Below are 288358 nucleotides of genomic sequence, written 5' to 3' on the forward strand. Positions count from 1 at the left end.
GTGTGAAATCTGTATTCACCACTCTTTGTCTTGTTGCACATGTGATCTTCATGTTCTGTTTGTCAGTCACTCATATATGTTTTTGAAAGGATATCAGATGGTCATTTTTACTGCCTGAAGGTACCCATTGCGTATAGCCTATTTGACCATTGTACAGCTCTCTATAACTGCATCAGCCTTTCCTACTGTGCATTGTTATTGCCAATTGCCCTGTTACATACTTTGCAGACTAGATGACATACTGGGAATTGCCTTATTATATCCAGAAGGCCACATTTTCCACATGTTTTGCTAGGTTTGGGTGTTCCAGTGAGTGCATTAATATTTGGATTTTTGCTGAGAACTTATAAACTTTGTCAATCTGCAACAATCATTTCAAACTTACCCTTATCCTTGAGGATCTCTATGAAGCTGTACATTTAAGGCTTGTTGAGCAGATCTTTCTGGAATTCTTCCATGGGAGTGGATGCAAACACCAACTCAACAATTTGGTCTTCTAGCCCCTGCATTTGAAAGATCACAGCATGAACCCTTTTCTCCGCATCTGGTGACAAAGTGGCCTATGGATTCTGTAAGCTGTTTGTCAAAATGACATGAACTCTGGTCAGTGAACACAAAACACAAGGATGTGCAGGTTAATGGATTGGACATACTAAATTGCTCCTTAGTGTCAAAAAACGTGCAAGTTAGGTGGATTAGCTCTGGTAAATGCATGGGGTGACAGGGATAGGGGGTGGTGGGGGGGGGGGGGCGCTGGGTAAGATGCTCTTTCAGAGAGTTGATGCAGATTTGATGAGCTGAATGACCCTCTTCTGCACTACAGGGATTCTATGAACTTCTTTGGCCACCATCCTGAAATGATTCTCCTCCCACTTTGAGGTGTTACAATGACTACGTTGTATAGGTAAGAATCAAAAAATGTTACGTATAACATTTGAGACTTATTCCACCACCTTCTGTGCTTCCCCCTATTACCCACCAGCTGTTTGAGCTGCTCGTTGCTGTTCAGTTAAGAGGACACGAATTCTGCTTCTTCATAAAATACCTTTATTTCTTTGATCCAACTCCACACACAATTCTCCCACACCCAGCCTCACCTGTGGCCCCTTTATTTTTCAGTGACTTCTACTGAATAATTGACAAATTAGGACTTAATTGGAAGGTCTGATAATCCATTCCTAACAGTCTCCCCTTCCTGGGAGAAAAAATATTTTGATGAATATTGGTTTACACAGAAAAACAGAAAACACAAAGGACACTCTTTCGCCTTCCTTTTTAAAAAAAAACATTTCTTAAGAAAAAACATGCATTCACAGAAAGATACACCCTTCCTTAATGTCCAAACGTTTCTTCGAACTAGCCCCTCTCTTAACTAAAACAATGGGATAACTGATAGCTACTATCGACCCATTTAATTTTGGATATTTCCCCTTTGTCCTGCATTTGCTTTAAGCTGGCTATGTTGATCCTCAACCTTTTCTCGTTTACACTTTTTGTGGAGTGCACATTCTCCCCCACAGGGATTTATTGTCAATGTGATACTCAATGGGTATTTTACTTGAATCCCCTAACCCCAAAATTTCTATTAATATCTGGGATATATAAAAGGCCATATCCACTGCCATTACAAGGGTAAGTGTCTCGGCAGCCAATGTGCTTAAACCTCTCCTTATTTTCTTTGTTTCCCACACAAGGGGGCAACATTTTCCCCCAAAAGAAATATTATAAAACCTCCCGCACATAACCCATCACATAAATTGGCATAGGATGCGTCACTATAAACTATGAATTTCAGGTGCCTAAGATCACCCAAAAAATGGAATCTCAAAACACTCCGCCATTTATAGTCTGGCCAATGTTTTGTTTGTTCTCATTATGTCTTCCACCGTAGGATCATCAAAACTAATGTCGGGTCTGGTCTGTCTACCTGGCCAATTCAGTGCTCTTCTTTTTCCATCTTAGAAACCTGTTGTGAAGCCCGAAAATGACTAATTGCTTTTGGGCTGACACTCTCCAAATAAGATTGCTGACGTAAAGTGACACCTGACTCAGTTTGCCCAATTTCCAGCCCTATATATTTGAAAGTGCCTGAAGCCTGACTTCCAACCCGGAATTCCTTCTTCCATCCAGAGATTACAATCGCTTTAAAATCACTATTACCACCCCACAAAAAAATCAACATGCATCATAAAAATATCAGAAAGATTTCCTTCTTGGTGCCAGTTAAACATCACAGATCTGCTATCAACTGGCAACAGCTTAATTTCAACAAAACCGACCTTACCAAAAGATACCAAACTCTAGACGCATCATTTAGCCCAAATACACATTTATTTCACTTCCATAGTACCCCTTCTGTGTCCTCCCATCCTCCCTTTGGGAGGACAGAGAAAAATGTCTCTCTTAAGCTGATGCTCCTACAAAAAGGCAGCTTTAATATATATAGATTTGCATTCCCATGCCTTTGTAGCTAACAGAGCCAAGATGATCCTTAAATACCTTTCCTGCCGTAGGTGAATCCACCCTTAAATCCTGGTCCTGCAAGTTTTCTTCAAATCCCCTTGCCAAGAACATGGCCTTTGCCTTACAAGTTCCATCAGGAAGCACCTTTTCCATGCAAATCCATCTGTGAGATAGAGCTCTTTGTGCCCTATCTGGTACCTCCATGTATACTGTAATTCCACTCCAGCTATTCACTTCGGCATTTTTTTACAACTTTTTCATCTAATTTATTGGAAGCCAACAAAATCTCACAAGCATGTGGGCTTCTACTCCTAGTAGCGTTCGTAGTCTTACCTCATATTCGAGACCTTGTCAAACTACGCCCCTATCCCTCCTGATATCTTGTTCTGTACTACCACTGCTTGATCTTTCCCTCCTGTGGTGGGATGTTCTTTCAATAGTTCTCAATCTCTTCCTGTGATCACATTCACTATCGGACTTACTGTCTGAACTGACACTACATGGGGCAGCACGATGGCTCAATGGTTAGCACTGCTGCCTCACAGCAAGGTTCAATTCCAACCTTGGGTGACTGTCCGTATGAAGTTTGCACATTCTCCCTGTGACTGCGTGGGTTTCCTTCGGGTGCTCCGGTTTCTTCCAAAAGTCCAAAGGTGTACATTGATTGGCCATGCTAAATTGCCCCTAGTGTCAGGGGATTAGTAGGGTAAATATGTGGAGTTACGGGAATAGGGCCTGGGTGGGATTGTGGTCGGTGCAGACTCGATGGGCTGAATGGCTTCCTTCTGCACTGCAGGGATTCTATGCTATGATACGTTTCTGTGCCCTCCATTTTTGAACTTTGTTTTCACAATCCATGGTCCTGACATCCACCCCTGTATTCTATACATTCAAACAATGTTTATACTTTCCAGTGGCCTTCCCTGCTCGACTAGTGATAGTTGCATCCTTCCATTAACTAGATCTTTCAGGCAAGTAAGTCACTTTTGTACCAACCTTTGGCAGTTGTCCTTTAGGAAAAATGGCCTGTCCAGTTCAGAAGTATTGTGTTCCTCTACAGATATCCTGTCGATTTCAGCTAACTGGTCCTCAATTCTGTAACATGTGAGTTTCAGATGAGCCTGGTTCATCATGTTTGTTCTTTCTGAATTCGCAAGTTTGTAATCTGTACCCATTATCCTTGATGAATGCACCCTAACAGTCTGATTACCATGTTGCAAAACAATTGTTTTGCCATCTATGCCTATAACCTTTCCTGGGCTTTTCCATTCAATAAGATCGTTTCTCTGATAGTATACTATGTTTACTTGCTGAAGAACGGTGTTTGATGGCTATATATTGTGCCTTAATGCTCTGCAGAATTCTTTCAGAGACTTCAAAAATGCTCTTCTACTTGTATGCAATGCATTTAAATGCTCAGCAAAGACGGAAATAATTGTAATCCCTTCCCAAGCTAGAGGCTGGTCAATCAAAATGGACGGAATTTTATGATTTCTACCAAATACTAATTCATACAGACTATAGCCCCTGACCATCTGCAATGAGTTATTTGCATGTACCGCCCTTGCTAAGGCTAAATTTAACTTGCAATTTGGTCTATCTGCCAAATTTTTCTGGGGCATCTCATCTATTACTGCATGGTTTCTCACACACCCCATTACTAAATGGGCTTTCCGTCGCCATATTCATGACTATGATATCCATGTTTTCACACATATCCCGAAACTCATCATTAGCAAATTGTCCCCCCTCCCCATTGTCTGTAAGGATCTTTGCCGGTGGCCCCAACCCTGTCCCTATCCATTTTTCCGTGATCTGATCCAGGATTACTCTTTTCTTTATCATGTACAACGGTTGACTGACTAAATCTGGTCACTAAGTCTACAAAGTGCAAAATGAATATATAGTTTGCTTTATCCCAGATCTTAAGGTCACAATGTCATTAAAATCTCTGACCAAGGGTAGGGTTACTATCAGTTGTGATAGTGTCCTTCTGTACTTCCTATAAACCTCAGTGATCATTGACCTGTTCTATCAGCTTAGTAAAGTCTTCATCCCTTACCCCTGCATCCTTTAATAAATTTTGCAGTCTGAGGAGATGGATGTGTAAATTGCCAATGCAGTTTCAACACAATGAGCTTTTTATTAGCCAAAGTCCCATTTCCATTTGCTAATCACACTTCCTTAACCTCTTTACCCAAAAAATTATTTTTCATTAATGGAATACTTGTGTAAATTGTAAGTCCACCGTTTTTCCAAAAACTGTTGCCTTATCATTTTCCATTTCCAGTTTCCCTGTCAAAACCAGGAGCCTATCCATATCTCTAACTTTAACACAGTCCAGTAACTTAAATATCAACACCTACTGTGGAAATTCCAGGCAGTGTTTTTGCAGCCTTTTAAATAGTCTAATAAATTCTATCACATATTCTTCAATAGAAATATCCTCTGATTTCCAAAATCTATCAAATTCTCACCAGGCTTCATATGCACTTAAGTCATCCTTTTAATAAATCTTATCCATGAAGTTTGATAAATTGTCCAGACTTTCTTCCGAGTTCAAATGTTCTAACAATGAAGTCTTGCATCAAGAATTCAGGCAGTTAGGCGATAGACTAAGGAACAGGACTTCACGGGTTATAATCTCTGGATTACTCCCAAGTGCCACGAGCTAGTGAGTACAGAAATAGGAGAATAGCACAGATAAATGCGTGGCTTAAGAGTTGGTGCAGGAGGGAGGGTTTTAGATTCCTGGACCACTGGGACTGTTTTTGGGAAAGGTGGGACCTGTACAAGTGGGACAATCTACATCTGAACCAGAGCAGGACTAACATCCTTGCTGGTGGGTTTGCTAGTGCTGTTGGGAATAGTTTAAGCTAGTTTGGCAGGGGGAGGGATCCCAGACTGTTAGCAGAATAGGGACACAGTATAACATAGAAAAACTATCAAGTGAGAGGGAATACAGCAGTAATAAGTTTTAAGGGAGTAAGACAAGGCTGGAAGGCTTCTACTTTAATGCCAGGAGGATTAAAGGTAAAACAGATGAGTTCAGGGCGAGGATTGACATGTGTAATGGTCATATAATAGCCATCACAGAGACTTGGTTGAGTAAGGTGCAGGATTGGCAGCTCAACATCCTGGGATATAGAATCTTCAGGAGAGACAGAAGAGAGGGCAAAAGAGGAGGAGACATTGCATTATTAGTTAAGGAGACAGTTACTGCAGTAAGGAGAGATATCTTGGAGAGGGCATCAAATGAAGCTGTGGGTAGAGTTTAGGAATAAAAAAGGGACAGCTACGTTGCTGGGTGTTTATTGTCGACCCCCAGATAGTCAGCGGGAAATTGAAGAGCAAATATGTGCGCAATTCATGGAGGGGTGTAAAAATAAGAAGAGGATAATTATATTAGGCGATTCCAAGTTTCCCAACATTAATTGGGATAGCCAGCATGTTAAGGGCATAGATAGAGTAGAGTTCTTAAAATGTATACAGGAAACTTTTTAGGTGAATCTGTAGAGGATCCAACAAGGGATGGTGCAGTGCTGGACCTAATTCTGGGGAATGAAGCCAGACAGGTGGTTGATGTGTTGGTAGGAGAGCATTTCAATTCAAATTTGTTATGGACAAAGAAATTGACAAGTTGCAGAAAAAGGTTTTGGATTGGGGGAAGAGTAGATTTTAACAAAATAAAGCAGGATCTGGCCAAGGTAGACCGGAACAAGTTACTTATGGGAAAATCTACAGAAGAGCAGTGGGAGGTATTCAAAGATGAAATGGAGGTACAGGCCCAACATGTTCTCTCTAGGGTAATAGGAAGGTGTAACAAACCCAGAGAACCATAGGTGACCAGACACTCAGGATACAATGAGAAGGAAAAGAGGCTTTTAGCAAGTATAAGGGGAGTAAGTCTGCAGAGGCATGAGTGGAGCACAGAAAGTGCAGGATGGAGCTTAAGAAATCAATTAGGAGAGCAAAGAGGGGATATGAGAAAATTCTGGCTGGTAAAAGTAGCAAAAATCTTAAGATATTCTCTAAGTATATCAATGGGAAGAGGATAACCATGGGAGAGAGACTGTGAGGCTCTTGAGAAAATCATAGAGAGTGACAAGGTACTGGAGGTATTGAAGAGCTTAAAAGTGGACAAATCTCCAGGTCTGGATGAATTGTGTCCCAGGCTGTTGTGGGAGGCAAGGGTCATGGGGGTTACAGATAGTGTGACATGAACCCAAGATCCCGGTTGAGGACCAAGAAATGTCTTGGGTTCATGCCACACTATCTGTAACCCCCACGACTTGCCTGGGCTTGCAAAATCTCACTAACTGTCCTGGCTGGAGACAATACACATCTCTTTAACCTGTGCTTAACCCTCTCTCCACTCACATTGTCTGTACTTTTAAGACTTGATTACCTGTAAAGACTCGCATTCCAACCATTATTTTGTAAATTGAGTTTGTGTCTTTATATGCCCTGTTTGTGAACAGAACTCCCACTTACCTGATGAAGGAGCAGCGCTCCGAAAGCTTGTGGCTTGTGCTACCAAATAAATCTGTTGGACTTTAACCTGGTGTTGTGAGACTTCTTACTGTGTTTACCCCAGTCCAACGCCGGCATCTCCACATCTTGTTTTCTCTAGAGCAGAGAAGACTGAGGGGCGACCTGATTGAGGTGTTCAAGATTATGAGGCACATGGACAGGGTGACTAGGGAGCAGCTGTTCCCCTTAGTTGAAGGGTCAGTTTCAAGGGGACACAAATTAAAAGTGAGGGGTGGGAGGTTAAGGGGGGGGGGGGGATTTGAGGAATAACTTTTTTACCTAGAGGTTGGTGACAGTCTGGAATGCACTTCCTGGGAGGGTGGTGGAGGCAGGATGCCTCACATCTTTTAAAAAGTACCTGGATGAGTGCTTGACACCATAACATTCAATACTATGGGCCAAGTGCTGGCAATTGAAATGAGGTCAGGGCCTTTCATGCATTGGTGCAAACTTGATGGGCCAAAGGGCCTCTTCTACACTGTAGTATTCTGTGAACTCCAATTCAGAAAATACTTTCCATGTGATTTTATTTCTATATGGTAAAGAAAGAGCCAAGGCCATACCTTGTTTCCTTTCCCCAAAGCAGTTACCATGGTCCACATGATGACTTTACTTCTCCATTGGTCATAAGGTTCAGTTTCCGAAAATAATGGTGGATAGTCATATCCTGACACTTTTACTCTGGCTTCCGCCGTTTTGTTCCTACTCACTCCTTTGTTGATTTAGAATTTGAGTGAAGTCATTTTTTTAACAGAAAAAGTCATAACTTGTAGCCCTTCACTTGGAACCAACAACCATTCTCTGCTACCACTGTCTGAGCCTCTCGGTTGCTGTTCAGTAAAGGAGACATGAGTTCTGTTTCTTCACAAATACCTTTATTTCTTTGATCCAACTCCATACAATTCTCCACCAACACTCACTGCCACGTGGCCCCTTTATATATCAGTGACTTCTATTGAATAATTTCCCATCAAATTAGGACTTAATCCGAAGGTCTGTTAACCCATTCCTAACACCAGCTTTCCCCCACGTCACCACTGATCCGCTGAGTATCACTGTTCCTCTCTCTGTTACCCTTGCTTCTTTGACTATCCACCTCCATATGCCTTCCCCCCCTCCGAGTCTACTCCCTTTATCATCCCCATAGCCGCCATGACCCTGACTCCCCGTTATCCAAGCCACCTGTTTTGTCTGATTCCATGATGCCCCCTTCTACTCCCACCCACTATGAAATCTTCAGCTAGCCAACTATCATCCCAACCCTGCCACATTACTGCTTCCTACCACCGCCACCCCCCCCCCCCCCCCCCGCCACCAATTCTATCCACTGCCCAGTAGCTTCAGGTCAACCCCTGATACCCACACGTCAACAGCCCCAACCCTTCCCTCCAGGACCGTCTCTCTATCACCATCGCTGAATGAAAATCCCCCTCCCCTACCCAGCCATACCACCCCCAAAGCCAGCAAGCAAGGCCCTTTCTCCATCCCACATTACTGCATACTTACATTCCTTCACTGTTCCCGGACAGTCTGTTTTCTTTCCCTGGACAATCTGTCCTCTTCCAATCTTAATCTGCCTCCCATGTCCAACCTATCACTCCAATCTATCTACTTCCAGCCTCTATGTGCTTCTAATGTACAACCCTTGCTCCACCTTACCCTGCAACCCCACTCCTCCCAAATCCCTCCCCTCTCCTCCTCCTCCCCCCCAACAACCTTCACCGTCTCAAGGGTAATTGGGAATGGGCAATAAATGCTGGCCCAGCTAGCAGTACCCAGATCACTTGAATGAATTTTTTAAAACCTGCTTCCTGCGTCCAGTACTCACTCCATCCCATCCCCGCTTCCAGCCTTTGCCTGCATCCTCAAGCCAGCCTTGACTCCACCCTATCCCCTTCCATTCTTCCAACGTTTGCCTACTTCTTGTACCTGGCACTCATTCCATCCTATCCTCCTTTCAGCCTTTGCCTGCCTTCATGTCCAGCCTTCGCTGCATCCTACAGCCCTCCCACTCTTCTGCCATTCACCTGCCATCATATTCAATCATCGCTCCACCCTACTCCCTCTTCTATCCTTCCACTTTACATCTGCCCCATTGGCTATTTGCTAAATAATCCTCAGTGTGCTAAAAATAACATTGATAACCAATATAAGATTGTCAGTTAGGCTTACAGTGTGCTGCATTTGCGTGTAATAGAAGCTACATATAATAATACACAGGGTCCTGCTCTTTGCAGGCAGAAAGAGCAGGTACACATATTGCCCCTGTTTTAGCTTAACAAATTAAGTGATAGCCATTTGCTGGTTCGTTCCTCAGAACAATGTCTTGACCAATCAGAATCAAGCTGCTTGGTTTAAATTTTCAAACAATGCTTGGCAGCTAACTGTCAGTCACCATTCAGTAGTGCATTCTCCGTGGCAATGCCTCCATCAGAGTACACTTGCAACCAATCAGCATTCTCTTCTCATTCAGTATAAAGTTGTTGTTTCACCTGACATTGATATTCTTGTGATTGTCCACATGAATGCAAGACAAAAAGCTTTGACAAAATGTCTTCTTTCTTAAGACGACCACTTGCTTCCCAAAATCTATCAGATTTTGACCAAACCTTGTAAGTGTTTAACAGTTCATTTTTCATGTAAATTTCATCTAGGAACTCAAATTGAAGGTCCAAGCCTTCATTATCATCCAACTGTTGATCATTCAGCTCACAAAATACTTTGGACGGGATTTTCCAGCCGTTCCCGCTGATGGATTGGTCCAGTCCCATCGCGGCTGAGGGTGTGAACAACTAGAAGGAACCAGCAATAAATGCCCTGCCTGCGATGTTCATGACCTGTAAAATGAATTTAAAACAAGAATAATGGCCAGTAGGATATTAGGTTTCCATCTGATTTTTTTTTTCTAAATTTTCAACCTTTACCTTTGGACAACCATCCATTTGTTCCTATGTTATATTGGATAAAACTGGAGCCAATCTTTACACACATTTATAAACATTTATTTATCGGTTTACCCATTACAAGCTTGCACATTTCAACCAGCCACGGTTTCAGTCTGGTTGAAATCTCCCATAATAACTAATAAATTATCTTCCTCCTTTCATAGATTTGCATACATATTTTTCTCTCAACTTCCCTTGTATCATTACGTGATCTGTAGTCTATCCCAATTAGCATGATAAATTTCTTCCTAACTTTATATCCATATGGATCCATATGTGTTCTTTATGCTGCCATTATGTTATCTCTAAATAGTACATCTACCTTACTTCCTTCACTATTCTTTCTCAATATATTATCTTGCAGCATTTAAGTGCCAATCCTGTTCTTCAGGCAGTATGTACAATTGGTTCTTCACCATTAATCATTGCTTCCAGTATGTTTCAGATATTGTGTACATTATTGTACAGGCAATCTAATTTGTTTTTGTTATTTATTTCTCTCACTTTATTTTGAAGTTATTTTATATTTCTCCATAACTCTATTTTCTGACTGTTTACGTGATCCTTAGTCCTTTCTTTAGGCTGTCCTTTACTCTCCTCTCCTATTTCTTTTATGTTTAGTTTACGATCAGTTCTGCTAAATCCTACACTCCTTGACAGCCTTATGAATTTAAAGTCTAATCTACAGCCCTATTTATTATGTTAGGACCTTGGTCCTATTATGGTTAGGTAGAACCTGTTCTTGCAGTACAATTCCTTCCTGTCCTAGTTCGAGTGCTACTGCTCCTTCTTCCCACCTCGGTCTTTCAGCCAGTCATTTATCTATCTGATCTGCCTATTCCTATACCAATTAGCTCCTGATAATTGTGTTGTAGGTTTTCCCCAATGTCATTGACCCTGAAAATGACAGCATGTTCCTCTCTAATTGCCCCAAGCTATCCTTCACCCTGGCATCCTATATTTGACACACGCCCTATGGGTGGAATTTTCCCCCCAAAAAATGAAGTGTCATAACGATGGGAATAATGGAGTGATCTGCGCCGGTCTCTCAGGCGTGCTCCACGCCGCAATCATCCCATACACAGTCACTTTATTGGAGAACAGTGAGTTTCGTACTGGGGGAGTGGAGCCCAGCTTCAGAGCACTCAGACACCGTTCCACAATGTTACCCTGACCTCACAGTGCACAAGGAGACCCCCAAGAATATTGGGAACTCCTCCCCCCCCTTCCCTTGGCAGCATGTTCCCCCACCCCGTCCCTGATACAAGTCGCCCGCATCGGGGCATCAGGGCACTTGCATGGATCCCCCTGCCTGATCCTCGAAATGCCCTCCCATTATGACCCCTGACATGCCTTCCATTAAGATCCCTGACATGCTTCACTCCTCCACGACACCCCTTGCACAACCCCCTTGCACGACTCCACCCCTCATAGTCCCCACTTAGGCCCCACCTTGGCATTGCCCCTGACACACTGGTGCTGCCCAACTGACACTGCCAGAGTGTCTGGTAGCCACTGCCAGGGTGTCCAGTGGGCACTGCTAGAGTGTCCTGTGGACACTGCCCAGCTATGTCCCTGACCACTCGGGGGCTTTGATGGCCATTGCGGCAGATCTCCATTAGTGGAGACCACCTGAAGGCTGGAAGATTCTGTATGTTGGGAGTTGAAAAGGCTATGCTTATTTAAATACTGCTTTAAATAGACTGATCAGCCTCACACCCTTCATGGGTGTGGTCTGGTTCACACCATTGAAGAGGGACCGCCACAACTGCAAACTGTTTGCCGCTTGGTGCAAAGCCGATTTTTAGGTCCACATGCTATTTTCCGGGATCGGGGCAATCCCGCCAGGCGCAACGAGGTGGAAAAGTTGCCCCCATGACTCTGGCTAATGACTGAGGGAATGCAACGTGTCTCCTAATTATCAAATTCCCTATAATTACAACCTTTTTATTTCTATTAATCTCTCTCCACTTCTTGGACTGCCTCTTGTTTCCTGTTGTCATTGTTAGTGTCTGGATTTCATCCTTATCTCCACAGTTAGCAAGCATACATTATTGGTTGAATAGGACCAGTGTCGACTTATCGCTTTCTTTGTTTCCCCCAGATTCCCTCTACCCTGCTGACTGACAGTTCCAGGTCTTGCAGGTGAAACAAAATGTGCAAATTGAGAATAAATTATGAATTATTAACATTGCAATACATGACAAAGAATTCATTATTATTTTAAAACATTTGGCTGGTTAAAACATTTAACCTTATTTGGTGTGTAAAGGATTGCGATTAATGCACTAAAAATATAATGTATTTGAAAAGGTTACATAGTAAAATGTACTATGTTAATGTGGACCCAACAGGTGCCAGTCTTTCTATTCAGAATGATGCACATATCATTAGAGGTTTACAGCATGGAACCAGGCCCTTCGGTCCAACTTGTTCATGCCGCCCCTTTTTTTTAACCCGTAAGCTAGTCCCAATTGCCTACATTTGGCCCATATTCCTCTATAGCTGTCTTACCCATGTAACTGTCTGAGCGCTTTTTAAAAGATAAAATTGTACCCGCCTCTACTACTACCTCTGGTAGCTTGCTCTAGACACTCACCACCCTCTGTGTGAAAGATTTACCCCTCTGGATCCTTTTGTATCTCTCCCCTCTCACCTTAAACCTATGTCCTCTAGTTTTAGACTCCCCTACCTTTGGGAAAAGATACTGACTATCTAGCTGATCTATGCCTCTCATTATTTTATAGACCTCTATAAGATCACTCCTGAGCCTCCGATGCTCCAGAGAAAAAAGTCCCAGTCTATCCAGTCTCTCCTTATCACTCAAACTATCAAGTCCTGGTAGCATCCTAGTAAATCTTTTCTGCACTCTTTCTAGTTTAGTAATATCCTTTCTATAATAGGGTGACCAGAACTGTACACAGTATTCCAAGTGTGCCCTTACCAATGTCTTGTACAACTTCAACAGCACATCCCAACTCCTGTATTTAATGTTTTGACTAATGAAACCAAGCATGCCGAATGTCTTCTTCACCACTCTGTCCACCTGTGACTCCACTTTCAAGGAGCTATGAACCTGTACCCCTAGATCTCTTTGTTCTACAACCCTCCCCAATGCCCTACCACTAACTGAGTAAGTCTTGCCCTGGTTTGATCTCCCAAGCTGCATCACCTCGCATTTATCTAAATTAAACTCCATCTGCCATTTGTCAGCCCACTGGCCCAATTGATCAAGATTCTGTTTCAATCCTAGATAACCTTTTTCACTCCCCAATATGCCACCAATCTTGGTGTCATCTGCAAACTTACTAACCATGCCTTCTAAATTCCCATCGAAATCATTAATATAAATGACAAATAACAGTGGACCCAGCACCAATCCCTGGAGCACACCACTGGTCACAGGCCTCCAGTTTGAAAAGCAACCCTCTACAACCATCCTCTGTCTTCTGTCATCAAGCCAATTTTGTATCTATTTGGCTACTTCACCCTGGATCCCGTGAGATTTAACCTTATGCAATATGGGGCAGCAAGGACAAGTTGGACCGAAGGGCCAGTTTCCATGCTGTAAACCTCTAATGATATGTGGTACCTTGTCAAAGGCCTTGCTAAAGTCCTGTAGACAACATCAACTGCACTGCCCTCATCTATCTTCTTGGTTACTCCTTCAAAAAACTCAATCAAATTTGTGAGACATGATTCTCCACTCATAAAGCCATGCTGACTGTCCCTAATTAGTCCTTGCCTCTCTAAATACCTGTAGATCCTGTATCTCAAAATACCTTTCAACAACCTACCCACCACACATGCGAGACTCACTGGCCTGTAGTTCCCAGGCTTTTCCCTGCAGCTCTTTTTAAACAAAGGCACAGCATTTGCCACCCTCCAATCTTCAGTTACCTCACCTGTGGTTGTCGATGATTCAAATATCTCTGCTAGGGGACTCGCAATTTCCTCTCTAACCTCCCACAATGTCCCGGGATACACTTCATCAGGTCCCAGGGGTTTATCTACCTTAATACAAAGAACAAAGAAAATTACAGCAGGAACAGGCCCTCTGGCCCTCCAAGCCTGCACTGACCATGCTGCCCGACTTAACTAAAACCCCCTACCCTTCCAGGTACCATATCCCGCTATTCCCATCCTATTCATGTATTTGTCAAGAAGCACCTTAAAAGTCACTATCGTATCTGCTTCCACTACCTCCCCCGGCAACGAGTTCCAGGCACCCACCACCCTCTGTATAAAAAATCTGCCCCGCATGCTTTAAATACACTTTAAGACTTCCAGCACTTCCTTCTCTGTTATATGTATGCTCCTCAAGTCATCACTTTTTATTTCCCCAAATTCCCTAACATCCATGTCTTTCTCAACAGCAAATACTGATGAGAAATATTCATTTAGGATCTCACCCATCTCTTCTGGATCCGCTCATAGATTATCTAGTTGATCCTTAAGAGGCCCTACTCTCTCACTAGTTACTCTTTTGCCCTTTATGTATTTGTAGAAGCTCTGTGGATCCTTCTTTGCCTCATCTGCCAAAACAATCTCGTTTCCCCTTTTTGCCCTCCTGATTTCTCTCTTAACTCTACTCCTACACCCTCTGTACTCTTCAAAGGATCCACTTGATCCCAGCTGCTTATGCATGTCATGTGTCTCCTTCTTCTTCTTGACCAGGGCCTGTAATTCAGTTTAATTACATTTTGTAATGTAATCACTTCTCAAAATTGTTTCTATTTTTAAGACCCAAAGAGAAAATGCTGGAAAATCTCAGCAGTTCTGGCAGCATCTGTAAGGAGAGAAAGGAACTGATATTTTGAGTCCAGATGCCCCTTTGTCAAAGCCAAAAGGCATAGTAAGTGGGAGATATTTATACCATAGGGTGAGGGGATGAAAGATGAGTCATAGCAACAAAAACAAAGGGAAAGGCTAAGAGGCGCTGATGGCAGTCTATAGAGAGAATAGAAGGTGTGAATGGCCAAAGGGCAGAGAAGCTGAAATCAGAGGGTAGGCTGTGACAGATGAAGATGTGGTGGGAGAGAGGTAAAATAGAGAAAAAGGAGGAAAAGGTAAGAAAAGGGGGGGATAGAGTCGCGGGGGGGGAAATAAAGACAATAAAGAAATAAAAGGTAGAGAACAGATAAAAATTAAACAAAATGAAAACAACAGAGTTGAGGTGGGGTAGATCTAATCAACTGAAGTTGTTGAATTCGATGCTGAGAAGGCTGAAACGTGCCCAGCTGGAAGATGAGATGCTGTTCCTCCAGTTGGCGTTGAGCTTCACTGGAACATTGCAGTAAGCCAAGGACAGACATGTGGGCATGGGAGCAGGATCGTGTGTTAAAATGGCAAGCAATGGGAAGGTCAGGGTCCTGACTGCGCACAGACCGAAGGTGCTCAGCAAAGCGATCACCCAGTCTACGTTTGGTCTGTCCGATATAGAGGAGACCACATTGGGAGCAGCGAATGCAATAGACCAAATTAAAAGAGGTGCATGTGAAACGCTGCTTAACCTGGAATGAATGTTTTGGGCCTTGGATGGTGAACATGGAAGAGGTAAAGGGACAGGTGTTACACCTTCTGTGACTGCATGGGAAGGTGCCATGAGTGACGGGAGAGGTGTTGGGTATAGTGGAGGAGTGGACTAGGTTATCCCGGAGGGAATGGTCTCTGCGGCATGCTGACAGAGGGAGTGAAGGGAAGGTGTGTTTAGTGGTGGCATCACGCTGGAGTTGGCGAAAATGGCGGAGGATTATGCTTTTCATGCGGAGGCTGGTGGGGTGAAACATGAAAATTTTTAAGATTTGCTTTCTACAACGCCTTGTTCAAAGGAATACATGTTCCTTGTGATCCAGGATATACATCGTTTTCACAGCAAACAATTCCAATTCTTCAACAGCTGGAGAGTATTCAGAGCATGAGGGAGGGGTCAGGTTACCTCATTCCTTGACATAATTTGTATTTATTTTTATTCATGTCTCAAAATGATAAGGGCGTTGAAATGCAGAATCTTAATGACAAATCTTTATTTATTTATTTTGGGAGCCATCCGGGAAAAGTTTAGCACACTGCCTGTTAGCATTAGTTTGAATCCTACCCTGACTCTTTCTTCTACCAATTGTAAGGGTGCAAAGTTTATGTGCAAGTAACAAGCCACAGCAAAATCTGTCCCTAATTCAGCCTAAAATTGGAAATTGCATTCATAGAAGCCAAAAGCAATAGATGGTGTGGGAAATGGAAATGTCTCTATAGTCCATATGGATTGCTTTTCTGAAGTCGCATTACAGCACATTATTGAGTAGTGACCATGCTGCAGCTGCCCTAGGAGTGTTTGATATAGAGGTGCCTTTATTCTACATCTAATCTAAGCCATATCTAACGAGGTGTATATGAGGCGACAGTGTAGAGAAAGCTTTACTCTGCATGAAACCTATGCTCTAACTGTCTTGGAAGTGCTTAATGTCAATGCAGCGTGACCCAGGATGAGTATGCGTTTTGTTTAGCAGTACTGACATCCTCACATTATTGAACACACAAATACAAAAACAACTTATATTTAATAAACATCTTCAATGCAGTGAAAGGCCTTAAGGCACTTAACAGGAACATGATGAACTAAAATGTGACACCAAGCCACATAAGGAGATATTAGGTCAGATGCAAAAGCTTTGTCAAGGATGTGTAAAGTCATGGACACTACCGGTGTTCTAGATGACCATGTGCAGAAAATGTTGCCAGCTGCAGAAACTTGAGCTCCGGGTTCTGGAGCTGGTGCAGTAGCTGGAGTCACTGTGACGCAAGGCTGAGAACTAATGTTGATAGCATGTGGGAGAGGTGGTCACACCTCAGTATAGCAGCCTGGGGGCAGAAAGGGAATGGGTGACCACCAGGCAGTTCAAGAGAACCAGGCAGGTAGTGCAGGAGCCCCCTGGGATCCGGCTCGCTAATCGGTTTTCCGTTTTGGAGGCTGTTGGGGATGCTGATTCCTCAAAAGAGTGCAATCAGAGTCAGATTTGTGGCACCACAAGTGGTACGACTGTACAGGAGGGGAAGAAGAAGACGAGAAGATCAATAGTGATAGGGATTCATTAGTTAGGGAAACAAACAGGTGTTTCTGTGGCTGTAGACATGACTCCAAGGTTGAATGTTGCTCCCTGGTGTCAGGGTCAAGGATTAGAGTGGCTGCAGGACATTCTTCTGGGGAGGGTGAACAGCCAGAGGTAATGGTCCATGTGGGTAGGACGGGAGATGGAGTCCGGCAATCAGAATTTAGGGAGCTTAGTAAAAAACTAGCAAGCGGGAACTCAAATGTAGCAATCCCCATATTACTCCCAGTGCCACGTGCAAATGAGTACAGAAACAGGACGACAAAGCAGATGAATGCGTGACTGGAAAGATGGTGCAGGAGGGAGGGCTTTAGATTCCCAGGACACTGGGAGTGGTTCTGGGGAAGATGCCACCTGTACAAGACAGATTGCACCTGAATGTAGCTGGGACTGAATTCCTTGTCGGGTGTTTTCTGAGGGCTTTAAACTAACTCAACAGCGGTGTGGGAGCCAAGAGGAAATATCAGACAGGAATACCAGAATGCACAAAATACTAGGAAGGCCAGAAAGCACTAGAATAGAGAATAATAAGTTAATAGGTGAAGTTGGAGTAATGGAGAAAGTAATGACGTTTAAATTAGGGTTGCTGTGAATATGTATGTATGCACAGAGTATAGTAAATAAGATTGGAGAGTTGCAGGTACAGATTACCATGTGGAAATATAATGTTGTGGCAATAACTGAGACTTGGCTCAAGAAAGGGCAATATATCTGGATATAAGGTGTTCAGAAAATATAGGAAAGGAGGAGGGGTTGTGGTATTGGTTAAGACTCGAAACATCAACTCTATTCTCTCCCCACAGATGCTGTCAGACCTGCTGAGATTTTCCAGCATTTTCTGTTTGTCTTGGAATTGAGGTGGACCAAGTAGATCAAGTGTTAGTGGGGGAGCATGTAGGAGACAGTGATCATTGTATTGTAAGGTTTAGGATGATGATAGAAAAGGAAAATAGGCAATCCAGAATAAAAATAATTAACTGGGGGAGAGCTAACTTTAATGGGGCAAGTACGGAGCTCGGCAGGATACACTGGAACAAAAGGTTGGTGGGAAAAAGTGTAGCTGAACAATGGGCTACCTTCAAAACAGAAATGGTCCGGACACAGTCGAGGTATATTCCATTAAAAGGGAAAGAAACGGCAAATAATTCTAGAGCTCCGTAGATAAAAAAGGAGATAGAAATTAAGATAAAGAAGAAAAACTGTGCTAATGACAGGTGTCAGATAGAAGATACTGTTGAGAACCAAGAGGAATACAGAAGGTTCAGAGGGGAGACAAAAAAACACATTAGAGAAGTGAAGAGGGATCATGAGAAAATACTAGCAGCCAACATAAAGGGGAAGCCCAAAGTCTTCTGTCGATAAAGGAGGAGATAAAATATGGAGATTGTGGTAATCTGCTCACAGCATAAAAAAAGCCTAATCATAGATTGAAAAACCTGCCGGATGATTGAAAGTACTTAGGATTCCAAGATATATGACCCTTTTTCATGCATTAAAGCATCTTCTGGTATACCACATCTTCACCTTTCAATTATGCAGATAAGACAGGTCAATCTTACACAGTCAAGAATGAACATAACATGACCTAGCAAAGCATATGAACGACATTCCTTTCACAATCACACCTTACATTAAGGACAAAGCATCACTAATATCAGAAATGATCTGAGAAGGGGCACACACTGTCAGTATATGGTGGTCATGATGTGGAGATGCCGGCGTTGGACTGGGGTAAACACAGTAAGAAGTCTCACAATACCAGGTTAAAGTCCAACACGTTTATTTGGTAGCAAATGCCACTAGCTTTGTCAGGTGGAATGGAGATCTTCTCACAAACAGGGCATAGAGAGACACAAACTCAATTTACAGAATAATGATTGGAATGCAGTCTTTACAGATAATCAAGTCTTAAAGGTACAAACAATGTGAGTGGAGAGAGGATTAAGCACAGGTTAAAGAGATGTGTATTGTCTCCAGACAGGACAGCCAGTGAAATTCTGCAAGTCCAGGCAAGCTGTGGGGGTTACAGATAGTATGACATGAACCCAAGGTCCCGGTTGAGGCCGTCCTCATGTGTGCGGAACTTGGCTATCAGTTTCTGCTCAGCGACTCTGCGCTGTTGTGTGTCGTAAAAGCTGCCTTGGAGAACGCTTACGCGAAGATCAGAGGCTGAATGCCCGTGACCGCTGAAGTGTTCCCCGATTGGAAGAGAACAGTCTTGCCTGGTGATTGTCGAGCGGTGTTCATTCATCCGTTGTCGTAGCGTCTGCATGGTCTTCCCAATGTACCATGCCTCGGGACATCCTTTCTTGCAGCGTATCAGGTAGACAACGTTGGCCGAGTTGCAAGAGTGTGTACCGTGTACCTGGTGGATGGTGTTCTCCCGTGTGATGATGGCATCTGTGTCAATGATCTGGCATGTCTTGCAGAGGTTGCTGTGGCAGGGTTGTGTGGTGTCGTGGTCACTGTACTGCTGAAGGCTGGGTAGTTTGCTGCAGACAATGGTCTGTTTGAGGTTGTGCAGTTGTTTGAAGGCAAGAAGTGGGGGTGTGGGGATGGCCTTGGAGAGATGTTCATCTTCATCAATGACACGTTGAAGGCTCCGGAGGAGATGCCGTAGCTTCTCCGCTCCGGGAAAGTACTGGACGATGAAGGGTACTCTATCCACCGTGTCCCGTGTTTGTCTTCTGAGGAGGTTGTTGCGGTTTTTCGCTGTGGCGCGTAGGAACTGTCGATCGATGAGTCAAGCACCATATCCTGTTCTTATGAGGGCACCTTTCAGCGTCTGGAGGTGCCTGTTGCGATCCTCCTCATCCGAGCAGATCCTGTGTATACGGAGGGCTTGTCCGTAGGGGATGGCTTCTTTAACATGTTTAGGGTGGAGGCTGGAGAAGTGGTGCATCGTGATGTTATCCGTGGGCTTGGGGTATAGTGAGGTGCTGAGGTGACCGTCCTTAATGGAGATGCGTGTGTCCAAGAATGCAACCGGTTCTGGAGAGTAGTCCATGGTGAGTCTGATGGTGGGATGGAACTTGTTGATGTCATCATAGAGTTGTTTCAGTGATTGTTCACCATGAATCCAAAGGAAGAAAATGTCATCGATGTATCTAGTGTATAGCATCGGTTGAAGGTCCTGTGTGGTGAAGAAGTCTTGTTCGAACCTGTGCATGAAGATGTTGGCATATTGAGGTGCAAATTTGGTCCCCATGGCTGTTCCGTGTGTCTGGGTGAAGAACTGGTTGTTGAAGGTGAAGACATTGTGGTCCAGGATGAAGTGGATGAGTTGTAGTTGTCTCCACTCACATTGTTTGTACCTTTAAGACTTGATTATCTGTAAAGACTGCATTCCAATCATTATTCTGTAAATTGAGTTTGTGTCTCTGTCTGCCCTGTTTGTGAGCTCTCCACTTGACGAAGAGCAGCGCTCCGAAAGCTAGTATGGCATTTACTACCAAATAAACCTGTTGGACTTTAACCTAGTGTTGTTAAACTGCTTACAGTATATGGTGGACTAGAGGCACATGATAGAGACACCTGTAGTAAGTGGGAGGAGGAACTACACCTGAATAACAACACAGCTCATCATAAAAAAGAGACATACATGAGAGGGGATGAGAAATGTGTGCAAATCTATTTACACTGGGAAATAGATTTGCACCCATTTCAACCAAAGACGTGCTGGTTGATATCAGACTGGTTGATAAATTGCCCCTTAGTGTCAGGGGGATTAGGAAGGTAAATATGTGGGGTTACAAGGACAGGACCTGGGTGGGATTGTTGTTGATGCAGGCTTGATGGGCCAAATGGCTTCCTTCTGCACTGTCGGGATTCTATGATTCCATGAACATTATATATATGTGGTTAACCGTGCCGCCATTGTTCTCCTAATATTTCTTTTTTTTTCATAACCATACCGCTACATCTTGGTGCATCCCCAACATCCACAGTGGAGGTGAAGACAGCCTGCTGACTGTTACACCATGTTGTCTGTGATGGCTTTGGCAGGTGTCCTCTGGAGGCCCATCGCCTGTTTCGGGTGTCCTGTTGTGTGAGGAAGATGCACCCTACTCGGTCTGTGTAGCTGCAGCTGATGGGGTCTCAGGAAAAGGAGATTGGGATCAGCTGGACATTGCTGGAGTCACCTGAATGGATGACCCCGTGGTCTTCAGTTGCTGATCTTCATCCCTACAGGTGCCCGAGGGCCCCTGGCTGACTCTTTGAGAAGAGGTAGCTGGGCTAAGATGTTGTTACCCTGCCCCCTTTTTGCATAGCCATTGATGAATTCTTTCAATGCCTGCATCAATGAATGTAGCTCCTGGTGCACTGGAGGACCTATGTCCTGGACCAACGTCTCCATGACAGCCGAGATCCTACTAGTATTGACTTCAGTGCTTCAGCATGCTATTATCTCAGACTGAAGGCAGATGGACTCCTCCATCATACATTGATATCTGAAAGGCACAGCTGACAACCCAATCATGACGTCCCAGTGATCATCTCACAGCTCCATCAACTGAGTTAGAATTGAATAGAGAGACTTGTCACCTGACTGGGACTCAGCGGGATCCCGGGCCTCCATCAGTTCTGTGAGTGCCCACGACTTTGGATGTCCCTACCTCCACCTGCTGTGGACCAGGTTCTGTGCGGTGCTCACCAGTTTGTGACCCCAAGTCGGCTTTACAACAAGGTTGCACCAAAATGTATGTGCCTGCACTGATGGAAGATCACTGGCCAGCACGGGATGCTCACAGCGCTGCGCCTCCACCCACCCACCCACGGCCCGATTGCAGCCCCCAAAAGCATTCCCAGGCCATGCCTGATCCCCCTCCCATCCCTGAGCGCCCTGATCTCCAGCTCCCACCCCCAGCAGTGACGATCCCCCCCATCCACTCCCCCCCACACTGGTGCTGCCCCCTTGGCCCCACCCCCTCACCTCCCCTAGGCCCTGCCCCTTGGCATTGCAGAATGCCCGGTGGGCAATGCCGAGGTGCCCCCTGGACATGTGCACTTTGCCCCTTGGGCAGTGCCAGGGGCACAGACTGGCACTACCAGGGTGCCCATGTCCAGGGGGCACTACACCCTGCTGCTCGACCCCCTGGGGGCCCCCGATTGCCCCCCTTCACTCCGACAAGGTCTCCCGCTAGTTGCCCGCAAGTGGGGAGCTGCTCGAAACCCCTCCAGGGTGAAATACTCCTGGCAGGGTGGGAGATGTTATTGGGCCCGGAGAATTCCAAGCTGGGTGGCACGGTAGCACAGTGGTTAGCGCTGCTGCTTCACAGCTCCAGGGACCTGGGTTCGATTCCCGGCTTGGGTCACTGTCTGTGTGGAGTTTGCACATTCTCCTCGTGTCTGCGTGGGTTTCCTCTGGGTGCTCCGGTTTCCTCCTACAGTCCAAAGATGTGTGGGTTAGGTTGATTGGCCAGGCTAAAAAAATTGCCCCTTAGAATCCTGAGATGTGTAGGTTAGAGGGATTAGCGGGTAAGTATGTAGGAATATGGGGGTAGGGCCTGAGTGGGATTGTGGTCGGTGCAGACTCGATGGGCCAAATGGCCTCTTTCTGCACTGTAGGGTTTCTATGATTTCTATGATTCCTGGGCCCGATAATGAGATTTAAAATACATGAAAAACCGATTTAAATGACTTTCCTCTCTTCCCGCCGGTTTCCAGCACGGTCCCGACTGCGCCTGTTTTCCGGCTATGGGAGACACGCATGCGTTGGGAACACGTGCGTGAATCCTGCGAAATGGCCGACATGCGATTCTTCCATCTAGATGCACCAAAAAACTTGCACGTCGGGATGGAGAATCGGGGTCTGTGTTACTATATCATTGGTGCACTCACACAAGCTGCAATCCCTGAAACCCAGGATGTATTGCACAGTGTCACTGAAACAGATGACAAATACATAGAACATAGAACATTACAGCGCAGTACAGGCCCTTCGGCCCTTGATGTTGCGCCGACCAGTGAAACCAATCTAAAGCCCATCTAACCTACACTATTCCTCATCCATATGTTTATCCAATGACCATTTAAATGCCCTAAATGTTGGCGAGTCCACTACTGTTGCAGGCAGGGCATTCCACGCCCTTACTTCTCTCTGAGTGAAGAATCTACCTCTGACATCTGTCCTATATCTATCACCCCTCAATTTAAAGTTATGTTCCCTCGTGCTAGCTATCACCATCCGAGGAAAAAGGCTCTCACTATCCACCCTGTCTAATCCTCTGATCATCTTGTATGCTTCTATTAAGTCACCTCTTAACCTTCTTCTCTCTAATGAAAACAACCTCAAGTCCCTCAGCCTTTCCTCATAAGACCTTCCCACCATACCAAGCAACATCCTGGTAAATCTCCTCTGCACCCTTTCGAATGCTTCCACATCCTTCCTATAATGCAGTGACCAGAACTGTACGCAATACTCCAAGTGCGGCCGCACCAGAGTTTTGTACAGCTGCAACATGACCTCCTGGCTCCAAAACTCAATCCCTCTACCGATAAAAGCTAACACCCCGTACGCCTTCTTAACAACCCTATCAACCTGGGTGCCAACTAAGATCAGCTTACTATATCATAGGTCCATTCAAAAGTCTGATGGCAGCAGGGAAGAAACTGTTCTTGAGTCGGCTGGTATGTGTTCTCAGACTTTTCTATCTTTTTCCCGATGGATGAAGGTAAAAGAGTGCGTGTCTGGGCTGTGTGGGATCTTGTGTGTCACTGGTGGAGAGTGTGAATGTTTAAGGTGGTGAATGGTGTGCCAATCAATCAGGCTACTTTGTCTTTGTCAAGTTTCTTGAGTGTTGTTGAAGCTGCGCTCCTCCGGGCATATGGAGAATATTCCGTCACACTCCTGACTTGTGTCTTGTAGATTTTGGACAAGCCATGGGGAGTTAGTAGTCAAGTTAATTGTCACAGAATTCCTAGCTTCTGTCTGACCTGTTCTTTTTTATGGCAGGTCTAGTTCATTTTGATAAGAATCATAAGAACTAGCAGCTGGAGTAGGCAATTCAAACGCTCGAGTCTGCTCCACCATTCAATACGATCATGGCTGATCTCATCTCGGCCTCAAATCCACTTTCCTGCCCATTCACCATAGCCCTTCAAACCAATTAAAAATCTGTCCACCTAAGTCCCAGCACCCACCACGTTCTGGGGTAGTGAATTTCACAGACTTGCAACCCTTTGGGAGAAGTAATTTCTCCTTATCTCTGTTTTAAATCTGCTACCACTTTTCGTAAAATTATGACCTCTTGTTCTAGATTGCCTTACAAGAGGAAACATCCTCTTCATGTCTACTTGTCAATTCCCCATATCATCTTGTATACCTTAATTAGATCTCCTCTCATTCTTCTAAACTCCAGGCAGTATAGGCCTACACTGCCCAATCTCTCTACCTAAGTCAAACCCCTCTTCTCTGGAACTATCTAGTGAACCTCCTCTGAACCGCCTCCAATGCAACTACATCCTTCAAGTAAGGGGACCAAAACTGTACACAATATTCTAGGTGCAGTCTCACTAATGCTTTGTACAGTAGCAGCAACACTTCGCTACTTTTATATTGTATTCTTTTAGCAATAAATGCCAAGATTCCATTTGCCATCCTTATTACATTCTGCACCTGCATACTTTCTGGTCAATGGTAACTCCGAGGATGTCGATAGTGGGGGATTCAACAATGATAATGAATGTCAAGGAGAGATGGTTAGATCCTCTCTTGCTGGAGATGGCCATTAGACTACCTTACAGTTAAAAAAATCTTCAGATCCCATTCCCCAGCTGAAATTGGCAGGCGGATGTTCTCCTCTTCCTATTCCTGAGTTAGTAGCTTCCACCACTCTCCAACTATCTTCACAGCCTTCTCACTAAAGTCACAGTTTTTTCTCTGATTGATTGCAGCATTTGATCTTCTCAGATTTGCATGCTTGACAAAACTACTGTCTTACTGGTTTAAATCAACCAAAAAACAAGCAGTCCTTTCTAACCCCAGGCCCACAAAGCATGAAATGTTACAACCAAAGAAACATGTGCATGAACATGTAAACAAAGAACTGGCCCAGAACTCCACAGCCTGGTTCTAGTTTCAGGCCCTGTCTTGGACATCCCCTACTTGTCAGTGTGTGTGGCATATAAAGTAAAGTTTATTTATTAGTCACAAGTAACGCTTACATTAACACTGCAATGAAGTTATTGTGAAATTCCCCTAGTCGCCACAGTCAGGCACCTGTGCGGGTCAATCCACCTAACCAGCACGTCTTTCAGCATGTAGGAGGAAACCCACGCAGACACAGAGAGACCGTGCAAACTCCACACGGACAGTGACCCAAGCCGGGAATCGAACCCGGATCCCTGGCGCTGTGAAGCAGCAATGCTAACCACTGTGCTGCTGTGCCGCCCAAGAGTTGGCTGGGTTATCAGATCCTGAAGTAAGATCACTGACCTGAAACATTAACTCTGAACTCGCTTTCCCTCTTCACAAATACTGTCAGACTTGCTGAGTATTCCCAGAATTTTTTGTTTTCATTTCAAATTTCCAGCGTCTACAACATTTTGCTTTTGGTTTGAATATCAAGTGGCAGCAGAGTAAGTAGGCTTCGTGTGAATCATTCGAATTCTGAATGCAAGATTACCAATCTAAAATGTTAACTCTGCTTGGTGCTTCACAGATACTACCTGACCTTCCAGCGTTTTCTATTTTTTCAGATTCTGAATGGACCCTGGCAAGTAGGGAATGAATTAAGCAAAGTCATCCTGCCTTCAAAAAAAATCCCCTGACAAAATCTATAAAATTTAACACCTGGCACAGCGTATTTTATTTTAACAAAATAATTGAATGTTAAGGTTAGGATAAACATCTCTCAGCATCAAAACTTTCTGGTCAGATGCAAGTAAAGAGCATCCTACAAGAAATATGTAAAATGTAATACAAAAATTAGCCATGTAAACCAACTGAAAATGTTGCTTGTTTCTGAGATGGAATCTCTTTTAAGGCATTGCAATGAAAATTGAATTGGTAAATCATTTCACTATTACAAATTATTTGATGGCATCATTACCTAATTTGATTTCAACATAAAGTCCTGTGTCAATTTTACAATTAGGAAAATAATTTGTGCTCTTGCATTTCCTGCACATAGATTTCCATGATAAGATACTTATTTAAAGCAGCCATACACGTACACTGATAGGAAGAAATGATAACAACCACACCTCATTAAATTTTATGACCTGGACAGATAGCTTAAAAGGTAAGGTGATGTCTGTGTGAAATAAGATTTCAAGTTTGGCCTTCACGAACTCGGTCTACCATGGGGCCGGGGAGTCTGTGGAGTATAGGGATTCTAACATGGGCTGTTTCATATACCTTCTGTGTGGAAATCAAACATGGTGAGTGTGAAAAATTGGGAACAATGACTCTTTTTCAGGATAGCAATAATCTGTTTGATTTGGCACTGTATTAGAGACATACAAAGGATAAGAGATAGACACATTGCAAAGAGTTATAAAAAACTAGAGAAGTTTTATTTTACTTGACCTTATTTTGAATACTGGGAGCCCAAATGGCAGCCAATTCTCTTTCATTGCTAAATTTTAGAATTTGTGTTTTTCAGCCAGATTACCGAACCACAAGGATCATGTCTGCAGCACCTGGGGCAACAACCACTTTAAAACCTTCGATGGAGATGTTTATAAATTTCCTGGAACTTGCGACTATAATTTTGTGTCTGACTGTAATCCACTCTATAAGGATTTCTCCATTCAAGTTAAGCGTACAATCTCCAAAGAGCATCCGATGATACATTACGTCACAACAACAATCAAGGATATTGTGATTTACATGACATCTAAAATAGTGGTCGTCAATGGAGCTCTGTAAGTGAAGCAGTAAAATATTTTGAACGATGTATATTTTTATGCATTTTACATCAGTGCCAGGGCAGTCTTTGGGTCTCAGGTTGCCTGTGTTCCCCATAGTTCGACCCAAGCAGTAACATGTTCATCAACAAATTATAGCTTTAAATTGCATTTTCTCTCCCAACCTTGTGTTTCTTCCTGTCCTAAACTTCCTTTCCTAAAGTCATTTGGATAAAATTTTGTCACCAAACAGGTGGTTGTTCTGCAGGTGGACTCATAGGTTTTATTTTTGGGATGTGACCAAATTATTGGTTGAAGATGAAAATTCATCTATTTGATTTCTTGCAGTTCAAAGGAACCAAATGGTCACCCTTCTGTGCGAACGAAGGTATAAATGTCAGCAGCTAAAAGAAATACTGCCAAATATGTTGTCAACCCTGTTTCTCACCAATGGCTCACATGTTCTTACATTGAGCACTTGTAGCCTCCACCATCTCCCTAGTGTAAACTAAGATTGTAATCCTTGGAAGGGCAATTAATCAGGCGGGAACCAGTCATATCCTGACATCCACATAATCCCATTCAAAGGGTCATTGCATGGTGATGGAACTCTTCCAGTTCTCCCCTCATCAAAGGCCGCTCTGAGCAATTGTAAATCCCAAATCATCAATTGGGCAGTAAAGAGGCATTTCCAGAAAGATTGGATAACCTAAAGGTATCTATTTTTAAACTGTCCTAAATAGTATATGTGCTAAAATGAAGTAAGAGTTCATATTCTATTGTAAGGTATTGGAGAAGGGCAATGTCGAGTTAGTCCTGGATTTTGAGTCTAATTTATGTTGGATATGGCCTATCTAATGTCAATTCAGTTTGAATGTACCATACACAGTAAATAAGGACACTAAATTTAGATTTCATGACTGCACAAAATTGAGGTCAACAGAAGGAAAATTAATGTTTGGGGGCAATGAGAAGGATGTACAGGACAATATAATCTTGGCAGACAGGAGGGTAGTCAGTGTGTGGATAGAGAGAAGGACATTCACTGTGTGTAGATAGACAGGAGGACAGTAGTCCAGTCAGCATTTATGGATAGAGCAAACAGGGCAATCAGTTTGTGTAGGTGGACAGTTAGTGTGTGTGAATGGACAGGAGGACAGTGAGTATGTGTGGATGGACAGGAGGATAGTCAGTGTTTGTGGTTGGAATGAAGTGCAGTCAGTGTGTGTGGATGGACTGGGAGACAGTCAATGTGTGTGGATGGAATGGAGGTCCTTCAGTATGTGTGGATGGACAAGTGGACAGTCACATAATGTGTGCATGAATAGGAAGATAGTCAATGTTTGTGGATAGATAGTTGTGCAGTCACTTCAGGTTGATGGACAGGAGGATAGTCAGTGTCTGTGTCTAGGCTGAAAGCAATTCATTTTTCTGGTCATGAAGGTGGTCATATATGGGGATAGATATAGTGATGTTTAGCGTTTGTGATTAGAGCATAGGTTGATCGATTTGTGAGTGGACAGTGAGACTTTCAGCTTTTGGCTAGATAGGAGAGCCCTAAATGTCTTTGAATGGACATGTAGATAGTCATTTTGCAGGTTTCGACAGGGAAGCAATGTATGTGTGGATGAACAGTGGGCACTCCATGTGTTTGGTCACACCAGGAGATAGTCATTGTTTATGCTTGGTTTGAGGTACATTCAGTGTATATGTGGTTGAACAGAAGGATAGTCAGTGTTTGTGAATGAACCGGAGGACTGTAGATATCTTTGTACAGGCAGGAGTCAGTTGTTATTTATGTACAAGCAGGATGACAGCGTCCATTAACAGAGACTGTCTTTCTTTACTCTCCCATGTCATCCATATCGTCATGATTCAATAGATTACACCCTTGCCTCTGAATCAGAACATGTTTTGGTTTAAAACATTTGAGACAGTGTGCCAGTTGAGCTTCATTTTGCATCTAACCTATGCTGGAGCTGTTCTGAGAGTATGTGAAGGGACAATCAACCATAGAACTAAAGAAAAGTTATGGCACAGAAAGAGGCAGTTGCTCACTGTGCCTACACTGAAGATTGGGCTTTTTTTTGTATCAAAGCTATATTATACTTAATTTCACAGTAGGGGACAAAATAAAGATGTAATATAAAGTGTTGACAGATGGGGTATGCTATTTGAGATGATGATGGTCCAGTGACATCAAATGAAGCCTTTTAACTAATGCAAACCATCCAGAGGATCCCACAGTCGTGTATTAGACTCTTAAAGAGAAGTTGGAATTATACGTAGGAGCAACATGTCTATTGTGTAAGCAGTTTAGATGTAGTATAAAGAAGTATTAAGCAAATATCAGAATATTTCAATAGTCTGTCTACTAACCAAGATCCAAGCCTAGAATCCAAGATAAAAGGACCATCTCAGAATATGTTGGCAGCTGAAAAGATATTGAAGGAACTACAGAGTGAAGAAAACTTTGAAAGCAGCTCATAAAAAAATCAGTGGATGAAGGAGGCACATGGAGAGAGGTAACGATGATCATACCTAGTGTGCAGTCTCTGCCCTTACCCTGCCTGTTTGACTGCCCGAGGCCCCACAAAGAGGCCAGCAGTAGGAGTTATGGAAACGCCATTTTCTCTGGTTCTGAGCAGTATCAAGTATTCATGAAAAGGAGTCAAAGTTTCAAATCAGTTCCTTTCTTTATGTATCTTACAGGACTAAGGTAACACATGATATTTTCCCAAGGCAGGGTGTGCAGGAGTCCATCACAGATTTTGAATCCATTCGTAAAGCTTTTGGCACTTACTTTAACCCAAAGCAAAATTTAGAAATGGAATAAGCACATTTCAATCAGCGCTTGCATGCACGGTAAATAAAACAGTAAACCTGGGGAATCGACTGTATTATTCCTAAATCATATATATCGCCAGCCTGTTCTCACAGAGATGGGAAACTGGGGCGGGAGGGGGGGACGGGGGGTGATGGGAGGGGGGGGCGGACACAGAATGTTTCCACTGCTGCAAAGGTTAGACATTTCAAATGTTTCTCCAGATCTAACTATTTTAATCAAAGTTGAAGACAAGGAAGTCTCACTCCCCTGCCTTATCTCTAAAACCTTACACATTCTCTTTTTTCAGATAGCAATCCAATTTCCTTTTGAATACATTGATCAAACTTGCTTCAACCACCTTCTCAGAAAGTTCCTTCCAGATTCCAATCACCCTCTGTGTGAAAAACATTTTCCTCACATCACTTTTTGCTAATTATTTTGAATCTTTGCTCTCTAGTTCTTGATGCTCTCTTGAGTAGGAGCAGTTTCTCACTGTTTACCCTCAGGATCTTGAATACCTCTATCAAGTTCAGCCTTCTTTTCTTCAAGAAAAACAACCCCAATCGCTCCAATCTATCTTCGTAACTACAGTTATTTATCTCTGGGATCATTCTTGTGAATCCCTACGGTACTTTCTCCAATATCTTCACATCCTTCCTTAAGTATGGCACCCATAACTTGATGCAGTACTCCAGATGAGGCCTAAATAGTGTCTTATACAAGTTCAACATAACCCCCTTACTTTTGTACTCAATGACCCTATTAATAAAGCCTGAGATAATATATGCTTTGTTACCTGCTCTCTCAACGTGCCCTGCCATCTTTAATGAGTTATGTACATATATACCAAAGTCCCTGTGTTCCTGCATCACCTTTATTTTATACTGTCTCTCCATATTCTTCCTTCCAAATTGAATCACTTCACTCTTCTCTACATCGAACTTCATCTGCTACTTGTCTGCCTGATCCACCAACATGTCTGTTCCCTTTTGAAATTCAAGACCATCCTCATCATAGTTGACAACATTTCCAGTCTTCATATCATCAGCAAATCTTGGAATCATGCCCTGCATACCACAATCTATGTCATTAATATATAACGGGACAAGCTTCCTTGTTTTGCATTCTACGTGCCTATTTACTAAGCCCAGAGTCCCATATGATCTATTAATTGCCTTCTCAACCTGTCCTGCAACCTTCAATGATTCATACACATGTACCCCTAGATCCCCTTGTTCCTGAATCCCCTTCACACCTCTTTGCATTAAATGTTATCTCCCACTTATCTACCCATCCCTCCAACCTGTCTATGTCCTTTTGAAGTTTAACACTTTTTTATCACTTTCCTCTTCATGGTTCACGGTACTTCCAAGTTGATGTCATCTGCAATTTTTTAAATTGTGACTATGCATCAGAGTCTATGTCATTAATATATATCAGAGTACAGGGGTCCTAACACTAATCATGGCGAACCTCACTATAAACCTTTCTACTGTCCAAAAAACAACCATTCACTGGAACTCGCTTTCTTGTCACTCAACCAATTCTGCATCCAGGTTGCTATGTTGTATGTAGGTCCTTTTTATTCCATGAACTGTAACTTTGTTCACAAGTCTGTTGTATGGCATTTCATCAAATGCCTTTTGGAAGTTCATGTACACCACATCAATAGTATTACCCTCATCTATCCATTCTGTTCTTCAGGTGCTATGTTAACAGTCATGATACTTCAACTTTCATGATCCTTGATATCTGCCAATCTCTTGGCGTTGTTCTTAAATCTTACACCTATTTTCCTCTTTAATATGTTAATTTATTTCCTTCTTTGTCTTCTTCGTGCTCAGCTATCCTCAATGTTATCCATTACTATCTGATATTTTAGTTTCACTTAGGAACACTTAGGAATTTTAGACTCGTGTGTGAGTCACCCCAGCTCACCTCAGCTGTATATAAGGCAGTGGTTTTAGCAAGCGCAGGACCAGTGAGCCTGCGCACGCCAGTGGGAGAGAGACTGCAGCCAGAGTGAGATTACAGCCAGAGTGAGGGTATCGGGAATTTGGAGCTGAGCGGAAATTTGGTGCTGAGGGGAAAGAGCTGCTCATTTTTGGGAGGAGCAAATTTTTGGGAGGGAGATTCGAGGGCAAGTGAGAGGTAGAAGGAAATCAAACCGTGCCATCAGGGCAGCAGGTAAGCGATTGGCTGGTGACTGGTAAGTAGTTTTTCTATTTTCTTTTTTCTCTTTGCATCGTAGTTGTTGCTGTTGCACTCTACAATAATGTTTCTGTATAATTTCTGTGGTTTATAGTTTGTAAAGGTTACATTCGGTAGTCACGAGGAGCAGGAAAGAAGGGACCGAGAGAATTAGATGTAATCTAAAACAAAACAACTTTCAAAAGTTTAATTTAAAGGGGTAAGACATGACAGGAGAGCTCTGAGCCGTGGTTTGCTTCTCTTGCTCCATGTGGCAGGCTGGGTCAGGTAGTTCCAGTCCCCTGGGTCAGCATGTGTGCAGGAAGTGTCTCCAGCTACAGCTCCTGGAAGCTTGAGTTTCAGAGCTGGAGCAGCGGCTGGAGACACTGTGGAGCATCCGCAAGTCAGAGAGTATCGTGGATAGCACATACAGAGAGGTGGTCACGTCACAGGCTCAGACTCTGCAGGCAGGAAGGGAATGGGTGACCACCAGACAGAGCAAGAGAGAGATAGGCAGGCAGTGCAGGAATCTCCTGTAGCCATTCCCCTGCAAAACAGATGTACCATTTTGGATATTGAAGGACCGCACACGGAAAAGCAGCAGCAGCCAAACTTGTTGGTTCTGCTGCAGCATTGAGGGGCAAAAAGTGTGCCAGTGCAATAGTTATAGAGGATTCAAATATAAGGGGAATAGACAGGCATTTCTGCGGCCGCAAACAAGACTCCAGGATGGTATGTGGCTTTCCTAGTGCTAGGGCCAAGGATGTCTCGGAGTGGGTACAGGACATTCTGGAGGAGGAGGGTGAACAGCCAGTGGTCGTGGTACACAAACGACATGGGTAAAACAAAGGGATGAGGTCCTAAAAGCAGAATACAGGGAGCTAGAAAGAAAGTTAAGAAACTGGACCTCAAAGGTACTGATTTCAGGATTACTAACAGTGCCATGTGCTAGTCAGAGTAGCAATGACAGGATATATCGGATGAATACGTGGCTGAAGAGATGGTGTCATAGGAGAGTTTCAGATTCCTGGGGCATTGGGACCAGTTCGGGGGAGGTGGGACCTGCACAAATTGGACGGGTTACACCTGGGCAGGACTGAGTCTAATCTCCGAGGGGAACTGTTTGCTAGAGCGGTTGGGGAGGGTTTAAACTAATATGCCAGGGGGATGGGAACCTATGTAAGGGATCAGAGGAGGGAGCAAAGACAAAAACAAAATGTAGAAAAGGGAATAAGGAAAGTGATAAGACAGAGAAACCAAGAACAAAGTTCAAACAGGGCTATGGAAAAAAAATTGGGAGCGAGGCAAACAATGTTAAAAAGACAAGCTAAAAGGCTCTGAGCCTTAATGAGCGGAGTATTTGCAATAAAGTGGATGAACTAATCGCACAGATAGATGCAAACAGGTACAATATAATTGGGATTACGGAGAAATGGCTGAGTAACCGAAAACATACTTTGTTTCTGTCTTCACAAAAGAGGACACAAATTAGATGCCAGAAATGTTGGAGAATGCACAATTTCGTGAGAGGGAAGAACTGAGGGAAATCAATATTAGTAGAGAAATGCTGCTGGGAACATTGATGCGATTGAAAGTGACTAAATCCCCAGGGCCTGATAATCTACATCCCAGTGTACTTAAGGAAATGGCTCTAGAAATAGTGGATGCATTGATGGTCATCTTCCAGGATTCTATAGATCGGGAACAGTCCCTGCAGATTGGAGGATAGCTAATGTCACTCCAATATTCAAAAAGGGAGGTACAGAGAAAACAGGAAATTATAGACCAGTAAGCTTAACATCAGTAGTGGGGAAAATTCTCAAATCCATTATCAAGGACTTTATAGTGGAGCATTTAGAAAGCAGTGGCAGGATCAGATAGAGTCAGCATGGATTTATGAAGGGGAAATCATGCTTGACAAATCTGTTGGAATTCTTTGAAGATGTAGCTAGTAGAGTTGACAAAGGGGAGCCAGTCGATGTGCTATATTTGGACTTTCAGAAAGTGTTTGACAAAGTCCCGCACAAGAGATTATCATGCAAGATTAAAGTGGATGAGATTGGAGGAAGTGTAGTGAGATGGATAAAAAACTGGTTGGCAGAGAGAAAACAAAGAGTAGGAATTAATGGGTACTTTTCAAATTGGCAGGCAATAACTAGTGGGGTGCCACAGGGATCGGTGCTGGGATCCCAGCTATTCACAATATATATTAATGATTTGAATGAGGGAACAAAATGTAACATCTCAAAGTTTGCAGATGATACCAAGTTGGGTGGGAGGATGAACTGTGACGAGGATGCAGAAATCCTTCAAAATGATCTGGACAGGTTGGGTGAGTGGGCTAATCAATGGCAGATGCAGTATAATTTGGATAAGTGTGAGGTTATTTACTTTGGAAGCAATAAAAGAGAAGGCAGATTACTACCTAAATGGCTGTAAATTGAGAGAGGAGTGTACAGCAGGACTTGGGTGTCCTGGTGTACCAGTCATTGAAGGTAAGCAGCAGGCGGTAAAGAAGGCAAATGATATGTTGGCATTCATTGCGAGAGGTTTCGAGTACAGGAGCAGGGATGTGCTGTTGCAATTATACAGGGCCTTGGTGAGGCCATACCTAGGATATTGGGGGTGATTCTCCCAAAAATGCTGAATTGGCAGGAAAACTGTTCTAAATCCTGACTGTTTTGTCAGATCAGCTTCTGATCTGAATCTCCGCACTCTGTGCACTGCAGAGGTCCCAGTCGAGATTATCATTAAAAACCCAGGGAGGTGGGGCCTATTCACATCGGAGTTTGACAGTTCTGGAACTCTGCGCATGCGTAGTGGTCCCAATCTGTCAGACGTCCCATTTTCTGCCTAGCCTGATCACTGACCAGCCCAGGATCCCTGCAGTGCTGCCCCACGAGCCCCCACTAAGGCCCGATCGTGGCTCCAGAGCAATTCCCAGGCCAGCCCTGACCCACCCATTCCTGGAGCGCGCCGATGCACAGCCCACCCCCCCAACAGTGGCGATCCCTCCACCCCCCTCACTCTGGCAAACCCCTTCCCCCCGTTGGTCCCCCCCAGGGTCAGACCCCCTCCCGGGAGGCAGGCCCCCCCCTGCCAGCAGACCAGCCCCCCTGCCCGCGCCAATCACTGCCCTCTCTCCATCCCGGACTGATCCCCATGCAGCGTGGAAGCGGGATCCTTCACCCCCGCTGATCGCCCCAGGCCCCGCCCACAATAGGCCCTGTCCCCTGTCCTCAAGGTGTCCTCTGGGCATGGGCACTTTGCCTCTTGGGCAGTGCCAGGGGACACAGGCGGGCACTGCTAGGGTGCCCATGCCCAGGGGGCACCAGCCCCCCACTGCCCGACCCACTGGGGACGCGGATTGCCCCCCCTTAATTCCGGCAGGGTCTCCCGCTAGTTCCCCGAACATGGGTAGCTAGTCTGAACCCCACCAGAATAAAGTACTCCTGGCGGGCTGGGAGATTCAATCGTGACCTGAAAGGTCCCGAAAATGAACATATTTAAAACATATTAAAAAAAGATTTAAATTACTTACCTGCCTTCCCACCAGTTTCCAGCGTGGTCTGACCGGCAACTGTTCACCGGCTCTGGGAGATGTTCATGCGTTCCCGGCGCATACGCAAATCCCTGTTCACGGCCTGCAACGCGCATCTCCCACCCCGACCCAAGAGAAAAGTTGCGGGTCACGATGGGAGAATCACGGCCATTGTGTGCAGTTTTGGTCTCCTTTTCTGAGGAAGGATGTTATTGCTCTCGAGGGAGTGTTGCGAAGGTTTTACCAGGCTGATTCCAGGGATGGCTGGACTAATGTATAAGGAAAGATTGACGAGGTTAGGATTGTTTTCGCTGGAGTTCAGACGAATGAGGGGGGATGTCATAGAGACTAATAAAATTCAAACAGGTCTATCAGTAGAGGGAGGATGTTCCTGATGGTGGGGGAGTCCAGAATCAGGGGTCACAGACTGAGGATTCAAGGTAGACCATTTCGGACGGAGGTGAGGAGACATTTCTTCACCTAGAGAGTGGTGAGCCTGTGGAATTCATTACCACAGAAAGTTGTTGATGCCAAAACATTGAATGTATTCAAGAGACAGCTGGATATAGCACTTGGGGCAAATAGGATCAAAGATTATGGGGAGAAAGCAGGATTAGGCTATTGAGTTGGAAGATAAGCCATGATCATAATAAATGGCGGAGAGAGCTCGAAGGGCCAAATGGCCTCCTCCTGCTCCTATCTTCTATGTTTCTATGTTTCACTCTCCCAAGCATGTGCCCAAAGAATTACAGTTATCCCTTGGTGATCATCTGAAAAAGTTACTGTGTGCCTGCTTTTCTCAAAACTTCCTCATTGGTTGTATGTGTTGTTCAACTAATCCTTATCATACGTCTCAGAAGCCATATCTCTGATGCCTTTTGATTTGATTTGGATTTGATTTATTATTGTCACATTTATTATTACAGTGAAAAGTATTGTTTCTTACACGCTCTAGAGACAAAGCATATTGTACATAAAGAAGGATAGGAGAGTGCAGAATGTAGTGTTACATCGTACTTAAGGTGCTGAGAAAGATCAACTTAATATGAGGTAGATCCATTCAAAAATCTGATGGCAGCAGGGAAGAGTCAGTTGAGTCAGTTGGCACTTGATCTCAGATTTCCGTATATTTTTCCTGACAGAAGAAAGTGGGAGTATGTCTGGGCTGTATTGGGTCCTTGATTATGCTGGCTGCTTTTCTGAGACAGTGGGAAGTGTAGACAGAGTTAACAGATGGGAGATTGGTTTGCGTGATGGACTGAGTTTCGTTCACGACACTTTGTAGTTTCTTGCAGTCTTGGACAGAGCAGGAGCCATACCAAGCTGTGATACAACCAGAAAGAATGCTTTCAATGGTGCATCTGTAAAAGTTGGTGAGAGTCATAGCGGACGTGCCAAATTTCCTTAGCCTCCTGAGAAAGTAGAGTCATCGGTGGGCTTTCTTAACTATAGTGTCGGCATGGAGGAACCAGGACAGGTCATTGGTGATCTGGACACCTAGAAACTTGAAGTTCTCGATCATTTCCACTTCATCCCCGTAGATGTAGTCAACAGCATGTCCTCCACTAATTTGTCTTCTGTTAACTGCTTTATATTCCAACTTTTACATCCAGATAGCAATGGTGACCAGATGTAGCACTTTAAATAATCTAATCCTCTCCTTCGAGATGTTCTTATTTCAAAGGAGTCTAACATTTTTGAGAAGGTTTGTTTTCAAAGCTCGTTTATTGGCTTCCCGATGTTTTGATCATTTTTCATATCAGATGTTACTGACTACCCAAATAAGGAAATAACACTGGAAAATTATGGCCAGTGCCTCCATAATTTCCATTCCTCAGTATCCACTGATGCATCTCATTGGTCCTGGTGATTTATCAACTTTAAGTACAGCCAACCTACCTCTTTATCGATTTCTAAGCCATGAAGTGCTCCTCTTTCACCTCGAGTTGGACTACATCTTCTTTCTTGTTGGACATTTGCAAAGTACTCATCTGTATCTCCCCATGCTCTCTGCCCCATGTGTAAATCCTTTTTCTAGATTCCTATTGGCTCCACTCCTTTTACCATTCTTTTACTTATGCCTATAAAAAATGTTTAGATTCTCTTTTATGTTAGCTGACAGTTTCTTCTCACTCTCTCTTTGTTGCCTTAATTTGTTTCTCCAATTCCCTTCTGGACCTTCAATATTGAATCTGATTCTCAGCTATATTATAAACCTGACACCTGTCATGTGCTGTCTTTTTCTGCTTAATTTTACTCTGTATAACGTTCATCATCTAGAGAGCTCTGGATTGGTTTACCTTATCTTTCCTCCTTGTGGGAATACATCTTGATTGTACCTGAACTATTTCCTCTTTAAAGGCCACCCATTGTTCAGTTACAGTTTCGTCTGACAATCTTTGAATCTTTAGTATTTAGATTTTTATTGCATGTACATATATCAAGTAAACAATGGCAGTCATATAAACACTGAACAACAAAGACAAAGAACAAAGACAAACAAAGAAAATTACAGCACAGGAACAGGCCCTTCAGCCCTCCAAGCCTGCACCGACCATGCTGCCCGACTGAACGAATACCCCTACCCTTCCGGGGACCATATCCCTCTATTCCCTGCACCACCCTCTGTGTAAAAAACGTGTCTCGTACATCTCCTTTAAACCTTGCTCCTCACACCTTAAACCTATACCGCCTAGTAATTGACTCTTCCACCCTGGGAAAAAGCTTCTGACTATCCACTCTGTCCATGCCCCTCATAATCTTTGCTACTAGCAACTGAAGTAGCATCTGAAGTAGCAACTTAACTTGTCCATATCTTGTATTCTGACAGAATTGATGCATTTTACATTTCTCATCAGTATTACATTTTAAATAACTCATTTATAAGATAAGGGCGAGATTTTTATGGCCTTGCTTGGGCGAGACCTGAAATTCCCACCCCAGGTCAACGGAGATTTGTGTTGTCAGACCCTCGCCCACTCTGATTTTGTGGCGGATGAGGTGGTAGAGTTCTGACGAATGTTTTAATTTGTGTCAAAAAGTTATTCATGGTTCCAGCCATTGCCTATTGCTTATTGAGCACAGGGATCAATGTGACTGCAAAATGTTGTGTAAAAATGCATCTGTGAAGATCCTACCATATTAGGGAGGCGGGGGGGGGGGGGTGGGGGGGGGGGGGGGGGGGTGTGGGCGGCGGGGTGGGTGGGTGGGCACAGTGGTGCAGTGATAATGTCACTGGGCTAGTCATTCACTGAAAGTGAAAATTAGCCTCAGTAATGATGACAATGAAACTATCATCTTTGGTTCATCAAAATCCAACTGATTCACTAACATCCTTTGAGAAAGGAAATCTGCTGTCCTTCTCTGGTCTGACATACATGTGACTCCAGATCCACAGCAATGTGGTTGACTCTAATCTGTCTTCTGAAATAGCCTAGTAAGCCATTCAGTTTAAGGGCAGTTGGGCTGGGCAACAAATGCCAGCTTGATGGTGAAACCCACAACCTGTGAAAGAATTTTTAAAAAACTATGAATATGATTGCAGCACTAAAATCCAAACAATGACCTATTTGTGCCAGTCCCGGTTGGACCTTGGTTGAAACTAGCTGCACTTGTTTCACTTCAAACTCTTACAGAAGAGCCATTTATCTCACCATTCTAAGCAGAATTTGATCTTGTGTCTGGAAGTTGAACAGCCAAGTTACTAAAATGTCACCTTCATCCAGGGAAGAAGATTGTGCTGATTCTGAATATCAGGATTCTCAGTTTGGGACTGAGCAATTGCCACTGATTTTAGAACTTCATCTGTGAGTCTAATGCATGAAGTCTGGTAATGTGTTTTTAACTTTTATTTTTTAGAGTGTCACTCCCCTACTTTGGACCTGGTCTGTATGTAGAGCAAACCACTCATTACACGAAGCTTTATGGAAAATTTGGGTTGACTCTAATGTGGAATAGAGAAGATGCTCTTATGGTAAGTACAAACATTGGAGAACATTTTATGAACAGAATGTAATGTGTCCCAGCATATAATTGTTGTACTGGAATAGATGTGATAAGCTAGAAGAAGAGAAATACATTATTTGTGGCATAAAATAAGAGAAGGGTACAGGTGAGACATTGAGAGTAATCATGAATTCACACTGCACAGTGTTTTGACGAAAGAAAAATCATTGGATACATCACAGCCCTGTGGAACCACTACACTGTCTAACTGTGAGAATATGTTTATATCAAAGAACAAAGAAAATTACAGCACAGGAACAGGCCCTTCGGCCCTCCAAGCCTGCACCGACCATGCTGCCCGACTTAACTAAAACCCCCTACGCTCCCGGGGACCATATCCCTCTATTCCCATCCTATTCATGTACTTGTCAAGACGTCCTTTAAAAGTCACTACTGTATCCGCTTCCACTACCTCCCCCGGCAACGAGTTCCAGGCACCCACCACTCTCTGTGTAAAAAATATGCCTCGTACCTCTCTTTTAAAACTTGCCCCTCGCACCTTAAACCTATGCCCCCTAGTAATTGACTCTTCCACCCTGGAAAAAAGCTTCTGACTATCCACTCTGTCCATGGCTTTCATAATTTTGTAGACTTCTATCAGGTCTCCTCTCAACCTCTGTCGCTCCTATACAGTAAATCATATACAGTAAGTGCTATTCTCTATAAATTACACTGGCTTGCTATAGTGCATGCTGTAGATAACACACTCGTCTTGTACTAAGTGTGTCAGTTTCGGCAAACTACAAAGTAGGTGCAAAATTCAGTTGCGTTACACCTATTTTTAGGTTCTATGAGTGGTCTTCGAGGTCCAGAATGTGTGCAGAGCCACACCAGATGCCATATTGGTAAGGTGTTTCTCTGTGCGCACTGAGTTTCCACCAGAAATGTGCAGAGCGGGCAAATCATGACATTAATCTGTGTCAGATATTTGATTCACGTCAGTTTGCAGATCATTGCTCCTCCTAACACTGTCTCTTAAACACCACAGCTGCTGGTGGAATATAAATTCAATTAATTCAACTGGTTATTTTTTTAAAAATCAGATATGGTGCCAGATAACTGTCATCAATTGTAAAATAAAACCTATCTCGTTCACTAAAGCCCTTAGTGAAGGCCACTCTTCAGGTTCTCAACCAAACTGTCCTCTGAAATGGCCAAGCAAGCCACTCAGTAGGGGTGGCACAATAGTTAGCACTGCTGCCTCACAGCGCCTGGGACCCGGGTTCAATTCCCAGTTTGGGTCACTGCCTGTGTGGAGTTTGCACATTGTCTGCGTGGGTTTCCTCCAGGTGCTCCAGTTTCCTCTCACAGTCCAAAGATGTGCGGGTTAGGTGGATTGGCCATGCTAAATTGCCCCTCAGTGTCAGAGGGACTAGCTAGCGTAAATGCGTGGGGTTATGGGGATAGGGCCTGGGTGGGATTGTTGTTGGTGCAGACTTGATGGACCGAATGGCCTCCTTTTGCACTGTAGGGATTCTAAAAAAAAGTAGTACTAAACTGCTATGGAAAGGCAAAAAGTAACAACACTGTGACAACATCAACACGCACTGCAGCAAATCACCAAGGCTCCTTTAATAATCCCTTCCAAACCTGCACTAACTACCACCTGGAAGGACAAGCAGACACATGGGGACATCGCCATCTGCAAGTTTCTCTCTGAGCCACACGCCCCAACTTGGAATAATATCGCACTTCCTCCACTGTCACAGGATCAAAATGCTGAAACTTGCTTCCCAGCAGCACTGTGGGTGCATCTACACCACATGAACCACAGTGGTATCTTGAGACTGAGAGGATTGCTTTCAACGATTCCAACCCATCATCCTCTGTGCTAAGTATGACATTTGAAGATGCATTTATTGACCCTGATCACTCTTGTGAGGCCATTGAACTTTTTACAGCACTGCATCCTGGTGCTGCTTTCATTATCTACACAGAGTTATCTGGAGGGGCCTCTCGGTCGCCTGTAAATAAAGCACATCTCTTCTGCTGTTTTTTGACCAAGACTTCGAATACAACTTTGGGAAATCTTCGAACCTGCTATCTGCCGTATCTTTCCACTATTATGCATCAGAACCACTTGCAGTACCTGCTGCAGCCACATTGCTCCTCCTCTATTAGATGCATTTTGTCTTTAAACAGTGCAGGCAAGTTTTAACTGGCACTAGTCTCTCATGATTTTGGGTCAGTCACTCAATGTGGTTAATGCTGGCTGCATGCTGCAAATATATTAATGAGCTAACAGCATAAAATTGCAAGCTGGTTGTATCGGAATCAATAGGTGCGGTTTAGTCCAGCATCACAATGTTCGCACACACGTTTTCACTCACCCCACAGTATTCGCTGTACTGCATTATACGTAAGATATGATATGGTCCTGTGCTACATATAGGGTGGGATTTCCCCCCAAAATTTCTAAGGGTGCGATCTTACAAAAAAAAATTCCAAGTGCTGAACGAGCAAGAAAATGGGAGAGAATCGTACCGGTTTTGGGCAAGCTGTCAGTTGCAATCTTATGGCACTTAATGCAAAAAGTTCCTGAGCTCTCCTACCCCAATCACCCCCATCTGCAGATTTTCCACCCTCCTATCCTGATCGCCACCCAGGCAGACTTCCTTTCCCTCCCTCCTACTCCTGCAGAATTTCCCACTTCTCTCCCACTCCTGCAGAGTTCCCTCTTCCCCGCCCACCCCTGCAGAGATCCCCCCTTCCCTCCCACCCCTGCAAAGTTCCCTCCCTCCCCATCATAGCTCTGCCCCATCAGAGAAATGGTGCTTGGTGGACAGTGCCAGAGTGCCCAGTAGGCAGTGCCAGGGTGCCTGTTGGGCACTGCCAGGGTGTATGATGGGCAGTGCCAGATGGGCAGTGCCAAATTGGCATGGCCAGGCTGGCACTGCCCAATGGGTACAGCCAGGCTGGCACTGTCCCATGGGCACTGCCCTTGCAGAGACCTCTCTTGCAGAAACACCTCTGCTTCTCTTTGCAGACTAGCAGTACTGTAAAGGCCCAAACCACATGGAATCAGCTTTTCTCACCTACACCTAATTACTGAATTTCATAAACCAGCGAAATCTACCCGACAGTGACTAAAAATAGAAACCCTATGTGGTGAACCATCGTTGGTTACCACTGTGGGGTTATTCTAATGTTGCTGTTGGGTTAGGGTATTGACACTGTGGGGTTGTTATAATGTTGTTGTTGGGCTAGGGTGTTTACACTGTGGGATTAATATACCTGTGGTGGATGCTGTTATGGCACATCCCGGTCGGGCCCCGCCTCCTGGGAGAGGTATAAGACCCTCTGCTCAGGCGGGACCCCTCCAGTCTGGAATGGTGTACTCGTGTTTAAATAGTTCCATTGTTTGTCAATAAAAGCCTTCAATTGCTGAAGCCTTGTACCTCGTGCTTGATTGTCACGCATCAATTTTATTGACAAACACGAAACTCTCGACAGAAAAGAGAGTATGGAGCAAATGCTAAAACCAGAGCGTCTGACGCTGGATCCACGTGCAGTCGGCGCCTCTAACACCTTCGACCACTGGCTGAAGTGTTTCGAGGACTACCTGGCAGCCTCTGCAGCAGTTACTACGGATAACGACAGACCCCAGGTCCTCCATGCGAGGGTAAGCGACACTGTCTACCTCGCGATTCGTGCGGCCACCACTTACCCGAGGGCCCTCGAGCTCTTGAAAAAGCGATACACGAGACCACCCAATGAGATCCACGCTCGTTACCTCCTCGCTACACGACGTCGGCAGTCGGGCGAAACCATGGAGGACTACGCCAATGAGCTCTTGCAGCTTGCCAGGGGCTGCGACTGCAAAGCTGTGTCGGCTGAGCAGTACATGTACGACCTCGCCCAAGATGCGTTTGTGGCAGGGGTAGGGTCTTCGTACATCCGGCTCAAGCTGTTGGAGAAAGGGAATTTCAACCTGACCCAAGCGATGGAGATGGCTGAGATGCTGGAGGCAGCGTCGAAAAGCTTGGCCCTGTATCCAGAAGACCACATGGAGACAACGTGGCAGGAGCAGTCACAAATCCCTCCTCGCCCCACGGGCTCGCGCTCCCATATCGACCCGACGACGGCGGCAGCCCCAGGCGGCCCGCGGTGCTATTTCTGCGGAGGAGCCAAGCATCCACGGCAACAGTGTCCAGCTAAAACGGTGATCTGCAATCAGTGCGGTAAAAAGGGGCACTACGCGAAAGTCTGCAGATCGAAGCCCAAGAACGGCAGTGCAGCCTGTGACCCTCCAGAACGGAGACAATCTCCATCGGCGTCGCAGTACCCACGAGGTCCGACCACGTGCGAGCCCAGGACGACGCCATTGTGGCTGGCGGAGGAGGAGGATGACCACCAGGAGTCGCTACGCTTGGCGTCCTCACCCATGTGCAATTCATGGGGGCGGCCATCTTGGTCGACGACGACCAGGAGCGACCAGCAGGGGTCCTCAGCATCAACCTCGGCTGCCTGCAGTGACGTCCAAGGGCCAACGGTGGCGTCGATCACCCTGGACCAGGCTAAGCATCACAGGCTTGACTGTTCAATGATGAACATTAAGGTAAATGGTCGTACTGTGTATTGTCTGTTTGACAGTGCGAGCACCGAGAGTTTTATTCACCCTGACACTGCAAAGAGGTGTGGACTCCGGGTTCTACCTGCCAAACAGACAATTTCTATGGCATCACGGTCCCGGTCTGTACCGATCCAAGGACGTTGTGTGGTAACTCTGGAGGTGCAGGGCACAATTTACGAGCGATACAGGCTCCTTGTGTTGCCGCATCTTTGTGCACCAATTCTCCTCGGACTAAACTTTATGGTCCACATGAAGAGTGTGATCCTACAGTACGGTGGGCCACTCCCTTCGCTGGCAGTAGGGAATCAGCCGCAGCCTCCAAATCGTCCAAAGCGCCCCGCATGCAATCTTTCCACACTAAAGATCACCACACCCTCTTTATTTAAGAATCTGGTACCAGGCTGCAAGCCCATCGCTACTAAAAGTAGGCGTTACAGTGCTGAAGACCGGATCTTTATCAGATCTGAGGTTCAGCGGCTCCTCAAAGAAGGGATCATACAGTCCAGCATTAGTCCGTGGAGAGCACAGGTCGTGGTGGTTAAAAGCGGGAACAAACCCCGGATGGTCATCGACTACAGTCAGACCATTAATCGTTATACGCAGCTGGATGCGTATCCTCTCCCGCGCATATCTGATATGGTCAATCAGATTGCGCAGTACCGGGTGTTCTCCACCATAGACCTTAAGTCCGCCTACCACCAACTCCCCATCCGCCCAGAGGACCGACAATACACGGCTTTTGAGGCGGATGGTCGTCTGTATCAGTTTCTTAGGGTTCCATTTGGTGTCACCAATGGGGTCTCGGTCTTCCAGCGTGCTATGGACCAAATGGTGGACAAGAACGGGTTGCGGGCTACCTTCCCGTACCTGGATAATGTCACCATCTGCGGCCATGACCAGCAGGACCATGACACAAACCTCCAGAACTTTTTGCGCACTGCGTCTCGCCTGAATCTGACCTATAACAGGGAGAAGTGTGTATTCCGTACGCGCAGGTTAGCTATCCTGGGATACGTGGTGGAAAACGGGGTCATTGGCCCTGATCCAGACCGTATGTGCCCCCTTACTGAACTTCCCTTGCCCGCTAGCGCAAAAGCACTGAGGAGATGCCTCGGCTTCTTCTCTTATTATGCGCAGTGGGTCCCCAACTACGCGGACAAAGCCCGTCCGCTCATCAAGTCCACAACTTTTCCGCTCATGCCAGAGGCCCAATTGGCCTTCAAGGCTTTGAAAAGCGACATTGCGAAAGCCATGATGCACGCGGTGGATGAATCCATCCCTTTTCAGGTGGAAAGTGATGCATCTGATTTCACCCTTGCCGCCACACTAAACCAGGCAGGCAGGCCCGTCGCGTTTTTTTCCCGCACCCTTCAAGGTCCCGAAATTCGGCATTCAGCGGTGGAGAAGGAAGCCCAAGCCATTGTGGAGGCCGTCAGACACTGGCGCCATTACCTGGCAGGGAAGCGGTTCACCCTGATCACGGATCAGCGATCCGTGGCGTTTATGTTCAATAATACGCAGAGGGGCAAGATCAAGAATGACAAGATCTTGCGGTGGAGAATTGAGCTCTCCACCTATAATTACGATATTATGTATCGTCCAGGGAAACTCAATGAGCCCTCGGATGCCTTCTCGCGCGGAACATGCGCTACCATGCAGGAGGACCGCTTGAACGCCCTCCATAATGATCTGTGCCATCCAGGGGTCACTCGGCTCTACCACTTCATCAAAGCCCGCAACCTGCCCTACTCGGTGGAGGATGTCAGGTCAGTAACAAGAAGCTGTCGGATTTGCGCGGAATGCAAACCGCACTTTTACCGACCTGACCGGGCACAATTGGTCAAGGCCACTCGCCCCTTCGAGAGGCTGAGTGTGGATTTTAAGGGCCCCCTTCCCTCAACAGACCGGAACGTGTACTTTCTTAACATCATAGATGAGTACTCCCGGTTCCCGTTTGTTGTCCCCTGTGCGGACACGTCGACTGCCACGGTGATCAAGGCATTCCGTGATCTTTTTACCCTGTTCGGGTACCCCTGCTATATACATAGCGACAGGGGCTTGTCGTTCATGAGTAATGACTTGAGGCAATTCCTGCTCTCATACGGGATTGCCTCTAGTAGAACCACGAGTTACAACCCTAGGGGCAATGGACAGGTGGAGAGAGAGAATGCTACAGTCTGGAAGGCTGTCCTACTGGCGCTGAAGTCCAAAGGCCTTCCAGTCTCCCATTGGCAGGAGGTCCTTCCAAATGCGCTTCACTCCATTCGCTCCCTCCTGTGTACGGCAACCAATGCTACTCCCCACGAGAGGATGTTCTCATTCCCTCGGAAGTCGTCCTCGGGGATATCTTTACCAGCCTGGTTGACGTACCCAGGACCCGTCCTTCTGCGGCGACATGTAAGGGCCCGCAAGTCCGACCCCTTGGTCGAACCGGTCCACCTCCTCCACGCCAACCCTCAATATGCCTATGTGGCATATCCTGACGGGCGAGAGGACACAGTCTCGATCCGAGACCTGGCGCCCGCAGGGGACGTAGCAACTCCTGTCGGTCCCATACCCCCTGTCACGAATCCCTTATCGCTTATTTCTTCCCCGGACGTGGCGCGGTCAGCACCGGGACCAGTGCATAACAGTTATACTCCCATGTACAGCTTGCCTGAGACTCGGAGATTGGCGCCACCACAGAAGGTACCGAGATCCCCTGCACCACCGCTTCACCAGGGTCAACCGGCCCGGGAGTCCTCGAGGGGACAGCCGGACGTTGTTTTGGAGAGAACGCCACCGCAAGCACCTGCTCCGGTGTCACAACCGGTGTTGAGGAGATCACAGCGACGGTGCGGTCCTCCAGACCGTCTGGACTTGTAGATTTTTTTTGTATATATGTAGTCTGTTTTCGCACCCCGCCGGCCTTTGTTTTCAAAGGAGGGGTGAATGTGGTGAACCATCGTTGGTTACCACTGTGGGGTTATTCTAATGTTGCTGTTGGGTTAGGGTGTTGACACTGTGGGGTTGTTATAATGTTGTTGTTGGGCTAGGGTGTTTACACTGTGGGATTAATATACCTGTGGTGGATGCTGTTATGGCACATCCCGGTCGGGCCCCGCCTCCTGGGAGAGGTATAAGACCCTCTGCTCAGGCGGGACCCCTCCAGTCTGGAATGGTGTACTCGTGTTTAAATAGTTCCATTGTTTGTCAATAAAAGCCTTCAATTGCTGAAGCCTTGTACCTCGTGCTTGATTGTCGCGCATCACCCTATTAAAATAGGGATGAGTTTCATGAGGGAGGCACCCCCTGTTGTCTCTTTCTAGACTAATATAAACAAAGCTGAAGGCAAGCACAGAGGTTGAACACGGGATATTCAACTGAGGCTTTTTTTTCTCCTGGTACATATGGTGCTCACTGTAGCTACTTATGGACCTCAGTTTGTAGACAGATGGGTGGCCACCCAGGAAATTTTATGAGTCTACCCCTGCCTACAAACATGTCGGGAGGCTGTGAAATTCTGCCCTATATTTCTAAGTTCTGTCTCAAAGTTGACAGCCATGTTTGAGATATTTGCTCCTGGTGCCGAAGGCATTTTAAGGTTACAATTATTTGCTGTGACAATCCTGAGGTTCGCTCATGCAATTAACTACTGGTCATATTTCAATCGGTTTATTATTCCATTATTTTAGGTGGAACTTGATGTGAAATTTCAAAATAAGACCTGTGGGCTCTGTGGAGATTATAATGGCCTTCCTGTATACAATGAATTCATTGTGGATGGTAAGTCAAGAACTCTTGAATCTCTTTAAATCTTGCTAAACTAAACAATCTTAACTGTTAAAATGTTGTGTTTACATCAATTTTAGGGCAGCAATTTTCACCCATTCATTTTGGAAATCTGCAAAAAATCCATCAGCCTAATGAGAGATGTGAAGATGTCGTTGAGCACGAGACAGAAACCAATGCTTTATGTGAACAATATGTAAGTTTCATTGATTTGTCTGAGGGTATTGAAGTCTGTATCTATGGCTCGGAAAGTCCTTAAGTTGCTAGAGTTAATTCAATGTAACTATGGCAACAACTTGATTTACAGAAAATTGCATATCTGTGGGCCCGATTTTACCATTTTGATTCTAAGTGCTGAATCTGGGCGCAATTCAGATCTGACTTGGAAACCTATTAAGAAGTCTAACAACATCAGGTTAAAGTCCAACAGGTTTATTTGGTAGCAAAAGCCACTAGCTTTCGGAACAGGCTGTTCCTTTGTCAGGTGGGTGGGAGTTCTGATCACAAACAGGGCACAAAGACACAAACTCAATTTACATGAATAATGATTGGAATGTGAGTCTTTACAGCTAATCAAGTCTTAAAGGTACAGACAATGTGAGTGGAGGGAGCATTAAGCACAGGTTAAAGAGATGTGTATTGTCTCCAGACAGGACAGCTAGTGAGATTTTGCACATCCAGGCAAGTTGTGGGGGTTACAGATAGTGTGACATGAACCCAATATCCCGGTTGAGGCCGTCCTCATGTGTGCGGAACCTGGCTATCAGTCTCTGCTCAGCGACTCTGCGCTGTCGTGTGTCGTGAAGGCTGCCTTGGAGAACGCTTACCCGGAGATCAGAGGCTGAATGCCTGTGACCGCTGAAGTGCTCCCCCACAGGAAGAGAACAGTCTTGCCTGGTGATTGTCGAGCGGTGTTCATTCATCCGTTGTCGTAGCGTCTGCATGGTTTCCCCAATGTATCATGCCTCGGGACATCCTTTCCTGCAGCGTAACAGGTAGACAACGTTGGCCGAGTTGCAAGAGTATGTACCATGTACCTGGTGGATGGTGTTCTCGCGTGAGATGATGGCATCCATGTTGATGATCCGGCACGTCTTGCAGAGGTTGCTGTGGCAGGGTTGTGTGGTGTCGTGGTCACTCTTCTCCTGAAGGCTGGGTAGTTTGCTGCGGACAATGGTCTGTTTGAGATTGCGCGGTTGTTTGAAGGCAAGAAGCGGGGGTGTGGGGATGGCCTTGGCGAGATGTTCATGTTCATCAGTGACATGTTGAAGGCTCCGGAGGAGATGTCGTAGCTTCTCCGCTCCCGGGAAGTACTGGACGAGGAAGGGTACTCTGTCCACCGTGTCCCGTGTTTGTCTTCTGAGGAGGTCAGTGCGGTTTTTCGCTGTGGCGCGTCAGAACTGCCGATCGATGAGTCGCGCGCCATATCCTGTTCTTATGATGCCTGGATGTGCCCTCATACAATACACATCTCTTTAACCTGTGCTTAATGCTCCCTCCACTGCTTCCGCCCCCCAACAGAGATACATCTGATCCGCCTCCCTCCTTCCTCACCCCCACCAGAGAATGATCTGGCCTCCCTCCTCCTCCCCGCCCTCCGCATCCCCCCCCCGCCCCCCCCGCCCGCCAGTAAACCATCTGGCCTCCCTTCCCCCCCCCCCCCCCCCCCCGCCGACCAGAGAATGATTGGGCCTCCCTCCTCCCTGTACCCCTCCCCCCCGCCCCCCACCAGAGAACGATCAGGCCTCCCTCTCTCCCCCCCCCCCCCCACCAGAGATACATCTGACCCACCTCCCTGCCCCCCCCACTAGAGAATGATCAGGCCTCCGTCCTTCCGCTCCCCACATCAGAGAATGATCTGGCCCGCCTCCCCCCATGCCTCCTCCACCCCCCCCCCCCCACCGCAACCGATCTGAGTCAGAGAGCCATTGCAAGTTCTGAACTTACCTCTTCAGAAGCTACAGCGCCTGAAACAGACCTTTGTCGAGCAGATCTGTTTCGCGCCGAATTTGAACGGACGAACGCGATGGTAAAAGGGGGAAATGCTGGTAAAATTGGGCGGGCAGCCTATTAATTCAATTTAAATGCATGCAAATGCATTTTAATTGCCGTTGCGCCCGTTTCGGGCGCAGTTCAGATTGCGGCCATCTTCGGGCGTTGGTGAAGTGGGCATCTGCATGGACACGGATGCGGATCGCGCTAATCGCCCAACTTTACCAAGTTTTCACGCCCAAAAACGGGTGCGGCGCAATAGTAAAATTGGGCCCTGTTTGTTAATATTGGCTAAGACAAAGATAGGTTCAATTGAGATGCCTGTTAAAGTTGAAGAGTGGTTAACATTCACCATCTATGCTTATATAAGATGAAAGCTGATGGCCCCTTCACAACTGTACCTTTATCTTGAAAAAATGCCTTTAGGACAGCAAGAGTAAGCAGAAATCATCTTGCATTTTAGAAGAATATAACTTTTTGATGTCCAAAGGAATACTTTGTAACAAAAACTCTGTGAATATGCCAAAAAGGATGGGAACAAGCAATTGTATGCACACACACATATTTCCATTTTGCACACATTCATTTACACACACATTCATGTATACTCGCAAATTCATATACTCATGCAAATATTCAATAACTCACACACAAATACATATTTTTAATGTTACTACTGTATTTTTCAGACAATAAAATTCTTTATAATGCACTCATGTTTTTCAGAGAGAGGCCTGTGAAAATCTCCTCTCAAAAAACGCATTTGCAGATTGCAAATCCCGCTTAAATACTGAACATTACATACAGGCCTGCATGCAGGACATGTGCACCTGTAGCAAAGTCTTCGACTCATTCTGCCTGTGCAGCACAGCCTCTGAATATTCCAGGCAATGCTCTCATGCTGGAGGAAAACCAGAAAATTGGAGAACAGAGACATTTTGCCGTAAGTATCACGTTGTTGTTCATTGTGGCAAAAAAGGGAGGTGAAATATTAAAAAGTTATGAGGAAGAATGCATCTGTAACAGAAAACCAAGCAAGCAAAAATAGTATAAATAGTTTCATGAATTCTGTAAATCTGGTATCCCAGCAGGGAATCTTGTTCAGTGGGAGAGCAGGTTTGAGGTTCTGGGCTATCTCTGATCTATGGGTTCTCATCCCCACTGCGGGTATGAAATTAGCTTTTAACTTTGTTTTAACTTTGTTTATGGAGGTAGAAGAGTTTGCAACAGTTTTAAATAAGGAATGCCTCATTTTTAACTAGCTCACAGCACCCGGTTGTGCATGCAACTTCAGTCCTAATTTCCAATCTGTCACTTATATATATATATAATTTGACCATCGAACCTTTAATTAGTTCCTGCATCAGGTGTTGTGCCAAAGAAATCTTTGGCAATTTTAAGCTAAACGTATGGACACTAAAATGCTCAAAGGATATTTTCTATATCTCTAAACCACAGCAAAGGACCGTGTATCTCCAGATTAGTTACATACTAGATTAAAGTTCTGACTGCTGTGCTTGATGTAGTCCGAGACACCTGCTACAGATATGACCCACCATAAATGAAGTTTTAGTGAACACTGTTTATTCTCGCTGCAAAATTGGCATTTTTAAAAGACCATTGAAGGAAATGTTAGTTTTTGCATTTTTATTTCTGTATTAAATGAGAAAAATATTCTCTCTAGATTTACACACCCAGCAGGTTATTGGAAGAAATAAAAACATAAAATACTGGAAAAAGTCAACAGGTGTGACTGTATCTGTGGAAAGAGAAATAGTTAATGTTTTGAATCTGCTGTTAATTGTGTTACTCTCTCCACAAATGCTGCCACACCCGCTGACTTTATCCAGCATTTTCTGTTTTTATTTCAGATTTCCAGCATCTGCAGTAATTTGCTTTATTTTAGATTATTGGTAGATTCTAGCTTCTTAAAGATATATTTATTTCACGGGTATTATGTCAGAGTATATATCTATTTGACCATCTAACCATATTATGTGTGCTATTTTACAGCAAAGAAATGCCCTTCAACTATGATCTACAAGGAAAGTGGCTCTCCCTGCATGAATAGCTGTTCCCACCTTGACACAAGTAGCTTGTGTGAGGAGCACTATATGGATGGCTGCTTCTGCCCACCAGGTAAGCAATTGTGTCATACTTTCTTCAAATACCTGTAACTCACTTGCCTCCTTCCATCACAAAGAATCCTGCAGCAGAATCAGAATCTGCTCTGTTATTGAATGGTAATGTCAGTAATGGAAAAAAGGAATACTCAAATCTACAGCCCAGATAATTGATTTGATGGTTTGCTTTATAAATCTTTTCATGGATGAAGGACAAATCATCTTTGCACATGTATAAACTATCCACCCTTGGCAGTCCTGTGTGCCAAATACAGGAAAAAATGGTGGACCTAATTTTATTATTGAATTTTCAGCTGATCAACTTCTGACACTGAATGTCCAAATTGGCTCACACTTAGATGCCTTACTTAATACTTATGACATTTAAGGAGTTATCATTTGTAACCACCATTACATGGAGCACTAAGAGCTTAGATATTGAGGAGATCTAACCTAGATCATTGTCTGGTGATGGCTTGTAGCTTCTGCCAACAAATTGTTTTGTGTGAACTTGAGTGTTAACCACTTACGTGTTGATCCAAGTATCATAGAAATATTATAAGTGTAATTATTTCTCTACAAGCAATAATTCATTTTGCCCCACCTATAATTCTGATCCATTATGCCTCATCCTAAAGTCTATGACTTTACATTTATCGACATTACACTGCATGATGCGAACGTACAAATAAGGAGCAGGAGTAGGGCACTCAATCTGTCAAGCCTGCTCCTGATGTGAAGATGCCGGCGTTGGACTGGGGTAAACACAGTAAGAAGTCTCAGAATACCAGGTTAAAGTCCAACAGGTTTATTTGGTAGCACAACCCACAAGGTTTCAGAGTGCTGCCCCTTCATTAGGTGAGTCACCTGGTGAAGGAGCAGCACTCTGAAAGCTTGTGCTACCAAATAAACCTGTTGGACTTTAACCTGGTGTTGTGAGACTTCTTACTAAGCCTGCTCCGCCATAGGATGATTGTTGATCTGATTGTAACTTCAACCCCACAGGGGCAATTCTCCCAAAAAAAGCTAAGTGCCCAATGGCCGGGGATACGGAACCCTATGGAGAGGCCAGCATCAGTGCGCTGAGCGGGCCACTGCGCATGAACCGATCTGTCAGTGGGGAGATCAGCGCATGCGCACTGGCCCCCACCAATCGCTGGCCTCCTCATCGCCAGACTTTCGATCGCTTCCCCAACACCCCAGATTGCCAGCCTCAGAGACCCCCCCAACCCCTGCCCAGCCCGACCTCCCCCCTCATGGCCAGTCTGACCTCCCCCTCCCTCCCCATGTCCAGCCTGAGCCCCCACCGCCCTGTCCAGCCAATCCTCCCCCACTATGGCCAGCCCGACACCCCCCATGTCCAGCCCAACCCCCCCATGTCCAGCCCCGATTGCCCCCCCATGTCCAACCTGACCCACCCTCCCCATGTCCCGCCCTGATCACCCTCCTCCTTTCCAACTCCACCAACCCCTAATGCAGAGTGCGCAGCAGGTTTCTCCCTCCCTGCAACCACCACTGATCACACTGGCACTGCCCAGCGCCAGGGTGCCTGGTGGGCAGTGGGCAGGTTGGCACAGCCCAAGGGGCATCACCTCTCCCCCCGACCTACCGGGGGGCCTCAATGGCTTCTGTCTCCACCAGTGGGGTGATCATGCCTGGTCCTCGTTGATGGGGACCAGTTTTAATGTCCACTGGTGAAAGCTCTCCCAACGGAGTGGATACCATCACGGGCTCGCTACTGATATTGAAATGTAAATTTCCATATGGTAATCAGCCTCTCGCTGATTTCCGCGGTGAGGCTGATTATTTTTTAAAAAATAGCCTGGGACAGTCGCGATCGGCTGGATGCCAGTCACGAATCCCGCTACATGCTCCCTGCTGATATCTCCTAGCTTGCTGCATTACACGAGTAGCGCTGCGGGGCCGGGAGAATCATCCCCCATAGTCTTGCCTCTCCAAAAACCTTTCATCTGTTTCTATCTATCAAGCCCTGTGTTAAAAATATTCAAAGATTCTGCTTCCTGCCCTTTGTGGAAGAGAATTCCAGAGACTCACAACCCTCAGAGAAAAAAATTCTCCTCACCGCTGTCTTAAATGAATGACGCCTAAACTGTGAGTCCTAGTCCTGTCAAGGCTCCTCAGGATCTTAAAGGTTTTAATCAAGTCATCTCTTACTCTTCTAAACTCTAGTGGATATAAATCTAACCCCTCCAACCTTTCCTGTTAAGACAACCCAACCATCCCATGGCAGTAAACCTTTTCTGAACTACTTTAATGTATTTACATATTTTCTTAAATAAAGAGACCAATAATGGACACAATACTCGAGTTGTGGTCTTGTCAATGCCCTGTACAACTGAAGCATAGCCTCTCTACTTTTGTAATCAATTCTCCTCACAATAAATGATAACCTTCTATTAGCTTTGCTGTACCTGTATACTAGCCGTTTGTGATTCATGCAATATGACACCCAGATCACTCTGCACCTCAGAGCTCTGCAATCTCTCACCATTTAAATAATAAGCTTTTAAAAAAAAAATTGCCCTGCCAAAATTGACAATTTGTCAGATTGTTGCCCACTCACTTAACCTATCTATGTACCTTTGTAGGCTCTTTACATCCTCTTCACAATTTACTTTTCTACTTATCATCAGCAACTTTAACAAGCACACCTTCAGTCCCTCCATCCAAATCATTTATGTAAATTGCAAATAGTTGAGGCCTGAACATTGAGCCTTGTAGCACATCATTTCATTCATATCCTACCAAGCAGAAAAGATCAATTTATGCCAATTCTGTTTCCTGTTAGCTAGCCAATATATCACCTCCCCCACCCCCACCCGACACAAACCATGTCTGTCTGCCACTGTAATGTTCCATGTTAGGGTTGTGGGTTTTAAACAAAAAGAAAATATGGGGTTTATACATGTAGATTCAAAATAACATACAACAGTTTTATTGAAAGAGATGTTCTCTGCACAGAACAGAAAATGAAACTAAGATAGAAGCCTGTGAAACATTCCAATGACCTCATGATCATGTCATGTGGCCTGCAACCAATTAAACATGTAACATACCTCCCCTTTTACTTACGCGGTAATGGCAACAAATTACTATGATGTTATGCATAGGATCAATAATAATATTCTGGACACAGTATTGTGCACTGTTAATCATTATACACAGTCAACAAGAAAGTAAATCAGGAGGATGCTTATTCCACATTGGTTATATACAACATTCTGGAATTTGGCTATGCTTGACCCATGAAGTATGATTTGGAACTTTGGTGAACACTTCTCTATTGGAACTAATTCTGCATCATTCTCACATGGTATAATAGCAAAGACACAATCATCAGGCAACTGAGATTCAACTAAGTCTTCCATAGTAGTATTCACAACACTAGGGACTAAAGAAGTTGTTACTTCTGGACCTGATTTGAGAAATTGATGACAACAATTGTCAGCTTGGCATTACCAAACTAATTCATCTTTGAGTTGAACTGTGTAAGAAATTGGACCTGTTTTTGATAAAACTATGGCTGGCACTTATTCCTCACGCATGGCACATTTATGAGCTAACACTCAATCTCCTTGTGGAAATGAGCATTGTTTTGCCCTCACTTTTTGTCTAGGAACTTGAAATTGTTATTGGCACTCTATTATGAGATTCCTGGAAGTAATAACAAATCAAATGTAGTTATCAACTTTCTCTTTAAGAGCAGGTGAACATTAGATAGTCACGTGACTAGTGTTTCTATACAATGCCGAAATGCTATTCACACATGTTCACAAATCTTGCTCTTCTGAAGCTTTTTTAAAAATGTTCCAAGGATTGTACAAATCTTTCAGCTAAACCATTGGTTGATGGATGATAAGGTACAGATTTTAGATGCTGAATACCATTTACTTTGAGATAATCTTCAAACTCTTGTGAAGTAAACTGTGAACCATTATTGCGAACACTTTACCAAATCTTTCAAAAATGTCATCAAGTTGTGTGAATCTATCTTAGAATCCTAGACTCCCTACAGCACAGAAAGGGGCCATTTGGCCCATCGAGTCTGCACCGACTACAATCCCACCCAAGCCCTATCCCCATATCCCCACATATTTACCCACTAATCCCTCTAACCTACGCATCCCAGGACACTAAAGGCAATTTTAGCATGGCCAATCAACCTAACCCGCACATCTTTGGACTGTGGGAGGAAACCGGAGCACCCAGAGGAAACCCACGCAGACACGAGGAGAATGTACAAACTCCACACAGACAGTGACCCAAGCCGGGAATCGAACCCAGATCCCTGGAGCTGTGAAGCAGCAGTGCTAACCACTGTGCTACCATGCTGCCCCGTTGTTAAATGGTTTTTTCAGTTCTGTGGATCTCATGACAACAACTTTGAGTGTGTATCAATTATGGCTAAGAACATGTCAAACAGACCAACAACATCTACATTCAATCATTGCTGTGGCATTTTAGGCCATTCCCAAGGGTGTAAAGGAAACAACAGTGGTGTATTTCTTGTTCGTGAACAAGATTGACACTGTCCCAGTTTTTCTTCAATCTGAACATTCACACCCGGCCACCAAAAATAACTACATGCTAATTCCTTCATCCGGTCTATTTCAGGACATCCTGCATGTAGTTATTCAAGAACTTTTCCACATAAACGAGGAGAAATGATCACTTGAATTCACCACAATAGACACTCACCTTGGACGGTCAACCCAAACTTTCTTGACACGTATGGTTTCAAATCAGAATGCGTATGATGCATTCCAGCTTGGAGCCTTTCAATACCATATCCATTACCTTCCCCATTATGGGATAATTTCTGGTATGACTCTGAACTTGCAAAACTGTCACAAATGATCTACTAGCGAAAAATAAAGAATATTAGCAAAACTAATTGGTGGCATCTGCTCAGTAAGTAAAGGTAGGCATGATAATGCATCAACGTTAGCATGGCACTCTTATTAATGATACTTTATATTGTTGGAATGTGCAGGCAAGATCAGTAACCATCTTTGCAATCAACCAGCAGCTAACGATGGTGTGGCTTTTTATGGCTCAAAAATAGTAATTATGGGTCGATGATCAGTTAATAATGTGAAATGATAACCATAGAAGTAATGATGAAAGTTTGGTAAGCCAAAAAGTATACTCATTGCTTCTTTTTCTAGCTGAGCAAAGTTAGATTCAGCACTAGTCAGAGTACACAAAGCAAAAGCTATTGGTTGTTTTTCTCCCAAAGGCATAATATGTGTTTGGGAGAAAAACACATATTATGCCTTTATAATATGGCCTCTATTCCATAAGGTCCAGCATCACAAGCAAGCAGAAATGTGAGTTTCAGATTAAAATGAACCAATACTTCAGACTTCTGCAAAGCATCTTTGACATCCTTGTATGCTTTCTCACATTCTGTTGTTCAGTCCCATCATTGTTTCAATGGCTTCAATAATGTAACTAAGATAGGGACAAATTTGCCATAATTACTAATCTTAGAAAATACCTCAAATGCATCATATTTATGGTGCTTCAAAAATAGCTTCCATCTTTTTAGGTGCTTTATGTAAACCTAAATACTGGACGGATGTCTGGAAAAGTCATACTTTTCTTTCATGCTTGAAGACGTTCCAATGTTGCTTCTAAATTACTCAAGTGCTCTTGTTCACTGGACCTTGTCATTAGAATATAATCTAGGGAACGTACACCAGAGAGACCACTTAAAATCTGATCCATCGATCTTTGGAATAGGGCTAGTGTGGATATTATTCCAAAAGACAATCTTTAATAATGAAAAAGACCTTCATGAGTAACATGTTAAGCATTTTTTGAGATTCAATGGCTACATTTATCTGTAAATATGCTTATGAAAGATCCATCTTGCTGAATATCTGCCCATCTGATAATCCAGCAAACAAATTAAAAAAGTAGATATTAATCAGTACACAACACAGGATTTATGGTTGTCCTGAAGGGGCATGGAAGGCAGAGATAATTTCAATAATAGCTCAGCATTTAAAATTGTCAGCAACACAGTCTAAAGAATTGGAATTGGCTAGAATTCAATTACAAGAAGAATTGAAACAACTAGAAAAAGAATGAAGACATCTTGAATCGCAATTAATAATAAAAGATAGAGAGAGGAAAAAGAAAGAGTAACTGGCAGAATAAAAAGAAAAAGAAAGAATAGTCCTGGTGGAACAGAAGGTAAGAGAGAGAAAGAAAAGGGAAGAAGAGAGAAAATTAGAATTTCAGTAACTGGAAAGAAAATTTCAACTTGAAATGCTAAAAGTGCAAAAGGGTAAAACTGAGAGAATGGCAGTAAAAATGGCAGATGATTTTGAATTGGTTCAGAAATCAATTGGGTTTCGATAGCATTTCATCAAATTGTGATGGAGATCCAGAACAAACAAAGATATTAATAAACTACATTGGAACAGAAAGATATCCTTTTATTTTCACTATGAGATTGTCCAGTTTATTTCCTCAAGAGAAGAATACAAAAGAGGGCTTTTTAACAATTTCAGAGTTGAGGGCTGTGTCATAATTGAAAATCCACTAGTGCAGGCCGAGAATACAGGAAAAGAAGAAAATCATAACCTAAAGCTAAAAATTGAAGACTCTAGAAATAATTTTGACAGAAGGTGGAGTTGGACTACCTGATAGAGGAAGTAAGGCTAGTTAACAAGAAAGAGGTTAGGGATAAAGCGACCCTTCTGGGTGACCCTGAATACACACGTGTGAAACTGAGAAAGCGTGCAAAAGGGACAGGTTCTCTCTGACAAAACCTGTGAGCAAAGAAAGTTAAAAAGCAAATTTAAGTGGTTTGTGTCGGTATGCATTCAGGGCAAAGTTTTAGCTTCCAGATTCTACCCAGCTCTCTAAGGACATCATCAGGACTAATTTATAATCATGACCATTAAATCATGCTCGGGCTTCGAATTAAAGCAGCATCAACACCAGAAGGAGGCCTCTGTAAAGAAAGAGGAAGCAGCTGAACACCAGCAGCATGTTGAGAAAAGCAGTAAGACAGAACATGATTGCAAATACTTTTATCACAACTTTGATGAAAGAAGGATGGGAACATTCAATGTTGGAAGAGTAAGACTAAACTAGCTTATACTGCTGTTATGTTTGCATACTTAGATGTAATAAGATGTATGTGTTTTATAGAGTACTAATATTGTGAAAACTGGAAGTTTTGAAAAATGAAGTCATCCCTTTGTATTATTGGTTCATGTTTTTAAGAGGTGTGATGATACAGTGCCTTTAAGAAATATATTTCTATCTTTTAAGAGGTATGTTTAGAATTCAGATCTGTTTTGCAGGGTGCCAATTTGTCTAGAAAAATCTTTAAATTGGTAGTTGGGAGTACAGGAAAAGTGCTCATTTTAGACCTAGAGGGCCCGATTTTACCATCATGTTGCACCCGTTTTCATGCGCGAAAACTTGGTAAAGCCGGGCATGAAACGAGTAGCGCGATCCACGCCTGCCTCCGTCCCGGTTCCCCCTTTACCAAGGCCCAAAAATGGATGCGATCAGGACCGTGCCCAAAACGGGCGCGACAACCATTTGAATGCATTTGCATGCATTTAAATTGACTTAACAGGCTGCAGTACCCCCCCTTACCACTGCATTCGCCAATCCGGAATCGGTGCGAAACAGACATGCTCCATAAAAGTCCGATTCGGGCACTCCATCAGTGAGGGTCAGTGAGGAGGTAAGTGCCTAGCATCCGACGACTCTCTGCTGTTTACGGGTGTCCTTTCATTGTGGCCATTTTCGTTCTTGGGTCGGTGGCAGCTCTGCGAATGTGTGGGGGGTGGGGCATTGCTCAGCAGGGTCTCCGATATCTGACTTGCAGCACGGATCCGGGCCTCAGCACTGACCTCGGGTCTTGTGTTGCTGCTGGGTCCCAGTGCACTCAAGCACTCTTCCAGCTGAAGGATGTGCACAAAGCCCTTGCAAATTGCACTACTGCATCTTTTAAATTTTCAAGGAGCTGTGATTTTGGGGAGCATGTGGCTGGGAGAATTGGGGGGATTGTGATTTTGGGGAGCATGTGACGGGGGTAATTGGGGGTATGGACAGTGACCATTGATGGGCTAGGGGCAAGCAGCGTTCTTTAACCTGTACATGTTTTCCTCTCCATCTCCAACCACCACCACCACCTCCCCCCCCCCCCCCCCCCCCCCCCCCCCCCACCACCCGCCCCGTTCCCCACCTTCAGAGTGACGAGATGGCTTTTGCATTGCAACCAATCGATCTTACTGTTCTTTTGGTTGCTGCTGGAGCTGAGGAGGAGGAGCTTGAGGAAGAATCGTGGGTACAGGAGGCCTGGGCCTTATCACTTGCAGGAGTAGAGGGAGATGCCACCAGAGGCAGGAGGTGTCCGCCATTCACCCAGAGGGAGAAGGAGAAGGAGGGAGCAGAGACCTCGGCAATTCCGTGCCTGAGTGTCATTTGAACAAATGTTGGACACCATGTGCCGCCGACGTCTCCGCCTCCGAAAGGAGACAGTGCAACACCTGAGCAACCTGTTGCTGGACCTGGCACCTAGAATTAGGGGGCGGGAGGGGGAGGCACCCACTCTCGGTGGCTGTCAAATTGACGACCGCTCTGAACTTTTATGCGACTGGCTCCTTCCAGACCCCTAGTGGAGATGTATGTGGCATTTCCCAGTCAACTGTGCACACCTGTGTCAAGCAGGTCACAGAAGCCCTGTATGCCCAGGCTGGGCAGTACATCAAATTTAACCTGGACCAGGCTTAAAAGGAAGCCCGGGCTGCAGGGTTCACAGCCATTGTGGGGATGCCTAATGTACAGGGGGCCAGGAGGAGGAGGATGAAGAAGAGGAAGAACATACCTTGGAACACCACCCAGGCACTGGAGGGCTGGCAGCTCAAATGAGGGTGACATGGCTGCAGTCGACATTTCCATGACACTCTCTTCATTCCTCTGCCCCTGAGATGCCCCGGTGTCAGGAAGGGGGGAGTCAGAAGGTATAGCCACAGCCACAGTCTCCTGGCTGGAAGAGCCTGGCATTGGTTTGAGTCCTTCCACCTCCTTTGGGGTTCCTGTGGGCCCCTGGGTCACTCCATGGGACGGTGGTGCCTCTGCAGTGAGCTCCAGAAGCTCCAGCGCCACCTGGCCTGCCAGTCCTGGAGGACCACCTGCGTTCTATCCATGGTGGTCGAGCCCTCTGTGATAGCCACCTGAGTTGGGGGGGGCCACCTGTCAATGGTCGCAGTAAATGCTCTCTGAGATTGGGCCACACTCTGCAGCCCCTCAGCCATGACCCTCTGCGACTGGGCCACGTTCTCAAGGGCTACTGCCGTAGCCCGTTTGTCTCAGTGATGTCCCGCTGAGTCTCCTGCAAGTTCTCGAGCCTCTCAGCCATGGGCCGCAGAATCTTGAGAAGCCTGTTCAATCCCTCAGCTATGGCCCTCTGGGACTCTGCTGTGGCCTGCTATGACTCGGCCATCGCTTGGAGCCTGCCACTCATGGTGAGGATCCCCTGCCCCAGGCTTTCCACTGCAGACGCCACCCTTGCAGTGTTGGCCTGGGATCCGCGCAGGACAGGCAATAGCTGGTCTGCCTGAAAGCATTGGGACCCCTCCCAACAGCCTCACAGGTGGTCCAGTGTGGCTGTCAGCCCCTCCTACATCCCCTGGCTCAGTTGCTGCATCTCCAGCAGCTGAGGGAGAAGTGATCTCAGAGGCCCAGCATGTAGCCTGGGGCCAGCTGAGCCCTTGCCTCCAGCAGGCCCCCGCATTCCAGAGGCTTCGGACGCTCCTCCACCTGATGTACATTATCAGATGTGTTGAGCTCAACAGAGAGTGACCCAGAAACCTCACCACTAACTGGACCACCGATGTGTCAGTGTCTGAGATGGTGAGTTGTGAGGTGGAAGCTGATGCCAAAACAGTGCCACCCTTGGAGGTCCCTTTACCCATATCCTCCGAGGACTCGTCCGAGCTGTCCTGAACAGGATGGACAGGAGCTGCAGCAGGGGCCTGTAGTCCAGAAGGCCCCGGGGCATCCGGTTCTGACCCTGCAACACAGGACACAAGGTTAGGTGCAAAGGAGGGAGAGGAATCCGGGATGCAAAACCCATGATTCCAGTTTCTCCATTGAATGTAGAATAAAGCACAAATAAAATTACATCACAGGAATAGGCCCTTCGGCCCTCCAAGCCTGTAGCGACCAGGCTGCCCTTCTGATTTGTAACCCCCTACCCTTCTGGGGACCATATGTCTCTATTCCCGTCCCATTCACGTAGCTGTAAAGGTCACTCTCGTATCTATCTTAAAGGTCACTCTCGTATCTACCTCTGCAACCTCCTCCGACAGCAAGTTCTAGGAACCCACTACACTCTGTGCAAATAAACATGCCTCATACATCTCCTTTAAACCTTGCCCCTCGCACCCAAAATTCATGCCCCCGAGAAGTTGCCTCAAAGTGAGTGGAGGATTGACAGGTGCTCATGTCTTGACGGCAGCCCGACCATGCTGTCGCTGACAGCCCGCGTCTCCCCTTCTCTGGAGAGCTCCAGCGTCCGCTCCTCAAAGGGGGTGAGGACCTGGGGGTCTGGCTCACCACCCCGTTTTCGCCCTCTCATGGGTGTTATGGTCGGTCTTCTACATGAAAGAAATGATGGCGTGACTTCTGCAGAGTATCAGGTGGTGGCCCTTAGAGGGAAAACACAGTGGGGCTCATTGGGGGGGATAGGAAGGAGGTACTTGGGGGTTAGGAGCTGGAAGCATGCAGGATGCTTGGGAATGGAGGATCTGGGGGAAATTTGGGGGAACGATGCAAGATGAGGTTCAGCACTCACACTTGCTGCACGGATGAGGTCATTGACCTTTTTCCGGCACTGCTTCCCAGTTTGGGGGGGGGAGCAATGCCCTGGCACTGACCAAGGCGGCGACTACCTCCCAGACCGCATTTCCATCAGCCCCCCTTGGTCTGCGTCCTCCTGGGGGGAAGCGTGTGTCCCGCCTTGCCTCTGCAGCATCCAGTAGCCTCCCACGTCGCCCTCAGAAAATCGGGGGGTATGGGAAGGGGGGGGGGGGGGGGGTGCTGGTCATGCGCACATTGTCCTGTACTGCCTGCCTGTCCATTCTTGTGTTTTAATGGAGCTGCCCCTTGTTAGGGCAGATCAGCTGCAGGCAGTTTGGCAGAACATTCCAGCAAGTTCCATGCAGTTTGCTTGTTAGCATTGAGGGGAAGGCAAGTGAGCACTTGCAGGTGTGCTGATGGGAAGGAGGGTGGTAGTGGATCAGTGCCTCAATCATTGGGGACAGGGGAGAGAGAGGGAGGTGTCACACAGCCATCGGAGGTCAGAGGAGATGGGGGCCTTGTGCAGGAGGGTCCAGGGTGAGGGGAATCACTCTGCCTGAGATCAGTAGGGGGGAAAGGGGGTCCGCTGCCACTCTGCCTGAGATCGGTGGAGGGGAAGGGGGGTATGCTGCCATTCTGCCTGAGAGCAGTGGAGGGGAAGGGGGGATGTGCCACCATCCTGCCTGAGATCAGTGGGGGCGGAGGGGGGGGGGGAGTGGGGTCCACTGCCATTCTGTCTGAGATCAGTCGGCAGAAGGGGGTTCCGCTGCCATTCTGCCTGAGATCCGTGGGGGGGGGGGGGGGGGGGGCCGGGGAGGGGAGGGGGGGGGGGGGGGGAGGGGGGTGCGCTGTCACTCTGCCTGAGATCGGTGGAGGGAAGGGGGGCCCATCTGGGTGGCATGGGGTGGGAGGATAAGGCAGTCCGTAATGTTGGGGAGGTGAGGCAATGTCTGTGGGGGCCAGGGGGGAGGCATTATCTGGCCTGGGAGGGATGTGGCAGGGGAGCAGCATTCTATCATTTTTTTTCTGCACATGTGCAGTGGGAGGCTCCGATCGGAGCTGCAGGGTTTTGGACGCATTAAGCCCCGTCTACTGGCTTGTGGAGCGTGATTCGGAATCGCTGATATTTTTGCAGGCTGAGTGAGCATGAAGCACCTGAGAACGAGTCTAAAAATCGGACCTGAAACATTCCCAGTTTCAAGTCCGCCCAGCACTTATAGAATCAAAATGGGGCCCCGAGTGTTTATTTTAGGCAGGATTAATGTGTTTGTGTTTTCTTGGGTCTTCCCTTTGGTTTCAGTGTAGAGTTTTGGTTAGGTTTATTGACAGGGACAGATTCATGTGGTTAATGGAAGGAGTTAAGCTTGCATTTTTCATTTAAAAAAAATACTAACAGTTACTGTTTGAGCTGCCAGAAGAAACAGGTGTCTCTCTCTCTCAAGAGATGTTGGTATACCTGTATACCTGTGTTTTTCGAACTAATTTTAAAGGAGGTTAAGTCTATAAGGGAGATTTTGGCTGATTGGAACTTATAGAGATAGGTTGGCAGTTCTTGTATCTTTTCATGTTTAAGTATTATTCAGTTGTTAAAGATTAAGCTGATTCAGTTGTCACAATTAAACTGTGTTGTTAAATAGAGTTTGTTTTGATAAAAGCTTCCCAGTAGAATCATGCCTGGAATGAAACATCCTCACATTAATGCCAAAATAGAAAATTATTGGGGTCTAGTCTGGATTCACAATATACCTTGGGGTTTCTGATCTGGTACCCTGACACCAATGACCAAAAACATAACTGGACCTGCCAAATAAAAACTGTGACTACAAGAATAGGTCAGAGGCTGGGAATTCTGCAGTGAGTGACTCACCACCTGACTTCACCATCTACAAAGCGTAAATCAGAAGTGTGATGGAATACTCGCCCCTTTCTTGGATGAGTGCAGCTACAATAACACTTAAGAAGCTTGACACCATCTGGGACAAAAAGCCTGCTTGATCAGTACCCCATCCACTTGCTTACATATCTACTCTCTCCACCACTGGCTCACAGTGAACACAGTGTATAAAATCTACAAGATGCACTGCTACAACTTGGCAAGCCTCCTTCAACACCATGCAAACACCCTGACCTCTACCACGAAGAGGAACATGGACACCAGGTGCAAGGTAACATCTTAATCTGAAAATTCTCTTCCAAGCCACATACCATCTTGACTTGGAACTATGTTGCCATTCCTTCATCATTACTGGGTCAAAATCCTGGAATTCTCTCCCCAACAATACTGTGGGTGTAGGTACACCTATACAGCACGTGGACTGCAGCAGTTCAAGTAGGAGGCTATTCATCAGCTTCTTAAAGACAATTAGGGATGGGCAATAATTACTGGCCTTGTTAGCAATATTCAAATTCCATGAACATAACAGAAACAGAACATATAAAGGGTGTTTGTGTGAGTTGGTGGTAAGATATATTTTAGGTAAAGTGTAAAGGGAGCTCTAACCTGAATGTAACCTATCCTCTATATTCAATCATGGAGGAGGTATCAAAGTGTTCCATTGCTCAACACCTTGATATGCATAAAAGACCCATAAAGCTTTTCAATTATCTTCCCTCCCATAGAAAGTAACTAGAAGTACTGTGGAATAATTATATTCATGCTTTATATTTTTCAGGAATGGTGCTTGATGATTATTCTGGGACTGAGTGCATTAGTGTGAAGGAGTGCAAATGTGCAATGAATGGCAAACGTTACAATCCAGGCGCTCTGATTTCAGCAGGATGTGAAGAATGGTACAGTCAACATTAATTCTGCTCCTGCAAAAACTTGTACTTAGCTTTGAATAAATGTACTAAATTGGTATTCCTTACAATTTAAGTGTCTGCAATGGAGGTAAATGGCTGTGCAAAAATCTACCTTGTCCAGGTGTCTGTTCATTCGAGGGGGGAGCACATGTCTCCACTTTTGATGGCATGAAATACACACATCACGGAGACTGCTATTACATTCTCTCCAAGGTAATAATATCTTGTAAATATTTATTTCTGTAACGTGTCAAATAATTTGTAGACAGTAATAATATGCTGCATTGGTGTCTGTTTTTTGTTGGTGCCAAGTCAGATTCATAGTACATTATACATGTATATTATACTAATTGTACTACATTGCTATTTTTGATATATTTCTTATTTCTGTTGTCTCCTGGGTGGCAAGGGTCATGAATGGGGAAGGATTGTCAGAATACTTACTACTAAAACTGTTTAATTAGCTGTTCATGGGGAATTGGGACAAGAGCCTTTTTCATGCCATGAACATACCAACATACCAATTAGGAACAGCAGTAGACTACTTGGCCTCTCAAGCCTACTCCATCATTCAATAAGACCTTGGCTGATCTGATTATAACCTCAAGATCACATTCCCATCTACCCCTCAATAACTTTTCGCTCCCTTGCTTATCAAGGCATCCAGGACAAATCAACCCATATCCGTCTTTTTATTAATCATCTTTCAATAGTTCTGTGGTTAGATCAGCTTTTCAGAGTTTTTTTTGTTTTAAGTGTCTTAGAAAATGTAACAAAATGGTTCAAGTAGCTGCAGAACCCATCATACGATGCCACTGCTAATGAGATATAATTCCTATGCAACTACTAGTGAGGAATTTCAATAAAAGAGTTCCTTAAAACCCTATAGTACAGAACATCCACCATTTGAACTGAACACAGAAGTAGATTAGAGTTGACAGAAAATGATCTCTTCATGACCAATTTTGATATGACAATTTGGCATAAGATGTACGGGCGAATTTTCCATGACAACCGGAGCAGGCGAGGGACGGACTATGGAAAGGTCCGTTGGCATCTGACATGATTTTCCGCTTTCGGGGCGAGCGTGGCCAAAAAATCCTGCCCGTAGTCTACTGAGAGGTATCGTCTAATGCTTCAGATTTTTACAATGCAAAACAATCACAGAAAAAAAGCAGGTCAGGAGCTTGAAATTTACAATCAATTTACTGACATCTAATTGATCGAGTGATAAACAGCCACAATTGCTTACATTTCCACAAAACGTATTTAAGCTAAAGTAAGCTCAGGACACCAGAGAATCCATAGTCTATGCCACAGGAGATACACTAGTGTGTTATTAATTTTCTCAAATGACCTTCACTAATCAATACAGGAGCTGATTTTTTTTCATGTGGAGTAAAGGGCGATGGCCCCACTTGTGTTTGCTAGGATTGAAGCCAGATGAAACTAACTGATGCAGAGTTCAGGATTGAATTCAGAGTCAAATAAAAAAGATATCAGAAAGCAGAACAATATGACAGAACTCAGTAGGCCTTGCTTCAATGGTGTGTATGGTTTTTGATCAGCTCAGGAAGTGGAGCAAGTCGAAGCTGTTTTCTCTCTTCAGCCTAATCAAAGCATCTGCTGTTTCACGGATTCTTGCCAACTTCATCTCCTAAGGAAGGAATTTTTTTCAGGAAAAGAAAACTCTGAAATGTGACCCTTTGTTTGTTGCACTTCTATAGATCACAGGTTTCTAGTTCTTGATCACTATTCAGTGGCTCCTGGTAGAAAGTGCATGTATGTATGTGTCAAGTGAATATAGGATGGACTCAGCTGTTATGTCCTGCCTAAAATGAATAGCCTATCAATTCTCACAGATCCATATGTGTCAGAGGCATTTTGATGCTCATAGCCATATGCTAGAAAGAATTTACTGTTTTTCAGCAGCAGACAAATAATGGGGACAGCATTTGGGGCAGCACGGTGGCACAGTGGTTAGCATTGCTGCCTCACAGTGCCATGGACCCGGGTTCAATTCTGGACTTGGGTGACTGTCTGTCTGTATGGAGCTTGCATGTTCTCGCCCTGTATGCATGGATTCCCTCCAGGTGCTCCGGTTTCCTCCCACAGTCCAAAAATGTGCAGGTTAGGTGTATTGGCCATGCTAAATTGCCCTTTAGTATCAGGAGGATTAGCAGGGTAAATATGTGGAATTACGGAGATAGGGTGGGATTGCTGTCAGTGCAAACTTGATGGGCCGAATGTCCTCTTTCTGCACTGTACAGATTCTCAGATCGGTAATTTCTGTCTGACTTCAGGAGATTCTTGAGGAAAAATATCAAGTTCATCATCATCATGTGTGCTCTACACGAAGGCAGGTCTTTGGCTCATAGTCTTTTCCATGTCTCTCTACCCTGTTCCAGTCTTTTCATTTTTAAAAAATGACCTTCAATTTTCAAGCCATCCAGCATTTATATTCTTTTCCTTCCTATTCCTCTTTTTCCTTGAAATCTTCCCTCTATAATGTATCTTAATAGTCACTTTCCTCTTAAGATGTGCCCGACCCAGACTTTCTGTCTGTTCCAAATTACATTCAGCAAATTTCTGTTTGTTCACTCTCCACAGCATCATATCATTTATTACTTTTTCTGTTCAACTAATCATTTCCATTTTCTTCCAAACCCACAAGTCAAAGCTATGTAACAGATTGGTATCCACTTTCCATCTGGCCCAAGCCTCACATCCATACAAAACAACATTCCAAATCAAACACTTTATAAGTTGTTTTTTCAGTTGCTTATTCAGCTTTCTGATTAGCAACCATCTCTTACTAAATACAGCATTTCTCAGAGTGACCCTTGTTTTTAATTTTTTGTTTCACCTTCCACTTGCTGATATTATGCTTCCTCAATACATTTTTGCACCTGTTCTAGTTCTTTTCCTTCTCTGAATATATGAATATTTCTTGATGATTTTGCGTCACTTTGGTCTTGTCACAGTTCACGTTCATTCCAAAGTTCATGCCTGCTGTTTCTAGTCTATCTACTCGTGTTGCAATCCTTCTTCTGTGCTTGTTCTCAGTGCTTTGTCATCTGTATATCTAACTGATATCATAAAATGTCAACATATCAAACTAAAATTTGAACTTATATAGTCAATTCTATAGAGTTTTTTATGGTCAAGACATCAAGGAAGCCTTAATGTTTAATTGAAATTATTTTACAAATGAGTGTCCAATCCCTGAACTGGTTTTAGAAAGATCAACATAGGAACCAGTTCCCACAGAACCAGAACAGCAGTAGTTGGACACAAAGGCATTAAAAGTATAATTTATATTTGATAAAACAAACCATAAGTTTATTTAGCATTCATATTCAAAGTCTAAAATGTTCAGTTCAATCTTGAAACATTCTAAAGTCACTGTCTGACTGTGTGGTTTATGCTGTTCAGCATTTGGTCATTAATGTTTAAAAGCTATATTTGTAACTTATAGAACTATGTAAGTAAATAGACACATTTTTCCATAGGATTGAATCAAAAAAGGACTGACTATGCTTGTGGCATAGTCACATCAAGCATTGTTTTCCTTTAGTCATTCCTGTTTCTGCATCCCAACTGATGAATAATAACCATCTCATTTTTATCCGTTAACAGGACTGCGATAAGCAACAGTACATATTGCTGGCAGAAATAGTTCCATGTGGAACAGTACCAACAGAAACTTGCTTAAAAACACTGGTGTTAACAACTGATCACAAGCATAATGTAAGTTCCTTAGATATCATGACAAATCTAATTAGTAGCTATCACTACAACCTTTGAGTTTGCCATTCACTTAACCTATCTATGTTATTTGCAGCCTCCTTACATTGTGTTCACAATTTTGTTTCCTACCCATCCTTGTGTCGTCAGCAAATTTAGCAACCATGCCTTCAGTTCCTACAGCCAAGTCAGTTTTATAAATTGTAAATATTTGGGGCCCCAGCACTGATCCCTGTGACACACCACTCATCACATTTTGCCAATCAGTAAAAGATCCATTTACACCAAGTCTCTATTTCCTGTTACCCAGCCAATCTTCAGTCATGCCAGTATGTTACCCTTAATCCATGAGCTTTTATTTTCCATAATAAACTTTGATCTGTGAAGTCTGTGTATATTCATGTCTCTCTAACTTATATGTCTCTGCAGTGTTTTTCCGATAGGCCTCACATACTTTTCAATTTGAAACAGGAGAAGGCAATCCCTTTACCATCTTCTAGCCTAATATAAGTTTAAGTTTATTTATTAGTGTCACAAGTTGACTTACATTAACACTGCAATGAAGTTACTGTGGAAAGTTTATTTATTAGTGTCACAAGTTGACTTACATTAACACTGCAATGAAGTTACTGTGGAAAGTTTATTTATTAGTGTCACAAGTTGACTTACATTAACACTGCAATGAAGTTACTGTGGAAATTCCCTAGTCACCACACTCTGGCGCCAGTTTGAGTACTGCGTTTGTCATTTTCATAAATGACTTGGATGAGGAAGCGGAGGGATGGGTTGGTAAGTTTGCCGACGACACGAAGGTTGGTGGGGTTGTGGATAGTCTGGAGGGATGTCAGAAGTTACAGAGGGACATAGATAGGATGCAAGATTGGGCGGACAAGTGGCAGATGGACTTCAACCCAGATAAATGCGTCGTGGTCCATTTTGGTAGGACAAATGGGATGAAGGAGTACAATATAAAGGGAAAGACTCTTAGTACAGTAGAGGATCAGAAGGACCTTGGGGTCCGGGTCCATAGGACTCTAAAATCGGCCCCGCAGGTGGAGGAGGTGGTTAAGAAGGCGTATGGTGTGCTGGCCTTTATCAATCGAGGGATTGAGTTTAGGAGTCCGGGGATAATGATGCAGCTATATAAGACCCTCGTCAGACCCCACTTGGAGTACTGTGCTCAGTTCTGGTCGCCTCACTATAGGAAGGATGTGGAAAAGATTGAAAGGATGCAGAGGAGATTTACAAGGATGTTGCCTGGATTGAGTGGCATGCCTTATGAGGATAGGCTGAGGGAGCTCAGTCTTTTCTCCTTGGAGAGACGAAGGATGAGAAGAGACCTAATAGAGGTGTATAAGATGTTGAGAGGCATAGATCGGGTGGACTCTCAGAAGCTTTTTCCCAGGGTGGAAATGTCTGCTACGAGAGGACACAGGTTTAAGGTGCTGGGGGGTAGGTACAGGGGAGATGTTAGGGGTAAGTTTTTCACACAGAGGGTGGTGGGCGAGTGGAATCGGCTGCCGTCAGTGGTGGTGGAGGCGAACTCAATAGGGTCTTTTAAGAGACTCCTGGATGAATACATGGAGCTTAATAGGATGGAGGGTTATAGGTAGGTCTAGAAGGTAGGGATGTGTTCGGCAAAACTTGTGGGCCGAAGGGCCTGTTGGTGCTGTAGTTTTTCTATGTTTCTATGTTTCCGCACAGGTAGTGACCCAAGCTGGGAATTGAACCCAGGTCCCTGGCGCTGTGAGACAACAGTGCTAACAAGTATGCCACCATTCTGCCCTATATATATCTCACTCCATTGTAATCTTTCTCAACTCCTTCTCTATTTTATTTATACTTTCCAAGCCAGTGTTCCTCTGATCCTTCTTCTTTTACACTGTCCAACACTTCCCTCACTGAAGGGAAAACTCATTACACTGCCCCATTGTATACACAACATCCCACAATTTTGGCACTCCTTCAATTTTTCTCTCTCCTACAAGCTTCATGCTTCTAAAACCCAATCTTATCATCCTCTAATCATAATTGCCTGTGGCCTGCGATACAAAAGTCTGAGATCACGTACCAACCGACTCAAGAACAGCTTCTTCCCTGCTGCTGTCAGACTTTTGAATGGACTTACCTTGCATTAAGTTGATCTTTCTCTACACCCTAGCTATGACTGTAACACTACATTCTGCACTCTCTTGTTTCCTTCTCTATGAATGGTATGCTTTGTCTGCATAGCGCGCAAGAAGCAATGCTTATCAATGCTTATACATGTGACAATAATAAATCAAACCAAATCAAAATCTCATCTCTCTCATTCTCTTCCACAGTAGTAATTACTTTTTAATATAATTCCCTAATGAAAATGGGTACTTACCTCTGGAATAAAACTACTATATTAGTTCTTCATTTAATCTTAAATGTTTACTGTGCTGCATTCATCTAAGATTATTTGTTTAATTTTCAGATTCTTATTTTTAAAGATGATGGGAATGTTCTTCTTAATGGATTGAAAGTGACATTACCACTAGTGACAGGTAGGAACCAGTCCCTATGCAATTTGTTGCAGGTATTTTGCCACTTTTTTTAAAGGAGGGTTACCAATATTTTAGGGACTCGTGTACATCTGTCAAATAATTCTAGTGAATTTTCAGGATTTATTCATATCACCAAACAGAATCACAGAAGCGTGTTTGTCAAAATATTTGTTGAATAACTATCAGTATTAGTTCTCACATTAAGCTAAAAGAGTCATCGAATTCAACATGTTCTGCTAATAGGCCAATAATAATTGCTTTTACTAATATCTTGACATGTAAATAAGGATTAAAAAGTTGGATTCACAATAATTGCAAAAATGTTCTCAGGCCTTTGTCCTAGCGTGTGATGATCCTGAAGGAAATACAGTTTATAAGATGTGAATCAGGTTAAATTATAATTCTACTAATGAGAGAGAGTGGGAAGTGTTTTAACAAGCACAGGGAGTTGAATTATTTAGAAAACAGCAGTGTTGTTTATTTTTAACCAAGATGGTGTACGCTGTTCTACTGCATAATCAACTTTAACTATGTTTCAAATTCCATGGGATGGCATAGAGATTCTTCCTTGTCATTAGTCACACTCAAAAAGCTGACCTTGTCTTCCTCCTGGTCTAGATTACCATTCAATATCTATTCAAACAGTAGCATGTCCTTAGAATCATAATATTTAGTCCTTATATATTGCCAAAGATTTAAAACATTCTAGTGAGACAAATCATGATTATAAACCAATAAATTTATGTTACATAGAAATATGAATGTATAGAATATACTTTTACAATGAGATTAATCTATTTCTTACCACTCCCACACAAAAAATAATAAATGCATGTGACTCTACCAATATACAATCCAAGATAACTTTAAAGCTTGTAATTCCTAATCTAAATGGTCCTAACTTTCTCAGTTACAGACTATGTACATTCACACATCTGTGAATCATATATGGACACTCTTTGCAAAATGAAGGAAAATAAAAACAGTCTTCTTCAAATTTGTGGGTCAAGGATTAGCTGAGCTATTGTTAAAAGTTACCAACTAGAATGAAATGCCTAACATTTGTGCAGGAGCTTGCAGTACCTTTACATTCTGCTCAGACAATACCCATGGTGAGGAATTGAATGCAAATCAAACTGACGAGAAATACCTAGGAATCAACCAAAAGTACTTAAAGATGTTTGGCCACATGTCAGCCTAAGCAATATTCTAATTATTTTGAATGTTAAGTCAAAAACTGTACCTCCTTTGTAAGCTAAATCTAATGTCTGTAGGAATATAATACCATGAATTAAAATAACAGAGGAAAAGTTGTTTGCATAGAGTTGCTTGAGATTTACATCTGTTCCTGGGGACAACCAGTGCTGAGGACCAGCCTTGCACAGCCTTTGTGGCATTCCTCATTGAAGAAAGCTATGTGGATTGAGTGTCCTGGGACACTATCTACTCCTGGGGATTCAACATGATCTGCTTGAAGCAACGTTACATGAACAAATTTTCACCAAAAATACCTTCAATCATGTATGTAAAAATGTTACAGTTGCTTCAGGAAATGCGTAAGTTTAAAGACTGCTACTACAACACAAATCACACTTCAGAAATAATAGCTAGACATTGGTGCAGTGTATTGTAATAGTTGGATACTAGCTCAGCTCAAGAGGAGTAACAATTGATTGGGCCCTGTTGCTTTCTTACATATAACAAGATGGGATGGGTAGGGTATGAGATTAGTTCCAGAAGGCAGTAGCTATATAAATATTGAACAACTTTGTTTTTGCAGCAAATTATACAGTTTTCAAACCATCGACATTCCACATCCTGTTGGAGACCCGGTTTGGCCTGCAACTGCAAGTCCAAATAGTTCCTCTGATGCAAGTCTACATAACACTGGAGCAATCATACAAAGGGAAGACATGCGGTAAGTATTGAACATCTCGGATTTATAATAGTATTGCAAGTCACCTTCCTTCATGGGCAACTCAAACAAAAGGGTGGCATGATGACACAGTGGTTAGCACTGCTGCCTCGTAGCTTCAGGGACTCGGTTCAATTCCGGCCTTGGGTGACTGTGTGGAATTTGCACATTCTCCTTGTGTCTGCATGGATTTCCTCCTGGTGCTTCAGTTTCTTCCCACATTCCAAAGATGTGCAGGTTGGGTGGATTGGTCATGCTAAATTACTCCTTAGCGTCAGGGGGTGCAGAGCAAATACATGGGGTTACGGGAATAGGGCCTGGGTGGGATTGTTGTTGGTGCAAGCTCGATGGACTGAATGGCCTCCTTCTGCATTGTAGGGATTCTATGATTCTATTCCAATTCTTGGTTCCAAATATCATAAGACCACAGGAACAAGAGTGGATCATTTAGTTCTTTAGTCTGTTCCAGCATTTACGAATATCATGGCCAATCTGTGATCTAACTCCATACAATTGCCTTTTCCCTATAACATTCCCTATACATTAATTTCTCTTTAAGGAAGAGACTTCCAAACTTCTGCATATTTTATGGTGGTAATTATTTACTAATTTTACTCCTGAAAGGTATGGCTCTAATTTTTAACCTATGCCCCCCAATCCAGACTTCACAAGCAGTGGAAATAGTTTCTCTCCATAGACCCTTTTTCTTCCCCAATTGCCACAGTTTTGCCCATTAGGATCTCTGTAATCTGATGCTTCCATCTACAACCACTTACCTTTGTGTCATTGGCAATTTTGAATAGGTGGGTATTTATTCTATTATCCAGGTCATTAATAAATAGTGAATAGTTGAGGCACCAATAAAGATCCTTGTACAACACCAATAGTCACAGCTTCCCAATTAGAGTACATAACCATTATGTCTACTTTCTTCATCCTTTCGCTCAGGCCAATCATTTACCTTCATTTACAAAGACTTCAGTATTAGCTAAGTCTCTTGTGAGGGTCATTATCAAACCTCTTCTTCATAGAATCCCAATTAACGATTAGTCCTTAACTCAGTCCTTCCCATTAAGCTGTTTGCTCTCAGCATTTTGTTTGTTCTCAGCATTTTTTTTCCTGTCACAGTTTTGTCTAGCTTCATCTGCTCCAGTGCTATATTCCAACTTTATGTTTGTGAATTTTTTTCTTTTTAAGTAAATATCTAAAGGCTTTGTTTGAATATAATCTTGTTTTGTTTCTGCTAGGTTTTTGTGGGAATTTTAATGACATTCTACACGATGATCTCCTGGCGAGTAATGGCATAATTGAAGGGACAGCTGCATCCTTTGCAAACACATGGAAAGCCCAGCAGAGATGCAGAGTTAAATCAAATCGTCTAGAAAACCCCTGCGCTATCAGTGTGGAAAACAGTAAGAACAAAAGAGACTGGATTTGGGCGAGATTAGCATGCTTAATTTAAAATCAGAACTTTCAGTTTCTGCCCTATTGTAAACAATTTTTTTCAAAGATCTGAAATATTTCTGCAAACTGGAAATCTGTTCCCAGGGAACAATAAGCTAATTCTAGCTAAGGTAAGTTTCAGTATTTATGTCCCAGATGAGAACCAATTATTCTTGCACAGGATTTCATGATCTTTGAACTTCTGGGCAAACATCTGGCTATATTCCAACTGGTTGAATAGTTTAGTGTATGGGACATATCAATGTGAGTGGTGCAGTGAAATTTACTATTTACAATGGGATTCTCTGACTCAGGAAATATTCTAATATATATCCAAAATTATTTTTCAGAAAACTATGCTGAGTACTGGTGCTCCCTTTTAAAAGAGCCAGGAGGAGAATTTGCTCCCTGCCATTCCACTGTTCAACCAAACGAATATTTCGTGGTAGGTTGATAATATCTTATTTCTGCCTCCAGTGCTTTTACAATCCTTGCATTTCTCAAAATCCAAAACCAGCAGCTTCTACACTTAAATTGTTTGGATGCTTTAGTTTTCCAGTAGTTGTGCAAGATTACAGATCAATTTTCCAGTGAATATCACCTCAGTTTTCCAACAAATATCCCAGTACGTATGTGGGAGTAACAGTTGCGTGCTCCAGATTTTGCATCTTATTCACCTCAAAAACACGGTTGTAATGTAACAAGTTGATTTAGAATCTTCCCCTGATGTAGAAGCAAAGATGAATGTAAAGATGGTTTTACTCACACTCTTCTCTCCAACTTGTATTGTACGAGATGGTAAGTTACTCTTCTTCGCCTTTTTATTTAGAAATGTATGTATGACAGCTGCAACTGTGACAAAAACGAGGATTGCATGTGTGCTGCTCTCTATTCTTACGTTCGGGCTTGTGCAAACAAAGGTGTCATGTTAACCAACTGGCGGGAAAAAGTTTGTGGTAAGTCAGCTTTTGTTTTATATTTATAATAGATTAGTGAAGCTAGAGACAACCATAATAGGTACACTTGTCTTGGAATTTTGACTGATGGAAATTGTACCGGGTTGGCAATTGGGAATAAATTTCTCATTGCTCCAAAATTTCAGTTCGGCAACTGACAGTTAACTCTGCATTTGAACATCTCCATATAACAACATTGCAACAGCCACATGCAAGGAAAGATATACAGTATTAGATTTGTAGGTAGATGTTTTAAATATACACAGGAACTATTTAAAAGAGTAAATTTTGACAGAAAATCTTTGCGTGTGGGATCGTGGTAGAGTAGGAGCATCACCTCTGACATTAAAATACATTCATTGTTCACTCATCTGGCCACATTTCCACAACAACAGCTTGCATTCATGTTGCATCTTTTACATGGTAAACCATCCAATCTGTTTACACCTTTAACATGATAAAACATCCAGTGTGTTTGCACCTTTAAAATGGTAAAACGCCCATTGTGTTTACAGCTTTAATGTGGTAAAACATCCACTGCATTTCATAGGGGCACCATCAAGCAAAATCTAATAAGGAAGCCCTTGAGGTGATATTAAGATAGATGATCAAAAGCTTGGTCGAAGAGGTCAGAAGCGAATCGTGAAAGTGACAGAGAGGCAGAGAGGTTTAAGGAAAGAATTCCAGAGCTTAGGACCAAAGTAGCTCAAGGCACAGCCGCTAATGATGGACTGCTAAAAATGGCAATGTGCAATAGTACAGAGAACAAAGGGAATTGTAGAGCGGGAGAAGTTTAAAGAGATAGGGAGCAGCAAGGAGGGATTTGAAAGCAAAGATAAGAATTTTAAAATCCAGCAGTTGCTGAGCTGGTCAGTGGAAGTCAGTGAGCACAGTATTAGTACACTAGTCTCGAAATAACATAACTTTTGATGACAGTTTTGAGTTTGAGTAAAAATTATAACTGTTTCTAATTGTATATTTTCACACAAAAACTTCTTCAGTTAGAATCTACCATTAATTGTCAGCATGGATTAATAGATATTACAAGCACCTTTCAAATCTTTGATTTTTCTCATTTGTTATAGGCTCCTACATAAAGACCTGTCCAAAAACCCTAGTGTACAGTTATGATATGAAGGGCTGCAGGCGCACATGCCGTTCTCTGAGTGAGAAGGATATTACGTGTGGAATCCAACATGTACCGGTGGATGGATGTGGCTGCGCAGAAGGAATGTACATGAACGACAAAGGCAGATGTGTGCCTTCATCTGAATGCCCATGCCTCTATCAGGGCACCATTTTGAATCCTGGAGAGACGATTAATCAAGGCGATACACATTGGTAATTTGAAGTGGCCACTTGAGTGATTTTGCAGCGCAGGGTCTCCCAACCGGGGTCCACGGAATGCTGGGGCTCCATTGGATACATCCAGGGGTTCCACAGAAGGCTAGGCAGATGTATAAAATTTGAAAAATGATATGAAGCTGCTTGTCAATCAGAGACTGCCTCTGATTAGACAAGCTGGAAACAGTTGGTAAGTAAGTCCATAAAGGTCCAGGCCACAGTGAGATTGAGAAAGAGAGCAGACGTGGAGCAATGTAGCCACAGCACAGGAGGGGATGTGGCCACAGGACAGGAGGGGAAGCGACCATGGGGCGGGAGGAGAAGTGGCCTTGGAGCAGATGACGAAGTGACCATGGAGCGAGAAAGGAAGTAGCCACGCAGTGAGGGAGAGACAGGTGAGTGTGTGAGTATGAAAGTGTAAGAGAGAGAGGGAAGGAGGTGTGTGATTTAGTGCGAGTTTATTTTGTGTGAAAGAAAATGTTAGTGTGGAAGAAAGTGAGTATGTGAAAGAAAGTCAGTGTATGAGTGAGTGTGAAACCGAGAGATAGAGAAATGTGTGTGAAAGGGAGAGGGAGGTGAATGTGAAAAAAAGGAGAGATGAGTGTTGTGAAAGAGAGAGAGGTGGGTATATATGGAAGAGTGGGCAAGAGAGAGACAAGTAAGAGAAGTGAGAATGTATGTATGAAAAAGAGAGGTGAAAGTTAGAGTTATGTCACTGTGAAAGAGAGAGGCGAAAATGTGAGCGAGGTGAGTGTATATGATAGAGAGGTGTGTGTGTGAGAGAGAAAAGTGATTGTAAGAGAGGGAGAGGTCAGAATGTGAGTGTGTGTAAGAGAGAGAGTATGTGTATGTGCACGTTTCTGATATGAGAATCCAGCTCTCCGACAGCACACTTAATATTAAACAAATTTGTGAGCAAAAGAAGCAGCATCGCTCCTCTCATTAAAAATGAGAAAAAGGTAAGACTTAAGTTCTTAATTTGAATGAGAAAACTTTGTAATTATAATAAGTATATACTTATAAAGCATAGAAAATACTTTTATAAATCTGATTTTGTATGTTTGCATGTATTGAGCAAAAACAATCTTTTGTGGTTTAACTCTCTAACATAATAATCTTTCTCAGTGGATCTGTCAGTACTCTTGGGAGGTCAAAAGGGTTCTGTGGCCAGAAAAGGTTGGAATATCCTGATGCAGAGTAATGTGGGACGATTCTCCCAAAAAATTCTAAGTGTCAAATCCACATGAAAATTTGATTAATCCCGCTAGTTTTTTCAGCAGGAGTTTAAAATGAATCTCCCAGACTCTGTGCACTGCAGAGTGCACCAGCGTGAATCGCTCTAAAAAGCTATGGGCAGGGCCTATCCCTGCTGGAGAGGCCGGCAACATAGTGCTGAGTGGGCCACTGCGCAAGCGCCAATCTGTCAGCGCTGAGATCAGCGCATCAGCAGTTGTACCTGCCTGTCGGCCTCCCAATCGCCGGCCATGCGGCAACCCCCAAACATTCTTGGGCCAGCCCTTGGGCTCGATCTCCCTCAGGCTCGATCTCCCCCACCCCCCCAACCCACCGGCAGCCTCAACCTCGCCCCCTCTCTCGCAGCCTCAACCCACCCAGCAGGCTGACCTCCACTTCCCCACCCCACAATGGCCAGGCCCGATTGCTGGCCTCCCTGCCTCCCCCACCAATCCCAACTGCACAGTGGCAGCAGGACACCCCATCCTGACCGATTGCCCCCAGAGATCCTCGCCCCTAGGCAATGCCCCATTCCCAATGGGCAATGCCAAGGTGCCACCTGGGCATTGGCACTTTGCCCTTTGGGTAACGTCCAGGAGGCACCTCCCAGCACCCAACCCTCTGGGGCCTCCATTGCCACCCTTCACTGCAGCGGGGTCAGACTGCCAGCTCCCCGCAAGTGGGGAGCTACTGTAAACCCCGTTGGAATGAAACACTCCCGCCAGGGAGGAGATGCTAGCGGGCCCGGAGATTTCAGTCCCAGGGCCACTAATGGCATTTAGCTTACATTAAAATTAGAATCTGCATACAAATCAGCGCGGAGCTGATGGCCCCGGAAATCCGGCGCTGTGAAACGCGCTCAGGCCTGGACCCCAGCGTAAATCGCGCGCATCGGCCTCCACTAGAGTCTCACAGCCTGCTGCACTAAAAAAGCAGTGCAGTGGGATGGGAGAATCCCCCCCATTGTATTTTTACAATTTCATCTTACATTTTTCTACCTATCTGTTTTAGTGTGTGTCAAGGTGGAAACGTGCAATGTACTACATCGCTACATAGAATACAGAGTAAGTTTTGTTGCCTAGTTTATGTTATATATGTTAATGTGTCTTTTAATTTAAGCATTAACATTTTATTATATGACACAACCTTACAAGCATTTTGTGATTTGTCAGCCATGGCTCAGTTAGTAGCACTCTTACCTCTGAATCACAAGCTCTGTGTTCAATTCCAACGTCGATGCTAGTCATGATGTGGAGATGCCGGTGTTGGACTGGGGTAAACACAGTAAGAAGTTTAACAACACCAGGTTAAAGTCCAACAGGTTTGATCCGGCATGTCATATCATCGACACAGATACTATCATCTCATGTGAGAACACCATCCACCAGGTACACGGTACATACACTTGCAACTCGGCCAACGTTGTCTACCTGATACGCTGCAGGAAAGGATGTCCCGAGGCATGGTACATTGGGGAAACCATGCAGACGCTGCGACAACGGATGAACGAACACCACTCGACAATCACCAGGCAAGACTGTTCTCTTCCTGTTGGGGAGCACTTCAGCGGTCACGGGCATTCGGCCTCTGATCTTTGGGTAAGCATTCTCCAAGGCGGCCTTCACAACACACGACGGCGCAGAGTCGCTGAGCAGAAACTGATAGCCAAGTTCCGCACACATGAGGACGGCCTCAACCGGGATATTGGGTTCATGTCACACTATCTGTAATCCCCACAGCTTGCCTGGACTTGCAGAGTCTCACTGGCTGTCCTGTCTGGAGACAATACACATCTCTTTAACCTGTCTTAATGCTCTCTCCACTCACATTGTTTGTACCTTTAAGACTTGATTAGCTGTAAGTATTCGCATTCCAACCATTATTCTGTAAATTGAGTTTGTGTCTTTATATGCCCTGTTTGTGAACAGAATTCCCACTCACCTGAAGAAGGGGCTTAAGGCTCCGAAAGCTTGTGGCTTTTGCTACCAAATAAACCTGTTGGACTTTAACCTGGTGTTGTGAAACTTCCTACTGTATTCAATTCCAACTCCAGGATTGAACACAAAAATAATGGAGACTGACACTCAAGTAAAGGATTGAAGAAGCAGTGCACTGTTGGAGGTGCTGTGTTCTGGAAGAGTTAATACTAAGGCCCAATTTGCCTACCCGAGTGGATATAAAAGATCCCACGGCACTATTTAGAAGAGCAGGGGAGTTATCCCCCAGTCAACACCACAGCAAACAGATTTTCTGGTCACAATCACATTGCTGTTTGTAGGAGTTGGCTGAGTGTAATTTGGCTGCTGTGTTTCCTACATTATAATGGTGACCACACTTTAAAAGTACTTCATTGGCGGTAAAGCACTTTGAGATGCCCAATTTTTCGTGAAAAGTATTGTGTAAATGCAAGTTTTTCTTTCCCTTTACAGAATGTTCCCCACCTAAGATCTATTTAAGTTGCAATACTACAGAGCCAGGCTCAACAGGGGCAGAGTGTCGCAGGATTTGTGGAAACCAGAATCTGGACTGTGTGGGTACCCTGAGATTCAATTTCATAATAAAGTATTATAATTGTACAATTGTACACATCAACATAAAGTTTCACTATTTTGGTTAATTCCACGACGTAGAACTGTAAGTCAATAATCTTATGAGTTAGCATCAATATATTTTTGTGCCATTTGAAAACGTTCTGGACCTATTTAAACCTTATTTAAGAAAGGATGTAAATGTGTTGGAAGTAGTTCAGAGAAGGTTTACCAGACTAATATCTGTGACGCGTGGGTTGACTTATGAGGAAAGCTTTGACAGGCTATGCTTGTATGTTGGAGTTTAGAAGAGTAAGAGGCGACTTGACTGAAACAAATAAAGTCCTGAGGGGTCTTGACAGGGTGGATGTAGAGAGGAAGTTTTGTCTTGTGGGACAATCTAGGTCTAGGGGTCTAGATCTAGGGGTCTGTCCACACAGACAGTGACCCAAGCCGGGAATCGAACCTGTGTCCCTGGCGCTGTGAGGCAGCAGTGCTAACCACTGTATGCCACCGTGCCGCCCATTTGTTAAAGAAACTGTAAGATACAACCTCTCTTAACAGCAACTAGCTCAGTGGGAATAGAGGTCACTGGTGAAGTTTGCAAATAGACTTAAAGCTATACTCAGCTTTCACTCTTCATTTCCTACTTGAGAATGACAGATTCTGCTGGTGGGAATACAAGAGTGTTTTCCACTGGTGTAGGCAGGCTTTTTTACATGGGATTCACTCACCCACCGGCCAGCCCCACTGTTCCGTGGCCAAGACGTCATTTTTAAACAGCTCCCCGATCTCCGCGCTCAGAGACAGGCCTCCACCCCCCCCCCCGCCCACCCCCCCCCCCCCCCCCCCCACTGACCAGGGAAGCACCAGTCCCTCACCAAAGAGGGGCATCCTACCCCAACCCACAAATAATGGGTAAACACCGAAACACACCGTGCAGGCATGAGGGTGACCCAACTGGCTCCCGCCCCACTCAGCTCACCTCCCCATTCATCCTCCTCCCACCCATTCATCCTCCTTCCACCAAGACCCTCCAACCAGCCCTCCTTACACCTCAGACCCCCTACTCAGCAGCCCCCCTTCAGGCCACACCTTGGCAGTGCCCACAGTCCATTGGCACTTTCCACTGGCACTCTGGCACCCTGGCCTGGTGCTTGGACCCAAGGGGGGTAGGGGGGGGGTCAAGGTGGTAGGCCAGGTGGCCATTTGCCCCTTTGATGTTGCCAGGCTGCAGAGGAAGGGTCCCTCAGGGTTCCTGGGGATTGGATGGGCTCGGACTGGGGTCAAGAGGTTGACCTTGCTTGCCACTCTCTGCTGCGATGGGGTGCTGTGGCTGGATTGACCCTTCTAGCCCTATCAGACCCGATATGGTGATTTCAGGCAGCCTTGAAATCAATATCTTCATTCCTGCATGTCAGCTGTAAAAATTCTGAAGTGGCCAGATAACTTTAACCTCCATGCCCCCCCGGTCACCCAGTAGGCTTTTAAGTCATTACTGAACTTCATTCTACAGCAGAGATTTTCTTTTCTCTTTGTCAGAAGCTGCAGGTGAGAGCAGACCCATTTGAAGTCCTCTGACAAAGAGGAGATGTCAACTTCACCGGGATGGGTGGAGGGGAGTGTGGGGGGGTGGTGGTGGAGTTCCAGTCTGCACAGCTGTACACTCAGCCCCAAAGTATGCACACAACTTTGATTTGAAGTTTCTGAGGCTTCCTATTAAGTTGAATTCTTTGAAAAACCTCTCCATTCCAATGGAACCCCTTGATCGCCAATAAATTCAACAGTGCCTTGAAAAAGACTTCCCTTGACAGCTCAATGTATTTATATCATCCTCTAGCCAACTGTGTTTATTTTCATTTCCCTTCGTGGCTCAATGCACCTCAAGTATCCCATTGGTCCTGACTGCAATGTTGACAGAGTCTAAACCTGATTGGCAGCCTGTGATTTCTTCAAAACGATTGTAGTTTGCAAAAGATGAAAATCAACTGCTGGAGGAGAGGGGGGGGGGGGGCAGGAGAGATATGAGGGCTTCAGATTCTTGGTGACTCACAGAATGGTCCATAATCTGAGCAAGCATCCGAGACCAATCTTTACCAACAATTGTGTCAGAAAATCAAGTTCAGCACTCATAAGAGGAATGAGAAGAAGAGAAATTTGAGGAGAAGTAGAAAGATCGGAGTAGGGGGAGACAGTGATGGGGAGCCAAGGAGAGTAACATGGCTCACAACTAAGATGCCCACCAATTAGAGACTATTTTACAGAGACATCCTCTACCATCAGACTCCAGAGTTTCCAGAGCCCCATGAAGTACCTTCCATGGTTCTAAGGATCCATCAGCAAGTCCACCACCACCATTTCCCTCTGAAGTAAAAAATGAAAAAAATACAGAATTCCACCACTTCCCAGTTACCGTAGTCAATTTATATTTGGAGCAAAAATAATTAAAACATAATACACCTGACTAGAGTTACAAATATTAAATGATTTATCCTGGTGTTTCCTTCCCCCTACTACTCATGCTGTAAATGCTCTTGTTTACTTTAGTGCCTCTAGAGAATGTAAACCCTGTTACAGCAGCACCTCAGGTAATAGCTGCTGAGAATCTCAAGGGAGGAGTTCAGTTGCCCTCCTGTGACTGTGGACACAATGGCACCATTTTAGATTGCACCATCTCAGCAGACATACCAGAATCCAAGATAGACCAACAGGTTCTTGCTCCATGATTCCAACACTATCTCAGGATGCCTGTCATTCTCAAAACAACTGAGATATTCTATAAATCCCTTTCAACTGAGATACCTAGAACTCCTATGGCAACTCCTTCAGCTTCCATTGTAGCCTTTTCCATGCCACAAAAGCTTCTTTCACTCCAATAAAAGCTATGACTTCAGTCATCGGACAATGTACACGTTGGTCTCCTACAGTCACTGAATTGAATTGGCCGGCTTCTCCGCATTGGAATGTTCCAGGCTTGAATTATATGCTCACGCCCGGCAGGGTGGGGGGTGTTTGAAATTCTCTCTGGGAAACTTGACCATGCCCCACTTAAGGGTCTTTTCCTACCCAGCCTCTATTTCTAGTTTGATGGGTGCCAGTTGGATCAAGGTGCTAAACATATAAAATTCCAATCCTCATTCTCAGGCAGGAAGGTGGGGGGAGAGAGGTAGGTTGGGTGGGGGCTGCGGTTGTTTCCATTGGAAGCCTCCTTGTCTGACTGGGGGCCTCCCCCCTCAAGGATCAGACACCTCCAGAGCCCCAATACACGCACCCCCCCCCCCCCCCCCCACACCCCCACCCAAGCTTCTCCACTGATAACCTAATTGCTCGTTTGTAACATCTCCCCTTCAGGGTTCCCCTACTCTTCCCACTCCCAACAGTTTTCTGTACTCCAAATTGCTAAATTGATGAGTTGAATCCAAAGATATCAAGGGAAAATTGCAGAGGCACTGGCCATCACTTTTCAGTCTTCTTTTGACTTAGGATGTTCCGGAGGACTGGATATTTGCGCACATTGTTCAAAAAGGAGTTCAAGGTTAATTCCAGCAATTACTGGTCAGACAGTTTAACTTCAATGGGGAGACTTCGAGAAACAATAATTCAGCACAAAATTAATAGGCACATGGACAAATGCAGGAAAGACAACATGGATTTCTTAAAGCAAAATCATGATTCAGTAACTTGCTGAAGTTTTTTGAAGAGGTAACAGGGAAGGTTGATGAGAGCAATACTGTTGACATGGCATTCATGGATTTCCAAAAGGCATTTGATACAAACTTTTCAGAAAAATTATAAATCATGGAATAAAAAGGTCAGTTGGAACACGGAGACAAAATTGGTTGAATGATAGGAAACAGAAAATCGTGATTGATGGACTTATTTTGCTGGATGAAGGTTTCTAGTTAGGATCTTTGCTTTTCCTGATATACGTTAATGGCCTAGATCTTGGTGTTTAGGATACAATTTTGGGGTTTTCAGATGATACAAAACTTGGAAGCATTGTCAACTGTGAGATGGATAGTGTAGTGCTTCAAAGGGGCATAAACAAGTTGGTGGAATGGATGGACAAGTGGCCAGATGAAGTTCAGTGCAGAGAAATGTGAAGTTTTGATAGGAAGATATGGAGACAGAGGGTACAACTCTAAAGAGGGTACAAGAACAGAGGGAATCCAGGTATACATGTACATAAATCATTGAAGGTGGAAGGATAGTCTGAGACAGCAGTTAATAAAGTATACAATGTTCTGGGCTTTATTTTTAGGGGCATAGGGTGCAAGAGCAAGGAGGTAATGTTGAACTTGGCTCAGTCACTAGTTCGGCCTTAGCTGCAATATTGCTTCCAGTTCTGGGCATCATGCCTAAAAAACAATGTGAAGAGGGTGCAGAAAAGACTCAGAAAAATGGTTCCAAGGACAAACAACTTAGGTAATGAAGATAGATTGGAGAAATTAGGACTGTTTTCCTTCAAGAAAAGAAGGTTGAGAGGAAATTTGACAGAGGTGTTCAAAATCATGAGGGGTCTGGACAGAGTAGATAAGGCAAAATTGTTCTCAATTGTGAAAGGATTGAGAACGAGAGGATGCAAATTGAAAGTAATTAGTAAAAGAAGCAAAAGTGATATGAGGAGAAACATTTTAACGAAGCGAGTGGTTAACGTCTGGAAAGTACTGGCTGAGGGTGTGGTGGAGGCAGGTTTAATTGAAGCAGTCAGATGGGAATTAGACTTGTCTGAAAAGGGTTATGGGGAGAAGGTGGGGAAATGAAACTAGGTGAGTTGCTCATTCGGAATGCAGATACAGACATGATGGGCCAAATGGCCTCCTTCAATTCTGTGTCAAGCCATGGGACAAGTTGGAGGAGGACTTTTCATTATCCCTAGTCCTTATCCATATGTTTATGTGCAGGTTCTCAGTTGAACTAAGCATTTGTTTTGGCAGATCCAAAAGTTTTCTTCTGAAACCTGGCCCAGTGAGGTGTTAATTTGACTCCTCTGCACCAGAATTAGAATGTGAGCTTACTCCCAACAAGGTAACACTTGCGGTTTTCCTATCACCCATCAAGTTAGAACATAAAAATAGCAGAAGGAATGGACGATTCAGCCCAATGCCATTCAGCAATGTCATGGTTGATCTCCTATGTCAACTCCACCTGCAAGAGCCCCGAATCCCTTAGAGTCCAAAAGTCTATTGATCCTCAGTTGAATATACTCAATGATTGAACATCCACTACCCTCTGGAATAGAAAATTAAAAAGATTTCTAACCTTCTCAGTGAAGATTTAAAAAAAATCTTAGGTCAAAATAGACAGCCCCTCATCCTGAGACAACGTGCCCTAGTTCTACACTCTCCAGCCAGGGGTAAAACTTCTTAACATCTACCCTCAAATGTTTTCAAAATATTATGTTTTAATGAGATTATCTCTCATTCTTCTGAACTCCAGAGCGAATAGGCCCATTTCACTCAACCTTTCATCTCTCATCCCAGGAATCACCCGAGTCAACCTTTACTGAAGACGTAACCTTTCTTGGGTACAGAAACCAAAATTTCACAGCTTTCCAAATCTGATTTTATCAAGGCCTGTGCAATTGTAGCAAGAATTCCTTACTCCTGTGCTCCAATCTCCTTGCAATAAAGATCAACATACTATTTACCTTCCTAATTGCTTGATATAACTGTATATTAATTTTATGTGTTTCTTGTATAAGAACTCCCAAACCCCTCTGAAACTAGTGTTGCCCACTCATCCCAGGTTCATTTAGTACCCATTGTGAAATCTATAATCTCATTACTCCTTAATTATACATGGTGTCATTCTATGAGCTGGAACCTGCAAGTGGTAGCTATTGCCACAGGTCTGCATTCCTAGTGTTTCTGATCCTTCTCTTCATTTGTGCATGGTTTTGATCATTCTCCTTCTCATTCTCTGAGCACAATAAAAGCACAGTTGTAGCTGAGCAAACCCCTACATTTACAGAAACATTGGTCCAGCATGAATCTAACTGTAGGTTTACCCTTCCTTACACAGAAACACTAAGTTAATGTCATTTAAAACTATACCTTATTTCTAATATTTAAGAATCCAAACATAAATCTCTTAAAACGTTGTTTTCCTGATGAGGCGAATGTGACAGTCTGAGCATAATATGCAGGTTGACAACCCAGTACAGGCAGAGTGCTGCGTGGTCAGCTGAGATTTTAAACCCAGACTCTGTGCTGGATTTGTATCCTTGAGTTGGGTCACAGGAAAAATTGTTGGCTAGACATGCCTGCCTTGGTTGAAAATGCCCACAAGGACAGGCTCTTTTCATTATGAGTTTGGGGGGGGGCGGGGGGTGCGTGGTCAGAGGTGGGTGGTGTTGATGGGTTGGTGGCCTGCTGTTGGTCTAGTGGCCCAGAAAAGAATTTGGAGGCAGTCACAGGGGCTGCTGGGTACTGAGGCAGACTATTTAAAGGGCCTGCTTCAATGCTATGGGACTTTGTTCAAGTTAAATAAAATCAGAAAGGCACTCCAGTCCTCATCTCTCATACCCACTCACCCTGCAAACACTCCCCATGCCCCCACCCACTCCCTACATCATCTAAACCCTCCATGCCAATTTATGCCCACCGAGCAACCTATATAGCTACTCACCCCCACATACCAATATATGTGCCCTCGTACAAGTCTTATGGCCCCTCATGCACACCACGCCAAGTTCTGCTCCCAAACTACCCTTAGGTTCCTCATATCACCATGGTAATCTATGACACTTCCAATGTTTTGGGACATACCTTGTTGTGGGGAGGATCATGAGAAGGTCTTTTTTAATTTACGTTTAAATATCCCCTCGTGCAGACAACACCTCAGAGGTGCCCTGAACCATGACTCTTTGAAAAGCGAGCATGATTCCATTAAAGTTATGAATGACTAGGACATGCCTATCCTGTAAAGGAGCCTGTCAGGAAAGGAATGTAGGGTGTTATTTTTCAAACTGAACTAGCCCGCACCCTTAAAAAGCATTCCCAAAATCTGGAAATATCAGAAATTGGGTTGGGAATCCCAGAATGGGATCCTGCTATCATTTGTAAAGAAAGTTCTGCTCCCTGAATCCTTTCGAAGGTGGGTGTAGAAGATCCCATAGCCTTATTTTGATAAAGGGCAGGGGAGTTATTGCCGCCATCATTTAACTCCCAATCAAAACAGATTTTTCATTCTCTTTGTCAAAGTGACATGCCGAATGATGTCAGTGACCATGATCTTTTGAACCTCCACTAGAGATTATTTGGATATCATTACATTGCTGTCCGTTGAAGCTTGCTGTCATGAAAGCAATTGACAGAAGCGACACAATTGATTCAGGTCCTGACACATTAAAATTTTGGAAGTTAGAAATACGAACGAAACTTAAGAGAATGTTTTCCACCCAGAACATAATGGATTGGGAAATAAGTTATGAATAAATACTCAGCAGATATGGCAGAGAGAAACAGAAGCCAAACTTTTTCGATCCTTTCAGCTGGCGGGATCTTCCGGTGCCACCGATGGAGATGCCCCACCATGGCTTCCCCAGTGGCGAGGGTGTGAACTACAGGAAAACCTGTTGACATCAGAGGGACTGGATAATTTAACCGCCAGCCAATTGGCAGACTATCTCCGCTGCCGCAAAACAAGCTGGGGGGGGGGGGGGGGGGGGGGCAGGGATGGAAAACCCATCCAGAGTTTTGAGTCTATATGATTTCTTCCAAATGGTCAGCACTGAAGAAGAGTCATAAGGATGTGAAACATTAACTATGTTTCTCAACAGATCTTTCCAGTACTTTTGTTTCTATTTCAGATTTCCAGCATTCACAGTACTTAACGTTTATTTTTGTGAAATAAATTCCCAGTGAAGACACTGAAACAGACAGTCTAATAGGGTGCAAGAGATAATTAGATGCAATTCTGGAGAAAGAAGCAATTAAAAGATGTGGTAAAAAGGTGGAGTTATTTCATTGATGAAAAGGATGGACTTTATTCATCTTCCTATGTCCTTGACACACTTAGGAAAAATTGACTTGCGTCTTTATTCCCATTATTGCCTTTTATTCCATTAAATAAATATCACTCTTCATGGGCTCCAAGATACATTTCTATGTAAATAGCAAAAACGAAGCTCCTAGAATAAGTTCGTATTTAGATCCTAAAAATTGTTTTGAAAAAGAGGGAGGTAATAACTTTTGGCAGTGCATAAAACAAATAATGTTGAAACAGCCTCTTGTTAATCACCTTGCCTGATTGAATATTGAGAGGAAGGTGTAAAATGGACAATCTATCTGATATCACCTACGTTACCACTGTCAAAAGTTAAAAAATAACTCTCAGGGGCCCATTACAGTAAGCTGTAAGAATCTGAGACAAGGATTGTCTTTTCTCTGTTATTAATTTTAATCCTAAAATAGATCTGTTTTTTGGTTTCTACAGTACAGTGAAAAGTGTGTGTCGGGTTGTGTTTGTCCTGAGGGGCTGCTAGACAACAGAAATGGAAGTTGCGTTATTGAGGACAAATGCCCCTGTATGCACAATGATTTTCAACACTCACCTGGAAGCAGAATCACAGTCGATTGCAACACTTGGTAATTTTTTAACTGCAATATAAATGTCTAAATATTAAAATATATCATGACATTAAACCATAAGTATATAAGTATATAAATCCTTGCGATCAAAATTATGGAATAATACTTGCAGATAACATCATGCAGTACATTTTAAAACTTTATATATTCTGTTAAAATCCCAATATTCCCTCTGTGTTTACCCATGTTTTTTTCACTGAAATTAGATTGTAATGCTTTATATATTACTTGCAGCTCACCTTTGAAAAGTAAAGAGGTCTTGCATGTGATGAAAGAATAAGAGCAGTTGAATGGTGCTCATTGCTATTTGTTTTATTAATTCATGAGATATGAGCATTGCTGGCTGGGCCAGCATTTATTGCCCATCCATATTTGCTCTTCAACTGAATGACTTGCCCTTGGGGACTGCCCAGGCATTGTCCCTTGCTATGCTCTGATTCCAGAGTCACATATAGGCCAAACCAGATAAGGATGGCAGATTCCTTCCCTAATTCCAGATTTTTAGAGAATTCAAATATTATCAGCTGCCATGGTGGGATTTAAACCAGGTACCCAGATCATTACCCTGGGTTCTAGATTACTAGTCCAATGACAATACCACTATGCCATTATTAATGTGCAAACCAGTCAACAACATGTGATGAGGAGATACCAATGAATTGTAAATCTCCACTTGTTTTTGGGCATTTTGCTTAGCTGCTAATTATGCATTAAAGGCATCTGGCTCTTAACTTCCCCAAAATTTCAGAGTTGCTGCATTTATATATGTCTTTTGACACCAACCAAGTAAACGAACTCAAATTAACTTAGGGACAAAGTAAAAGGGGCAGCTCCCCAAAAGGAAGGGGGAACAGCCCGAACCAAAAACAGATTCGAAAGGAAACTTTAAAACATCAAACCAAAAGGTGATTATCAGGGTCGATAATACACCCCAGCCCCTGCGGTGCCCAACGGTCGCGGAAGCATTTATATATTAACTACCCATTAAGTTCACCACAGAAAGTTAAATTTGGTAATGACAAGTATAAGTACCCCTTTTAACAGCATAACCACTGTTAATGACTGCCAATCAACCTGTCTTGTCACATCATTATCAGTTTATATTTTGAGCTGAGATTTTGAGTTGGAAAAAGTCGAATTAACTGGGCAGACTGCTCCTGAAAATTTTGGCCCCAAGACGAGAAGGGGAAAGAAGTCACCAAATTTTAACAAACCACTCAAAGTTGTGAGATAGGAAGTCAGTCGAAGTTAAGATAATACAATTTTTTTACATTATAGTTTAATGTGTCCTTTTGATATTTGTTGATTAAAAAAGACTGATGATGCTCTCAAATAATTTCAATTTATTTAGTACTTGCCAGAAAGGAAGCTGGGACTGCACAAATATACCCTGCTTTGGAGCATGTACAATATATGGGAGTGGTCACTACATTACATTTGATGGCAAGCGCTACAACTTTGATGGGAACTGTGAATACGTTGCTGCCCAGGTAAGGCTTTTTATGGCGGAATTTTCCCAAAAATAGGCACAATAGTGCAGCAGGTGGGAAAAATGGCAAGGAAGCAGCCAGCCCCAAAAGCGGCTTTCCCTGCCATACTGACCGTCACACTGGCAGGGCGGGCCCTAAGTGAGCCCACCCCACTAGCAACTTAGTTTTTAAAGATTGGGGCCAAAACATTAAAAATAGAACCCCCTCCACGGATCACCTCCCCTCCCCAGAACACCCACCCATGCAACAGCCCCCAGGCACTGTCCCTTGGCACGAGATGGGGCAGTGCGAGTGTTCTGCTTGGACATGATCCTCTCCACCCTGGAAGATGTATTAGCCTGTGTGTCTCCATTGGGCTCTGATCACCAGGGGCACATCATGGGGACCTGTCTTGATTCACGCCAGCTTGCCCTCACGCCGAAGAGAATGGACAGTCTAACAGAGGGGATCTGTTCAGCGCAAAGCCCCGATAATTATATTTAAATACGTTCAAACGGGAATTCTGACTTTCCACATCAGTATCCCCGTTATGTCACTGGCAGTCAGAACAGAAAATCCTGCCGATGTCAACTGCGTTTTTTGACTCTCGCGGACTTTCCGCTCCTGCCGCGGATCTCATCCCCCCCGAAAATGGGAGAGCAAGATTCCCCCACCCTGAGTCTTTTTTTGGATAAGACAAATCCCCAACAAGGTCTAAGAGGCTGAGGGGTGGTAGTTTTTTTTTCCACATGTCAGAAATCCTGAGGTAACTGTCGAGACCATTTTCTTTCTCATTTCCGTTGTGAGAAATCTCAAATCTTTCCCCAGCAAGGTGGTTGAGATCTGGCAAACCTTGGCACTGGAGTGAATTCACCTCCCACTTTATAACATTAGTGTTGATTCCACGGGATCTATATTGCTTTTAAGGCAATCAGCTGCTTAAATAGTGCAATAACATGAATGTTATTTATTACCTGTTAATGCAATCACATTATTTATTTGCAGGATTACTGTGGGGATAATCTTACCAATGGCACCTTCAGTTTAATTACAGAAAATGTTCCCTGCGGAACAACAGGAACAACATGTTCTAAATCAATCAAACTGTTCTTTGAGGTAGTGTCTTTCTCACTGACGTTTAATTCATTTCAGATTCATGCTATTTGCATTCATTTATGTTGAATCTGTTGTATCTTGTTCCAGAATTTTGAACTGAAGCTTGCTGAAGGAAAACATGAAGTAATACAGCGAAATGAGAACAAAAAGGTCCCCTTCACTATCCGCTCTCTTGGCCTTTATCTGGCTTTGGAAGCTAACAATGGGTTGATTCTGATATGGGACAAAAAGACAAGTGTTTTTATTAAGTTGAGCCCTTCTTACAAGGTATGAGTAAGCTTACCAGTGATGAGTAATCTCAAATATTTCTCTATGCCAAATAGTTTTGAATATTAATATATCTGTTTTTTAAAATAAAATTATGTAAATGTATTTTATTAAATGGGTAATTATTACTTTATGATTTCAGGGTAATATTTGTGGCTTATGTGGTAATTTTGATGGAAACGCCAACAATGACTTCATGATGAGAAGCCAGTCTGTTGTTACAGATGTAACTCAGTTTGGAAATTCCTGGAAGCTAACCACTAATTGCCCAGATGCTGTGCCTGATGATGACCCTTGTACTAAGAAACCACACCGCAGAAGCTGGGCACAGAAGCAATGCTCCATAATCACAAGCGACATCTTTGCAAATTGTCACCAAATGGTTGTACAACTTTTTCATTTTTAATATACTCATTTGCCATATTTCTTTTTAAATATTACTAAAATTAGTAACCTGTTTCATTAACAGGTTGACCCAAATCCATTTTATGATGCTTGTGTCCATGATTCCTGCTCTTGTGACAGTGGTGGAGATTGTGAGTGTTTTTGCATGGCGGTAGCTTCCTATGCTTTCGCCTGCAATGAAACTGGAAGATGCATTGACTGGAGGACACCTGAAATCTGTCGTAAGTATATTGCACCCTTAACATACAAAATGTTCAATCCCTAAAGATTTAATGATTCCAGAGGGTGAACTTGTGGAATTCACTACCACAGAAGGCTGTGGAGGTCAAACGACTGAATATATCTTAAGTAGTAAATACGTACATCTCTAGACTCTAAAGGTGTCAAAGGGTATGGGGAGAGAACAGGAGTATGGCATTCAGATAGAGGATCAACCATAATCATGTTGAATGGCAGAGCAGGCTTGAAGAGCCGAATTGCCTACATCTGCTCCTATTTTCTGTGCTTCTAAAGGAAAGCCACAATGGGCGAAATCTTGCCAAAAAGTGTTGCTTCTGGAGCGAAAACTGGTGTGTTTTCCTTGAGGGAAACAGGTTGCTTTTCTCTCCCGAATCTACCACATTCTGTCAGAAAAAAGCAAGGGGACTCGATTCACGCCGTGATGGGTGTGGCTTAAACACGCCGGCAAAATCTGGCTGCTCAGAGATTGGGGCACCGTCTTTAAAGGGTACCCCGATCTGAACTCCAATAAATCTTCCCCACCCCACCACTGAGGCCTGAGGTCTCCCCTTCCCTCTCCCAATCTGAACGAACATTCTGTCCGACCTCCCACCTCACCCACCGCACGATCATCAATCCCTTTTATCACTTTCATATCTGCCCCGCACAATCATCAGTCCTTTCTATCTCTTTTTCCTGCCTTCGACCCCATGATCATTGGCCCTTTTTCTCTCTTCTCCTACCCCCCCGCCGCCCCCACTCACCGTGACCATTGGTCCGCCGCTTGGCACAGGTTGGCACTGCCAGGGGGCATTGGTAGGGCACTGCCAGGCCATGTCCCTCATCCCCAGTGGCTATACTTTGCACCCCCGGAGACTCCCACAACAGGTTCAGGTCTGTGTGAACCTGTCGTAAACCGTGCCGACATTACCACATTACCCAAAGGGCGGGGGGAGGGGGGGGGGGGGGGGGGGGGGGGAGGGTGGCGTGGTTTATTAAAATTGAGATACATGTTAATGCATGCAAAACAGTTTCACATCTGCTGTGGGTGTGAACCTGATGACGTCGCCAGCTGGGGGTGGAGAAGATCCAATAGTGCGTTCTTGCCAGCAAGAACTGCAACTTCTGGATCTTGAGCCCCACCAGCAACTTTGCAGAAGCGAACGCAGGCTCAAGATTTTGCCCTAAGTATGATAAAAGGAGATACTTGGGTTCTGAAAAACAAGATACTAAAGGAGAGACAAAATACTGAAGTGATAAAAAAATAGTGAGATGGCTAGGCAAAAATATGAAGTATCTGGTAAACTTTTTAAATCAAGTAGCAGGTAATGAATATCTATTTCCTCCTATTTCAGCTATGTACTGCAGTTTCTACAACCCTTCTCCTGAAATGTGTGAATGGCACTATTACCCTTGTGGATTCCCTTGCTTCAAATCTTGCCTAAACCCACTTGGTCTCTGCAATATCACATTCCAGTTGGGAGGTAAGAACCCCTTTGACTTGAGTAAAACTTAAGTACAGAATAGAAATATATTACTGCTTTGTATATCCTGTCAACAACAACAGTAACAACAACTTTTATTTATATGGTGTCCTTAATGCATGAAAATATCCCAAGTGTTTCAATATTATAGTTTCCAATCTAATCCTGGTTTGCAAGTGAAAGTAGACATTAGCTATCAAGCACCAATCAGCTCTGACAAAGGGTCATCCAGACTCGAAACGTTGACTCTATTCTTTCTCCACAGATGCTGTCAGACCTGCTGAGATTTTCCAGCATCTTCTGTTTTTATACCAAACACCTGTAGATTGCTGCAGACATTCGCCATTAGATGGGAGAAGTAATTTGCAGAAACTTCTTTCCCTGCACTAATATCAGTCCATATAGCAGTAATAGTGCACAGTTTGGCACCAATATAGAAATCTCCTCCAGCCAGCTCTCCTGTTACATGTGTAAATGGTTTTCCTGCCTCACTTCTGCCCAAGTAATGCTGGTGAAAGGGGTCAACCATGAGCAACTACAAAGCCACAGTCAAACTGTGCACTATTATTGCTTGTCATAAATGTAGGGCAGCGAGAATCTTGTTCCCCGTTTCTTGCAAGATTTTGGGTCCACGTCACCCCCAAAGCCTTCAAGCTGTTTTCAGATTTTCTGCTACCACCCAGAAAATTTGTCTGCTGTTCATGCACATCATGAAATTGTAGTGTCTGCGATCTATTGATATGCATAGACAACAGGCTAGATTTCCTGCCAGTAGCTGGAACTCAGAGTTGGCTTCTAATCTTAACTGGGTTTTAACTATTTGCTGCTTCTTGGATGCAGCTTAATGAGATCAAATTTATCCTGGAGTGGGTTTTAGATGAGGGACGCAATGTGGTTGACTCTTAAGTGCCTTCTGAAATGGTCTAGCAAGCCTGTCAGTTCGAAGGGATGGGCAATAAATGCCAGCTCAGACAGCAATTCCCACATACATTTTTTTTTACTCTTTCAGAGTAAGTTCTTCTCGTCTCACTGTCAGCGGTGGCTTAAAATGAACCTCAGTGACTGCTCACAGTGGCATGTTGCACAAAATCAATCACTGCATGTGCTTGCTAGCAGATATGCATGCAAGCTTGGACTTATGAACCAATGAAACTGTCATGAATAGCACAATAGAATGAATCTCACTTCAGGTGCATTCATATGCAACTAGATTTATTCAAAAACCAATATAAAACAAGCTCAAACAATAACTTCCATTTAGTTAACCTGAAATAGTTTTGGTTCATGTGGCTTAACAATCACAATTTAGTTTTTTGTTCAGTAGCATGAAAAAAACCTTTCTTTCTTGTTTTTGTGTTGGATTTGTTCCCTAGGGTGTTACCCCAAATGTCCAGAGAATGCACCCATCTACGATGAGCATACAAAGCAGTGTGTTTCCCAATGTGGCTGTTATGATGAAAATGGAAAGCATTATGAAATTAATGAAACTGTTGAAGCTACCAACAACTGTGAAAAATGGTAGATATTGATTTTTTTCTTATTTGCACTCATGACCCCCCTGCACGACCCTGCCCCCTGCACACACACCCCCACTGCACTGCCCTCCCCCGTGCACAGCCACCTGTCACAGCCCCACCCCTACTCAGGCACCATCCCCTTGGCATTATCCCTGGCGCACATGCAGTGCCTAAACAGACAATGCCATGGTGGCACGTAGGCACTACCAGGCAGGCACTGCACGATGGGCATTGCCTGGCCACCTAGGGGTTCAATGGTCTCCGGTCCTCCTGGAGTGGCTATGGCACCTGGTTTCCGCTATGCTTCCGTTTTGCTGGTGAGGTGGGAAGCATCTGGGAGGGGGAAGCAGCCATGCCGAACTCCCTAATTATATGGGAATCCAGGCTATCTTATGGTAATGAGCTTCGCGTTCTATTCTCACCAGTAAAATGAGGCTGGGAAGATAGCAATCCAATTGGCCCTGGTGCGAATTGGATTTTTGGCCTCTTGCTCTCTTCCCGGCTCACCATGCTGATTGACAAGGATGGCAAGCTGATAAGACTGCACCCATACAGCTTGAAGATACATCTGCAGCAGAGCTGTGTCTGTTCAAAAGTAACACGAAAACTTAATCGGATGATACACTTCCTTTCCAGTGATGTTATGTTGCAATCCTTTAAAGGCATATTACAATACCACTCCAACCTTTAATCTAGACTAACAGTTCAGTATTATACTGAAGTTGAATGTTAAGTGTCCTGTGGCAATTTTTGAGCAGTGAGTTTTCCGGATGCTTTCACCAAAAAAGAAAGAACAATTGGGTATAAATTGAATTTGCTACTTATAGAATCTTGTGTGCAAACTGACCTGCAGCGTTTCATGTGTAACTGTAGCTTTGATGACTTGGGAGCCCTTTAAAAATGGTGGGTGGATCCCAACTCCAGGATTCCAGACCCCATTTCTGGACTGTCTGATTTAAAAGGATGGTTCCTGTCAAAAGCCCACACCTTGCACTCTCAGACTGACCACCTCCATTGTGGGAATAGGCATGATCTACTCCTCCGTAATTTTCATTGAGCTGGGCCAGGTTTTTAAAGAGTGTGGCTCACAACCATTTAGAGGAATTGTGGAACCACAGTCAAAAAGTCCTCCTCACATTCCCTATGTCAAGACCCCAGCCCCAAGGTCTCTCACACCCCTTATGCTAATCTATGGACCTTCGATATACTTTGACCCACCGTAAACAGTCTAGAATCAATAAACTCTATAGTTTATCGTGTAATGTATTTAAAAAAATGAAAAAGTAGTTCATTCATCTTTCTCCTATGCTGGAATAAATGTCATTTCATGACAAGCTAATAAATGCGTCATCTGGACCTACTTAAAATATCAGTAACAACAACCATAAGCCCTTGAAACCACTGAACTTGTGCAAACAACAGTTATGACATTGGAAGCAGAGATCAGAGAGCCTGATTGGTTAATCAAACAATGATTTCTCTGGGGTGTTTCAGTACTCAAATGGTTGTCTGGGTTGTCTCTAGGGGGGGGGGGGTGCTGGTTGGAGGGCTTTTGTGTTTTTATTTTAACTGGGAATAATTCCCATAGCAACTAGGCAAGCTTTTTAAACAGCCTATCTCTGCACCCAGAAGCCCTACTGACTGCCTCCAAACTTCTTCCTGGGTTCGTTGGCCTGACCCAGCATGTAACTGCCCCCTCCATTGATGAAGATCTTTGTGGGCACTTAATCTGGAGGTTGTCAGTCAAGCTGGGAATTTCCCAACTCCTACCTTTTTCAATGATGAATATCTAGACCTGCAATTATGAGTTTGGGACTTAGAAAGGATGTTACAATGTGCCATCTAAGGAATGTGCCACTACCATGATGTTAAGCTTTTATAAAACATAAGATTCATTTTTTTCAGCTTATGCACACCAGAGGGTATTAAATGCATGAATGACAGCAGTGGTGAGTATTAATTTCATTTGGTTACTACAAAATAAATTAATTACGCATTTTAGGACAAATTATGAATTTCAATTATCTGGTCAACCTGTGATTTTTCTTTACAGCTTGTGTCTGTATCTACAATGGCACAGTATACCATCCAAATGAAGTTATCTACAACATAACAGATGGCCTAGGAGATTGCATAATAGCATATTGTGCTGACAATGGAACAATTAATAGAATAATAGAACCTTGTGGACCATTTTCTACTCCCACAACAACACCACTAACTGTTTCTTCATCTTCAATTATAGCTAGTACAGGTAAGTTTTTCTTCTTTGTTGATCAAACTGCTCATTGAAAATAGATGTAGATATATGTCCCTTTAAAGTTAGAATGCTCTACCTTCTTGAAATAATTGACAGATTCACTAATAGCTAATATTACAGATCAAATGCCTGGATTTGCTTGATTTGACAGATCACTGGGTAGTTTGAAGGTATAAAGTGCATAAACAATTTAGCCATTCATCACCAAGGCTGGTTGGATCACATCAAGCACTATTGGGCCTTTCCTCTTCCAAACTGCTCACTACTCCACGATCATCCTGGATTACAAAGATAACCAATTTTATCCGCTCTCCATCATCTACTTCTACCGCTCTATCTGGCCTCCTTTATCCTCACCTCCAATACAGGTGTGAGGTCATCCGGGCTTGTTTAGTTCCTAAGATTGAGACCGACTGCAATTGCCTCTGCTCTCCTTCCCCTTTGTCCACCCAATCAATTTTGCCCAAGATTTCCCTGTGTTTAAGTTCTGAACTCGCATCTTTTTCCAGTTTCTAACATGAGAATATCCTGCAATGGCTTCTCTTTCCACTCGCAAATTACCTCTAGAGTCCCCTAAGGATCTATCCTCAGCCCTCTCCTACTTCTTAGCTACGTGCAATCCCTGCGACATGATGTCAAGTTCTGTATGCGTGGTGATGACACCCAGCTTGACTTCATCACTTCTTTCAAACTCTCCACCACTTATGTGTTCTTAGTTTGTTTTTTTTCTGAATTCTTTTGTTGTTATCCTTCAATTTAACAATTGGATGGCTGTAGCAGTTTCTTTGGACACCATCACATATTCATTCTCTAGTTAGAGATTACATCCCCCTTTCTGAATGGAATTTCTGGGATGTGGGGCTTATTTTATGAAGAAAAGTTGAACAGGTTGGACCACTACCCATTGGAGTCTAGAAGAATGAGAGGTGATCTTACTGAAACATGTAAGATCCTGAAGGGACTTGAGATACCAGGGTGTGTCCACTTGCTAGAACTGGGGACACAGTTTAAGAATACGAGGTCTTCCTTTTAAGATGGAGGTGAGGAGATATGTTTTTCTCTTCGACAGCCATTAGTATGTGGAATTCTATTCACAGAAATAGGGGAGGCTGAGTCATTGAACTTACTCAAGGCAGAGTTCAAGGCTGAGCCATTGAACTTATTCGAGGCATATTTTTGATAGACAAGGAAGATGAAGGGTTATGGGGGGCAGATGGGAAAGTGGAGTCGAGACCATGACCAGGTCAGCCATAATCTTACTGAATGGTGAACAGGCTGAATGGCCCACTCCTGCTCCTAAGTATTATGTTCCCATGCTCTCTGGCCAGTATCTCAATCTAAACATAAGAACATAGAAATAGGAGCAGGAGTAGGCGATAGGGCTCCTCAAGTCTGCTCCACTAGTTAATATCATGGCTATCCCTGACTTCAATTCCACTTTCCAATTTGATCTGCAAATCTATTACCTCCCTAGATCCAAAGATCTTTCTGTCTCAGCCATGACTAAACATCCACATTCAAAGATTCACAACTCTGAGTGACTAAATTCCTCTTCATCTCATTAAATTATTTACTCATTAATTTGAGATAATGTGCCCTAGTCCCAGACTGTCCAACCAGGGAAAACTGCCTCTTAACATCTACCCCGTGTAGCCTGAGATCACCTCTCATTCTTCAAATTTCTGAGAGTATAAGTCCATTCTACTCATTCACTTATTTTATGATAACCCTTATACCTCAGGAATCAATGAAATGAACCTTTGCTGTAATGCCTCCAAGGCAGTTTTGTCCTCTCTGAGATAAGGACACCAAATTTGCACTAGTACTCCAGGTGTGATCTCACCAAAGTACTGTACAATTGTAACAAGACGTCTTTACTTTGCACTTTAATTTTCTTGTAATAAAGGCCAACAATACATTTGCCTTCCTAATTCATGCTAACTTTGTGTGTTTTTTCTACAATGATGCCCAAAACTCGCTATGCATCAAGATTTAACAGATTTTCAGCATTTGAAAATATTTTGATTTCCCTTTCTTCCTACCAAAATATATGACCTCACATTATACTCCATCTGTCACCTTATTGTCCATTCACTTATCCTGTTTAAATCCCTTTGCAGACTTTGTGCCCTCATCGCAGTTCACTATTGCACCTAGCTTTGTATCATCAGCAAACTTGAGTACTTTGTGTTCCCTCATCCAAGTCATTAATATAAAATTGTAAATGGCTGAAGCCCCAGCGTCAATCCTTGCACGAGTCCTGTCAACTTGAAAATTGCCTTGTGTGTCATTTTTTGACATCTGACTCAAAACTAGAACTTCTTGCATTTATGTAGCATTTTTAATATGATTAAAATATTCCAAGGTGATGTGTTGTCAGACAAAATTCAACATTGAGACACATTAGGACAGGTGCCCAAAAACCTGGACAAAAAGGTAGATTATAAGGAACATCATAAAAGAAAACGAAAAGTAGAGATACAGAGATTTACAAAAATATATTCCAGAGTTTGGGGTTTAGGCAGTTGAAGGAATGGAAGCCAGTGGTGGAGTGGAAAAAAACTTGGATGTGCAAGAGGCCAGAAGTGGAGGAGCACAGAGGTCTTGGAGGGCTGCAGGGCTGTAGAAGGTTACACAGGTGGTGAAGGGGGAGGCCAAGAAGGGATATGGACAGAAGGATGAAAATGTTGAAATTGAGCCTTTGATAGAAAAGGCGCCAGTATAAGCCTGCCCAGGGGTGATAGGTCAATGCAACTTGGTGCAACTACTGGCAATAGATGAGCTCAAATTTACAAAGGCAAGGTGGTGGGAGTTCAAACAATAGTGTGCTGGAATAATTAAACCTGGAGGTTTTAGCAACAGATGAGCTAAGACTAGTACAGAGATGGATGCTATTATGGAGATGGGCATAGGTTATCAAAATGGAAGGTTATTAATTCTCTGTCAGTGTTACTCTTGAATTAGGTATTGAATTGCATAAGAATTGGTTGACTTGTCTCTACTTTTAATTGCCCTCTATCTGCAGCATCAACATTTGCAATCAGTTCTTGTCAGGAGATTATGAAATGGAAATTAAGAATTGGACAGGATCCTTAAATACTAATAGTGTCTGACATCAATCCAGCAGGCCATCAATATGTATTTTTATCAAAACAATTAATTTCATTATATATGATTATAACGAGATATATTATCTGTGCATTTTAAGACATTATATTTTATTGTTTTCAGTGATCATGACATCAACTTCAACTGTTTCCGCAACTAGCAAAACACTGAGCAGTAAGTAAACTTAAAATTAATCAGAGCATGAAATATTTAAATAACATTTAAAATGGACTTATCACTGTATATGTTAATGAAAGACTATTTGGAAAAACTAAATGTGTCCTGAGGAAACAGAATCCAGAGCATCAGGAAGCAATTAATAATATTAATATTTACTGCAAATAATGTAGTCCTAAGTTTCAACACACTTATCATTTTATAGTTAATTTAAAAACAATTCACGGGAAATTTTATGAATACTTTGCTGGAAAAAATCCATCATTAATAACAGTGCTAGGCTAAAAAGAACAGGCCCTCAGGGACAGATGACTCTTTGTAAATTCTATAGTCCCAGTTTACTGGTAGTGATTACATAAAGTTGTGCATCGATACTATTCATTTTCATGAACTGTCTGAAGAAATTAAAACAATTCCAATGTAAACTATTGTCACAGTAAACCTTTCAATTCTCCATAGCTACTTGTGTGATAGTGGAAGAATGCGAATGGACCAAGTGGATAAGTGTAAGCAAACCGAACGCTGGTTATTTGGGAGGTGATTTTGAAACATACGATAAAATTAAGGAGCATGGACATGCAATTTGTGATGTTCCAAGCAATATTGAATGTAGAGCTGTACATGCACCAGATGTAGAGCTTGAAGATCTCGAACAAACTGTGGAGTGCAATGTCTCTTTTGGGCTCAAGTGTGAAAACAAGGAGCAGTATTTTAACAAACAATGCTATGACTATGAAATACAAGTGCTATGTTGTGATTTCATATGTCGACCTCCTGCAAGTACAACAGAACAAGGTAGCACCACACGTATTCCTATTACTTCATCAACTCCAATTGCAACAACTACCCCAACAACATCCACAAAACCATTCCCTCCAATTTCTACCACAAACCAGGAAACAACCTCACCACAACATTCAACTCTGCAAACATCAACAGAAACATCAATTGCATCCACAACAGCAGGCAGTCCTCCATCTTCTTCCATCGGCACAATAAGCAGCATTGTGCCTTCCAACCATCCAACAAGCACAACTCCACCCACAACAACTACAACTCCGACAATGTCAACACCAACTCCAACAATCACCACAACATCATTCTCCAGCACATCCACATCAACAAGAATCCCTCCAACTTCGACCACAATCCCATCCACAACCTCAACTCCATCTCCCACACCGCCAAGTTCAACACTGGAAACCAGCACAACATCATTTGAGTCCACAACCACAAGAATTCCTGAAACCATGACCACAACCCGATCGCACACGACAACAACATCCCCATCTCCTCCCGGATCTACCACACCTCAACCTTCAACAGCATCCACAGCCAGACCTCCTATTTCAACTACCACCACATTGAAGACCAGCACCGTGTCGTCAAGTCACACCACAACCACAACTCCATCCACAACCACAAAAACACCTTTAACCCATACAACATCAACCCCAAGACCAACAAGCACCACCAGCACATTTTCTACTATTTCCTCCACAACAACAACAACATCACCAATGCCTCCATCATCTACCCCAACACCACATTCACCCACATTTCCAACCACGAGTCGAATGCCACCATCCTCTAGTACTATCGAACAATCCACCAGCACTTTCACAACGACTATCTGTACAACTGAAACAATGGAAACTGCTGAATCACATTCAACCATATCCACAACCACAAACATCCCTGGAAACACGACCATAACGCACCCCACAACCATGACAACATCTACCTCTCCCTCAACCTCCACCTCAACGGAAACATCAATCTCATCCACAGCAACAGGCAGTCCTCCAGCTCCTTCCACCAGCACAATAAGCAGCATCGTGCCTTCAAGTCATCAAACAAGCACGACTCCACCCACGACAACTACAACCACTACAACCCCAACAACATCAACACCAACTCCAACAATCACCACAACATCATACTCCAGCACATCCACATCAACAAGAATCCCTCCAACTTCGACCACAATCCCATCCACAACCTCAACTACATCTCCCACACCACCACAGTCAGCACCACAAATCAACACAACAGCATTTAGGTCCACAAGCACCAGAATTCCTGAAACCACAACCCCAACGCACACGGCAACAACATCCCCATCTCCTCCAGGATCTACCACAACTCAACCTTCAACAGCATCCACAACCATACGACGGCCTCCGAGTACAACTACCATGACAACAGCTACAGCCCCTACAACGTCAACATTAACTCCAAATGTCACCACAACACCATACTCTAGCACATCTACATCAACAAGAATCCCTCCAACGTCAACCACAATCCCATCAACAACCTCAACTCCATCTCCCACACCGCCAGGTTCAACACCAGAAACCAGCACAACATCAATTCAGTCCACAAGCACCAGAATTCCTGGAATTATGACCACAACCCCATCACACACCACCACAACATCCCCATCTCCTCCAGGATCTACCACAACTCAACCTTCGACAGCATCCACAACTATAAGATGGCCTCCTAGTTCAACAACCACCACAACTACAGCCCCTACAGCGTCAACAGCAACTCCAACAATCACCACAACTTCATTCTCCAGCACATCCACGACAACAAGAATCCCTCCAACTTCAACCACAATCCCATCCACAGCCTCAACTTCATCTCCTGCACCCCCACAGTCAACACCAGAAACCAGCACAACATCATTCTCCAGCACATCCACGACAACAAAAATCCCTCCAACTTCGACCACAATCCCATCAACAACCTCATCTCCATCTCCCACACCGCCACGGTCAACATCAGAAACCAGCACCACATCAATTCACTCCACAAGCACCAGAATTCCTGAAACCACGACCACAACCCCATCACACACGACAACAACATCCCCATCTCCCCCAAGATCTACCACAGCTCAATCTTCAACAGCATCCACACCTCGAAGTGGGCCCCCGAGTTCAACTACCACGACAACAACTACAACCCCTACAGCGTCAACACCAACTCCAACAATCACCACAACATCATACTCCAGCACATCCACATCAACAAGAATCCCTCCAACTTCGACCACAATCCCATCCACAACCTCAACTCCATCTCCCACATCGCCACGGTCAACACCAGAAATCACCACATCATTTCAGTCTACAAGCACCAGAATTCCTGAAACCACTACCACAACCCCATCACACACGACAACAACATCCCCATCTCCCCCAGGATCTACCACATCTCAACCTTCAACAGCATCCACAACCACAACCAGGCCTCCTATTTCAACTACCACAACAACAACTAAAACGCCTAAAACGACTATAATGTCAACCACAACATCATACTCTAGCACATCCACGACAACAAGAATCCCTCCAACTTCGACCACAATCCCATCAACAACCTCAACTCCATCTCCCACACCGCCACGGTCAACACCAGAAACAAGCACAACATCAATTCAGTCCACAAGCACCAGAATTCCTGAAACCACGACCACAACCCCATCACACACCACCACAACATCCCCATCTCCCCCAAGATCTACCACAGCTCAATCTTCAACAGCATCCACACCTCGAAGTGGGCCTCCGAGTTCAACTACCACGACAACAACTACAACCCCTACAGCGTCAACACCAACTCCAACAATCACCACAACATCATTCTCCAGCACATCCACATCAACAAGAATCCCTCCAACTTTGACCACAATCCCATCCACAACCTCAACTCCATCTCCCACACCGCCTCGGTCAACACCAGTAATCACCACGACATCGTTTAGGCCCACCAGCACCAGAATTCCCGGAACCACAACCACAACCCCATCGCACTCGACAACAACATCCCCATCTCCTCCCGGATCTACCACATCTCAACCTTCAACAACATCCACAACCAGACCTCCTATTTCAACTACCACCACATTGAAGACCAGCACCGTGTCGTCAAGTCACACCACAACCACAACTCCATCCACAACCTCAAAAACACCTTTAACCCATACAACATCAACCCCAAGACCAACAAGCACCGCCAGCACACTTTCTACTATTTCCACAACAACAACAACATCACCAATGCCTCCATCATCTACCCCAACGTCACATTCACCCACATCTCCAACCACAAGTCGACTGCCACCATCCTCTAGTACTATCGAACAATCCACCAGCACTTTCACAACGACTATCTGTACAACTGAAACAGTGGAAACTGCTGAATCTCATTCAACCATATCCACAACCACAAGCATCCCTGGAAACACGACCATAACGCACCCCACAACCACGACAACATCTACATCCCCCTCAACCTCCACCTCCACCTCAACGGAAACATCAATCTCACCCACAGCAACAGGCAGTCCTCCACCTTCTTCCACCAGCACAATAAGCAGCATCGTGCCTTCAAGTCATCAAACAAGCACGACTCCACCCACGACAACTACAACTACAACCCCGACAACATCAACACCAACTCCAACAATCACCACAACATCATACTCCAGCACATCCACATCAACAAGAATCCCTCCAACTTCGACCACAATCCCGTCCACAACCTCAACTCCATCTCCCACACCACCAAGTTCAACAGCAGAAATCACCACAACATCATTTCAGTCCACAAGCACCAGTAATCCTGAAACCACGACCACAACCCCATCACACACGACAACAACATCCCCATCTCCCCCAAGATCTACCACAACTCAACCTTCAACAGCATCCACAACCGCAACCAGGCCTCCTATTTCAACTACCACTGCAGCAACTAAAACGCCTAAAACGACTATAATGTCAACCATAACATCATACTCGAGCACATCCACGTCAACAAGAATCCCTCCAACTTCGACCACAATCCCATCAACAACCTCAACTCCATCTCCCACACCGCCACGGTCAACATCAGAAACCAGCACAACATCAATTCAGTCCACAAGCACCAGAATTCCTGAAACCACGACCACAACCCCATCACACACCACCACAACATCCCCATCTCCCCCACAATCAACCACAGCTCAATCTTCCACAGCATCCACAACTAGAAGTGGGCCTCCTAGTTCAACTACCACGACAACAACTACAACCCCTACAGCGTCAACACCAACTCCAACAATCACCACAACATCATTCTCCAGCACATCCACATCAACAAGAATCCCTCCAACTTCGACCACAATCCCATCAACAACCTCAACTCCATCTCCCACACCGCCAAGGTCAACACCAGAAACAAGCACAACATCAATTCAGTCCACAAGCACCAGAATTCCTGAAAGCACGACCACAACCCCATCACACACCACCACAACATCCCCATCTCCTCCAGGATCTACCACAACTCAACCTTCGACAGCATCCACAACTAGAAGTGGGCCTCCTAGTTCAACAACCACCACAACTACAGCCCCGACAGCGTCAACTCCAACGCCAACAATCACCAAAACATCATTCTCCAGCACATCCACATCAACAAGGATCCCTCCAACTTCCACCACAATCCCATCCACAGCCTCAACTTCATCTCCTGCACCCCCACAGTTACCACCAGAAACCACCACAACATCATTCTCCAGCACATCCACGACAACAAAAATCCCTCCAACTTCGACCACAATCCCATCAACAACCTCATCTCCATCTCCCACATCGCCACGGTCAACACCAGAAACCAGCACAACATCAATTCAGTCCACAAGCACCAGAATTCCTGAAACCACTACCACAACCCCATCACACACGACAACAACATCCCCATCTCCCCCAAGATCTACCACAGCTCAATCTTCAACAGCATCCACAACTAGAAGTGGGCCTCCGAGTTCAACTACCACGACAACAACTACAACCCCTACAGCGTCAACACCAACTCCAACAATCACCACAACATCATTCTCCAGCACATCCACATCAACAAGAATCCCTCCAACTTCGACCACAATACCATCCACAACCTCAACTCCATCTCCCACATCGCCTCGGTCAACACCAGTAATCACCACAACATCGTTTAGGCCCACCAGCACCAGAATTCCCGGAACCACAACCACAACCCCATCGCACTCGACAACAACATCCCCATCTCCTCCCGGATCTACCACATCTCAACCTTCAACAACATCCACAACCAGACCTCCTATTTCAACTACCACCACATTGAAGACCAGCACCATGTCGTCAAGTCACACCACAACCACAACACCATCCACAACCACGAAAACACCTTTAACCCATACAACATCAACCCCAAGACCAACAAGCACCGCCAGCACACTTTCTACTATTTCCACAACAACAACAACATCACCAATGCCTCCATCATCTACCCCAACGTCACATTCACTCACATCTCCAACCACAAGTCAACTGCCACCATCCTCTAGTACTATCGAACAATCCACCAGCACTTTCACAACGACTATCTGTACAACTGAAACAATGGAAACTGCTGAATCTCATTCAACCATATCCACAACCACAAGCATCCCTGGAAACACGACCATAACGCACCCCACAACCATGACAACATCTACATCCCCCTCAACCTCAACATCAACGGAAACATCAATCTCATCCACAGCAACAGGCAGTCCTCCACCTTCTTCCACCAGCACAATAAGCAGCATCGTGCCTTCAAGTCATCAAACAAGCACGACTCCACCCACGACAACTACAACTACAACCCCGACAACATCAACACCAACTCCAACAATCACCACAACATCATACTCCAGCACATCCACATCAACAAGAATCCCTCCAACTTCGACCACAATCCCGTCCACAACCTCAACTCCATCTCCCACACCACCAAGTTCAACAGCAGAAATCACCACAACATCATTTCAGTCCACAAGCACCAGTAATCCTGAAACCACGACCACAACCCCATCACACACGACAACAACATCCCCATCTCCCCCAAGATCTACCACAACTCAACCTTCAACAGCATCCACAACCGCAACCAGGCCTCCTATTTCAACTACCACTGCAGCAACTAAAACGCCTAAAACGACTATAATGTCAACCACAACATCATACTCGAGCACATCCACGTCAACAAGGATCCCTCCAACTTCGACCACAATCCCATCAACAACCTCAACTCCATCTCCCACACTGCCACAGTCAACATCAGAAACCAGCACAACATCAATTCAGTCCACAAGCACCAGAATTCCTGAAACCACAACCCCATCACACACCACCACAACATCCCCATCTCCCCCACAATCAACCACAGCTCAATCTTCCACAGCATCCACAACTAGAAGTGGGCCTCCTAGTTCAACTACCACGACAACAACTACAACCCCTACAGCGTCAACACTAACTCCAACAATCACCACAACATCATACTCCAGCACATCCACATCAACAAGAATCCCTCCAACTTCAACCACAATCCCATCAACAACCTCAACTCCATCTCCCACACCGCCAAGGTCAACACCAGAAACAAGCACAACATCGATTCAGTCCACAAGCACCAGAATTCCTGAAAGCACGACCACAACCCCATCACACACCACCACAGCATCCCCATCTCCTCCAGGATCTACCACAACTCAACCTTCGACAGCATCCACAACTATAAGATGGCCTCCTAGTTCAACAACCACCACAACTACAGCCCCGACAGCGTCAACTCCAACGCCAACAATCACCAAAACATCATTCTCCAGCACATCCACATCAACAAGGATCCCTCCAACTTCCACCACAATCCCATCCACAGCCTCAACTTCATCTCCTGCACCCCCACAGTTACCACCAGAAACCACCACAACATCATTCTCCAGCACATCCACGACAACAAAAATCCCTCCAACTTCGACCACAATCTCATCAACAACCTCATCTCCATCTCCCACATCGCCACGGTCAACATCAGAAACCAGCACAACATCAATTCAGTCCACAAGCACCAGAATTCCTGAAACCACTACCACAACCCCATCACACACGACAACAACATCCCCATCTCCCCCAAGATCTACCACAGCTCAATCTTCAACAGCATCCACAACTGGAAGTGGGCCTCCGAGTTCAACTACCACGACAACAACTACAACCCCTACAGCGTCAACACCAACTCCAACAATCACCACAACATCATTCTCCAGCACATCCACATCAACAAGAATCCCTCCAACTTCGACCACAATCCCATCCACAACCTCAACTCCATCTCCCACATCGCCTCGGTCAACACCAGTAATCACCACAACATCGTTTAGGCCCACCAGCACCAGAATTCCCGGAACCACAACCACAACCCCATCGCACTCGACAACAACATCCCCATCTCCTCCCGGATCTACCACACCTCAACCTTCAACAACATCCACAACCAGACCTCCTATTTCAACTACCACCACATTGAAGACCAGCACCATGTCGTCAAGTCACACCACAACCACAACTCCATCCACAACCTCAAAAACACCTTTAACCCATACAACATCAACCCCAAGACCAACAAGCACCGCCAGCACACTTTCTACTATTTCCACCACAACAACAACATCACCAATGCCTCCATCATCTACCCCAACGCCACATTCACCCACATCTCCAACCACGAGTCGAATGCCACCATCCTCTAGTACTATCGAACAATCCAACAGCACTTTCACAACGACTATCTGTACAACTGAAACAATGGAAACTGCTGAATCACATTCAACCATATCCACAACCACAAGCATCCCTGGAAACACGACCATAACCCACCCCACAACCATGACAACATCTACATCCCCCTCAACCTCAACCTCAACAGAAACATCAATCTCATCCACAGCAACAGGCAGTCCTCCAGCTCCTTCCACCAGTACAATAAGCAGCATCGTGCCTTCAAGTCATCAAACAAGCACGACTCCACCCACGACAACTACAACTACAACCCCGACAACATCAACACCAACTCCAACAATCACCACAACATCATACTCCAGCACATCCACATCAACAAGAATCCCTCCAACTTCGACCAAAATCCCATCCACAACCTCAACTCCAACTCCCACACTGCCAAGTTCAACAGCAGAAATCACCACAACATCATTTCAGTCCACAAGCACCAGTAATCCTGAAACCACGACCACAACCCCATCACACACGACAACAACATCCCCATCTCCCCCAAGATCTACCACAATTCAACCTTCAACAGCATCCACAACCGCAACCAGGCCTCCTATTTCAACTACCACTGCAGCAACTAAAACGCCTAAAACGACTATAATGTCAACCACAACATCATACTCGAGCACATCCACGACAACAAGAATCCCTCCAACTTCGACCACAATCCCATCAACAACCTCAACTCCATCTCGCACACTGCCAAGGTCAACATCAGAAACCAGCACAACATCAATTCAGTCCACAAGCACCAGAATTCCTGAAATTACTACCACAACCCCATCACACACCACCACAACATCCCCATCTCCCCCACAATCAACCACAGCTCAATCTTCCACAGCATCCACAACTAGAAGTGGGCCTCCTAGTTCAACTACCACGACAACAACTACAACCCCTACAGCGTCAACACCAACTCCAACAATCACCACAACATCATTCTCCAGCACATCCACATCAACAAGAATCCCTCCAACTTCGACAACAATCCCACCCACAAGCTCAACTACATCTCCCACACCAGGTTCAACACCAGAAACCAGTACAACATCAATTGAGTCCACAAGCAGCAGAACTACCACTACCACATCCCCACCACACATGACAACACTATCTCCATCTCCCCCACGATCTACCACACCTCAACCTTCAACAGCATCGACAACCAGACCTCCTATTTCAACTACCACCACATTGAAGACCAGCACCATGTCGTCAAGTCACACCACAACCACAACACCATCCACAACCACAAAAACACCTTTAACCCATACAACATCAACCCCAAGACCAACAAGCACCACCAGCACACTTTCTACTATTTCCACCACAACAACAACATCACCAATGCCTCCATCATCTACCCCAACGTCACATTCACCCACATCTCCAACCACGAGTCGAATGCCACCATCCTCTAGTACTATCGAACAATCCACCAGCACTTTCACAACAACTATCTGTACAACTGAAACAATGGAAACTGCTGAATCACATTCAACCATATCCACAACCACAAGCATTCCTGGAAACACGACCATAACGCTCCCCACAACCATGACAACATCTACATCCCCCTCAACTTCAACCTCAACGGAAACATCAATCTCATTCACAGCAACAGGCAGTCCTCCATCTTCTTCCACCAGCACAATAAGCAGCATCGTGCCATCAACTCATCAAACAAGCACAACTCCACCCACGACAACTACAACGACTACAGCCCCTACAGCGTCAACACCAATTCCAACAATCACCACAACATCATTCTCCAGCACATCCACATCAACAGGAATCCCTCCAACTTCCACCACAATCCCATCCACAACCTCAACTCCATCTCCCACACAACCATGGTCAACACCAGAAATCACCACATCGTTTCAGTCCACAAGCACTAGAATTCCTGAAACCACGACCACAACCCCATCACACACGACAACAACATCCCCATCTCCCCCAGGATCTACCACAACTCAACCTTCAACAGCATCCACAACCACAACCAGGCCTCCTATTTCAACTACCACAACAACAACTAAAACGCCTAAAACGACTATAATGTCAACCACAACATCATACTCTAGCACATCCACGACAACAAGAATCCCTCCAACTTCGACCACAATCCCATCAACAACCTCAACTCCATCTCCCACACCGCCACGGTCAACACCAGAAACAAGCACAACATCAATTCAGTCCACAAGCACCAGAATTCCTGAAACCACGACCACAACCCCATCACACACCACCACAACATCCCCATCTCCTCCAGGATCTACCACAACTCAACCTTCGACAGCATCCACAACTATAAGATGGCCTCCTGGTTCTACTACCACCACAACTACAGCCCCTACAGCGTCAACACCAACTCCAACAATCACCACAACATCATTCTCCAGCACATCCACATCAACAAGAATCCCTCCAACTTCCACCACAATTCCATCCACAGCCTCAACTTCATCTCCTGCACCCCCACAGTTACCACCAGAAACCAGCACAACATCATTCTCCAGCACATCCACGACAACAAAAATCCCTCCAACTTCGACCACAATCCCATCAACAACCTCATTTCCATCTCCCACACCTCCATGGTCAACATCAGAAACCAGCACAACATCAATTCAGTCCACAAGCACCAGAATTCCTGAAACCACTACCACAACCCCATCACACACCACCACAACATCCCCATCTCCTCCAGGATCTACCACAGCTCAATCTTCAACAGCATCCACACCTCGAAGTGGGCCTCCGAGTTCAACTACCACGACAACAACTACAACCCCTACAGCGTCAACACCAACTCCAACAATCACCACAACATCATTCTCCAGCACATCCACATCAACAAGAATCCCTCCAACTTCGACCACAATCCCATCCACAGCCTCAACTCCATCTCCCACATCGCCTCGGTCAACACCAGTAATCACCACAACATCGTTTAGGCCCACCAGCACCAGAATTCCCGGAACCACAACCACAACCCCATCGCACTCGACAACAACATCCCCATCTCCTCCTGGATCTACCACATCTCAACCTTCAACAACATCCACAACCAGACCTCCTATTTCAACTACCACCACATTGAAGACCAGCACCATGTCGTCAAGTCACACCACAACCACAACTCCATCCACAACCACAAAAACACCTTTAACCCATACAACATCAACCCCAAGACCAACAAGCACCGCCAGCACACTTTCTACTATTTCCACAACAACAACAACATCACCAATGCCTCCATCATCTACCCCAACACCACATTCACCCACATCTCCAACCACAAGTCGAATGCCACCATCCTCTAGTACTATCGAACAATCCAACAGCACTTTCACAACGACTATCTGTACAACTGAAACAATGGAAACTGCTGAATCACATTCAACCATATCCACAACCACAAGCATTCCTGGAAACACGACCATAACGCACCCCACAACCATGACAACATCTACATCCCCCTCAACCTCAACCTCAACGGAAACATCAATCTCATCCACAGCAACAGGCAGTCCTCCACTTTCTTCCACCAGCACAATAAGCAGCACCGTGCCTTCAAGCCATCAAACAAGCATAATTCCACCCACGACAACTACAACCCTGACGACACCAACTCCAACAATCACCACAACATCATTCTCCAGCACATCCACGTCAACAAGAATCCCTCCAAAATCGACCACAATCCCATCCACAACTACATCTCCCACACCGCCACAGTCAACAACAGAAACAAGCACAACATCAATTCAGTCCACAAGCACCAGAATTCCTGAAACCACGACCACAACCCCATCACACACCACCACAACATCCCCATCTCCCCCAGGATCTACCACAGTTCAACCTTCAACAGCATCCACAACCACAACCAGGCCTCCTATTTCAACTACTACTACAACAACTAAAACGCCTAAAACGACTAGAATGTCAACCACAACATCATACTCTAGCACATCCATGACAACAAGAATCCCTCCAACTTCGAGCACAATCCCATCAACAACCTCAACTCCATCTCCCACACCGCCAAGGTCAACACCAGAAACCAGCACAACATCAATTCAGTCCACAAGCACCAGAATTTCTGAAACCACGACCACAACCCCATCACACACCACCACAACATCCCCATCTCCTCCAGGATCTACCACAACTCAACCTTCGACAGCATCCACAACTATAAGATGGCCTCCTAGTTCAACTACCACCACAACTACAGCCCCTACAGCGTCAACACCAACTCCAACAATCACCACAACATCATTCTCCAGCACATCCACGACAACAAGAATCCCTCCAACTTCAACCACAATCCCATCCACAGCCTCAACTTCATCTCCTGCACCCCCACAGTCAACACCAGAAACCACCACAACATCATTCTCCAGCACATCCCCGTCAACAAGAATCCCTCCAACATCGACCACAATCCCATCAACAGCCTCAACTCCATCTCCCACACCGCCACGGTCAACATCAGAAACCAGCACAACATCAATTCAGTCCACAAGCACCAGAATTCCTGAAACCACTACCACAACACCATCACACACGACAACAACATCCCCATCTCCCCCAAGATCTACCACAGCTCAATCTTCAACAGCATCCACACCTCGAAGTGGGCCTCCGAGTTCAACTACCACGACAACAACTACAACCCCTCCAGCGTCAACACCAACTCCAACAATCACCACAACATCATTCTCCAGCACATCCACATCAACAAGGATCCCTCCAACTTCAACCACAATCCCATCCACAACCTCAACTCCATCTCTCACATCGCCTCGGTCAACACCAGTAATCACCACAACATCGTTTAGGCCCACCAGCACCAGAACTCCCGAAACCACAACCACAACCCAATCGCACTCGACAACAACATCCCCATCTGCTCCCGGATCTACCACATCTCAACCTTCAACAGCATCCACAACCAGACCTCCTATTTCAATTACCACCACATTGAAGACCAGCACCGTGTCGTCAAGTCACACCACAACCACAACACCATCCACAACCTCAAAAACACCTTTAACCCATACAACATCAACCCCAAGACCAACAAGCACCGCCAGCACACTTTCTTCTATTTCCACCACAACAACAACATCACCAATGCCTCCATCATCTACCCCAACGCCACATTCACCCACATCTCCAACCACAAGTCGAATGCCACCATCCTCTAGTACTATCGAACTATCCACCAGCACTTTCACAACGACTATCTGTACAACTGAAACAATGGAAACTGCTGAATCACATTCAACCATATCCACAACCACAAGCATCCCTGGAAACACGACCATAACGCACCCCACAACCACGACAACATCTACATCCCCCTCAACCTCCACCTCAACGGAAACATCAATCTCATCCACAGCAACAGGCAGTCCTCCACCTTCTTCCACCAGCACAATAAGCAGCATCGTGCCTTCAAGCCATCAAACAAGCACAACTCCACCCACGACAACTACAACTACAACCCCGACAACGTCAACACCAACTCCAACAATCACCACAACATCATTCTCCAGCACATCCACATCACCAAGAATCCCTCCAATTTCGACCACAATTCCATCTACAACCTCAACTCCATCTCCCACACCACCACAGTCAACACCAGAAACCAGCACAACATCAATTCAGTCCACAAGCACCAGAATTCCTGAAACCATTACCACAACCCCATCACACACCACAACAACATCCCCATCTCCCCCAGGATCTACAACTCAACCTTCGACAGCATCCACAACTATAAGATGGCCTCCTAGTTCTACTACCACCACAACTACAACCCCTACAGCGTCAACAGCAACTCCAACAATCACCACAACATCATTCTCCAGCACATCCACATCAACAAGAATCCCTCCAACTTCAACCACAATCCCATCCACAACCTCAACTCCATCTCCCACACCGCCAAGTTCAACACCAGAAACCAGCACAACATCATACTCCAGCACATCCACGACAACAAGAATCCCTCCAACTTTGACCACAATCCCATCAACAGCCTCAACTCCATCTCCCACACCGCCTCGGTCAACACCAGAAACCAGCACAACATCGTTTAGGCCCACAAGCACCAGAATTCCCGAAACCACAACCACAACCCCATCGCACTCGACAACAACATCCCCATCTCCTCCCGGATCTACCACAACTCAACCTTCGACAGCATCCACAACCAGACCTCCTATTTCAACTACCACCACATTGAAGACCAGCACCATGTCGTCAAGTCACACCACAACCACAACACCATCCACAACCTCAAAAACACCTTTAACCCATACAACATCAACCCCAAGACCAACAAGCACCACCAGCACACTTTCTACTATTTCCACCACAACAACAACATCACCAATGCCTCCATCATCTACCCCAACACCACATTCACCCACATCTCCAACCACGAGTCGAATGCCACCATCCTCTAGTACTATCGAACAATCCAACAGCACTTTCACAACGACTATCTGTACAACTGAAACAATGGAAACTGCTGAATCACATTCAACCATATCCACAACCACAAGCATCCCTGGAAACACGACCATAACCCACCCCACAACCACGACAACATCTACATCCCCCTCAACCTCCACCTCCACCTCAACGGAAACATCAATCTCATCCACAGCAACAGGCAGTCCTCCACCTTCTTCCACCAGCACAATAAGCAGCATCGTGCCTTCAAGCCATCAAACAAGCACAACTCCACCCACGACAACTACAACTACAACCCCGACAACATCAACACTAACTCCAACAATCACCACAACATCATACTCCAGCACATCCACATCAACAAGAATCCCTCCAACTTCCACCACAATCCCATCCACAAACTCAACTACATCTCCCACACTGCCAAGTTCAACACCAGAAATCACCACAACATCAATTCAGTCCACAAACACCAGAATTCCTGAAACCACGACCACAACCCCATCACACACCACAACAACATCTCCATCTCCCCCAGGATCTACCACAACTCAACCTTCAACAGCATCCACAACTATAAGTGGTCCTCCTGTTTTGACTACCACCACATTAATGACCAGCACTTTGTCATCAAGTCACACCACTTCCACAATCCCATCCACTCCCACGCCAACATTCCCAACCCCTCCATCATCAATGCCAACTCCATTTTCAACCACACGGCCACGCACAATTCCAACTACTGTTACAAGTCCACGCCATACTAGCACTGTGCAAACACTCAGTACATCTCCTGAAACTACTGTCTGCACAACTGATACAATGGAGACTACTGAGCCAACAGCGTCTATTCATCAATCTACTACTACCTCATCAATCTCAGCAGTATCATCAAATATAACCACTCCCCAAAACACAACCGTAGCTGTCTCATCACCTATATCCACAAATACAAGAATTCCTCCCACGACTGCTACAAGCACAATCACTACACCTGTTCCTACTTCTGGGAGACCCACCGGTAATCAGTCTGCCGCTACTGCTACCAAATGGAGTACAACTACCGCAGTCACTGTTCTGCTAACCCGATCTACATCAACAAGTACTATGTCTACAACTACAATCAAGATGCCTTCAACTTTTTCTCAGCCGACATCTACTGCCTTCACAATTCATTCTACTGTGTCTCCAACCACAAGCTATGCCTCTTCTACCACAGAATGTTTCTGCATCGTGAATGGAACAGTATATTCTCAAGGTAATTTGTTTATGTTTGTTCACACTGATTATTTTTGTTTTCTCTGGGATTCCTCCCTGTCTAACTGACTGTCTTCTTAACTGACTGTCTTCTTAACAAATTTCTGAACATTTTGATCTCCTTTTCAGTGGAGTTCCTCACTTTCTCCCCTTTGAGAATTACAAAGCTGATGATATTCTTGAAATTCTTTTTGTTGTGTTGATACATTTTTTTAATATCAGTTCCTCTTCAAGTTATGTACCATGATTCCTTTCTGGATCCTCAGTTGTCATCCACTCCTCCTGTTGTGTGGCTAGTACACTTAGGCCTGAACAGTCCCAAAATTGAAGCAGAATATGGCCACCTATTTCTTTCAATTTGGTTAAATGATGGGTCGCAACTTCAGAGCTTCCCGGAATCAGATTGGGGGTATGATACACCAGAGATGTGGTGGGGAATCCCCTTTGGAGGTTTCCAGGTGAGGGTGTGCAAGGCAATGGCCACAAAGCGCATACTTCCTCTGAGCAATTTCTCTAAACTGGGAATCATCCAAAAATCTGATTTAAATTGCAAACTTCGATGGTCTCAACTGTTACACACAGTTGAAGAACTAAAGCCTCTTCCAACTTCTGGCTAACTATTGTAAAGTCCCAGGCCAACTACCCAAAAGATCACCCCTCAAGCCCATCCCCCCCACCCCCTCAACTAATCAGCCCCCACAATTTTCCACACCCCTCCTGACAACCCATGCGATTCCAATCTACCCCCCATCTGAGGGCCCGTCACCCCTCAACTACCTGACCCTATTCAACCTGACTCCACAGTCCTCCACCCATGCCCCCTGCAGGCTTGGCCTCCCCTCCCCTGCCCCCACCCCCTCCTACCCCAGGTCTGTCCCATCCAAACTCCATCACATCACTTTGATTTCCGCCCCCTTCCCCTCCCAAAGGTACAATCCACGCCCCTCCTCCTCCAAGGTCTGACACCCTCAATCACCTCCTCTTCCCCCCTCCCCTCATTTCATGGGACCTTTAACTTATCCGGTCTGCAGCAGCTAATGCAGTAAAAAGAGGGCACGTTCCCCTTCATTCTGACTGATCTGCAGTTTACACTAGGCTTTGGGGACATGCTGCACTGCCTGGATCTCGTTTGGTCGGAGTTGTGAGGTTGGACGAGGCAAGCTTGAAAAATCGTTCACTTCAGTCATTGGGCTTGGAGTGACAATCAGGCACTGATTTTCACTCCAAGGAAGTTACAGCCCAGCATGTCAGACCCATGCCCTGGGAAATCAGACGACATTTGCATTGTAACTGAAGCAGCAGAGTGAAATTTTTTTGAACCAGTTTGATAGTTGTGTGAATACAGCTCTACTGTTACAATACTGAAGCATTTCCACTCTTACACTCAGTACCTTCATTTTTTTTCGTTTTCAAATTCCTTTCAAACGTTTTGACATATTTCTGAACATTTTTACATCCAGTTGTTTTCCTCATCTTTTTGCAGTCTGATCATAGAATCTGTTTTATACATATGTATCTCTCTTTGGTTAACCCATTTTTTGATCATAATATATATTCAACAGTTATAAGTTGCGTACTCAAAATATATCCTTAAGCTCAGTTTGTCTTCAACGTAAATATTGTTAATCAACATAGATTCATTGAGGGGAAACAAGAGAAATAAATGAAGAAGAAGTGAACAGGAGGATATTGTGCAGACAGGCTGAACCAAATTGTTTGTTTCTGTGCTGCAATTTCTATGTCATTCTATTTAGCATTTACCTCCCCAATTTCTCATATCTTTCCCTCATTCTCTTGAATTTGGCCTTGTAAAAATTGTATAGCTGTCCACAAAGCACCCAAACACACAATCAAAATTAAACTTGACCCTTTTGTGCTTTTTATCACCCAATGATGGCATGATATTCACTTCTTGTACATTATCTTGGTTATATGCAAGGAGGCAATGGTGTTGTGCTGTTGTCACAGAACTAGTAACCGAGAGAGCCATGGTAATGCTCTAGGTACCCAGGTTCAAATCCCACCACAGCAAATGGTGGAATCTGCATTCAATAAAAATCTGGAATTGAAAGTCTGATGATAACCATAAAACTATTGTTGATTGTTGTTAAAAACCTGATTCACAAATGTAGCTTTAGCTGTCCTTACCTGGTCTGGCCTATGTGTGACTCCAAGCCCAAACGATATGGTAACTTTTAAAATACCCTCTGAAATGTCCCAGCAAGCCATGCAGCTGTATCAAACCACTACAAAGTCTATAAGCATTGAAGCTGGACAGGCCACATTGCATCAAATAATTCATTGAAATTTCAGCCCTACCAAACCCAGAAAGTCCTCCTTGTTGGGCTTTGTGCTGTGTAAAAGCCGCGTCAAACTGACATAGTCACAGTCAGAGAATCATCACCACTGGCAAGAAAAAAGATTTACAAGGATGTTACCAGGACTAGAGGATTTGAATTATAAGGAGAGGCTGGATAGGCTTGGACTTTTTGCCCTGGAGCGTAGGAGGATGAGGGGTGACCTTATAGAGGTTTGTAAAATCATGAGGGACATTGATAAGGTGAGTAGCCAAGATCTTTTCCCCAGGGTAGGGGAGTCAGTAATAGAGGGCATAGGTTTAAGGTGAGAGGGGAATGATATAAAAGGGATCTGAGGGTGGTGGTATATAGAATGAGCTGCCAGAGGAGGTGGTTGAGGCAGATACAATTACTACATTTAAAAGAAATTTATGAATAGCAAAAGTTTAGAGGGATATGAGCCAAATGCTGGCAAATGGGACTAGTTCAGTTTAGGAAACCTGGTCAGCATGGAAGAGTTGGGCCAAAGGGCCTGTTTCTGTGCTGTAAATCTCTATGGCACCATGACAGACACAACAGAGGTGTTGGCAAAGTGGTATACAGACGCAAGGGATTTGCCCTGGGAGTTCTCAACATTGAATCCGGAAGTCTCATGGCATGAGGTCAAGCATGGGCAAGGAAACCTTCTTCTGATTACCACAAATGGCCACAGCTCCTGTTGCCCCAGCCCCTCCAAAACCTCAAAATCCCCCTCCCCTCCTCAGTTGATGAATCAGTACTCCTCCATGTTGAACAAGACATAACAGGCTACAAGATGAAGGCATGTAAAATCACCGGCTCTAACGCACCCCTCCCTGATGAGCTCAATGCATTCTACACCCGTTTTGAGCAAGTGGTCAGGGAGAGCATGCTCTCCACTCTGGAAGCCTTGGATGAAACTGTATCTGAGGTCACCACTGCAGATGTCAGAGCAGCTTTCTCAAAGGTCAATCATAGAAATCATAGAAACCCTACAGTGCAGAAGGAGGCCATTCGGCCCATCGAGTCTGCACCGACCACAATCCCACCCAGGCCCTACCCCCACATATTTACCCACTAATCCCTCGCATCTCAGGACTCTAAGGGGCAATTTTTTAACCTGGCCAATCAACCTAACCCGCACATCTTTGGACAAATCAACCCGCACATCAATCCACAGAAAGCAACTGGCCTGAATGGGATACCCGGGCGAGCACTCAGATCCTGCAGGGATCAGCTGGCGGGGGTATTCACAGACATCTTCAACCTCTCTTTACAACAATCTGAGCTTCCTACCTGCTTCAAGAAGACGACCATCATCCCAGTACCAAAGAAAAGCCAAGCAGCGTGCCTTAATGACTATCATCTGGTGGCTCTGACATCCATCATTATGAAGTGCTTCGAAAGGTTAGTCATGTCATGAATCAATTCCAGCCTCCCGGACTACCTGGATCCACTACAGTTTGCCTACCGCTGCAACAGGTCCACAGCAGATGCCATCTCCCTGGCCCTGCACTCAGCCCTGGAACACCTGGATAACAAAGACTCCTATTTATTGAATACAGCTCAGCATTCAACACCACTATTCCTACGAAACTCATCTCCAAACTCCATGACCTGGACCTCGGCTCCTCCTTCTGCAACTGGATGCTAGACTTCCTAACCCACAGACTTCAATCAGTAAGGATAGGTAACACCTCCTCCACGATTATCGTCAATACTGGTGCCCCACAAGGCTGTGTCTTCAACGTCTTACCATGCTCCTTATACACCTACAACGGTGTGGCCAAATTCCCCTCCAACTTGACTTTCAAGTTTGCTGATGACACCACCGTAGGTGGTCGGATCTCAAATTATGATGAGACAGAGTACAGGAATGAGATAGAGAATCTGGTGAACTGGTGCGATGACAATAATCTCGCTCTCTATGTCAACAAAACAAAGGAGATTGTCATCAACTTCAAGAAGCGTAGAGGAGAACATGCCCCTGTCGACATCAATGGGAACCAAGTAGAAAGGGTCGAGAGCTTTAAGTTTTTAGGTGTCCAGATCACCAACAACCTGTCCTGGTCCCCCATGCTTCCTTAATCACCAACCCTCTACTTTCTCAGATGACTAAGGAAATTTGGCATGTCAGCTACAACTCTCACCAGCTTTTACAGATACACCACAGAAAGCATTCTTTCTGGTTGTATCACAGCTTGGTATGCTCCTGCTCTGCCCAAGACCACAAGGAACTACAAAAGGTCATGAATGTAGCCCAATCCAATACGCAAACAGCCTCCCATCCATTGACTCTGTCTACACTTCCCGCTGCCTCGGCAAAGCAGCCAGCATAATTAAGGACCCCATGTGCCCCAGACATTCTGTCTTCCATTTTCTTCCGTCAGGAAAAAGATGCAAAAGTCTGAGATCACGTACCAACGGACTCAAGAACAGCTTCTTCCCTGCTGCCATCAGACTTTTGAATGGATCTACCTTGCATTAAGTTGATCTTTCTCTACACCCTAGATATGTCTGGAACACTACATTCTGCACTCTCTCATTTCCTTCTCTATGAACAGCATGCTTTGTCTCTATAGCATGCAAGAAACAATACTTTTCACTGTATGTCACATGTGACAATAATAAATCAAATCAGATCAAACTTGGAAGAAGTACTGTGGGTGGCAGAAGGATGTCCCCAGAATGTACTCCAATGTCTGTCACCAATAGTGGCATGGTAGCACCACTACTGAACAAGTTAGCCGAGTCCTGAAGGACATAGGTTCTGGACTGAGTCTGCTAAAGTTGGTGAGGGAACCAACAAGAGGAAAAAACATATTTGACCTGATCCTCACCAACCCCTGTCTGCTGCAAGTGCATCTGTCCATGACAGTGTCTGTAGAAGTGACCACCATACAGTCCCTGTGGAGATGGAGTTCAATCTTTACATTGAGGATTGTGGCACTACCACAGTGCTAAATGGGATAGAGTTTGAAGAGATTGAGCAGCTCAAAATTGGGCAACCATGTGGCGTTGTGGGTCATCATCAGCAGTGGAATTGTACTCAACAATAATCTCTAACCTCATCACCCAGCATACTTCCAATTTACCACCACCACCACCAAACCAGGGGATCAATCCTGGTTTAATGAAGAGAGCAGGACGGCATGTCAGTAACAACACCAGGCCACCTAAAAATGAGGTGTCAACCTGATGAAGCTACAAACAGGACTACTTTCAGTGTAAGCACCTTTATTAGAGCTATGTGATTGCACAACCAACGGATCAGATCTAAACTCTGCAGTCCTGCCATATCCAGTTGCTAATGGTGGTGGACAATTAAACAACTTGCTGGAGGAGGAGGCTACACAAACATCCCTCATCTTCAACGATGGAGTGCCCCCCACAACAGTAGACTGAAGCCAAAAGTGTAAAGTGGATGATCCATCTCAGCCTCCTCTGGAGGTCTCTAGCATCAGAGATGCCCGCCAGTCTTCAACCAATTTGATTCACTCCACGTTATATCAAGAAACAATTGAAGGCACTGCGAAAGCTATGGGCTCTGACAATATTCCGGCAATAGTACTGAAGGTTTGCACTTTAGAATTTGCTATGCCCCTCGCCAAGCTGTTCAGTAGAGCTGCAATGCTAGCATCTACCTGGTAATGTGGAAAATTGCCCGGGTATGTCCTGTGCGCAAAAGCAGGACAAATTAACCTGGCCAATTACTGCCCCATTAGTCTAATCTCAATCATCAGCAGTGATTGAAGGGATCATCAACAATGTTATCAAGCAGCAATAAAATGTTCACCGACATTCAACTTGGGTTCCATCTGAATCATTCAGTTCCTGATCTCATTACAGCCTTGGTTCCAACATGGACAAAAGAGCTGACCACCAGAGGTGAGGTGAGGGTGACTGCCCTTGACATTAATGTAGCATTTGATTGAATATGGCATCAAGTAGTCCTGCAAAACTGGAGTCATTGGGAATCAGGAGGAAAACTCTCCACTGGTTGGAGTCATACCTAACACAAAGGAAGACGGTTGTGTTGGTTGGAAGTCAATCATCTCAGTCCTAAGACATCACAGGAGTTCCTCAGGGTAATGTCCTAAGCCCAATTATCTTCAGCTGCTTCATCAGTGACATTTCCTCCATTGTAAAGTTAGAATGGCTATGTCACTGATGATTTGTACAATGTTTAGTACCATTTGTGACTTCTCAGGTACTAAAGCAGTCCATGTCCAAATGCAGTAAGACCTGCACAATATCCAGGCTGGGCTAACAAGTGGCAAGTAACATTCACACCTCATGTGCCAGGCACAAGTCACCATCTTCAACGAGAGAATCTAACCATCACTCCTTGACATTCAATGGCATTACTATCACTGAATCCCCCATTATCAACATCCTGGAGAGAGTTACCATTGACCTAAAACTGAGCTGGACTAACCATGTAAATATTGTGGCTATAAGAGGAGGTCAGAGGCTAGGAACCATTTGGTGAGTAATTCACCTCCTGACTTCTCAGAGCCTATCCACCATCTACAAGGCACGAATCAGGAGTTGGAATGTTCTTCCCTTGTCGGGATGAGTGGAGCTTCAATAACACTCAAGAAGTTTGACACCATCCAGGGGAAAACAACCCATTTGATTGGCACCCAATCCACGAACACTGCCTCAGTACACAGTAGCAGCAGTGTGTACCATTTACAAGCTGCACTGCAGAAACTCACCAAAGCTCCTTAGACAGCACCTTTCAAACCCATGACCACTACCATCTAGAAGAACAGAATCAGCAGATGCATGGGAACACCATCACCTGCAAGATCCCCTCCAAACCACTAAGATCCCCTCCAAGAAGGCAACTAACCATCACCTTCTCGAGGGCAATTAGGAATGGGCGATAAATGCTGACATAGCCAGTGACGCCCACATTCCATGAATGAATAAATAAAAACATTCACTATTACTAAGAAAGTGTACATAATGAAGAAACATAAAAAGTACATGAGAAAGTATATTTTCCTCTTCATTGTGCCTGGGGATTTGGCATCTCCCGAGACAAAGAGGCAGAATCTGGGGATTCCTAACAGGATTTCCCTGAGGGTGACTCTGGTCCAAAGTTTAGATATTAATTTGATTCTATCTTATTTTATTGCTTGTCTCGCTGATGGATGCCTCGGATTTGGGCTGCCGCCAGGATTAAGTTGACTGGATAGTCTGCTGAGATCCAAAAGTGCACCCAAGACAATAAAGAAAGAGGTCAGAATTCCAATAAGTAGAACCTGCATCAATCTGTAATCAGAGTTTAAAATTAGCAATTTTAAATAACTGGTTTCACACAATTAATAATGTTGAATTGTTAATCTGATTCAAAATTAGACCATAATTTTTTTCATCTGAAATGTTACATTATTAAACATCATTTGGAGATTTGCTTTTCAGATTTATGTTTCTCTATTAATTTTAGTGTATAACTTAATGTCTCATTTGCTATTTCTCCTCATTTCACAGAATTTCAGAGTGAGTCATTATGAAGAACATAATTTATAACATTGCTATGCTGTTCTTCATTATGTATCATTGCTTGTAATTCCTTTTTTGTAGTATACTTGAAGAATCACCCATTTGCAAAGCATAAGTGAATCTACGTGACTGATGTATTTTGGGGTAAACCAATTCAAAAGCTTGCTCTGCTGATAAGTTCTTTTTCTTCCACTAGAAATTCCACTCGTACTGAGTTGGTAAGATATCAACAAGCTTCTGAAAACAGACACAGAATAATAAATGCATCATGAAGACACACGTATATTGTAACCTTTGTTATTTAATATCATGGGAAGCCCTTTCTGAGCTTCCTATATCTATCTATGCATGCTATTAAAAATGTAAATTAAATTGTAAATCTTCCTTTGTTTACATTTTAGGTGAAATGATATATAACTACACAGATGAAGCTGGATTTTGCATCTTTGCAAAATGCAATGATACTTGTAATATTGAAAAACATATCTGGCCTTGTGGAACTACAATACCTACTCCTACAAGTGCACCTGCAAGTAGTACCAGCCATACAATTACATCAACTGAATCTTCCCCAAAAATAATAGCATGTCCAGATTTTGATCCTCCAAGAGAGGCAAGTATATGTTACTTCACAGAATCATATTTTTTGTCATAAGACAATGTCAGTTTTATTATGCAATGAGCAATTGTCATATTATTACATGCACGAGTATGGTATGTGAAATCAAATCAGTTATACCACATTATAGTTATCATAAATGGCCTAGTTAGCAGGATACTTCCAACCTAAAGAGTCAAAAGGTCAAACTAAAGATGTGTTTAACATTCACAATCAAATTATCTTCAGTTGTGAATGAGCTACTTGATGCAGCACCATGCAGTACAGTAAAGTCCTGCCATTGTAGGGATTATGTTCACACAAAATCACGAACGGTGGGGATAGTTCATAATGGGAGTGACCAGTGTGCCGGATGCAGTGCCAATGGGGTGGGAGTCTGAGTGTGGGTAGGGCCTGAGTGAAGGCTATGATGAAAGGGACTATGTCAGGGTCATGAAGGAGGACCCCAGTGCCCCAATGTCGGTGATCTGTATCAGGGAGGATGTGGGGAAAACTTTGCGCCAATGAAGGGGGTGGGGGAGGGTGGGGGTGGGGGGGTCCTGAAATCCATGACAGGAGGTAGGGAATCTCCCAGTGCACTCCCAGAACACAGCACCCTTTCAAAATGGTGCCCGAGCACTGTGCAGGTGGGCTCACTCACATGTTTAGGCCCACGCCTCCCAGAACCAGCACGCAACTCACCACTCTCCCAAAAAATTACTTAAGTGTGGGATGATTGTGGTCTGGACCATGCCTAACAGACGGGCACCATAGCTCCAGTTTTCTCACCTTTATGACAGTTAGATCTTTTTGTGGAAAATTGCAGCTAGTACAAATTACAATACTTTATTTGAGAGTGGATTTTCATAAGAACATAAGAACTAGAAGCAGGAGTTGGCCATTTTGCCCCTTGAGCCTGCTCCACCATTCAATAAGATCATGGCCGATCTTTTGGTGGACTCAGCTCCACTTACCCACCCGCTCACCATAATATTTAATTAATGGGAATGGGTGAAGCAGCTGATGTAGACATTGATGTGGATAAAAAGAATGATATTATTCTTGACTGCTTTGTCTTGAGCTTTTCAATTTTGTAAACTTCTCAGTAAGGAGCAATAGTAGTATCAATCATGGTCTGTTACCTGTTATTTCAAATTGCCAGCTTATCTTATGAAATCTGCCATTGTCTTGTGAAACGAGCTTCTTAGGCTCTCCTGCTCCTGTTCATTTCATCAATTCAACCAATTCTTCCGTAGAGAGGTCCTCTTGACAGATTGAAACAACTCATCAGGTGGAATTTTCTATTTTTTTTAAAATTTATACTTTTCCAATTCAATCAAATCAAATCCAATTCAGAGTCTCAACAAGTTGAGACATTTCAGATCCAGGCTGACAAGACAGGGCTAGCGACCAAACCACCCTGTCCTGGGCCTGATCTACATGAGCCAAGCTGATTGGAGAAGGGGGAGGTTCCTCCTCCAAGACTTGAGCTCATTTGCATCTTAGCCAAAAGGCCGAGATGCCGCTTTTAAAAATTGCTTCATATGAAACATATGAAGCCTCAGCGTAACCTAATGACCTCAACCAAGCGCGGCCGACCATGGGCTGCTGTCCATACACTTGATTTTTGACAGTGTCAACTCCAGTGGAAAATGTGGCGTGTAGCCTGCTGGCTGCACTGTGGCTTTTCCTGCCATAGCTTTTGACACAGTCAAGAATAATCAAGGAGGCGTGTCCCATGATATTGCTGGCAGGGTGGGTTCTCGGGGCACCATTTTAAAAGATGTGAAAGATAAAAATAGAAAAAAACACAAACACAATAGAGTACCCAACTAATGGGCATGGAATCCTCCAGCACCTTAATGTCCGTATCCCCTTGGGGGTTACACTTATCTGTGCACCCGCGGCAGGTTTTGTTCAACAGATCCCCTTTTTAAACACCTGTTGGCCCACTAATCATATGCAAATGTATTCTATTGGCCTTCCTGTTATGTCACTGGCAAGAGGCAAAGACAATCAAGTGTGGGGGAATCCAGCCGGCATAAATGCTATTTTGGGATTCCCGCTCGATTCTCTGCCCTGCCGCCATTCCCGCCCACCGAAAACAGAGAAGTGGAAAATCCCCCCTCTACTTCATCATCTTCAAATCCCTTCCCTCCAACATGTTGCCCTCGAACTCAGGTCAGCTGGTGCCATGGACAAAGACGCTCAAACTGTCGAACTAGTATACAACAAATCTCCTCTATTGTACGTCACCAAGTTACCACAAAATTGGACCAGACATCAAACATCGTTATACCCAAATTATTTAACCCGACTCTGACTTGCTTCATTACACAAACCGTATTTAACCTCTGAATTAGTTTGTTATACACAAAGTAGCTAACCTCTGGCCTAATTCATTATGCACAAAGTATTCAAACTCACGATTTGGAGTTACAAGATACTACACATGGTGAGGTGAACTGATCAGATTCCCTCCTGATGGCCTTTGTTCAGATGTTACTGAGACCTAGATTTGGGGTCTTGCTGCTTCTTCTACAGTGGTTGATCCCGGGTTACTGCTGCCGATGTCTCTTTGTCTTCTCTTCTTATACAGATGTTATCCAGTCACATACTCACAATACAGGCACTAATTAATCACTGTCTTTTTGATCACAGTCATGCCTCTGTCAGAGATCGCAATTCTCTCAGGAACACAATACATGGGGGTCTGTGTTCAATCATTGTCTGTTCAAAGCATAGCAACAGCCACTGTCCAATCAATTCCTGTGCTTGTTCCATGGCTGCACATCCTGTTCTCTGCTGTTCAAACAGTCCTTAGCCTGATGCAGAGTTAGCCTTTTTAATCAGCAGTCTTTGTTGATGTCTTCCCTTAGCCTTTATGAATACCCATCAGGCTACCAATTTGTTTTACCAAGTCAACAATCCTGGTCATTTCAGTGTTGACACTGGGGAACCCTATGAAAATTATTCATAGCCATAGGCCAAATGTTTTTTTCCAGCAGGCATTTATGGTTAAAGACCATGAGTCCTTATTTAAGGAAACTGTTAAGAGGATTTTGAATTTATTCAGCAATCACAGACTGTGCTTGAAGGGTCTGCTTGCATAAGATGAAGGATGTAGCTGAAATCTCATCGGATGTAGTAAACTTTGAAAGAGGCAATGACCCCTCCGGTCATTGCTGGATAAATGAGGATTATTTGGGGGGGTAAAAACAAATGTCAGATCTGGATGGCTCTATTTGCAAACGTTTTGATTGCCAGGTATATTATTGAGGATTCGTAGGACCTTGAAAGATGGATTGTTTTCTCTCAGAATGCAATTCTTAAACTGGTCATCAGATATTACTGCTGTAACCCAGACCTGCTGTTAGTGTTCTAAAAGACTGCCAAATTTCAAGGGTTTTCTGACCGATAAACCAGTACTGGTTTACATTTAAAGCCAGTCACATTGGCCTACAGCAGACACGTCAGCCTATCCTTTGCGGCTTTAAAAACACGTACTGTCCTTTCATCTTTTGATATGTAGTTCCTATTTGCCAGAACAGGCCAGCTTTGTCTGCTTTAAAAATCTGTTCTGCCTGGTAGCCTCTCTCATCAGTATGTTCCTGCAACACCTTGGGAAACTCTCCAGCAGTTGCAAGATGTTGGTCAAGAGTTATTGTGTCCTATAAATTACAGAAAACCACATGCAGTTAGTGACTGCACATGCACAGGGTACATTTCCTATGAGGGAAATTCAAAACAGAAACCTTGGGGGCGATCTTACAACCTCATCGCGCCTGTTTTTCAGCAACATGAGGTCGTAAAATCGGGAGTGAGTGGACAAATGAGAATGGCACCCATTTTTGTGCCCATTCCCATTGTACAAAAAAAAACATACGCGATGTGAACTCGCCCAAAATGGATGAGGCATCAATTAGCACAGAAGCGGCCATGTTGTGCTTCGGGTCGGCGGGGGGGCTGCGTGTGTGCTGGTGGGGTGAGGTGGGCAAGGTGCCAAGGTGTACGACCTTGGGTTTTAATGCTGATCTTGGATCCTAGTGCTGCCAGCAGCCAGCAATGGTGGGGGTGAGTTGATGCGGATGGAGGGAGTGGGGAAGGTTTAGTGGGGGAAATGGTGGGGATGCAGTAGCATTGTGACAGCACTACTTTCCTTGGGTCTTGTAAGGCAGCGCTGGATGGGGCCAGTACTGCTGAGGGCGCGGGGGTGTTGGGGGAAATGGGGGGTAGCTGGTTGGAGACCCTTGTGATGCAATCTCTCTATGTCTCCCCCTACTTCCCCCAACCAAACCCACACCTGCCATTCCAGATGAGGATCCGGGGGCCCCAACGGTTCAGGACACGCATGTCTTTCGAACAACTGTTGGACAGCTTGTGCTCCACAAGCAGATGATGCAGCACCCGTGCCATATCCTATAGGACTTTGCACCTTGGGACACAGGGGGACACTCAGTCCCGGTGGTGGTGAAGGTCACAACAGCCCTCAGCTTTTAAACTACTGGATCCTTTCCAGGCCGCCAGCGGGGACCTCTGTGGGATCTCCCAGTCCTTCGTCCACAAGTATGTACAAGAGGTGATGGAGGCCCTGGACCTCCAGGCTGGGCAGTACATCAGTTTTAACCTGGTCCAGGCCCAGCAGGAAACCTGGGCTGGAGGACTTTCCGCCATGACGGGAATGCCCAAAGTACAGGGTGCAATTGACTGCACACACATCGCCCTGAGGTCCCCTGACCAGAACTCACAGCGGTTTGTGAACAGAAAGGTTCCACTCATTGAATGTGCAGTGAGTGTGTGACCCCTGGATGCAGATGATGCATGTGTGTGCCCAACGCCCTGGCAGCGTGAATTACAGTGTTATACTGAGCAGCTTAAACATCCCCGAAGTATTCGAGGAACAGCCAGACTGCAGGGATGGCCCATGGGAACATGGGATACCTGCTCAGGGCATGGCTGATGATGTCAGTGCGGAGGCCAACAACTGAGGCGGAGACCCATTATAGTGAGGTCCAAGCTGCCACACGGTCAATTATTAAGTGGTTTGTTAGGCTCCTCAGATACGCTTCCAGTGCCTGGATTGAACAAAGAACTAAGAACACTACAGCACAGGAACAAGCCCTTCAGCCCTCCAACCCTGCGCCGATCATGTTGGCCTATCTAGACCAACCTTCTGTATCCTTCTATTCCCCATCTGTTCATGTGTCTATCCAGATAAGTCTGAAATGTTGGTGGTCTGCTGTGGTGGGATCCTCCAGGACAGCCCTCTGAAAGTGTCCCACATCATGGTGGTCTGCTGTGTACTCCATAACTTGGCGCAACAGCGAGGAGACATTTTGGAGGAGGAGGAGGAGGTGGAGGGCAACCAGCCAGGTGTCGCTAGGGAGGAGACAGTCTAGGAGGATGATTTGATTTGATTTATTATTGTCACATGTATTAGTATACAGTGAAAAGTATTGTGTCTTGCATGCTATACAGATAAAGCATACTGTTCATAGAGAAGGAAAGGAGAGGGTGCAGAATGTAATGTTATCGTCATAGCTAGGGTATAAGAACATAAGAAATAGGAGCAGGAGTAGGCCATCTAGCCCCTCGAGCCTGCCCCGCCATTCAATAAGATCATGGCTGATCTGATAGTGGTTTAGTTCCACTTACCCGCCCGCTCCCCATAACCCTTAATTCCCTTATTGATCAGAAATCTATCTACCTGTGACTTAAACATATTTAACGAGGTAGCCTCCACTGCTTCAATGGGCAGAGAATTAGAGATTCACTACCCTCTGAGAGAAGAAGAGAAGAAGTTCCTCCTCAACTCTGTCCTAAACTGACTCCCCCTTATTTTGAGGCTGTGTCCTCTAGTTCTTGTTTCCTTTCTAAGTGGAAAGAATCTCTCTGCCTCTACCCTGTCTAGCCCCTTCATTAGCTTATATGTCTCTATAAGATCTCCCCTCAGCCTTCTAAACTCCAACGAGTACAGGCCCAATCTACTCAATCTCTCCTCATAAACTAATCCCCTCATCTCCGGTATCAACCTGGTGAACCTTCTCTGTACTCCCTCCAAGGCCAATACATCCTTCAGCAAGTAAGGGGACCAAAATTGCACACAGTACTCCAGTTGTGGCCTCACCAATACCTTGTACAATTGCAGCAAGACCTCCCTGCTTTTATACTCCATCCCCTTCGCGATAAAGGCCAACATTCCATTTGCCTTCTTGATCACCTGCTGCACCTGCAAACTGAGTTTTTGCGATTCATGCACAAGGACCCCCAGGTCCCTCTGCACGGTAGCATGTTGTAATTTTTCACCATTTAAATAATAGTCCATTTTACTATTATTCCTTCCAAAGTGGAAGTATAGGGAATGTAGGGTGTAGGATGTGGAGGAGGAGGAGGAGGACAACAACGATGACGAACCAACCCATGGAGGACAGGTGGCTACAAAGGTCCGGCATGCCAGGGCAGCAAAGGAGGCCCTCGTCACTACCAGGTTTTCACATGGGGGGCTGTGTGGTACAGCAGGTGGAAACCAACCACCCACTGCCCTCCCATGTTAGCACCATGGTGAGTGAGCCCTCGCCGATGGCCCTCTGTGTCTAGGGCCACCTGCCGATGGCAGCAACAAGTGCCCTCTGAGATTGGGCCACGCTCTGCAGACCCTCAGCCATGCCCTGCTGAGTGTGGGCCACGCTCTCTAGGGCTGCGGCCATAGTCCACTGTGACTTGGCACTGTCCTGTTGTGTCTCCTTCAACCTCTCAAGCTTCTCAGCCGTGGGCTGCAGAATCTCAATAAGGCTCCTGAGTGCCTCAGCCATGGCCCACTGTGACTCAGCCGTGGTCATCTGGGACTCCACCATGGCCTGCTGCGACTTGGCCATAGCTTGGACCCTGCATGGGGAAAAGGGGAAATGGCTGACAGTTATCAGAGACATGGGGGAGAGGGGGTGAGTGGACATGCAATCGGGAACATGGGGGGAGAGGGGTGAGGGACACTCTGCAATTGGGGGAGGGGGACATGAGAGGTAGAATGTGTGAGGGTGGGGTGCTGGGGGGTGTCAAGAGCATGGAGGAGGGTCTCTGATATCTGTAGAGAGGAGGGGGAGTCTGTGTCTACGGTGGGGTGGGTGCAAGCAGGAGAGCTGCCATTTCCGTGCTTTCTGCGTGCATGCACTTTTCAGGCCTCTGATCCGAACTGCCGGCTTTCGGGCGATATAAGACCCAACCCCTCCCCCTACGGGTGAGAATGGTTTCTGCTTTTTTTTGTCTGAGTGCACACCGTAGATTTGGACTCACACAAAAAACGGATCAGAAACTCTCCAGTTTTCACGTCCGTTGTGGACTTCGAATATTTTTCGTCAGATTGCCCCCCCCCCCCCCCATTGTTTTATGATTTATAATTTCTGGCTTTTCATAGAATCATAGAATCTTACAGTGCAGAAGGAGGCCATTTGGCCCATCAAGTCTGTACCGACCACAATCCCATCCAGGCCCTATCCCCATAACCCCATGCACTTACCTTAGCTGGTCCCCCTCCCACTAAGGGGTAATTTAGCATGGCTAATCCACCTAATCCACACATCTTTTATTGGGACTAATATATGTTAAGGTAAACAGATTTAATTCTTAAATTGTGGATAGGTGTGCAATGTGTGATCAGGTGTACATATGAACATATGAACAAAGAGCTGGAGTAGGCCACTTGGCCCATTGATCCTGCTCCATCATTTAATGAGAGCATCTATCCCTGATAACCTTTCATTCCCTTGCTTATCAAGAAAGCCACCTTTACCCTAAAAATACTGAAAGATTCTGCTTCCACCACCTTTTCTGGAAGAGAATTCCAAAGACTCACAACCCTCTAAGAGAAAAAAAATCACCTCATCTTCATTTGATCTTTTATTTTAAATAAGCAACCTTTTATTTTTTAAACAGTGACCCCTAGTTTTAGATTCTTCCACAAGGGAAAACATCCTCTCCACAACCATCATGTCAGTACCCCTCAGGTTCTTGTATGTTTCAATCAAGTCACCTCTTACTCTTCTAAACTCCAATGGATACAAGCCTATCCAGTCTTTCCTCATAAGTCAACTCACCCATTCCAGGTATTAGTCTAGTAAACACCCTATGAATTGTTTCCAACATATTTACATCCTTCCTTGAATAAGGTGAACAATACTGTACACAGTACTCCAGACACAGTCTATATATTTGTATTAAATTCCCCTCACAATAAATGATAACATTCTATTAGCTTTCCTAATTGCTTGCTGTACCTGTATACTAGCCTTTTTGCAATTCAAGTATTAAGGCATCCAGATCCCTCTAAATCTCATGCTCCGTCATCTCTCACCATTTAGATAGTGTTTCTTGATTATTCTTCCTGCCAAAATGGACAATTTCACATTTTTCCATATTATACTCCATTTGCCAGATCTTTGCCCACTCACTTAAACTATCAATATATTTTTGTAGCCTCCTTACATGCTCTTCACAACTTACTTTCCTACCTATTTTGTGTCATCAGCATATTTGGAACCATGCCATCCATCCATTCATCCAAATCAGTTATATAAATTGTAAACCACTGATTATATTTTAACCAACCTGTAAAAGACCCATTTATGCCTGCTCTACATAACCTGTTAGCTGGCCAATCTTCTATGCATGCCATTATGTTGCCCTCTATACTATGAGCTTTTAATTCCCGCAACAACCTATAATGTGGCACTTTTTCAAATGCCTCTGGAAGTCTAAGGACAGCACATCTGCCAGTTCCTCTTAATCCACAGTACATGTTACTTGCTCAAAAAACTCCAATAAGTTGGTTAAACATGATTTCCATTTCATAAAACCATGTTGACTTTGTTTGATTACCTTGAACTCATCCAAATGCCCTGCTATAACTTCTTTGATAATAGCTTCTAACGTTTTCCCTAAGACATGTTAAGCTAACTGGCCTGTAGCTGCCTGCTTTCTGTCTCCCTCCATTTTGAATAATAGTGTCCCATTTACTATCTTCCAATCTAATGGAACCTTCCCCAAATCAAGGAGTTTTGGAAAACTAAAACCAATATCTCCCAGGTATTTCTTTTAAGACCCTAGGATGAAGTCAGTCAGGATCTGGGGACTTGCTCAAAGAGTTCCCAGCTCTCAAACAATTTACTCAGTGTCATTTCCCTCGTTATTGTAATTTTCCTGAGTTCCTCCCTCCCTTCCATTTCCTGATTTATAGTTGCTTCTGTTATTGCAATGGAGAGGGATAGGGCCGGACGGCAGGGCAAGGCTTACAATTGGGGGAGAGGTAATTATGATGCGATTAGGCAAGAATTAGGGGGCATAAGATGGGAACAGAAACTGTCAGGGAAAGGCACTGATGAAAAGTGGAACTTTTTCAAGGAACAAATACTGGGTGTCCTTGATAGGTATGTCCCTGTCAGGCAGGGAGGAAATGGCCGAGTGAGGGAACCGTGGTTCACAAAAGAGGTGGAATGTCTTGTGAAAAGGAAGAGGGAAGCTTATGTAGGGATGAGGAAACAAGGTTCAGATGGCTCGACTGAGGGTTACAAGTTAGCAAGGAACGAGCTGAAAAAGGGGCTGAGGAGAGCTAGGAGGGGACATGAGAAGTCCTTGGCGGGTCGGATCAAGGAAAACCCCAAGGCTTTTTACTCTTATGTGAGGAATAAAAGAATGACCAGGGTGAGGTTAGGGCCGGTCAAGGACAGTGGTGGGAACTTGTGTATGGAATCAGTAGAGATAGGCGAGGTGATGAATGAATACTTTTCTTCAGTGTTCACCAAGGAGAGGGACCATGTTTTTCAGGCAGAGAAGGTGTTACAGGCTAATAGGCTGGAGGAAATAGATGTTCGGAGGGAGGATGTATTGGCAGTTTTGAATAAACTGAAGGTCGATAAGTCCCCTGGGCCTGATGAAATGTATCCTAGGATTCTTTGGGAGGCGAGGGATGAGATTGCAGAGCCTTTGGCTTTGATCTTTGGGTCCTCGCTGTCCACGGGGATGGTGCCAGAGGACTGGAGAGTGGCAAATGTTGTTCCTCTGTTTAAGAAAGGGAATAGAAATGACCCTGGTAATTATAGACCGGTTAGTCTGACTTCGGTGGTTGGTAAATTGATGGAAAAGGTCCTTAGGGATGGGATTTACGACCATTTAGAAAGATGCGGATTAATCCGGGATAGTCAGCACGGATTTGTGAAGGGCAAATCGTGCCTCACAAATTTGATAGAATTTTTTGAGGAGGTAACTAGGTGTGTTGATGAAGGTAGGGCGGTTGATGTCATATACATGGATTTTAGTAAGGCGTTTGATAAGGTCCCCCATGGTCGGCTTATGATGAAAGTAAGGAGGTGTGGGATAGAGGGAAAGTTGGCCGATTGGATAGGTAACTGGCTGTCTGATCGAAGACAGAGGGTGGTGGTGGATGGAAAATTTTCGGACTGGAGGCAGGTTGCTAGCGGAGTGCCGCAGGGATCGGTGCTTGGTCCTCTGCTCTTTGTGATTTTTATTAATGACTTAGAGGAGGGGGCTGAAGGGTGGATCAGTAAATTTGCTGATGACACCAAGATTGGTGGAGTAGTGGATGAGGTGGAGGGCTGTTGTAGGCTGCAAAGAGACATAGATAGGATGCAAAGCTGGGCTGAAAAATGGCAAATGGAGTTTAACCCTGATAAATGTGAGGTGATTCATTTTGGTAGGACAAATTTAAATGTGGATTACAGGGTCAAAGGTAGGGTTCTGAAGACTGTGGAGGAACAGAGAGATCTTGGGGTCCATATCCACAGATCTCTAAAGGTTGCCACTCAAGTGGATAGAGCTGTGAAGAAGGCATATAGTGTGTTAGCTTTTATTAACAGGGGGTTGGAGTTTAAGAGCCGTGGGGTTATGCTGCAACTGTACAGGACCTTGGTGAGACCGCATTTGGAATATTGCGTGCAGTTCTGGTCACCTCACTATAAGAAGGATGTGGAAGCGCTGGAAAGAGTGCAGAGGAGATTTACCAGGATGCTGCCTGGTTTGGAGTGTCGGTCTTATGAGGAAAGGTTGAGGGAGCTGGGGCTGTTCTCTCTGGAGCGGAGGAGATTGAGGGGAGACTTAATAGAGGTTTATAAAATGATGAAGGGGATAGATCGAGTGAACGTTCAAAGACTATTTCCTCGAGTGGATGGAGCTATTACGAGGGGGCATAACTATAGGGTTCATGGTGGGAGATATAGGAAGGATATCAGAGGTAGGTTCTTCACGCAGAGAGTGGTTGGGGTGTGGAATGGACTGCCTGCAGTGATAGTGGAGTCAGACACTTTAGGAACATTTAAGCGGTTATTGGATAGGCACATGGAGCACACCAGGATGGTAGGGAGTGGGATAGCTTGATCTTGGTTTCAGATGAAGGTCGGCACAACATCGTGGGCCGAAGGGCCTGTTCTGTGCTGTACTGTTCTATGTTCTATGTTCTGGAACACTTCTGCGCAGGTAGAAATTCATGAAAGAGGAGGTTGCAAACGGTGGGAGTTAACTGTAGTGAAATCTCAACAGAGGAAACAAACAGTCTTAAGCTATGTGCAATCCATTTTTCCATTGCCAGAAAAATGACATTCTCAGCACAAGGGTGACAGTGTAGCGCTGATAAAGGGCAGATTACTGTGGTGAATGCAGAATCAGAACGTTCTCCCCAGTCCATTTAAGATATAAAGATGATGGCTGAAAATGATCCACAAAACATCCAACATTCTTCCCATGTCTGTGTGGGTTTCCTCTGGGCGCTCCGGTTTCCTCCCACAGTCCAAAGATGTGCAAATTAGGTTGATTGGCCATGCTAAAATTGATCCTAATTTCAGGGGTGGGGGAATAGCAGGGTAAACATGTGGGGTTACAGGGATAAAGTGCGATTGTTGTCAGTGCAGGCTCAATGGGCTGAATGGCCTCCTTCTGTACTGTAGGTATTCTAGGAGGAATAACTGGATGCACCATCAAGGAAAATGTAATGCAAACCCATCACTTTACAGGGTCAGGATCACTTGGAAACTGGGATAATGATCATTAATGATAAAGTAACCAGCAAAAGCTGCAAATGCATATTTGTGAAGAACGCGTGTTTAAATAGAGTTTAGTAAAAACTGTATATTAGTGTCATGCTCATGTGTTCTAGCCTCTAAAACGTTTCTCTACTCATTACAGTATAATGAAACATGGCTCCTATGTGAATGTTTGATGGCAACGTGCATAGAAAATAATACTATTTCCATAACATCTGTGGTGTGTCCCATTGTTGAACCGATTGAATGTGTCAATGGCCATCAACCTGTCAAAGTGTACGATGAAGATGGTTGTTGCTACCATTATGAGTGTGACTGTGAGTATCTGAATTGGAAAAAAAATTTTAAAATCAAATTTACTTCCGTTTATTATTACTAATATATTACCTGTAATCTAAATTCCGAAATATTAGTTCTTTACGTGTGGGACATGGTAAAATATTTTGCATATTATACCTAATGTTTCTCCCGTTTTACTTGGAATCGCCATAATCCTGGTTGATCACCCTTCTCTATCTCCTCCTGTCAGTCATCCATTCTTCTTCCAATCTCTTGCTCCCGCATCTTTCCATCTGTTCTTAGGCCTTCCTCTTCATCACTCACTTCATCTCAATTTAACTTTGACTTCAAAACTCTCACTTTCTCCCACACAGCTTCTTACTCTAGTCTGGCACTCTCTCTGCAACAGATGACCATACTATTCCAATCTCCTTTCAGCTACTTCTTTTGATGTTTCCACAATCTTCACCAATTCCCTGATGGAAAGATTCCTGATCTTGTCCTTTCTTGTCATTCACATATCCATCTCAGCATCTGTATCTTATTGGTACCCAGTCCTTGTTCCTTTCTTCTTGATGTTGCCCAATCAGATCATGGCTGATCTCTCCCTGGTCTCAAATCCACCTCCCCATCTGTTCCCCATATCCCTCTTCTTTTTATTTTAGAAGTATATCTATCTCCCTCTTGAAACCATTCAACGATTCAGACTCCACCGCGTTATGGGACAGCAAGATCCTCAAATTCACCACCCTCTGCGAGAAGTAGTCCATCCTCATCTCAGTTTTAAATCTACTGCCACGCAACCTATACTTGTGACCTCTTGTTCTCGATTGCCCCATAAGAGGAAACATTTGGTCTACATTTATTTTATCAATCCCTTTTAAAATTTTATATACCTCGATCAGATCCCCTCTCATCATTCTAAATTCCAGCGAGCACAAGCCCAAACTGTTTAATCTCTCCTCATTTGTCAACCCCTTCATCCCTGGAATCAATCTGGTGAACCAGGCTGGTTGCAGAAAAAGTTCGCCAAGTTCCTTAAAATAATGAGTAAAGAGTTAGTTTTATTGCTAAGACCCACTCAGGTAAAGATGCAAAAGTTATTAACAAAAGGTTTAAAATGCACAAAGATGCTGAACTATCTCCTAATGCAAAAACAACACAATAGCCCCCCCACCCCCATTTACCCCCCCCCCCCCCCCCCCCGCCCCCTCAACCCATGCCTGTACCGCAAGCATGCAAAAAACAGCTCTGCAGAGTATTAGATTGTAAAGCTTGACCAGGGAAGATGCAAAGTCAGAAGAAAATTGCTCATGGATTGTCAAGATGCTTGTTTGCAGCTGAAGGTTCTTTTTCCACAATGGCTGCTGGCACTGGGGTTTCTCACTGGAGCAGTCACTTTGCAGTTATTGGCTGGTCGATTCTCTTTTCTCTTGGAAACAATGGTGTTGATTTGAAACCCTCCAGGTATTGGGTTGGGTGTAGGGGGGTGTGCGGGCACGAAGCCCTTTGGGAATGGGGTTAATCGTGTGTGTGGTGGATATTTAGGGTTGTGGAGAGTTCCCTGCAGGGTTTGGGGTTGGTTATGGAGTGTGGTCTGGGTCTGTGTAATAGTTAACCATAAATTAGACATGATTTTAGTGTTTCTGACTCTCTTTCTGGATAACTATTCATGTAACACTTTTGGAACCATCTGAAGATTGCAATTTAAATTGCATTTTCAGATGGTTCCCAGTGCGGTGATTGCTGCAGGGAAGTTTGCACCTCTGGGCAATTGCCTTTCAAACTTTACCTGAAAACCTCTGAAAGAAATTCCCCTTTGGGGTACCCCATATATGATGCTGGGGAACTTGGAATTAATCACCCATTACTAATTACTGTTAAGTATTTTCTAAACTTAATAATGCTATAACAATTATGATTTTGTTCAAAAAAGTGCTTTTTGTGTAAAAATACCTTGCTGTCATCTAATATTGAATACAACATTGATTATGCTTTATAAGGTGAGCATGTGAATCACAGCAGAAGAAGCATTATTTCATGACATGCACAACACACAGTTTTAGACTTGACACCTTGGTCAGATTATGCTGAATCCAGTACTGACGTGGAACTCACAGGTGGAAAGAAAAGAAAAACCGGTGAAGGGAGGTGATGCTAAAGGGGAGACCAGAAAATAATGCGGGTGGGAGGCATGAAGTAATATTTTAGAGACTGAAGAAGTATTCAAGTTACTCCTGATTCTACAAAAATGTGTATGAAACCAAAAATGTATGTAGTTTTGGAGAAACCAACACTATTCCTTTTGGGGACCACAAGTAAGGCAGCTCAATACCTAGTACTTAAAGAGTGAATTGATGCCATGGGCAATCTGCACATTAGTCTCACCAAATTACACTTGGGTCCATAATGAACTGTTTATAACATAATTTGCATGTTGAAAGTAGTCTTCTGCCTGAAATAGACAGTTATTGCAGTAGGCCATGTGAAGAAGATCCCAACAAAATACTTGTGGACATGAGTTGCAGTTGGATCAGTCGCATAATTTCCAAAATGTGTCCACGCTATTACTACCCAAAAACTGGGCTGCCCTTACTGAATCTTAAAAAGAAACTAATTTTTTTTTGAATTTAAAAAATGTTGCAAAAGCTCAGGCCAGTCATCAGTTGTTTCCAGAGCAGCAATGATGGAAGCGCATGAGCTGCCCAATCACCCAGCATGGAGACAAGGAAAGTTGCAGCAAGGGGAAGTTCCTCACTTAACCTGGGACAGTTTGCAATTTTCAAAGATCCTGCAGGGAGAGGGAACATTGTTTCACTGCTAATTAGCAGCTCTTTTTCTTCTTTAAGGAACATGCTCAGAGGTCTGCCTGGCACAGAATAGAATTTTCAATCATTTTTCTGGTCAAAACCAGAGTCTGTTGCAGGTTAATCTCATGGAGCAAAGGAATGTTTTCCATCTGTGTTTTTTGTGAAATTCAAGAGGTCGATTTGCGCTGGGTTATACCTTGACTTGGTGTCCATGTCTATTTTGTACCATTTGTATTCTAACCCTTTAAGCTGCCTGGTCTCTTTGCCAAGGCAGCAGCAGCAACGGCAGTTTCCAGCATGGATGCCACCTAACAGACAGCTCCAGCCTACTGAGAGCCTCTGATTGGATGCCGGGCTTGCCTACTGCCCAGGTCGCCCATGTAAATGTGAGGTTCACAGCCCCGCTTTGAAAACATGGCCCAAAGTTTCAGGTTAAATGAAGAACTTTCCCTTGCCGCAACTTTCCTTGTCTCCATGGTAGATAAATGAGCAGCTTGTGGGCTTCCATCATTGCTTTTCTGGAATCAACTACTATTGAGAACTCTGTGATGATGTTCCCTCTGGTTCCTCATTCCACCTTGTAGAATTTTCCATCTCATGTCTACTGGTGTGATATGATGATTTGAAATCTCTGTACCCCTTTGATCTTTGGCACTATGGTTCCTATGTGACAAGCTACTACCCTTATCTAGGCAATAATTAGGGGTTATGAAGAATAATGGAGCATCAGTTACACCAGGATTTGATAACTGAGTTCTGGAATATAAAGAATTTTTGTTGAGCATCAAACAACATCATGATTGCCATCTAGGAACAGAATAAAGTACAGAAGTGAGGGCATTAATCTGAAAGAACAAAGTAAATTATTCCAGGCTGGCTTGATATATGTCATTAGGTTCATGCGATTAACCATCCCTCTCTGAGTTCACTCCCATTATGGGCAGTATAATCTGGTAATAGGTGACTCCCTTAAAGGAATAAAAACATATCAAAGGAGAATCACCATCCCAAATGCTCTTAACATCTCTTAGCAACTGATTGCTAAATAAGAGAGATATGGCACCAAATCTTTCTCAACACTCCAGCCAGAGACTGTTTGTAAGTTGAAGATGAGGGTGATTAAGCAAGTAAGATAAATGAATCAGGTTCACTCACTGACAGATTGAGCAAATGTAAAATTTGTAGCTAGATTTGTTCACAGTACAATTATTTTTTCTTATTTGTTTTAACCTTAACGATGTGAAGTGCTAATGTCCATTTTCTACAGGGAGGAATTCATTCAGTCAGATTTTTTCACCACCAGTTCAGGAACCTGACCATTAAGAGTTCACTTTTTACACTTTTGAAGTAGACAAACAGTCGCTTAAAGGAGGCAAAGAAACAAAATAACCTTTTACAAACAAATGTTCCAAAGAGCTCCACAGCTAATGTAGCATTTTTAAAGTGCAGGCACAATTATAAAATAGTAAATATGGTAACAAAATTGCACATAGCAATATCCCACAAACAACAATGTGATAATTGCTATATGTTCTGCTAACCAATGTTGGTTCAGATTGTTCATACTTAGCTAAGAAAGTATTACTTTTTTAGTGGCCAGGGCCGTTTGACCAACTTTAGAGAAAGGAAAACAACAGAAAATTAAGCAGTATCAAATTTCTGAAATCTAGTTTTAGGTTTAGGTACATTTCTGAATTTGATAAAAATTGGAATGACTAATAGCAATTGTCACATCTACTTATTTGCTGTAATTGTAATGTGTAACAGATTTAATCACTACTTTGAAGAAATAAGAGAAAAAGGTGGGAGAATATGTGTATGAAGTATATCACAAATGGAGTTGTTTTTACAAGTTACACTGCTACTAGGAAAAACCATTTCTGTATTATAACTGAGATTAAATTAATATTCAAATTTAATGTCCTCACAGGCTATTGCAACGGATGGGGAGGATCACATTTTGTTACATTTGATGGGCAATATTATACCTATGAAGGAAATTGCACCTACATCCTTGTGGAAGAAATGAGTGCACGTAACAATTTTGGTATTTACATTGACAACCATCACTGTGATGCACAAGACAGACTCTCTTGTCCAAGTGCTATTATAGTGAAATTTGAAAAACTGGACATAGAGATTACAAGTAATTCTACAACTGGAATTCAGCATCTGGTAATTAACAATGTTATGCATTTTCTTCATTGTAAGCATTTTACATTGCATTGAGTGCAATCATGTAAGTGTCTACTGTAAAAAGGATCCCAAAAGTCTCTTACAAAAAGAGAGTCAAAATAAGAGTGAAACTAATTAGGGACTAAAATTAAATCTTTTGATGGAGACAAAGGATGTGGCTGAGGTTCTAAATGTCATCGATCTTCACTCCAGAAGTAAATGCTGCCAATACTGCAGTAAATGAGAAAACGGTAGCAACAGTGGATAGGATAAGAATGGATAAAGAGAAAATAATTAAACGGTTGGCAGTAATCAAAGCAAGAAAGTCATTTAACTTAGATGCAACCTAGGTTATTAAGGAAAGTAAGGGTGGAAAATGTGGAGGCTCTGATTATAATCATCCAATAATCCTCACTTAGAAATGGGGTTGATGTTAGAGGGTTAAACAGTTGCAAATTTTACATTATTGTTCAGAAAAGGGGAGAAGGATAAACCTGGCAATGACTGACTTGTCAACCTAACATGAGTGGTGGAAAATCCTGAGAGACATTAATCAGGGACAAAATTATTACTTGGAAAAATACAGATGAATAAATGAAAATTAGCACAGATTTGTTAAAGGCAAATTGTGCTTTACTAGATTGGGCCCTTTTATATAAAAATGGAGGAGCTGATGAGTGTAGTGTGGTTAATGTGTCTATGAACTTTCACATTTTGATAGTGCGCCACATAATAGTCTTATCAGCAAAATAAAAGCCCAAAATAAAGGCACAATGATATATTTAATTAACTAGGAAATAAAAAGCAAAGAGTAGTGGTGAAGGTAAAAGCAAATTACAGCAGAAGATGCTGGAATCCGAAACAAAAACAGAAAATGCTGGAAAATCTCAACAGGTCTGACAGCATCTGTGGAGAGAGAACAGAGCCAATGTTTCGAGTCTGGATGACTCTTCATCAGAGTGGTGTAGTGGTGAAGAGTTGTTTTTCTCGATTAGAGTGAAGAACACTACAATGGCACCTGGGATGAATGACTTGAGTCATGTGTAGAGATTAGAGAAACTGGAGTTGTAGTTCTTAGAACACAGAACATTGAGGAGATTTGATAGAGGTATTTAAAATCTTGAAAGGTTTTGATAAAGTAAGGAGAAACTGTTTCTACCCAAAGAAGGGTCAATAATTAGAGGGCACAGATCTATGGTAAATGATAAACGAACCAAAGGTGACATGAGGAAACATTTTTTATGTAGTGAGTTGTTGAGATCTGGAATAGAACATTACAGCGCAGTACAGGCCCTTCGGCCCTCGATGTTGCGCCGACCAGTGGAACCAATCTAAAGCCCCTCTAATCTACACTATTCCTATATCATCCATATGTTTATCCAATAACCATTTGAATGCTCTTAATGTTGACGAGTCCACTACTGCTGCAGGCAGGGCATTCCATGCTCTTACTACTCTCTGAGTAAAGAACCTATCTCTAACATCTGTCCTATATCTCTCAGCCCTCAATTTAAAGCTATGTCCCCTCGTGCTAGCCATCACCATCCGAGGAAAAAGGCTCTCACTATCCACCCTATCTAATCCTCTGATCATCTTGTATGCGTCTATTAAGTCACCTCTTAACCTTCTTCTCTCTAACGAAAACAACCTCAAGCCCCTCAGCCTTTCCTCATACGATTTTCCCACCATACCAGGCAACATCCTGGTAAATCTCCTCTGCACCCTTTCCAACACTTCCACATCTTTCCTATAATGCGGTGACCAGAACTGTACGCAATACTCCAAGTGCGGCCGCACCAGAGTTGTACAGCTGCAACATGACCTCCTGGCTCCAAAACTCAATCCCTCTACCAATAAAAGCTAACACACCGTATGCCTTCTTAACAACCCTATCAACCTGGGTGCCAACTTTCAGGGATCTATGCACATGGACACCCAGATCCCTCTGTTCATCCACACTACCAAGTATCTTACCATTCGCCCAGTACTCTGTATTCCTGTTACTCCTTCCAAAGTGAATCACCTCACACTTTTCCGCATTGAACTCCATTTGCCACCTCTCAGCCCAGCTCTGCAGCTTATCTATGTCCCTCTGTAACCTGCCACTTCCCTCCGCACTGTCTACAACTCCACCGACTTTAGTGTCATCCGCAAATTTACTAATCCATCCTTCCACGCCCTCAGCCAGGTCATTAATAAAAATGACAAACAGCAGTGGCCCCAAAACAGATCCTTGCGGTACACCACTAGTAACTGAACTCCAGGATGAATATTTCCCATCAAACACCACCCTCTGTTTTCTTACAGCTAGCCAATTCCTGATCCAAACCACAAAATCACCTTCAATCCCATGTGTCCATATTTTCTGCAAAAGCTTACCATGGGGAACCTTATCAAACGCTTTGCTGAAATCCATATACACCACATCAACCGCTTTACCCTCATCCACCTCTTTGGTCACCTTCTGAAAGAACTCAATAAGGTTTGTGAGGCACGACCTACCCTTCACAAAACCGTGCTGACTATCCCTAATCAAATTATTCCTTTCTAGGTGATTATAAATCCTATCTCTTATAATCCTTTCCAATACTTTGCCCACAACAGAAGTAAGGCTCACCGGTCTATAATTACCAGGGTTGTCCCTACTCCCCTTCTTGAACAAGGGGACAACATTTGCTATCCTCCAGTCTTCTGGCACTGTTCCTGTAGACAATGACGACACAAAGATCAAAGCCAAAGGCTCTGGCAGTCTCCTCTCTAGCCTCCCAGAGAATCCTAGGATAAATCCCATCCGGCCCAGGGGACTGATCTATTTTTACCCTTTCCAGAATTGCTAACACCTCCTCCTTATGAACATCAATCCCATCCAGTCCAACAGCCTGCATCTCAGTACTCCCCTCAACAACACTGTCCCTCTCCAGTGAGAATGCCGACGAAAAATATTCATTTAGTGCCTCTCCTATCTCTTCAGACTCCACGCACAACTTCCTACTACTGTCCTTAACTGGCCCTAATCTTACCCTAGTCATTCTTTTACTCCTGACATACCTATAGAAAACTTTAGGGTTTTCCTTGATCCTACCTGCCAAAGACGTCTCATGTTCCCTCCTGGCTCTTCTTAATTCTTTCTTTAGGTCCTTCCTGGCTAACTTGTAACTCTCAAGTGCCCTAACTAAGCCTTCACGTCTCATCTTAACATAAGTCTCCTTCTTCCTCTTCACAAGAGATTCAACCTCCTTAGTAAACCACGGTTCCCTCACACGTCTGCTTCCTCCCTGCCTGACAGGTACATATTTATCAAGGACGCGTAGTACCTGTTCCTTGAACAAGTTCCACATTACAATTGTGCCCATCCCCTGCAGTTTCCTTCCCCAACCTATGCCAGCTAAATCTCGCCTAATCGCATCACAATTTCCTTTCCCCCAGCTATAACTCTTGCCCTTTGGTATGTACCTATCCTTTTCCATTGCTAAGGTAAACGTAATCGAATTGTGGTCACTGTCACCAAAGTGCTCACCTACCTCCAGATCTAACACCTGGCCTGGTTCATTACCCAGTACCAAATCCAATGTGGCCTCGCCTCTTGTTGGTCTATCTACATACTGCGTCAGGAAGCCTTCCTGCACACACTGGACAAAAACCGACCCCTCTAAAGTACTCGAACTATAGCTTTTCCAGTCAATATGCATTGAATGCATTGCTTGAAAGGGTGGTGGAAGCAGATTTAACAGTAACCCCGTATTAAGGAATTGGATATATTCAGGGCTATGCCAATAATACAGGGGAGTATGGTTAATTGGTTATCGCTACTCATGGATTTGATGGCTGAATTGTCTTCTTTGAAGCTGTTATTCTGTAATTCTACATAAAGCCACATTGCTATTTTAAAAAATTGTGACACTTTGTCTTATTATTCAGGTAACTGTTGACGGCAGAATTGTGTCACTACCCTATTCGAGAGATGGTGTGAAGCTCTCCAGCTCCGGCATTAATGTGATGCTTGAAATTCCTAAAATAAAGGCACTAGTTACCTTTAATGGTTTAGCTTTCGCAATGAAACTTCCAAGTGAAATATTTGGAAGTAATGTACAGGGACAGTGTGGTAAGCATGTAGATTATTTATTAAGCTATTTAAAATAAGACATTTAGGAGGTTGGTTGGTGGTGCATACATATCAAAGATAATTTTGTTATGAATATACAAGTTCCTGAAAGAAAATCTCAATAATTACATTTTAATATGCATTTTAATTTCCATTTGTACCTTATATCAAATTGGATACACACCTGTGGAATAAAACTTGAATGCTAGGCTTGCATAGTTTGTTATACTGTGAACTGCCAGCTACTATCTAATGTCAAGAGGAGGATGCAAATTGAAGTGTACATTTTCTCAGTGAAATGGGGAAAAATTCAAAAACAAGTGAATCTGGGCTGCTTTAGTGTAACCCACAGATTGCTGCTGACAATGTTGGCAGAGGCTTGCGATTAAGTAAATTGTTTGCCCATGAATCTGTTGAATGATACGTGGCCCTCAGGAGGTTAATGTTGCATGCATAATACAGCTGAAGTCAGATCTTGTTATAAATACATTCTATTACAATAGATCTCTTTGCAAAAATACTTGTGTCTTTGTGACAACCTCCTTGCAGCATGGCTATTCTCTGGATATAATTCCACAAGGATACAAGTTAGTGCACAATCCTTGATACTTTGCTGAAAAGCTGTGTGATTGCAGAGTTGTCCTCGCCCAAAGTGGGAAAAATTATCATCTTTAGGAAGGTGCTGGTTAACTTTCAGAAGCAGGTATCCTGGGTGATTTCTCCATCTCTAAACCATGACCACTGTATGGTTCAGCTATTAGTACACCCAAGATTGTTCAGAAAGCTAATAACTACACTAACAGCCAATTTAAAATAATCGGTCAAGTTTGTAACATGCAGGTTTTTTATCTTGCAATTTGTGGCACTAGTATGTTATAGTTCACTCAGTGAACAACATGTACGTTGCCACAGCAACCTGACCCACTGAGTGATTTGTAACATACCAGTGCCACAAATTGCAAGATAAAAAATCTGCATGTTACAAACTTGACTGATCATCTGGTTCATTTATACTTGTTAGAAGCAACATATATTCATACCAAGGATTTGTTCTCTGCAAACAAATGGAATATGTTCAAGTCTTGCTTGTTTTGAATTACTCAGGGGAGCCTATATTTCCATGCTGCTTCCTCTAAGACTCAACTGGCCAATCAATCAGCACCCCCTTTTCTCCTGTAATATAATTTGTTGTGATCATCTGAAATTTGACATTCTTGCATTGATCTTAATGTGCAGGATGAAGAATTTCAGCAACATGTCTCTCTTTTCAGCAATATTCAAGTTCTATAATCTATGCACCTGTAATAGAAAGTAGATAGTATCCCTCCTCTGAGTCAGGAGATGTGTATTTGAGTCCTCCCCAGGACTTGATAGTTAAATAAGTTCACAGAATCCCTACAGTGCAGAAAGGGGCTATTCGGCCAACTGAGTGTGCACTGACTCCCCAAAAGAGCATCTTACCCAGGCCCACCCGCCCATCCTATCCTGTAACCCCACACATTTAGCATGGCTAATATGCATAACCTATACCTCTTGGGCACTAAGATGCAATTAATCATGGCTAATCCACCTAACCTGCACATCTTTGGATTGTGGGAGAAAACCAGGGCACCCGGAGGAAACTCATGCACTCACAGGGAGGCCGGAATCAAACCTGGGTCCCTGGCACTATGAGGCAGCAACGCTAACCACTGTGCCACCATGCCACCCATAATGTGGTCAGACAGGTATCAATCAACCTGCAAATCCTTCCAGCAAATGCCAGTGGCAGACAGTAAGATCAGGAGAGATTCCAGGTCAACCATATGATGAAAAAATGTTGGAGTCCCTACCTTCATTATCCATAGCTCCAGACTGAAACATAGATGTCAACATGTATGTTGCCACGGCAACCTGACCCACTGGGTGAATTGTAACATACCAGTGCCACAAATTGCAAGATAGAAAATCTGCATTGAGAGATCTCCTCACTTTACATCAAATCCACTACGAGATATAGATAAAGCTGCGTTCAGAACATAATTGTGTTCTCAGCTTGTAACAATGTCTGTTTTAATAAATAAGAAGGTCTCTAAAGCGGATGCATCCATTATCTTAATAAATTGACACACTCAATGATTTGCCTTCTCAGGAACATGCAATAATGTTCAAAGTGATGACTGTATGCTGCCCAGTGGAACGCCTGCATCCTCCTGTACTGAAATGGCTGATTACTGGCAAGTCAAAGATTCCAACAAGCCAAACTGCAATGGACCATCCTCGTTACCAACTTCAAGACCTCAAGTCACAATCAATCCCCAAACAACGCAGAAGCCTTGTAACTCTAATTCTTTTTGCAAGGTTCTTACTAGCAAGTAAGACATTTTACTAATATATTTGATCTGAGATTTTCTGAGATCATGCAATTTTACACTTTTGATTCGTCAGTGAACAAAATAAATGATTCAAAGAAGCAGATACAAATCTGTTTGAATATTTTACAAGATTTATGAATTCACTTACAGTTCTCACTTTCATACCTTTTCTTCAAAAATTAAGTACCAAACAATTATTTTTAAGTGTTAACTAATCGTGATTATTTGAAGTTTGCAAAAAATGTAATGACAATACGAGACTGAAATGAAATGTGAGGAAATAAGAGCACTTAGAACCCAGACAGCATAACTGTCAAGGGCTGTGACGTTCTCTCTGCCTGATAGCTTAAAAATTCAATTGGTGGTGTGTATCTCTTGTTAGCTGACAGAATGAAACTAACAATAATTGGTAGTGAATTTCACTCTCCTGTCCATTTACTTAGTTTGTACTTGCATAGTACCTTTAATAAAATATATCGCTTGGCACTTATCAGACCTCTGAGGGCAAAAAGGAATGTTGAACCAGAAAAGAGTTACTGGAAGCAATGAACAATAGCTTGGTCAAACTAATGGCTCAGAAGGAGGAAGTGGCAAGTACAAGGAGTTTATGGTGAGGACCAAAAAGAATGGCTTCAATCTTTCCAGTGTTCACTTGTAGGAAATTGCTGCTCATCCAAGACTAAGGGCGGAATTTTATGAGATTTTTTTCTAAGTGTTCAGCTAACCTGAAAATGAGAGAGTTTCAGAGCCGTTTTTTGTACGAGTTTTCAGGCCAATCTTATGCACTCTATCTCTGAAATTTTGGTCCAGTCTGTTTTTGGTCAGAGAGACTGTGGGCAGGGCTTAACTCGCCTGACAGCCTGTGGAGGGAGATATTGCACATGTGCAGACCTCTGATGCTGCACATGCGCTTTAACAATAGCAGGGGTCTGACAGACAGAGAGAGTGTTGTCAGGTCCCTGCTACTGCAGGCAGTCTCAAGTAGTACTGCCCCCCCTCCTTCGCCACCCCGCCCCCCCCCCCCCCCCCTGCGCAATCACAGGGCCCATGACCCGAGATGCAGGCCCACCGACTCCCACCCGCTGCCCAGACAAATCGCGGACCCCCTCCCTCTCTCACAGATCATGGCTCTACCGCCTTCCCCTACCGATCACATGCAGACTGGCAGTGGGGGCTCCTCCCCCATATGCCCTGCCCACCCACAGGGCCACCCTCTGCACATTTCCCAAAGGCCCTGTCCCAATTTACCCTGCCCCCTTGCCCTGCCAGTTTGGCATTGCCCAGATGCCAGGCTGGCATTGCCAAGATGCCATGGTGGCATTGCGAGTCTGGTACTGCCCAAGGAGCACCCCCGCCTTGCACGCGGCATCCCCAGGGTGCCTCAGTGATCGTCCGGTTCCACCAACGAGGCCAACACGACTGTTCCTTGTCCATGGGGAGCAGGTGTTTTTCTTGCTGGAGCAAACCTCTCCCGGCAAGGCCATGAAGGCAAGCCAACCCGGATTGAGCGCCAGGCTTGCTAAGCACATTGAAATGCACCAACACAGAAATTTCAATAAATTAACCAGCCTCTCGCCCATTGCCGGTGAGAGACTGATCGTGCTGGAATTCTGGGTGTCACAAAAATTGAAGCCATTCACGCTTGCCATTTTATGCCTGATTTTGCGGCATTTTCCTACCGCAAAATGGGTGTAAAGCGGTGATAAAATTCCACCCTAAATGTCAGACAAGTGGTCTAATCGTACCAAAGGCAGTGGAAACATCAAGAGGTTTGGTTGCCTTGATGTTAGTATGTATACTTTAATATGTGGAAATTGATCCCATGGCTTTGGATGATATTGCATGTAGATGAGGAAAAGAGGGGTCCAAGGATGGATTCTTGGTGAACTTCTGGAGTGCCATGCTAGGTGCGAAAATAAGCTATGGCTGTGAGTCAATCAGTAGGAGTGCAAGCAAACAAGATCAGCTTTCTGAATGTTAGAGGAGGATGGTGCAATTGATCATGTAAAACCTGCGGAGAATTGAAGGAGCATTAATGTGCTACGGTTACAGTTATAGCAAACATGTGATTTGGTTAGGGTCAACTTAGTGTTTTGGGGGTGCAGAAATTTGATTGGAGAGCTTCAAATAGAGAAGTTCTAGAGAGATGGTGAGGATTTGGGATATATCAAATTTTCAAAGACTTAGGAAAAAAAAGAGATATCGGAGATGTGACAGTTTGTAAAGATAAAGGGGTGAAGAATAAATCATTTGCCGTTGAGAGTAATGACCCCAATGTTGAAAAGGACAGTGCTTCAGACGAGGGAACCATTTAAAATGTCAGTGAGCATAGGTCAGCAAAGGGAAGTGGCTGGTCAGCAGTGTAATAAGAATGTGGTCCAGTGAGTAGCCTTGGGTGGCTACCTGTGGAGTTTGCATGTTCTCCCTGTGTCTGCGTGAGTTTACCCCGGGTGCTCCGGTTTCTTTCCACAGTCCAAAGAAATGCAGGTTAGGTGGATAGGCCATGTTAAATTGCCCCATTGTGTCCCAAGATGTGTAGGTTAGGAGGATTAGCCATGGTAAATGCATGGGGTCATGGGGATGAGGCAGGAGGTGGGCCTCGGTAAGATGCTGTGTCAGAGAGTCGGTTATGACACAATGGGCTGGGTGGACTCCTTCTGCACTGTAGGGATTCTGTGATGGTTGCAAAAAATGGGAATAATGTACTTGCGCAATGAAAATACTTGATATTGAAGCAATTTTTTGGTTCCATTCAATAAGTCTGCTTTGCATTTAACCCATTCTGTACTTGACTAGGAATTTTTAATACAGAGGGAACTTTGCTCTGCGATTATAGCATGCTTTGTACCAATAGTAAAAGTTTTCAAAGTTTCATGAATTATATTATTTCTAGATTATTTGCAGAATGCCATGATCGTGTTTCACCAGACCACTATTACCAGGCATGTGTGCATGATGAGTGTCGCATGCCAAGTAACTCCATGGGCGTGTGTGCAAGTTTGCAAACCTATGCAACTGTGTGCATGTCACACGGCATCTGCATTGATTGGAGAAATTACACAAATGGAGCATGCTGTAAGTATTACACGGTTACTTTATGTTGCATGGTATTCACAGCACAGGAACAGGCCCATCAGGTCATCAGTTCCATGTTGGTGTTTGTGGTCTACACAAAATTCCTTCATCGAACCCCATCAACCTATCCTTCTCTTCCTTCTCAAGCGCATCCAACATAGATTCATGAAAGGGAGTTATGTTTGACAAATCTGTTTTTTGAGGATGTGGATAAGAAGGAACCAATGAATGTATTTGGGTTTTCAAATAAACGTTCAATAAGATGGGACATAATAGGTTATTACACAAAATCAGGGTTCAAACCATCGGTGGATAATTTATTAGCCACTTTATAATAAATTCAATATACATTCAGGATTAGTGAATGAAAAGCCATCATTACGAGGGTGGAAGTGTTAGGCGAATTAAAAAGCATTAAGGTAGATAAATCCTCAGGGCCAGATGGCACCTATCCCAGATTACTGAGGGAGGCAAGAGATGAAATTGCTGGGCCTCTAACAGAAATCTTTGTTTCTTCATTGGCCACTGGTGAGGTACCAGAGGTTTGGAGGATAGCCAATGTTGTCCCGTTATTTAAGAAGGGTAGCAAGGAAAACCCAGGTAATTATAGGCCAGTGAGCTTGACATCAGTAATAGTGAACCTGTTGGAGAAGATTCTTAGGAATAGGATCTATACACATTTGGAACTGAATAGTCTTGTTAGCAACAGACAGCGTGGTTTTGTATGTGGGAGGTCATGTCTCACTAATTTAAATGAGCTTTTGAGGAGATGACAAAAATGATTGAAGAGGGAAGGGCTGTGGATGTTGTATACATGGACTTTAGTAAGGCATATAACAAGGTCCCTATGGCGGGCTGGGGCAAAAGATTAAATCTCACGGGATCAGCGGTGAACTAGCTAGATGGATTCAGAACTGGCTTGGCCATAGAAGACGGAGGGTAGCGGTGGAAGGGTGCTTTTTTGAATGGAGACCTGTAACTAGTAGTGTTCCACAGGAATCAGTGCTGGGCCCTCAGCACTGGGACCTTTGTAAATATATATAAATGACTTGGAAGAAAACGTAGCTGGTTTGATTAGCAAGTTTGCGGATGATACTAAGATTGGCGGAGTTGCGGATAGTGATGAAGATTGTCAGAGAATAGAGTAGGATGTGGACTGGAAAATTGGGCAGAGAAATGGCAGATGGAATTTAATCTGGACAAATGCGAGGTGATGCATCTTGGTGGATCCAATTTAGGTGAAAACTATAAAATAAATGGCAGAACAATCAGGAGCATAGATACACAGAGAGATCTGGGAGTATAAGTCCACAGATCCTTAAAAGTGGCAGCACAGGTGGAAAAGGTGGTGAAGAAAGCATATGGCATACTTGCCTTCATTGGACGGGGCATCAAATATAAAAGTTGGCAAATTATGTTACAGTTGTATAAAACATTGGTTAGGCCACATTTGGAATACTGTGACCAATTCTGGCCACCACACTACCAGAAGGATGTGGAGGCTTTGGAGGGAGTGCAGAAAAGGTTTACCAGGATGTTGCCTGGTATGGAGGGTACTAGCAATAAGGAGAGATTGAATAAACTGGAATTGTTCTTCCAGAGGCTGAGGGGCGACCCTGATAGAAGTTTATAAAATGATGAGAGGTATAGATAGGGTGAACAGTTGGAAGCATTTTCCCGAGGCGGAAATTACAATTGAAAGGGGGCACAAGTTCAAGGTAAGGGGGGAATGGTCCAGTGGAGATGTGCGTGGAAAGTTTTTTACATGGGGGGTGGGGGGGACCTGGAATGCACTGCCAAGTGAGGTGGATGAGGCAGTTACATTAGCCGCATTTAAGACTTATCTTGATTGGCATATGAACAAACGGTGAATAGAAGGATTTAAACAGGAGGGCCGAAGGGCCTGTGCCAGTGCTGTACTGCTCTTTGTTCTTGTTCTGGAAAACTGAGAAGGAATAAATGGGATATTTTCAGGTTAACAGACTACAAGGATCAGAACTTGGGTCTCGGTATTTACCATCTATTAATGATTCAGATGATCAGACTCAGTGTAATTTATTGAAGTTTGCTGATGGTACAAAGTTAGGTGGGAAAATGAGCAATGAGGAGCAAAGAGACTGCAAAAGATTATAGAAAGATTGAGTGAGTTGGCAAAGTGAGAAGTTTGGTAGGAAATGTATAAAAACAGATTTTTTCTTGAATAGTGAGAGATTGGTAAATGTTTGCATTCAGGAAAGCCTGGTGTTCTTTGGCGGGATTTTCCATGCAGCCCACCGTGTGTTTTGCATCAGTGGATGCGTCCCACCACTGGCCAGTGATGGGATCCTCTAGTCCCGCCATTGGCCAGTGATGGCATCCTCTGGTCCCGCCGCTGTCAATGGGGATTCCCATTGAATGCACCCCTCGCCGCTGGGAAACCCGTGGGGAGACAGGAAGATCCCGGTGGCGTGAACGACCAGAAAATTACCGCCCTTGTATATGAAGCTCAGAAGGTTAGCATGCAGGTGCAGCAAACAATCAGGAAGAGAAATGGTGAGCTTTTGCGACAAAGTGATTGAAGAATAAGAGTAAAGAGGCCTTACTATAATGTTTTAAAATATTTTTTCACAGGATTTGCACATTGCTGGCTAGACCAGTATTTGTTGCCCATCCTTATACATGAGGACAGTTTTGGTCTCATTACCTAAGGAGGAACACACTTGCCCTAGAGGGAGTACAACAGAGGTTCTCTAAACTGGTTCCTGGAATAGGGTTTGTCCTATGAGGAGAAATGGACTAGATCTATATTCCTTGGAGTTTAGATGTAATGGTGATTGCATTGATTACATTGAAACATATTGTGGTGAACCATAGTTGGTTACCACTATGAGTGCTGAGCCATAGATGGTCAGCACTATGGGTACTTGTAGATATGTTACTGTTGTCACTGTTGGGGTTAGGGTTGGGCTGTTCTACCTGTTGATATTGTTCTGTGGTACACTCCAGTTGGCTCCGCCTACCTGGGGAGGTATAAAGGTCACTGCACTGCCTGGTGACCCTTTAGTCTGGGATTGTATTGTATATAGTGTGCTCCATTCTTGTTAGTAATAAAAGCCTTTATTTCCCGGGTACAATCTAGCCTCCCGAGTGATTTAATCGCGCATCACATATAAAATTCTTAAGGGACTTGACAAGATAGGTGCTAACAAATGTTTCCCATGGCTGAGGAATGTAGAATTTGATGTCACAGTCTCATAATGAGGGATCGATCCATTTATGACTGAGATGAGGAGAAATTTCTTCATTCAAAGCTTGTGAATCTTTGGAATTTTCTACCAGAGAGGGCTACGAATTTTCAGTCATTGAGTATATTCAAGATAGAGGTTAATAGATTTGGGTGTAGTAAGGGAATTAAAGTATTAATGGAATTGCATGCTAAGCTGAAGTTGAGGTCAGAGATCAGCCATGACCTTGTTGAATGGTGCAGCAGGCTTGATGGGCTGAATGGGTCACTCCAACTTCTGTTCTTATATCCCTCCCATGTTTATCTAACTTTCCTTTAAATGTCTACCTGGGTAAAGTAGTTATTCCTGAATTCCCTGTTAGATTCATTAGTGACAATTTCATATTTGTAGTTAGACTCAAACTAAACAAACGATTGAATTTCTTGTATTTTATTGTGTCTGACCATTTCCAGCACTTTGTATAGATTACTTATACAACTACTGAGACCCTGGCAACAATCAACATGTTCAATCACTACCTGGGCGCCAATTGTGCCTGATGTCCAAAAAATGTTAAAATTAGGACAGGTAGAGATTACAGGAGTAAAGAGAAAGCGATAGCCTGCCAAACAGAATTGGCATTTAGTACTTTATTAAAGTCATATCTTGAGTGATTAATTTAGTAGCTTAGTTAATTTTATAGCAATAAAGTTTGGAATCAGTTCAGCAGCTTCATATTGTTAAATTCTGGCATTACACATGATGGGGAGGAGTCAATGTTTAAGCTGGTAGATGGGTTGCCAATCAAGTGGCTGGTTCATCCTGAATGGTGTCAAAGCTTGTCCAACCCACGGTTCATGGGTTGTTTTACAGCCCAGCTATGTGGCCCAGGGAGTCATTTTTGAAAATAATGAGAAGACGGGTTTGTGAGTTTGAAGATTTCTGCAGGGGACTGCTCCTCCAATGGCTCAATAGTAGGCCTATCAGTAGTCTCACAGGCAAGAAACAGGCTGTGGTTGGGGGAGCAGCAGTGAGCACGGGCAACTACAAATTTGTGAAGATAGAGAGACTCACCACACTTTCCAATGGCTCTGACTGCTTGCTGCCGATTTCAGGTGCTCTGGCCTGGCTTTGGCCACTTTCCCCCCAAACCAAGTGCTCTGGCCTAGCTCTGGCCACTTTCCCCCTGGTGCGGGTGCTTCCCCCCCGCTCCAGGTATCGGTTTTACTTGGCACTCTGAGAGACGGGGGAGGTGGACTGGGGGCAGGGGAGCGGGAGTTGAGGCTGGCCGGGGCATGTTTGGGAGAGCCAGCGATCGGGCCCGGGGTGGGGGGGGGATCGTACAGCCGGCGATGTGGCGGTCGTGGAACTGGCAAGCGATCGAGCTGGCCAATGATCGGAAGGCAGGCAGTGCGGGGGCACTGCACATGTGCAGATCTCGGCGTTGACAGATCGGCACATGCACAGCGACCACTCAGCACTATGCTGCTGGCCTCTTCAGTGGGACTAGGCCCCGCCCACTGAATTTCAGCGTGATTCACGCTGGTGCACTCTGCAGTGCACAGAGTGTGGGTGGGAGATTCATTTTGAAACCCCCGCTGGAAAAAACAGTGGAATTTACTTCAGTTTTTACGCAAATTCGACACTTAGAATTTTTTTAAGAGTCACCCCTAAGACATCTTCAATCTGGTCAAAAATCCACTCAACAATTATTTACCAATCAACCTTGTGCTGATGTAATTTTTAACCTCATTCTCTGATGCTCAAACTCTTTTCCTTTTAGTCTGTAATTCCTTGGAAATTCTTTATAACCTCCAGGTTATTTAACTTTTCAGTGAACCTGAAAACACAAATGCTAACCACTAAAAAAGCTAATCAATAAATTTAGTGCTTATCTGTAAATTTTCTGAACCACACCACACTCTGAGTGGCATGTCGCACAACTTGTTGAAATCTCCCTTATTTCCCAGGTGTCTTTCACTCTGCTTCCTTCAATCTTTACAAAGTGTATGTCCTATTAAGATGTCAATTGGTAACACTGTGAATAATTTGATGAGACTATTTCTTATTTTTCAATACAGCTTTTAACTGTCCTTTAAACAAAGTTTACAAAGCATGTGAAACCTCTGAAGTGGAACATACATGCACTTCAAGGTTAGTTATGAACACAGAAAAATAATATTTTTAAAACTAAATAATTCTGTATGTGTTTAAAATTACTTGTTCCCATCAGTTGTGATTAATATACAGTGCTAATAAATATATGTATGTTCTTAAAGCAATTCAGATTTGACTGGACTTAACTTATCAGAAGGATGTTTCTGCCCAGAGGGTACCATTCTTTTCAGCCCTGACACTGACCTGTGTGTTAATAAATGTGGTAAATATTCTTTCTCCTTTTTCTTTTTGCACTTTTTTGATTGTCTTTCCTCATTGTTTTTGTCCCTTTTGTATTTCGCAAGGATATTTTTAAGGTGATGTAACAATATATGTTTTTTTTTCAGGATGTATTGGACCTGATGGATTACCGAAAGAGGTATGCATTAACCATACTGTCACTGAAATATACCTGTATGATTATTTTCTCAAATATATTTCTTTTACCACTTGACTGGTGATAAGAGGCAATTGACCCATTGTAACAGTTTGAAATAGACTGTGAGCTGCAAGATTTCATCAACTGACTTCCCTAGACACCTTGAATGGCTACAGTATTTAAAGTTCTTTAAAATAATTTTTTTCCAAAATACAGCGTGTCAAATGAGATAGAAGTAAGAGGTGTTGCTTGATAGATAAATAGTAGATATAAACACACTTTGTGCTCCTGTTTGCCACGGGCATAAATGGCAGCAGGGGCACAAAATCTCACAAAGCTGAAAATATGATTTGCACCAGCAGGATTTCCACAATTAGTTGTCCCCTCCAATGACATAACAGGAATTGCGACTTTGAAAGTCAGGATACCCATTTGCAGTCCAAAGATGTGCAGGTTAGGTGGATTGGCCATGTTAAATTCTCCTTCAGTGTACCCAAACAGGCGCCGGAGTGTGGCAACTATGGGATTTTCACAGTAACTTCATTACAGTGTGAATGTAGGCCTACTTGTGACTAATAAATAGAGTGATTTTAAATATCATTATCAGATCTTCACAGCTGATAGTACCCCTCCCCCCACCCCTGTTACCCACCGACGTGAATCATGACAGGTCCCCCAGGACACGCACCTGGCAAGCAGAACCTGCTCTGAGGCACACTGTAGATTACAGCCCCCAGATGGGAGAAGGTCAAGCACAGGCAATACTTTGGCACTGTCCAGATACTGTCCACTGAGACTGAGACTTCTCGGAGTGTGTCCTGTTGGGGGTGGGGGGGGAGGGGGGTTCCGTTTCCATTAGAGGGCACCATGATGGTGGTGGGGTACGGAGTTCCATGGGGGAAGTGCCGGGGGCAGGGGGGGGGGGGAAGTTGCTTGGTGCGGGGTGGGAGGGTGATGGGGAGAATTCCGTGGTGTGGGCTTAATTCCCTGGTTGCGGAGAGGCAGTGATTTCTATTTTTATTATTGTAAATCTGTTGATCTTTTTAAAAACCTAAGTTGCTGATGGGGTAGGCTCAATCAGAGGCCTTGAGGCCAGTGGTTTCTCTCTGCAACCCCGCCACCCCCCTCCCCCACATTTTTCCTGCTGTGCTACTCTGCAAAAAAAACCAGAACATTTCACTCATAAGGTTAAATGAGAACATGAGTAAAGACCTAAAGCATATAACTAAATGTAATACACTAATAAACAAGGCTACTTAGATTAAAAACGATAAGTTGATATTTGGGTGCTATTTCAAAACTTTAAAACGTGATCAATTAAATAAACTATAGAGATGGCAGGGCATGTTGCATCTTTAGAATGTGGGAATTGGTGAAGAGCACTGTGACTTGCAGCAACCACACCTGCAGAAAGTGTCTGCAGTTGAAGGAATTTTGGTGAACAGTTGATGAATGGAGTCCAAACTCTGGCACAATGATGTACCAGGAAGGGAAAAAGTTCCCTGATTTTTGGATACTCCTCCATGAGGCAGTTTAAGGTTATGTACTTCAGATTTTATCCATGGTTCAGGGAAATGAGGTGTGACTACAAATGAAGCAGTTATGTGGATCCAGAAGGTAGTACTTGTTCAACAAGTAGGTAGTTCCTGGAGCCTGTGGGAACGAGGCGAGATAGATGATCAAATTGACCGTCGCAGCATGGAGTTAGAGGAATAAAAAGGAATGTATTCGTGGCAGGGAACAGTATAATCTGAGGGATAGATACCACTCTCTGCAGGCCAGGCCCCAAGTCCTTAGGCTGTTTTTGCCAACCTGATGCTCGGCTTAAAGGCACCTCTTTGGGCTAGAGAAAAACTTCAGTGAGGGGGACCAACAGCATAAATTAGACTAAGTAGCTAGGCTGTGCTGAAGCAGTATGAGCAACTAGAAACTATATTAAAAAACAAAGCCACCAAGGTAATGATCAATGAATTACTACCTGAGCCACAAGACAAATAGCATAAATAAGATCAGAGTTGAATGTTTGGCTCAAAGATTGGTGTGGTAGAAATAGGTTTTAGTTCATGAGCACTGGCACCAATACTGAGGACAGTGGAAGCTGTTCAGTTGGGACAGTGTTCTCTTAAACCATGCTGGGACCAGTATCCTGGCAAATCAAATAAATAGGACAATAGATAGGGCTTTAAAATGAATAGTAGATGGAGAGGGCAGGGTTCAAGTGAGGAGAAATTTATAAAGTTAAAGACAAGCAAATATCACAGGGCAACTATATGGTTAACAATAACCAGAGTGTGGCAGGAAAGAACAGAACATGCAGACACAAAAATAATCAACAAATAGGCCAAATTAGGAAAAAGTGGTAAAACAAAGTTTAAAATTAAGCTAGCTGAATAAAGATCACAGTGGGGGATTGGGCTAGATTGGTCTACAGAGAGCGGGCATGGACTTAACCGATGGAATAGCCTCCTTATGTGCTGTAATGATTCTAGTTTGGGTGGAGATTGGAAATAGCAAGGGGAAGAAGTCACTGGTGAGAGTAGGTTATCAACGTCCTAACACTAACTATAACGTAGCATAGAGTATTAATTAATTCCTCTGTGCTCTGCCTGAAGACAGCTCCATGGCTCATTGTGTGCAATCCTTCATCCTGAGCCACTTCTATAGCAGTTCCCCCCCCACCGCACCTCCCCCCCCATCCCCCGTGGTGGTTTGCCTGAGCCACTTCTATAGCAATTCCCCCCCCGCACCCGCACCCCCACCCCGCCGTCCCCCGTGGTGGTTTGCCAGTGCCTCTACTCTCAGGGACAGGCTGAATTGAATTCTTGAATTATAGGGAAGTTAAGGGTTATAGTGAACAAGCAGGAAAGTGGATCAGACTGAACGGCGAGATAGGTTCAAAGGGCTTTATTGCCTACTTCCACGACTATTTCTCAAGTTTTTATGTTAAATTTATGCCATTCTCAAATCCTTTCCTTGAAGAAAGTAATAATCAATAGCTGAAAATGTACCAGAAGTGATAGAGGATTATGATGTTCAGGCAAATAGATTGGAATGAGATCTATGAAAAAGGTGGATTTATGCAACTCATTGCTCTTTTCCTCTTTTCAGAAATGTTTTTATGCTGTTATTACAGTTTAAAATTACTCTCAAACACTGTACTGCAAATAACTTAATTTATAGTTGATGTTGTCAGTATTATTACTGTAGAAATTGTAAGATATACCCTTCTTGGCACAGTCCCCTGTCCAATAATGCTCAGAAATAATAATTTACTTGACCTATTCTCTTTTTTTTTCAATAGTTTGATGAAAGATTTAAGTTCAACTGCCAGGATTGCATCTGTGACAAAATCACACATCGTGTCATCTGTCAACCACACAACTGCCCTATTTTTCCCACGATGCCCTGTGAAGGAGAAGGATTTATCAATATTAATGTAACAATTTCAGATGATGATTGTTGCACAAAAACTGTGTGTAGTAAGTTGATTCTTACTTTGTTACAGAAAATCTCATGATATGATAGCAAGTGCTGGGAAACAATTTAAGTGAGAAGACCTACAGGCCAGGATGTTCCTGTAGAAACAGGAAAAACATGATTTTTGTCTTTTTAAGTCAGCTTTGCGTTTGCAGTATAGTTGGCAAGTCAAGGTGGTGTGTGTGAGGAGTGAGGATACCATTTCCATACTCCCTCAGATACCCCGTACCATCCCAAGGCCTTTCAGATCCTCAATGCTACCTCCATGCCCCCTCCATGCGCACTCATCCAATATCCACTAGAACTTCAGGAGCCAAATAATAGTAATGGGAACTATTTTAAATGTGGGTGTAAACAGATTAAACCTGTGATAATGTAATAAAACTCTCATTGAAAGGTTTGCCATTGATACTGCAACTGTTCCCCATAGAAAAAAAGAGTTGATCCTTTCAGTGGCCATTAATTTGAGTAAACAAGCAACCGTATACTCTGAAATTTGGAATACTCTGCATTTGGAATACTGCGCCCAGTTCTGATCGCCACACTACCAGAAGGACGTGGAGACTTTAGAGTGCAGAGGAGGTTTGCCCGGATGTTGCCTGGTATGGAAGGGCTTAGTTATGAGGAGAGTTTGGGTAAACTGGGGTTGTTCTCACTGGAAAGACGGAGGATGAGGGGTGACCTAATAGAGGTGTATAAAATTATGAAAGGCATAGATAGGGTGAACGGTGGGAAGCTTTTTCCCAGGTCGGTGGTGACGTTCACGAGGGGTCATAGGTTCAAGGTGAGGGGGGGGAGGTTTAACACAGATATCAGAAGGACGTATTTTACACAGAGGGTGGTGGGGGCCTGGAATGCGCTGCCGGGCAAGGTGGTGGAGGCGGACACACTGAGAACGTTAAAGACTTATCTAGATAGCCACATGAACGGAGTGGGAATGGAGGGATACAAAAGAATGGTCTAGTTTGGACCAGGGAGCAGCGCAGGCTTGGAGGGCCGAAGGGCCTGTTCCTGTGCTGTATTGTTCTTTGTTCTTTGTTCTTTAAATCACATCAAAGTAGAGTATGTTATTACAAACTCATAAAACTGTCAGTCATTTCCTTGAACAACTTGTCAACAGAGCTGAGCGTCCCTCCGTTTTTGGAACTAAGTGTTTATAATAGGCACATCTCTCAAAACATGAGGTTCCAACTCCAAGGCCTTAAGTTGAAAGAACAGATGGTGTCGTCTCCATTTCAAAGCAGATTTCCTACTGATCAATGGAGAGGAGCAGATGCTGAAATTTTCCTTACCTTTTAAAAGCAGGGAATGTTTATTTTTCAAAGTCAGAATTGTTCGTACATTTAAATCTCAGCACCAAACATGACAGGAAGAGTTTACCAATGCATTTTTGAATGCATCATGACACTTTCTCCCTGGAAAATGTACTATAATGCATGTCAGTAATGATAGTTAAGGTAATGGTTAACTTACCTTCGCAGGACAGAGTTCTATGATGAACCTATGCATTTGTTACATCTGAAGCCAGGTGGCTACTGTAACAGACAGCTGATCCACAATGCATGTTTCACACTTAAGCAGTGAATTGAAAACTTACTTTTATAACTCAAGGAAATTGATCTCCACTTTTGGATAGCTGACCAATAGAATGCTTTGGCCATCCGCTCATGCCGTTGAGGGATCATGAGCCATTTTCAGTTCAGGCTTCATCTACTCGCCACAGATGCATGTGCTGAAAGGGTGTCCCACTGCAGCCTGCCAGCTCTGTCAGCAACTTGGATGTGAAGCGTACTAAAATGGCCTACTATCTGAAATAGTTGTGCACCCTGGCCACTTAGGACAGGCCTTTCTAAAAATGTCACTGATTGGATTGCTGGCATTAATGAGGCACTAAGTCTACCAAAGGCATTTTAAGACTGTTAATTCCTCATTAACAGAATTTAGTTCAATTAAAATCAGCCACAAATAATCCATCTATAAGCTGCTTACAATTTAAAAATATATAGTGTTGCTGATACCAGCACTCCAGGTAGTGCATTTCAATAAATATAGATAGGATAATATTCATTTATAAAGGTTTACAGCATGGAAACAGGCCCTTCAGCCCATTCCATGCCGCCCAGTTTTTGCCATTAAGCTAGTCCCAATTGCCCGTGTTTGGCCCATATCCCTCTATACCAATCTTAGTCATGTAACTATCTAAATGCTTTTTAAAAAACAAAATTGTACCTGCATCTACTACTACCTCTGGCAGCTCAGTCCAGACACTCACCACCCTCTGTGTGAACGAATTGCCCCTCTGGACCCTTTTGTATCGCTCCCCTCTCATCTTAAACCTATGCCCTCTAGTTTTAGATTCCCCTATCTTTGGGAAAAGATGTTGACTATCTACCTTATCTATGTCCCTCATTATTTTATAGACCTCTATAAGATCACCCCTAAGCTCCTACGCTTCAGGGAAAAAAGCCCCAGTCTATCCAGCCTCTCCTGACAAGTCAAACCATCAAGTCCCAGTAGCATCCTAGTAAATCTTTTCTGCACACTTTCTAGTTTAATAATATCCTTTCTATAAAAGGTTGACCAGAACTGTACACAGTATTCCAAGTGTGGCCTTACTAATGTCTTGTACAACTTCAACAGCTCCTGTATTCAATATTCTGACCAATGAAACCAAGCATGCCGAATGCCTTCTTCACCACCCTGTCCACCTGTGACTCCACTTTCAATGAGCTATGAACCTGTACTCCTAGATCTCTTTATTCTATAGCTGTCCCCAACGCCCTACCATTAACTGAGTAGGTCCTGCCCTGATTTGATCTACCAAAATGCATCACCTCACATTTATCTAAATTAAACACCATCTGCCATTCATGGGCCCACTGGTCCAATTGATCAAGATCCTGTTGCAATCCTAGATAACCTTCTTCACTGCCCACTATACCACCAATCTTGGTGTCATCTGCAAACTTACTAACCATACTCCATAAATTCTCATCCAAATATAAATGACAAATAACAGTGGACCCAGCATTGATCCCTGAGGCACACCACTGGTCACAGGCCTCCAGTTTGAAAAACAACCCTCTACACCACCCTCTGTCTTCTGTCATCAATCCAATTTTGTATCCAATTGGCAACCTCACCCTGGATCCCATGAGATGCAGCAACCTAGGATACGTCTTTGATGGCTTTTACCTTGTCCTCTTGGGAATGTAAATCTCTAGCATCCAATTTGAAGCTTAGGTACAGACAAAAACAGACAATGCTGGAAAATCTCAGCAGGTCTGACAGCATCTGTGGATAGAGCACTGTGTGATCAATACCAACACCCATCTAGGACCCTTTATCTCCCCCCTGTCCCTCGGATCCCATCCCTCCTAACCCCAGTCCTTGCTGCTTATTCACCATGCCGTCTGACCTTCCCCTCTCCGAGGCTGAGTGTGCTGTGCTCAGCAAAGGACTCGGCTGAGTACCTTTACGTCCTCAATGAATTTTTGGTTCGACATGATGCTAAACTTTTCTTCTTCCGCCGCCTTCATCTCTATGCTCACTTCTTTGGGCTGGAGTCCTCCCCCTTTCAGCAGATCCTTTCAACCAGTTCCAGCATTCCCTCTTTACCTGGACCTCTCTCTCTGGCCTCTTACCTGCTCTTGATCTTTTCATGAGAACTGTTGGTGTGACATCGGCCGTCTCAATTTCTTCATTCCTCTCGACTACTCTAACTTTTCCCCTTCTGAACTTGCTGCATTTCGCTCTCTCAGGTCCAACCCTGACCTTGTCATCAAACCCGCCAACAAGGCTGGTTCTGTTGTTGTCTGGTGTACAGACCTCTACCTCTCAGAGGCTGAGTGCCAACTCTCGAACTCTTCCTCCTGCCTCCCCTGGACCACAACCCGACCACCAAACATCAATCCACTGTTTCCAGGACTATCAATGACCTCATCTCCTGCAGCGATCTTCCCTCCACAGCTTCCAACCTCATAGCCTCCCAACCTCGGACAGCCCGCTTCTACCTCCTTCCCAAAATCCACAAACAGGACAGCCCCGGTAGGCCCATCGTGTCAGCCTGTTCCTGCCCCACCAAACTCATTTCCTCCTGTCTTGACTCCATTCTCTCTCATCTTTTCCAGTCCCTTCCCACCTACATCCGCGATTCCTCCGATGTTTTATGCCATATCAACGATTTCCAGTACCCTGGCCCATACCGCCTCCCCTTCACCATGGATGTCCAATCTCTCCACAACTCCATTCCCCACCCAGATGGCCTCAAAGGTCTTCACTACTTCCTGAAACAGAGGTCTGAACAATCCCCATCCACCACCACTCTCCTCCATGTGGCTGAACTGTTTCTCTCACTCAACAATTTCTCCTTTAACTCGTCTCACTTCCTCCAAATATAAGGTGTGGCTATGGGCCCCTGTTATGCCTGTCTCTTTCTGGGTTATGTGGAGCATTCCCTGTTCCAATCCTACTCCGGCCCCCTCCCACAACTCCTTTATCGGTACATCAATGACTATTTTGGTGCCACTTCATGCTCTCATGTGGTCCTGGAAAAATTTAGCAATTTTGTTTCCAATTTCCACCCCTCTATCACCTTCACATGGTCCATCTCTGATACTTCTCTTCTCTTCCTTGACCTTTCTGTCTCCATTTCTGGTGATAAACTGTTCATCAGCATCCATTGCAAGCCCAGCGACTCCCACAACTACCTTGACTACAGCTCTTCACACCACACAGCCTGTAAGGACTCCATCCCATTCTCTCAGTTCCTTTGCCTCTGCCGCATCTGTTCTGATGATGCCACTTTCCAAAATAGTGTTGCCAATATGTCTTCTGTCTTCCTCCTTCTTCAATTGTGGCTTTCCACCTACTGTGGTTGACAGGGCTCTCAACCACATCCAACCCATCCCCCAAGCCACTGCTTTCACCCCGTCCCTTCCCTCCCAGTACAGGATAGAGGTCCCCTTGTCCTCACTTTTCTCCCCACCAGTCTCCGCATTCAAACGATCATCCTCCACCATTTCCGCCAACTTCAACTTGATGCCACTACTGAACACATCTTCCCCTCACTCCCCTTTGAGCATTCCACAGGGACCATTCTCTCCGGGACACCTGGTCTACTCCTCCATCACACCTAACACCTCACGCCCTGCCCACGGCACCTTCCCATGCAATCACAGAAGGTGCAACACCTGCCCCTTTACCTCCTCCCTGCTCACCTTCCCAGGTCCCAAACATTCCTTTCAGGTGAAGCAGTGCTTCACATGAGCCTCCTTCAATCCGGTCTATTGACCAAATGGCAGACAAGTGTACTGATGTAACACCTTGTGGGTGTGAATGGCGACCAACTCTTGGGAATCTTTATCCAGCTCCAGCTGTTGATATGCATGACTCAGATCTAACTTGGTGTACTTAAGGCCCCCTGGCAACTTTGTGTAGAGGTCCTCAATGCTCAGAATGGGGTATTGGTCTATCAGGACTCTTCAGTTCACAGCTAACTTATAATCTCCACAGACTCCCTCAGTGTGATCTGGTTTCAAAAGTGGGACTAATGATGCAGCCCATTCAGAAAATTGCACTGGTTATATGACACCCAATCTTTTTAACTCAACTTCCACTTTATGAAGAAGTGCATAAGGCACTGGGTGTACATGAAAGAATTTTGGTGTAGCCTCAGAGTTCAAGTAAATTTTGGCTTCAGCCCCTTTTATTCACCCCAGTTCCTTCTGAGTATCTCCACAAGAGCTCTTGAAAACCTCCATCCTGAATATGCAATATCTCAAGCCAGTCCAATTTTATCTGTTTCAACCAGTCTTGACCCATGAGACAAGGTCTGTGACCCTCAATCACTAGAACTGGTAGTTGTGCTGTCTGGTTCTATAGGGTACAGTTACTGCAACTGACCCTACTGTCTTCAGCATCTCTCCTGTATAGGTTGGTAAAATGACTTCTGAATAGCTCAACCTCAAGGGTTGCAAACAATTCTGGAGGTATCTGAACACTTGTTCACTTATAACTGTGGCCACAGCTCCAGTTTCCGCCTCCATCTTCAGCGATCTGCCATTGGCCAACAGGAATATCTCGACAGGTGACTTGTTGCGTTGGACCTGGTTTAAAATATGTTTCAGATAACCTTGTTGGGTTCCTCAGCCAGTTGGTTTAATGGCCTTAGCCATTTTTTTGTATGCTCTGTCTTGCCTGCTTTACTCTGCACCAAGCCTGCAAATGACCTTTCTTCTTGAAGTAAAAACATGTATAATATTTGCACCAGCACATTTCCTGGGAGTGTTTTCCCCATGCAAAAAACATACTTCCATCCCTGGCACTGTACTACCCGTCTCGGGCTCTGCTGTGCCTTCACTCGGACTGTTCCTCACAGCGGCCCTTTTCCACCACAAACAGTTCAACTTGTTGGTACCTTGTAATTCACTTACACTTTGCTCAGCACATTTAATCACCTGGGTCATCTCTGTGGCTTTTTCCAAAGAGATTTTTGCCTCAGCCAGCAGCGTTTTCTGTATTGTGAGACTGTTAATCCCGCAAACCAAATGGTCTAACACCTCCCCCAAAGCTGGGCCAAATTCAAGGTGCTCTGCTCAAGGTCACAGTCTGACCATAAATCCAGAGACCATCTCCCCTGGTTCCCTCACAGCAGAATGAAACTTATACCTGAACATGATGATTGAAGATCAGCGGTTAAAATGGGCTTTGACTTTGTGTCTGGAGCATCAAGTGATGTTAGAATCCTCACTAGACAATAAGTTTGTGGGCCACAGTTTGTGAGTAGTATCACCTTTTGTTTTCCTCTAAAGCGATCTTGTTAGCCATGAAAAAATAATGCACCCTTTTGAAAAATTGCCCACAACTCTCATTCTGGGTCAAACAGCTCAACCTTACTGATTAAAAGCATCTGTACCTATTTCTTCTTCGATCACTTTCCTCTCCTAACTGTGTACTGCAACCTTCCAACGACTGACATAGTTTTTCTTTTTTGCCAGTTTAATAACTGGAGGCAACTTGAAGTGGCTCCAAAAACAAAGGGTTTATTAAACTAATGTAACTATATCCAAAATAAGGGTCTGACAGAACACACGCACATGTCTACTCTCTTCTCCTCCTTGGCTCCAGCTGAAGGTCCTCCCTGTCCCAGGATGCGCATCCCCACTCCAGATTGGCGCAGCTTCCAGAACGGCCACTCCACAGGGTCCGTCTTGATCATCTGGTCCACAAAGGATTGCCCCTTTAAGGGGGCCACATTAAGTTATTCATTACATTCAAGGGACTTAAATTTAGAAATAGTTTAACAGTCATTTACAATTAGTTTGATTTGACTCTTGTATCTCATGTGATTTATTTAGGGTGCAACAGCAACCTTTGTTCGCCAACTGAAGCTAAATGTGATCTTGGATTTAAAGTGGCATCAAAGATTCCAGATGGGCACTGTTGTCCAGTTTATACATGTGGTAGGTTAACACAGTATTCTGCATGGTTTTGAATACATGTAAATCATATACAGGAAAGAACGTTGAAAAAAGACCATTGCAGCTATCAGTCCAATTGCTACTAGCCAAAGAGTGCAATCTTTCACATTGTCCATCTCATCCCCCAAGCAAACTCCTGAGAGAGGCAAAAAACACAGATTAAAAAAACTTTCAGCCAATTCAGGGTAATCTCTGGAAAACCTATCTCTGTCTGCAGAAGGCAATCAAGCAAGTTCCAGGGATCAAAGTTGTTCACGATTCAGTAAAAAGTCTCGCAACACCAGGTTAAAGTCCAACAGGTTTATTTGGTAGCACTAGCTTTCAAAGCACTGCCCCTTCATCAGGTGGGTGGAGAATTTGTTTCACAAACAGGGCATATATAGACACAGACTCAATTACAAGATAATGGTTGGAATGCAAATCTTAACAGGTAATCAAGTCTTTACAGGTGCAGACAATGTGAGTGGAGAAAGGGCTAAGCACAGGTTAAAGAGACATACATATATTCAGTGTATTCCCACTCGTTTTAAATGCAACTTGTATATACACCAAACCACCAAAAGATTGGGCAGAACCAAAAATGAGAGAGACTAAATAACCAGATTTACCAACCATTACTGTCCCTTTTTCTTCTGAAATTGAGATGATTGTTATCTCAATTGCGATTGCGGATGTGGTTCCCATTTTCAAGAAGGGGAATAGGGATAGCCCAGGAAATTACCGAGCGGTGAGTCTAACCTCAGTGGTTGGTAAGCTGATGGAGAAGATCCTGAGGGACAAGATTTATGAGCATTTAGAGAGGTTTAGTATGCTCAAGAATACTCAGCATGGCTTTGTCAAAGGCAGATCGTGCCTTACGAGCCTGGTGGAGTTCTTCGAAAATGTGACTAAACACATTGAAGAAGGGAAAGCGGTAGATGTGGTTTATATGGATTTTAGCAAGGCGTTTGATAAGGTCCCCATGCAAGGCTTCTAGAAAAAGTGAGAGGGCATGGGATCCAAGGGGCTGCTGCCCTGTGGATCCAGAACTGGCTTGCCCAAAGGAGGCAGAGAGTGTGTATAGATGGGTCTTTTTCTAAATGGAGGTCGGTCACCAGTGGTGTGCCCCAGGGATCTGTTCTGGGACCCTTGCTGTTTGTCATTTTCATAAATGACCTGGATGAGGAAGTGGAGGGATGGGTTGGTAAGTTTGCTGACGACACGAAGGTTGGTGGGGTTGTGGATAGTCTGGAGGGATGTCAGAAGTTACAGAGGGACATAGATAGGATGCAAGACTGGGCGGAGAAGTGGCAGATGGACTTCAACCCAGATAAATGTGTAGTGGTCCATTTTGGCAGGTCAAATGGGATGAAGGAGTTTAATACAATATAAAGGGAAAGACTCTTAGTACTCTTAGTACTCTTAGTACTCTTAGTACTCTTAGTACTCTTAGTACAGTACTTAGTACTGTTGAGGATCAGAAGGACCTTGGGGTCCGGGTCCATAGGACTCTAAAATTGGCCCCGCAGGTGGAGGAGGTGGTTAAGAAGGCGTATGGTGTGCTGGCCTTTATCAATCAAGGGATTGAGTTTAGGAGTCCGGGGATAATGATGCAGCTATATAAGACCCTCGTCAGACCCCACTTGGAGTACTGTGCTCAGTTCTGGTCGCCTCATTACAGAAGGATGTGGAAAAGATTGAAAAGGTGCAGAGGAGATTTACAAGGATGTTGCCTGGATTGAGTGGCATGCCTTATGAGGATAGGCTGAGGGAGCTTGGTCTTTTCTCCTTGGAGAAATGTACTTGTTGCCCATGTACTCCGTGCCCTAGGTCCAATACATTGGAATAAAAGATATTTGACATTGGAATAAATGTGCACATCAGTGACTTATTCTTGTCTGAGTGGAAATAAGTGTTCCACAGATTGGAATTAATTGGATCTTTTATTTTTAAAACAACACGTGAAGGGGCCTAACTTCTGTCTACCACCATTAACTTGAAGGTTTTGTAATTTCTTTTCATAGAGCCATTGGGCGTTTGCGTGAATGAAGGAGCAGAATACTATGTAAGTTGGTTATTTAGAAAGTGACATTTTCTTTAAACTCATTAGTTTAGTTTATTTAATGATAAAAATTAATTGACTAATTTTCTTCTGCCCGTACAGCCTGGAGCAATTGTTCCTCTCTCGCCCTGTCAAAGCTGCACTTGTAGCAACAAAACTGATGCAATAACTCTGCTAAACACCATTACATGTCGAAAACTTGAATGCAATAAGAAGTGTGACCAAGTAAGAATTTTTATTTGAGAATTGTCAATCATTTTGCAGCAATTAAATGGAAAATGTGCATTTAGTGGGCAGAATTCTCCCAAAACACCACCTATCAGAGAATTCAGCAGGAAGCCCAAAAATCGGTTTTATGCCAGCATGAACTTACAACTTAATCTTCTATCGATGCCCATTATGGCAGATTGGGAAACCCCACTGAAGGTCAGCGTGAAACTCTTTGCATCTCTTAATGATATGCAGCTGGAGGTCTGACCACTAATGCCCAATTCTTTGCAGCGTGTGGCGGAAAACATGTCAATGTGAAACAGGTTTGGAATTGTATGGCGTGCAAGATGTCACAACTCACCTGAACAATACCTGGGGCTGCCTCTAGAGTTCGGGATGGAGGTTGACAGCAAAAATGGACCCTGAAACACCATAGCAGTGGGTGGCGGGGAGCATCTGCATTTGGACCAGAGTCCTGAAGGATCCATCTTCCAGTCTCAGAATGTTCTTGGAGATCCATCTTCATTCTCAGGGAGTCCATCTTCCAGCCTCAGAGTGCTCTGAGAGATCCATCTTCATTTTTAGGATATACATCTTGTTTCTTCAATAGGGATGTTGGGTACCTTTTCAATATGGCAGACTATGAGCCATCAAGCCGGACCCACCAGAGAATATGGCATAATGATTGAGGTTGGGACTGGAAGATTTGGCATGTTTTCCTGCTGGCTTCTGCAGCAGGAAACATTCAATGTTCCTGCCACAGGGCTTGGTCCCCAGATGGGAGAATTCCGCTCGCGGTGTTGGTGATTACAGTCAGAAAACCATCACTGTCTCTGTAACTCACAAATATCACAGATGACATGTTTGGTTTCCTCAGTCCTCTGCCAGGCAATCCCTACCAGCTATTTAGAGAGTGAAGTGGTTGAAGCCTGGTGGCAATTTTGCAATGACTGACCTTTTTTCCTGGGCCAAGAAACAGTATTAAATTAAAAATAAAGAGCCAAGTACAGTTACATTTAGAAATGAAGAACAAGTTAACATTTTGCCTGTGACATATAGCAAATATTTTGCACAAACAGCCTTTATGAGGGAGTAATCACTGCATTTTGCAACAGGGATTTGAGTACCAGGAGGCGATTGGAAAATGTTGTGGCAAATGTGTCCAGACTAGATGCGTGATACAAATGGGAGACGAAACTGTTCAACTAATAATGGTTTGTATAATTATATCATTTTAAAATGAATAATTGATTCTTTGTTACTTTTTGTTTTGTATCAGTAATACTTATCAGCTAATATCCTATCTGATGCACAGGATAAATGGAAGAACATGGCCATTTCTTACCTACCTCAATATGTTTTTGTTTCTTTTTTCAGTCTATTTCCTGTTATGCTTCCGTTTTTTTGCTGTATTTCACTTTTGTTTCTGTGTCATTAACTATTTTTGCCCTTCCTTTGTGCCATCTTCTGTTTCTTGCTGTCGTTTTAAATTTTCTTCCAGGTGGGAGGTGATGGTGGTATGCGATGGCATTCTGAGAAAGAAAAAGCACCAAAACCTGTAGGCTGTATTTGTATGAAAGTTGTGGGGAAACGTGTCCTTCAATGGCTTTTTTTCCAATTGCCTGTCTCAGGGTCTATGCTTCTCCCTACTGCTTCACCTTCCTATTTCTGCATCCATCCCATCATTATCCTACTTCTCTCCTTCTACCTTTCAACTACTTATTGGCCTCAGTATATAGCTTTTCTGTAACGCTCTTTTTCTCTCACCCACCTGCCTTACCCTAGTTTCTTTCCCTCACAGGTATTGTGACTATATTTAACATTTTATAACTGTCCAAAAAGCATAACTGACTTGCCTTTGAAATTTGATTTTTAAACATTATTGAACTCACATTATCTCCCTCAGCTAGATATATATTCAAAACATTGTAGAATATAAAAACAAAAATTGTAACCAGTGTTGAATCAGAGGCTCTGGGCTGAATTATATGTGGCTGGGGGACCGAGGGGTAAGGGGAACAACAGCTCACCCCCTATGGAAGGAATGTCAGCATGGAGCTGACATCCTCCATGTCAACCAGACCCATAAAGTGCTGCAAGGCTGCTAAATGACGGCCAAGTGGGATTTCCATCCCTCAATGGGGAGTCAAGTTGGACCTTGGTGGAGTGGATGGTGTAGGGGTGGATGGTGATGGGGTTGGGTGGTTCAGCCGGACTTTGGGGGTTGTGAGTGGAGTGGGTGGGGGGGAGGGGCGGGTGGGCGGTGGTGCAGCAGCGGTGCTTGAAAGTTGAGAGTTGGCCTTGGGGGATGTTCTGATTGTAGTGGGTGGAAACCCCATGTGGGGAAGAAGTACCCTGGGGACAAATCCCATGGAGGGAAAATTCCATTGGTGGGGAATTCTGTGGAGTAGGACTCTTTGTGGGGGGAGATGGAGAAAGCCCTTGGGAATTTGAGTCCATGGGGTCAGTCCCGTGTGGGGTTGTTGTGGATCTGTAGAATAGCCACCCAGAAGTTAGAACAAGTTTTAATTCTTCTAACTTTTTCGAGGTACTTATTGATGTAACACAGTTGGAATCACTTAAAGTTTGCTACTTACAAATCATTTTTAGATGGTTCCCAATACAGGGCAATTGTCCAACGCAGTTTGCACTTCTTAGGCAAATGCTGTGGAGGCTGTTACCTGGGACTTTCTGGGGTGTACCCCAGTGCATCTTTGGCATGCCCCCACACCCCAAGTAAATTAGTGATACTTTTTAACACAATGTTCTCTTATTTTTGCTTGCTATTCTAGCCTGGGAAAACATGGCCATCACCTTATAACAACTGTACAGTTTATGGATGCATACAAATTAATGACAGCTTAATATCTACCAGTTCCAAGCTGATTTGTCCTGATTTTCATCCAGAGGATTGTGAACCGGTGAGTATGTGAGAGCTTCAAGAATATACTGAATGCAAATCCAACTTTAAACAATGCAACTCATTTATAAATTAAGCCAAATTTGTTCAAACATATAATGCTATTGAAATTATTCCAACTTTCAGTGTTAGTTTATGTCCAAATGCAGCAAGACCCGGACAATATCCAGGCTTGGGCTGACAAATGGCAACTAACATTCACATCAAACAAGGCCAAGCTATAAACATCTTCTACAAGAGAAAATCTAACCATTGCCTCTTGACATTCAGTGACATTACCATCACCAAATCCTGCACTATCAACATTCTGGGGGTTACCATTGACCAAACACTGAACTGGACTGGCCACATAACTGTGGCTACCAGAGCAGGTCAGAGTCTAGGAATCCTGAGGCAAATAACTCACCACCATTCTCCCCAATGCCTGTCCATCATCTACAATAAGAAGTCTCACAACACCAGGTTAAAGTCCAACAGGTTTATTTGGTAGCAAAAGCCACTAGCTTTCGGAGCACTGCTCCTTCGTCAGGTAAGTGGGAGTTCTGTTCACAAACACGGCATATAAAGACACAAACTCAATTTACAAAATAATGATTGGAATGCGAGTCTTTACAGGTAATCAAGTCTTAAAGGTACAGACAATGTGAGTGGAGAGAGGGTTAAGCCCAAGTTAAAGAGATGTGTATAGTCTCCATCCTGGACCACAATGTCTTCACCTTCAACAACCAGTTCTTCACCCAGACACATAGAACAGCCATGGAGACCAAATTCGCACCTCAATATGCCAACATCTTCATGCACAGGTTCGAACAAGACCTCTTCACCGCACAAGACCTTCAACCGATGCTATACACTAGATACATCGATGACATTTTCTTCCTTTGGACTCATGGTGAACAATCACTGAAACAACTATATGATGACATCAACAAGTTCCATCCTACCATCAGACTCACCATGGGCTACCCTCCAGAATCGGTTGCATTCTTGGACACACGCATCTCCATTAAGGACGGTCAGCTCAGCACCTCACTGTACCGCAAGCCCACGGATATTCTCACGATGCTCCACTTCTCCAGCTTCCATCTAAACACGTTAAAGAAGCCATCCCCTACGGACAAGCCCTCCGTATACACAGGATCTGCTCAGATGAGGAGGATCGCAACAGACACCTCCAGACCCTGAAAGATGCCCTCATAAGAATAGGATATGGCGCTCGACTCATCGATCAACAGTTCCGACGCGCCACAGCGAAAAGCTGCACAGACCTCCTCAGAAGACAAACACTGTGGACACGGTGGACAGAGTACCCTTCGTCATCCAGTACTTCCCCGGAGCGGAGAAGATACGACATCTTCTCCGGAGCCTTCAACATGTCATTGATGAAGATGAACATCTCGCCAAGGCCATCCCCACACCCCCACTTCTTGCCTTCAAACAACCGCACAACCTCAAACAGACCATTGTCCGCAGCAAACTATCCAGCCTTCAGGAGAAAAGTGACCACGACACCACACAACCCTGCCACAGCAACCTCTGCAAGACGTGCCGGATCATCGACACGGATGCCATCATCTCACGTGAGAACACCATCCACCAGGCACACGGTACATACGCTTGCAACTCGGCCAACGTTGTCTACCTGATACGCTGCAGGAAAGGATGTCCCGAGGCATGGTACATTGGGGAGACCATGCAGACGCTACGACAACGGATGTATGAACACCGTTCGACAATCACCAGGCAAGAGTGTTCTCTTCCTGTTGGGGAACACTTCAGCGGTCACGGGCATTCGGCCTCTGATCTTCGGGTAAGCGTTCTCCAAGGCGGACTTCACGACACACGACAACACAGAGTCGCTGAGCAGAGACTGATAGCCAAGTTCTGCACACAGGAGGACGGCCTCAACCGGGATTTTGGGTTCATGTCACACTATCTGTAACCCCCATGACTTGCCTGGGCTTGCAAAATCTCACTAACTGTCCCAGCTGGAGACAATACACATCCCTTTAACCTGTGCTTAACCCTCTCTCCACTCACATTGTCTGTACCTTTAAGACTTGATTACCTGTAAAGACTCGCATTCCAATCATTATTTTGTAAATTGAGTTTGTGTCTTTATATGCCCTGTTTGTGAATAGAACTCCCAATTATCTGACGAAGGGGCAGCGCTCCGAAAGCTAGTGGCTTTTGCTACCAAATAAACCCGTTGGACTTTAACCTGGTGTTGTGAGACATCTTACTGTGTTTACCCCAGTCCAACGCCGGCATCTCCACATTATTATCTACAAGGCATAAGTCAGGAGTGTATTGGAATATACTCCACTTGTTGGATGAGTGGAGCTCCAACAACACTTAAGAAGCTCGACACCATCCAGGACAAAGCAGCCCACTTGATTGCTACCCCATCCACAAACATTCAATTCTTCTCCCACTGATGAAGAGTGGCAGCAGTGTGTACAATTGCAAGATGCACTGCAGGAATTCACCAAGGTTCTTACGGCAGCACCTTCCAAACCCACGACCACTACCATCTACCATGAAGGACAAGGTCAGCAGACACATGGGAACACCACCACTTGGAGGTTCCTCTCTAAGTGACTCACCATCCTGACATGGAAATATATCACTGATCTTTTGTTGGGTCAGAATCCTGGAACTCAGGAATTTGGGTGTGCCATCCCCACAGGGACTGTGGTAGTTAGATCACCACCACCTTCTCAAGGGCAATTCAGGATGGACAATTAATGATGGCCTAGCCAACGACACTTATATCCCATAAATTAATTTATAAAAAACAGCAATTCAAAATAAGATAGGAAAAAATGCCTTTGCTGAGTTAATATGAAAAAATTCTAATTGACACAAACTTGACTTGGTGCAAGTTGCACCCTAAGAACTTGCAGCTCCCCTCTAATGTTACTTACATCACTGAGGCCAACAGAGGCTTGTTGGTTCAATGTATTTCAAGCAGATCTCAAAAAGCATACAGGAAATTATTGGTGACTCAAGATCATACGGTTGACAAACATTAATTTGAATGTTGAATAAAAATCCTGTGTCTGCATTTGTTGTTCATTGTTAGTTCTTGATCCTTCCAATTACTATCATTTTGTAAGATATATAATTCACCATAGTGCGGCCTTAACATAGTTTGGGATATTCTGATTAAAACTTTGTTTGATGTTGCAGGGCACGATTACTACAACTGAAGATGGCTGTTGTAAAACATGTGAGTCTTGAAACAAGCATTATTATTATGGGTAAAGTGTAAAAATGTGTTACTAGGTTTTTAAACCATTCAATAGAAATAATTCCTTAATTTAAACACCTGGCCTTTTGAGGAATGAAGCCTAAGGGTCAGAGACCAATTATAATAGTCAACATCTTGGTACATATATGACTGCTGCAAATGTGAAGTCTGCATTCAATAGTCAATAGACTATTGAAGTTTTGATTTGCTGGTTTGTTCCATAAAGTAACCATGTTCCTTATGATAATGGCTTCACCTTTATTAGCCAGTGTTTAGAGTTGAATCCCTTTCTAATATTATGAGTCAGGTTTTCGCAGAGTTCGGCCAACTTAGGCATTCTTTAAAAATGGCGGTCAAGACTCAGCTCTAGGATTCTGACAATTCTTACAGGCACAGTATAAGAGTGTAAGTAGCACAGTTAAAGACTCCATCACACCATCCAAACCCCAAAAATGTTATGGAATCAGGCCTCTTCCATACGTAGTTGTAGACCATGGTACTTCAAAGGAGCTAGAAACCACAGTGGAATCTTAGTCCCAACTTGGGAACCCCACAAAGAATCATTCACCTGCTCCTGGAATTTTTTCATTGACAGACTTGGAAATATAATCATTCAGTCATTTCAGTTTCGATAGTTAAACGTTATACTTTGAGTTAGATCTGTTTTACTGCAGTGATTGAACTTAGGGCTCTGACTTGCAAAGATAAGTTGACCATTATATTGATTAGCATTGTGGAGATGTTGAGAAAAATACTTTGTGCATTTTAAAACTGAATAAATGACTACTTGGGAATAGTGCTGTTATTGTTTGAAGTGATTTAAATGCCCTCAGCTGTTTCAATTTCGAAAAAACTGGTCTTCAGCTTTCATTAACACCTTCTGGACGAAGTCCTTGAAAAATATAGAGCAAGTAGAAAGGTGCTCAAACAAGGAGTTGGGAGGGCTAAAAGGGGTCATGAAATGTCATTGGCCAGCAGGGTATTTTATACAAATATTAGGAGCAAAGGATAGCAAGGGAAAGAGTAGATCCACTCAAGGATAAAGGAGGGAGGTTATGTGTGGAACCAGAGGAAGTGGGTGAGATCCTTAATGAGTACTTTGCATCTGTATTTACCCAAGAGAGGTACATGAGGGATCTTGAGGTTAGGAAAGAAGTGTGAATACTCTCGGATAGGTCAACATAATGAGGGAGGAAGTATTGGGTGTCTTAACTGCATTAAGGTAGGGAAGTCCCCAGTTCTGGGTTAGGTCTATCCCAAGATAGTGTGGTAAGCAAGGGGGGAAATAGCTGAGGCCTTAACATATATTTTTGCATCCTCTTTGGCCACAGGCGAGGTTCCAGAGGACTGGAGAATGGCCAATGTTGTTTCTTTGTTTAAGAAGGGAAACAGAGATAATCCAGGTATTTACAGGCTGGTGAGCCTGACGTCAGTGGTGGGGAAGCTATTGGAGAACATACTGAGAGACAGGATTTATTCACATTTGGAGGCAAATGGACTTGTTAGTGAAAGGCAACAGGTTTTGTGCAGGTCATGTCTCACCAACTTGATTGAGCTTTTTGAGGAGGTGACAAGAATGATTGATGAGGAAAAGGCAGTGATTGTTGTCTATATGGACTTTAGTAAGGCATTTGACAAGGTCCCTCATGGCAGGCTGGTACAAAAGGTAAAGCCACGTTTGATCTTGGTGTGTTGGCTGGATGGATACAGAACTGGCTTGGTCATAGAAGACAGAGAGTAGTAGTGGAAGGGTACTTTTCAGAATGGAGATGAGTAACTAGTGTTGTTCCACAGGAATCAATGCTGGGACCTTTATTATTTGTAACATATATAAATGATCTGGAAAAAATGTGGTGGTCTGATTAAGTTTGCAGATCACACAAAAATTGGCAGATTTGCAGATAGTGATGAAGATTGTCTAAGGATACAGCAGGAGAGAGGTAGATTGCAGACTTGGGCAGATAAATAGCAGATGAAGTTTAATCAGGACAAATACAAGGTGATGCATTTTGGAAGATCCAATTCAGGTGCGAATTATACAGTAAATGGCAGAACCTTTAGGAGCATTGACACACAGATGGATCTGAGCATTCAGGTCCACAGATCCCTGAAAGTGGTAACATAGGTGGATTAGGTGAGAAAGAAGGCAGACAGCATGCTTGCCTTCATTGGCCAAGGCATTGTGTATAAAAGTTGACAAGTTATCTTAAAGTTGTATTGAACTTTGGTCAGGCCACATTTGGAAGTATTGCTGGTTGCCACACTACCAGAAGGACATGGAAGCTTGGGAGAGAGTGCAAAGAAGGTTTACCAAAATATTGCTGGGCCTTGAGGGTGTTGGCTATGAGGAGATATTGGATAAATTAGATTATTTTCACTGGAAAGGCTGAGGGGGTGACCTGATAGAGGTCTACAAAATTATGAGATGCATAGATCGACTGGATAGTCAGAGACCTTTTCCCAGGGTGGAATGGTCAACTACAAGAAGGCACAGGTTCAAGGTAAGAGAGGGAAGGTTTAGGGGTGGAATGCAGGGAAGGTTTTTCACACATTGGGTGGTGGGTGCCTGGAATACTCTGCCAGTGAAAGTGATGAAAGCAGGCACGTTAGCAATGTTCTCGGTGTATCTTGATTGACACGTGAATCGGGGACGAACAGAGGGATAGTAGCTGTGTATGGGCAATATATAGTGGGTCTAAATAAGTATTAGGAGTCAATGCAAGTTTGTTGGGCTGAAGGGCCTGTTCTTGTGCTGTATTGTTCTTTGTTTACTTCGATTGATAAGCCTTCTGATATGGCTTAGAAATAAAACCATTTGTTTTTGCAATTTCAATAGAATTCATTGTGATGGTTTACTTTAAAAGCAAGGACATTATGAAGGCTTAGCTGAGCTTTGAAAGCTCCTGAACCATTTATATCAGCAGAAGACTGTGTGGACAGCTTGAATGACAGTTTTAAGAGGTTATAGTGGAATGATTATCAGTTTAGGCTGTGGTGATTGAAAAGATGCTTGTTTTTGACCACTTGAGGAGATTTCACTTTTTTCAATGGTGTCTTTGAATGAGGATTTCTTTCAATATGAAGTGTGTTTGAGTAAGAGTTCTATTAGATTGTTATGAGTTTGATTTTTCAAACACATTTTTCAAACTCATTTTTCATGAGATTGAGTGTCTTGGGCTACAAGAAGATATAGACAGGATGTTCAAATAGGCAGATAAGTGGCAGATGGAATTTAACCTTGAAAAGTGTGATATAATATACTTTGGAAGGAGTCATTTGACAAGGAAGTACTTAATGAACGGCATGACACTCGGAAGTTTTGAGGAACAAAGGATTCTCGGTGTGTTTGTCCATAGATCTCTGAAGGCAGAAATGCAATTTTTTTGGATGGTGAAAAAGGCATATGGGACACTGGCCTTTAACAATTGAAGCATAGATTACAAAAGCAGGGAGGCCATTTTGGAGTTGTAAAAAACTTGGGTGAGATCCACAGCTAGAGTAGTGTGTGCAGTTCTAGTTGCCATATTATAGGAAGGATGTGATTGCACTGGAGGGGGTGCAGAGGCGATTCACCAGGATGTTGCCTAGGATGGAATGATAAGTTATGTAGAGAGATTGGATAGGTTTGTGTTGTTTTTGTTGGAGCAGAGAAGATTGAGGACAGCTTGATCGAAGTGTACAATATTATGAGGGGCATGGTGGATAGGGAGCAGCAGTTCCCCTCAGTTAAAGAGTCAGTCATGAAGGGACACAAGTTGAAGGTGAGGGGCAGGAGGTATTGGGGGGATGTGAGGAAAACCTATTTTACCCAGAGGGGGGCGGAGGGGCGATGGTCTGGAATGCGCTGCCTAGAAGGGTGGTGAAGGCAGGATGCCTCACATCCTTTAAAAAGTACCTGGGTGAACACTTGGCACATCATAATATTCAAGGCAATGGACCAAATGCTGTTAAATGGGATTAGGTAGATAGGTCAGATGCTTCTCACATGTTAGTGCAGACTCGATGGGCTGAAGGACCTCTTCTGCACTGCGATACTGTGATTCTGTCTATTTCAAATACATGAGGGGGCATGGGATATGAGGAGGCATGGGGATATGGTGAGCATGGGGAAATGAGGACGAATGAAGAGCACATGGGGTAATGAGGAGGCATGGTGAGGGTGAGGGGGGTGTGGGGGAGGGGTTGAGCAATCAGGTTCAAGGGCCTGACATCCTCCACTAAAACTGGGCCAATGTGCCAGGAAACGGAGGTGGATGTTCTAACCTGCCAGAATTGCCAATCTCCCACCTCCATTGTCACCTTGGGCCTATTTCTGGAAGTGGAGAACCTGACTCCAACTTATCTCTTCCATGGACATCTGGCCCTATGTGTATTACAGTCATTTGAGTGTGCTGAAATGTGCTTATGAGTAATGGTTTTCCCTGACATGCTGAGTAATACCAGCTCTTTTTTAATGATTATTTCATGGGATGTGAGCATCACTAGCAAGGTGAGCATTTGATTCTCATCCTTATTTATCTATGAATCTATGAATACTTATTTACCCTTCATAAGGTGCTGGTGCGTAAATGAGTCAGGAAGCCCGAATGGAAAGGAACATAGTATATTCCAGAACGCAAAGTAAAACCACTACTGTGGTGTACACACACTAGTCCCTGCCTGGGACTGCAGTTCAGCAGGCCACTGCCTGTTACCAGGAGAACTCGTACACAATGAGCCCCACAGGAAGATCAATCAGTGATTTTCCATGGACCTCGTGGGGGTTATCACACCCATCCTTCAACTCTGTTTTGGTCCTTGGAGTCGGAGTCCCTTTTATGAGCTTCACCTACTCTTTGACAGGGTGTAATCCATCCTTGTCAACTCTGTACCCGAGGTACATTACCTCTTGACCTGGAACACACATTTTCCACTTTTTAATCAGACACTAGCATCAGAAAAAAGCCGTAAGACCGCCTCCAAAATCTCCAAATCTTCCTTTGCAGTAGCTTCTGAGATTAAAACATCATCCAGATAGATGCCACTCTGGGCACCCCTTGAAGAATGTTCTCCATCATTCTTTGAAATATGGCACAAGCTGAAGGCACCACAAAGGACAAGCGAATATTCTCACACAGTCCTTTGTGAGTATTTATGGTGACATACTTCGTGGATGACACCTCAAGCTCCAATTGGAGATAGGCACGGCTCATGTCTAATTTGGAAAATATGTCACTCCCAGCCAGCTTCGCATTCAAATCTTCTAAGTATGGCATTGGGTATCTCTGTAAGCTGGAGGCTCTGTTGACTGTCAATTTATAATCCACAGAGACAGACTGAATTGCCAGGTTTTAAAATTGGGACTACTGCCGTGGTCCATTCAGCAAATTGTATTGGGCATAAAATGCCAAATTCCTCCAGACATTCAAATTTGGTATCTACTTTGGTTCGTAGGGCATAGGGGATTGGTTGTATCTTCAGGTATTTAGGTTGGGCCTCTGTGTCCACGTAGATCTTGGCCCTCATGTCGCTAATCTTCCCAAGGCCTTCTTGGAACACTTTGGGATACTTTCCAATGATTTTGTATAAATTGCCAGTACCCGTTTTAAAGATCTGTTGCCAAACTAGGCAGGTTTTCTCTAGCCAGTCTCTTCCCAAAAGGCTGGGTCCTGGTCCTTGCATCACTATTAGGGGGAGTCGGACTGCCTGTTGCCTGTGCGTAACTGGGGTTACAGTGGTCCCAACAATACGTAAAGGCTCCCCAGTGTATGTGGCCAATCGAGACTTGATGTCTCACAGGCTTAAAGGCAAGATGCCCAATCGGAGTTGCCTAAAGGTTTGTTCCCCAATAATCGATACAGTGGCTCCTGTGTCCATCTTCATGATGTGGAGATGCTGGCGTTGGACTGGGGTGAACACAGTAAGAGTTTTAACAACACCAGGTTAAAGTCCAACAGGTTTATTTGGTAGCAAATACCATTAGCTTTTGGAGCGCTACTCCTTCGTCAGATGGAGTGGAAATGTGCTCTCAAACAGGGCACAGAGACACAAAATCAAGTTACAGAATACTGATTAGAATGCGAATCCCTCCAGCCAACCAGATCTTAAAGATACAGACAATGTGGGTGGAGGGAGCATTAAGCACAGGTTAAAGAGATGTGTATTGTCTCCAGAAGAGACAATATTGTGGGAAAAGGGTAGCAAAGACATAAATGAGCTGCAGATGCTTGAGATGGGGTGAAGTCAGGCGATGTTACTGAGTGGAAATAAGCAGTCTTAGTGATGGCACAAAAGTGACGCTTAGCTAGTATTATCACTGAAAGAAAGCAATCCACTTTCTAATGTTATAATTACTTAGTAAGAATGCATTTAAAAAAGTTAAAGTCTACTTGCAGTTGTTACACACACTTGATGATGTGCCATTTATTCTAGTAAAGAAGCAGCCAAAAGACCGCTTCTGCATTGGAAGTACCAATGTTCCTATTATTACTAATTCACATTGAGTGTTAAATGGATCCAAGCCAGATGGAGAAGTACAAACCAAGATAAAACTGTTTTCCTTGATTTATTCACAAATCCTTGCCTCTTAATTACTACCCAAGTGTCCCAGCTGACTCTCTTTATTCTTTTTTGAGTACAATGCAAAAGTAAACAAATCAACCAATAGCCCTTTAAAGGGGTTAACTTTCTTTAAATGAGATCTCAGTCCTGAATCAAACAATGCCAATTACATGTATCATTAACAATATAATAAAAAAAACATTAACCTTGAAGTGCCACTTGCTTATTGTATCTCAGAGAATATATCTGCCAATTGTAGATCTCAGACAAATCATATTGGATTCAAAACGTTAACTCTGTTTCTTATTCCACAGATGATGCCAGGCTGGCTGAGTATTTCCAGCACTTTCTGTTTTTATTTCAGATTTCCAGTATCCGCAGTATTTTGTATTCGTAAAATGCTTAATATTTTACTTACTATTTTGCTCATTGAAAATAACAGCAACTTTTATCAAAAGAAAAATCAACATTTAAAATATAAACCCACAACAACATGAATGGGATACTCTCGCCTTAGGCTTTGGGGGGAGAAAAATTGGTTCTGTTTTATTAATTATTATTTTCATGAGCCTTTCTAGCCTTCAAACCTATTTTTCAGTTGGAATAATTGCTGATATTTTTCACATTGAAAGGAATATTCTCATGTGTTCATATTTACAATCATAACACAGGCCAAGAAAAACAGAGTTGCAAGCGTACACAAATGATGGTCCAGATAATGCACGATGGATGTAAATCAATAGAAAAAGTAGAAATTGCAGCATGTGAAGGAATGTGTGGTACTTACTCTATGTAAGTAACAATTTGATTATCTAATGTACCTGTTATCTCAAAATGATTATTATATAAGACAACGTAGTCTCATTTTAAATTTTGTTTCATTGAATATGGGCATTGCTGGCACGATATTTATTGGCTATGCTATTTGCCCTTGAGAAGTTGGTAGTGATCCGCCTTCTTGAACCACTGCAGTCCATGTGATGTAGATACACCCACAGTTGTTAAGCAGAAAGTTCCAGGATTTGAACAATGAAGGAACAGTGATAAAATTCCAAGTCAGGCCGGTATCTGACTTGGAGGACAACTTGCAGGTGGTATTTTTTCCACCTGCCTGGCATCCCATGTTCTTTAAGGTGGTAATGATTGAGGGATTGGAAGTTGCCATTAAAGAGCCTTGGCAAGTTGCTGTAGTACATCTTGGAGATGGTACAAGCTGCTGTCAGTATGTGGTGGGATGGAAAGAGTGGCAGTTTGAGTTTAGGATTGAGTACCAATCAAAGATGCTGCTTTTAAGTGATGTTGGAGCTGCACTCATTCAGACAAGTGGGAAACATTCCTTTGTACTCCTAGCTTGTGCCTTGTAGATAGATGGTGGACAGACTTTGAGGAAGTGGGAGGTGAGTTACTTGCTGCAGAATTCAAGCTTCTGACCTGTTTTTGCAGCCACAATGGGCTGGATTTCACACTCCACCAAGGTCATGAGGGGTCATGTAAAATGCAACAGGAGATCTCCCTGAGCCGTACCTGCCCTCCTCTGCTCTACCACAGTTTTACAAGAAGCAGAGGTGACATCAGGCAGACCACCCACCGGTGGATCAATCACCTTGCATTGCTGGCATTTAACCAGTAGCGGGTGGGCTGATGGTGGGCGGTGGGAGGGGAGGGGTTGTTCCTTGGGCCCAGTGGAGTAGATCTTCCAAGGTGCAATCTCTGCAAGCTTTCTCACCTTCGGCTTTCCCCCAATTGCCTAGGCAATTAGGGGGCCTACTGGGGCCTGGCAGTTTGGTACTCACCTTGCTGGGTTGGATGCAGTGTAGCTCACCACCTCCACGCACAAGTATCAGTGGTCACCACTCCTGGTGGCACTGGCGGTACTGGAGAATTATCACCTCTGAATAGGCTACCTTCTCTGTTCCTGAGGGGTAGAAGCCCCTCCTCACTTCTCCTAATTGGCATCACTGCTGGCACGATAGCAAGACATATTGTTCTGCTGAGTGGACTTGCCTACACTACTTTTTAGCCAAGGGGAGCAGGAACGTTGCTGCTCTGCAAAATCCAGCCCATTATGTATGTGGCCAGTCCAGTTAAGTCTCTGATTAATGGTACCATCCATCTCTGGTTAATGACACCATCCAGGATAAAGCAGCCCACTTGATTGGCACCATATCTACAAACATTCAATCCCCCCCACCACCGACGCTCAGTAGCAGCAGTGTGTACTATCTACAAGATGCACTGCAGCAATTCACCAAAGATCCTTAGTCAGCACTTCCAAACCCACGTCCACTTCCATCTAGAAGGACAATGGCAGGAGATACATGGGAACACCACCACATGCAAGTTCCCCTCGAAGTCACTTACTGTCCTGAATTGGAAATATATCGCCATTTCTTCGCAGTCGCTGGGTCAAAATCCTGGAATACCCTCCCTAACGGCATTGTGGGTCAACCCACAGTACATGGACTGCAGTGATTCAAGAAGGCTACTCTCCACCACCTTCTCGAGGGCAACTAGAGACAGGAAATAAAGCTGGTCAGCCAGCAACGCCCATGTCCCATGAATGAATTTAAAAAACGTTCCAGGGTGTTAATAGTGGGGGATTCAGTAAAGGTAATGAATCCATAAAATCCTCACAGTACAGAAGGAGGCCATTCAGCGCATCAAGTCTGCACCTCCCTGAAAGAACACTCTACCTAGGTCCACTCCCCCATCCTATCCCCATAACCCCAATCATTGATCATTGCCAATCCACCTCGCCTGCACATCTGACTGTGGGAGGAAACCAGAGCACTCAGAAGAAACCCACACAAACACGGGGAGAACTTACAAACTCTGTACAGACAGTCACCCAAGGCCAGAATCTAACCTGGGTCTCTGGCGCTGTGAGGTAGCAGTATTAACCACTGTGCTGCCATGCCGCCCCAATGCTGTTGAATGCCAAGGGAAAATGATTAAGTTCTCTCGAGCTGGAAAACAGCTAATGCCTTGCACATGTGTGATGTGTGATGGAAATGTTACTTAACACTTATAAGACCAAGTCTCAATGTTTGGATTGCTTCATTAGCGGAAAAGTTACAAAAGGGAATGGAAACTGTACAATCATCAGAAAATGTCCTGACCTCTGACCTTATGATAGAGGGAAGATCATTGATAAAACAGCTGAGGATGGTTGAACCTAGGTCACTACACTGAGGAACTCCTGCAGCAATGTCCTGCGGGGGGCGGGGAGGTGGGGGTTGGGGGTGGGGGGGGGGGGGTGGGGGGGAGGGGGGGTGGGTGGGGGGGGGAGGGGGGGCGGGTGGGGGGTGAGGGGAGGTGGTTGAGATCATTGAGCTTCAACAACCATCTTTCTTTTCACTTGGTATGACTCCAGCCCATGGAGTGTTTTACCCTTTATTCCTATTAACTTCAACTTTACTGAAGCTCTTGTATGCCACACTCAGTTAAATGTTGCCTTGATGTGAAGGGCAATTGCTTCTGGAATTCAGCTTTCTTTCCCCCATGTTTGGACTAAGGCTGTAAAAAGCCTAGAGTTGAGTGGTCCTGGCGAACACAAATGGAGCATTAGTGAACATGTTATTATTGAATAAATGCCACTTGACAGCACTGTCATCGATACCTTCTATCACTTTGCTGACGATCAAAGGTGGACTGATGCAGGGTAATTGGCTGGGCAGAAATCTTTGTTCTTTTTAGGCAGAACATAGTTGGGGAATTTTCCACATTGTCATGCAAATGCTAGTGGTATACCTGTTTGAAATAGCTTAGCTAAAGGCACTTGTTTTCTCATACTTTAATTCTCTTATATTATGTCTAACAATTAATAGGTATTCTTCAGAAGTAAATTCAATGCAGCACCAATGTAATTGTTGTCAAGAGTTGAAGAGCCACAAGAGGGAAACTGTTTTGATTTGCCCTGATGGAAATACTGTTCACTACTCATACATCTACGTCGATGCATGTGACTGCATTGAAAACGACTGTCAGGAACCAACCAACTCACCCTTTAACAGCACAATCCATGAAGCACCTCGAGGAAAACGCAGTCTGGACAGCAGCAGTGAGTCTGGAGACAGGCACAGCTTGAGCAGTTCAAAAAGTGAGGCAGACCTCACGAGCTTTAATGAAGCAATTGAATCCAACAAAAGTAAAGAGGATAAAGAACCTAGAAAATAATCTTCAACCAAAACAACCTAAGGAAAGAAAGCACAGTTGACGAGCAAATGCTAAGAAGTAAATAAAACTCATAAAACAAAATAAATCAAAGATGTTAGCAAATCAAAATCATTCTGTTTGTTCCTTAATTTTAAAACTTCCATGCTGTTTATTAACTGTTCGTTTTCATTTATTTACTTTCATTTCTAATTAAAGAATTATTCTGAGAAAGATGTTCTATTTATTATCCTGAGTAATTTATCAACAAGTATTCTTACTTGGTACAGAGAAAATAGATATCTGTCAATGCCTGGATTTCATTGTCACTTGCCAGGGCACAGTCTGAGTAAGAGAAAGATTGAAAGATGGAGATCTTTACATTCGTGCAACTGGGTCTCACCTGAAAGGAAATATATGTGGAAATTACAGATGTGTTCATCCTAATTTTCCTCTACATTTAGCATTAGTTATATTAGATTGGAAAATTGTAGATGTCTCTCTATTAATAGGATAGTGGGGAAAAAACAAGTCACTGCATAATTATCAGTTTAACATCAGTTCTGGGGAAGTTTACTTGAGCCTATAATCAGGAACAGTCTGAACATTTGGACAATATGAATTGATCAAAGAAAATCAGCATAGATATGTGTAGGGCAGGTTAAGTATAACTCATATAGTTAAAACTTTTATGTAACTAACAAGGTGAACAGGGAAAATGTCTATGGATATTGTCTATACGGATTTCCTGAATGCATTTGATAAGGTGAGATGCAAGAATTATGAGCAAAAGGCTGAGTACACAGTATCAAGGATAACCCTGTGACATTTGTAGGTATTTAGTTGGGCAGTAAGACACATAGCTTAAGGATAAAGAGACCATTTGATGGGATATGACAATTGGGAATTGTACAGGTGCCTCAGCTTTTCATTATAATATTAATGACCTGGGCGAAGAATTGGGAGAAATCTGATTATACACATGATGCGCGTTATCACACACGAGGCTTGAGATGCTCAAGGAAATAAAGGCTTTTATTTACTATTACAACGAAGCTACCATGTATAGTACACAATCCCAGACTGAGGGGTCCCAGACAGAGCAGTGACCTTTATACCTCTCCCAGGAGGCGGAGCCCGACTGGGATGTACCATAATAACTATAATACAGGTGTAACAGCCCAACCCTAACCCCAACAGCAACAAGTAGAACAACCCAACCCTAACCCCAACAGCAACAAGTAGAACAACCCATCCCTAACCCCAACAGCAACATATATACATACTCGTAGTACTGGCCAGACCCTGGCTCAGTACTACCTAGTGGGAACCAACGATGGTTCACCACATTCACCCCTCCTTTGAAGACAAAGGCCGGCGGGGTACAAAAAAACAGAATAATTTGTCATCAGTCTATAAGTTCAGATGGCCAGGGGGACCGCACCGTTGTTGTGACCTCCTCAACACCGGTGATGACACCGGAGTAGGCACTCGCGGTGGCGTTCTCCCCAAGGCGATGTCCAACTGTTCCTCCACAGTCTCACGGGCCGGCTGACCCCGAGGTGATGATAATCCGTTGAGTTCCGACACGCCCTGAAGTGGTGACCATCTCCTGGACTCAGGCAAGCTGTACACGGGAGTAAAAGGGTTAAGTAATGGTCCCGATGCTGCCCGCGCCGTGTCAGGAGGGGAAACAATAGTTGGAGGGTCTCTTACAGGAGGTATGGGAGCGACAGGGGTTTCTACGTCCCCTGCTGGCGCCAAGTCTCGAATCGAGACCGTGTCCTCTCGCCCGTCAGGGTATGCCACATAGGCATACTGAGGGTTGGTGTGGAGGAGATGGACCTGTTCGACCAACGGGTCGGACTTGTGGGCCCTTACATGTCGCCGCAGGAGGACAGGTCCTGAGTACGTCAACCAAGACGGTAATGAGGTTCCAGAGGAAGACTTCCGAGGGAATGAAAACAGCCTCTCATGAGGAGTAGCGTTGGTTGCCGTACACAGGAGTGAGCGTATGGAATGGAGCGCATCAGGGAGCACCTCTTGCCATCGGGAGACTGGAAGGCTTTTTGACTTCAACGCCAGTAAGACAGCCTTCCAGACTGTAGCATTCTCACGTCCCACCTGTCCGTTACCCCAAGGGTTGTAGCTCGTGGTTCTACTAGAGGCAATCCCGTATGAGAGCAGGTATTGCCTCAAGTCATCGCTCATGAACGACGAGCCCCTATCGCTGTGAATGTAGCAGGGGTACCCGAACAGGGTGAAAAGATCCCGGAATGCCTTGATAACCGTGGCAGCGGATGTATCAGAGCAGGGAATAACAAAAGGGAATCTCGAGTACTCATCAATGATGTTGAGGAAGTACACATTCCGATCTGTCGAGGGAAGGGGGCCCTTAAAGTCGACACTCAGTCTTTCGAAGGGACGAGTGGCCTTGACTAGTTGTGCCCGGTCAGGTCGGTAAAAGTGCGGTTTGCATTCCGCGCATACCCGACAACTTCGTGTTATGGACCTGACATCCTCCACCGAGTAGGGCAGATTGCGGGCTTTTACGAAGTGGTAGAGCCGAGTGACCCCAGGATGGCATAGGTCATTATGGAGAGCCTGCAAACGGTCCTCCTGTATACTGGCGCATGTTCCACGCGACAGGGCATCCGAGGGCTCGTTGAGTTTCCCTGGACGATACATGATGTCGTAATTATAGGTGGAGAGTTCGATTCTCCACCTCAAGATCTTGTCATTCTTGATCTTGCCCCGCAGCGTGTTATTAAACATGAACGCCACGGACCGCTGGTCCGTGATCAGGGTGAACCGTTTTCCCGCCAAGTAATGGCGCCAATGCCTGACGGCCTCCACAATGGCCTGGGCCTCCTTTTCCACTGCTGAATGTTGAATTTCGGGGCCTTGGAAGGTGCGGGAAAAAAAGGCGACGGGCCTGCCCGCCTGGTTAAGTGTGGCGGCCAGGGCGAAATCAGATGCATCGTTCTCCACCTGAAAGGGGATGGACTCATCAACAGCGTGCATCGTGGCTTTCGCGATGTCGGCTTTTAGTTTATCAAAGGCCAATCGAGCCTCTGGTGTTAGGGGAAAAGAGGTGGACTTGATGACCGGACGGGCTTTGTCCGCGTAATTGGGAACCCACTGTGCATAGTAAGAGAAGAAGCCTAAGCATCTTCTCAGTGCTTTTGCGCTAGTGGGCAGGGGAAGTGCAAGGAGGGGACGCATACGGTCTGGATCAGGGCCAATGACCCCGTTTTCCACCACGTATCCGAGGATGGCTAAACGGCACGTATGAAATACACACTTCTCCCTGTTGTAGGTCAGATTCAGGCGAGATGCAGTGCGTAGGAACTTAAGGAGATTTGTGTCGTGGTCCTGCTGGTCATGGCCGCAGATGGTGACGTTATCCAGGTACGGGAAGGTAGCCCGCAGTCCGTTCTGGTCCACCATTCGGTCCATAGCACGCTGGAAGACTGAGACCCCATTGGTGACACCAAAAGGAACCCTTAGAAAGTGATACAAGCGACCATCCGCCTCAAAAGCCGTGTATTGTCGGTCCTCTGGGCGAATGGGGAGCTGGTGGTAGGCAGACTTGAGGTCTATGGTGGAGAACACACGGTACTGCGCAATCTGATTGACCATGTCAGATATGCGCGGGAGGGGATACGCATCCAGCTGCGTGTATCTATTAATGGTCTGACTATAGTCAATGACCATCCGGGGTTTGTTCCCACTCTTGACCACCACGACCTGCGCTCTCCATGACTAGCGCTAGATTGTATGATCCCTTCCTTGAGGAGCCACTGAACTTCAGATTGAATGAAGATCCGATCCTCAGCACTGTAACGTCTACTCTTAGTCGCGATGGGCTTGCAGCCTGGCACAAGATTCTGGAACAGGGAGGGTGTGGTAATCTTCAGCGTCGAGAGGCTACAGGCGGGGCGCGTTGGGCAATTTGGAAGCTGCTGTTCTCCCACTGAAAGCAGAGGGAGTGGCCCACCGTACTGTAGGGTTACACTCTTCAAGTGGACCATGAAATTTAGTCCGAGGAGTATTGGCGCGCAAAGGTGCGGTAACACCAGGAGCTTGAAGTGCTCGTAAACCGTGCCCTGCACCGTTAAATTTACCACGCAACTCCCCAGCACGGTGACAGACCGGGACCTTGATGCCATCGAAATCGTCTGTTTGACAGGCTGGATCTGGAGGCCACACCGCTTCACAGCGTCTGGGTGAATAAAACTCTCAGTGCTCCCGCTGTCAAACAGACAATATATCAAGTGTTTGTTTACCTGAATGTCCATCATAGACTTGTCGAGTCTGTGAGGCTTGGCCTGGTCCAGGATGATCGACGCCACCGTTGGTTCGTGAGCGCCACTGCAGGCAGCTGAGTTGGATGAAGATGACCCCTGCTGGTCGTTCGCAGTCGGTGCTGACCAACATGGCTGCTCCCATAGGTCGCACGTGGGTGATGGTGCCAAAATCAGCGACCCCTGGTGGTTGCGCATCTCTTGCGACTCCGTCGACTGTAATGGCGGCGTCCTGGCCTCGCACGTGGACGAAACCCTCGACGATGCCGACGACGAAGAACCGGGCTCCGGGTAGTCGCAGGCCACACTGCTGTTCCTGGAAGTAAGTTTGGATCGGCATACCTTCGAATAGTGCCCCTTCTTACCGCAGGTGGAGCACAACACAGCTTTAATGGGACATCGCTGCCGAGTGTGCTTCACTCCCCCACAGAAGTAACACCGCGGGCCGCCCGGAGCTGCTGCCATCGTCAGGCCCGAGTGTGGGCACGCCATCACGCAGCTTTTCGGACCCAAGGGACGAGGAGGGATCAGCGACTGCTCCTGCCATGTTGTCTCCACGTGGTCTTCAGGATACAATACGAGGCTTTTGGAGGCCGTCTCCAACGTATCCGCTAGTTCTATCGACTTAGTGAGATCAAGATTACCTTGCTCCAACAGTCTGAGTCGGATATAAGATGATCCGATTCCCGCCACAAACGCATCTCGAGCGAGGTCGTTCATGTTCTGGTCTGCCGACACTGCTTTGCAGTTACAGCCCCTGGCTAGCTGTAGGAGCTCGTTCGCGTACTCTTCCGTCGTTTCGCCGGGCTGCTGTCGTCGAGTGGCTAAGAGGTATCGAGCATGCATCTCGTTTGGCGGTTTAATGTAACGCTTCTTAAGAAGCTCAAGGGCCCTTGTGTAGTCGGTGGCCGCACGGATCGCGAGATATACGGTGTCGCTTACCCTCGCGTGGAGGACCCGGAGTCTGTCATCGTCTGTGGTGACTGCTGCGGAGGCTGCAAGGTAGTCCTCAAAACATTTCAACCAGTGGTCAAAGGTGTTAGAGGCGCCCGCCGCACGTGGATCCAGTGTAAGACGTTTGGGTTTTAACATTTGCTCCATACTCTCTGTATCGTTTTCTTTTTTTTTAACGACGAGAGTTTAATTAATAGTAAATAAAATTGATGTGCGTTATCACACATGAGGCTTGAGATGCTCAAGGAAATAAAGGCTTTTATTTACTATTACAACGAAGCTACCATGTATAGTACACGATCCCAGACTGAGGGGTCCCAGACAGAGCAGTGACCTTTATACCTCTCCCAGGAGGCGGAGCCCAACTGGGATGTACCATAATAACTATAATACAGGTGTAACAGCCCAACCCTAACCCCAACAGCAACAAGTAGAACAACCCATCCCTAACCCCAACAGCAACATACATACATACTCGTAGTACTGGCCAGACCCTGGCTCAGTACTACCTAGTGGGAACCAACGATAGTTCACCACAACACATGAAACTATGTTAAGGGGCACAGTAATGCTCTCATGGAGGCCCTCTGATCTTGCATGGTTGGGATGGCAGAAAGGGTCATTGGCCACGTTTGGAAGGGGTGCTCTTGTCATCAAGCAGCCATTCTCCAGTGTGTCTTGAAAGAAGTAGGTATTGCAGAATGGTGCCAGCTAAATGCATTGTACTTGCTTCTAAAATAGTGGATAGCTACTTGGTGCATTTGCACACTATCTGCAAATTCCGAGATTAGTAGCCGTTACAGTTGCAGTATCACTCCCCATTGACATGGTGGACCAACAGAGTCACTGAAGAATTCATGTGCCCTTTCATCCTACTGTTCATTCACAAGAAGGTGAGGATGAAATCTCTTCTTCTCACACATAGTGCATTTCCCTAAGCGTTTTTATGAATTGCAAACTTTTGAGTTGATACTGATATTGTTTGCTCTAGCCAAGAAGGATCCACTGGCAGAAAATGTTAGGGTGATGACGGCCATTGGCCAGGCCATCGTTTCTGCGCCTTGAGGTTCCAGGCTGATGTGAAGGGGGTTACACAACTTTGGGATACCTATTTTGAGAATGATAGCCTTTGTGGATACGGCTTTCTATGGAGAGTCTCCTTCTCTTCCCTCGTTGCAGAGTTTCCCCTTTCTACCTCCTCTGTGTCCTGGTCATGTTACAGAGCAAGTAGTAGAGCAGCAACTGCACCACCCAATTCACTTGGCATAATAATTCATTCAAGATCTTTGGATGCAAGCAGGAGATACAAAATCCTACAAAACTTCTAAATCAGTAATGCCACACAGGCTGTGAGGAAAAGGCCAGCGATGCAAGGAAATCTGCTGTAGGCCTCCGCAACAGTGCTGTACTACTGAATGTTGCACCCTAATTGTCTTCCCTCAATCCACTGAGGACTAATGCTTGTGGTGCCTCCACTTCATCAAATAAATGATGGTTGAAATCTGTCAACTGCAACCAGAAATGCAACCTCAAAGTAGAGCAGGGACTGCATTGCCTGTGGCTATTAAGTTAAATGTGGTTCTTAAACTTTTATGGGTCTGCAGTTCGCAATACATTTAAGAGAAGTCACTTGTCTTTGTACACTAAGTCAGATTTATCTAATTTCCTCTTGAAAGAGACAAGCAGATAATGCAAGTATGAAGGCTTGCACTGATTGCATATGCTTCAGTATGACATTGACGCCATGTGTACTGCCCTATGTGTATGTGTTATCTGAACTTATCTAAAACGACTTCCACCACACCAGAAAGGAAGCATATTCCAGATTCTAATCTCTCGCTAGTTTTTTCTCATGTCACTTTTGGTTATTTTGCCATTCACCTTAAATCAGTGTCTGCTGATTTTCAACCCTTCCACCATTGGAACAGTTCTCTTTATCTACTCTGTCCAGAAGCTTCATGGTTCTTAACATCTCTATCAAATCTCTTCTCAACCTTGTCTAAGTAAACAGCCCCAACTTCACCTAACTGAAGTCCCATTTTTGTAAATTTTTTCTGCACTCTCCAATGTCTACACATCATTACTGAAGTGTGGGTGCTCAGAATTAGACAGAATACTACAGTGTTCACTATAATTTCCTTGCTTTTGAACTTTGGTTCTATTTATAAAGTCCATGATTTGGTATTCCTTATTAATCACTTTCACAACCTGTACTGCCACCTTTGTTCCAACCCCAGATCTCTCTGCTATTGCACCCTTTTTAGATGTGTATCCTTTATTTTGTGTTCTCCCTCCTTGTTCTTCCAACAAAAAAGTATCACTTCACACTGCTCTACATTAAATTTCATTTGTTACATGTTTGGCCATTTCACCCACTTCTCGAAGTACAAAGAAAACAATGAACAGTACAGCACAGGAACAGGCCCCTTGACTCACCAAGGCGGCGCCGAAATTACGCCTTTCTAAATTAAAGACTTTTATCTCTAAGCAGTCAATATCCCTCTATTCCCTGCATTTCCGTGTATCTGAAAGATGCCTTATAAACATTGCTACTGTGTCTGCTTCTACCACCTCCTCTGGCAGTGCATTTCATGCACTTAACCACCCTCTGTGTAATAAACTTGCTTCTCACATCTTCTTTAAACTTTAAACTTTCCCCCTTTTACCTGAAACTTATGTCCCCTGCTAATTGACATTTCTACCCTGAAAAAAAGACTGATTATCCATTCTATCCATGCCTCTCATAATTTTGTAAACTTCTACCAGGTCACCCCTCAGCCTCCAACATTCAAGTGAAACAAACCAAGTTTGTTCAATCTCTCCTCGTAGCTAATGCCCTCCAAACCAGGCAACATCCTGGTAAATCTTTTCTGTACCCTCTCCAAAGCCTTCACATTATGCTGGTAGTGTGGCACCCAGAACTATATGCAATATTCCAAATATGACTGCAACATGACTTACCAATATTTATACTCTATGCCCCAACCAATGAAGGCAAGCATACCATACACCTTCTTGACCACCTTGTCCACTTGTGTTGCCACTTTCAGGGAACTGTGGACCTGGATGTCTGGACCCCTCTGTATTTTAATGCTTCTAAAGGTTCTGCTATTTACTCTATATTTCCCTCCTACATTAGACCTTCCAAAATGCATCAGCTCGCAATTGTCTGGATTAAATGCTGGTATTGTATTACAGACCTCCCAGCTTCCAGCGGGAAATAATGAAACTGAAATGTAGGCATATTCTGGAAAGATGTGAAAATAACAGGGTTGTTGTGGTAGGGATTTTAACTTCCCCCATATTGACTGGGACTCCCCTAGTGCCGGGAGTTTGGATGGGGAGCAATTTGTTAGGTGTGTTCTGGATGGGTTTTTGAAATAGTATGTGGATAGTCCAAGGAGAGAGGGGGCCATACGCGACCTGGTATTGGGCAATGAGCCCAGCCAGATTATCAAAGTTTCAATGGGGGAGCATTTTGGGAATAGTGACCATAATTCTGTAAGTTTTTGAATACTTATACTTAAAGACAAGAGTGGTCCTCGGGTGAAGGTGTTAAATTGGTAGAAGGCCAACCGAATTAGGCAAGAATTGGAGAATATGGATTGGGAGTGGCTGTTTGAGAGTAAATCCACACCTGATGTGGGAGTCTTTTAAAGACCAGTTGATTAGAGTGCATGACAGGCATGTTCCTATGAAAATAAAGGATGGGAATGGCAAGATTTGGGAACCTTGGATGACAGGAGAGGTTATCAGCTGTTATAAAGCAGAGATTGATCCTCCCTCTGAGAAGTAACACCAAAACACCCAAAGAGGAGTACCTCACCTCATAATCTGTAAACAGTGTGTATGAAGTGGTGTGAACTGCGCTTCAGCAACTCCTAGTGGTTAAAGACAAAATAAATCCCTGACACTCACTAAAATCAACATGTAGCAATTTATTTATCTAACTAACAGTGAACAAATCAACTAAACTATTAACAAACTTATAACTATTAACTATTGGGGTGGTACGGTAGCACAGTGGACCTGGGTTCAATTCCCGGCTTGGGTCACTGTCTGTATGGAGTTTGCACATTCTCCTCGTGTCTGCGTGGGTTTCCTCTGGGTGCTCCAGTTTCCTCCCACAGTCCAAAGATATGTGGGCTAGGTTGATTGGCCATGCTAAAAATTGCCCTTAGTGTCCTGAGATGCATAGGTTAGGGGGATTAGTGGGTAAATATGTAGGGATATGGGGGTAGGGCCTGGGTGGGATTGTAGACGGTGCAGACTCGATGGGCCAAATGGCCTCTTTCTGTTCTGTAGTGTTTCTATGATTCTATGATTCTATTCCCAAATAAAACAAGATTCCAATGGAATACTGTTCAAATAAATACAATTACCACTCATTAACAAAATAGAATTTAGTCACTCTCTAAATTACAACTAGGTTTTGTGTCTTCCGGAATCTTCTGGGCTTTCTCTGTTGATTCTTTTGTCTGGAACTTCTTTCTTCTTTGGTACCTTTGCTATCTAGATGGTGCTTTCTCTAAGACATAGATGAAGCTATGAGAGCAAGCGATTTTCTCTCTCAGAGAGAGAGAGTTAAGAGCTGTTAGCCCTGGCAGATGGCAGTTGCTCTACCTCTCTGTCCCACTGTCCTCTTTTTTTTATATCCATGATGACATATCAATATTTCCCACAATAGGATTGGACCTAGATTGTCAAAGCCATCAGATTTAAATTCAATAGGTTCTTGGTATCTAAGTGCCTGATTCAAATTGATTGGCTAAATTCAAAAGTCCGTTGTCTTGGTAAAAACTGTTGCTTGGCCTTTCAAAACAAATCATTCAGTTTTGGGATCTTTATGTGCTTGCAGTTTAAATCTCTAAGCACAGAAAAAGACATTACCTTTTAACATACAATTTTACAAACACCAGATTTGCAACATTAGTCAAGAAAAAAAGGAAGCATACATAAGGTCTAGGCAACTAAAAACAGATGAAGCCCTTGAAGAATATAGAAAAAATAGGAAGGAGCTCAAATAGGGAGTTTGGAAGGCTAAAAGAGGCCATGAAATGTGCTTTGCCAGCAGGATTAAAGAGAATCCCAAAGCATTTCACACATACATTAGGGCCAAGAGGGTAGTTAGGGAAAGAGTAGGCCTACTCAAGGATAAAGGAAGCAGGTTATGTGTGGAGCCAGAGGAAGTAAATGAGGTCCTTAATGAGTACTTTGCATCGGTATTCACCTCAAGTCCATGTAGACAACATCCAGCGCCCTGCCCTCATCAATTATCTTTGTCACTTCCTCAAAAGACTCAGTCAAGTTGGTGAGACATGACCTTCTGCTCACAAAGCTCTGCTGCCTCTCACTAGTAAGTCCATATTTTTCCAAATGGGAGTATATCACTATCATAGAATCCCTATAGTGCAGGAGGCCATTCAGTCTATCGAGCCTGCACTGACTATCTGACAACAATCCCACCCAGGCCCTATCCCCATAACATTATGTATTTACCCCTCTAATCCCCATAACCTGTCCATCAAGCAGCAAGGATATTCAATTGCAAGAAATAAAAGAGCTAACTTCACATAGTAAATCAAAGAAAAAGATTTAATAAAGAAACTTCATTACATCAGCACTCTGGCCACACAAACTCACCACAATCCCCAGCTCCTTTCTATTTTTATACTGGGTCAGCATCTTGAAAATCTTGGTAGCTGCTCCACCTGCTTGCCTTTGTCAAGAGGGAATGAGATCAATGAAATGAGATAAATAAGGACCATTTGGACTTTAATAAATGCTGATGCAGAGGATTCAGTTTGAAAAGATAGGATAAATAACAGTTCAAAAATAAACAAAAATGAAGAGAATGGGGATGTGGAGCAGAATCTTACGAGATTTTTTCTAAACGTCCAGCTAGTATGAAAATGGGAGAGTTCCTGATCCGTTTCTTGGGTGAGTTTTCACTGCCAATCTTGTGCACTCAGTCCTTGATAATATGGGCCAGACCATTTCTAGCCACTGGAGGCAGTGGGTGGGGCCTAATTCACCAGACAGCCAGCAGCTCAGATCGGAGCCACAAACTGCGCATGTGCAGGAAAAGCACAAAAAAGCAGCTCTCCTGACAGAACCACCTCCCCTCCCCCGCCCCCCCGCCCCCCGCCCAGGCTAGATATCACCCCCTCCCTTACCCCCCACGGACATCGGGGACCCCCCACAACATTACTGACCCCCTTATTCCCCCCCACCCGAACCCCCTTGCACATGGCCCCCTCATCACCCCCTGGCCCCGATGGCTGCCTGACATGACCCTTTCTCTCCCCTGCCCCCCATCATCACAGAGGCACAAATTCCCCCGCCGCTCCATCAGCACACCTGCAAGTGCTGACTTGGCTTCCTCTCCATGGTAACAAGGCAAACTGCATTAAACTCGCTGGAATGCTCTAACGGGTGTGTGACGCACCTAAACTGCCTGCAGCTGATCTACCCAAACAAGGGACAGCTCCATAAAAACCCCAAAGATGGATAGACAGGCGGGCAGTGCAGGAAGAAATGGCCTCAAGGAAGACAGCTCCCAGATTTTTGGAATCTGACCTGGCCAGGTTGCTGGAGACGGTGGAAGCAAGGCGGGAAACCATCTTCCCCCCAACAGGACACCACCCCAGGGGAAGGAATGGAAATGCAGCCTGGGAGGTGGTGGCGGCATGTCTCACTGCCAGGGCACTGGCAAGAAGGACCAGAAAGTCGTGCCGCAAAAACTGACCCAATCCGTTCAGCAAGGGTGAGTGTTTAACCTCACCTAGCGTCTTCCCCCTAAATGACCCCCAGATCCCCCCACCCCCAGCACGCTGCATGCTTCCAGCCCCTGAACCCCAAGTACCTCCCTTCTCCCCCCCCCCCCCCAGGAGCATCACAACCCTTGCCCTCAGAGGCCACTCCCTGACACCCTCCAGGAGTCATGCCATCAGATTTTACCTGGTTCCAACTGTCCCTACAGGAGAAGAATGCCCATAATTTCCGGAAGAGGGTGAAGGCGGGGTAGTGAGCCTGAGATCCATGTCCTTACTTCCTTTGAGAAGTGGGCACTGGAGCTTGTGGGAGAGGAGAGGATCTGCACTGTAAGCGACAGCATGTTCAGGCTGGAGCATAGAAGTGAGCAACTGCTGATCCTCCACTCGTTGGAAATATCTGAAGTAAGTTGCATGCAGCCCGGACTCCTGTCCCTCCCTTGCGCTTAACCTTGTGTTCTGTGTTGCAGGAAGGGATCCCGATGCACCGGGGCCATCTGGCATCGCGGCCTCCACTGCTGCTCCCACCCATCCTGCCCCTGACAGCTCAGGAGACTCCTCGGAGGAAGCCAATGAAGGGACCTCTGAGACCGGCACCAGTTTTGCGTCAGCTTCCACCTCGCAGTTCACAATCCCAGAGACTCTCACATTGGTGGGTCCAGTTAGTGGTGAGGCTTCTGGGTCACTCTCTGGTGCGCACATCTGCTGATGTACACCAGGTGGAGGAGGGAACATCCAAGGCCTCTGGCATGCGGGGCCTGTCGGAGGTGAGGACTCAGCTGGCCCCAGGCTACATGCTGGGCCTCTGAGATCACTTCTCCCTCAGCTGTTGGAGATGCAGCAACAGAGCCAGGGAATGCAGGAGGGGTTGACAGCAACACTGGACCAACTGTGAGGCTGTTGAGAGGAGTCCCAAACCTTTCAGGTGGACCAGCTATTCCCTGTCTTGCATGTTTTCCAGGCCAACACTGCAACATTGGCATCTGCAGTGGAAAGACTGGGGCAGGAGATCCTCACCATGATTGGCAGACTACAAGAGATGGCTGAGTCACAGCAGGCCATGGCGGAGTCCCAGAGGACCGCAGCCCAGTCACTGTGGGCCACAGCTGAGGGCCTCAACAGACTTATCGAGATTCTGCGGCCCATGGCTGACAGGCTCGAGAGCTTGGTTGAGACCCAGCGGGACAGCACAGAGACACAGTGGGTTATGGCTGCAGCCCTTGAAAACGCAGCCCACTCACAGAGGGTCATGGCTGAGAGGCTGCAAAGATTGCAGGAGACCCAGAGGGACAGCACTGAGAGACAGCGAGCTACGGCAGCAGCACTTGAGAACATGGCCCAGTCGCAGAGGGTCATAGCTGAGAGGCTGCAGAGCATGGCCCAGCCTCAAAGGGCATTTGCTGCTCCCATTGACAGGTGGCCTCCCGAATCAGAGGGCCATCACTGAGGGTTCAACCACCATTGCAAGAATACAGGTGGTCCTCCAGAACTGGTAAGGCCAGGTGAAACTGGAGCTTCTGGAGCTCACTGCAGAAGCACCACTGTCCCATAGAGTGACCCAGCGGCCCACAGGAACCCCAAAGGAGGAGGAAGGGTTCGAGCCCATGCCAGGGCCTTCCACCCAGGAGACTGTGGCCGTGGCTACACCTTCCGACTCCCCTCTTCCTGACACTGGGGCATCTCAGGGGCAGCGGGATGAAGAGCATGTCATGGATACATCCCTGACACCTGGAAGCTGGCCAGACCTCTCAGGCCCTCCAGAGGACGATCACCAAGAGCATCATAGGCCACAGGGTGCGGGAGGCAGCTGGCCCCCTCCACCTCCGATGTACATCCTGAGGAGACACCGAGACATAGTGGTAGGCCACATAAAGTTAAGAAGTTGTAGTGGCACAAAGATGCATGGGTGAGGGAGAATCCAGTTAGGTCGAATATTTAGGCACTTTAAAATCTCACTTTGACATGTTTTTATATTATCACATAGAGTCATAGAGTCATAAAGGTTTACAGCATGGAAACAGGCCCTTCGACCCAACTTGTCCATGCCGCCCTTTTTTGTTTAAAACCCCTAAGCTAATCCCAATTGCCCACATTTGGCCCATATCCCTCTATACCCATTGTACCCATGTAACTGTCTAAATGCTTTTTAAAAGATAAAATTGTACCCGCCTCTACAACTACCTCGGGCAGCTTGTTCCAGACACTCACCATCCTCTGTGTGAAAAAATTGCCCCTCTGGACACTTTTGTATTTCTCCCCTCTCACCTTAAACCTATGCCCTCTAGTTTTAGACTCCCCTACCTTTGGGAAAAGATATTGTCTATCTACCTTGTCTATGCCCTTCATTATTTTATAGACCTCTATAAGGTCACCCCTCAACCTCCTACGCTCCAGAGAAAAAAGTCCCAGTCTATTCAGCCTCTCCTTATAACTCAATCCATCAAGTCCCGGTAGCATCCTAGTAGATCTTTTCTGCACTCTTTCTAGTTTAATAATATCCTTTCTATAATAGGGTGACCAGAATTGCACACAGTACTCCAAGTGTGGCCTTACCAATGTCTTGTACAACTTCAACAAGAAGTCCCAACTCCTGTATTCAATGTTCTGACCGATGAAACCAAGCATGCCGAATGCCTTCTTCACCACTCTGTCCACCTGTGACTCCACTTTCAAGGAGCTATGAACATGTACCCCTAGATCTCTTTGTTCTGTAACTCTCCCCAACGCCCTCCCATTAACTGAATAAGTCCTGCCCTGGTTCAATCTACCAAAATGCATCACCTCGCATTTGTCTAAATTAAACTCTATCTGCCATTCGTCAGCCCACTGGTCCAATTGATCAAGATCCCATTGCAATTGGAGATAACTTTCTTCACTGTCCACTATGCCACCAATCTTGGTGTCATCTGCAAACCTTCTAACCATGCCCCCTATATTCTCATCCAAATCATGAATATAAATGACAAATAACAGTGGGCCCAGCACTGATCCCTGAGGCACACCGCTGGTCACAGGCCTCCAGTTTGAAAAACAACTCTCTACAACCACCCTCTGGCTTCTGTCAAGAAGCCAATTTTGTATCCATTTAGATACCATTTAGATATTTTAAAGGTACTTTTATTGACAACAATAAATATTATTTCACCCCACACCTGTGACTAATTTGTCTCTAATTGGTCTCTAACAGGAATGAACTTACCCTGACGGTCGCCAGAGGGACCCTGCAAGTTGATATCAGTGGGGGAAGCCCCTCAGTGCACTACTACTGTGAAAATCAAGGCACTCAAATCATTCACTGGCTACAACGATTGGCAGGCATTGGCACAGTAAGAAGTCTCACAACACCAGGTTAAAGTCCAACAGGTTTATTTGGTAGCACAAGCCACTAGCTTTCGGAGCGCTCGCTGCTCCTTCGTCAGGTGAGTGGGATTTCAGTCCACAAACAGGGCATATAAAGACACAAACTCAATTTACAAAATAATGGTTGGAATGCGAGTCTTTACAGGTAATCAGGTCTTAAAGGTACAGACAATGTGAGTGGAGAGAGGGTTAAGCACAGGTTAAAGAGATGTGTATTGTCTCCAGCCGGGACAGTTAGTGAGATTTTGCAAGCTCAGGCAAGTTGTGGGGGTTACAGATAGTGTGACATGAACCCAAGATCCCGGTTGAGGCCCACTCACTGAAATCCCACTCACCTGACGAAGGAACAGCGCTCTGAAAGCTAGTGGCTTTTGCTACCAAATAAACCTGTTGGACTTTAACCCGGTGTTGTGAAACTTCTTACTGTGTTCACCCCAGTCCAACGCCGGCATCTCCACATCATACATTGGCAGCCATGGCATCCCCAGAACCCAGGAGAGATTCCCTCCCCCTACCCCACCCACCTGCATGGATGTTTAGTGCTCCCTTACACACCACTCAGACCTGGACCCAGGTGCCAGTGTACATGCGGAGCTCAGGTAGGAGTGAGATTAGTTTGCACCAGGGCATCATCATACTGGTGCTTAGCGAGTCGTCATCACCCTCCTGTCTACCACAGAAACTCACTAACGCAGCGTACCCAGGCCAACCACTCTGGTGTTACAATGTAGCAGGAGATAGGAGGACTCTAAGGTGGGGAGGGGTGGGGGATGGAACCCACATGCAGCAACACAGGATCCTAGTGAGCAAAGCGCCTGGTGATCAAGGCCTCCCTCACCGCCCTTGCATGCTTAATCCTTGCTGCACCTGGGTGGTGTTGGTCATCCTCCTTATCTTCCTCCTCCTCCTCCTGCTGAATGGCATCCTCCCCAGCGACGCTTGGTTGGTCAGCCTCCACATCCTCCTCCTCAAAATGGTCTCCTTGCTGCTGCACCAGGTTGTGTAGGGCACAGCACACCACCACTATGCGGGACGTTATCAGGGCGCTATATTGGAGGATCGCGCCAGAGCGGTCCAGACACCTGAACTACATTTTGAGGAGCCCTGTGCACCTCTCCACTATAGGGCAGGTGGCAACGTGGGCCTTATTATACCACATCAGTTTCAGGCCTCCACACAGGCATCGTCAGCCAAATCTGAAGCGGGTACCCCATGTCACCCACGAGTCGTCCCTGCAGCCTGGGCTCCTCCTCAAAGACCTCCGGGACGTCTGAGCTTCTCAATATGAAGCAGTCAAGCACATTGCTGGGGTGTCTGACAGCTGATAGTCACACGCCAACTGCACATTGATGGAATGGAAGCCCTTTCTGTTCATGAATCTTCACCGGGGCATTGAGGGCAATGTGGGTGCAGTCTATAGGCCCCCTGCACATTTGGCATCCCTGTGATGGCTGCAAATCCTGCAGCCCGGGCTTCCTGCTGGGCCTGGTCCAGGTCAAATTTAATATACTGGCCAGTCTGGGCATACAGGGTATCTGTGACCTCCTTTACAAACTTGTGGACAGATGATTGTGAAATGCCATAAAGGTCTCCACTGGGGGTCTGGAAGAATCCGGTGGCGTAAAGGTTTAAGGCAGCCGTCACTTTCACAGCCATCGGGAGTGGGTGTCCCCCTCGTGCCCCGAGGTGCCAGGTCCTGCAACAAATGGCACAGGTGTTGCAGTGTCTCCTTTTAGAGCCGAAGTCGGCGGCGGCACACGGTGTCCGACATTTGTTCAAACAACACTTGTGTGCGGAACTGCCGTGGTCTCCGCACGCTCCTTCTCCTGCCCCTCACCTCGGGACTAATGGCGGCGATGTCCTGCCTCTAGCGGCCTTCTTCATCTCCTCCTGCGAGTGGTAAGGCCTGGGCCTCTGCCCGCAATTCATCCTCCTGCTCCTCCTCCTCAGCTCCAGCAGCAACCAAAAGAACAGCAAGATCAATCGGTTGCATCGCAAAAGCCATCTCATCAATCTGAAGAGGGGGGGTGGTTGATGAAGGGGAGAGACAGATGGAGAGATTAACGAACTCTGCTCACCCCCAGCCCAGTAACATACACACCTCATACCCCCCCACACAGCCCCCCAGCATCACAAACTCCCCACATTCCCCACCACAGCTCCCCAGCAACACATACTCTCCATACCCCCTCCACAGCCCCCCAGGGACACACACTCCCCCATTCCCCCTGTCCACAGCCCCCCAAAGACACACACTCCCCATACCCCCTCCATAGCTCCCCAGCAATATAAAGTTCCCCATTCTCTCCCACAGCACCCAAGAATGGCAACACAACCCCCCATTCACAAACATACATCCAGAACCCATGCAGTAGTGGGCTCAGACAGTTCTGCTGGACAAGTCGTGAGGCTGCAGCACTGCCACTTCAGAAAGTTTCCAGCCCATCCCCCACCTGCAAGAGTGCTTGCTGCCGGCAGCACTAGGATCCAGAGTCAGCGCTAAGACCTGAGGTCAGCATTCAAACCTGGGTCTGTGCTGAGAGTCCAAAGTCGGACCCCGTGAACAACAACAACCCCCGCCCCACTTGCAGGCTCCCCACCCCAAAACGCAACATGGCTACCAAGAAACAACCCCCCTGAGCAGCACAGAGCAGTTTGAAAGCAGAGACTTACCTCCTCGCTCACCCTCCCTCCTCCAGCACCTGAAAGCAAGTTTTATACTCGAGGTATTTTCCTGACCGACCCGGCGAGAGCGAACGAGGTGGTTAAGGTAGGTTAGCTGGGACGATTGGGTGTGAAGCTTGCTAATGACATTATGAATATGCAAAAAAATGCGAATTGACATTTTGTCTGTTTTGGACGGGCTCCGGATTGCGTCGATTTTTTTTAGTAGTATAATGGGAATGGGTGTGAAAACAGGCACCATTCCCGCTTGTCGCATTTCTCCCAATTTTACAACTTTCTCCCGCCACAAAACGGGTGCGATGAGTTCGTAAAATTCTACCTGTGGTCTGAAATTGTGTTTAAGACAAAGGGAAAATAAATGGATACAAGTCATAGTCCACAAGAAACCAGAGGCATTTCTCTCTCGCAGAGAAAAACAATGATTTATACCTTGCAGGGCATCAAGCATGGGGCAAGGCAAGACATTTAATGAACTACCCAGGCAGTGCAGGAATTGAACCCACACTGCTGGCATTGTTTTACACCACTCTTGATGCATCCAGCTGACTAAGCTAACCTATTCCCACAGGAAGGGGGAAATAAGGAATGCGTTAGTAACTTCGAACAGAAGGGCAGGTTAGAGGTATGACCCAAATAAACATTCTTTATACAAATGTTTGGCGTATCAGGAATAAATTGAATGAATTGCAGATGAAAATGCAACTTGGAAGGTATGACATGGCAGCCAATACTGAGACATGCCAGATGGTCAGGTGTAGGAACTAAATATGCCAGGTGAATTTTCACACCAATATGGACAATATGGAGGTGGGTGGACATTTCATTACTTGGCATCAGCCAACAGACCTGTTTGCTGGCACCCCCCCCCCCCCCCCCCCCCCCATGAGAGCCATTTTTCTTGAGGCTAGCTGCCCACAAATGGCAACAGCTGGTTAAGCTAATGAAAGGGCCAATTCAGGTCATGAATCAAAGAAAAACTGGAATTTAAATTGTGCAGTACTAACTCAGACACTTGGGAAACTATAGAAATCATCAAGCCAAGTCAATCTGAATAAATTTTCAAATGCAAAGTTGAGAGATCTGGCTGTCAAGTGCCTGGCACATAAGGCACCTCACCTCTCTGCTTCTTCTAGCTTTCAATGCATTATGCACACCAATATACATGGGTCCAGGATCAAGAATGCACCCACAACAATTAATATTTATCCACTGAGCCAATTTGACATTCACCATTAATGTTCCACCTCTAATAATTCATAACAAAAATAGAAAATGCTGGAAAATCTCAGCAGGTCTGACAGTATCTGTGGCGAGAGAATAGAGCCAACGTTTTGAGTCTGGTGGGTCATCCAGTTTTAAAACATCGGCTCTATTCGCTCTCCATAGATGCTGTCAGATGTGTTGAGTTTTTCCTTCATTTTCTGTTTTTGTTTCAGATTCTAGCACCTGCACTATTTTGCCTTTATCTGATCATTTTTTTTTGGTATCAATAATCAATCATGAATTAGTAAGAAACAAATGCCTTTCAGTTTGCTGATGACACAAAGTTAGGTGAAAATCAAAGCTGTGAGGAGGACACGAAGGTTGCAAAGATTTATAGATAGGTTAAATGAGAGGGCAAAAAGATGGGGCTCGGACATGACCACGGCTACAGTGATTCGGACCCTGACCATGCTCTTCACCCCATAACATGGGGAAGTGTGAGGTTATTTACATTGGTCATAAGAACGGAAAAGCAGAATATTTTTTAAAAGGCATGAAACGTGTAAGTGTTGATGTTCAGGGAGACTAGGGCATGATTGTAAAAGGAACACAGAAAGTTAGCATGCAGGTACAGTAAGCAATTAGGAGGGCAAATAGTACGTTGACCTTTATCGCGGGGAAATTGGAGGACAAGAATAAGGAAGTCTTGAAACAATTATATGGGGCTTTGATGAGGCAAGACTTAGAATATTGTGTGTAATTTTGGTCTCTGTATTTGAACAACAATAAACTTACACTGCGGGCAGTACAGAGAATGTCACCAAATTGGTCCTGGTGGAGGGGCTTATCCTCTGGCGAGACAATGAGTAATTGGTGTGCAACAGGAAATTGATTACATTTCTCATTCTTATCTACACAAAAGCCATAAGCAAAAACAATACGGCAAAGAAGGAGAGAGAAGAACATGAGATAAAAGCAGGAGTAGACCTGCTGCAACTGCCACATCATTCAATATGATCATGGCTGATCTTGGACTTCAATACCTTCCCACCCACTCCCCATATCACTTGATTCTCTGAGAAACCAATAATTTGCCTATCTCAGCCTTAAATATATTCAATGTTGGAGCATCCATTACCCTCTGAGATAAAGAATTCCAAAAATTCACAACTCTTTATATGCAAAACAATTTCTCTACATTTTAGTCCTAAGTGATTAGCCCCTTATCCAGCTCTGCACGTTAGAAGAATGAAAGGTGGTCTCTGAAACATGCAGGATTCAGAACAGACTTGAACAGGGTAGATTTTTAAAAATTCATTTGTGGGGCATGGGCGTTTCTGGCCGGCCAGCATTTATTGCCCATTCCTTGTTGCCCTTGAGAAGGTGGTGGTGAGCTGCCTTCTTGAATCGCTGCAGTCCATGTGCTGTGGGTTGACCCACAATGCCATTAGGCAGGGCATTCCAGGATTTTGACCCAGCGACTGTGAAGGAACAGTGATATATTTCCAAGTCAGGTTGGTGAGTGGCTTGGAGGGGAACTTGCAGATGGTGATGTTCCCATGTACCTGCTGCCCTTGTCCTTCTCGATGAAAGTGGTCATTGGTTTGGAAGGTGCCGTCTTACGATCTTTGGTGAATTGCTGCAGTGCATCTTCTGGTTTCTCAGAGAATCAGTATAAACTGCTGCTACTGAGCGTCGGTGGTGGAGGAATTGAATGTTTGTAGATGTGATGCCAATCAAGTGAACTGCTTTGTCCTGGATGGTGTCTGATGCACGTCTGGTAAATAGACAAAGCTGATGTTGCCAGAAACAGAAGGCTTTTATTCACTAAAAAAGAAACGATGTGGAACAGACAATAAACAGACAATACTGAGCATGTGGACCTCCCGACTGAAGGCCGGAGGGGGAGGGCTGCAGCCTTTATACCCTGAGGGTGGAGCCTCCAGTTAAGGGTGCAGCCGAATTAAAGGTGTCAGGGAGTGTCTCATATACGAACAGTAGTGGCAACAATATATACAGCTCAACCGTGCCGAAGGCACGACAGTGATTTACCACATTCACCCCCTGTTTAAAAAAAAGTTCATCAGGGCGAGGTGGTACAGTAGTGGTTCATACTTTCATAAGTTCAGACGGTCCGGTGGGCGGGTAGTCCGCTGCGACCGCCGTAGTGTGGGTTGAGGTGCTGTTTCGGGGAGCTGTGGTGACGATCCCGAGTCTGGTCTGATGACGTCCGCAGTCTCCGCAGTTCCTTCTCGTCGTTGGGTACGAGGAGGGTGCTCCTGGGTCTCAGGCGTGCCGTACACAGGGGCTGGACTAGCACAGTGTCGCACAGGAGCGTCAGGATGGAATGGTGTGTCAGGGTGGGCATCGGGGGTGAGGGGCGAAGGGCCGTAGGGTGCAGTACCAGCGGGGGCCAAATCCCGAATGGAAACGGTATCCTCTCGCCCATCGGGGAACGCCACATAGGCGTACTGGGGATTTGCGTGGAGGAGACGGGCCGGCTCGACCAGTGGATCCGCCTTATGGGTCCGCACGTGCTTCCGGAGCAGGACAGGCCCGTGAGACGTCAGCCATGACGGTAGCGAGGTTCCCGAGGAGGACTTCCTGGGGAAGACAAACATGCGTTTGTGAGGGGTAGCGTTCATGGCAGTACACAGCAAGGAACAAATGGAGTGCAGGGCGTCGGGGAGGACTTCTTGCCAACGGGAGACTGGAAGGCCCTTAGACCGTAAAGCTAGCAAAACGGCCTGCCAGACGGTGGCGTTCTCTCGTTCCACTTGCCTGTTTCCCCTGGGGTTATAGCAGGTAGTCCTACTCGAGGCTATGCCCTTGGAAAGTAGGTACTGCCGCAGCTCGTCACTCATGAAAGAGGACACCCGGTCGCTATGAATATAGCTGGGGAACCCGAACAGGGTGAAGAGGCTATGCAGGGCGTTAATGACAGTGGCGGAGGTCATGTCTGGGCAGGGAATAGCAAAAGGGAACTGCGAATACTCATCTATGATGTTGAGAAAATAAATATTGCGGTTGTTGGAGGGAAGTGGCCCCTTGAAATCGACACTGAGGCGTTCAAAGGGGCGGGTAGCTTTGATGAGCTGTGCTCTGTCCGGCCGATAGAAGTGCGGTTTGCACTCCGCGCACACCTGGCAATGCCTGGTGACGGACCTGACTTCGTCAATGGAGAACGGCAGATTCCGGGCCTTGACGAAGTGAAAGAACCAAGTGACACCGGGATGGCAGAGATCGTTATGGAGCGTCTGCAGCTGGTCCAGGTTCACGCTGGCACAGGTCCCTCGAGACAGAGCATCTGGGGGTTCATTGAGTTTCCCCGGGCGGTATAAGATATCGTAGTTGTAGGTGGAGAGTTCGATCCTCCACCTCAATATCCTATCATTCTTAATCTTGCCTCGTTGCTCATTGCTGAACATGAAGGCAACGGACCGTTGGTCCGTAAGAAGGGTGAACTGTTTGCCCGCTAGATAGTGGCGCCAGTGTCGCACGGTCTCTACGATGGCCTGCGCCTCCTTTTCGACTGAGGAGTGTCGAAGTTCAGGGCCCTGGAGGGTACGCGAGAAGAAGGCCACGGGTCTGCCCGCCTGACTAAGAGTGGCGGCTAGGGCAAAATCAGACGCATCGCTCTCCACTTGGAAGGGGATGGATTCATCCACTGCGTGCATGGTGGCCTTCATAATGTCAGCTTTGATGCGGTCAAAAGCCCGTCGAGCTTCCGCCGCGAGAGGGAAGGATGTTGATTTCATAAGCGGACGGACCTTGTCCGCGTACTGAGGGACCCACCAGGCGTAGTAGGAAAAGAAGCCCAGGCATCTCCTCAGCGCTTTAAGGGTGGTGGGGAGGGGAAGTTCTAAAAGGGGGCGCATGCGGTCAGGGTCGGGGCCAATGACCCCATTCTCCACGACACAACCAAGGATGGCGAGCCTGCGTGTGCTGAATACGCACTTCTCCTTGTTGTAGGTCAGATTGAGAAGTGCTGCCGTGTGGAGGAATTTTTGGAGATTAGCGTCGTGGTCCTGCTGATCATGGCCGCAGATGGTGACGTTATCCAGGTACGGGAAGGTAGCTCGTAGCCCGTTCTGATCCACCATTCGGTCCATCTCACGCTGGAAGACCGAGACCCCGTTAGTGATGCCGAAAGGGACCCGTAGGAAGTGATAGAGCCGGCCAGCGGCCTCCAAGGATGGTACATTGGCGGTCTGATGGGTGGATAGGGACCTGGTGGTATGCCGACTTCAGATCGATGGTGGAGAACACCCGATATTGCGCAATCTGATTGACCATATCAGATATACGCGGGAGAGGGTACGCGTCCAGCTGCGTGTACCTATTGATGGTCTGACTGTAATCAATAACCATGCGCATCTTCTCCCCAGTCTTCACAACCACCACTTGGGCCCTCCAGGGACTGGTACTGGCCTCAATGATCCCTTCCCCCAGAAGACGCCGCACTTCTGACCGGATAAATGCCCGGTCCCCGGCGCTGTACCTCCGGCTCTTGGTGGCAATAGGCTTAGAATCGGGGGTGAGGTGCTCGAAGAGCGAGGGAGGGGTAACCTTGAGGGTCGAGAGACCGCAGGTATTACGCGGCCGCTGAGCATTCAGTTGCGGGTTTCGGACCGAGATGGAGGGGAATGGCCCATCATGGACCATCGTGACGCTTCCTAAGTGGCACATGAAGTCCAGCCCTAGTAATACGGCAGCGCAGAGCTGAGGCAGCCCGAGGAGCTTGCACCTCTCGTACACTGTGCAACGTACAGTGAGGCTTGCTACACAGTAGCCGAGGATACTCACAGACCGGGACGTTGATGCCATGGAAATGGACTGCTGCATCGGCAGCACTGACAGCCCGAAGCGCTTCACCGCAGCCGGGTGGGTGAAGCTCTTGGTACTGCCCATGTCAAACAGGCAGTCAGTTACGTGGCCATTTACCTCGATGCCCATAGTTGACCAGGCGAGTGGGTGAGGTCTGGAGTGGTCCGCTCCACTTCGGGACGTGGCACGGCGTTCGCTTGGGACCCACCCGGGTAAAGCGGCGCTGGCGATTGCGGCGCCCACTGTGTGCTCACATGGTCGGGGGTATATGCGTCGAGGTTTCTAAAAGCCACCTCCAATGAGCCTGCAAGTTCCACCGACTTCGTAAGTCGAGCCCACCTTGCTCCAGAAGTCGCTGCCGGACGTACGATGACCGGATACCCGTGACGAAGGCATCCCTAATGAGACCGTCCGTATTCTGAGCGGCCGAGATGGCTTTGCAACCGCAAGCCCTGCCGAGTGCCGGCAGCTCCCTCAGGAATTGCTCTGTAGATTCCCCGGGCTGTTGCCTGCGTGTGGCTAGCAGGTGTCTTGCGTATACCTGGTTCAGCCGCTGGTTGTACCGGCCCTTCAGTATCTCGATTGCCTCGTCACACGTAGTGGCGTCGCAAATCATTGCGAAGACGTGTGCGCTTCCACGGGCGTGGAGCACATGGAGTTTGTCGCTGTCCGTCACGACGACCGAGGTGGATGAGGCGATAAATGCTTCAAAACAATGAAGCCAGTGGTTAAAGATTTTGGACGCACCAGCAGACTGAGGATCGAGATCTAACTTGTCTGGCTTTAGCAACTGCTCCATCGCCTTAAAAACCTTTTAGCAAATAAAATTGATGCGCGTCTGGTAAATAGACAAAGCTGATGTTGCCAGAAACAGAAGGCTTTTATTCGCTAAAAAAGAAACGATGTGGAACAGACAATAAACAGACAATACTGAGCATGTGGACCTCCCGACTGAAGGCCGGAGGGGGAGGGCTGCAGCCTTTATACCCTGAGGGCGGAGCCTCCAGTTAAGGGTGCAGCCGAATTAAAGGTGTCAGGGAGTGTCTCATATATGAACAGTAGTGGCAACAATATATACAGCTCAACCGTGCCGAAGGCACGACAGTGATTTACCACAGTGTCAAGCTTCTTGAGTTTTGTTGGAGCTGCACCCATTCAAGCATGTGGATAGTATTCCATGACACTCCTGACTTGTGCCTTGTAAATGATGGATAGGGCTTTGGCCCATTTCAATCTGGCAATTCCGTGGATGGTTCATCTGACTGCTGTAGTCATGAGCACTATCCCAATTATTTGTTCAACAACAGTCATAGAATCATTGAATCTCTACAGTGCAGAAGGAGGCCATTCGGCCCATCGAGCCTGCATTGACAACAATCTCACCCAGGCCCTATCCCATTAACCCCACGTATTTACCCTGGTAGCCCCCCGACACTGAGGGGCAATTTATCATGGCCAATCCACCTAACTCCCACATCTTTGGACTGTGGGAGGCAACTGGAGTACCCGGAGGAAACCCACGCAGTCACGGGGAGAATGTGCAAACTCCACACAGACACTCACCCAAGGCTGAAATTGAACCCAGGCCCCTGGCGCTGTGAGAGAGCAGTGCTAACCACTGTGCCACTGTGCCACTCCTTTACCTTAGAACATAGAACATAGAAAGCCACAGCACAAACAGGCCCTTCGGCCCACAAGTTGCGCCGATCACATCCCCACCTCTAGGCCTATCTATAGCCCTCAATCCCATTAAATCCCATGTACTCATCCAGAAGTCTCTTAAAAGACCCCAACGAGTTTGCCTCCACCACCACCGACGTCAGCCGATTCCACTCACCCACCACCCTCTGAGTGAAAAACTTACCCCTGACATCCCCCCTGTACCTACCCCCCAGCACCTTAAACCTGTGTCCTCTCGTAGCAACCATTTCAGCCCTTGGAAATAGCCTCTGAGAGTCCACCCTATCCAGACCCCTCAACATCTTGTAAACCTCTATCAGGTCACCTCTCATCCTTCGTCTCTCCAGGGAGAAGAGACCAAGCTCCCTCAACCTATCCTCATAAGGCATGCCCCCCAATCCAGGCAACATCCTTGTAAATCTCCTCTGCACCCTTTCAATGGCTTCAACATCTTTCCTGTAATGAGGTGACCAGAACTGCGCGCAGTACTCCAAGTGGGGTCTAACCAGGGTCCTATAAAGCTGCAGCATTATCTCCCGACTCCTAAACTCAATCCCTCGATTAATGAAGGCTGGTACGCCATACGCCTTCTTGACCGCATCCTCCACCTGCGAGGCCGATTTAAGAGTCCTATGGACCCGGACCCCAAGGTCCTTCTGATCCTCTACACTGCTAAGAATGGTACCCTTCATTTTATACTGCTGCTCCATCCCATTGGATCTGCCAAAATGGATCACTACACACTTATCCGGGTTGAAGTCCATCTGCCACTTCTCCGCCCAGTCTTGCATTCTATCTATGTCTCGCTGCAACTTCTGACATCCCTCCAAACTATCCACAACACCACCTACCTTGGTGTCGTCAGCAAACTTACCAACCCATCCCTCCACTTCCTCATCCAGGTCATTTATGAAAATGACAAACAGCAAGGGTCCCAGAACAGATCCCTGGGGCACTCCACTGGTCACTGACCTCCATGCAGAGAAAGACCCCTCCACAGCCACTCTCTGCCTTCTGCAGGCAAGCCAGTTCTGGATCCACAAGGCAACAGCCCCTTGGATCCCATGCCCTCTCACTTTCTCAAGAAGTCTTGCATGGGGGACCTTATCGAACGCTTTGCTGAAGTCCATATAGACCACATCCACCGCTCTTCCTTCGTCAATGTGCTTGGTCACATTTTCAAAGAACTCAACCAGGCTCGTAAGGCACGACCTGCCCCTGACAAAGCCGTGCTGACTACTTTTGATCATACTAAACTTCTCTAGATGATCATAAATCCTGTCTCTCAGGATCCTCTCCATCAACTTACCAACCACTGAGGTTAGACTCACCGGTCGGTAATTTCCCGGGCTGTCCCTGTTCCCTTTCTTGAATATAGGGACCACATCCGCAATCCTCCAATCCTCCGGAACCTCTCCCGTCTCCATCGACGATGCAAAGATCATTGCCAAAGGCTCCGCAATCTCCTCCCTCGCCTCCCACAGTAACCTGGGGTACATCCCATCCGGTCCCGGCGACTTACCAACCTTGATGCCATTCAATAGTTCCAACACATCCTCTTTCTTTATGTCCACATGCTCGATCCTTTCTGTCCTCCGCAATCCAGCAGTACAACCACCCAGATCCCTTTCCACCGTGAATACCGAGGTAAAGTATTCATTAAGCACCTCCGCCATTTCTAACGGTTCCGCACAAACTTTTCCCCCTTCACCTTTTAAGGGTCCTATGCCTTCACATCTCATCCTTTTACTCTTGACATATTTGTAGAAAGCCTTGGGATTCTCCTTAATCTTACCCGCCAAGGTCTTCTCATGACCCCTTCTCGCTCTCCTAATTTCCTTCTTAAGCTCCTTCCTACATCGCGTATACTCCTCTAAATCCTTAACACCTCCTAGCTCTCTGAACCTTCTGTACGCCTCTCTTTTCTTATTTACCAGGTTCATCACAACCTTCGTGCACCACGGTTCCCGTACCCTACCAACACCCCCCTGTCTCATCGGAACGTTGTCATGCAGAGCTCCAGACAAACATTCCTTGAAAATCCTCCACTTTCCTTCGGTACTTTTCCCCAAGAATGCCTCCTTCCAATTTACCCGTCTAATTTCCTCCCTGATGACACTGTATTTCCCTTTACTCCAGAGAAACACTTTCCTAGCCTGCCTGACCCTATCTCTTTCCAATGCTATCGTGAAGGAGATAGAATTATGATCGCTATCCCCAAGATGCTCACCCACCGAGAGATCCTCCACCTGTCCAGGTTCATTAGCCAGCACCAGATCAAGAACAGCCTCTCCTCTAGTAGGCTTATCCACATACTGTGTCAGGAAACTCTCCTGGACACACCTAACAAACTCCTCTCCATCCAAACCCCTAGCCCTAGGGATATTCCAATCTATGTTTGGGAAATTAAAATCTCCCATCACGACAACTCTGTTATTCCTACATCTCTCCAGGATCTGTTTCCCCATCTGCTCCTCAACATCTCTGTTACTATTGGGCGGCCTATAGAAAACACCCAGCAAAGTTACCGACCCCTTCCTGTTCCTAACCTCCACCCACAGAGATTCCGTAGTCAGTCCCTCCACGGCGTCCACCTTCTCTACAGCCGTGACACTATCCCTGATCAACAGTGCCACTCCCCCCCCTCTCTTGCCTCCCTCCCTGTCCTTCCTGAAACATCTAAAACCCGGCACCTGAAGCACCCAGTCCTGTCCCTGAGACATCCAAGTCTCCGTAATGGCCACCACATCACAATTCGAAGCAGCAATCCACGCTCCAAGCTCATCCACTTTATTCACTACACTCCTGGCATTAAAATAGACACATCTCAGACCTTCAGCCTGAGCACTTCCCTTCTCCCTCACTCGTCTAACCTCCCTCTTACCCTGTCTACATTCCTTATCTATTTGCGAGCTAACCTCCTCGCTCTCAGTCCCCTCATTTCGATTCCCTCCCCCCAACCTTTCTAGTTTAAAGTCTCACCAGTAGCCTTAGCCAACCTTCCCGCCAGGATATTGGTCCCCCTGGGATTCAAGTGCCACCCGTCTTTTTTAAACAGGTCACACCTGCCCCTAAAGAGGTCCCAATGATCCAAGTACCCAAATCCTTGTCCCTTGCTCCAGTCCCTCAGCCACGCATTAATTCTCCACCGATTCCTGTTCTCACTCTCCCGCGGCACAGGCAGCAATCCCGAGATTACTACCTTTGCATTCCTCTTTCTCAGCTGTCTACCCAACTCCCTATATTCTCTTTTCATGACCCCTTCCCTCTTCCTACCTATGTCAGCAGTACCTATATGCATCACGACCTTGGGCTCCTCTCCCTCCCCCTTCAGGATTTCTGGGACTCGACCAGAGACATCCTGGACCCCTGCACCAGGGAGGCAAACCACCATCCGAGAGTCCCGTCTGTGTCCGCAAAAACGCCTATCTGACCCTCTCACCGTAGAGTCCCCAATTAGCACTACCCTCCTTTCCTTACCCCTTTGCACTACTGGGCCAGGCTCAGCTCCAGAGACACTGCCACCGCTGCTTCCCCCAGGTGGGCTGTCCACCCCAGTAGTACTCAGACAGGAGTACTTATTATTAAGGGGCACATCCACCGGGGTGCTCACCATCACCCGAGCTTTCTCCTTCCTCACTGTTACCCAGTTACCCTCCTCCCGTGGTCCCGGTGTGACCACCTGCCGATAGCTCCTGTCAATGACCTCCTCACTATCCCTAACCCGGCGAAGGTCCTCGAGCTGCAATTCCAGTTCCCTAACATGGTCCCTTAGGAACCGCAGCTCAACACACCCAGCACAGATATGGTCGTCTGGGAGGCTAGGAGCCTCCAGGACCTCCCACATCCTACATTGGGAACAACATACTGGCCTGACAGTCATAATTGCCCCCTGCTCGCCCTTTCTGCCTAAGCCCGATGAGCCAAAGCCCCTCAGTTCTCACTCAGCTCCGTCTCACTCCGCTGCCCGCTCCCAACGCTGCCCGCTAGATAGTGGGACCTGCCTTTTAAACCTCCTGTGCACTAAAAAAAAAACTCAAGAGACCCTTCCCAGTAAACCCCGCGGCCACTGCCGGTTGCGCGCCAAAATTTAAAACTAAATTAAATAAATAAATAACACCCGCGGAAAAGTACTTAAAACTAATTCTTACCCCAAAAATCCTGTCACCAGTCACAGCTCTGCCTTTCTCCACAGCAACAAGAGGACTAACCTCCCAACTAACTGACTTATATAGAACTTTTGACCCTTCCCAGTAAACCCCGCGGCCACTGCCGGTTGCGCGCCAAAATTTAAAACTAAATTAAATAAATAAATAACACCCGCGGAAAAGTACTTAAAACTAATTCTTACCCCAAAAATCCTGTCACCAGTCCCAGCTCTGCCTTTCTCCCGGCACCCTCTTGACTAAATATAAAATTAAAATTCATAAATTTTAAATTCCAAACCAACTTTATCACTAAAACCATCCAATATTTTGTATTGACCCACCTTGTGCATTTCTTTATTGCCTGAATCTTTTGTCTGTTCTAGTGCTTCTATGAAATGCTATCCCAGTGCCTGCAGGATATCTGGTGAAAGAACCCCAACTTGCAAAGGGTAAGACAAAGATGACCTTAGACGGTGATCTCCTGGAGCTGTGGACCCGATAGACCCAGCTTTGGCAGCACCACCTTGGCATAGGGAACAGCAGGAGAGCTCATAGGCAACAGTGGTTGTAGGAGGAGACCTTTAAGTAGCCATTAAATGGCCACTTTAAGGGCCTCAATTGGCCCATGGGCAAGCAGGCCACCCAATGTCTCTTCTACCATGGATAAAATACCCGAAGAGATGGGGTGGTGTGGATAAGGGTTTGGCATGGCATCACTGCCATGGCACACTTAATACCCCTCTGCACCTGCAATCCCAACCTGGGGTGAGGGAGGGGGGGGAGGGGGAGGGGCAACAGCTGGGGCATATAAAATTAAGCCCAGTCTCAAGTAAACCATAGAAACCCTACAGTGCAGAAAGAGGCCATTGGGCCCATCGAGCCTGCACCGACCACAATCCCACCCAGGCCCTACCCCCATATCCCTGCACATTTTACCCACTAATCCCTCCGACCTACGCATGTCAGGACACGAAGGGGCAACTTTAGCATGGCCAATCAACCTAACCCGCACATCTTTGGACTGTGGGAGGAAACTGGAGCACCCGGAGGAAACCCACACAGACACGAGGAGAATGTGCAAACTCCACACAGGCAGTGACCCAAGTCAGGAATCGAACCCAGGTCCCTGGAGCTGTGAAGCAACAGTGCTAACCACTGTGCTACCATGCCGCCCCTGGGCTGGTGGCTGCAAGTGTGATAAGACTTATGATTTTTGTTCTTTATTGTTGTATTCCTGCTTTTCCACCATTGCATTAGGCAGATGGCCATACGTAGAGGAGGGTGAGGAAAATGCAAGATGTCCATGTTCACAACGTCTGCTGCTTGTATATTAGAAAAGACTGTGCACTGAGGAGGAAATGTGGTAGGAGAAACGTGTGTGAGGCCATTGATGCAATTAGTGGACTATGGCATTTGATGATGCATTCACTGAGCTTCATCACTCATGTGAGGTCTTTGAACTTCTTTCAGCACCACACCCAGGTCCTTAACTAGACTTTTGATGCTGACCGTGATGGTTACCTGTTCCCACTGTCTTTTCAGTGTCTGTGGCCTTCCTAGTCCCTCATGGATAAACGACAGCTCTCTTGTCCACATTCTGCACCAAAGCCCACAGTGTTGTGTGAGAGAGTCTTTGAGCCTGCTGTCTGTCATGTCGAGCTATTCTTCCATCTATCCTCCATTTCAGAATGACTTCTAGCACCTCCTCTGGCCAAAATACACCCCCCCCCCCCCGCCACTCTACCCATCCCCCGCCACTCTACCCACCCCCACCACTTTAAGAGGTGTGGTGGTTCACTTGAACTCAAGCAAGCCTCTCATGATTTTGCAGCTGCTGCTCAGACGTGCAGCCACTCAGAAGTGTGCCTGGAACTCTCTGAGCACTGTACATCAGTGTTTGCTGTCTGAACAGAAAGCAGAAGGATCCCAGCCCCATTTTCAGGTCTTTGCAAATTTCATGACCCTAGAAATATACAGCATAGAGATGGAGGCCATTCAGTCCATCATGACTCCTTTCTGAAGCAGCTACCCGATTCATTCCATTCCCTTGGTCTTGGTCTTTCTCTATAGCCTAATACATTTTTATTTGTTTTAAATAGATTCTATTTAATCTATTTCACCCTGCTTTTAGGAAGTGCATTTTAGACCATAACAAGTCACTGAGAAAAACAATCTCTTCATCTGCACCCAATGCAGCCCCCAACTCGATGTGCGGGTTAGGTTGATTGGCCAGGTTAAAAAAAAATTGCCCCTTAGAGTCCTGAGATGCGTAGGTTAGAGGGATTAGCGGGTAAATATGTGGGGGTAGGGCCTGGGTGGGATTGTGGTCGGTGCGGACTCGATGGGCCGAATGGCCTCCTTCTGCACTGTAGGGTTTCTATGATTCTATGAAACCTGGTCTTTTGTGTTTTCTGGTTACTTACCCTTTTCTCAGTTGAACTATTTTCTTCTTAGCCACTCCATTAAAGCCACTTGTGATTTTGGACACTTCTGACAAATCGCTGAACCCTCTCAGAGAAACTCCAGCTCCTCTGGTCTCTCTCTAGATAAGAGAAACTTTTCATCCCTGAAACTATTTTCAGAAACCGGCCATGCAGCATCTTAAGCCTTGATACCCTTCCTGAAAATGGTGCCCTGAAAAGGGCACAATTCTTTTACTGAGATCTAACCGTAGATTTACAATGTACTTGCTTCTGGATTCAATGGCCTGGATTTTCATTGAATCAGGAGACTTTAAGAACGGTAGACAGGATTCCACTGCCTCTGGAAACTACTACTTGAAGATAAATCAGTATCAGCGCAGCGGGAGGCATTCAAATGGGAGATTCAAGGAGTTCAGAGTAAACGTATTACCACAAAGAAAAAGGGTGGGATGGCCAAATATAGGGCCTCCTGAATGTGAAGGAGCTTACAGGGTAAGGTAAGGCAGAAACGGAAAGCTTCTGTCAGACACCAAGAACTCAGTATTACAGAAAACCAGGAGCAATATAGAAAGTGGAGGAGTGAAATCAATCAAAAAGGAAATCAGGAAAGCAAAGAGAGGGCATAAAAGAATATGGGAAGTAAAATCAAGGAGAACAAAAGATGTTTCATCAAAATATTAACAGGAAGAGGATAACTAAAGAAAGAGTAGGGCCCGAAAAAGACCAAGCATCAAAGTTGAAGTAATTGATATGGTTTTTAATGAACACTCTGCATCTGTCTTCACAAAAAAATGGGATGATGCAGACATTGCAGTTAAGGAGGAGGATTATGAAATATTGGATGTGATAAACAAAGGGGGAGAGGAACTATTAAGGGGATTAGCATCCTTGAAAGTGGATAAATCATCGAGGCTGTTAAAAGAAGCCAGTTAGGAAATTGTGGAGGGTCTGAGCCCCATTTGCCAATCCTCACTGAATACAGTTGAGGTGCTGGAGGATTAGAGGTATACTAATGTTATATATTTGCTTTAGAAGAGAGTGAGGAACAGATTACAGGACAATCAGTTTAATCTCAGACCAAAAGAGAAAATGCTGGAAAATCTCCGCAGGTCTGGCAGCATCTGTAACGAGAGAAAAGAGCTGACGTTTCGAGTTCAGATGACCCTTTGCCAAAGCTAAAAGGCATAGAAAGTGGGAGATATTTATACTGCAGGGTGAGGGAATGAAAGATGAGTCATAGTCACAGAAACCAGGGGAAAAGGCTGCAAATGGCAGTCCATAGTGAGAATAAAGGGTGTGAATGGCCAAATGGTAGAGAAGCTAAAATCAGAGGGTAAACTGTGACAGATGAAAATGTTGGGGGAGCAGGGGAATGGATGAGACAGAGGTAAAATTTAGAAAAGCAGAAGCAAAGGGGAAGAAAAGGTAAGGGAAGGGGGATAACGTAGGGGAAAGATTGAGGGGGGTGAAGAAAAATGAAAAAAGACCATAAAGAAATAAAAGATAGAGAACAGTAAAAAAAACTAAATAAAATAGAATGAAAACAAAGGAGTCGAGATGGGGTAGAGCAAATCATCTGAAGTTGTTGAATTCGATGTTGAGACCGGAAGGCTGTAAAGTGCCTAGCCGGAAGATGAGATGCTGTTCCTCCAGTTTGCGTTGAGCTTCACTGTAACATTGCAGTAAGCCAAGGACAGACATGTGGGCATGGGAGCAGGACCATGTGTTAAAATGGAAAGCAACCGGAAAGGTCAGGGTCCTGATTGCGCACAGACTTTCCAGCATCCGCAGTAATTGGCTTTTATCCAGTTTAATCTCAGTGCTGGACATATTATTGGAATCAATTCTGAGAGGAGAGAAAGGCACAGATTAATCATCGACAGTCAGCATGGATTTCTCATATCCAAAAGAGAACTCAAAGTGCTTCACACCCAGTGGATTATTTGTGAAATCTTGACACAACTGATTTGTCCTCAGTAAGACCCCACAAATGCAAAAGAATACACAGTTAACCCGCTTTTAGATGATAAAGACAAATTGTTAGCAAGGACACCAGTGCTGGGACCTTTGCTGTTTGTAATATATATAAATGATTTGGAGGAAAATGTAACTGGATTGATTAGTAAGTTTGCGGACGACACAAAGGTTGGTGGATTTGCGGATAGCGATGAGGACCATCAGAGGATACAGCAGGGTATAGATCAATTGGAGACTTGGGCGGAAAGATGGCAGATGGAGTTTAATCCGGACAAATGTGAGGTAATGCATTTTGGAAGGTCTAATATAGATAGGAAATATACAGTAAATGGCAGAACCCTTAAGGGTATTGATAGGCAAAGGGATCTGGGTGTACAGGTACACAGTGTATGTTTTAGGGCAAATCCTCCATGATTAAAAAACCCCAGAGCGAAGGAAAATGGCTGACTGGTTGTCAGGCCACATGAATATGCAAGAGGCTGGGATAATGAGAAGGTCAAGACAGGGATAATCTAATCAACAGGAAACAAAGGAGAAACCATGACCAGCAGACAAGAAGTAAATAGCCCAGCAGCGAGACAATGGAAACAGAGATCATTCCATCCACAGACAACATCAATGACTCATCTCGCTGATGGGATTCCAATCAGGATGACTCAGAGAACATTTAAGAGACATTACAATGTCAATTAAGGGCGGTCCCGACAGTTCTGGCCTTTTGTCCCAGTCAATCAAAACTATCAATGATCAGAAACTGTTTTGTGTGAGAGAATCACTGCTTCAGGTTTTAAAAAGGGACAAGCAAGCTCTGGTCTCTCTCTCTTTTCTCTTCGGACCAGCATAGCAGCACTCTTCTCCTGTTCCTGCCTCTCGCTCGTCTCCAGCACGCAGCCCGAAGCCCACTGAGCAATTTAAACTAGGATTGCGAGTATCCCCTGGTAATTCGCGAAGTTCCCAAGATCATCATAGTGGATGAGGCTTTGGGGAAAGGGAGGGGGCTTTTGCATGCATCTTTCATAGTTTAAGACACTGGTAAACTTGTGTAAAGTAAGCATTCCGTCGTGTCCGTTTTAGTATTCCTTCCATAGCTATAGTCTTATAGAGCATAAGGCATTGTGTGTTGTTTTCCTGGTGTTTGGTGATATTGACCTTGATGTTTTAATAAATATATATATATATCTTTGACTTCCATTGGAGTCCGTTTTGATCTTTTCAATTTCTCACCAATGATCTCTGACCAAGTCACAATATTAAATATTCCGTACCATAATTCTGGAGTCTAGAACTGAGGGTACCCTGGGCGCTTCGAAACCGCCCACTCAGGAAAGGCTGCCAGGTAGTGGATAGGCAGCAGTTTCCTTTTCTCTCTCTTGGGAGCGCTACTCTAGTGAAGTAGACGCAAGGTGGCCGTTGTTCCATCGGCGAGAGAGAGAATCACTCGGGCATTGGTGGGGTTTGGGTAACGGAGAACCAAACCTAAAATAAGCCCAGTGGAGTTAAAAAGAGGGATCCCGCTACAATGGCGACCGCGACAGGATTCCGGTGGTCTAGAATATGTGACTTGTCAGAGGGGGTGAGGGAAAGAAGCAAAATGGAGGAGAGAATCTCCTCATATCTGTGGAAGAAGGTCAACCTCACCAAAACTTGGGTATTAGCACTAATCAATGCAGAGCAGCCCGTAATGGCTGCGGCTGCATGGACAGAGAGCAAGGAATACACTAAAGGGTTGGAAAAGGTAGTTTGGCTAGCCTGCCTGTCCCAGCAGGTAGCCAAAATGGAAAGGAGAATTGCTGTTCTGGAGGGAGAGTTGAGCAAAGTTAGGGCCAGCGGGGGGGACAGCGCTAGAGCAGAGGAACAGTTATTTAATGAATTAACTGATGCGAGGCAGTGCATCCTACAAGCTAGCGAGTCACACCGATACGAAAAGGAATTCCTCCAATGCCAGGTAGTTGAGGCAAAGGAAAGGGAACGGGAGGCCCAGGAACTCCTGGCTCAAGGTGCGCAGAGGTACAAGGAGCTGGAAGGGAGGTTCAGGGACATCCAGGCAGCGTACAGGGTGGCTTGCGACGAGTTAGGTGACGGTGAGCATGGGCCGTGCCAGGCACGGATAGAAGAGCTGGAGGAGGCTCTGTCCAAGGTCAGGGGACAGGTGCACCTGGGAGGTCCAGGAGGGTCCCCTAGGGGCAGAGGGCTCCTCGCAGCGGATGATTCCCCGGGCGCTAAGGGGAATAGACCGCCTCCTGAGGCGCCGGAAACGTGTCCGGGTCGGCAGGTGGGGTTCGGGCTGTCCAGAGAAGGGCAGGTCCAAGGGGGGGTCAACGGGGTACCCCCAGGTGGCGGCGTGTCCACCGGGTATAGCGCACCATTCCTTTGGGAAAGGGAACAGACTGCTGCCTGAGATGCCGGTAATGTGTCCGGGTCAGCAGGTAGGGTTCGGGACGTCCAGGGAGGGACAGGTCCAAGGGGGGTCAGTGGAGTATCCCCAGGTTGTGGTGTCTCCGACATGGGTAGCACACCCCGGAGTGGTGGGGCTACCGAGCATGGAGGGAGAGCCGGATGCCGATGAGGCAGGGGGGCAACAGCCCCAGGTGGGGCAGATGTGCCCAGTTAGACAAAGAAAGTATGGTCCCCCGGTGGGTGGGGACGCAAGGGGACCGATAGAGAGCGATATAATAATTCCCCATGGGGCACATGTGCTCAGGGGGATGGTAACCCACATCCCAAGCCTGACTAGGGCGGGAGACCCGTTGTTACATTTTATGGAGGTGCAGCAGGCAGCTGACATAAATGACTGTGATGAGGTGGAACGGGTAAAACTATTACTGATGACCCTAGACTCATATCTATGTAAGGCAGTGACCTCCAGGGAAGGGGGAAGACCTGCCACATGGGTAGCGGCACAGACAGCAGTTCTGGAGGCCATGGGGTTAAATCAGGGTAGTCCCTTCACGAGGGTGTGGGAGACAAAGCAGCAAGTCGCAGAGTCCCCGGACATGTTCGCAGACAGGCTGTGGACGGTGTATGAGGGAGCGTGTGGGACTCCCTTAGACAGGCAACATCTGGACGAGAGGACAGCCCACTGGCTGAAGACTCTTGTGGCTAATTGCCTTCCGCGAGTTAGGGCAAAGGCCGAGCCTTGGTTCGACCCGCTGGACCCCAACCTTAACGAGGCGGAGGTAATAAGGAAGCTCACCCTTGCGTATCGCAATGGGGAGAGAAGTGAGGAAAAGCCCCATAAGGGCAAGGTGCATGAGGTCGCACCGGCACCCCGCCCTAGGAGGGAGTGGAAGCAGGAGGGCAGCCGGGCCTCAGACCGGAGGCCAGTGTGCTATGGGTGTGGGAAGCCCGGGCACTTCAGGAGGGAGTGTAGGAACCCGAGCAGGGAGGAAAGGGCTCCCATGAAAAAGACACCAACCCCGGTGGTAGGAGCACTTACCCCGGAGACGATCGATGTAAAGGATCTGCTGGCTTATCTGCAGACCAAGGCAATAGGGTCCGGGCAGGTAGCGATGGCAACAGGCCAGGGCCAGCCCGCACCCGCACCACGAGCTCCCTTATGACTGCCAGCGGGGCAGCCCACCTTCCTATGTCCATTAGAGTATGGCCCATGCGGGAGACCCTGGGTCAGGATGGAGGTCCAGGATGTGGTCGGGAGTTACCTACTGGACACAGGTGCTTCCAGTACCATTGTCCACACGGACAATCCCCAAACATCCCCTCTATCCAGCGGGGCGCCCAACAGTCTTGTCGGCTTCACGGGAAACGAGAAGACTGGTTTTTTCTCTGTTCCCCTGTCCATCAGGTTGGGGACACTCCAGGCGCAGTGGAAATGCGTCCTGATGAGATGGGAGCAGGAGGGAAAGGGGATCCTAGGCGCCGATTTTATAGTGGCTCATCAGGTCTTGGTGGACCTGAGGAACCACTGTTTGTGGGGCATAGCATGGGCAAGGGCTGAGAAGGAGGTCATGGTCATAGAGAGGGCACAAGAAAGGGGGGCTTTGTGTGTAGTGAAACCCAAGGAGGGGTATGATTTGGAAGCCATGATAGGGAATACCTCGGAGGAATATAGGGGGTATGTCCGGAAGAAATTGGCCGCCTTTGCGACCCACAAGCACGATTGCGGGGGTGTCACTGGGACAGAGGTCAGGATAGATGGAGTCCCCATGTCCTGACCCCAGAAACAGTATAGTTTCCCCCGGGAAGCGGAGGCAGATTTAGAGGTGGCCCTAAATTCACTGGTAAGGCAAGGCATTTTGAGGCCAATTGCCACACATGTGAACTCACCGCTCTGGCCGGTGAGGAAGCCAGATAATTCCTGGAGGGCCACAGTGGACTACAGAGTCCTTAATAAGAATATTCCGGCATGCGCCCCAACGGTAGCAGCCGTGGCGGACCTGTTAGGAGAAATTCCAGCGTCAGCCTCTGTTTTTACAGTGCTGGATATTTCGAATGGGTTTTGGTCCATCCCAGTCAGGCGGGAGGACCAGTATAAGTTCGCCTTCACGTTTAAGGGGCAGCAGTACACATGGAGCTGTCTCCCACAGGGTTTCCACAACAGCCCCAGCATTTTTCACCAGTGCATGGCCGAATGCCTGAAAGAGTTTAGTGAGCCCCACAGATTGGTCCAGTATGTGGATGATATACTACTGTTCACAGACAGTAGCGAGGAACACGGCCCCCTGGTAGACGAGTTGTTGGGGTTACTCCATAAGGGAGGGTTAAAAGTTAACCCCAAGAAAGCCCAAATCGGGTTGAGGGAGGTCAAGTTCCTGGGTTTAACCCTTAGGGCTGGGGAGAGAGGGATAGATGCGGCCAGGAGACAGGCAGTGCAGGAACTCTCAGTCCCGGTAGACGTTAGGGGGGTACGGTCCTTTTTGGGAGTCACAGGCTATTGCCGTGACTTCATTGAAGATTACGCCGCGACTGCAGCGCCTCTGCTCAGGCTGCTGCACAAGGGGGTGGAATGGGAGTGGGACAGCAAGTGCGAGTCGGCATTCGTCCGACTCAAGGAGGACTTGCAAAAGGCCCCAGCTCTGGGAGCTCATTGACCCCCGGGAGGGATTTTTCCTGGAGGTAGCAGCAGGCAGTGATAGCCTGAGTGCTGTACTCCTCCAGGAACGGCATGGCAAGCTTAGGCCCGTGGTGTATTCCTCCAGAGTTCTCACAGAAGTGGAGCGGGCATACTCCAACTGTGAACGGCACCTGCTAGCCACATACTGAGCGGTGAAGCGGGTGCAGGTTTTTATTAGAATGGCACCCATCACCCTCCTGACTCATCACACCCCAACCCAAATGTTGTTAAACGGCCGGATTAAAGATGGCACGGTCAGTAGTGCCAGGATCACCCGGTGGACTCTCTTGTTGTCCCAAATGGTGCTACGGGTGAAGGGGCTGAGTGAGCCACAGCTCGCAGCCAACCTGGTGTACCCAGGGGAGCCACACCATTGTTCCGTAGAGGGGGTATGGGAGGTAGGTTTTGGTTTTCGGGCAGGGCTGCATCCCACAGGTAGGGAGATATACGTAGACGGATCCAGTTCCGTATCGGGGGGCATCAGATTCACAGGTTGTGGGATCTGGGACCCCAAAGCAGAGATAGCCCTGGCCCTCAAGCTCCTCCACACACTGAGCGCTCAGCAGGCAGAGCTGGCCGCAGTGATGTATGTGGTCACACATCCGGAGCGTTTCCCCATTCCATACACCATCTGCTCGGACAGCATGTTTACGTGCAACTCGTGCACGGAGTATCTGGCCATCTGGTCCCGCCGAGGGTACACCTCCTCGGATGGGAAGCCCCTCGCCACAAAACCCCTGTTAGAGAGGATCGTGGCTGCTGTAGGAGAGGGCGGGGATAGGTACATCCATAATGTTAAAGCCCACTCCAAGACAGAGCCACGGGGTGAGGGGAACCAGAGGGCAGACAGTCTGGCCAGAGAGGGGGCTAGGTACGGGGTAGAGTGGGATCCTTACGGGGAAGGACAGGTGGCAGCAGTCAGGGGACAGCCCCGGAGAGGGGATCCAAGAGTGACCTTGGCCCCAGACCTAGCCACTGTTCAGGCACAGGACCCCGAGTTGAAGACCGCCATAGCAGCACTGGGTAGGCAGGAAAGGGTAGAGGGTCCTTATGGAGAGAAGGACATGACCTTAAAGGAAGGCATGCTCTTTAGAGGGGACCAGTGGATAGTGCCTTCCCAGCATAGGAGGGAATTCATAGAGGTAGCTCATGAGAGCCCAGGAGCGGGACACCCCGGTCCCGAGACCACCTGGCAGCGGGTAGAGAAGGTAGGATGGTGGCCTGGCCTCCGGGAGGACGTTCGCGACTTTTGTGCGAACTGTTTAGTGTGTGCCACGAATAACCCCGATCCCCAAAAGTGGAAGGTTTCGCTGGGGCACGTCCGTAGGGTGGAGGGGCCCTGGCAGTCAGTACAGATCGACTATATTGCAGGCGGATACAAGTACTGCCTTGTATTAGTGGATGTGTTTTCGAAGTGGGTGGAAGCCTTCCCGTGCCGAACAGTCACCACTGTAGGCACGGCCAAGATCCTAGTCAGGGAGGTGTTCTCCAGGTGGGGACTCCCGCAGTTTGTGGAGTCGGACCAGGGGAGTCATTTCACGGGGCAGGTCATGCAGGCGACCCTTAAGGTCCTGGACATCAGGGCAAAATGGCATGTGGCCTATAACCCCCAGTCCTCGGGTCCTGTAGAGAGGTTGAACCGCACCATTTAAGAGAGGTTGCGGAAGGAGACCGGCAACTCTCCTAACCGGTGGGTGGAAGTTCTGCCCCTAGTACTCATGGGGATCCGGGCTAGTCAGTCCAGGAGTACAGGATATTCCCCACACGAGCTCATGACCGGGCAAGTCATGAGGACTCCGATTTATGTCATGGTACCTGCCCTGACAGAGGGACAGCTCAGGGAGGTCAATAGGGATAAGTTCGCAAAACAGCTGTTGGAACAGCTGAAGCAGGTTCACTGGCAGGCAGCCAGTAACATGGGGGCCCAGGACCGCAGAAACAGGCTGCTGCTGGAGCCCCGCACAACTCACGAGTGGGCCATGGGAGAGCAGGTGATGGTCCGCAATTTTGCGCGGGTGGGGACCTTTGAGCCACTGTACGCGGGGCCGTACAGTATAGTGGACAAGGCCAGCCCCATGGTATACACTGTTCAGCTCCCCCACAAGGTGAAATGGTTTCATGTAAACCAATGCAAGCTCTTCGACCCCACCAGGGCCGGGAAGAGCAAGAAGGGAGTGAGGAAGGGGGTAGCAAGTGAGGAAGCCCCCGTAGAGGTGGAAACAGTAGTGGAAATAGCCGACCCCACCGTTACCCAACAGGTGACAATGTGCTGTCCCAGCTGGGCAGCACCGGAGGTAGCGGCCGCAGTGAGGTTAACGGTGATACAAGCACCCAGCCCGGGTAATTTTAAACTACCCGAGCATCAGCTCACCGGCCGGGTCAACTGTCTCAGTGAGGCCGAAGTTAGGGAGGCAGAGGAGATGGAGGTATCACCTCTGGTATGGGAGTCAGGGAGGGGTCATCGGAGCAGCAGGGTCTCCAGACCCCCGGTAAGGTGGTCTCCCTCACACATGGCACTCAGGGCCCGACCCCGCAGCAAAAGGGCCCAGGTGGAAAGTAGAAGGCGTGGGGCACTACCAAGTGCGGCCACGGGTAGCCCAGTCTCCGCAGGGAACGGAGAGGGATTCTGGAAACCCTTTGGGGAAGGGGAGGCTAGGGGGAGTCAGGACCCTCGGCCCACGGAGGTCCGGACCGGACGGTCGGGCCAGGCAGACGACTGGCCTCAGCAGGGTGAGGATCAGTTTTAAGTTGGCCACCCGGAGACGGGTGGCGGTGTAAATAGATATAGGATTCACATTCTGGTTGTTTTAGTAGTTTTCCGTGTAGATTATTCTGTGTATGTGATGTTTTCCGAATTGGGAACAGTAGTGTGGAGGTCGGGAACTTCCACTGTGTAAGAATGGACGCAGGGCACTAGGACCCTGGGGAGCCGGGCTGCGAAATACAGTACCGCAGCCGGCAGCTTGTGAAATTGCACGGCGGCAATTTCAAAAGCGGTAACTGCAAGCGAGGAATACAATGGCGCCCTTCCGTTTGAAGTGGTTCCAGGAAGGGTGGACGGCAGTGTGGAGGCAAGGAAGTCTTCTGTTTTGTTTTACAGATGGGTCGTCCTGCCATATGGATACTGAGTATAACAATGTGCCTGGAGATGTGCGAGACCCGCAGAGGGGAAGTGGAGGAGTCGTTGGTATATGGGTGCTCTGGCGGCAGGGCACCCCTCGTAACTACCGGTCAGGGAGACCTGGCGGCCTCGGAGCAGGCACGCTACTCCCGTGTGGGGAGGTGGCCTGGGTGGCTGGGGTTGAACTCGACCAGGTACCCCAGCCACCAGAGCTTCACATACGGGGAGGCCTCTGTACTCTGCAAAGAGATACAGGTGGCGACTGACCTGGTTCGGGTGACTGAGGGCAGGCGGGTGTGTTTAACCTGTAAGGGGGATGTTCCTTTGGGGAGGTGGTGGTGGCTCAGGAAGCTGAGCCCGGGCATGAGGGATCGATCCTCGAACTGGGAACGACTGGACAATGAAACCTACCGGACCATCACGGGGTCACCAGGAGGGATTGCTGTATGTTGGGAGAAGTGGTGGGCTTATGACCAGGGGATATATTTGTGCCTATGGGGGTCTGCCAGGGTATGTCCACAAGGGGCATCGATCACCTTCGTGAGGTGGTGGCAGGACTCCGGGGGCGGGATAAATTGGGACCGCAGTGGGAAGGGATGCGTAACTCCCTGGGCTGGGATGACTGTGAAAGCTACCGAACTGCTGGTTCAGGTAAAGAGACCCCTGCCCACGGCCCAACCGATCGACCCCCACAACTGTCCGACAACCACCAAGGGGCCCGAGAATGGCCTAGTGCTCGTCCCCACCAAGAAGGTATTGTACCGGGGGTACATTACGCTGTTGCCTAAATTTGACTGAAGTGCGTCTACCAGCATGGTGCCCTCGCGAGACAGAGCTATTATACCAGCCGTTGTTAAAAGATATGTTATTAAATCAATCAAACCTCCACAGCCCGAACCGAACCTCGCCAGTTTAACAAAAACCGCTACTGTATCCCAATGCTGTGAAGTTTCTGTATATATATATGCGGTAACCCCTACGTTTGGGGGCCGCTAGTTTATTGCTGTACTTGCTGTATTTAATGTTTTTCCATCCCGCATATTGCAAGGGATTGTTGTAATGTATCTACCTATGTCACCTTTCTCTGTGTTGCTGTATATAAAAGGGGTGTAGCTCAGATTAAGGGGACTCTTCGGGGTACATAGCTTCACGGAGCCGGCAGGGGTGCTTATAGCTCTTGAGCCTGGAGGAGTTGCCTACCAACTTTGAAACGATACAGTCCGAGCAAGTCTGGATGTATCGTAGGGGCATCTGTAAGTTTTAGGGCAAATCCTCCATGATTAAAAAACCCCAGAGCGAAGGAAAATGGCCGACTGGTTGTCAGGCCACATGAATATGCAAGAGGCTGGGATAACGAGAAGGTCGAGACAGGGATAATCTAATCAACAGGAAACAAAGGAGAAACCATGACCAGCAGACAAGAAGTAAATAGCCCAGCAGCAAGACAATGAGAACAGAGATCATTCCATCCACAGACAACATCAATGACTCATCTCGCTGATGGGATTCCAATCAGGATGACTCAGAGAACATTTAAGAGACATTACAATGTCAATTAAGGGCGGTCCCGACAGTTCCGGCCTTTTGTCCCAGTCAATCAAAACTATCAATGATCAGAAACTGTTTTGTGTGAGAGAATCACTGCTTCAGGTTTTAAAAAGGGACAAGCAAGCTCTGGTCTCACTCTCTTTTCTCTTCGGACCAGCATAGCAGCACTCTTCTCCTGTTCCTGCCTCTCGCTCGTCTCCAGCACGCAGCCCGAAGCCCACTGAGCAATTTAAACTAGGATTGCGAGTATCCCCTGGTAATTCGCGAAGTTCCTGAGATCATCATAGTGGATGAGGCTTTGGGGAAAGGGAGGGGGCTTTTGCATGTACCTTTCATAGTTTAAGACACTGGTAAACTTGTGTAAAGTAAGCATTCCGTCGTGTCCGTTTTAGTATTCCTTCCATAGCTATAGTCTTATAGAGCATAAGGCATTGTGTGTTGTTTTCCTGGTGTTTGGTGATATTGACCTTGATGTTTTAATAAATATATATATATATCTTTGACTTCCATTGGAGTCCGTTTTCTCAATTTCTCACCAATGATCTCTGACCAAGTCACAATATTAAATATTCCGTACCATAATTCCGGAGTCTAGAACTGAGGGTACCCTGGGCGCTTCGAAACCGCCCACTCAGGAAAGGCTGCCAGGTAGTGGATAGGCAGCAGTTTCCTTTTCTCTCTCTTGGGAGCGCTACTCTAGTGAAGTAGACGCAAGGTGGCCGTTGTTCCATCGGCGAGAGAGAGAATCACTCGGGCATTGGTGGGGTTTGGGTAACGGAGAACCAAACCTAAAATAAGCCCAGTGGAGTTAAAAAGAGGGATCCCGCTACAACAGGTCACTGAAAGTGGCAATGCAAGTGGAGAAGGTAGTCAAGAAGGCATACGGCATGCTTGCCTTCATCAGCTGGGATATTGAATTTAAAAATTGGCAAGTCATGTTGCAGTTTTATAGAACCTTAGTTAGGCCGCACTTGGAATATAGTGTTCAATTCTGGTCGCCACACTACCAGAAGGATGTGGAGGCTTTGGAGGGGGTACAGAAAAGATTTACCGGGATGTTGCCTGGTATGGAGGGCATTAGCTATGAGGAGAGGTTGGAGAAACTTGGTTTGTTCTCACTGGAGCGACAGAGGTTGAGGGGCGACCTGATAAAAGTCTACAAGATTATGAGAGAGGCATGGACAGAGTGGATAGTCAGAAGCTTTTTCCCAAGGTGGAAGAGTGAATTACTAGGGGGCATAGGTTTAAGGTGCGAGGGGCAAGGTTTAAAGGAAATGTACGAGGCAGATCTTTTACGCAGACAGTAATGGGTGCCTGGAACTCGTTTCAGGGAGGTAATGGAAGCGGGTACAGTAGTGACTTTTAAGGGGCGTCTTGACAAGTACATGAATGAGATGGGAATAGAGGGATATGGTCCCCGGAAGGATAGGGGATTTTAGTTAAGTCGGGCAGCATGGTCGGTGCAGGCTTGGAGGGCCGAAGGGCCTGTTCCTGTGCTGTAATTTTCTTTGTTCTTTGTTCTTTGACACCAGAAAAATTTTGTTCTTTGAACAGTCTGTAACACAATGAATAGAGTATTTTGCAAGTATTTCATTTGTTTTCCTTTCGGTTAATATTATCTTTCAAAAAATTTAATTCCATTGTTGTCATTTGGCTACAGGTGTAAATCAGTTATTCCATGTTTGAACATATCAGAACAGGTAAAACTTTAACATGATGGGACATTACAGATATTATTGTTATATAGCCTTAATTTAAACACCTTCCAAGCATTCCAGTTTAATGAGATAAACAAGGACGGTAATTCAATTATTTCTTTATTTAACACTTCTAGCACCAACTCAAACAAAAACAGCTGCAACTCATTAACTCTTAACTGAACTTTAACTCTGAAAATGCACCTTAACTTTAATTGAACATCAACTTTAACTAAATATCAACTTTAACTATTTAACTGAAAATAGATACTACCGAATTTGGGAAAACCTTGGCCAAGAAATATCCTCGATGTAGAATCTATCTTCTTGTTCTCCAAGGCATCCTTCAGGGTACAGGTCTTGTTGTGATGGTTGATCTCTTCGAGCTATCACTGCCAAACAAAGGAATGCATGTCTCTTTATCCACAATTTTCCACTCGCTTCTGGAAGATTCTCTGTCATCCAGCCGATTGTGTAACAAGAAACCAATCACATGGCTCAAACATCCAGTGAAATTACTTTTGAACTACGCCATTACACCTAGTTCATTTTACATGTCCCATACATAGCCATATAAATCGGAGCCAGGATGTCTCAGTTAATGTAAACAACTTCCCTTATCTGGGCCAACACAAGACGCTTCAGATCACAGCTCCCAGACCTCTTTACGACCTGCATCTGGTTTTAAGCTACAAGTCGTTCAAAATTCCCAGCATGCTTCACTCTCATCCAGATTAGCCATTTTAAAGCCACTAATGCCATTATTGTTGTTAAATCATTGTTGTAGCTGTTCTTTCTCCGTCCACATTATGATGAGAGGGGAACTTGATTCTAAATCCACCCATCACATTGTTTTATAGATCACACAAGATTTCAACAATGTTTAATACATGCAAACAATGATCACTTTCTGTTTATTCAATGAATACTTGCATATACTTGCAGACAAAAATTAGTCTTAATAGTGTATTTCAATAGCCTGTGTTTAAACCACTGGTCTTTAAGCAAGGTATTTCTAAAAGTAAGGCACTTTGGAATCTTAATAATTATCTCTTGTATTTTACAATTAAATTTAGCAAACATGACAATTATAAATTAAACTGATATAAAATGCTACTTGTTGACTTTCCTTCATGTAGAATCTTTTCCTCAGCAAAATCTTCTCTGACTATGAATTGTCTTTGTTCCCTGGTAATTTTTTCACTCGGCTTTCTGATAACATATAGGCTGGAATTCATGCCCTGTCACCGCTGCCAATGAGAACAGAGAATTGGCACTCAGCCAAAACTCCGTTCACTGCAGCTGGACTGGAGAATCCCAGCTATTAGCTATCAAAGCAAGCTAAAAATAACTTTTGTCCAACAGATCAATGTGATTTGTTGTGCACGGGTGAAGAGAGTTAGCGTGCTTCATGTTTTTGTGTACGAGCTGGCATCTCATTGTCAGCCCACATCACTGGCTAGCAACAATGTGAAAAAGACACCCAGATGGGCAAGTATCACCCTGTCAGTACAACCTCTCCATCAGTAAGTTCTCAGTGTGCCCCCGCATGAAGACACACACAAACCGGCTCCCACATAGCCCTCAGGTTAAAGCTTCCCCCAGACATGAAGTGTGCTAACCTACCGACATATGGACAGTCTCTGTTACACATAAACCAAATTCCCCACAATGGGTGAATAGCTGCCTTGTAGATACCTCAGGAAAGTTGAAAGCTGAGGGAGTAAACCCTGACAAAACAATCTGCAGTGAAGCCCAAAGGATGATTGATGTATAATATGTCATCTTTCTAGTAACTCCTGCAACCAAGGTGAAGACAAACAAAGTGCTGTGCGTTTATTTGGGTTCAACTGGGGAGCTGGAGAGAGTGACCCTGGCGTTTGGGCAGCTCAGAGTTCCCATAAAGTTTGCCCAGACTTGACCCCTGGAGAAGATAGTCCGGAATCACTGCAGTGTGTTAACAGCATGGGAGCTAGCAGTTATGTGTGATAAGCCCAACTCAATTGGCATTGAGAACACGTGCTACTGGCTGTCTCCAATGGTGAGAGAGATCATCATGCCCCATTGGTTAACCATCGCTCTCCTCAGATTGGGCAGCTGTTGGCTAATAAGGTGCTGATTCACTAACCTCTGCTCAACAAATAGACAGAATCCATCACACCAGACAAACAAATGAAACAAATGCTAAGATAGAAGTTGCCAACTCTTTGATTGGAAATCTAGACCATCAGGACCATGTGCACTGGATTGGTGGTTGTTTTGCAGCTGGTCGATGATGGGTGCAAGATAGCTGTGATCAACATGGAACTTGATAGGCTGAAAGTTAGCATAGCTTTGTTACAAAAGACTAGGCTCACAGGGAGAAGATCACTTAATGAAAAAATTATATGTTTATGGTCGCATTCCCTGAGGGCCATGTGGTCAAGCCAGACTCTATGGAGTGTCGAGGCAGGAAGCTGAGCCAATCGAGTCTGAGCCTCAATGCAAGTGCGTGTATCAGGGGCCAGGAAGAATCGGCAGTTGGAGCCAGGGAAGCATAGTGTACAATCGCATAGTTATTCTGTTGAACCCAATTTGTAGATATCGTTATTTGATGTGTTGGCAATAAAGCCTTTGTGTTCTGAAGCCTCATTGAGTCACTCTTGATTTATTACACTGGCTACAAAGAAAAAGTTTCCAAGTTCCTTGGGGATTGCAGTGCACAGCTAGAGGGGGAAGAGACAGGAGTGTCAAAACTAAGAAAAAGCAAGGTACAAGTGCAGTGCTAAGATGCCTTTAATTGGGAAATTAGAACATTTCAACCCCGAAGTAGAAAACTGGGACCAGTACATTGAGAGACTATGGTACATTTTGTAGCAAATGAGATAACAACTCACAGTTTGTGGTCCATAGACTTAGTTTCATCAGAGGTTTATCATCCCCCGATGCTCCAGGCACTCAGTCTTAGGCCAGATAATTGAGCTGGCTCAGAATTATTTCAACTCCTGCCTCTCAATCATTATGTTGAGGTACAAATTTCACTCAGCAGTCCGAGAGTGCAGAGGGACAGTCTCAGGCTTCATAGACATATTGAGAGGATTAATAGAACATGGTGAATTCAGCCCAATTTTAGGAGAAATGTTGAGGGGTCATTTGGTCTGTGGTATAAACAGCCTGATGATACAAAAGAAGTTAATGGCAGAGACAATAATTTCTCTGGAGAAAGCAGTGGAGCTGGCCCAAGCGATTGAATGTGCAGACAAGGTGTAAGCCAATTGCAAGGCGTGCCAAATGAAATCAACCGCTTGTGGCAGGAAACGGTTGTTGGGAAGGCCAACCCGAATTGAACTGCTATATAAATATGTCAATGTCTTCCAAAATTAATTAGGATACATAAAGGGAGTTAAAGTTAAAATACATTTGAATTAGGAGGCAATACCAAACTTTTTCAGGTCTCGTCCTGTGCCTTATGCACTTTATCATAAAGTTTAGGTCGAACTCAAGAGATTGGAGAGGTGTTGGTAAGGCCTCACCTGGAATTCTGCGTACAGTTTTGGTCTCTTACCTTAAAAAGGATATATAACATTGGAGGCAATCTAAAGGAGATTCACCAGGCTAATTCTTGGGATGAGAGTTGTCCTATCAAGACAGACTGAATAGTCTGGATCTGTATTCCTTGACGATTAGAAGAGTGAGGAGTGACCTTATTCAAATATATAAAATCCTGAGGGGGCTTGACAGGGTAGATGGTGAATTTTTTTTTCACTAATAGAAGGGTATTGAACAAGGGGACATAGCTACAAGACAAAGGGCCAGTCATTTAAAACTGAGGTGCGTCGAAATTTCTTCTCGGAGAGTGTGGTGAATCTCCGTAATTCTCTGCCCCAAAGGGTAATGGAGGCTGGATCATTAAAAGTATTTAAAGTGAAGGTAGATAAATATTTGATAGATCGAGGAATAGAGGGCTTTGGGGAAATGGCACAGAAAAGGAATTGGGGCTGGCACAGATTAGCCATGATCGTATTGAATGACGGGGCAGGTTTTAAGGGCCTGGTGACCTCCTCCTGTTATATTTCTTGTGTTGTTCTTGTGTAATGAACCTGCTTCTCTCAATGATAGAACGCTTCACAAATGGTTAATAATATGTTCTCTCCATCCACCTCAACTCAAATAGGGCCAGTTAACCTAATGAGTAACAATGCTCTGATGCTGTGCTCCACTATAGAAGCTAAGGACTAGTTCTCTGAGGAACTTGACACTGCATCCTTACTTCCTGAGGGATATGAATGCAAGGGTTAGTGTAGACCACGAGGCATGGCCCTCCTGGGAAAATAAATGAGAATGGACAGAGGCTAGTTGAGTTTTGCTGCTATGACGAGCGTATCTTGTGTAACTAACACCTTATTTTGGAACAAACCATGACACCTAAAGACATCTTAGATCAGGGTGTTAGCACCAGCTGATCATCACCAGACGTGGCGCTCTGAACAGCATTCTCAACACACATGCCTACCACAGTGCTGGCAGGAGTGAAGATGCAACATTCATTTCATTTAAAGGAGAAAATCCTCTACCCAAATCAAAACCAAGAGTTCCTCAATTCAATTGGACAGATGCTCTCCACATTCCTACAGAGTGCAGAAGTAAAATTATACATACTTCAAAACACCAGCTATAATACTGCACTCTCAAAAAATGGGAAGTAAGGGAAGGAAGATGCAGACTGGCTCAAGGCTAACATTACTGGGATAGAATCTGTCATTGAAGCCACGCGATTCATTTTTATTAATTACAAGAGAGATCTGAGTGGGAAGACTCTGAATGCTCTAAGAATCACTCAAAATAAAGTTCACCAGACTTCTAGGTCCTGCACAAATGACTACTGGTTACAACTTTGCCAGAATACCCAGCTATTCTTCTACAAAGACATGTATGAAGTGATCAAAAAAAGTAACAGGTCCATCAACAAAGAAATCGACTCCATTGAAAGCAAAGACAGAGTAGATCATCACTGACTGCAGTTGAAGGGATGGGTGGAACAGTACCTTGAGTTGTGTTCTAGGGAGAACACTACCATTGAGAAAGCTCTAAATACCCCAGAAAGACTGTGTGTCATGGGAGAGCTGGATATTGAATCCACAATGTGGAGCTTAGCAAAGCTAATGATTAGCTTGTCATGGACAAAGCTTCTGTTGCTGTATCACCTGAACTCATCAAGCACAGGAAACTGGCACTCCTGTAGCATCGGCAGAATATCTCAGTTGGAGGAGGGGTGGGATATGACTGATGCAGAAAATGTGACTCCACACAAGGGAAAGCACAGTGATTTCAACAGGTATTGAGGCATCTCCTTACTGAGCATCCTGGGGAAAGTATTTTCCCACGTTGCCATTGTCAGACTGCCAGGGCTGTCTGAACAGATCCATCCCAAATCCCAATGTGGATTTAGAACTGGGAGATCTACAATTGACACGATTGTCTCAGTTTGGCAGCTACAACAGAAATGTTGTGAACAAAGGAGACCTCTAGTTATTGTCTTCATTAATCTCACCAAGGCATCTGATCATGTGAACAGAGGCAGTCTCTCTAAGCTGCAGGAAAAAATAGACTGACCACTGAAGCTGCTCAATTTGATCTCCCCTTTCAATGATAACATGATGGGTGGTCAGCTATGACAAGGCAACATCAGAACACTGTGAGATCTGCACTGGAGTCAGACAGGGTTATATTCTGGCACTGATACTCTGGGCATATTGTCTTTGCTGCTGTCATGTCGTCAGGTCTACAGAGGCTATCTACTTACATACCAGAACTGGCGGAGTCTTGCTCACCTCAGTTCCAAGACAAAGGTGCACCAAGTCCTCATCAGAGAGTTTCTCAACACTGATGGTGCCGCACTAACGTTCCACATTGAGGAACATCTGCTGCAGAAAGGGACAAAATCTCATGGTTTAGTTTGACCATCGGCATCAGGATGTTGTCTGCATGGATGTTGACCCTAGTGTCCAGGATGTTATCACACCAACATCTATCAGCATTGGCAACGAGACTCTGGAGGTTGTCAATAGCTTCACATATCCAGACTCCACAATTACCAGCAATCTGTCATTAATGCAGAAAACAACACACACATATCACACGTGTTGTTATATTCAAGCTGCAATTGTTATATGCAAGCTGAGTAAGAGAGTGTGGAACAACAGCAACTTGGGCAAGAACACCAAACTGTGAATCGGCCAATGCCGCATCCTCATTGCACTCCTCTACAGTGGTGCGACATGGACAACATGTGCTTGGAAAAAGAAAAGCCTGAACAGTTTTTCCTTTTGCTATCTTAGACATATCCTTGGCATCTCTTGATGGGTCAAGATCAGCAACTCAGAGGTCCTGGAATTTACTAATTTCATCAGCATACGCTCATCGTTAATCCTATGACATCTGTGCTGGCTTAGCCACATTCATCAGATCGAAGAGGCTGTATACTCAAAGACCTTTTGTATTGTGAATTGGCCACTGGGTCATAACCTCTTGGATGTAAATACTCCGCTACAAGATACTCGCAAGTAAGATGTGAAAATCATCATGGGGCGACATGGTGGCGCAGTGGTTAGCATTGCTGCCTCACAGCGCCAGGGATCCGGGTTCAATTCCGGCTTCGGTTCACTGTCTGTGTGGAGTTTGCACATTCTCCCCATGTCTGTGTGGGTTTCCTCCGGGTGCTCCAGTTTCCTCCCACACTCCAAAGATGTGCGGGTTAGGTTGATTGGCCATGCTAAATTGACCCTAGTGTCAGGGGCTTAACAGGGTAAATATGTGGGGTTATGGGATAGGGCCTGGGTGGGATTGTGGTTGGTGCAGATTCGATGAGCTGAATGGCCTCCTTCTGTAGGGATTCTATGATAAAATAGTGGATATTGACACTGGAAACTGGGAGACAATCACCGAAGGCTGACTGTTTGGATTGGCATTGGAAGAGCCAAGCAGAAATGAATGTTTGTCTGGAGCTCTGCATGACAACGTTCCGATGAGACAGGGGGGTGTTGGTAGGGTACGGGAACCGTAGTGCACGAAGGTTGTGATGAACCTGGTGAATAAGAAAAGAGAGGCGTACAGAAGGTTCAGAGAGCTAGGAGGTGTTAAGGATTTAGAGGAGTATACGGGATGTAGGAAGGAGCTTAAGAAGGAAATTAGGAGAGCGAGAAGGGGTCATGAGAAGACCTTGGCGGGTAAGATTAAGGAGAATCCCAAGGCTTTCTACAAATATGTCAAGAGTAAAAGGATGAGATGTGAAGGCATAGGACCCTTAAAAGGTGAAGGGGGAAAAGTTTGTGCGGAACCGTTAGAAATGGCGGAGGTGCTTAATGAATACTTTACCTCGGTATTCACGGTGGAAAGGGATCTGGGTGGTTGTACTGCTGGTTTGTGGTGGACAGAAAGGATCGAGCATGTGGACATAAAGAAAGAGGATGTGTTGGAACTATTGAATGGCATCAAGGTTGGTAAGTCGCCGGGACCGGATGGGATGTACCCCAGGTTACTGTGGGAGGCGAGGGAGGAGATTGCGGAGCCTTTGGCGATGATCTTTGCATCGTCGATGGAGACGGGAGAGGTTCCGGAGGATTGGAGGATTGCAGATGTGGTCCCTATATTCAAGAAAGGGAACAGGGACAGCCCGGGAAATTACCGACCGGTGAGTCGAACCTCAGTGGTTGGTAAGTTGATGGAGAGGATCCTGAGAGACAGGATTTATGATCATCTAGAGAAGTTTAGTATGATCAAAAGTAGTCAGCACGGCTTTGTCAAGGGCAGGTCGTGCCTTACGAGCCTGGTTGAGTTCTTTGAAAATGTGACCAAACACATTGACGAAGGAAGAGCGGTGGATGTGGTCTATATGGACTTCAGCAAGGCGTTCGATAAGGTCCCCCATGCAAGACTTCTTGAGAAAGTGAGAGGGCATGGGATCCAAGGGGCTGTTGCCTTGTGGATCCAGAACTGGCTTGCCTGCAGAAGGCAGAGAGTGGCTGTGGAGGGGTCTTTCTCTGCATGGAGGTCAGTGACCAGTGGAGTGCCCCAGGGATCTGTTCTGGGACCCTTGCTGTTTGTCATTTTCATAAATGACCTGGATGAGGAAGTGGAGGGATGGGTTGGTAAGTTTGCTGACGACACCAAGGTAGGTGGTGTTGTGGATAGTTTGGAGGGATGTCAGAAGTTGCAGCGAGACATAGATAGAATGCAAGACTGGGCGGAGAAGTGGCAGATGGACTTCAACCCGGATAAGTGTGTAGTGATCCATTTTGGCAGATCCAATGGGATGAAGCAGCAGTATAATATGAAGGGTACCATTCTTAGCAGTGTAGAGGATCAGAAGGACCTTGGGGTCCGGGTCCATAGGACTCTTAAATCGGCCTCGCAGGTGGAGGATGCGGTCAAGAAGGCGTACGGCGTACTAGCCTTCATTAATCGAGGGATTGAGTTTAGGAGTCGGGAGATAATGCTGCAGCTTTATAGGACCCTGGTTAGACCCCACTTGGAGTACTGCGCGCAGTTCTGGTCACCTCATTACAGGAAAGATGTTGAAGCCATTGAAAGGGTGCAGAGGAGATTTACAAGGATGTTGCCTTGATTGGGGGGCATGCCTTATGAGGATAGGTTGAGGGAGCTTGGTCTCTTCTCCCTGGAGAGACGAAGGATGAGAGGTGACCTGATAGAGGTTTACAAGATGTTGAGAGGTCTGGATAGGGTAGACTCTCAGAGGCTATTTCCAAGGGCTGAAATGGTTGCTACGAGAGGACACAGGTTTAAGGTGCTGGGGGGTAGGTACAGAGGAGATGTCAGGGGTAAGTTTTTCACTCAGAGGGTGGTGGGTGAGTGGAATCGGCTGACGTCGGTGGTGGTGGAGGCAAACTCGTTGGGGTCTTTTAAGAGACTTCTGGATGAGTACATGGGATTTAATGGGATTGAGGGCTATAGATAGGCCTAGAGGTAGGGATATGATCAGCGCAACTTGTGGGCCGAAGGGCCTGTTTGTGCTGTGGCTTTCTGTGTTCTATGTTCTATGAAAAGCTCAGCTGGCTGTGAGGAAGGCCCAGAGAAAACAGAGGCCAGTGATGGTGCACCTTTTCATCTCACTTTCTTCCTCTGTGACAGAGACCACAACGTGTGGCTCCTGAGTCACACCAGATGATGTTTTAACACTGAATTGAAACTATGGTACAAATCATCTCATGAAATGGAAGACTGCCACACAAACACAACTTTTGTGACTAACTAAGATATTGCAAAATTGCACACTATTTGTCAAGTTCCAGCTGTGCAGATAAATGTTTGTTTGATAACTTTATTGAAAATTCTAATCTAAAGTGTCAGATTGTTTGTTTTTGGAAAGGACACCCTGACAAATCTATTTGCAAACAATCCCACCCTCTTATACATACAGGAAAGATTACATTCTAGATCCGCATGTAAGGAATGCTTCAATAATGGCAGTAACGTCACTGTTGGGAATAAATACTCTGGCAGTGTGAGACAGAAGGAATTATTCCCCAATAACTTTGGATAAAATTTGAGAATCAAATTTTGACATAATTGTGTGTCAGGGAGCTGTCTATTTAGATAATATAGTGCCTCGGTAAGGCAATAGTGACCCTTGAACCCACCACTCAATCACAATACTGCAATCCCAGAACTCGCAGGAGCCCTGATGGTAGAAGCAGGCCTGGGAAACAGGCCTGGGAAGTAGGTTGATAGTGACTTCCATTCCTGGGTATGCTAACAAATCATGTCCAATATGAAAATGTCCCCACCTTGTTGAACCAAACATATCTTGCAATGCAGATGAGTGAGGCATAGCCCACTCAAGAGGGTGTCACTATATTTAATGAAGTTGATGCAGAGTTAAACTTAGAATCTGGAAATCTATAAGTCGGCACGGTAGCACAGTGGTTAGCACTGCTGCTTCACAGCTCCAGGGTCCTGGGTTCAATTCCTGGCTCGGGTCACTGTCTGTGTGGAGTTTGCACATTCTCCTCGTGTCTGTGTGGGTTTCCTCCGGGTGCTCTGGTTTCCTCCCACAGTCCAAAGATGTGCGGGTTAGGCTGATTGGCCAGGTTAAAAATTGCCCCTTAGAATCCTAAAATGCGTAGGTTAGAGGGATTAGCGGGTAAATATGTGGGGGTAGGGCTGGGTGGGATTGTGGTCGGTGCAGACTGGATGGGCCGAATGGCCTCCTGCACTGTAGGGTTTCTATGATTTCAATCAGAATTTTTGAAATAACAGAAATATTAATTCCCGTTATCTCCACTGCTATTTTTTGTTTCCAGTATTTCCAGATTTCAGTTCATACTTGAAAAGTTAAAGTTAAGTATTTGTGGAAAGCCCATTTCTGAAGAAGTTTCAATGCAAAGTTGTTTACAACTGACTCAATATCCCCTGCAGCTGAACTCTCTTATCTGATTGGCATTATCAGTGGAAAACAGTCACGTGGGAGCAAATAGAAAATATGTGAGGATATATTTCCAAGAGTATGTTCAAAGCCTCGGAATACTTTCAGCTTTAAAGATACAGTTGTAGTGCTGAGCCCAAAATAAAATTGGAGATTTGAAATTATAAATTGGACACTTTAAATTAAACTACAATCAATTCCAGCAAATCACCTGTAGAAAATCTGACCTGGCCAAATTCTGAATATACAGAACTCAGATAGGCTGCCGGGGCATGTCTGGATCCGCCCTAATGACAACCCAGCGAATGACCAGTGCTCCTATTTGACATGCACTGCCCTATTGTCCGTAGCCTAGATGGGGCCAGACTCCAAGGTGCCTGGAGCAAGCTCAGGTGTCCTGTCAACAGGTCATCAACTAGACCACTAGGTGCTGAGACCCCCGCCCCCCGCCCCCCACCCCCCCCCCCCCCCCCCACCCCAAGGCCCCATTGGCAGAAGACCAAGGGCAGGTGGAAAAAGCGCGAGACCACAGGAGGATAAAATAGGCATTCTGGATACCTTGGGAACGAAGACCCGAGATGGGAGTTGGCCGAGACCAGACCAGACCAGAAAAGGAAGGAAGGAAGCAAGGAAGAAACGGCCAGCGAGAATCACCTTCGCAAAGACAAACCAGAAGAACTCACAGACCGGATCTACAGCCTACCAAGCCATGTTTATGGGTAGTATAGCCAAATCCTGGGTGTGTCTTGTATATATAGTGAGTAATTTACGGGTTAACTATATTTAATAAAGTTTGCTGCATTATATATCCGTGACTGTACTTTTTTCTTCTCATAAATAAAGGCACCTGGGTAAAATTTTGATTAAGAAGCTGGTTGAAGTATCTGAATTGGAAATTTGGCACCCCAGATGGGACTTCGATAAGAATTAACCACATTGCTCCGAATTCAAACCCACCAATTCTGTCTTCTCCAACATTCCTTCTGAGCCCCAGTCTTAAGTGAGTGAAGGACTAATACAGACCTTGACCAGCCAATTGGGCCATAAACCAGCTGTCTGGAACACAAGGCGTACAAACTTTAGCAAAGACCTAGGGTAGTTGTGGGACTTGAAATAACTCTGTGGGAGGTAATTCAGTGTAAAACTGGACCCCTATCCAATTGTTTTCTCACTCCACCCCCACCAAATCCTAGCAGAAGAGTAAAGGCCAGTCGTGCAGAGTGGGAAGATGTCCTCCACACATATTTAAACAACAAATGGCCCAAGTGGGCACAGTGGGGTGAAACCTCCAAACCGGATCTGGGATCCAAAGGAGAAATTTGCTGGAGCCAGGCTCATACGGAGATGGGTAAGAGAGCTGCCAGGCTCAGAAAGGCGATTGAGATCGCCAGCTGTCTAGAATAATTTCATGGAAGGGAAATGGAGATAAAAAGAATTAAACAGGACAGAGAGGCCCAGTTAGCCAAGTTGAAGGGAGAAAGCGAGAGGGGAACAGTTTAATCAAATTAAAAAAGACAAGGACAGCCAAATAATAAAAATTACAGCAGGACCTGGTGGGCACCACTACGTGTATCCACCAGCTAGGAGTCGAGGTAGCAATGAGAGAGGAGAGGAGCGGTGTAAACCTCATACATATGAGTTAATTCCAGGCCCAGTATGACAAAGCACATCAAAATCACAGAATGCCATCGGTGAGAAAGATGCCACTGTTTTGCAATTAGAGAAACTGAAATTAAAATGCAACAACCTGCAGGCTGCTGTGAAAGTCTTACACCTAACAGGGAAAGAAAACAGGACCCGGGCTATGGACCATTCCTAATGCCTGCACGACTTAGAGAGATTATGGGGGCGATTCTCCCATTGCGAGCCGCAAATGTTCTGGTGGGTCCGGTCGGGAGAATTGCTTGTCGGTCACTTCAGAGGATTCGCACACGTGTTCCCGATGCATACGCGTCTCCCAGAGCCAGGGAACAGGCGCAGACGCTGGAAACCGGCGGGAAGAGAGGTAATCATTTGAATCTGTTTTTAATATATTTTAAATGTAGTTTAAATGTGATTATCAGGCCTGGCACGGAACTTGCCGGGCCCGATAGCATCACCCACCCCGCCAGCAGTATTTCATTCCGGCGGGATTTAGAGTAGCTCCCCACATTCGGGGAACTAGTGGGAGACCCTGAATCATAGAATCATAGAAACCCTACAGTGCAGAAAGAGGCCATTTGGCCAATCGAGTCTGCACCGACCACAATCCCACCCAGGCCCTACCCCCATATCCCAACATATTTTACCCACTAATCCCTCTAATCTACGCATCTCAGGACACTAAGGGGCAATTTTAGCATGGCCAATCAACCTAACCCACACATCTTTGGACTGTGGGAGGAAACCAGAGCACCCGGACGAAACCCACACAGACACGAGGAGAATGTGCAAACTCCACAATGTCAGTGACCCAAGCCGGGAATCAAACCCAGGTCCCTGGAGCTGTGAAGCAGCAGTACTAACCACTGTGCTACCGTGACTGCTGGAGTGAAGGGGGAACAGTCGGGGCCGCTCAGGGGGTCAGGCAGTGGGGGTGGTGCCTCCTGGGCATGGGCACCCTGGCAGTGCCAGCCTGTGTCCCCTGGCACTGCCTGAGGGGCAAAGTGCTCATGCCCAGGGGGCACCTCGGCACTGCCCACCGGGCATTGGGCAGTGCCAATGGGGCGGGGCCTGTTGGGGGTGAGGCCTAGGGACGATTGGTGGGGGGTCACGCTGCCACCCTGCATGGGGATCGGTCTGGGCTGGAGGGAAGCCAGCAATTGGGGTGGGCTGGAGGGGTGGTGATCTGCCGGGCGTGAGGAGAGGGGGGGGGGGGGGGGGGGGGTCTGCCTGCTGGGGGGGGTCTGGTCAGCGGGTGAGGGGGAGTCTGCTGGGGTGAGGGAGGGGTCGGGGAATCGCCACTGCTGGGAAGGGGCGTAAGCTGGACATTGGGGCCCCCTGGGGCAGGGAGCGGTCAGGCCTGGCCCGGGAATTGTTGTGGAGGCAACAATCAGGCTGTGGGGGGAGGGGCTAGATGGGCAGCACTGTGGGGGTCCCGGGCTTGCCAATGTTTGAGCTAGCCAACAAACAGGGAGTCTGTCAGACCGGGACCACTGCACGTGCGCAGAATTCCGGAGCTGTCAGACTCGAGCGCGAATAGGCCCTGCCCCCCCCAGGTTTTTAATAAGATTCACAATTATGACCTCTGCATTGCAGAGAGATTCAGGTCTGAAGCTGCACTGAAACAATGGTCGTGATCGAGACCGGTTTTCCCACCAATTCAGCACTTTTGGGAGAATCACCCCCTACAGTCCCGATTTGGCCATTGAAAGAGGAGCAATGTGCGCCTTCACCACACATTCTGGGGACAGTGACTCAGAATGGCAGGAACTGGAAGAGGATGCCTCTGACTCTGCGATGGCAAGCCCCACTGCCGACTGGGGGGCCCCTTCCCCATTCCAAGAGGGAGAACCAACCGTACCTCCTGAACAGATCCCGGAACCAAATCCCATCCCTATGAATCCAGTCACCACCCGCAGATAGGATGGACGTAACTCCAATGTCACCCACGAGAACGCCATGAAAGGGATAATACAAAACTTACAGGTGGCACAATGGGCTGCAGCGATTAAGGTGTGCAAACGGAAACAGCAGAGCAAGGTCTACTTTGACAGGAAAGTAAATCCCATCAAGTATGAAATCGGGCAAAAGGTAATGCTCCGAGTTTTCCAGCCAGTCGCCTTCTTCCCACTAGCGAGGAGTTGAAGCAAAATTTAGGGAGATATTTTGAAAGGTTTGATACCAGGATGACACTTCTGCCCGACGGACTCCAACAAATCCAAACGCAATTGATCACTGCACACAAGACCTTCATCACAGTGATGTAGCAAACAGGGGAAATAAAGAAGAAAATGAGTGAGATTAAAGTCAGTACATGGTGGGTGGACCTGTGGGATTGGGGTTCGAATATCCAAATACACCCAGGCAAGTGTGAGGATAGTATTCTTTGGGTACACCCCAATAAGAGTATCACCTATGGGTGTAACAATCAGAGGGTGGTGTACAGGAAGGACAATGGGAGCTCCCTAAGGGCAAACCTGACCAGTGATTGGTCGGCCTATACAACCATGGATGCATGGAGCTAGCTTGCCTGGCCTATGGCCCAGAGAAAGAGTTAGGATTAGGACAGAGGTGCCGGTAAAATAATTCAGGACGAATACACCCACTACGCAATTAAAAATAGATTACAGCTAACAGCCAGCACACCCCTCCCTACTGGTCCTGAAGGCACACAATTTCCCAAAATGGGTTGATAGTAAAACCCACAGGGAAAACACTATTCGACAACCCCCATTACTAATTGGTACCAGTAGTGGTGGACCTAGCTGGAACACAGTTACTGGACTGGTGTCCCACCCACTCAGGAAATTATACCTCCACTTGACCAAAAGATTGTTAGGTAAGAAAACTGTACAGATGATGGAGAATAAACACCCAGGTCAAAGGGGCGCAAGAGGAGGGAAATCCTGGATGATTTAGCAACTGCGTATGGGGCAGGGGTACCCATCATTATTGGAATGGATTTGGCTGATTTGGACAATAAGCTCAGAGTCCTAATTCGACAATTTAAACAGACCTTGGACAGTTTAAATAAGAATGCTCGGCAAGACGCCAAGGGAGATTTGGCTGGGAACAGGGCCAGTAGCATTACAGTTGCTGTGCTAGAGGGACACGCCCAGACTATTAATCAGATCGCCCAAGGGAGGTTGGAAGGTGATGCCAGGCAACAGAACTGAGCCCTATGTAATATCTATGGGCAATGGATGGTCGCGCAATTGAGAGAGAACCTCGACCAGGTTAGCAGGGAGAAAGTTCCATCCTGGATCAGTGATGAACAGATTGAACATCTTTATCGGGTACCAAGGCACCCCAATATTAACAACTGCCAATTGCGGCAACTGACCAAAGTCTGGTCTAATGATAGTTGTTGAGGTATCCCAGGAACCGCATTAGGGGTGGTGTTAGGATCCCAGTAATTTTAAACATCAAAGTCTGGTTAACGCTCTTTGAGGCAGGAAACATAGGAATTATCCAAGGAGGGATGTGGATGGGATATCAGATTGAGAAACGAAGGAAGCTCATAGGCACCAGTCTGGACAAGACAAATGTGTACACATAGACAAAATGTGTGCCCATATCCGGTATACAAAAATAAACAGGCCCAGTGTGGAGTCAGGACAACCACCAATCTAAATTGTACACTGGAGGTTCACAGTGTGGAAGGGGGAATCACCCGAGTAGCCTACAGAGGGGAGGGAGAATGCTGTGTCACAGCCTTGATAGCCGAATACCAATACGGGGCAGCAACATGTAGCATTCCCAACACTACCTTCTGTATTAGGCCACACATTCCTGCCCGGATCGGACTAGTCAAGATGGTAAACATACATATAAAAAAGCAAACACTGATAAACGCTAGCGAGGAGTTGAAGCAAAATTTGGGGACATATTTTGAAAGGTTTGATACCGGGATGACACTTCTGCCCGACGGACTCCAACAAATCCAAACGCAATTGATCACTGCACACAAGATCTTCGTCAAAGTGGTGGAGCAAATAAGGGAAATAAAGAAGAAAATGAGTGAGATTAAAGTACATGGTGGGTGGACCTGTGGGATTGGGGTTCGAATATCCAAATTCACCCAAGCCTCCTGTCCCACCTGACCGTAATAGGAATTCTGCTCATGGCAACATACCTAACCATCCTCACGCTCAAGTTCAACCGATGGAAGAAAGAATTCCTCCAACGCCTGGATTCAGAAAGAGCCATCCAAAACCGTGAAGGACTGCATGATGATGAACCTTGACACTCCCTCACGCGCATGATCATGTATTTATTTTGAACCACTCTGTATGTATATGTGTCATTGTATATATGTGCTATTACCACAACGTTTGCACTATGTTTTTTTTGAAAATATTTGTCTGAACACCCCATGGTTCATGTACCTTTCTGAATATAACGTTTGACTGACTTGATAATAGAGTGGGCCACAGAACTAGTATTGTAAACCCAGGATTCGGATACTTGCTTGTTTGAGGTGGTTTGGTTAGGATTATGCGAACTGGTTTGCTGACGCCCACTAAATCAAGAGAAGGGATTGTTGTGCTGAGCCCAAAATAAAATTGGACATTTGAAATTAAAGAATTGGGCACTCTAAATTAAACTGCAGTCAGGTCCAGCAAACAGCCTGCAGAAAATCGGACCTGGCCAAAGTTCGAATATACAGAACTCAGACAGGCTGCCGGGGCATGTCTGGATCCGCCCTAATGATAACCCATCAAGTAATCAGCGCTCCTATTTGACATGCACCATCCTATTGTCCGCAGCCTAGATGGGGCCAGACTCCAAGGTGCCCGGAGTGGGCTCAGGTGTCCTGTCAACAGGTCTTCAACTAGACCACTGGGTGCTGAGACACCCCCGCCCCCCCCTCTCAAGGCCCCATTGGCAGAAAGCGCAAGGCCACAGGAGGATAAAATAGGCATCCTGGACATCTTGGGAGCGAAGTCTCAAGACGGGAGATGACTGAGACTGGACCAGACAAGAAGAGGAAGAAAGGAAGCAAGCAAAGAATAAACGGCCAGTGAGAATCACCTTCGCAAAGAAGAACCAGAGGGACTCACAGACCGGATGTACAGCCTACCAAGCCATCTTTATGGGTAGTATAGCCAAATCCTGGGTGTTTCTTGTTTACATAATGGGTAACTTACGGGTTAACTATATTTAATAAAGTTTGTTGAATTACATATCAGTGACCGTACTTTGTTCTTCTCATAAATAGAGGCACCTGGGTAAAGCTTTGATTAAGAAGCTGGTTGAAGTATCTGAATTGGACAGATACAACATAGTGTACATGGAAACTGTAGTTGTTATATTATTTGCTTTGGTGGTCATAACTGGAAAATTAACCAGATCACTTGACTGAAAATGTTCACCTGACTTTCTGTCTTACTCCCACTATCTTGATTCTTTGACCCCTTCATCTGAAGAACATGAATTCCATCACATTAAAATTTCTCTTTACTGAGGTTCATTTTCCTTCATATTTTCTCATGCTTTGGCTCCTAAATACTGACAATCATCTCAGTATTTGTACTCAATTCACATTTAACTTTCAATGATGGGCAGTGAGAAAAACTGTAAGAAACATTCAAGGTGCAACATGCTAATACAATCCAGTGCTTTACTTGCATATCAGCAGGACATTGCTCATTGTAATGTGCAAACAGGACAAACAGGTTGGCAAGGTGGCCAGGAATCCGGGTTCGATTTCCGGTTTGGGTGGAGTCTGCACGTTCTCCCCATGTCGGTATACATTTTCTCCAGGTGCTCCAGTTTCCTCCCACAGTCTGAAAGATATGCTGATGAAGTGCATTGGCCATGCTAAATTCTCCCTCAGTATACCCAAACAAACGCCCAAGTGTGGCAGCTAGAGGATTTTCACAGTAACCTCATTGCAGTGTTAATGTAAGCCTACTTGTGACACTAATAAATAAACTATTAACTTAAAAAATGAACCAGACAAAGCAACAAACTGGAGTAGGAAGTCCATCCATGTCATGATTCCATGGCAAGGGCAAAGGATATGTGAAAAAAGGCCTGCAGTTGTACAGTGCCTTCGACAATCTCAGGATGCCTCATAGCTCTTTAAATGCTTCCTAAAGTACTATCACTGTTATATTGCAGAAAACACAGGGTAGAACTTAATGGAGGCACAATAGGAGTTTTACCTGCATGCTGGAGAGCTGGTGAAAGTCCTACATTATCTCTTATTGGGATTCCCCTCTGCATTAAATGCCAATCAGGCACTTCAGAGGGCAGGGGTGGGCCTTCTCCAGGATCAAGGACTCTGGGGGTTGAAGCCAATTAGAGGCCATCAGCTTTTCATTGCATGACAGTGCCACCAGGAAGGCAGAGGCTGCTACTGATTATGCACCCACAAGATGCCCTGGATTGCAGAGAGAACACAATGAGAAGATGGTAAAGATGAGTTTTTACAACTATGAATAATTTAAAAGAAAAGCACCACAGATATGAATATTAGTTCATGTGATTGCCAGAGTTCAAAAAGTCAGAGCTCAGCGAGGGTTCCTTCATGGAAGAGTTACAGTTCAAGCACGTTCAGTTAACTAAAGCAACATTTTGTGAAATTCCGTTAAAGTTTATGGTCCAGAACTTCTGATCAACAGTGGAAAGCTATGGGCCATCAATATGGCAATAATCTCTCCCTCAATGTCAGTAAAATGAAGGAGAGAGTCATCGACTTCAGGCAGCGCAGTGGAGGACATGTCCCTGTCTACATCAGAGGTGATGAAATGGAAATGGTCGAAGGCTTCAGGTTTCTAGATTTTCAGATCACCAACAATCTGTCCTGATCCCTCCACACTGATGCTACAGTTAAGAAAACTCACCAATGCCTCTACTTTCTCAGAAGGCTAAGGAAATTCAGCATTTCCAAAGGCTTGATGTATGAGAAGCATTTGAGAAGTCTGTGTCTGTACTTGATGGAGTTTAGAAGGATGAGGGGAGATCTCATTCAAACTTACAGAATACTCCATGTCCACTGGATACAGAGGACATGGAGAAGATGTTTCCATTAGTAGGAGAATCGAGAATACGAGGGCACAGCCTCAGAATAAAGGGATGACCCTTTAGAACCGAGGAGGAATTTTTTCAGCTAGACGGTGGTGAATCTATGGAATTTATTGCCACAAAAGGTTGTCGAGGCCAGGTCATTGAGTGTACTTAAGACAGAGATAGATAGGTTCTTGATTGGTAAGGAGATCAAAAGTCACAGGAAAAAGGTCGGAGAATGGGGTTGAGAAACTTAGCCATGATTGAATGGCGGAGCAGACTCGGTGGGCCAAGTGGCCTAATTCTGCTCCTATATCTAATGGTCTTATGCTCTAATATATAAAACAGGCACTGGGGGTGCACAAGGGAATATTTCAATGTTATTTTTAAACATTATACACTATTGGGATTGAACTGTTGGAGATTTTTTTCTGGATGTAGGTTGCTGTTTTCTGGGTTTGGTTAGTTGATTAATATTTTTTGTGAACTGAAGGCAAGACTTGTAACGCTCAACTAAAGGAAGGTAAATCGGATGGTGGTAGTATGGTGGGGAGCAGGATTGTGTCTGCTTGTGCATTATTGATGAGAGAGATAGTTCACATGAAATGCCCCCTAAGACGTGGCAGCTGGAAACATTAATGGTTGATGCTATTCATGCTCTTCCTCCTCCCCAAACACTTCTTACTGCCCAGTGATAGTAAGGGCTAGTCTCATTATTACAAAGTAATGCAGCATCAAGTACATGAGAGCAAATCTGAAACATGATCAGGGCTGTACTGCCACACCCTCCCTACACAACCTCCCCCCACCGCCCCAACACACACACAAAATGATTGACACAGCAGAAGCATTGTTTGAGCATTCTGAAAGACTCCTCAACTACAGTTTTGATGGCAGCGTGGCTCTGGGTGCAGTCCAGCTTTGCAGCTGCACCTATATTCCTAGCTGTCATGGGATCTAAACCATGTTTATAGGAGTTAGCCCTAGTTATCCATAGTGAACTCGAAAGATGGAAGGATGGTAATACAAGGAAATGTGACTGCAGTCTAGCTTTGTCCATGGTAAATGTGGTGTAGCTATTCCTCCCAGCAGAGTGCCTCAGTCACCTCATCGTCCAAGCTGAGAAATTCCACTCATGTTAATCTGCTGTATCCTGACGTTACGCTGGTAATAAAAGTTCAGAGCACAGAGACTTTGACAGCCACAAGCAGTGACACCTGTGGTTGTTCCTGTAGCAGCTGACACTTTTGTGATTTGGTCTGAGACAGATTAGCTGTGAAATGGACTGTCAGGATGAATGGTAAGGAAATCTGTCTGCTTGCACATGCAAAAGCAGAAGTGAGAAGGAGGAGCTTTTGTTGTCAGCAAGGAAGCTATATTTTCAAGAAATAGAGGGCGCGATTCTCCCAAAAGTGTTGAATTGATGGGAAAACTGGTCTAGATCACAACAGTTTTTTCAGTGCAACTTCAGACCCGAATCTCCCCACTCTGTGCAATGCAGAGGTCACAATCGCGAATATTATTAAAAACCCGGGGGGGGGGCCTATTCACGCCAAAGAGCCTGAAATCGGCAGGATGAGCGGGAACCCGCGCATGTGCACATCGCTGGGAGATTGCTGAAGAGACCTCCCAGCATCCAGATCACTGCCATCCAAACCCCATACACATCGCTGACCTCATTGCTGGCCCCCACAACTCCCCCCGCCCTTTCCCTCACAGACATCACTGGCCTTAACGCTGGCCTCCACAATCCACCCATAGATATCGCTGGCCTCATCGCTGGCCCCCACAACCCCCCCCCCCCACAGAAATCTCTGCCCCCCCCCTCCCCCATACAGACATCATTGGCCCCCTCCCCCATACAGACATCACTGGCCCCCTCCCCCATACAGACATTGCTGCCCCCCCACCACCCGGCCCCCTCCCCCCTCCGTCGCCTCCCCACACACGGACATGGCTGCCCACTCACCCCATGCCCCCATGAATCTGGATAATGCGGGTACCCAATCCCTCCATCCCTTGAACATACTGTCATCAATGTTGCCCTACAAAGAACTTGTGTTGTGCTGACATGAACAACCCCAGCTTGCGATCATTCCCTTTCTTGAATGGGAGCCTTGAGTATTGCAACCCCACCGCACCCCCCCCCCCCCCCCCCCCCCCGGGACACAGCAGCCTATTGAATGGCAGCCAAGCAGCACCCCGAGGGATGAATGACACTCAACTGAAAAAAGCCTTCAAAATCTCTCACAAGTATTTGTTGCCAACGGGCCCTTGACTGGCCGCACTCACTGCACCGGCACTCCTGATGCAGCTGGCCCACTGGGAGCACTCTGTGTGCTCTGGTAAGATCTGGTGGGTGTCGGCTAGCTGCTAGCATTCTGTATGCAGTTCCATTAGAGTCATCACTTAGGGGAAAATAACTTCTGTCTCTCTCCAACAACTGAGCAGGGTGTTGGTGCTGCTGCTGAAGCTGCAACATCCAGTTAGGGAGAGTTCTGAGTGGTGAAGCCCTGAACATAGTAACACCGGAGGGTCCCCATTCTCTGGGAGAAAATCCGGAAGTGCAGCCTGGACTGCATACCCTGGAGAGCCTCCCCCACTGCCCCGGTCAAAAATCTGGAAGGGAGGGTCAGGACAGAGTAGGTCCGGGGTAGCGTCCCCTCTTCCCCCCTCTGGCCGAACATCCGTAAGGTGTAACCCCTGGACATAAGTACCTCTGGAGGGTTGCACCCCCCCGGCAGGGGAAAAATCCAGGAGGCAGTGCCCTGGAGGGCAACGGATATGCATCCATGTTTACTTTTGTTGTGTACAGTTTGCTGTGTTGTACTAATGTTTGTAGATTTGTAAATTGAGGTGTATTTAGAGGGCAATGCCCTGGAAAACTATAACCGACAATGAACCCTTCCTAAATAGAAGGTAGCAATTGTAGGCTATTGATAAATTAGCCGTTGGTAATGTATCTTTCATATTCATTCTTTGAATACTTGTAATTGTTTTGTAATAACGTATTTGTAATAAACAAAATAAATTCCCTATAAGTCAGAGCTGTAGATAAGCTGCAGGAATGGACACAGCCAGTCACGCCACAAAGATGTCCGCACGTAAACCTGCTCCCAGATTCACTGAGGCCAACCAGGAGCACCTGCTAGATGCTGTGGAGGAAAGTCGTGAGCGAATCTTCCCCGGCCAGAGCCCCAAGCCAAGGGGTGCATCCACCACAGCATTGTGGGAGGAGGTGGCAGAAGTGGTGAATGCCAGGAGCCTGACACTGCGCTCTGGCTGGCAATGCCACAATAAAATGTACCACCTTCTTTGAGCAGCAAGGGTGAGTGAGCATCCCAATTGGAACCCGGCACATGTTTGGCACGGATCTCAAACCCTGCTTCAACACCTGAAGGCCATGCAACAGGTTAGCCTTCCCCCAGGAACAGAATCTAACCCCTTCCCCTCACCCCCTCAACGAGCACCCTTCAGTGGCGACCACTTTCCCCAAAACTGTCAGCACAACGCCCGAGACACAGACACGCATTGCGCACCATGCACTGCAATATATTAATGCTTGCTGTCCACCTTATGTTCCCACAGGAAAAGAACATTCACAATGAGATGACACAGACTGGCGGTGGTGTGCCTGACCTGTGGCAGCTGATCAGCATCGAGGAACGTGCCATCGAGCTGGCAGGGGGTGATGGGCCTTCCCGATTGGTCATGGACAGCCAGGTCAGCGTCCAGCATGCAAGTGAGCAGAAGCGCACCCTCAACCTAGGTCCTCCTGGAAGTAAGTGCGATGCTGCATAGAATGTTTTGCCTCCCTTCCCCTAATGTATGTTCTTTATTCCAGCTCTGGACCCAGAGGAACCCGGCACTTTGGGCGTTGCCGCTGCTCTGGGGCAAATAGCCATGACCCCTTGGATGACACCTCGGAGGGAGGCACTGAGGAATCCTCCGAGGCAGCACCACTGAGGCAGCACCAACATGTACCGCACAACCCACCAACACAGACTATCACCATGTTGACGCTTCTGGGTCACGAACTGGTGAGCACATCACAGACATTAATGAACATTGGGTGGAGGTGGGCACATCCGAGGACTCGGGCACATGGAGGTCTGCTGGAGGCCAGGATTCAGCTGTCCCCAAGCCAGCTGCTGGGCCTCTGGGTTTCTTCCTCCCAAGGCTGGCGGAGATGCATCAGGAATCCCGGGGAGTTGTGGAAGGGCTGTCAGCGACCATGCTGCGACTGCAAGGCTATTTAGGGGAGTCAAACAGAGTGCTGTTGCAGGAGGTGGTGCTGACACAGCGTGAGACCCAGGCCAACACTGCAAGGGTGGCGGCCGCAGTGGAAAGTTTGGCTCAGGAGTCTGTCCTCATGGATGACAGGGTCCAGGCCATCCTGGAGACACAATGGGCCATGGCTCACTCGCAGAATGCTGTACCGGAGGGGCTCCAGAACTTGGCCCAGATTCAGAGGGCCGGGGCTGAGGGATCACAGATCAAGGGACAGATGCATCTAGGCCTCCAGGACTGGCAGAGCCAGGTGACGCCGGAGCTTCTGGAGCTCAGTCCAGGTACCCTGGCATCCCATGGAGTGTCTCTGGGCCTCTGGGCACCCCAAGGGAGGAGGAAGGGCTTGAGCCCATGCTGGGGCCTTCCACCCAGGAGATCCCGGACGTCCCGAGACCTTCCGATTTCCCCCCCACCTCACACCGGGGCATCTCAGGGCCAACAAGATGAACAGGGTGGCATCAAAACTGTACCATCGACAAGTCAGCTGGGGCCCTCCTGGTCCCGGCTACCCAGGGGACGCCCGCCAAGGGCATCACAGGCAGCACTGGATACCTCCACCTCTGATGTGCATCCTGGGGTAGCACATAGAAGAAGCAGTAGACCGCACAAAGTAGAAGAAAGTTGTAGTTCACTCAGAGGGCACGGGTGAAGGTCACCAGTAGTCAGGGTTTACTAATCAATAATGTTAAGAACACAATAAACTGTTAATTGCATCTCACAGCTGTGATTAATGTGTTTCTGATTCCACCTCCCTCCCCGCCACAGAGCTGAGTGCTCCCCATTCCCATGCATAGAGGTGCTGTCTGTTGTGCCTTGTGAGACTCAGCCACATGTTACTTGTGCCTGCCCTACTTTCCCCAACATCCATCGGACCCTTGCTGCAAGTGCCCCTCCCCGCTATTGGCCAAAAAACATGTGTCCCCAACCCTTACAGCTATGTGGGCCAGGATGACAGCGCGCATTCGGAGTACAGGTAGGAGTCAGACTTGAGTGGCACCATGGGCAGGATCCCAGTGCTCACAACAGCAAGTCATCATCATCCTCCAGCCTTCAACCATTGTCAGCCCAGGCACATTAATAGGGTCGGATGTTTCTGGGGGAAAGGGTGTTGGGATGAGAGAGGCTGGGGAAGAGTGATGTGGTGGTTTGAGGGTCCAGGTCGGTTTGGAGGGGGAATAGCAGCTGCACTTGCCCCTGGGGTGTGGTGGTTGCAGCCCCTCACTGCACAGCACCAGCTGGGTGAAGCGGGCTGCAATCAAGGCTTCCCTCGCTGCCCTTCCCTGCTGGACACCTGCCATCGCCGCCTGCTGTCCTTCCTCCGGCTCTTCATGTGGCGGAACGTCCACCTCGCTCCTTCGCCACTCCTCCTCCTCCTCCTCCTGCTCCAGCTGGTCTCCCCGCTGCTGGGCGATGTTGTGCAGAGTGCAGCAAACGATGATGAAGCGTGAAGCACGCACAGGGTCATACTGGAGGGCCCCCCCAGAGCGGTCCAAGCAGTGGAACCGCATCTTCAGCAGGCTGCATGGGCCTCGGTGTAGCGGTTCTCCACCTTGGTCTGAGGCCTCTGCACAGGCGTCATCAGCCATGACCTTAGCGGGTAACCCTTGTCACCCAGTAGCCATCCCGGGAGCCTGGGCTGGTCTTCAAAGACCCCAGGGGTGTCCGGCTGCCGGATCACAAAGCTGTCATGGACACTCCCTGGATGGGTTGCATCGACCTGCATGATCTTCAGCTGATGGTTGCAGACAATTTGGACGTTCAGGGAATGGAACCCTTTCCTGTTCACAAATTGCTGCAGCCCTGCATGTGGGGCCTGCAAGGCGATGTGTCCCCCATCCACTGCTCCCTGGACATTGGGAATCCCAGCAATGGAAGCAAAGCCAAGAGCCTGGGCCTCCTGCTGTGCACAGCCCACATTGAAATTATTGAACTGCCCTGCCCGTGCATACACGGCATCTCATAGAAGTCATAGAAGTCATAGAAACCCTACAGTGCAGAAGGAGGCCATTCAGCCCATCGAGTCTGCACCGACCACAATCCCACCCAGGCCCTACCCCCACATATTTACCCGCTAATCCCTCTAACCTACACATCCCAGGACTCTAAGGGGCAAATTTTTTTTTAACCTGGCCAATCAACCTAACCCACACATCTTTGGACTGTGGGAGGAAACCGGAGCACCCGGAGGAAACCCACGCAGACACGAGGAGAATGTGCAAACTCCACACAGACAGTGACCCGAGCCGGGAATCGAACCCGGGACCCTGGAGCTGTGAAGCAGCAGTGCTAACCACTGTGCTACCGTGCCGCCCCTAATCTGTGACCTGCTGCACACATCTGTGCATGGAGGTCTGGGAGATCCCAGCTAGGCTGCCACTGGGTGCCTGAAATGAGCCGGAAGCATAAAAATTCAGGGCAGCCATAACTTTCACGTCAACAGGGAGCGGGGGTCTGCCCTCCCTGAGATGCCAAGTGTGCAAGCACCTCACAAAGGTGACGCACCGTGTCTTGGAGAGCCCCAGCTGGTGATGGCACATCTCCTCCGAGAGGTCCTTGAATGAATTGCGGGGCCTGTACCTCCTTGGCCTCGGCACCCTCCACCTTCTGTGCACCCTCTCGGGAGCCTGTCACCCACCTACTGGCCCTCAGTGGCAGCCCTCCTTCCTGAGGGTCTGGTGGTGGCTGCTCTTGTGGTAGTCTCTCCATGCCCGTCACCACCTCCTCCTCCTCTGCCCCTGCTGCCACCTACATGGCCTTCACGACACACGACAGCGCAGAGTCGCTGAGCAGAGACTGATAGCCAAGTTCCGCACACATGAGGTCGGCCTCAACCGGGATCTTGGGTTCATGTCACACTATCTGTAACCCCCATGACTTGCCTGGGCTTGCAAAATCTCACTAACTGTCCTGTCTGGAGACAATACACATCTCTTTAACCTGTGCTTAACCCTCTCTCCACTCACATTGTCTGTATCTTTAAGACTTGATTACCTGTAAAGACATGCATTCCAACCATTATTTTGTAAATTGAGTTTGTGTCTTTATATGCCCTGTTTGTCAACAGAACTCCCACTTACCTGATGAAGGGGCAGCGCTCCGAAAGCAACTGGCTTTTGCTGCCAAATAAACTTGTTGAACTTTAACCTGGTGTTGTGAAATTTCTTACTGTGGCCACCTACAGATCGAGCAAACCGAGATCCATCTGCACAGTGGGGTTTGGAAAGAGCAGAGAATGACGGATTATTATCATTGGCTGCATAGACCCAGCACCACCCCAAACCCTCACTTGGGCCAGTACCCCCAGTTATGGGTGCTGGCACCCCCACACAATCCATGGTGCCATGCGTGCCCCGATTAGGGTTGTGTGACATTCCCATCATGACAAATGCTGGCACAGATTATGCAGGTCACTGTGCAGCCGTGGGCAATGCGCACCCTTGAGCCATTGCTATGTGTGCAACTGCAGCATCTGTTACAGGCATGTGTTGCTGGTCCGTGTCACAGGGCAGGGACAGACTGCAAACCAGCACCAGATGGGTGCCCAGTGACAGCAGATTCCATGCAGTCCATGTCTGAACCTCTGCACCCCGGCCTGGAGCAGCAGCTGCTTCATCTGGTTAGGCCTCAGTCAGCACATGGTGCACTCCCCCCCCACCCCAGAACACCAGCACTTAGTCGAGTCCCTGACACACCCCACGGCAAGACAGTGCCACTGCAAAGTACCTAGGACGGGAAGGGTGAGCAGGACTCCTTGATGGAGTCAACTATTTACCATTTATATGGACGATCTGGAGGAGGGGACTGAGTGTAGGGTAACAAAGTTTGCAGACGACACAAAGATAAGTGGAAAAGTGAATCGTGTGGAGGGCGTAGAAGGTCTGCAGAGAGATTTGGACAGGCTGAATGAGTGGGCGAGGATCTGGCAGATGGAGTATAACGTTGACAAATGCGAGGTTATTCACTTTGGAGGAAATAATAGCAAATTGGATTATTATCTAAATGGAAAAAAATTACAACATGCTACTGTGCAAAGGGACCTGGGGGTCCTTGTGCATGAGACGTAAAAACCCAGTCTGCAGGTGCAACAGGTGATCAAGAAGGCAAATGGGATGTTGGCCTATATCGCAAGGGGGATAGAATATAAAAGCAGAGATGTCTTGCTGCATCTGTACAGGGCATTGGTGAGGCCGCAGCTGGAATACTGTGTGCAGTATTGGTCCCCTTATTTGCGGAAGGATATATTGGCCTTGGAGGGAGTGCAGAGAAGGTTCATCAGGTTGATACCAGAGATGAGGGGTGTTGATTATGAGGAGAGACTGAGCAGATTGGGTTTGTACTCGTTGGAATTTAGAAGGCTGAGGGGGGATCTTATAGAGACCTATAAGACAATGAAGGGGCTGGATAGGGTAGAGGTGGAGAGATTCTTTCCACTTAGAAAGGAAGCTAGAACTAGAGGGCACAGCCTTGATGCGCGACAATTAAGCATGTGGAACCAAGGCTTCGGTATTGAAGGCTTTAATAGAGTAACAATGGAACTACTAACACGAATACACCAGTTCAGACTGAAGGGGTCCTGCCGGAGCAGGGGGTCTTATACCTCGCCACCGGAGGCGGGACCCCACTGGAATGTGCCATGATAACTCTTATAACAGGTAAACACCCTAACCCAACAACATTGTACAACCCCCACAGTAACAACACCCTAGCCCAACAGTAACATAGTAACAACCCCCAGTGGTGAACCAACGATGGTTCACCACATTCACCCCTCCTTTAAGAACAAAAGGTGGCGGGGTGCAAGAAAAACAGGTCATATAAACAGACAATTCACAGAATTCACAAGTCCAGACTGTCTGGAGGACCGCACCGACGCTGTGATCTCCTCAACACCGGTTGCGAAACCGGAGCAGGTGCTTGTGGTGGCGTTCTTTCCAAAGCAACGTCTGGCTGTCCCCTCAAGGACTCCCGGGCCGGCCGGCCCTGGTGAGGCGATGGTGCAGGGGATCCTGGAACGTTTGGTGGTGGTGGTGGTGGTGATGATGGTGGCGCCGATCTCCGAGTCTCAGGCAAGCTGTACATGGGAGTAAAAGTGTTATGCACTGGTCCCGGTGCTGACCGCGCCACGTCTGGGGAAGCAATGAGGAGTAGTGGATTCGTGACTGGGGGAATAGGAGCGACAGGAGTTGCTACGTCCCCTGCGGGCGCCAGGTCTCTAATGGAGACAGTGTCCTCTCGCCCGTCAGGATATGCCACATAGGCATACTGAGGGTTGGCGTGGAGGAGTTGGACCGGTTCGACCAAGGGGTCGGACTTGCGAGCCCTCACATGTCGCCGCAGAAGGACGGATCCTGGGTACGTCAACCAGGCTGGCAATGAGGTTCCCGAGGACGACTTCCGAGGGAATGAGAACATCCTCTCGTGGGGAGTAGCATTGGTTGCCGTACACAGGAGGGAGCGGATAGAATGGAGCGCATTTGGAAGGACCTCCTGCCAACGGGAGACTGGAAGGCCCCTGGATTTCAGTGCCAGTAAGACAGCCTTCCAGACTGTAGCATTCTCCCTTTCCACCTGTCCGTTACCCCTAGGGTTGTAGCTCGTGGTTCTACTAGAGGCAATCCCGAATGAGAGCAGGAATTGCCTCAAGTCGTTGCTCATGAACGACGAGCCCCTGTCGCTATGAATGTAGCAGGGGTACCCGAATAGGGTAAAAAGCTCACTGAATGCCTTGATGACGGTGGCAGTCGACGTGTCCGCACAGGGGACAACAAACGGAAACCGGGAATACTCGTCTATTATGTTGAGGAAATAGACATTTCGGTCCGTTGAGGGAAGGGGACCCTTAAAATCCACACTCAGCCTCTCAAAAGGGCGAGTGGCCTTGACCAATTGTGCCCGGTCTGGTCGATAAAAGTGTGGTTTGCATTCCGCGCAAATCCGACAGCTTCTCGTCACTGACCTGACATCCTCCACCGAGTAGGGCAGGTTGCGGGCTTTGACGAAGTGGTAGAGTCTGGTGACTCCAGGATGACACAGATCATTGTGGAGAGCCTTCAAGCGGTCCTCCTGCATAATGGCGCATGTTCCGCGCGAGAGGGCATCCGAGGGCTCATTGAGCTTCCCCGGACGATACATAATATCGTAATTATAGGTGGAGAGCTCAATTCTCCACCGCAAGATCTTATCGTTCTTGATCTTGCCCCTCTGCGTGTTGCTGAACATAAACGCCACGGATCGTTGATCCGTGATCAGGGTGAACCGCTTCCCTGCCAGGTAATGGCGCCAGTGTCTGACTGCCTCCACAATGGCCTGAGCCTCCTTCTCCACCGCTGAGTGCCGAATTTCGGGGCCTTGAAGGGTGCGGGAAAAGAACGTGACGGGCCTGCCTGCCTGGTTTAGTGTGGCGGCTAGGGCAAAATCAGATGCATCACTCTCCACCTGGAAAGGAATGGATTCATCCACCGCGTGCATTGTGGCTTTCGAGATGTCGCTTTTCAAAGCCTTGAAGGCCAATTGGGCCTCCGGCGTAAGTGGGAAGGTCGTGGACTTAATGAGCGGACGAGCTTTGTCTGCGTAGTTGGGGACCCACTGTGCATAATACGAAAAGAACCCGAGGCATCTCCTCAGTGCTTTCGTGCTAGCGGGCAAGGGAAGTTCAGTAAGTGGGCGCATACGGTCTGGATCAGGGCCAATGACCCCGTTTTCCACCACGTATCCGAGGATGGCTAACCTACGCGTACGGAATACGCACTTCTCCCTGTTATAGGTCAGATTCAGGCAAGATGCAGTGCGCAGAAAGTGTTGGAGATTCGTGTCGTGGTCCTGCTGGTCATGGCCGCAGATGGTGACGTTATCCAGGTACGGGAAGGTAGCCCGCAACCCGTTCTGGTCCACCATGCGGTCCATAGCACGCTGGAAGACCGAGACCCCATTGGTGACACCAAATGGAACCCTGAGGAATTGGTATAGACGACCATCCGCCTCAAAAGCCGTATATTGTCGGTCCTCTGGGCGGATGGGGAGTTGATGGTAGGCGGACTTAAGGTCTATGGTAGAAAACACTCGGTACTGCGCAATCTGATTGACCATATCAGAAATGCGCGGGAGAGGATACGCATCCAGCTGCGTATAACGATTCATGGTCTGACTATAGTCGATGACCATCCGAGGTTTGTTCCCGCTTTTGACTACCACGACCTGCGCTCTCCACGGACTAGCACTGGCCTGTATGATCCCTTCCTTGAGGAGCCGCTGAACCTCAGATCTAATAAAGATCCGGTCCTCAGCGCTGTAACGCCTACTTTTAGTAGCGATGGGCTTGCAGCCAGGTACCAGATTTTTAAAAAGGGATGGTGTAGTGATTTTCAGGGTGGATAGATTGCATGCGGGGCGCTTTGGGCAATTTGGAGGCTGCGGCTGATTCCCTACTGCCAGTGAAGGGAGTGGCCCACCGTACTGTAGGATCACACTCTTCATGTGGACCATAAAGTTTAGTCCGAGGAGAATTGGCGCGCAAAGGTGAGGTAACACAAGGAGCCTGTATTGCTCGTAAATTGTGCCCTGTACCTCAAGAGTTACCATACATCGTCCTTGGATCGGTACAGACCGGGACCGTGATGCCATGGAAATTGTCTGCTTGGCAGGGAGAACCCGGAGCCCACACCTTTTAGCAGTTTCAGGGTGTATGAAACTTTCGGTGCTTCCACTGTCAAACAGACAATTCACAGTTCTGCCACTAACCTTTATATCCATCATAGAATGTTCCAGTCTGTAGTGCCTGGTCTGATCCAGGGAGATCGACGCCACCGTTGGCCCCTGGGCGTCACTGCATGCTGCCGATGTGGATGCTGAGGACCCCTGCTGGTCGCTCCTAGTCGTCGTGGACCATGATGGCTGCCCCCATGAATCGCACGTGGGCGAGGGCGCCAAGCGCAGCGACTCCTGGTGGTCTTCCTCCTCCTCTGTCAGCCACGATGGCGCCGTCCTGGGATCGCACGTGGTCGGACCTCGTGGGTACTGCGACGCCGAAGGAGATTGTCTCCGTTCTGGAGGGTTACAAGCTGCACTGCCGTTTTTAGGTTTGGACCTGCAGACTTTGCCGTAGTGGCCTTTTTTACCGCACTGGCTGCAGATTGCCGTTCTTGCCGGACACTGTTGCCGTGGATGCTTGGCCCCACCACAAAAATAGCATCGCTGGCCACCTGGAGCTGCCGCCGTCGTCGGATCGATCTGGGAGCGCGGGTTAGCGGGGCGAGGAGGGAGCTGAGCTTGCTCCAACCACGTTGACTGCACGTGGTCCTCGGGGTACAGCGCCAAGCTCTTCGACGCCGCTTCCAGCATCACGGCCATCTCCATTGCTTGGGTCAAGTCGAGTTTCCCCTTTTCCAGCAATTTAAGCCTGATGTACGAGGACCCTACCCCTGCTACGAACGCGTCTCGGGCGAGGTCGTACATATATTGTTCGGCTGATACGTCCTTACAATCGCAACCCCTGGCAAGCTGCAGGAGCTCATTGGCATAGTCCTCCATGGTTTCGCCCGACTGCCGACGTCGTGTAGCGAGGAGGTAATGAGCATGTATCTCGTTGGGTGGCTTCGTGTATCTTTTTTTTAGGAGCTCGACGGCACCCGGGTAAGTGGGAGCTGCACGAATGGCTAGATAAATCGTGTCGCTTACCCTTGCGTGGAGGACCTGGAGTTTATCACTGTCTGTAGTGATAGCTACCAAGGCTGCCAGGTAGTCCTCAAAACACTTCCACCAATGGTCGAATGTGTTAGCTGCACCGACCGCACGTGGGTCCAGTGTCAGACGATCCGGTTTTAGGATCTGTTCCATACTCTCTGTTTTTTTTTGTTGTACAGCTGTGAGTTTTCTGTTACTCTATTAAATTGATGCGCGACAATTAAGCACGTGGAACCAAGGCTTCGGTATTGAAGGCTTTAATAGAGTAACAATGGAACTACTAACACGAATACACCAGTTCAGACTGAAGGGGTCCTGCCGGAGCAGGGGGTCTTATACCTCGCCACCGGAGGCGGGACCCCACTGGAATGTGCCATGATAACTCTTATAACAGGTAAACACCCTAACCCAACAACATTGTACAACCCCCACAGTAACAACACCCTAGCCCAACAGTAACATAGTAACAACCCCCAGTGGTGAACCAACGATGGTTCACCACAAGCCTCAAAATAAAGGGGGGTCAGTTTAGGACAGAGTTGAGGAGGAACTTCTTCTCTCAGAGGGTGGTGAATCTCTGGAATTCTCTGCCCACTGTAGTGGTGGAGGCTACCTCGCTGAATATGTTTAAATCACGGATAGATGGATTCCTGATCGGTAAGGGAATTAGGGGTTATGGGGATCAGGCGCGTAAGTGGAACTGATCCGCTTCAGATCAGCCATGATCTTATTGAATGGCGGGGCAGGCTCGAGGGGCTAGATGGCCTACTCCTGCTCCTATTTCTTATGTTCTTAAGTTCTTATGGAGCCTCCCAGACTGAGTACTGTGAAAATAGAAGCCCGCCTCCCCCCCCCCCCCCCCCCCCCACACCCCAGATATCACTGGTCCATGGGCCAGCACCTGAGGACAGCAGGAAGAAGCCCACTAGGCATCTCCAGGGCCTGCCTGCAACATCCCCCTCGCTCCGTTAGCAGCACTTACCTCCTCACGCCAGTTCAAGGCTGCCACGCCAGGTTGAGATGTTTATTTACCTACTCTGATTCGCGCCAAAGTGACATCACACCAAAGAGGTGGGAGACGTAAATGTGGGCGGAGATTGCCGTGTCGATCCCGATAATTGCATGCTAAGGTATGGAAACTAATGCAAATCAGCGGCATGCCGGTTTTCAGCGCGGTCCCGGCAACGCCATCTTTTTCTTGTTGGGAGATGCATGCGGGTCATAATGCTCACAGGGAACCCGCGAAATGGCCAACATGCGCATCTCCCAGCCCCACCTGCCAGAAAATTTGCAGGTTGCGTTGGGAGAATCGCCCCCAGAGTTTGAAGATAGGCTCTGTTTGCTATTTGATTTGATTTATTATTGTCACGTATTAACATGCAGTGAAAGGTATTGTTTCTTGCGCTATACAAACAAAACATACTGTTCATAGAGAAGGAAACAAGAGAGTGCAGAATGTAGTGTCACAGTCATAGCTAGGATGTAGAGAAAGATCAACTTAATGCAAGGTAAGTCCATTCAAAAGTCTGACAGCAGCAGGGAAGAAGCTGTTCTCGAGTCGGCTGGTACGTGACCTCAGATTTTTGTATCTTTTTCCTGATGGAAGAAGGTGGAAGGGTGAATGTCCGGAGTGTGTGGGGCCCTTAATTATTCTGGCTGCTTTGCCGAGGCAGCGGGAAGTGTAGACAGAGTCAATGGATGGGAGGCTGGTTTGCGTGATGGATTGGGCTACATTCATGACCTTTTGTAGTTCCTTGCGGTTTTGGTCAGAGCAGGAGCCATACCAAGCTGTGATACAACCAGAAAGAATGCCTTCTATGGTGCATCTGTAAAAGTTGGTGAGGGTTGTCACTGACATGCCAAATTTCCTTAGTCTTCTGAGAAAGTAGAGGTGTTGGTGGGCTTTCTTAACTATAGTGTCAGCATGGGGGGACCAGGACAGGTTGTTGGTGATCTGGACACCTAAAAACTTGAAGCTCTCAACCCTTTCTACTTCATCCCCATTGATATAGACAGGGGCATGTCCTCCTTTATGCTTCCTGAAGTCGATGACAATCTCCTTCATTTTGTTGACATTGAGGGAGAGATTATTGTTGTCACACCAGTTCACCAGATTCTCTATCTCATTCCTGTACTCTGTCATTGTTTGAGATCCGACCCACTACGGTGGTGTCGTCAGCAAACTTGAAAATCGAATTGAAAGGGAATTTGGCCACACAGTCATAGGTGTATAAGGATTATATTAGGGGGCTGAGAACACAGTCTTGTGGGGCACCGGTGTTGAGGATGATCGTGCAGGAGGTGTTGTTGCCTATCCTTACTGATTGTGGTGCGGGTTAGGAAGTTCAGGATCCAGTCACACAGGGAGGTGCTGAGGCCCAGGCCATGGAGTTTGGAGATGAGTTTCCTGGGAATAATAGTGTTGAAGGCTGAGCTGTAGTCAATAAATAGGAGTCTGACATAGGTGTCCTTGTTATCTAGGTGTTCCAGGGTTGAGTGCAGGGCCAGGGAGATGGCGTCTGCTGTGGACCTGGTGTGGCAGTAGGCAAACTGTAGTGGATCTAGGCAGTCCGGGAGGCTGGAATTGATTCATGCCATGACTAGCCTTTCGAAGCACTTCATAATGATGGATGTCAGAGCCACCAGCCGATAGTCATTAAGGCACGTTGCTCGGTTTTTCTTAGGTAGCTGGATGATGGTCGGCTTCTTGAAGCAGGTAGGGACCTCAGATTGTTGCTTCTGATCTACGCTTCCTGTGAACATGGCTTCGTGGTCAAAGCACAGAATTATAAAATCATATGTTCCCAGGAGATTAAGTGCAACCTGATTAACATTGTTATCCTGTTGTAACATTTCACAACAGCAAACAGGATGCTGTTCCTGGCCCACCCCAGTCAGAAACCTGAATGAATGCCAAGTCATTTGTTTCTTATGAATTGACAAAATGTAAAGAGTGCATTTCAATACTATTAATCATAATTTATTGTAATGGATGTCATGGCTACCAGCATCAATAGTGATGAGTATTGATTTGTATTGTACTCATTTACACTAATGTTCCAGATTCAGCTCACGGAACATTCCATGCATGACTGGCTTAGTCAAGATAAACAAAAATGGACCATCAGTAAGTTATTATGAGCTTAATTCCAAGAAGGGCAGGTTTTTTAATTGACTTATGATCGCAGTAATGTTGCCTGACCTGCATATTTGCAAAGTTGCAAGTGGCAGTTAAGTTACACAAATCAGTCATTGGAATAAAAAGCAATTTCTCAGACCCATTAGTCGAAGAGTAAGTTGTATAATTATTTTTGAATGAAACAATCCAAAAGCAAATCTCTCATTATTAATATTATCCTTAAAATTGTCACTACGAAGTTCAGCTCTGTAGCACTCCTTGTTTCGGCACTATGGAACGTAGAGGTGAAGGAACAATGGGAGTCTGCTTCCAGCAACATCAGATGTGTGTGTGAATCAATGTTAGGAAGGATATGTAGCAGGGGTGATGAAGCATGCTGAGTGAGCAGATCATTAGTCGGCCTGTCACACTGATCTGATGCCTGAATTGCTGTCTTGGAACCCGAAGGTCTTGGTAAGTACACACAGCTAAACGTGCTTCCAGCTGCACGAGGGACTCCCAAACTAGTGTTATTTCAGGCAATTTGCAAGATGCACTGTGGAAACTCACCAAGGCTCCTTTAACAGCATCTTCCAAGCCGGCGGCTTCTACTGCCTAGAAAGACAAAGTCAGCAAACGCAGGGGAACACCAGCATCTGCAAACTTCTCTCCAAGCCACACACCATCCTGACTTGAAAATATATCAGCGTTCCGTCACTGTTGTTGGGTCAAAATCCTGGAACTCCCTTCCAAACACATGGACTGTAACGGTTCAAGAAGGTAGCTCACCACCACCTTCTCAAGGGAAATTAGGATCAGGCAATAAATGCTGGCCTAGCCAGCGATGACCACATCCTGTGAAATAATTGAATAAACGTTCAGGTCAGGTACATTCTGGGTTCGATTCCCAGCTTGGGTCACTGTCTGTGCGGAGTTTGCATGTTCTCCCCATGCCTGCATGGGTTTCCTTCAGTTGCTCCAGTTTCTTCCCACAGTCCAAAAGACATGTTGGTTAGGTGCATTGACCTTGCTAAATTCTCCCTTCGTGTACCCGAACAGGTGCTGGAGTGTGGTGATTAGGGGATTTTCACAGTAACTTCATTGCGGTGTTAATGTAAGCTGACTTGTGACTAATAAATAAACTGATTTATTTGACTTTATTTTGTTGCTGCAGAGTTAATGGAAGTCTGGTGCTATGAGAGAAACTCACACAAATTTTTTTGAGTTGGAAGGGAGTGATGCTGGACCTTTGCAAATCTTTTTTTGAGTCACAAGTAGGCTTGTATTACTTGTAAGTAATGTAAGCCTACTTGTAAGCCACTACAATTAAGTTACTGTGAAATTCCCATAGTCGCCACATTCCAGCGCCTCTGGAATGGATTTTAAAGGAATTTAAGCAGGAAATTTGCTCTTAGTCACGACGATTATAGTTGGAGCAGCATGACAGGGAGAGAGGACTGAAGCAGCAGAGGGCAGTTGTGTAGATGCCAATGACAGAGGAGGAAAAGGGCCCTCAATAACATAGGGTATTCAGAGGTCATGTCTAACTCCACCTCCGCTGAAGCAGTGTCTGAGGTGGCTATTCATCATTATGAGGTGATTCAACTGTATCACCTCCAGAAACTGGACCTGCAGCCTGACAGCAGGGAAAGGATGGCACTGCCAATGGCCGTCAATGTCTGTGCTTCAGGATGCTTTCAGGCTGGAGAACATGGCCAACATGGACAACATCTCTCAGTTTGCCATGCATCACTGCATTGGCAGAGGCAATAAGGTCCTGACCTTTGTTATCTTACCTAAGGAGGCACTTGTTTTTTTCACCAGGGTAACTGGATTTCCAACTGTGCAGAGAGTCATCAACAGCTCACACATGGCTCATTCGGTGTCATGTATCAATGGAGAAATGAAATTCTAAGGAATTCCACTCCCTGACCAGCAGTTGGTGAAGACTATCAGAGCCCACCTTGTTGGTGAATATTCGCTTTTCTGACAACAATCACACTGCTTTTATTATTTGCCAGAAAGCCATTTCCACTATCTCCAAGCTATTATGCCTAAACAGCGGGCAGCTGCTTGGCAACAGAGGCTACCCACTCCATGTAGCTGACAACGACCCTCTTCCTCCTGATGACACAACTTAGTGCGCCTGCACTGGGTGATGTCATAGAGCAGACTGTCAGGATCCTGAAACAACAATTCTGCTGCCTGGACCACTTGGAGTTAGGGATGGCACTTGGAGTTGGGGGTGGGTTGTGCAGATGAGCAGTGTGGTGCCCTCCAATATTCCAGATTCACAGTCAACCACTGCATCCTCCATAAACCATGAGGGCATTGCCCTTGTCACCAGGGCTCAGCAACCATCTCAGAAGGAGGATGAAGTAGAGAAAAAAAGGAAATGTCTGGGACATTACTGCTTTGTGGGGACTGTCCATGAGTGATTCATTCCCCTGAAAAATCCCCATTTCAAATTGCTCCACTATTTGCTCCATCTGTAATGGATCATTACAGAATAAAGCCAGGCAGTGTGACTCAATGACTATCGTGCACCACCGTTGTGGGTCGGATCTCAAACAGGAAAGAGATAGAGAATCTGGTAAACTTATGCAATGACAATAATCTCTCCCCCAATGTCAATCAAACAAAGGAGATAGTCATCGATTTCAGGAAGCGACATGGAGAACATGCTCCTGTCTACATCAAAGGGGACAAAGTAGAAATGTTCGAGAGCTTCAAGTTTTTAGGTGTCCAGCTCACCAACAACCTGTCCTGGTTCCTCCATGCCAACACAAAAGTTAAGAAAGCCCATCAATACCTTTACTTTCTCAGAAGGCTAAGGAAATTTGGCATGTGTGTTACAACTGTCAACAACTTTTACAGATTCACCACAGAAAGCATTCTTTCTGGTTGTATGGCTTCTGCTCTGTCCAAGACCACAAGGAACTACAATAGGTCATGAATGAAGCCCAGTCCATCACTCAAACCAGCCTCTCATTCATTGACACGATCTACACTTCCTCGGAAAAGCAGCCAGCATATTCAAGGACCCCACGTACTCCGGATATTCTCTCTCCCACCTTCTTCCATCAGGAAAAAGATACAAAAGTCTGAGGACACATACCAATCGACTCACGAACAGCTTCTTCCCTGCTGCCATCAGACTTTTGAATGGACTTACCTTGCATTAAGTTGATCTTTCTCTACACCCTAGCTATGACTGTAACATTACATTCTGCACTCTCTCGTTTCCTTCCCTATGTATGGTGTGCTTTATCTGCACAGCACGGAATTAACAACACTTTTCACTGTATCCCAATACATGTGGCAATAATAAATCAAATCAAAAATCATACTCTTGGCCAAAATCCTGAAGTAAAGACACCACAAAAATACCATTCCCTAACAACTTTATCCAACAGCACATCAGATAATTGGGGATAGCATTGGCAGACAGGAAACAAAAAGTAGGAATAAACGGCTCTTTTTCCAAATGTCAGGCAGCGACAGCTGGGATATCGCAGGGATCAGTGCTATGATCCCACTATTTATATATTAATAACTTAGATGAAGGAACTAAATTCTAATTGCTGAATGAGTGAGAAAACGGGAAAGAATTGTGCTGAATCTTTGGGCAAGCTCCGTGTTGCAATTGTTTGGTACTTAGTTTTTAAAAAAGCCCAGATGTGATTCTCACCAGTTGGGGGGATGTGGCCTAATCACAGCGGCAAAGCCAGTTGCCTAGCCCTTAGGGGTGCCATTGCATAGGTTTTCCAACTCCCAGTGTATTAAGAGATCTTCTGTTACACCGCCCCCCCCTAACCGCTCCCCCCCCACCCCACCTCCAGACATCAGGACCAGTCACCCCCTGTGCCAGTCTCCTCCCTAACCCCCGGACATTGCTCCAACTCCCACCAATCAAACCCTGCCCTGCAGAGTTCTCCCTTCCCACTCCTCCACGGGGCACCCAGCTGCCTCCCCCATCATGGCTCCATCCGCTTCACGCCCCACCCTCTCAGGCTCTGCCAGGTTGCCCAATGGGCAGTGCCAAGGTGCCCATTGGGCACTGCAAGGCTGGCACTGCCCAAGGGTCACTGCCTGATGCTGGCCCCATCCACCTGGCGGGCTTCAATGGCCTCAGGTCCCAACGGAGAGGCCATCATGTCTGGTCTCCGCTGTAAGTACAAGTGATCCTTGACGATAGCATCGGGACTCACTAATGACATGCATTTTTGGTGTGAAGTCAATGTTGTCAGCAAACCAGTGCCAGTAAGGTTGTGAGAGGTGAGAAGCATGGTTCTTATTTTTTGCCTCTTTCGATGTCTTACTGGCTCATCCCACCGATCAACCAGCGGGACAATCCAAGAAGATTGTGCCCTGTATGTTTTGAAGAAGCAGTTACATGTAGCAAATGGAGTGAAGGGGAACAAAGCATATGGGGGGAGGGGGAATCAGGCTGTTGAGTTTGATGATTAGTCATGAGCAAAATGAATGATGGGAGCAGGCCTGAAGGGCCAAATGGCCTCCTCCTGCTCCTATTTTGTATACTTCCATAATGCAAAATTCAGTTATTCTCCCTTGTGCTTTCACTTAGTTCCTGCCTTCAAAGTGCCTTTGCCTGTTGCCAAACTTCTTGCATTGAGCTCTGTGGTTATCTGCTCTCTTCAACTTCTCCATTTCTTACTCCATCCATGATTTGCCTTCCAAAAAGGTTGCAAAGCTTCCTTTTTGTGAGAGCCCTGAGACTTGTCATTTTTCCACCTGTAGTGGCCCTTCGGCTCTACTTTTGTGTCTCTTCTGCAAAGAACACATCTTCAGATATGTTATTGATTCATTTCCAATGGGCAGGATTTTATGGTCCTGCTTGCGTCAGTATCGTGCTGGGTGGAAGGGGAAATTTGGCTTCCTGCCAAGGTGAAAATAGTTTGAAATTTTCCGCTCCTGACTTTCACAGTGGGTCAGGGAGCCCAACGTGTTACGTCAGGAAACACATTTGCATGCATTTGAGTATCATGAATATTCATTAAAAACCCAGCACAACAGAGTCACTCCTCCCTTCCAGATCAATGGTGTGAACCGTGACTGGATATAAGTGACTTTAACCTGGTGAACAGCACTTCATTCATGACCTTGAGGTTTGTTCACGAGGGGCTGGCTGACGTCTCACTGTATTTTCACCGCTGTGCTGACTCCTTGTCAAGACTACTCCAGCAAAACTAGTGCGAAGGCAAGAGGGGTGGCTGGAGGGCAAAGCTTTGACTGGGGTGGGGTGAGATAAGATAGAGGAAAGGGAAGGAGCTGGAAGACTAAAGGCTCATCCCCTCAGGGGTGGCGAAGTAGTAAGTTGTGTGTTAAATGAAAAATCAGAAATCCACCCGTTTTCATGCCAGTTCCCATCTTACCGAGCACTTTTTCCTATGTGAACAGCTTCACGCCCAAAACAGGCGAAACGTCAATTTGCATGCAGCTGAATGTATTTGCATGTATTTCAATATCATTAACGAATGCAGCATGCAATTGTCACTTACATCAACCACCTTGTACATCAGACATCACACTGGCGAGAATTACAGCTGCTCGAAATAAGTGAGGTTTAGACACAGCAGTGACGAGGGTGAGCGAGGAGGTGAGCAACACTGAGCACCAACCGTGATAGTATGGGGGGGAAGGGGGGGATCTCAGCCATGGCCATGATGCGGGGTGGGGTGAGGGATTTGTAGTCGTTTGTCGGGGCTTGTGCTGGTCTGGGGATCCTGCGGTAGGGGGTCACTGCTATCTTGGGCCTGGCGTTGCACGCATTCCCCCAGCTGCGAAGTAAACCCCCAGGTGGTTGCATATGAGGTTGACTCGCGACCCCACTGATGTTGCCATGGTTACCTGCCATCCGCCTGCTGAACAGGCTCTGTGGCTCACTGCTGACATTCCATCCCAGGCCCCACTAACAGAAACAAGCAGCAGCTCTGCTGCTCCAATCAAGGGAGCTCGGCAGGTGTTAACACGGATCGTCACACTGCATGGACTCGGCAGTGCTGCCCTCGATAGGAACTCATCTCACGATCGTCGCGACGGTGCTCCACCAGCGTCTGCCTGAACTGTGAGCTATCCCTGGAAACCAGTGCACCAGACGTCCAGGTGGGTGCACCCATGCCAATGCCTCAAGGGTTCCCAATGGGGATCCCTGCACAACCACCCGCATGCTTTCCATGCCAAGGCGTATGCTCCCCATGGCGAGGGTACAGTGATGCTCACCATCCTGTTAAGGTGGCGCATGGTACCAGGGATAGTGTTGGGTTGCCACCTTCCAGACTCATGGGGACACAGGCTGCTGGGAGGAATTGCGGGTCCCAGGATGGATAACCTCTCTCTGTTTTCTGCTTTCCCCCCGAGAGAAATGATGAATTTCGGCATGGAGCCAATAGACCTGGCGGACATCCTTGTGGCTGCTGCAGAGGAGGAGGATGAAGAGGGAGACATCCGCCTGCTACAAGGCCAGTCCAGGCCAGAGGTAGCAGCAGGAGAACAGGGGGCTGCCAGTTGGGGTCAGGAGGCAGGTGCCCATTGGCCCGAGTGGGGGCCAGGGCACAGAAGAGATGGAGACCTCTGCAGTTCAGGACACGCCTGTTCTTCATTGAGCTGACAGATGTGATGTGGTGCCGCCGTAGGCTTCGGCTCAATAAGGAGATGGTGTGGCACCTGTGTCAGGTCCTTGTGGACCTGGCACCTTGAGGGACAGGGGGGGCACCCACTCCCAGTGATTAAGGTCACGGCGGCCCTAAATGCTTATGCCACCGGGTTCTTCCAGGCCGTCAGCGAGAACCTCTGTGGGATCTCCCAGTCCTCCGTCAACAAGTGTGTCTGAGAGGTGACGGATGCCCTGTTCACCCACGATGGCCACAACATCAACTTCAATTTGGGCCAGGCGTAGCAGGAATCCTGGGCTTGCAGACTTTGCCACCATTACTGGGTTGCCAAATGTGTAGAGGGAAATCGATTGTACGCATGTCATCCTGCGGTTCCCAAAATATCAGGCACCATGCTTTGCGAACAGGAAGGGATTCCAGTCCCTGAATTTTCAGATGTCTGCGACAAGAGAATGCACATGTGTGCATGACACCCAGGCAGCATGCATTATAGCTACATCCTCAGGAGCTCTGACATCCCCGGGGCTTCAAAGACCCCACCAGGCTACAGGGATGATTCCTGGAGGACACTTTCCAATACATCAACATCCATCTGGTAGTGTGGCGGCCACAATTGTACACAATACTTCAAATGTGGCCTAACCAAAGTCTTATATAGCTGCAAAATGATTCTCCAATTCCTATACTCAACACCCCGACCGATGAAGGCCAGCATGCCATACGCCTTCTTGACCACCTTGTCCACCCTGAGTTGCCAACTTCAGGGAACAGTGGATCTGCACACCTAGATCCCCCTGTATTTTAATATTTCTAAGGGCTCTACCATTTGCTGCATACTTTCTTCTGCAGTAGACCTGCCAAATCGCATCACCTTATATTTGTCCGGGTTAAATTCCATCTGCCATCTTTCGGCCCAGGTCTCCAGCCGATTTATATCCTGCTGTATCCTCTGACAATCTTCCTCACCATCTGCTACTTCCCCACTTTTTGTATCATCCGCAAATTTACTAATCAGACAACCTACATTTTCCTCCAAAGCATTTTTATATATATTACAAATAACAGAGGCCCAGCACTGATCCTTGTGGAACACCACTTGTTACAGATCTCCAGTTAGGAAAGTTCCCTGTGTCAATCAACTGGTCCTGACCTCAGAAGTTTCCTTGGGGGCCTTCCTCCAAGGCTTCCTCCAAGTTGCCATGGGGCATCTCAGCGGGAGCAGCGGAGGTGTGTGGGGCGGGTGGGGGGGTGGAGGGGGCGAGGGGTTGCATGTGGTGACGCCAGCTGGGCCAGTTGCATTGGGGTTGTTTCCTGCAACAAAGGGCAAAGGTTCAGAGCAAGGGAGGGACAAGTATCTGGGCAGCATGTCACTTACTTGAGAGATGTCATATAAATCAAGCATTGGCAGATGCTTACTTCCTGGTCTCACGCTGACCTGGCTGTCACTCATCGTCCTGTCCTCACTCACTTCTGGACCCAGGGCTGTCTCTTCAAAGGGAGTGAGCATTCACTGCTTGGGTACCCTACCCCCTGTTTTCTCCCACGCCTGACCGGGGACGGGGGTGGGGGGGGTGGGGATTGAAAGCTTGATGGCTGGAAGGTCACGGGGTGTCGAGATGTTGAGAATGGGGCCAGTTGGGTGGGGGTCAGTCGGGGATGTGCCTGTGGTAAACCACTGTTAGCTTATTACCTGTATATGTGACATGCCTGGACACATCCCTGCCGGCCCTACACGAGATTCCTCCCCCCCCAGTCCAGGTATAAAGGTGACTGCTCCCCACCCCCCTGCCTCAGTCTGGACCAGTTCATCGGCATGGGTGTGCTCCAAGTCTTTTGCTAATAAAAGCCTATTTGTTCTTGCGTACTAACTAGTCTTTGCTCGATTGATGGTGCATCAGTGCCTCAGCAGGCAGGTGTTGTCATGTGGGTAGGGGGTGTTGCCAGAAGGTTTGGAGGCTGGTGCAAGGGTGTGTCAGGTGCTGCAGGGCTGCAGGGTGTCAGGGAATGGATCGACATTGCAGATGTGACATATGGGGGAAGGGTACACAGTGTGCCAGGGACCAGATCAGAAACTCCAAGGTATTTTATGAAGTTAGCCTAGACTCTAACCCTTTCTTTTGATTTTGGCATTAGGGTGAGCATAAAAAATCTCACTCCAGGTATGATTCAATTCACCCACTAGGAAGCTTTTATCAAAACAAACTTTATTTAAGAACCCAGTTAGAATATAACAAAAATATTTTGCATAGCTTTTACCAATTAAACTATTTAAACATGACAAGGTATAGTTCTGAACAACAAGCAATCTCTATTGTTCCAATGTAGGCCACAGGCCCCATCGACATTAATCCCTTTTTCAGAAACAGTTGGCACCAAAAACTGAAATGCCCATGTGGATGCTCAATTTCCAGCCTTTTAACACCATTCGACAGATATCCAGACAGACACCGGTCTTCTAATTCTCATATAGCAACTTCCAGAGAAAGAATCACCCCCAAACAGCAGAATGTCAAAGAAATAAACTTATTTCCTGGTAGATTCCAGTCTCTAAATCCAGAGAGAGAAAGAGAGACAGAGAAAGAGACATCTCTTGAAAGATCCCAAACTGCAGGCTGCCCTTGAGTTCTCTGTGTAAACATAGCTCCAACCAGTCACCTGATATTACTGTCAATCTACCCAATCAAGTCCTACTCTGCAAAACCCCAGTGAGTATTAAAGACACCAGAACAGCATTAGTCAATATTAAAACAAACATTCTAGTAATTAGGAGCAATAATGTTGCTGCAGTAATAATACAGGCCTGCCAGATACAGACCCAGGGGCACCGGTTAGGACAGACTGTTCAATCAGAAATATGATCAAAATACATTTCTTAAAGGCACAGTATCATCACATGGAGACACATGACAGGAAGATAGGGGATAATTGAGGAAAGATGCACAGGGAACATGACTGGGGAGGGGCGGGAATTATTGGGGAAAGGTGCACTGAGGGACATGATGGGGGAAAGGTTCACAGAGTGACATGACTGGGGGGATAATTGGGGAAAGGTGCACAGAGGGACATGACGGGGGAAAGGTTCACAGAGTGACATGACTGGGGGGATAATTGGGGAAAGGTGCACAGAGGGACATGACGGGGGAAAGGTTCACAGAGTGACATGACTGGGGGGATGGGGGATAATTGGGGGAAGATGCGCAGAGAAACATGACTGGGGAAGTGTGCACAGAGGGACATGACTGGGAGGATGCAGGATAATTGGGGAAAGGTGCGCAGAGAAACATGGCTGGGGAAGTGTGCACAGAGGGACATGACTGGGGTGTGAAGAGCTGTAGTCAAAGTAGATGTGGGAGTCGGTGGGCTTGTAATGGATGCTAGTGGACAGTCTATCACCAGAAATGGAGACAGAGAAGTCAAGGAAGGGAAGTGAAGTGTCAAAGATGGACCATGTGAAGGTGATAGAGGAGTGAAAATTGAAAGCAAAATTGATAAATTTTTCCAGGTCCGGACAAGAGCATGAAGTGGCACCGAAATACTCGTTGATGTACCGATTAAGGAGTTGTGGGAGGGGGCCAGAATAGGACTGGAACAGGAAAACATAACCCAGAAAGAGACAGGCATAACTGGAACCCACGCGGGTGCCCATAGCCACACCTTTTATTTGGACGAAGTGAGACGAGTTAAAGGGGAAATTGTTGGATGAGAGAACCAGTTCAGCCAGATGGAGGAGAGTGGTGGTGGATGGGGATTGTTCAGACCTCTTTTCAAGGAAGAAGCAAAGAGCTCTCAGGCCATTCTTGTGAGGAATGGTCCAGGGGGAGGTAGGAGGAAGAGTTTGAGAGTTGGCACTCAGCCTCTGTGAGGTAGAGTTCCGTACACCAGACAACAACAGCATCCCGTTGTCAGCGGATTTGATGACAAAGTCAGGGTTGGACCTTAGAGAGCGAAGTGCAGCAAGTTCGGAAGGTGACAAGTTAGAGTGGGTAGGAGGAGCAGAGAAATTGAAACAGCTGATGTCACACCGACAATTCTTGATGAAAAGATCAAGAGCAGGTCAGAGGCCGAAGTGCGGGGTCCAGCCAAAGGGAAAATACTGGAGGTGGGTGAGGTGAAAGGATCTGCTGAATGGGGGGAGGATTCCAGCCCAAAGAAGTGAGCATGGAGACGAATGCGGCGGAAGAAGAGTTAGGCGTCATGTCGAGTCTGAAATTCATTGAGGTAGCAAAGATATACCAACCCCCCATCACACCCCCACACCACCCTCACCCTTACATTATAAATCTCATCCTATTGCTTTGTCTTTAGCTCTGACAAAGGTTCATCCTGACTCAAAATGTTGCCTCTATTCTCTCTCCACAGATGCTGCTGAGATCTTCCAGCATTTTCTGTTTTTGTTTCAGATTCCAGCATCCAGAGTATTTTGCTTTTATCATATCCTAGTTCCTCTGCTATTCGGACTTGCACATGTATCATCTTCTCTTTTTGCTTCTGTATCAATATTCTTCAATTCTCCCTCTGGCACCATCATGGAAGTTCTAAAACAACAACTGCATTACATATGAAGAGGGCTTAAACACCACCATTAAAGAAATGCAGCCAAGCAACTTAGTCTATTGCTCTGAAAACAAAGTATTTAAATAAATTAATGTGCTGACTTTTGGCATCAACTCTCTGAATTACTGCTTATTTTGAAATGTATTAGAGAACAGAGAACACCTTAATTTTCCCCCAAAAAAGGTAAGATCAAGTCCAATCGAATACACCTAAATGTAGTCAAAGGGGAATGGCCAATCCAGCTGCCTCACATCTATCCCAAAGAATGTCCAAAATTATATCATCGGCTGTAAAAGGGCCTGTCAATTAACCTTGAGTTAGATATGATCATTTTTTTTACTCCATCCTTAAAGTTATAAAGCCCATGCTCAGAATGGACCGGGCAAACCCAAATCCATTCCTTGCTTGCTTGCACAGCAGAACAAACTATTCTGTTTTTCGTATAATAATGGATATCTTGGTGGAAGAGGGTAGCCGCTGCCACAATAGCCCAGGCTCTTCCAGATCACAGTTACGGCCATATTGCCACTAACTGCATCGTAGCATCTTGTCTACACAAACACAGCACAGAGATATCCAGTCATGAACAGTTAGAAAGTTAGAAAAGATATCACCAACAGATCACTGAGTACAAATGAGAACATTGGAATGTAAGAGAAACAAAATGCCTTTGCTGTACGGGGTAAGGGGAAGAGAAATGACTCTCTCCAGTTACAGAACACAGGGATCAGGATCTCAAGAGTCCAGTCTTCAAAAATAAATCAGAGGCCTCAATCGTATGTATGGACAGTGAAGACAGCTTCTACATACATGGTTAAAATGACAGATAAATGGAAAGACATTTGCACATGTTACAGGAAATTTCTCAGGAGCTGGACACTGCATGCCCAGGAAATTACTGCAGCAACAAAATATCAGGAAAAGCTTCTTGGAATATTGGCTTTCAGAGTGATAGGTACTAATACTTCAATACAGGTGACTTCCTGATGAATGTTATAGAATCATACAATGATACAACACAAATCATTGTGCCTGTGCTGGCTTTTCAATTCATCCTTTCCTCAGCCCTTCCTCCAGAACATTCTCCAAAATTTCCACCCCCAAGTATTATTCAGTTCACTTTTGGAAGTTATTATCAAATCTGCTCCACCACCACTAAAAGTATTCTCCTCACTTGTCTCCTTTTTTTCAGATACTTTAAAGTTGAGCCATCAGCTTACCCACCCTTCTGTCACTAGCAAGTTATATTTTATTTACTTTATCAAAACCGTTCCAAACTTTGGCTACTTTAAATCACCCCTTAACCTTCTCAACTCTAAGCAGAACAAACCCAGCTTCTCTTGTCTCTCTGTGTAACTGAAATCTGGTATTCCTGACACCATTCTAGTAAATCTCTCTTGCAGCCTCTCTCAGGCCGTGACATTCTTCCTAACATGTGTTCAGGAAGCGTCTCCAGCAGCAGATCCTGTAAGCTCGGGTTTTGGAGTTGGTGTGGCGTCTGGGACATTGTGGAGCATTTGCAAGGCGGAGGGCATTGTGGATAACACGTATAGAGAGGTGGTCACACCGCAGGCTCAGACTCCACAGGTAGGAAGAAAATGGGTGACCACCAGGCAGAGCAACAGAGCTAGGCAGGCAGTGCAGGAATCTCCTGTGGCTATTCCCATGCAAAACAGACATACCGTTTTGGATACTGTTGAGGGGAATGGCTTCTCAGGAGAAAGCAGCAGCAGCCAAACTCATTGCACCACGGTTAGTTCTGCTGCAGAGGGGAGAAGTAAAAAGTCTGCCAGTTCAATAGTTATACAAGATTCAATTGTGAGGGGAATAGACAGGCATTTCTGTGGCCGCAAATGAGACTCCAGGTGGTATGTTGCCTCCCTAGTCCAGAGGATGTCTCAGAGCAGCAAGAGGACATTCTGAAGGGGGAGCGTGAACAGCCAGTTTCATGGTTACACATTGGTAAAAATGAATTTGGTAAATAAAAGCGATGAGGTCCTAAAAGCAGAATATAGGGAGTTAATAAGGAGGTTGAAAAGTAGGACCTCAAAGGTAGTGATCTCAGGAATACTACCAGCGCCATGTGCTAGTCAGAATAGAAATTCCAGGATATATCGGATGAATATGTGGCTGAAGAGATGGTGTGAGGGGGACGGTTTCAGATTCTTGGGATATTGGAATGGTTCTGGGAGAAGTGGGACCTATAAACTGGTTGGGTTACAGCTGGGCAGGACTGGGACTGATGTTCGAGGGGAGAATTTGCTAGAGACATTGGGGAGGGTTTGAACTGAAATGGCAGGGGTATGAGAACCTTTGCAAGGAGTCAGAGGAGGGGAAATCAAGGACAAAAGACAGAAAAAGGAATAAGAAAAGTGATAGGCAGAGTAATCAAGGACCAGATTGAACTCCCATTCAGCAAACAATCTCTGCTACATGTTCCGTAAGCCAGATCCCAATGTTGTTTTGTGGTTTGCACTTGAATAAAACAAATGTTATCTCTCTGAGTTCCACCCAATAGACATTTGTAACCTGGAGACTGTGCCAATTTTTCTGATATAAAACACTGAGCTACAGGTGATCGACACCTAACACCAGGGACCTCAGTGGCTCATACGGAGCTGTAAGATGGAAATAAGAGGGGATGTATCAGTATGGATCCGTATACTGATAATTTCAATCTCTTATGGTTCTGTCACCTTAGGATGTAAGAATATTCTCCTTTTAATGTTTTAATCACTTTAATTTTTGTAAATAAGTTACATGTTTTTCAAAGTATTGAACTAATACTGTGTGTAATGGTTGGACATAGAGTAAAGAGGATCCATTCTAATACTGTGTGTAATGGTTGGATTTCCAAGAAATGAGGTCCATTCTAATACAGTGTGTGTGATTAGTGTGTTATTGTGATTAATCCTTGAAATGCATCAAAATGGCAATCTGAATATGTGCTTCTTCTTGGAAGTCTGTTAGATGTGAATGCCACTGTGGATATATCAGTCCAACTTGGGAGGAATATCTTCAGTGTGCATCAAACCCATGTTCAGTTAAAAATTGGTTTGCTGATTATTGTATAAAATGGTGAACTTGTGTGTTTTCAACGAGTGTCTAATTCAGCTTTAATTGCATTGATAATTGTTAATGTTCACATATTTGTTTTACAATTAGTATTATCTTGCAGGATACCTGAGAATTTTCACTGTTTACACAGCTAGTTAAAAATAACAATATTCTTTGTCACTCAACATTTTTGCTAAATCTGGTCCAGGTATGTTGATTTTTATATTTAGAAAAATACTTGACTATAAACCGCCCCCCCCAAAAAAAAACTATAGCAAGCCGTTAACGTTTGTGTGGACTGAGAAACAGAGTTAACGTTTCAGGTTAACACCCATCTCACAGCTGCAAGATGTAAGAATTGAACCGTTCTAAGCAAATAATGAAAAGAAAATGCTGTAAATGCTCAGCAAGTCTAATGTTGAGAGAGAGGAAAGAGTCAATGTTGTAGGTCTGTGACCTTTCATCAGAGCTGGGAGAAGCCAGAAATGGAATAGGTTTTGAACAAGTGGAAAAGGGTGGGAGAGCAAAAGGAATGATGTGTCATAGGGCGGAGGGCAGGAAAGGTTAAGTTTGTAAAATGTGTGGTGCAAAGCAAAGGGAGTGGTAATGAGAGAAGTAAAAAAAAACAAAAGCTGTGTCGAGAGGAGGTGTGAATAACATGATCATTAATAGCTGCTTTCTGGAAGCAAAGGAAAAAGAGCAAGAAACAAGAGAGAAAAATACAAACCCACAAAGAAACAGCCAAAAAAATGGGAGTAGAGGTTACTATCTAACCTTTTGGAACTCAGTGTAAGGCTATAAAGTGCCGAATTATAAAAATTAGCTTGTGTTGAGCTTTACTCGAATGCTGCAGGAGTCTTTTATCACATGCAGAGGGGATAGGCCAGGGGCGAGAGATGGTAGGGAAAAAGAGGAGGTCTGTGATGGAGTAACAGACAGCAGTGAATAAATGGCAGAAATCATGATGGCTTAAGGTGTAGGTTAGAGGGATATGTGGCGTTACGAGGATAAGGCCTAGGTGGGATTGTTGTTGGTGTGGACCCGATGAGCTGAATGGCCTCCTTCTGCACTGTATGGTGTCTATGATTTCTATGAGGGGAGGTGCAGGAGGAAGGTGTACAACATAGAGGTGCTCTGCTACACAGGGAGGCAGCTAAGTGCAGCTCAGGACTTGAGCCTCTCGTCCATGTGGTCAATATTAGGGATTAGCTGATCCTGATACATTTGAGCAGATCCCTTCTAACCCAGGAACACCACACAGTCTAGAACATCCTTTGAGCTGCTTGTGAGAACATTGTCACTGAAGACACAGCCTGTGAATAGATCCAGTCCTACCACCATTAAAAGATGCCCAGAGGTTTCATTATCCCATTTCATGGACCTTCCACCTCCTTCACCACTTCATTCCTCTTTTTTTGTCCCACAATTTAAAAAGGAGGCTGACATATCTAGAATCATGGGTCAACAATTACGTGACGTTGGAATGTAGCAGAAGTACTAATTTATCAGTAAAACAAGCCCTTGTAATGTAGTCAATGCTTTACCTCCGATCTCAGCCACTTCAATGTGGTAACCTCCTACCCTTGTGACCACAGTCGAAGTGTTGACAGTCTGCTCATTGTCTCTGCTTGTCACTGAGATACACAGTGTGGTTGTCCTCATAGAAGTGTCCATGGAGACATCTCCAGAGGCTGTTGTACCAGTGTCATTGTGGGGACAATCTCTGTTATAGGACCTTGCTGTACATGTGGTCCCTCAGTCAGAGGGGTCATAGAGACTGATGATGGAGATGGCCCCATGAAGGGTAGTGCCATCATCCTTCTCGATGACTGGCTCAACCCTTGGCTGGCACCATTGATGGTTGGGACCACCAGTTGGGGTGCATCAGGCATCCCTTCCAAACAACGCTGTGCCACCAGCACCACTGACCAGTCCATTCCTCAGAGTGTGGCATTCATTCTGTGAATGTCAGTGTGCAGTTCCTGCATGCACTCGAGTGAAGCTGCATATGGCTTTCCATCAGGATGCTCACTCTCTGAAGCAGCTCTTGCTTTGAAAGCCCTGAGCCATGGTAATGGACTCTTCCATTCTCAGCCCATGACCATGCACTTCCTCAGTGACCTCTGACTTGCAGGAGAACATCTCTTTCTGCTGGTATGAGTAGAGACTGCATTTTCTGTGAGTCCTGAGGTCCTACATCTGTCCCCAGCTGTGATGAAGGAGTAGCGTTCCGAAAGATCATGCTACCAAATAAACCTGTTGGACTTTAACCTGTTGTTGTGAGACTTCTTACTGTACCCAGCTGAGCAGGACTGTGTTTGTCTCCTGTTGTTTGATGGGGATTGCCATAGGTGCTTCTGTCTTTCCCCACCCTTCCTGCTCACTCGTGACATGTTGATTTTCCAGTACCACTCTCACTGTGCTGGTACAGGTTCTGCTTATAAGATGTGATGGTGATTTCTCTGAGCTCTCTGCTGACAGCACTTATCCTGGTACAGGTACAGGAATCCATCCTTCCCATCGACATCTGGACCTGGGGGAGACACAAGAAGAGGGAATGAGAACTAGTCTTGGAGAGACTGCAATTGAAGGACTAAAATGGCAGCTGTGGTCTAAATCAGGCCCACATTTCCTCAGCTCCACCTTCATTACAGTGGCTATTAACTGGCCCCCTAACCCACCCTCAAGTCAGAAAAAAATAGTAACTGTGACTGCTATCCCCCAGGGCTGAATCAGGAACTGTAGACAGTGCTGTGATCAATTTGCCAACCCTTAAAGGAAAATTAGGCTCTATAACTTAGAATTAAGGTTAAGGATAATTAGGTGCAAAGGTGCAAAGCATTCTTTTGGTATTGGCCTACCTATTACTCTGATGGAGTATTGCCAGTTTAAAATAAAATTATATGTTAAATTAGTAGAAAGACAAATGTCTGAGATAAACAATTGCTCAGATCATAGAACATTAATTTTTGGACTTTAAACAAAACTTTAATAGAGTCCTGTATTATTTATTGGATGCATACACATACATTATTGGTAAGAAGACAGCAAATAACAAAATTTAATTGCATTTAGCCTTTGATTAATCAACCACTGTTCTAACAGTATAATATGGTGGCACGGTGGCACAGTGGTTAGCACTGCTGCCTCACAGCGCCAGGGACCCAGGTTAGATTCCCAGCTTGAGTCACTGTCATTCATTGCGGAGTCTGCATGTTCTCCCCGTGGCTCAGTGGGTTTCCTCCAAGTGTTCCAGTTTCCTCCCACAGTCTGAAAGATGTGCTGGTTAGATGCATTGGCCATGCGAAATTCTCCCTCAGTGTACCCGAACAGGCACTGAATTGTGGCGACTAGGAGATTTTCACAGTAAATTTCTTGTAGTGTTAATGTAAGCCTACTTGTAACACTAATAAAACTAATTTAATTTAATGTATAAGCATCTAGTTAATGCATCATAATGTGAAACAATTCATATCACTATACTGTTCAATAGTTATTTGATAATTCAATAGTAATATGGCGGTGTGTTTTTTTTTAGATGAATCGAGAAAACCTGCTTTGTCTCACAAGACAGTGGTGCTGTTTCCAGAACTACCATCAGCTCAAGTTTTTTCAAGTAATTAAACAACAAAATAAGTATATTTGCCTTTTAGTTGTAAAACTTTATTCCTTTTCAAAATTGAGAAGCCTAGTTAATGGGCCAATGCCCATAGTCAGGATACTGTCAAATTTCTGACTATGGAATGGATGGCAGGATAACTCCAGTAATACATCAGCAAAGTG

At 45.6% G+C, this 288358-nt stretch overlaps 1 protein-coding gene across 1 annotated transcript; it reads left to right on the forward strand.

The window, feature by feature from the left end:
- The first annotated feature begins 26352 nt into the window (after positions 1-26352).
- On the forward strand, positions 26353-189624 carry LOC144499246 (uncharacterized). Its single transcript, XM_078221363.1, has 73 exons — positions 26353-26431; positions 26656-26917; positions 39316-39430; positions 47710-47800; positions 47887-48002; positions 50525-50741; positions 51812-51937; positions 65451-65568; positions 65655-65793; positions 69220-69330; positions 71789-71858; positions 73639-73776; positions 75021-75185; positions 75567-75661; positions 76046-76172; positions 77258-77513; positions 79761-79813; positions 81179-81279; positions 89717-89868; positions 91223-91361; positions 92346-92456; positions 92544-92723; positions 92866-93105; positions 93193-93349; positions 94703-94831; positions 96205-96339; positions 98594-98602; positions 101840-101890; positions 102353-102688; positions 102790-103081; positions 103220-103486; positions 103685-103922; positions 104790-105002; positions 105426-105638; positions 105672-106039; positions 106244-106525; positions 106994-107117; positions 107913-108280; positions 108479-108760; positions 109535-109784; positions 109896-110108; positions 110142-110509; positions 110708-110989; positions 111710-111973; positions 112172-112447; positions 113270-113483; positions 113517-113884; positions 114083-114332; positions 115164-115376; positions 115410-115777; positions 115976-116243; positions 116679-117046; positions 117251-117518; positions 118113-118315; positions 126340-126361; positions 131261-131431; positions 138928-139102; positions 143805-144049; positions 147968-148151; positions 150283-150505; positions 153399-153580; positions 158865-158937; positions 159063-159163; positions 159288-159319; positions 162621-162798; positions 170155-170259; positions 172281-172321; positions 172421-172543; positions 173644-173742; positions 175321-175449; positions 178641-178680; positions 185913-186033; positions 189069-189624. The coding sequence occupies exons 1-73, from the start codon at positions 26353-26355 to the stop codon at positions 189415-189417; spliced, it is 13431 nt and encodes a 4476-aa protein (XP_078077489.1). The 3' UTR covers positions 189418-189624.
- Positions 189625-288358: the final 98734 nt, after the last annotated feature.

Source organism: Mustelus asterias, chromosome 9, assembly GCF_964213995.1.
Source record: "Mustelus asterias chromosome 9, sMusAst1.hap1.1, whole genome shotgun sequence".
NCBI classification, from domain to species: Eukaryota; Metazoa; Chordata; class Chondrichthyes; order Carcharhiniformes; family Triakidae; genus Mustelus; species Mustelus asterias.

Coding starts and splice junctions, on each gene's coding strand:
- LOC144499246 (XM_078221363.1), top strand. CDS start 26,353: ATGGGGCCGGGGAGTCTGTGGAGTATAGGGATTCTAACATGGGCTGTT. Junction 75,662..76,045: donor AACCAAACGAATATTTCGTG/GTAGGTTGATAA, acceptor CTTTTTATTTAG/AAATGTATGTATGACAGCTG. Junction 102,689..102,789: donor TGCAAGTACAACAGAACAAG/GTAGCACCACAC, acceptor ACCACAAACCAG/GAAACAACCTCACCACAACA.